The 244,494-nt window shown below is 38.6% G+C and overlaps 41 protein-coding genes, 1 long non-coding RNA gene and 2 pseudogenes across 67 annotated transcripts; 21 read left to right on the forward strand and 23 right to left on the reverse strand.

Moving 5' to 3' along the window:
- The first annotated feature begins 5,863 nt into the window (after positions 1-5,863).
- Positions 5,864-11,596, forward strand: LOC133838063 (myogenic-determination protein). The gene is made up of 5 exons (XM_062269016.1): positions 5,864-6,358; positions 7,814-7,936; positions 8,015-8,089; positions 11,211-11,289; positions 11,352-11,596. Exons 1-5 carry the CDS (start codon positions 5,879-5,881, stop codon positions 11,561-11,563), a joined length of 969 nt encoding a protein of 322 aa, XP_062125000.1. The 5' UTR covers positions 5,864-5,878; the 3' UTR covers positions 11,564-11,596.
- Positions 11,597-11,806: 210 nt separating this feature from the next.
- On the reverse strand, positions 11,807-12,904 carry LOC133838064 (alpha-tocopherol transfer protein-like). Its single transcript, XM_062269017.1, has 3 exons — positions 12,572-12,904; positions 12,140-12,512; positions 11,807-12,073 (listed from the first exon to the last, which is right to left on the reverse strand). The coding sequence occupies exons 1-3, from the start codon at positions 12,868-12,870 to the stop codon at positions 11,813-11,815; spliced, it is 933 nt and encodes a 310-aa protein (XP_062125001.1). The 5' UTR covers positions 12,871-12,904; the 3' UTR covers positions 11,807-11,812.
- Positions 12,905-13,562: 658 nt separating this feature from the next.
- Positions 13,563-14,927, reverse strand: LOC133838411 (alpha-tocopherol transfer protein-like). The gene is made up of 3 exons (XM_062269494.1): positions 14,606-14,927; positions 14,173-14,545; positions 13,563-14,117 (listed from the first exon to the last, which is right to left on the reverse strand). The coding sequence occupies exons 1-3, from the start codon at positions 14,896-14,898 to the stop codon at positions 13,863-13,865; spliced, it is 921 nt and encodes a 306-aa protein (XP_062125478.1). The 5' UTR covers positions 14,899-14,927; the 3' UTR covers positions 13,563-13,862.
- A 3,334-nt stretch (positions 14,928-18,261) lies between these two features.
- LOC133837360 (lysosomal acid glucosylceramidase) lies at positions 18,262-20,711 on the reverse strand. The gene is given in 10 exon segments (XM_062268094.1): positions 18,262-18,452; positions 18,582-19,102; positions 19,164-19,277; positions 19,343-19,472; positions 19,538-19,858; positions 19,917-20,064; positions 20,118-20,223; positions 20,225-20,278; positions 20,341-20,483; positions 20,555-20,711. Coding segments are annotated over 10 exon segments (1,695 nt in total). The 5' UTR covers positions 20,613-20,711; the 3' UTR covers positions 18,262-18,352.
- Positions 20,712-21,329: 618 nt separating this feature from the next.
- On the reverse strand, positions 21,330-23,498 carry LOC133837359 (lysosomal acid glucosylceramidase). Its single transcript, XM_062268093.1, has 4 exons — positions 23,392-23,498; positions 22,290-23,320; positions 21,891-22,233; positions 21,330-21,831 (listed from the first exon to the last, which is right to left on the reverse strand). The coding sequence occupies exons 1-4, from the start codon at positions 23,447-23,449 to the stop codon at positions 21,566-21,568; spliced, it is 1,698 nt and encodes a 565-aa protein (XP_062124077.1). The 5' UTR covers positions 23,450-23,498; the 3' UTR covers positions 21,330-21,565.
- A 1,206-nt stretch (positions 23,499-24,704) lies between these two features.
- LOC133836301 (synaptic vesicular amine transporter) lies at positions 24,705-27,012 on the forward strand. Its single transcript, XM_062266698.1, has 6 exons — positions 24,705-25,107; positions 25,163-25,717; positions 25,794-26,398; positions 26,450-26,666; positions 26,726-26,850; positions 26,909-27,012. Exons 1-6 carry the CDS (start codon positions 24,942-24,944, stop codon positions 26,999-27,001), a joined length of 1,761 nt encoding a protein of 586 aa, XP_062122682.1. The 5' UTR covers positions 24,705-24,941; the 3' UTR covers positions 27,002-27,012.
- A 136-nt stretch (positions 27,013-27,148) lies between these two features.
- On the forward strand, positions 27,149-28,218 carry LOC133836308 (ciliary microtubule associated protein 1B-like). Its single transcript, XM_062266704.1, has 4 exons — positions 27,149-27,307; positions 27,364-27,582; positions 27,634-27,820; positions 27,883-28,218. Exons 1-4 carry the CDS (start codon positions 27,289-27,291, stop codon positions 28,145-28,147), a joined length of 690 nt encoding a protein of 229 aa, XP_062122688.1. The 5' UTR covers positions 27,149-27,288; the 3' UTR covers positions 28,148-28,218.
- Positions 28,219-28,459: 241 nt separating this feature from the next.
- Positions 28,460-29,442, forward strand: LOC133836309 (ciliary microtubule associated protein 1B-like). Its single transcript, XM_062266705.1, has 3 exons — positions 28,460-28,617; positions 28,672-29,068; positions 29,132-29,442. The coding sequence occupies exons 1-3, from the start codon at positions 28,602-28,604 to the stop codon at positions 29,394-29,396; spliced, it is 678 nt and encodes a 225-aa protein (XP_062122689.1). The 5' UTR covers positions 28,460-28,601; the 3' UTR covers positions 29,397-29,442.
- Positions 29,443-29,669: 227 nt separating this feature from the next.
- On the forward strand, positions 29,670-35,974 carry LOC133836296 ((E3-independent) E2 ubiquitin-conjugating enzyme). Of its 3 annotated transcripts, none has more exons than XM_062266693.1 (10): positions 29,670-29,831; positions 30,794-31,243; positions 31,522-31,784; positions 31,859-32,063; positions 32,130-32,382; positions 32,444-33,215; positions 33,278-34,220; positions 34,279-35,212; positions 35,271-35,489; positions 35,553-35,974. In XM_062266693.1, exons 2-10 carry the CDS (start codon positions 30,809-30,811, stop codon positions 35,750-35,752), a joined length of 4,224 nt encoding a protein of 1,407 aa, XP_062122677.1. In that variant the 5' UTR covers positions 29,670-29,831; positions 30,794-30,808; the 3' UTR covers positions 35,753-35,974. The 3 variants fall into 3 exon arrangements, with proteins under 3 accessions (XP_062122677.1, XP_062122675.1, XP_062122676.1); XM_062266691.1 differs by lacking the exon at positions 29,670-29,831 and adding an exon at positions 30,435-30,677; XM_062266692.1 differs by lacking the exon at positions 29,670-29,831 and adding an exon at positions 30,436-30,617.
- Positions 35,975-36,410: 436 nt separating this feature from the next.
- On the reverse strand, positions 36,411-37,967 carry LOC133836304 (spaetzle-processing enzyme-like). The gene is made up of 3 exons (XM_062266701.1): positions 37,826-37,967; positions 37,254-37,667; positions 36,411-37,191 (listed from the first exon to the last, which is right to left on the reverse strand). Exons 1-3 carry the CDS (start codon positions 37,887-37,889, stop codon positions 36,458-36,460), a joined length of 1,212 nt encoding a protein of 403 aa, XP_062122685.1. The 5' UTR covers positions 37,890-37,967; the 3' UTR covers positions 36,411-36,457.
- Positions 37,968-38,151: 184 nt separating this feature from the next.
- Positions 38,152-40,523, reverse strand: LOC133836303 (eukaryotic translation initiation factor 3 subunit D-1). The gene is made up of 4 exons (XM_062266700.1): positions 40,170-40,523; positions 39,406-40,041; positions 38,982-39,274; positions 38,152-38,919 (listed from the first exon to the last, which is right to left on the reverse strand). The coding sequence occupies exons 1-4, from the start codon at positions 40,366-40,368 to the stop codon at positions 38,356-38,358; spliced, it is 1,692 nt and encodes a 563-aa protein (XP_062122684.1). The 5' UTR covers positions 40,369-40,523; the 3' UTR covers positions 38,152-38,355.
- Positions 40,524-40,829: 306 nt separating this feature from the next.
- On the forward strand, positions 40,830-42,010 carry LOC133836305 (probable histone-lysine N-methyltransferase set-23). Its single transcript, XM_062266702.1, has 3 exons — positions 40,830-41,607; positions 41,657-41,807; positions 41,872-42,010. Exons 1-2 carry the CDS (start codon positions 40,932-40,934, stop codon positions 41,803-41,805), a joined length of 825 nt encoding a protein of 274 aa, XP_062122686.1. The 5' UTR covers positions 40,830-40,931; the 3' UTR covers positions 41,806-41,807; positions 41,872-42,010.
- On the reverse strand, positions 41,803-42,538 carry LOC133836310 (lysophospholipase-like protein 1). Its single transcript, XM_062266706.1, has one exon. The coding sequence runs from the start codon at positions 42,536-42,538 to the stop codon at positions 41,864-41,866; it is 675 nt and encodes a 224-aa protein (XP_062122690.1). The 3' UTR covers positions 41,803-41,863.
- Positions 42,539-42,787: 249 nt separating this feature from the next.
- Positions 42,788-43,606, reverse strand: LOC133836306 (lysophospholipase-like protein 1). Its single transcript, XM_062266703.1, has one exon. The coding sequence runs from the start codon at positions 43,500-43,502 to the stop codon at positions 42,810-42,812; it is 693 nt and encodes a 230-aa protein (XP_062122687.1). The 5' UTR covers positions 43,503-43,606; the 3' UTR covers positions 42,788-42,809.
- Positions 43,607-43,837: 231 nt separating this feature from the next.
- LOC133836298 (kelch-like ECH-associated protein 1B) lies at positions 43,838-50,127 on the forward strand. 2 transcript variants are annotated; one of them, XM_062266695.1, is made up of 6 exons: positions 43,838-43,945; positions 47,407-47,723; positions 47,810-48,067; positions 48,134-48,816; positions 48,881-49,086; positions 49,151-50,127. In XM_062266695.1, exons 2-6 carry the CDS (start codon positions 47,415-47,417, stop codon positions 49,957-49,959), a joined length of 2,265 nt encoding a protein of 754 aa, XP_062122679.1. In that variant the 5' UTR covers positions 43,838-43,945; positions 47,407-47,414; the 3' UTR covers positions 49,960-50,127. The 2 variants fall into 2 exon arrangements, with proteins under 2 accessions (XP_062122679.1, XP_062122680.1); XM_062266696.1 differs by lacking the exon at positions 43,838-43,945 and having other exon boundaries at positions 47,586-47,723; positions 47,781-48,067.
- A 514-nt stretch (positions 50,128-50,641) lies between these two features.
- LOC133836312 (small ribosomal subunit protein uS11m) lies at positions 50,642-51,646 on the reverse strand. Its single transcript, XM_062266707.1, is given in 6 exon segments — positions 50,642-50,740; positions 50,742-50,816; positions 50,880-50,945; positions 51,012-51,112; positions 51,170-51,300; positions 51,361-51,646. Coding segments are annotated over 6 exon segments (612 nt in total). The 5' UTR covers positions 51,567-51,646; the 3' UTR covers positions 50,642-50,707.
- Positions 51,647-51,666: 20 nt separating this feature from the next.
- LOC133836302 (guanine nucleotide-binding protein-like 3 homolog) lies at positions 51,667-53,851 on the forward strand. Its single transcript, XM_062266699.1, has 5 exons — positions 51,667-51,808; positions 51,869-52,751; positions 52,814-53,076; positions 53,142-53,546; positions 53,607-53,851. The coding sequence occupies exons 1-5, from the start codon at positions 51,787-51,789 to the stop codon at positions 53,780-53,782; spliced, it is 1,749 nt and encodes a 582-aa protein (XP_062122683.1). The 5' UTR covers positions 51,667-51,786; the 3' UTR covers positions 53,783-53,851.
- Positions 53,292-71,157, reverse strand: LOC133836300 (mothers against decapentaplegic homolog 6). The gene is given in 9 exon segments (XM_062266697.1): positions 53,292-55,547; positions 55,629-55,782; positions 55,866-56,078; positions 60,917-61,111; positions 61,165-61,218; positions 65,377-65,506; positions 65,509-66,895; positions 69,433-69,585; positions 70,825-71,157. Coding segments are annotated over 7 exon segments (1,908 nt in total). The 5' UTR covers positions 66,502-66,895; positions 69,433-69,585; positions 70,825-71,157; the 3' UTR covers positions 53,292-55,378.
- A 4,304-nt stretch (positions 71,158-75,461) lies between these two features.
- LOC133836313 (uncharacterized) lies at positions 75,462-77,363 on the forward strand. Its single transcript, XR_009893703.1, has 2 exons — positions 75,462-75,589; positions 75,783-77,363. It is a non-coding gene; the product is annotated as an uncharacterized LOC133836313 (long non-coding RNA).
- On the reverse strand, positions 77,326-82,310 carry LOC133836297 (protein PAT1 homolog 1). Its single transcript, XM_062266694.1, has 5 exons — positions 82,156-82,310; positions 81,152-81,944; positions 79,038-80,611; positions 78,724-78,969; positions 77,326-78,655 (listed from the first exon to the last, which is right to left on the reverse strand). The coding sequence occupies exons 1-5, from the start codon at positions 82,198-82,200 to the stop codon at positions 78,377-78,379; spliced, it is 2,937 nt and encodes a 978-aa protein (XP_062122678.1). The 5' UTR covers positions 82,201-82,310; the 3' UTR covers positions 77,326-78,376.
- Positions 82,311-82,838: 528 nt separating this feature from the next.
- LOC133837463 (uncharacterized) lies at positions 82,839-84,125 on the reverse strand. The gene is made up of 2 exons (XM_062268239.1): positions 83,635-84,125; positions 82,839-83,577 (listed from the first exon to the last, which is right to left on the reverse strand). Exons 1-2 carry the CDS (start codon positions 84,025-84,027, stop codon positions 82,999-83,001), a joined length of 972 nt encoding a protein of 323 aa, XP_062124223.1. The 5' UTR covers positions 84,028-84,125; the 3' UTR covers positions 82,839-82,998.
- A 97-nt stretch (positions 84,126-84,222) lies between these two features.
- On the forward strand, positions 84,223-88,227 carry LOC133837462 (uncharacterized). The gene is made up of 12 exons (XM_062268237.1): positions 84,223-84,519; positions 84,577-84,826; positions 84,885-85,044; positions 85,104-85,142; positions 85,201-85,336; positions 85,390-85,734; positions 85,797-86,609; positions 86,671-86,860; positions 86,913-87,084; positions 87,384-87,509; positions 87,572-87,722; positions 87,783-88,227. Exons 1-12 carry the CDS (start codon positions 84,431-84,433, stop codon positions 88,003-88,005), a joined length of 2,694 nt encoding a protein of 897 aa, XP_062124221.1. The 5' UTR covers positions 84,223-84,430; the 3' UTR covers positions 88,006-88,227.
- A 468-nt stretch (positions 88,228-88,695) lies between these two features.
- Positions 88,696-91,194, forward strand: LOC133838369 (peroxidase). Its single transcript, XM_062269443.1, is given in 6 exon segments — positions 88,696-90,090; positions 90,149-90,488; positions 90,555-90,753; positions 90,814-90,919; positions 90,981-91,008; positions 91,010-91,194. Coding segments are annotated over 6 exon segments (2,076 nt in total). The 5' UTR covers positions 88,696-88,741; the 3' UTR covers positions 91,064-91,194.
- A 555-nt stretch (positions 91,195-91,749) lies between these two features.
- LOC133838469 (collagen alpha-4(IV) chain) lies at positions 91,750-93,244 on the forward strand. The gene is made up of 3 exons (XM_062269585.1): positions 91,750-91,886; positions 91,950-92,195; positions 92,258-93,244. Exons 1-3 carry the CDS (start codon positions 91,817-91,819, stop codon positions 93,220-93,222), a joined length of 1,281 nt encoding a protein of 426 aa, XP_062125569.1. The 5' UTR covers positions 91,750-91,816; the 3' UTR covers positions 93,223-93,244.
- Positions 93,245-93,936: 692 nt separating this feature from the next.
- Positions 93,937-105,902, reverse strand: LOC133837533 (peroxidase). Its single transcript, XM_062268329.1, is given in 10 exon segments — positions 93,937-94,201; positions 94,256-94,361; positions 94,425-94,794; positions 94,860-94,910; positions 94,912-95,017; positions 95,080-95,824; positions 95,893-96,104; positions 96,162-96,362; positions 96,431-96,615; positions 105,518-105,902. Coding segments are annotated over 9 exon segments (2,085 nt in total). The 5' UTR covers positions 105,518-105,902; the 3' UTR covers positions 93,937-94,092.
- A 2,032-nt stretch (positions 105,903-107,934) lies between these two features.
- LOC133836461 (epidermal growth factor receptor kinase substrate 8-like protein 2) lies at positions 107,935-112,211 on the reverse strand. 4 transcript variants are annotated; one of them, XM_062266966.1, is made up of 7 exons: positions 112,050-112,211; positions 110,208-110,586; positions 109,912-110,150; positions 109,171-109,858; positions 108,713-109,100; positions 108,304-108,644; positions 107,935-108,224 (listed from the first exon to the last, which is right to left on the reverse strand). In XM_062266966.1, exons 2-7 carry the CDS (start codon positions 110,583-110,585, stop codon positions 108,129-108,131), a joined length of 2,130 nt encoding a protein of 709 aa, XP_062122950.1. In that variant the 5' UTR covers position 110,586; positions 112,050-112,211; the 3' UTR covers positions 107,935-108,128. The 4 variants fall into 4 exon arrangements, with proteins under 4 accessions (XP_062122950.1, XP_062122947.1, XP_062122948.1 ...); XM_062266963.1 differs by lacking the exon at positions 112,050-112,211 and adding an exon at positions 111,252-111,357 and having other exon boundaries at positions 110,208-110,589; XM_062266964.1 differs by lacking the exon at positions 112,050-112,211 and adding an exon at positions 111,252-111,325.
- Positions 112,212-113,401: 1,190 nt separating this feature from the next.
- On the reverse strand, positions 113,402-117,265 carry LOC133836462 (peroxidasin homolog pxn-2). Its single transcript, XM_062266967.1, is given in 11 exon segments — positions 113,402-113,720; positions 114,001-114,163; positions 114,226-114,343; positions 114,407-114,574; positions 114,646-115,413; positions 115,468-115,646; positions 115,708-115,876; positions 115,950-116,084; positions 116,086-116,288; positions 116,363-116,470; positions 116,964-117,265. Coding segments are annotated over 11 exon segments (2,139 nt in total). The 5' UTR covers positions 117,058-117,265; the 3' UTR covers positions 113,402-113,686.
- A 1,313-nt stretch (positions 117,266-118,578) lies between these two features.
- Positions 118,579-121,509, forward strand: LOC133836181 (splicing factor 3A subunit 1). The gene is made up of 7 exons (XM_062266514.1): positions 118,579-118,737; positions 118,825-118,989; positions 119,059-119,230; positions 119,286-120,775; positions 120,836-121,014; positions 121,075-121,245; positions 121,306-121,509. Exons 1-7 carry the CDS (start codon positions 118,629-118,631, stop codon positions 121,405-121,407), a joined length of 2,388 nt encoding a protein of 795 aa, XP_062122498.1. The 5' UTR covers positions 118,579-118,628; the 3' UTR covers positions 121,408-121,509.
- Positions 121,425-125,047, reverse strand: LOC133836182 (xylulose kinase). Of its 2 annotated transcripts, none has more exons than XM_062266516.1 (6): positions 124,775-125,047; positions 123,391-123,512; positions 122,506-123,333; positions 122,228-122,449; positions 121,970-122,159; positions 121,425-121,911 (listed from the first exon to the last, which is right to left on the reverse strand). In XM_062266516.1, the coding sequence occupies exons 1-6, from the start codon at positions 124,835-124,837 to the stop codon at positions 121,687-121,689; spliced, it is 1,650 nt and encodes a 549-aa protein (XP_062122500.1). In that variant the 5' UTR covers positions 124,838-125,047; the 3' UTR covers positions 121,425-121,686. The 2 variants fall into 2 exon arrangements, with proteins under 2 accessions (XP_062122500.1, XP_062122499.1); XM_062266515.1 differs by lacking the exon at positions 124,775-125,047 and adding an exon at positions 123,581-123,748.
- A 505-nt stretch (positions 125,048-125,552) lies between these two features.
- Positions 125,553-127,883, forward strand: LOC133836593 (ER membrane protein complex subunit 2). Its single transcript, XM_062267174.1, has 4 exons — positions 125,553-125,714; positions 125,895-126,303; positions 126,369-126,525; positions 126,589-127,883. Exons 1-4 carry the CDS (start codon positions 125,681-125,683, stop codon positions 126,868-126,870), a joined length of 882 nt encoding a protein of 293 aa, XP_062123158.1. The 5' UTR covers positions 125,553-125,680; the 3' UTR covers positions 126,871-127,883.
- Positions 127,470-129,213, reverse strand: LOC133836592 (leucine-rich melanocyte differentiation-associated protein-like). Of its 2 annotated transcripts, none has more exons than XM_062267173.1 (3): positions 128,999-129,213; positions 128,483-128,948; positions 127,470-128,427 (listed from the first exon to the last, which is right to left on the reverse strand). In XM_062267173.1, the coding sequence occupies exons 2-3, from the start codon at positions 128,797-128,799 to the stop codon at positions 127,992-127,994; spliced, it is 753 nt and encodes a 250-aa protein (XP_062123157.1). In that variant the 5' UTR covers positions 128,800-128,948; positions 128,999-129,213; the 3' UTR covers positions 127,470-127,991. The 2 variants fall into 2 exon arrangements, with proteins under 2 accessions (XP_062123157.1, XP_062123156.1); XM_062267172.1 differs by having other exon boundaries at positions 128,483-128,932; positions 128,999-129,212.
- A 7,141-nt stretch (positions 129,214-136,354) lies between these two features.
- LOC133836754 (DNA polymerase zeta subunit 2-like) lies at positions 136,355-136,808 on the forward strand. Its single transcript, XM_062267342.1, has one exon. The coding sequence runs from the start codon at positions 136,355-136,357 to the stop codon at positions 136,802-136,804; it is 450 nt and encodes a 149-aa protein (XP_062123326.1). The 3' UTR covers positions 136,805-136,808.
- Positions 136,790-138,320, reverse strand: LOC133837772 (splicing factor 3A subunit 3-like; annotated as a pseudogene).
- A 14,820-nt stretch (positions 138,321-153,140) lies between these two features.
- On the forward strand, positions 153,141-153,749 carry LOC133836755 (DNA polymerase zeta subunit 2-like). Its single transcript, XM_062267343.1, has one exon. The coding sequence runs from the start codon at positions 153,141-153,143 to the stop codon at positions 153,747-153,749; it is 609 nt and encodes a 202-aa protein (XP_062123327.1).
- On the reverse strand, positions 153,735-155,262 carry LOC133836560 (splicing factor 3A subunit 3-like; annotated as a pseudogene).
- A 670-nt stretch (positions 155,263-155,932) lies between these two features.
- Positions 155,933-160,273, forward strand: LOC133836561 (uncharacterized). The gene is given in 4 exon segments (XM_062267131.1): positions 155,933-156,206; positions 159,350-159,388; positions 159,707-159,729; positions 159,731-160,273. Coding segments are annotated over 3 exon segments (285 nt in total). The 5' UTR covers positions 155,933-156,206; positions 159,350-159,375; the 3' UTR covers positions 159,980-160,273.
- Positions 160,274-161,286: 1,013 nt separating this feature from the next.
- Positions 161,287-163,770, reverse strand: LOC133837661 (uncharacterized). The gene is made up of 3 exons (XM_062268502.1): positions 163,187-163,770; positions 162,623-163,134; positions 161,287-162,566 (listed from the first exon to the last, which is right to left on the reverse strand). Exons 1-3 carry the CDS (start codon positions 163,328-163,330, stop codon positions 161,612-161,614), a joined length of 1,611 nt encoding a protein of 536 aa, XP_062124486.1. The 5' UTR covers positions 163,331-163,770; the 3' UTR covers positions 161,287-161,611.
- A 557-nt stretch (positions 163,771-164,327) lies between these two features.
- Positions 164,328-166,296, reverse strand: LOC133837663 (uncharacterized). The gene is made up of 3 exons (XM_062268503.1): positions 166,020-166,296; positions 165,456-165,967; positions 164,328-165,401 (listed from the first exon to the last, which is right to left on the reverse strand). The coding sequence occupies exons 1-3, from the start codon at positions 166,161-166,163 to the stop codon at positions 164,447-164,449; spliced, it is 1,611 nt and encodes a 536-aa protein (XP_062124487.1). The 5' UTR covers positions 166,164-166,296; the 3' UTR covers positions 164,328-164,446.
- Positions 166,297-166,561: 265 nt separating this feature from the next.
- On the reverse strand, positions 166,562-169,968 carry LOC133835996 (uncharacterized). Its single transcript, XM_062266209.1, has 2 exons — positions 168,077-169,968; positions 166,562-168,013 (listed from the first exon to the last, which is right to left on the reverse strand). The coding sequence occupies exons 1-2, from the start codon at positions 168,742-168,744 to the stop codon at positions 167,053-167,055; spliced, it is 1,629 nt and encodes a 542-aa protein (XP_062122193.1). The 5' UTR covers positions 168,745-169,968; the 3' UTR covers positions 166,562-167,052.
- Positions 169,969-173,437: 3,469 nt separating this feature from the next.
- LOC133835997 (glutamate-gated chloride channel) lies at positions 173,438-218,928 on the reverse strand. Of its 16 annotated transcripts, none has more exons than XM_062266220.1 (13): positions 218,278-218,928; positions 191,662-191,819; positions 190,459-190,571; positions 185,253-185,323; positions 182,045-182,114; positions 181,725-181,961; positions 181,510-181,644; positions 178,131-178,283; positions 177,726-177,890; positions 176,256-176,362; positions 175,067-175,191; positions 173,920-174,024; positions 173,438-173,707 (listed from the first exon to the last, which is right to left on the reverse strand). In XM_062266220.1, the coding sequence occupies exons 2-13, from the start codon at positions 191,721-191,723 to the stop codon at positions 173,698-173,700; spliced, it is 1,353 nt and encodes a 450-aa protein (XP_062122204.1). In that variant the 5' UTR covers positions 191,724-191,819; positions 218,278-218,928; the 3' UTR covers positions 173,438-173,697. The 16 variants fall into 16 exon arrangements, with proteins under 16 accessions (XP_062122204.1, XP_062122200.1, XP_062122199.1 ...); XM_062266216.1 differs by having other exon boundaries at positions 173,920-174,036; XM_062266215.1 differs by having other exon boundaries at positions 177,711-177,890.
- Positions 197,653-199,053, forward strand: LOC133839015 (uncharacterized). The gene is made up of 2 exons (XM_062270311.1): positions 197,653-197,873; positions 197,935-199,053. The coding sequence occupies exons 1-2, from the start codon at positions 197,662-197,664 to the stop codon at positions 198,893-198,895; spliced, it is 1,173 nt and encodes a 390-aa protein (XP_062126295.1). The 5' UTR covers positions 197,653-197,661; the 3' UTR covers positions 198,896-199,053.
- On the forward strand, positions 199,468-201,667 carry LOC133837719 (uncharacterized). 3 transcript variants are annotated; one of them, XM_062268579.1, is made up of 3 exons: positions 199,468-200,646; positions 200,703-201,280; positions 201,348-201,477. In XM_062268579.1, exons 1-3 carry the CDS (start codon positions 199,865-199,867, stop codon positions 201,356-201,358), a joined length of 1,371 nt encoding a protein of 456 aa, XP_062124563.1. In that variant the 5' UTR covers positions 199,468-199,864; the 3' UTR covers positions 201,359-201,477. The 3 variants fall into 3 exon arrangements, with proteins under 3 accessions (XP_062124563.1, XP_062124564.1, XP_062124562.1); XM_062268580.1 differs by having other exon boundaries at positions 199,473-200,646; positions 201,337-201,667; XM_062268578.1 differs by having other exon boundaries at positions 200,145-200,646; positions 200,703-201,667.
- On the forward strand, positions 201,881-203,096 carry LOC133837721 (long-chain fatty acid transport protein 2-like). Its single transcript, XM_062268581.1, has 2 exons — positions 201,881-202,916; positions 202,973-203,096. Exons 1-2 carry the CDS (start codon positions 202,228-202,230, stop codon positions 203,094-203,096), a joined length of 813 nt encoding a protein of 270 aa, XP_062124565.1. The 5' UTR covers positions 201,881-202,227.
- On the forward strand, positions 203,270-204,049 carry LOC133837722 (luciferin 4-monooxygenase-like). Its single transcript, XM_062268583.1, has one exon. It carries the CDS (start codon positions 203,270-203,272, stop codon positions 203,939-203,941), a length of 672 nt encoding a protein of 223 aa, XP_062124567.1. The 3' UTR covers positions 203,942-204,049.
- Positions 218,929-244,494: the final 25,566 nt, after the last annotated feature.

Consider the following 244,494-nt stretch of genomic DNA (forward strand, 5'->3'; position numbering starts at 1 on the left):
CCACGTGACTAAGCTAAAAATAAATGGCTAATAAATATTTTCAATTGCACTCTTCAAGTGGGCGAAGTGGGGGCTACCTGGTAAAAGTGATTAACAAATAGACGCGACAAGACGAGACGAAACTTAAACTTAAATATCAATTCAAATGTTTGCATCTGATTAGATTTTTATTATTATTTTTATTATTATTATGGTTATTATGGTTATATGACGCGACGTGGCATTGATAAGCATTTCTCTCCATGTTTCCGTGGGGTGCTTGCAAAACTTGCCCCAGACAGAAAGTGTGTTTTATTTATGAACTGAGCACTCGATAAGAGCTAAGCCAGTAGACTATAGTCTACTATACTATACTTCTATAGAAGGCAGTCGACAGCTGTGCTGAAAACAAAGTGTCTGATAAAGCGATCAAGTCTGTTTTGATTGCGCAAAATGTAAACAATAATTGACGAGCTTTGTTGTCTTCATATCGAAAGGTGTGTTGTCGTCGCCTCTCTAATTAACACAATTGGGTTAATTTCTGAGAGTGTTAACATTTTCATTGTTGCCTTTGTGATGGATGTGTTCGAAGATTTGCGTGCAGGTTTTGCAGATAGTTGCAGAAAGTTAAGATTGATTCCTTGAAAAGCAAATTAAATCTAACTTGTTTTTAATAAGTTTGCTTATTGAACTTTAATAGAAAAGAAAATTAACGGTATTTAATATACTTTATTCTTTCAGCAAACAAGTTAAATTTAATGTTTCTATAGGTTAAGAAATCTTATCTACGTCATTAACTGACCATTTATATAGTTTCGACTTTGATACTTTCAAATAATTGAGGACAGGTTTTTAAATTAGTCGCAAAAAGTTAAGATTGATTCCTTGAAAAGAAAATTAAATCTAAGACTTCTTAATATTTTTGATTTTTGCACTTTAATTGTATTTATTTAAAAAGAAATTTAACATTTATTAATATTTCGATTCAGGTTTCTAATGTAGTTGTTGTATTTTCTTCTGACGCTTTGGAATATTTAAAGTTTGTTCTTTCAGCAACAAGTTAAATTAAATGTTTTTTTCACTTTAAGATATCTTATCTACGTCATAAACTGACCATTTATCGACCATTTAGTTTCGACTTTGATAAGTTAAGATTGATTCTGTGAAGTGAAAATAAAAGCTAATAGAAAGAAATTCAAGTTTATGAAATAAAAATGCAGGCACGTGTTGATTTTGCATTTAAAGATTAATTCTTTTTATTTAAATTCAGAATCAGAGAACTCATATATTTAAGTATCGCGACCTAACTTGAATTGTATTTGACGCAAGTTTCAATACTCGTTTGATTTGCATGTTCTTTCTGATACTTTCGAATGCTTATGACATGCACGTTTTTTTATAAAAAATTATTTTAAGATTTTTTGTTTTAGAAACAAGTTAAATCAAATTTCATTCAGGTTCCAAATTTGGTTCTATATCCCAATTAATATATAGTTTCGATTGTGACGCTTTCGAATAATTGCAGGCAGGTTTTTAAGATATTTCAAACGATTTTTTTCAATACAAAATTATATTAGGTGCCGAAAACTAATCTATTTGAATGTCCCAACCTGTTCAATTATCTACATTTGCCTTGAAAGAGAAACGAATAGTTAATTAACACAGAAATTTTAAGACTCTCAGGTTTAACACATTTTAGGTGAACGTCATTGGGTGTTTATTGAAATATATAGTATTTAAAGTTTTAATTATGTATATGTACGAGTACACAATAAAATGCTCTCTATTGGGAGTCAATAAATTAGTAAGCTCAACAACCTGATAAAAAGACATTTCAGACTGACGGCTGACGGGTTACGCGTCTTTATTTCAGCAGCAATAATTTACGCGTTTTATTATAATACTCATCTCATTGTGATCGTGCCTTAAGCGATCACACCTTGGAATTCCTACGACATTTATGCACTATTATTGAGTTTTATTTATGTTAATGGGTTAAGTACGCAATAAACATCGACGAGAGTAACAAAGCTACTCAGTTTATATAAGCTAATGAATATCTATCTATAAAATCTATGCATGCGTTTGTGTTTGGCACGTGCCAATCAATTGCGACAGCAAATGAATTGCTGATAAGTGAAAGATTCACTTTAGCCAGTGCACACTGTACAGCAGCTTCCCACAACTAATGACCTTGAATGAACAACCTGTGTTTATTATCCATGTTTTGTGTTCCGTTATATATTTGGTATTTGTGCAGCTTTTGAAGTACACACACACACACTTGCATACACTGTGCACTAGCTATCATTAACCTTGCCCCTGTTACAGTATTCCCCCCTATATTGGATCGGAAATGCATTCACAAATCGCATGGTTTCGCCTCTGATCGCTTTACCCAGCAATTTTTCTACTTACAAATCTATATATACCATACAATAAAAATAAATAGTGCAGCAAAATAGAATTCATTTGTTTTGATGTACCAAAAACAACAACAGAAAGAGCAACGTTAAAGCTGAACAGCGTGAGCGAGAGAGAGATAGATAGTAAAGCGAAGAGAGCGATAAAGCGCGTGGCGAACGCGAATGGTTCGTTTACATCTGCTGTGAGTGAGAGTGAACCGATAACAGGTGCGAGTGCGACTGCGACTGCGAGAGTGAGAGAGCTGGGGACAAAACAGTACACACACACACACGCACGCATACGAACGCACTGATAAGAGAACTTGCGAATAATAACAAAAGTAATGAGCGCTGTAAGATGAAAATAAAGACAGACAGACAAACACAAATACATACACGCATTCTCGTGTATATCATGTATTGACACTGAAGCTTGTGTCGTTGTATGCGTTCATGGAGAGGAGACCTGTCAGTAGTGTGGCCTGTAAACTTTTGACATGCTGACACATATTTTTCAGTTGCATTGTTTTCAATAACAACAACACTGGATGCTGCGAGAATTTGTTTTTTACCTTTTACATAGGATGCAGCTTTCACAGTTAATATTGAACTTTTTCTTTGTTGTTTTTCACAGCGGCAATTAATTAATTTATTGGCTATCAACTTCCGTTCAACTGAAGCACTGCACTGTTGTATGTATGTGTGTGTAGCTTTGCCGCTTTTTTTATCAGCAAATTCTAGTATATTATTATTGTGCTCACTTTGTTTTTTGTTTACGAATCGCAATACAGTGAAGTAATGTGCGTGTTTGCTTGAGTGTTTGTTTATAAATGAAATGTATCACAATTGCAATCACTCTCGAGCTGCGCGCCCATCCGTCTGCTGCGACGACTTCAATGTAACTGCGGACTTTGCGCTGTCTTTCCGCGCTCAAATATTGCTTGCTTGCTTGCCACGCACTACTTCGCTCCGCTTCTCTCCGCTAGGCGTCGCTTCGCTTTCGTCCACCCCTTTACAACCAACATCTCTGTCAGCATTTTCGCTCGCTTCATCTCGCGTCGCTTATTATTTTAAATGTTGCTGCTGTGCTGCGTGTGCACATAAAAATGTTAAAAGTTTTCGTTCATTATGCTTTGTCTGTCTTCTTTTACACACACATACATACTTAGTACTTAATACAAGTACGATTGCAGTTGTACGCTGCTTTTTACCTGCCACGTTTTGTGGCACAGCTGTTGCAAGGTGGACCAAGGGATTGCCCAGGTTCTTTCACACACAGTGATAAGAACATCTGTATGTGCTTTGTGTGTGGAAATCTGCAGTTAATCAAGCAACTTTCCTCTCGTGCTGCCTCTTTCGCTCTCTCTTTATTTTACGCCACGCTCATGCGCATCTCTTTTGCTCTCCATTGCATACTCATCACCATCATCATCAACTTTAGCGTTTGGCTGACGTAACTTACACGCGTGCTTGCCGCATGTTGCACATTTTTATGAATGGAAAGCAGAAAGCACCGACCCTTAACATGGCAACAACGAGAAATGGCTAGACTTGGCTAAAACAAACATACGAACAAACAAACAATTGCCAACAATGCCTCACGTGGAACATATGTATGTACGAAATGACACTGAAGCGAGTGCGATGACACATTTTAGAATTTAGCCAATGACCTCGCTTGCTTTCGACTGGCATAGGTAACATATGATTCCATTGCATCAGATACTTCAAATAATTGAGATAAAATACAAGGTGTAGCTTCATAATAGATAACAATACTTTCAATGTTTTCATTTAATTGATTTTAGATATCAATCATTAAATGTTTGTTTTATGTTTTTATAATAATAATAATAGCAAAACTCTTTCTCCTTTAAATTATTAGATGACACAATATAAGCATTGCTTTATAAACAAATAATGATGACCCATTGCCCCGAATGCAGTTTAAAAAAGAACCTAAAAGTATGCTATGCTATATGCACCGTTGAGATGTCTCGAACTTAGCAAATATTCAAACCAGCAACTTTGCTAACGATAGATGGCGTAAATGACGAGGGAAATGGGCAGCACTGGCACAGCAGTTAAATGAGTATACAAGATGTTGCGAACATTTTAATAAGTATACGCACCATATTCTTATTTAACTTATACTATACTAGAAATACAAGGGCAATGTATTTTTTAAATTTTATTGTGTATTTTAAAATAAATAATTGAAATTCATATTTACGATTTCATTAAGGAATTAAGAGATCTGCCCCTTGGGATGAATTTTGTTAGAATAATAAAATAATTAGGGGCAAGAAAAATAAATGAGCAACCTAATTTACTATTTGGGATTATCGCGTACACAATATAAACAAATTTTGGAAAACGTCTACCTATGCTCAAAATAAAATCGGAACAAATCAAAACAAAACATTTATCAATGCGATTCACAAAACGAGAAAAAAGAAAGAAAACGGCGATGGCGGTGACAAAAAGAAAACAAACCAAAACAAAACACAATGGAAAAGTAGAAATAAAAAGGAATGCACAAAACCACGAGCCTAAGACAAAAGATTTACAATATCATTCGAGAAGATTTAGAGGTGATTTCCAAAGATATATATTTTGTTTGAGCAGCAATAAATAAACAAATTATACCCAGGGAGGGACGACTATTTTTATGTTTTTAATTTTTTTTGTTTCTTTCCGTTTATTTTTTTGCTCAATTTGATGCGAAGCACACAACAAAAAGCAAAAGAAACAACAATGAAAATTTAACATATCACATTAGGGGGGAGAGGCAAGGCATGAAACAAAAGGGGAGAGAGCGACAGAAGTGGGAGCTGCCTCCATTAAAAGTGTCACATTAACGAATTGTTTTCCGTCTCTAATTTATATGGGATACGTTAATAGTTGGACAGGTAGATTCGAATTTATTTGACTTCTAATCTGGGCGCTGACAATAAATAAACTGCGAGCAATGATTTGCTTTACTTATTAATAAGCCTTTTGCAAACACAACAACCGAAACAATATTCAAGTTTTCATTGAGCGAAAAAATGGAAAATGGAAAATGAAATATGAAAGAGCCTGAGCAGCATTTGTAGTGGTTGCTTGGGCAAAGTAAGGGGCGTGGTTTGCTCACAGCTCGTCCTTCTTCTGCTTAGAACGCCAATGTTGTAGACAGTGTCTAATGGCGTGCCGCGTTATAAATAGAAGCCACTCGAGAGCAGCCACTCAAAACGCAGCAAGATCAGAGCAGAGAGTCGCCGAGCAGAGCAGAGAACACATGTGAATCTGGCAAAGAATCTTTCTTCGATTTTTGTGCGACAAATGTGTCGCGTTTGTTGCGGGCGTCGGTTCGTCTCGTTCTCGTTCTCGTTCCCGTTTTTGTTTTCGTCTTCTTTTTTGATTGCATTCTCGAAACTTGCAACATATTTGGTGAAGTGTAGTGAAGTGATAAAGTTATTATACTAGTGAATAATACAAGTGAACAGCTAGCCATGACTAAATACAACAATACAAACGCCATGCTAACGAGTTCAGGCTCAGCCAGTGGCATTAAACAGGAATATAGCAGTTACCATCAGCAACAGGGACTTCCAACGGAATACGGATATAGTAGCAACAATTTGCAGCATGCAAATGCCACGCACAATCCTCATCAGACCCTGCATCATTTCTTCAATCGTTTCAATGCCGTCGGCGATGTCAACAACGCCGCCTGCACTTACAACGCTCGTCAGTCCACAGAGCAGAGCAAACAGCTCTCGATGACATCCTCGCCCATCTACACCACGGACTACGACGACGAGGACAGCAGTCTCAGCTCAGAGGAGCATGTGCTTGCGCCCCTTGTCTGCGCTTCGGCGCAATCCTCGCGTCCTTGCCTCACCTGGGCTTGCAAGGCGTGCAAAAAGAAGAGCGTCACCGTCGATCGACGGAAGGCGGCTACAATGCGCGAACGGCGGCGTCTCAGAAAGGTAGGAACTAAGATTTAGTAATAGGATTTTATGGTTTTATATTTGGCTACTGTAATAAAGTATTAAAATTATTCATTAATTTGAATATGTAGGAAAGTTATAAAAAAGATCCGACGAGATCAACGGAAGGGAATAAGTTATTTGAATTCAATCTCTGCTCTAATTAATTGGGTGTAACCTATAGTAGACTGTGTTCTGAATAATGATCGGTCTGGAGTGCTTACTCAATAGTCCCTATTACAAGTGGAAAGTGCTTCGACAATTGGTTTGAGCGCATGCAAAAGTGTATAAATCTTGCTGGAGAATACTTTGAAAACAATAAATCCAATTTTGATGATAAATATTCGCATTTTCATTATTAGGCTAGAAATATAAATAGGAATCTTCATACTATCTGTAAGCTTTGTTGATATAATAAACATAATAAGCCATCAGTTTAGAGCTGATATCTTACAAATTTGAATATCACATTGTACGTCCTATAAAACACGAAATTTTTTAAATAAATAACCAAATTGGTTATTTTTGGTTTCCTAAAATGTATCAATCAGATACTTTATAAACATTTTCTAGTTAGTATTCTTTCCCACAATAGTGACTACTGTGTTCTCCCAAGTTTAAAAATGAATTTCGTGTCTTAGGATTTTAATATATGTTATGTTATACTCAATACTCTCTTTACTTTGTTGAAGTTTATAATCAGTAAATGAGATTGAATTTAATATCCGTCTTCTGTAATAATAGCAACACAACTAACTTGATTTTATACTCTAGGAAATACTCGTAGCAGTTTCTGGAATCAGTATGAGAGAGAAGACGAGGCGTCGTCAATCTGTTAAGGCCCCAAACGAAATTGTGTGCAACTTAGTTGCGCCACAGAAATTAACACATCAGGAGCGTAAATGTCACTTGCAATCATTCGGCCCTAAATTTCAGATTTCAAAATATCAAGAAAGCAAACATTCAACATTGGCGTGGAGTGAAACCACCCAACAAGCGATAAAAATGCAGGATTTGCCAAACATTAAACAAGAACATTAACGAGCCCGAGAGTTCTGCGACAAATCGTAAAAGCTGTAGAACTGTAGAGAGGAAAAGTGACTTCTCCAAGAGATGGAAGATGGAAAGTAGTATTTATAGATTGACAGAAACCCCTGTGGCAGAGCCATTAACCATTTATATGAGTGCAAGAAAAGGGGGGAAAAAGAACACAGCGCAGACGACACTTTGGCCATCATTAACACCCGCGCCCGACGCTTTAATTGTTTAAATTTTATGCGCAATTTAATTTAAAATATGTTTTATTAAAGAGCCACTTAAAGTTATGAGCGTTCGTTCGCTCATTTGGTTTTGTATCCGTTTTTATGGCATCTCTAATGGATTTGTCTATGGTCCTCTTTTTTGATAACTCATCATGGGCATTAATTGATGATGGCTTCCCATTTGTTTTTCTAGGTTAACGAGGCCTTTGAGATCTTGAAGCGACGCACATCATCCAATCCCAACCAGCGTCTGCCCAAGGTCGAGATCTTGCGCAACGCCATCGAGTACATCGAAAGCCTCGAGGATCTGCTTCAGGTGAGAGACTCAAGTAAATTGCAGTTATTGTAGTGATGCTTATTAAGGATTTGTGGCTTGTTTTTGTTTGTTTTGCAGGAATCAACGCCCACGCGGGATGGCGACAATCTGGCGCCCAGTTTGAGCGGAAAGAGTTGCCAGTCCGATTATCTGGTAAGATACATTTTTTGCTTAACGCCAATTAATATTAAACGGCAAACGAAAAGCAAACCAAACCAAAAAAGAAAACGTTCCGCAATTATTTTCTCGTAAAAACCTCATGCATGAAAAACATTTTCGTACATTTTTCTTTTCGGCGACACGCACATTCATCAAAATCTCAGGGCCCAGAGCTGCTGTGTCGCGATGCGATGCGATGCTTTAAGATTTGCTCCACATTAAAATAGAATAGAGCATCGGCTCCTTGTCTTTGTTCCGTCTTTCCTCATTCCCATTCCCATTTTCATTCTCATTCTCAAACTCGTCGATTTCCTTCTCTATATACTGTTATGCTCATTTGTTGCTTAACAATTTATGCGCTCACTGACGTGCGACTTAATAAGCTTCTCCCTCCCGGTGTGATCAACCGTCACAATTATGAATTATGATTGCCCCAAAAGAGTTGGAAGCTGGAAGCTAAAGCTGCCTCGCCTCCCGATTGGGGAAATGCAATAAATAAATTTCCATTTTATGTGCTTTTTTTGGTCGCAGGCCACCCAACCCTTGGCGATAAACTATAAACTATAAACGAAACGATCGTGTTGTAAATTAATTATAACAAATTCGGGCGCAGCATCTGCACGTGAATGGGAACGATTTTCATGTTCCCCTTTCCAAAGGGAAAGAAGCTTCGTCTTTGAATTCTCCTGCTGATGCTGATCGAGTGAAATTTGGAAGGGGCAAGAGGAGGAGAAGGGGGCCAGGCTGAGAGAGACTATTTCACAATAAGCTCATGTTCGAGGGAAATGTGTCAGTTGACAAATTGCACAGGAAAAACATGACAAGATCGGAGCGCTGTTCCTCGAAAGGTGTTGCAAGACTACAGGCATGGGGTGTGGGGGCATGGGGCATGGGGCATGTTGCATGGCCTGTGACAGCACAACAAATTGTGAACAATTACGCGAACATTTTTGCGACTATCGCCTCGATCTTAACTCATGTCGCCAAAGCACTGAAGATTCAGCTGAATAATTTCCATGCAGTTTGTTTGAGTTTTTCACATTTTAATGTACAAATTTGTTAATTTACCATAAAACCTTGCATATTTGTCGTTTTCACTGGCGATGGCACTGCGCCCTCAATGGCAGATATTAATGTGCGTCCATAGTTTGATTAAAAACTGGCGAAATGCCAGAGTGCAGAGACATTAAAATGGATCTCAGCCTCCCTTCTGAGGCTGACAATCCATCCATCCATTCATCCATCTCTCCATTGCAACCCATAAAGAGGGGTGAATACTTTTAAGCACTGGAGTTGTTTGACTATTTTTACATCAAATGCGATAACAAATGTGTCATAAATAAAGCGGGCGAGTCCAACAAACGATGCCCCACTCCCACCCCCAGTTCCCCAGTTCACATTATCAAAATGCACTTCAAGCATAATAATAGCACACCTGGCAGAGTTTAACAATCGAATCGAAAATTAAACGATTCCCTCTTCTCAACAATCTTATCGCGATTAGACGATCCAAGTGCAATCACTTAAGTTTTGTATATGACACGGCCATCAATAAATTCGGCATATATTATCAGTATTTTAGGTGCAAAGTGATTCATGAATTCGCCAACAAACACGCACACATCGGAAGTGAACTTTTCATGTTACGTATTCGCTTATCTCTGAGGTCGTTTGTCTTTTGTTTTTATCTATATTATTTTTATTTGTCGATTACAACATTCCGATCAATATAAATACATAACATAATAGTGTGGAGAGCAGCAAGGCAGGAAAAGTGTTCATAACTTAGGCTTGCAACATGCAACATTGTACAGCCTAATGCCGCATATCCGTTACATTTCAAAGCGACGAAGAACGCGCCAAAAAGTGGCTTAAGAACTTAACGCAACTCATAAGCAGCTTTCGACTGGATGATAAGTGGCATTTCATTCAGATATAGCACACATGATGTGCGGTATATATATATATATTTGTACAAAATGCATATAGTATTTATATATTTCATACCCGGTGGTTGCAGGGGTATATTGATTAAGTGGCAAAGGAAAATAAATGTGATAGTTAGTTAATAAATATATCTTCTAGAATGCTTATGATAAGATATAGCAATGTCTGAATCTCTACTTTCAAATTCAGCGAAATTTCATTAAAATAAAATAATAAATTGAAATATTTAGTATATTTACATACGAAGTATCTTGTAGTCGATCTCTTTCGCCTCTTTGCTTGCTGGTTATGTGCGTTGCATCTTGAGAAATAAAACAAAATTTCATCTGTATAGTATTTAGCATTCGTATGTGTGTCGCACATATCGAGCGTGTGCTGTCACTAAACGCTTGGAAAATGATAAATCGCTTTATAAAAGTGCAGCGTGAGTTGTCTCGTTGTTGTATTTGTTGCGCAGTGTTTTGTTCGCTGCTTGTTTTGTTTTGTTGTTGGTGTCGTTTTCATGTCACTGTGCCTATAAATACACAGCACTCTGTCCCGTTTACTGCCGGGCAGTGCAACTGCTCCCCCCTTCCCTTCCCGATGATTCCCTCTGCCACTGCTTGCAACAGCCACATGTGCTGTGATCCTTGCAGACGCTGCGACGGCGATGGCATTAAATTCTTAGCGAAGTTTTATTCCACTGAAATGAGAAGCGAACCCACCCAGAAGAGGCAATTATAATTTGCCTAACTCAAAAGCGTTAAAGCAATATTTCTAATGAAATCTGTGCGCATCTCCGCTGCACTCTTTGCTGTCGTCTGCGTATGCGCACGATTGCAAGTAGTTTCTGCAAATTAATTTAATTGCTAATAAGTGGCCCGGCACAAAAGAGACAATGCTCCCAACTGCTGCTCCGTCTTCACTGGTTCAATGCATTTTAATTGGCCAACACGCTGGCGAGTTGAGGAGTTGAGTGCGGCATCTATTTGGCCACAATCGTGACGACATAAATTTTGGCCTAATCTCATCATTAGAGTGCATTTCGAATGGCATTTGGAGGCAGAGATGACAGCCAGACAAGCATTTTGACATTGTCATTTGGGGCGACACTGTCGCCTTATTTATTGCCTCGCTAATTTTGTATCTTAAAGTTGCATTCACCATTTCTTCTTTTGGCTATTTGCAGAGCTCATATGCGGGCGCATATCTGGAGGATAAACTTAATTTCTACAACAGACACATGGAGAAATATGGACAATTTACAGGTAATTCAACTGACATTAAGTTCACCTTCAATGCTTTGTTTAAACTTTCATTTTGTTGACAGACTTCGATAGCAGCAGCAATGCGAATGGTTCCAGCTTGGATTGCCTCAATCTGATTGTGCAGAGCATCAACAAGAGCAACACAACTTCAGCTCCCATGCAGAGCGTGTCCAGCAAACCCGCAACAACATCCGCATCCTCAGTTGCATCCACAAGTGAAGCGAAGTCAACAACTTCGTTGCATGCCAACTTCAAGAAGAAGTGCAGCACTTAGCATTGATTTCATAGTTGCGTAGTTAATTGTAAAGTTATTTTCTAAGTGACAGCACCAAAGGATACACGTTATACAGATAAAGTGAAAGGAACTTTAGTGAAAGCCCAGTGAACAAATCGAATTGAGCGAGTGTGTTAGTTATAAATTATTGTAGTACTATTCTTGTAGCATTAGCCAACTTACTTTACTTAATTAAAACAGATTAAAATATTTATAAATATAGTAAAAAATAACATAAACTTGTCTTTGTTAATCCACCTCCAGCTTGCGAAAAGAGCCGCTGGTGCCGCTCAGCTCCCCGCTGGCCCAGGCATTGGCCAGGCCAACGCGCAGCTTTTCATTTGTACCAAACTGAGCATCCTGCTCGAAGTAATCCTTGCGAGACAACAGCTTCTCACGCCAATAGTCCAATGCTTCGGCCTGATAGCCATTGTTGCCTCCATACTCGATGGTCATGGCTTCTGGTGGGAGATGTTTATACAGATCCTCCGATTTCTTGTGCACCACAAACTGTCACAATAAAAAGTGAATTCCTTTAGTAAATGCATTCAAAAGATTGGAGTACTCTTTGCTCACCTTCCAGGGCAGCTTGGCTGGCAGAAAAGAGGTGACAAAATTAAACACCGTCTGTCCTGAGGGTATCATATTGACCAGATGAATCTCCATGAAGCGCAGCGGCAAGCATTGATCCACAAACATGAAGGACTTCTTAAGCAGAAACGGATCGTATTGCAGCATTTGCTCCATGTTGACATCACGTGCATCAACCACCCAGAAAAGTCCTGCCACCGTGGCATTGTCACACTCCTGAGCCAATAGTTCCAGCATCATGAAGAGCAGCTTGAAGGCTTCGCGCGGACTCGACTGCTTGGGATCCACTTTGCAGAATTGCGAGATGATCACGCGTGCGCCTTGTGGACTCACGGGTTTCTTGGGTATTACGTGAATGCTGTGCGGGAGAGTTGATGAAGAGGTGCCTATTATTTTTCTAGTTTTACTGCTACTTACCCGCGATCAAACTGCTTCATGAGCGCATCGTTCACCTGCCTTGAGCCCAGCACCTCGGGAAATACATTGCGCAGCGAATAGTAGTTGTCGATGCGTCTTTTCGTCTCCTCCACGCTGAAGCGACAGCGACGCAGGAACGCCAGGATCCATTGCTCGTCGGTGCGAGCCCGCAGATAAGGCGACTTGGCCAGCCACGTACGCACAGTGGCTATCAACGCCTCACGCTCCGCCTGCTGCTCATTGCACTCGGCCAGAGCGAGGGCGGCTAGCAAGGGCTCCAGGGGTCTCAACTTGGACATCCTCACGCCGTGGCAGCTGCACTGCGAATGCCGCAATCGAGTGCAGGAAAGGAATTGTGGTTTAGCAATCTAATCAGCAGTGACTGGAACGTTTACTGCTAGATATGCAATAAAAGTTATACTACTGCTCTTCGTACACATGTATGTGTTGTACCCGTAATCACAACCCGTACTCACACCCACACTCATATTCATTCTCACATTCATACTTGCCCCCGTGTTATCGATAAGCGCATTAAGCGACATTTCGTTTATCTATAGTTTAATTGATCGACTACAGTAGAGCTTAGCATAAACACATAAAGTCAACGGGGGAAGCAAATTCATATAGAGAGTGATCGACTGGCGGATACCTGTAAAATGTTTAAAATTAAATTTAATAATGAAAGTACCATCATCGAACTGATCTTACGAAAAGATTTTAACTATTGTGTAAGTTATTAGGTAGAGCGACACTAGGGTATAGTAAACTAGAAATTTTAGCATAACTATTTCTTCCAATATAATAAATTAAAATAAATTAAAACAATATACGAAAAAATAGTTAGTTTTATAAACAAAATTTGATTTGCACCCATCATATACACAGAAAAGAAAGCATAATTAAAGGACAAGAAAAAGTAAGATTATTTATTGATTAATTTTCAAGTGTATGAAAAATATTCAGCAATCAATTAGCACATTGTTAATATAACATTAGTGTACATATAATAATTATATATGAAGAGAATAAGAATAAGAATTTAAAATAAAGAAGAATAAAAATGTTAACTAGAAAAATTTTAAAATTTAAAGACTGTAGTAGCTTTTATAGAATTTAAGATCTAGTTGCTAAATTGAACAGATATCATAGATACTACAGACAAATACTTAATTAATATTTGATGACTTCCACATATAGTTAGAGATACCCTTTCTATTATCATAGATGCCGGGTACATAGTGAGCACAATAAAAGTAAAATAAACATGACAATGACGTCGACCTTTTAACTAATCCCAGTTGAGCTTACGAAATGAACCATTGACGCCAAACTCCGCCTCATAGGTGGTTATCTCGCCAGCTCGCAGCTCCTCAATGGTGCCATACTGTTGATCCTGTTCGAAGTAGCTGCGATAGCTATTCAGCAGATCCTCCATATACGCAATAGACTCCGCCATATGGCCATTGGTGCCACCATACTCCTCTGGCAGATACTCCTTACCTATATGCTCGAATAGCTCGCCTGGCGTCTTCAGCACATGAATCTAGATAAGCAGGTGGTTAGACATGAAAATATTGGGCAAATGCTCTTCTACTTACCGGATAATTAACCTGTGCGCTAAGCAGATTGTACAGGAATAGAATGGTGCTCTGTATGTCCTTGGGCATGTTGATGACATACACCTCTCGCACCCTTAGAGGACTGCACTCGTGCAGAAAGTTCCACCATTTGCGAAAGAAAACCTTGTCGAAGCGACGCATTTTATCCGAGTTGGCGCCCTCCAGATCGATAATCTCACAGATGCCCGCCACCGAAGCGTAATCGTTCTCCAGCGCAATAATCTCCACGGCCATCGAGGTGAAGTGATAAATCTCCCGCAGACTATATTGATTCGGATCGAAGTGGCCAAAGCGAGCCACAAACAAAGCTGTTCGATTATTGCCCTTGGGCAAGTCAGGAAATAGGCACACACTAAATGGCAATCAAATCTGATTTACTTTGATTTTTATTAGCCTCTGTGTCATAACTCACCCCAATCGATTGATTTCCAGAAGTCGCTGTGTAATGCAGCGATTGCTCATCACCTCGGGAAATAAATTGTAGTGCGTGAAATAGCGATCGATGCGTCGCTTTGTCTCCTCCAAACTATAGCGACAACGACGCAGAAAGGCAATCAGGAAATCATCCTCGGTCCGAGCCCGTAGATGCGGCTGCTGTCGTATCCACACTCGCAGGATGATGATGTCCTGTTGTATGCGGTCGGGCGTCTCGTTCAGCTCCTCTTCGGCCAGTTTGGCCAATGTGGGCGAGAGCGGACGTCTCATCTTATCGCTGGATGTGGCGCTTATGACTCGACCAGCCCAGCACAGGGCTTGACATGACCCAGCCAGCCAGCCTATTGGCCTATATAATACGCACTCAATCGTTCCAGCTATTTGACTATCTTATCTCGTTGATATGCGTTTGTTGATGGGAAAATACGAGCCAATAATTGTACAAAACTGCATAGCCAATATAAAGCTGAATGTTCGATTGTCTATGTGGAAGTGTGTATGTACACTGAGAGAAATATGTTGTAATGTAAATTCGAACTGAAATAAGTAAGCAAAAAAAAGTTTGTACTACCGGGTTCGAACCGATTGTTAAGCGGTATCTTCTTGCTAATTTAAAACAAATTTTCAAAACCCGAAAAAGCAGTAACGCAACCAATAGAGCTAACGTTATAAAGGAAATTTTAAAATAATTACCTACATACATATCTGTAAAAATTTTCAGCAATCATAAATGCTATAGTTATTATTGGTTCTAGCTTTACAATTACGCTTGTTATTAGATTTTTGATTTGCGGGGGCGGAAGTGGGCGTGGCAAAATTTGAAACAAACTTGAAATTAATGAATTTTTGGAAATTTATATATGGACAGACGGACAGACGGACAGACGGACAGACACACAGACGGACAGACGGACATATACGCTGATCAAGAATACCAATACCTGTTACAAATTTACATTTCCCTTCTAATTTATTATAGATTGTTATTTATTAAAATCCTTATACATAAATAAACGGCAAATTTAAAAATTTATATAAAATCTTTAATAAATCTACAAAATAAGCTTTTTGGCGATTGTTAGTTTCACAAATCTGAATATCGTTAAAATTAAAGAGACTTTTACGAACTTTATAATGAGTGATAAAATGATATACTTAGATCTTTATTTTGTTATTGTTGCTTAGAAGTAGCTCAAATACCTCAGACTCTCTTTCGAAGGCAAGAGACCATTATATTAATTATAATTTTGTTTAAGTTACCTTTTGTATTTACCAGTTTTATTAAGAGTATTTGAATGCTAAGTAAGTTCTTAAGTTCTTATATTAGTATCAGCTTATATAAAACAGGTTTTATAAAGTGAGCGATCATTTAAAGAATACTGATTGAGTTTAGTATTGAATACAAGATTTTATATATTAAAATTCAAATTGAATAGTATTTTATAGTAGTAAGTATGAAAGATATTTAAATTTGCATTTAGGAACCTAAGTTATTTTTATGCTACTTATGCTAAACGAAGGGAAGCTCAGAGTTGGCAACACTGCATCCGGCGCCTTGCTCCCGAGGGCCACTCAAGTGCAACCCCCATTTGTTCATTTGTTAAGAGATAGTGAAGAAGGGAGAGAGAGGGAGAGTGGCAGCGGCAATTCTGAAATGTGATCGCCGTTTTATGCTTGAAATAAATCCGACACTAAATAGTATCCAGTCAGCGTCTGTTTTGAGCATTCAATTTGAGTGGCCGTCAGGGGAGATGTCATTTGTAGGAGACGCTGTAGTAGGAGGAGTGGAAGGAGGAGGACGGGTAGTTGGAGGCACCTTCTTTGAGGCAAGCAAATTGCTCTGACATGGCGCTGTCAGCTGTTGACAAGCACGCGACGCGTTGCTGCCAGGAAGCGGATCAACTAGCTGGATGTGGATATGTTGAATTCTTGTATGTTGGATATGTGGTTGGGGTTTCTGCCAGCCTCCAAATAACTCATAACACATTATGGGCATGTCTCTACACTGCTGCTGCTTTGATCTTCTGCTGACAGAATAGCTGTGTGTGTGTGTGTGTGTGAGAGGAGAATCCCTTACTGCCACTGACAGCAACATATCGCTGGCTATATTCATAATGAGCCTCATTAACTTTATGCACTACAAACATGCCCAACTACAACAACAAGCACTCAACACTTTCCCGCAGCATCCACACACAAAAAGAATGAAAAGGGCAGCACAGCAGGAGAAACAACTGGAGGAGGGGGCGTGGGTGCCGCAAGTAATTGACACGCTCAAGGCTGATAAGTGTATTTTGTTGTAAGCACTTGAGAACAGTTGCCACTTGCCACTGCAACATCTAAATGCATTCCCATAATGCATATGGATGTGAATATAAATGTGGAATATACTTGTGGCATGCCACACAGTCGCCTCTCCATCTTTATTTCCATCATATTTGAGAGACACTTTATTTGTTTAAAACTATTGCTAAACATCTAATATCCAAACAGCAGAAGAAACGTTCAAACGTTTCATGTTTTTTGAAATTTATAGTTGCACATAAAACGCGCCACAGCCTGTGGCAGTTGCAGTTGCATCAAATGCATTCACTGTGCGCTCAATTGACAATCATATTTATAGAGCAAAGCAGAGAAAAACTAAAACTTATGAAAAACTACGAAAACTATTTGAAATGCAAAGATCTTTTTTGGTTGCTCGTTGTCGCCGCTTCACTGCCAGTTGTCACTCAACTTGATCCACAAATTCCGGAACGCTACAAGAATTGAGATGCAAGCGGGGGGCGGATGCGGAGGTGGTGGTGGAGGCGTGGCAGACACTCCACGCCAAATGAAATTTCATTGTAAACAGACGTGTTACGGCAAATTGAGCAGCTTCAACAAATTTCCGTTGTCTTTGCTTAGTCGTTGCGCATGGACAAATCTCCAGAGTCCGTTGTATTCTATGAGTTATCCGCATCCTGTGCGGACTGCGGCGAGAGCGGAAACGCGCGGGGACATTAATTGCCTCTCGTTATGTTTTTGTCGCTAAAGAGATAAAATCTTGTTGTCTCTTGGCTTGTCTAAGTTATCCTTGGAGCAGCAGCTGGACTTTAGCAGAGATCCTATCAGAGAATATTGTATTTCCTTTTTATCTATTAGAATTACTTATAATCGATATCTTAAAAGTAAAATACTTTTCAAAACTCAAAAAATATATTCTTCTTATTGAAATGCTTTATTTATTGGAGTGCAATATTTATTGTAGTCTATAAAAATATACTTGCTTATTTGAAAAATTTTAATGTAGCAAAGAGATTTGATACAATATCATAATGGCAGAAATCTTAATATACAAATTTCATAAATTTACGCTTGTTTTTCGAAAGTAATAGATTGAATTTAAATATAATTCTTTAGTCTCTGAGTAGCAAAGCAGTCAAATGTTCAAACTTTGAATTTCAAAGTAAAACTTTAATTTGTATTATATTCGAGCAATCAACTTAGCAATAAATGTATTTCTTTAATTTTAATTTCATCTCTATTATAAGTGAAGAAATGAAACTTGCAACCTGAGTACTGTTGTCAGATACATTGTGAATAAATCTATTCCACTTCAAATATTTCGTATATGTACACATATCCCAATCTTTACACATCTTGAGTGTCGGCTTTCTATTAGAACTCTAAGTCTCCCGTTTATACTATTCATAAGTATGCTTAAAATAGCTATTCTCTACTTTCTTCATTTATAGATAACTGTGTGCCAGGATCGCGCTGGCAAACGCAATTTAAATTTGCCACGTTGGCTGTCATCCAGAGCCACATCCACGGGCAAGTTCTCCCTGTAATAGGAACAAGAAGGCATTAATACAACTTAAGAGGAGAGGCCACTTAGCGCGAATGTTGCACCTTCAGCTACAGCTGCAGGATGCACAGCCACTTGAGATGAGTGCAACACGCGTGCCACTTACCCGTTGTACAGGATCAAGGCGATGCTGTTATCCGGTCGCTGAAAGCCCACAACATTCAGCTGCGGAAACGCATCGGTCTCATTGGTCTGCGTCTCAATGCGCACCGATTGCGCTGGCACAAATTTGCTAAAGTGTCCGATGGCATAGTAAATGGGTTGCTTATAGAACTCCGCGCGATTCGTTGTATTCACAATCACCGGTGAGTCCACATAGTTGTGTATATAGTTGGGTCCGCCTTTTTCGTCGAGCACTAGATTCCAGTCCAGCCAGCCATTGATGTTGTGCTGAAGATCCTGCATATAGGCGCGCATATAGCTCTCGCCACGCCCCCAGCTGCCCAGCTCGGGGCCATGGGTCTGCCAAGGTTTGTCGCCGATGCAAGACTCTGTGTTCAGCATCAATTTATTTGGCATTTCCGCATGCGCCTCATCAATGAGCTGGGGACCAAAGATCTCATCCCAATACCAATGCACAGCGAGGCCATCTAGATAATCCAGAGCATTGCTACGTGAGGCGCGCATCTATAAAAGAGAGAAAAAGAGATCGAGAATGTTCTAAGGTAAGGGGAATCTCTTTGCTCACCTTACGGAACCAGGAGGGATAAGTGTAGCGCTGATCGTCGTTGCCAAAGATGAGCACATGTCGCTGCGAGGAGTTTCTAATAGTGGGTCCCAGATGATCGCTCAACCAAATGGCCTAGAAGATATTATAGTTGGTAACATATTAAGAGTGAGATGATGTAATGATCGAGTGGTGTTCACCTGCTGCCACGGCGTCCAGCCCATGCTCATGAAATGCACGAAAAAGAAACCAATGACGCCGTTTAACGGCTCATTGCCAGTGGATATGGCCCAGACGGGCATATTTTTAGACTGCATTAGCTCGAGGAATCTGCCAAAACGAAAGAGTGCTCATATTAATTCGCAGTACAACACACAAAAATAGCCATCACTTGCCTCAAGTGATATTGCGCCCAAGCTTGATAGTATTCTGGCTTCAGTTGGCCAAATCCCGTCCAGCGTTCGTTGCTCTTCATCCAAGTGGGCGCACTCCAAGCGGCTGCCATAATTTGTAGCTCCTTCAACTCAGCGACACTCTTCAGACGCTCCAGTTGCTCGATTTTCTGCAGATCCCTGGGGTCCAGTGTTGTAAAATTGCTCAAATCGGGATCATTGCGCGGCTGCTCGTTGTAGGCCCAAGGTTGAAGGTCAAAGTCAGAGCCACCAATTGACATGCGTATCGAATTGTAGGCAATGCCCTCCTCATGGAAATATGATCTGTCGGATATATTTAGTAATAATATTATAGTATACTAAAGTATGCTCTGTTTATTACCTGTAGACGTGATCTTGCAGCTCTGTTGGCAGCTGCTGCAGAATGTGGGAGACGCTGCCTGTGAAAGCGCCTCCAAAATTGGTGATCTTCTGATAACGCTGCTCACGTTTTACCGTTAGCTGCACAGTCTTAATACGTGCATTTAAAACTGTAAAAAGCAGTGTTATAAAATGGCGCAAAGTGATGAAAAGTTTAATTTACCGAACTGTTGCGGGATTTTCGAAAACTGCAACCAAGCGCGATTATCTTCGACGACAATCGCATCGGCCACAAAGTTCTCATCGATGAATTGACGATCCTGTACTTCTAATATGCTTCGCTGCAAAAAAACTGCCATCGGTACGCTTGTAACGCAGTCCATTCTGCAAAATAAATTGTTTTCATTCTATATTCGTATAACAGGGTATGATCTAGTGTAGCTCACCTTGCTGGAGCTGATCACCACCAATTGATTGCTGTCATTTAGTGCAGGTTGCTCGAGGTAATCACAGTGGCTGCTGTTACAGACACAAACGCTGCCATGTTTCGTTTCACGCAGCTCGCAATCCGTCGACAAGGCAGCAACAGCTGCAAAAGCAGGTAGATGAATAGATAAGACGCAACAAGCTAAACAAAACCGATAACCATAATCCACTTACCGTCATGCGATGCCCACAGTGCGTACACCAAGTACAGGCATAATGAAAACACTTTCATTTCACTCTCTCTCACTCTCACTCTCACTCTCTATTTAATAAAATCACAACTGCAATGCGAAACGCACGCTTCGAATGCGGATGAGCAACTGAGAGACGAGTCGCAAACGCCGCTCTAATGAACCTTAAACGAATTTCGCTCAAGTTTGTTTATTTGTTTTTTTGAGTATTTGTTTTGCCACTTGACCCGGGCCAGCTGTTGATTTGATAAAGCAACCGCAACTAAACGTTCGACGACGCCAACTGCGACGCCGCTGACGAATTTGGCAATCTTAAGTAAACATTATGCAAACGGCAGCGTCAGCAACTTTTATAAGAGTCGATCCTCATTTAACTCTTGAAACCATCTTCAATGCGTGAGAGTTGCTTGCATTAGCGTAAACACTCGCTCTCTCTCTCTTTGGCGAAAGTGCTCTCTTTAGGAAAACAACATTCATTATGTGCATAGGACAAGACTCTCTTCGAAAGTAAAGAGTAAGCTTAAAAGCTACTTTAGCGCTTTCTTTTCGAATCGTACAATGCAAGCATCAAAAGCTTTACGCGGTTTTTCTTCACAGTTGCAAAAATTGCTCATACGCATTGATAACTTGTATTGAATTCTTTCGTTCTTAAACAATCTTATTTTTATTATTATTTTTTTTTATTTTACTATATTTATTTTTAAGTGCAGAATTGACTAATATGTTCAACCCCATTTCTTCTGGAATTAATCAAAAGTAAACTAAACTCAATCGTCACTAAATAAGTAAAGCGTAGTTCAAGAACTCAAGTGACTTTATCTGTGAGTACACAATATTTCCATTCATTTTTGTTCAGTTGTGATTAAAATTATTTGTGTGTATTGAATAAAAGAAATTCTTTTCTATTATCTTTCCTTGAAAAATCGCTTTATACTTTAAATTATCTTGGTACAATATGTATAATAAAATAATACAAAAAAATGTGACTGCACTTTCAGTTGTAGAGTATTGTGTGTATGGACTTGGCTGGCACATTGAGCGTGACATTGCCACGAATTGTATCCACGACAACAATATCGAGAGCAGCCCGTCCACTATTAAAGAGCACGGCAGCAATTTTATTGTCGGGACGCAAGAAGGCAACTGTATCGAGGTTAACATTGCTGGCAATTGCCTCGATGCGCAAAGAGCCCTCGGGCACCAGCTTGGAGAAGTGGCCAATGATGTAGAACATGGGTTGCTTGTAAAACTCAGTGTAGGCTGCAGTAAAATAATAACATGTATTAAATCAATTAAAAATAAATAAAAGGATTGCATACTTGTTGTGTTGGCAACCACAGGAGCATCAACTGTGTTGTTCACATAGTTGGGACCACCCTCCTCATCCAAGATGATGTTCCAGTCGATCCAGGCATGGAAACCATCCTTCAGATGCGATAAGTAAGAGCGCGCATACTTCTCGGCACGCGCCCAGCTGCCAAGGAGGGGTCTCGCCTGCTGCCAGGGCTTATCGCCGATGCACGATTCCGAGATTATGTGTAGCTTATTGGGCAAATACTCATTGGTCTTATCGGCGAAAGTGCTGCCGAATATCTCATCCCAATACCAATGCAGCGATACGCCGTCCAGATAATCCAAACTATTTGGGCGTGTGCGATTCATCTGCAATTTAATTGAATTAGTGATGTCATGGCGCTAATCGATCAACACTCACTTACCCATTTAAACCAATATGGACTAGTGTAGCGCTGATCATCGTTGCTGAACAGCACAATATCCTTGTATTTGGAGTTACGCATTGTGGGTCCCAGATGATCGGCCAGCCAGATGGCCTGTGTGGGCGGTGTCCAGCCCAAACTCATGAACTTCACAAATGGCATAAAGAAGATACCGTTCAATGGCTCGTTGCCCGTGGAAATGGCCCAAATGGGCAGGCCATTTTCCTCCATCAAGTCCACCCACTTCAGATGAAAATCTGCCCAGGTCTGATAGTACTCACGCTTGAGGCGACCAAAGCCCGTCCACTTGTTGTTCGTCTTCATCCATGGTGGCGAACTCCAGGCGGCTCCTTTGATCTTCAGGTTCTCCACACCGGAAATGTCTCGCAGGCGTTTAATCTGCTCCACGCGAATCACATCGCGATCGTCTAGCTTAGTCATGTTGGTCAAGCTGGTATCGTTCTCGGGATACTCATTGTAAGACCAAGCCTCCAAATCAAAATCACAACCGCCCATGGCGACGCGCATCAAATTGAATCCCAGGCCATCAGCACCGTAATAGGACTTGTAAAGATGATCCTGTATGGCCTGCGCCTCATAGTTCTCCAGCAAATAGGACACAGCACCAGTGAAGCTGCCACCGAAACCCTCAATCCTCTGGAACGTCGTGGTGCGATTCAGGCGAAGAGTCACCGAGCGCGTTGTGCTCGGCGTGGCTCGCTCGGATTGTGGGCGTATGGCAGCCAAAGCTGCATCGTAAAGGCGGGAGAGAATGGTGGCATTGCTGGCTTCATTTGGCACTTCGACAACTGGCTCTTCATAGTCCTCGACTACATGCTTCTCGCTAGCACCAAAGTTGCCTTTGCTTAGCTCGAAACGCAATCCTTCCTGTGTGCTGGAGATCAAAGCGAATTCACTGTCCTCGCTCAGCGTGGGATTCTCCAGATAGTCGCAGTAATCCGCTGTGCAAACACACACCTTGCCATATTCGGCATCCTGCAAGTTACAGGGTATATTCTCAGCCTGGCCACCTGGTCAAATATATTATATTCTATCAATCAACAGGTGTGCTTTATGACAGCTACAATTGGCAACCACTTACCGATTGTGGCTATCAGCAGCGAGCTGAGGAGCAGCAAATAGCTGCGGCAACTGAACATGGCTTGACCGATCCCCTAGAGAGCAGTTGTTAAACTGACGAACGACACTTTGAAACCACCAGCCAAGTGTTTATTTCGCACGTAATCTGAACAGCGTGTTCTACGGAAGTTAATGAGGGGATAACCAGTCTGCAATTAAGTGGCTTAAAGATTACGAACTATTAATACACTATCCAGCTGGGAATTTATAATCCCATTGAAACTTGCCCCCAAAACAATACGAGTATGTGCTATCAATTTCGGAAAGTTCTTCAATATCATGCAAATCACGTTCGCACGTAAAATTCCCTTTGCCTTGATTATCGATTAAATTGATTAACCAAACCCGGCCCTTTGATGACGAAAATAACCAATTTGGCTAGATGGGCGCTGATTAAATATTTATTTCCCGCACATCGCCTATCTTATCAATAGTCATAGTACACTTAGTACAATCGAACATTATCTTAATAACCACGACTAATCCAAGCACGAATAAAAAAAAGTTCGCACTCCAACAGCTGGCTAGCCAAAGAGATTATCAAATGCAGCTTTTAATTATATACAAAAATTATTTAACAATTATGAAATTGAAATGCAAAGAAACAACAAAAAAAGTGGGTCATATTTTTGCTTCAAAATTTTACTCTACTTTCTGCAAATTGCGGCGCAACAATTGATGCAATCTATCATACAAAATTGATGTTGGGTGGCGGCTTTCTCGAGACTAAATTTAAACGGTTAAACGGTGCAAAGTGCAATGAAATGGAAAATGATTTGAGCGTCTGAAAAATCTATAGCATGCTTATCAGGGACCAGGCATGGACGCAGGCCTTCGACTCATATGAACTTTAAGCGCCCCAAGGGCTGAGGCAAGCAAAGAGAGGTTAAAGGAGTGCGGAGACAATGAAGAGGCGTAACAATAGTCTGGTAAGTAGCAACATGACATCGCAACAGCAACATCAGCAAACAGGGTATGCACGACTAGCAATTGTTTCTTAATAACTGTAATGTTAAGGCAGCTAATTAGGTAAGAGTTAAATTCTTAAGGACATCAATAATAGCTAACATTCAGCCTAATTCACTTTTATTGTTTAGCAAACTGTGTTATGAACTGCAAACTCTCAGCTTAACGGACACATGTTGAATCCAACTGTGGACTCGGACACTGACACGGACTTCGTCTCGTGTTCGTATTCGGGTTTTGTGCTCGGCTTCGGGCTCGTGCGTTTGCTTCACACGCTGTCAGTAAAAATGACTCGGCGGCTGGTGGCAGCCTTTCAATAGCCACCAACACGTTGACAGAGCACCACCTGTTGGTCGGCGGCGTAAAACTCCTCGTTCGATAGCTGCATTCGACTGAGCGTCTGTGTGTGCACTTGTCGATTTGTGTAGCATATTTTGCGGCGCGCTTTCTTTACGTCCATATGGCAGAGTAGAAATCAAGAGCCTCGGTGCGTTGCGTGTGCGTTGTTGTTCGACTTCGTCTTAATAAGCCTAGTTTGGTCCAAACATGTCGGACACGAAGGTAACAAGTGGTCAAGTGGCTGGTGCTCAACTAAATGCCGCCGGCAGACGTAGCTCATCGCCGCCATCGCAAGGCGTTGAGAATCGTTGCCTCATTGCGTTAATTGTCTACATCGCGCTGCTGCTCGACAATGTGCTGTTGACCGTGATAGGTAATTCTCGTTAATGTGACGTTGTTAGCAGTGTCCTAAGTATGTGTTGTTTTAGTCCCCATATTGCCCGATTATTTGGCCAGCTTGGATCGGCTTTCGGATGAGCCGTTTAGGCTCGAGGAAGGCACATTGCCGCCGTCCGCATCGCTGTCGCATCAGATGACTTATCGCAATGATGAGCCACAGCAGCAGCAGCAATTCTACATGACCAAGCATCCCATACCCGGCAAATCGATGGTGAATTTCACGCTCTTGCAGCTGCAGACGACGACCACAGCGATGCCCAGCAATCAACCGACTGGCACTAATGCGACAGCGACAGCGGCCGCAGCCACAAACACCAGCAACAGCAACAGCTTCGGTGTCAGCGACAGCGACAGCATAAAGGCAGTTAACCACAGCAGTGTCAACAGCAATTTCAGTGGCCACAACAGCAAAAACAACAGCAATATTGGCTTGGCCAGCGAGAATGGCTCGATTGGTCTGTTGTTGGCCATGAAAGCGTTGGTTCAATTGATTTTCAATCCCATTGTTGGCAATATGTCAAGCAAGTGTGGTTACCGCCTGCCCATCATGGTGGGCACCTGCTTCCTCTTGCTCTCCTCGCTGGGTAAATGTCGCAACTCTCAACTCAGTTAATTTTAGCACATCCCTTTTCTTTAATGATTGCTTCGCTTGCTCTGCAGTTTTTGCCGTCGCTGAGTCTTATTGGACCCTGTTGTTGGCCCGTGCCATCCAGGGTGTTGGCTCCGCCTGCATCGGTGTCTGTGGCATGAGTCTGGTGGCCCAGCACTATCCGGAGGAGGCACGTCGCTCCAAGGTCATGGGCATCATCCTGGGTAGCATTGCGCTGGGCGTTCTTCTTGGCTATCCCTTTGGTGGCATCCTCTATGACCTGGTGGGAAAATCGGCGCCCTTCATCATACTGTCGACCGTTATCTTTCTGAATCTCGGCCTGCAGCTGCTCACCATGGATCTTTCCGTGCAGTCGGAGGTCGTTGTTGTCAAGCAGGAGACCAAATGGCGACCGCTGCTCGAATGCAAAATGATCTTGGCCATTGTCATTGCCATCTGGATGTCCACATCTACAATGGCCATATTGGAGCCCTGCTTGCCCATCTGGCTGATACAGTATCTGCAGCCAAATAAGTGGCAACTAGGCACGGTCTTCATACCAGACTCTGTGGGCTATTTTGTGGGCACCAATTTCTTTGGCAGCATCGCATATCGCTATGGCCAAGTGAAGATCTCCTGCATCAGTCTGCTGCTAGTCGGCATTGCCTCTATTCTGGTAAGTACAAAATCTAGTCAGTCTGTGCTTAGGGTCATTCTTCGTGTGTAGATTCCCAGCGCCACAACAGTTGCCCAGCTGCTATTGCCACACTTTGCTTTGGGCCTGGGCATTGGTGTCATTGATGCTGCACTTGTTCCACTACTCGCAACCTTTGTGGATGCCACATTAGCGCAAGAGGAAGGCGGAGAGACAAACAATTCCATGTCCAGCTATGGCACAGTCTATGCTATCCAACAGACTTCAGTTAGCCTGGCTTACTGTCTGGGTAAGTTGTCCTACTCTGCTCTGTTCTCGACAACTGTGATTAATATATAACTCTCTTAGCTCCCTTAATTGGCGGCGAATTGGCGCAATCATTTGGCTTTGCCTGGCTCATGCGCATTGTGGGCATCCTAAACATTATCTATGGCCCAGTTTTGGTCTATTTATATCAAAAATACGATCCCAAAGTGAGCTAACCTCATCATAGTATTATCCTTCTATACTGACTCTTATTTGTCTGTACAGAGCTTAAGAGAGCATCAAAATGATCTGCTGATGCAGTCCAGTGGTCGTGGATCGCGTTATAAACAGCTCTACAACTCCATGGACTTGGAGTAATCACAGTACCATGGATAATTTTAAGCAATATTCTTCGCATAGTAACCTAATCATCTCCAAAGCAAGCACCATCTGCCACCTACACATCTCTTTTGCCTATTATATTATTATGTGTGTGATTTTCCACAATTTACTTGGCCTTGGCTTAAGTTTCACCCGAGCTCTACACATCTAAGGGGAACTGGGAAATAATAATGCCTCATTCATTTTAAACCATCCGGACCAAAACTCGAAAGAGTTTCTAAATTTCTATAGTTTTCTAATATTGCAATAGCCGAAAAATAAACATGGCGCGGATGCCTTTAGGTAAGTTATATATATATAATAATCTTCATGAATAATTGTCATTTTACTATTAATAGGTCCTGGTCCCGGCGCTTACGCGTTGCCGCCAACTGTCGGATATGAAAAACACGATAACCGTAAGCAGCGTTTGCCTCAATATTCCTTTGGGGCACGCACCGCATTGTTTGGTCCAGATCCCGGACCAGGACCAGGCGCCTATCAGGTTGACAAGCTCACCCGCCATGGAAAAGGAGGCGCCCCAATATACTCAATAGCTCCCATGACAAAAATAATTGGTAAGCTTGCCAGTTATAGCAAAGTGCTTTTCTAATCACTTTGATATGCAGACAAAAGAGTTGGTCCCGGACCTGGAGCGCATGATGTGCACATAAAGCCGTTCTTTAAGGGGGTTAGGGCACCCGAATACTCCATGGCACCGCGCAACGACTACAGCTTCAAGAAGTATGGACCCGGACCAAGTGCTTACAAATTTGAGATCAATCCAATAAGACCTGCAGCCCCAGCTTACAGCATGTGAGAGTCTTAAGATTGCAATAGAAGAAAAGTTGTCCTAATACAATTTCTTACTTTTACAGGGGAATTTCAGCTAAGATGCTAAAGAAGGCCGATTCACCTGGACCAGCGGCGTATGGCGCTGGCGACATTAATATCAAGCTAAACCGTGCGCCGCAATATTCGATGAGACCCCGCTGTGATATGCGAGGGGAGAACGTGGGTCCAGGTTCTAACTATTATGATTTGTCGTATTATCGCCCCGGAAGATCTGGCGGTGCTTATTCGTTTGGTGTCAGGCATTCACCCTATGCCCCTCCCATGATTGTTAGATGTGATAATATGTAGTTTTGCAATATTAGAAGATTATGTCAAGAGATGTTAGGTAGTAATAAAAATTTTATCTGGTGTTATAATAATTGGTACTCGTATTCGATTATTGCTGCTAGCTTGGCTCACGGATTCCTTTTACATTGTTTTTGCGGAACGCATTTTCGAATTTTCTTTGTTGGATTATGTGTTGAACATCCTCGTAACCGTGCTTAATTTACATATTAGTTGTGGCATTTTCGACAAGTTTATTATTTACTTATTAAGTTTAGCTTAGAATTAATTCTACAGTGCAATATCTAGCCCAGAGCTGTTTTAAAATTATAATGCCAAGATTTTTGTGTCATTAAATACCTTAAAATATGAGGAGCAATATGGGGTTTTTATTGTAGTTGAAAAAATCTTTCGGAAAACAACTCGCACGAGTTTCAAAATTTATATTTTCTAGTATTGCAAAATTTATATTGAAGCCATGGCGCATCCTGTAGGTAGGTTCTAGCTAATCCCTACGAACTGCCGCTGATAATCTGATTTTTGAGTAGGTCCTGGTCCTGGAGCTTACGCGTTGCCGACAACCGTCGGGTACGAGAAACACGACACCCGTAAACAGCGAATGCCGCAGTATTCGTTTGGGACTCGCACAAACGTTAGTGGTTCCGGTGCTGGACCAGGACCAGGCGCCTATCTGGTGGACAAACTAACCCGCTATGGAAAAGGAGGCGGCTTGCAGTACACAATTGCCCCCCTCACCAAAATGTTAGATAAAAGGGTTGGTCCTGGCCCTGGCGCACATGATGTGCACATCTTCACTGGAGTCACTGCGCCAGCATACTCAATGGCACCCCGGAATAAATATGCTTTCGAAAAATATGGTCCCGGTCCAAGTGCTTATAAGTATGAGGTGAAGTCCATAAAGACCGCCGCACCAGCATATAGCATGTGAGTACTATCAGAGTTATACGACCTAATTTAAGCTCTTAATTGCCACGAAATTATTTTAAGGGGTATTCAAACAAAAACGAGTAAGAAGGCCGATTCACCTGGTCCGGCGGCTTATGGAGCGGGCGATCTGAATATCAGATTGGTTCGAGCGCCTGAGTACTCCATGAGTCCATTGCATAATATCCGTAAAGATAGCGTAGGCCCCGGTCCCAATTATTACAATTTGATGTATCATCGTCCTGGTCGATCTGGAAATGCCTATTCTTTCGGAGTGCGTCACTCGCCGTATGCACCACCAATGGTTGTTAAATGTGACAATATGTAACCTATCATTTGCAATATTAGAAATATATTTTGTAATAAAAATCAGTGCTCAGCAATCTAGTACTTCTTACATAAACAAGATTGGGAAAGGGTTAGATAACTTTGCTACTTTTGAATCTTCTCTATATTTTGCATATACATATTACAAAAATCCGAATTTTTGGATTTCGTAGATGGCATATAAAAACTGCATTACTAGCTAACAAAAAAAAAGAAAGAATATCAAACATCGTATACGTTCTTATGATTCCTATATTAAAACAAAGCAAGCCCCCTATAAAAAATCATTTGCATTTAATATAATAATCATAATACTTTTATTTTACTTTACGTATACACTGTATGAAAAATTTTTGTGAACGCAAGCGAAATTTTTGAAAACATCTCATTTTAAATACTTATATTTGCACAAGTGCACGTGTTTAAAGCAAAAACAGTAAGTACAAAATCATTTATAAGTTATTTCAAAATTGTAGAGTTTACGGTTAACTTTTTCCGCCAATATGAACATATTTTGCAAAATTTCAACAGCACTCATATTGTTGCTGATGTGCATCAGCTTAGTGTTTCTTATTATCTTAATACTTGATAATTCATTTGGCCTCAGCGGAAAAAGAATAAAATAAAGTGGGTAAATAACCATTTTTATTATAAAAAAATTTTAAAAACTAGCATATTTTCTTCCAATTATGTGTTTTTTTCGACAATATGGATACAAATTAACAATTTTATACAATACAATTTCTTTAATAATTTCTAAATATAAAAGTTATATTGTTTGTAAAATAATTATTAAAGTATACTTTTAATAATGTAGAAGAGAAACCAAAAGTGCTTTTGAATTTTAAAAATAAAAATTACTTCGCACATAACATGCTGTTTAAAATTACGCGCCAATCATAAAGTGTTACCAAGTGCCAATAAGCGGGCTTTATGAATTTTGGTATTTTGTATCTTTGACATATTTTTTTTTTAATTGGTTCTTGTGGTCACACTACGACACAGGTGTTAGCTAAAACAGCTTTAAGAAAGCTTTATTTAAGAAAAAGTCTGAAATCAGCTCTGTTGTTTTTAGTTTTTAGAATAGGCTGGCAAAATTGTAATAAAGTTCAAGTAAAACAGTTTAGTTTGTTGAGAATAACGTCAATGTAGAATAACAAATAAGTGTGTAAAGTCCCTGAGAACAGCGCCGAATGTAAATAAATATTATTAATTCTTTGGAGTAAGTAAGAGCTATATAAATAAATAGGCAGAGCAATTTATTACCGACAAGCGGCACATGGTAAATAGAGAAAGGCAGCTTGTAAATCAAAAAGAATAGTGTCGAAATATAACACACTAAGTTGAAAAGCACACAAATAATTCGAATTCTGCAATTTTGTATTTGTCCACATGCAGTTCACAATTGGTAATATGCTGAGTCAAGTCGCGGGTGCTGCCAAGAACGGCGGCACCCCATCGGAGGCTGTGGCTTCTCCACCGCCACCTCCGCCCTCTTCTCCTCCGGCTCCACCGCCACCAACAGAGTTGGCAGAGGCCACTGCAGCAACGTCACCACAGCCTCCACCGCCATCAACCGCTGAAGTGCGGCAACACAGTAATCGCAAGACGACCAGTGGAACAACATCCGCGAAGAACTCGACGAATCGGGAGTTTCAATTCTTCTTCGAGGATGAAGTGTTTCATATCGATCGTAAAGGCCGGGTTTGTTTTGGTATTGTCACTGGAACTGCCGAATCCTATTCGTCCGATGATGAAGAAGAGGAGGTGAACGATGTGCTAGGCAAGGGTGAGGTTCGAGTTGCCTTTTATCCGGAGGGCAAGGAGACTGTGCGAACGGAAAAATCGGTGAGTGGGTTGAGGTTATGTAATGCTCTCACTGCTTAGCTTTACATGCATACTACATTCTTATACATTGACACATACTTATGTGCGTATGTGTGTGTGTAAATAACAGTAAGAAACTGTTATTTATGTTTTGACAACTGTTTTGCGTTTTCGGCAGTTTGCCTTGACACGTGTTATTTGCTTTCGTTGTCTTCTTAACTATGTGTGTATGTGTTTGTGCGTATGCGTGTTCTACTCGAACTTCAACTTCTAACAGCTCAACAACTAAATTTCCCCAGATTGGCCTCGCCGACCGCACCCTAATGCCTGGTGACGTCGTGCGACGCCGTTTGCCTGGCGAGAAACATTTGTCTGGCCAGGCGGGTTATGTGCGTGACGTGAACGTCCATGCAGATGTCAAGGTACTGGGCACCAAGTACATCATCCGCAACGTGCCCTCGGAGCGACTGCGTCCCATTTCTGAATGGTCGCGTGATGTGTCCGTTTGTCTGGGCAATTGGATTGGCTACACTGTCGGCGTGGATGAGTCTGTCGTACTGAGGTGAGTAAGCAACCGCAACGAACGATGACCCAACTCTTGTACTAATTTCCAATTCTCGTTAATATTCATCATAGGTCCAGTTATGGGGCACTGCTTGAAATCACTTCAACGGACTTCCACAAATTCAAGGATGCGTATGGAACTTGTGAGCGTGAAGTGTTCAGTCCCAGCGTGTATTATCCCAATAATGTGGTGATTGGACGACTGCCCCCTTTGGATCGTGTGACCAATTTAACGCCCGATTTGCCTTTGCCTACCAACTACAAGCGGCGCTCATTGGTTCGTAGATAGTTTCCAATTCGTTTTAGGATCTAGCCTTTAAATCATTCCATTTTTTTTTTGCAGTACACTGTGGAGTCTGTGAAGACGACGGGTATTAATGTAGCCTGGACTTTTAAGGCTACACCACACTGTGAGAACGGGCAAGATTTGGATCCCATGAAGCAGCCGAAAAGCTGCATTACTGGTGCTGACTTGGCCAAAGTGAAACGTCTTAACATCTATGAATCCTATCTCCTGCAAATTCACGATCGATTCTACCTCAAATATTCACAATGTGATAAGCTCGTTAAATGCACTCTTTGGGAGCAAGAGCAAGGTATGATTTACAAAACCTTACAATTGTAACATTTTTTTTAAATATGTGTTTGGTATCTTAGCTAAATTGTTCCAGTCCATCTATCAGCGTCAAAAGGCTGAGGAAAATAAACAATACGAGCAAAGTGACCAGCTAAAACGTGATTCTGCATCTGTTCCTGGTGTTAATCATGAGGTATTGCCTTCGCCCTCTGCTGCATCCAGCTCTCGCACTTCTCACATGAATAAAGCCCGGCGGCTGAGTGGTAAACCAAGTAACCAACGACTCAATCGATCACTGGGCGATAACGAAATTAGTAATACGCCGCCTAAGCTCAGTACAACAACTAACTCCGCTGGAAAGAAGACAAAAACGAATACGGATGAGATTTGGGAGACCGACGAGGAGCAACCGCAAGCAACAACAGATTCAACTGATGTCGCGGATGCCATTTCGGATTCCGAAGTCGCTCCTCTCCAAGCACGTATTGTGACACGAACTTTTAAGCGTCGACCTAGCAAAAAGAAATCGCGACCAAGTAAAAAAATTACCTTGCATAGAAAAGAAACGGATCCCAAGGATGGCGATGAGATCGTAGTGGAAACATTGGTTGTGTACAGCTCACTGACTGTTGTGTGGCAGGATGGATCGGTTGAGACGGGTATACCATCGACCGAGCTGTATCCCATACACCACTTGGACAATCATGAGTTCTTTCCTGGTGACTTTGTCAGCAAAGCGAATGACTACAGCCCCTCCCAGATTGATTATGGTGTTATACAGTCCGTGGATCATGATGAGCGTATTGCCAAAGTTAAATGGTTTAACATATATGGTAACCTGGATAACCCCGTGTAAGTTGCCCAAAGTTTCTAAATACTTCTGTGTGAAATTATCGAAAGTTCCACTTTTGTAGACCATCATGCAAGGAGGTGGAAGAGCTTAGCGTATATGATTTAAAAGATCATGCCGACTATCAGTATCGACCGGGCACCATGGTCATAAGAGTGTCAAATTTTACTGGCGAAGATCTTAATTCGACTGCTGGCCAAGTGATTGATAACTTTCCAGATGGTCGTGTACGTGTTTGGTGGGCCAAAGGTCATATAACCATGTGTTATCCGCAAGATCTTTTCGAGATTCACCAAAGCGATACGCAGGATGCATATGACTCAGATGACTCGGATAATTCCTGGGAAACACAGTCGGAAAATAGCCAGACAAACGACCCCAGTCACACGATTAAAGCGGAGGAATATATTGTAAAGGGAATGGATCGCGCAAAAGAGGCTATCGAGCGTCTGGAGAAGATATTTCAAGTGTTACCAGCTGCACGTAAGCCGGTTATACTCAATGATCTGTTGGCCGTGTATAAAAACTGTCGGCAGTTGGACCAGTACCTCAAATCGGATTTCTTTCACGAAGATTACTTTTGTGGAATTCTAGCGCATAAGCCAAAACGTGATTATGAATCTTCAACAGAGACTTCGCCCCAAACTGTTCCATCTGCTCTTCCGGAAATTGCTCAAACCAACGTGTGCGCGATGGACGTAAACACGACAGTGCAGATAGAGCCCCCACTGTCTGGGCAAGCAACGACAACATCGACGCCTAATAAACGAAAGTCTTCGACTCTAATCGATGAAGTTCAATGCAAGAAAAACAGCAGTAGCGAGAGGATCAATGTTGAGGATACGGCAGAGCAGGCGATGTTGCTCGCCAACGTTGATTTGACCGAAAGTGAGGCACAATTGACCTACTCCGAGGTGATTTCCAAGTACCGCGCCGAATACACTGAGATGATGGGCACTGCACGCACCAACATACGCAAAGCACTCAAAAAGTGCCTTTGCGTAACAGTAAGCATAATTTTGTATATTTTTACAAATATCTTATTAAGCTGACTCTTTTATTCAGGATGATTCGGGTGTTCATTCACGTGGCGAGAACAGCTCAAGTGATATAACTTCAGCTGATTGCAAGGATTGCACGGAAGATAATGGTAATAACCAAAATTTAACATCGTCTTCCGAAACCAGTATTGAGTTGATTGCCAATCGCGATGCCGACGTCTGTGAGGTATTTTGTTTCCTAATAAAAGAGCAAATGATCAAATGCCAAGATGCGATGGTCGAGAGATTCATGAAACGAGACTACAAACACCTTGAAGAACAGCAGATTACAGATGTAGATGATGCTGAGGAGTATTTGGAGCAGGATTCACAAGCAGATAACATCGATGATGATCAGGTTATGGAACAGTCATTGAATCTGAATGCACTCTCTGAATCGCTGCCACCGCTGGAATGCCCGTCGGCCTGCTCATCGCCTTCTCAAGTGCAGGCCATGCTTTCAACAAGCAATAACTGTTTCGAGGTGGTACCCAATGCACCGATAGCTCATCATTTCATTGGAAATTTGATAATGCCCAATAATAAGGCGCAGTATCAGCGCGCCGTTCAGCGGGAGTATGCTATGTTACACGCATCCCTACCTCCAGGTGTGGTTGTGCGTGCTTATGAGGATCGTATGGATCTCATATCCGTAATGATGGTTGGCCCCAAGCGCACTCCATATGAGAATGCTCTATTTTTCTTCGACTTTCAATTGGGAAGTGATTATCCGAAGAGTCCTCCCACCTGTCATTACATAAGCTATTGCACTGAACGTTTGAATCCGAATTTGTACGAGGAAGGCAAGGTTTGCGTCTCATTGCTAGGAACATGGTCAGGACGCGATACTGAGGTATGGACGCCACAAAGCACAATGCTCCAAGTGTTGGTCTCCATACAGGGACTCATACTGGTAGATGAGCCCTACTATAATGAAGCCGGCTACGAGAAGCAACGTGGTAAGTGCTGAAATAAAATGATTTCAAAAAACACAAAATTAAACGGTATTACATACAGGCACTCAATTGGGAAATGAGAACTCGCGTGTCTACAATGAAATGGCTATTATTAAAATTGTCCATTCAACGATCAAACAACTGCAGAATCCTCCATTCATATTTCGCAAGGAATTGATTGAGCACTACAAAAAGTTTGGCGCAGATTTGCATGGACGTATGCAATCTTGGTCCGAGTACTCGGCTGAAGCGCAGCGATTGAAGATAACATCCATAAAAAGTTAGTTGGACAAACTTGCATATTGTGCTGTACCTTTTAATTTAAATAATTATATTTTTGTAGATATGCCCGCGGATTATAAAACGCTATACGAATTGCCGGAATTTCCACTACTGCCATGCAGTCGCGGTTTCTGCATTGCAGTCAAAGGTGTTTTGGAGACACTGCAGAAAGAGTTGACTGCACTCCAAAGATCGAAGGATATTGAGCCAGCTGTTGCGGCGGTTGCCACAGCCCCACGTGCTGAGCTTGAGGATGTATGATTGATGCTGTGAATATTAGCAACGCTTTGTATCAGCTTTGCCTTTGTTGTGGTGCCTATGAAAAACACAAGACTATCGCCGCCTAACTCTCGAAACTGAGCCTTAAGCAGGGCCAACATACTTCATTTATAATATATTTAAGAAGTGCTCTCAGCTCGAATAGTATCATATAATTACGAAAATAGTCAGCTATATCAGCTACATATATCGAATCAAAAACGATCATTTGCTTAAATTATTCGATTGTTCTTTATAACCATATTTATTTATTATATTTATATATTAGTCAAGCTCGTGCGCATTACCTATCAAATGTTGAATGTCCGTAATTTAGAAATGACATATTTAACATTTCTTTGTGTAAATAATCACCTTTCCGCCAAAAATAGTGTATGTGAATTTTGTTTATATCTATTATATATATATATTGTTTATGTTGGCGAGAGATGTCAAAAAAATTTGCGCAATTTTCTGTTACTCATGTATACTAATTTTAATTTATTATTTATGTTGTAATTTATTCGCTAGTATAATTGCGAATGGCCTCATCGCGAGCCACTTTCCTTGCATTCCACTCTTTAAAAATAGTAAAGCAAAATCAGCCATCTGGCCACAGATCACTTTCCCTCTACGAAACTAGTTAATACCAATACCAATATATGAATAATAAATTCTCAAATTTTATTTATTAAATCGTTAATTGGATTATGCCTCCAAATTGTGTATTACCCAGTCAACATAATGTCCAACCCGCGTATAGACACCCGGCCAACCTGGTAGACCGCAGGGTATAGGTCCATATGAAGTGATGCCGGCCACAAAGAAAACTTCCTCTGCGGCCACATTGGTGAGAACCATGAGTGGGCCACCGGAATCACCGCGACAGGTGTCAACATTGTTCTTACCCCCAGCGCATAATTGCGAGCCATTTATATGCATTTGATATGTACGATATTTGTCCTGGCAAGGTTTAAGATTCCACACATCCACGGTAATTTTCAGCTTTATGTTGCTGGGCTTATCATCTTCAGTGGCACCCCAGCCAGCCACGTCCATTGCGTAGTCGACGAAATTGTTGTTACGAATATCATCTCCAACCGGTAGACAAATGGGCTTCACATAGTCCGTAAATCTTACCAGATCCTTCAGCCGCAACAGAGCAATGTCATGCATTTGATCGATGGCATCAGGAATGTACAAATCATGCAAGATCTTCTTCTCAATTAGGACGTCGATGTGCAAGGGTGCACAGGTTTTTTTCTTGTTCAGTTCGGTTTCACAGTCGGGAGCTGTGCTAGTGTCCCACTCACCCAAACGGACACTGTGTAACTCTAATCCATATTGATCCAATTTGTTGCTTGCCAAGCAGTGGCCAGCTGTTAAGACATAGCGCGAGTTGATCAATGCTCCACCGCAATTAAAAGTGTACTCATCTTTCTCTATGGTATTGAAATAGAGTTAGTTAGCTATAATATCACAGATAAATTTTGCAGAAGCTTACGTTTCGTTTTATACTTCAACAAAGCCATCCACGGAAATTCATAGAGCTTTGCCTTAGTGCCTCCAAGGATGCGATTGGCAAACAATATGCCGCATTTACCAATGCTGGGCAGAACATTGCCGGGTTCTGGCTCATCGCCAGATAGACTATCCCCAGAGGTACCACTGCCAGCACCTGCGCTCGCCGTGCCACGTTTACTGTCAGGACAACAGACTAGTATCCGCTGCACTAGACCGCTATGGCGTGTGTTGTCCAGGCCACATTGACTGTCGCCCAACAGCTGACGCTGGGCAGCCGTTGGCTTTGTTATATTGAGAATCTCATCGAGGAACGGACAGTCGCGTATGTGAATGCACAGACCTTTTTCCTTGGTGTCCTTTTCCTCGCAGTTTCCATAGCTGAATTGCGCAGCAGCTGATCAAGTGGCCAGATAAGAAAGATTCAGTAGTTCAATCAATGCGGATGAATACTTTACATAATTACTGCAACCGGTTAAACCGGTTAGAGGGCAAAGAATGCACATCGCAGCCCTTGTTAAATTGTAGCGGCAACTAATCGCAAACTAAGTTTACCCGCAATATTAATAGCTGCCAGCAATCCAATGGAGAGTAGCTGCAGCCTCGATGCCGCCAGCATAGCAATAAAGTTGATAATCGTCTGGAAAACTGCGTGAATTGATCGCCGTGAGGTTTGCGTAGAGACTAAACTCGCTCTCTCACTTTACTGCTAGTCGAAGCTGTATTAATCGCTTGCGCTGCCGGATGCTGATCTGAATGTTATCGCCGCAAATGAATCGGTCGTTGTTCGATGCCAAAGGTGATATTGATCAACTGCACATATTTCCTAGATTGTATGTACTCCCCAACGATTCCAAAAAGTTAATAAATATACAAATCTATTTCCATTCTGTGCTTTACTCGGAATAGGTTGCACTTGCAAAATAAGCCAACTTACAATCAACTGATTATAAAAAGCGTCACAATTAATAGTATAACTGTGTTTTGGCATTGCTTAACCGGTTTTACTTTTTTCTTTATGATTATACGAGTGTTTCGTGTATGTGTGTATAACGTTATAAAGTGCACAGATCTAAAAGTATATTCTAAATCTTGTTGCTGTTGTTCGCATAGTTGTAGACTTGCTGGAAACCTTCACCATCATCACCCTCGCCATCGTCTGAATCATCCGAATCGAACGTATTGTCGGGAATATCGTACAAGCGAATAATTGGCTTGTTGGGATCCTTCATGATCAAGTATTTGCCATCCTTCTGCTTCATTACCAGATCAATGATGCAGCGCAGAATGCCCCAGGCGTTGTCCATGCTCAAATTGATCTGTGTGGCAAACTCGTGCGGCTTGAACTGCTGCGTGCCCAAGATGACGTGACGTGAATGATCACGGGGATTAATACGCGATACATAGCCTAGTTTCAGCTGGTCGGATCCAGCCAGCACAGCTTGCACCGTCCACTTGGCCAGCTTGCATGCGTTGTTTCTCAATTCGTTGGCCAACACAGCACCGCGTTGAGTGTCCAGCTTTTGACGCCATTCAACACCATTCGCCAGCTTTGAATCCCATTCGTTCAATGCCTTTATGGACAGGAATTGAGGCTCACCACTGGGTGTCTGCAGAACACCATCGTGTTCACACCTCGCCACCAGAACCTAAAATGAATTCGATTGGGCCGGTTAATAAAAATGTAAAAGTATTATAATCCTATACTCACAATATCGCTTCCCAGCTCCCATTTCTTGTAACGATATCCAACGCTAGCCACTTGTATGTCTTCATCCTCGCTGATGAACGGGTTGGTTTCCTCAAACTTATACTTGGCCTCCTGCTCACCAGTCTTCAGCACTTGTTGACTGAAGTTGTGGTTGATAAAGGTGGCTTCAATAGCCAGATTACGGGGCGAATTGCACGAGCTGTCATCGTCAGTGGGTGGCTCAACGCTTGTTTCATTCACAGTCAACAAATCGAATTCAGTATGATCGCGCTTGTCCATGAAAATCTTATCGCCTGCAAATTAAATTAGTAATTAATACAAATTCATAGTCATTTTATAATTGAACTATTAGTAACTCTTTACAAATAAATAAGATTTTATTTGAAAAGTAATTTCCCAAGTTGTTTTGAATTGAATGCCTTACCAACTTTCTCGATAACAATGTCCCAGGAGTAGTTCGAACGTGTCGAGCACATAATCGTAGCCAAAATAGCGTCAGTGGCAAACACATTACCCACCGTCTTGGACAGACGACGAATGACGGGATCATCGGTGGTGGTTACGGTATGCACAATGCGGTCAATCTTCTGCAGCGGCTTCTCGTTCTTCACGTTAATGCGATCGTATGTCTTGTCATAGTACTCCAAGGTGCCGCAAGTGGTAATATCTTCGCCCTCCTTGATATTCGGCAGCGACAGCTTGATAAGACGGGGAAAGTCCATCTCCTCAATGGAAGCCCAGTCGGCACGTACTGCGACCGAGGACTCGCGCATCTTGGGCGGTGGTCCACGGTTGCCAAAACGCTTGCCAACACCACGACGTGGATCGCGTGCCTTTACATTCTTGCTGCTCAGCGTAGTCATGCCATGGCCATGGGTATTGAGGCCACCGCGGGCATTGCGACCACGTCCCGAACGCGAGTTGCGCATGTTGCGGAAGCGTCCGCGTTGATGAGGCGGCTTCTGGACGCGAGCCGTGTCCACAAGATGGAACGTAGTCTCGTCTTCTTCGTGGTAGTAGGCATATTGATTTCCAGTACCAAAGGTAGACGCATACTTGTCTGCAATACAAAATACACAATATTTAGTTTCCATTATGACTGCCACGAAACACACAAACAAATTGCACATATACAACATAACCTCACTTTGGGCATATGTGACAAATAAATTAGTGTGTATAACTTACTTTGATACTTCTTATCATTGTTGGAGGTGCTAGTCCAGTCACAGATCTTGCCCAGGCGATCGTTCTTGCTAAACGGCTGGTATGGCACATCCTTAAACGTGTCCGGCAACTCGCATGGTCCCCAGCCCTTTTCGTTGAACTGCACGGTCGGTTTCTCGAACGTCGGAAACTGCGCCGCGGTATTAATAGTTTCGCTCATCTCACACTTGTAAGTAGTTGTACTTGATTTAATTGATAATTGCAACAAGAAATGCCACTATTCAATGTATTTTTATTATGCCAGCTTTGAAAAAAAAAAAAATTGTGTGATGAACTTGCGAATACGTCGTGCAAAGGAGAGAGGTGGCGCGATAACTCTTAGAGATGTCCGATTTTGTGCAAGCATCACTGATAACTATTTTGAATAGTGTTGCCACCTTATGCTATATTTTGGCGCAATTTTAAATTTTAATGTAATGTAAATTAATTCCAGTTTATGTTTTATTAAGCCCATATAACAATTTTTGAGGAATGGTTTTTAGATTGCATTATTACAATTATATGTAATGGAAACAAATGCGACAACCGTATTTAAAGTATCGAAAATATAAACAAAGAATTACAAACGATATAAATATCGATGTGCAGAATCTTTTTATAGGAAACCAGGGCTTCTTTTCAATCAGCTGTTAGCGGTAAAAGCGAGAAGCATAATTGCAAATGTAAACAACAACAGAGCATTAAATTAATTTATCTACAGAGCTTGGTTTAAATTACTTGATAATGATAGAAATTTGTGATGACTATGACCACAAGGACTTGGTGGAATATATTTTAGAAAATGTCCTTATGCCTGACGACGGCAGCGAGGAGTTCAAGCGCTTGAAAGACGATTACAATTCTCAAATAACATCAACTTGCACTTGTGTCATTAAAAATTGCAATAACAACATTGATTGCTGCCATGGAGGATATTTTAAGTACCATCTAGTGAATAAGGAATTAGTTTTAGTCAACAACGAAGATACAAGTTTACATTCCGTAACAGAATGCAACGATTTTTGTAAATGTGATTTGCAACATTGCAATAATCGACTTGTGCAGTTTGGACCACGAAAGAAATTGGAAATATTTCTTTCACCTCAATATAAATCAATGGGAGTCCGCACCTTGATTGATATCCCATGCGGTGCTTTCATTTGCGAATATGCTGGTGAATTATTAACTCTAGCAGAAGCTAAACGCCGTCTTGATTTTGTTGATAACTGTGATAAGATGAATTTTATATTTTGTCTGCGTGAGTTCACAAAATCAAAAGATAACACAGATTATCAGGCATCTCAAGTGACTATCGTGGACCCCACTTTTCGGGGAAATATTGGTCGATATCTTAACCACAGCTGCCAGCCAAATTGTGAAATCTTCGCTGTACGAATAAATTGCCCAATACCTAAAATAGGTAAGTAGCTAATAGAAAACCAAGATTTTGAATAATTTTTCCCTTGCAGGCATATTTGCAAAAAGAAATATTTATGCGAACGAAGAGCTATGTTTCCACTATGGAGGAGAAAATCTTAGTCCTGATTTAACTAATGGGAAACCCTGTCTCTGCTCTGCACCGAATTGTGTCGGTGTTTTACCAAATACTAGAATTTAAATGTAAGTCTTTCATAGACAAAATGCAAAATATTACATAATTATTTTATTATCACGTTTTACAAAGGTGGCAATTTGGTTAATATCCATTTCTCGATGTCGAGAAGTGACTTTCTTCTAAGCACATGCAATGTATCCTCTAAGGGAGTAAAAGTGCCTGATACGCCCAATTTGGCTAAAGATTCTGATGTCTCTCTTCCCCATTCAGGCGGAACTAAAGTGTCATTCTGGCCATGAAACATTCGCAGCTCAGGCAGTGTTTCCTTAGTAAATTTACGATTTCTCAATGATTCAAAGACAACAGAATTGCGATACAGAAATGAGGAATGCGTAAAAACACCTGCGAGTCCATCAGTCAAGTGGTAACCGGTATGCAAGGCCAACGCTCCTCCCATTGAGAAACCACCAACAATTATACGATTCAAGGGTATGCCATAGGTCACTTCATCTTGGATAAGTTGCTGCGCAACCGCGTATCCCTTCGTCATGTTCTGTTTACCTATGGGATCCGCTATATCGACTGCATTGCGATCAAACCACACTTTCGATAGTTGCCCTTTCAATGGTGTATATTCTTGTAATGGAGCCGTTGGATAAACAACATTGATGTGCGCAAAATTAAAATCACGTCCAAGCAAATAACGCACTCTGTCTATTAAAATTTGACCTGTTTCTCCAGAACCATGGAAAAATATGAGAGAAGCACTGTGTTTACGTATTGCAGACGATGCCATTTTTTCAGCTTAAACAATTATGCAAGTAAACTTTCAGCAAAAACAAACAAAACACAGTGTTACCAGATGAACAAAGCCCTTATTTCATAAAAATATGGAAAAATACTACTTTATCATGCTGGAAGTTATGAGGAATCCCCTTTATCTAAATGGACTGCGAAGTGAAAGTAATTTGTCCTTCTAATATAAATAAAAGAAACTTGCAGAGCCAACTCCTAAATGAAGAAATAGAATAAAGATTTGCTAGAGTTTTGATTTTTGAAACACGAAATTAAAGTTTATTTTGCTGATCGTTTTGCGTTGGTGGGAGCTTTTTCAGAATCCATTCCTCCAAACTAAGAACTGATTTATTCTTCAATTCATGCAGCGTGTTCTTCAATGGAGTGAATGTACCAGAGACGCCCAATTTATTTAATGATTCCCACGTCTCCTGTCCCCAATCCAAGGGAACAAGAGTGTCACGCTCACCATGAAACATAAACAGATCCGGTAGCTTATCGTTTACTCGATTGGCCAGTGATTCATAGACCACCGATTGTCGATTGAGGAATGATGAATGGGCAAAGACGCCGGCTAAATCAGTATTCAAGTGGTAGCCAGTGTGAAGAGCTAAGGCTCCGCCCATTGAGAAGCCGCCAACAATTATCCGATTCAACGGAATGCCATTGTCCACTTCATTTTGGATTAGTTTCTGCACAATATTATAGCTCTCTGCCATACTCTTTCGGCTTTCTTGGGCAGCTATGTTCACAGATCGTCGATCAAACCAAACGGTTGATAACTGTCCATTTAGAGGAGTGTACTTTTGTAGCGGAGCTGTTGGGTAAATAATTTTTATGTGCGCAAAGTCCAAATCGCGACCTAGTAAAAAGCGAACCCACTCCTGCAGATTCGGGCCTGTATCGCCGGATCCATGAAAGAATATCACAGACGCACTATATTTTCTAATCGTTGACGTTGCCATTAGGAAGAATATTACAATTATATTTACAAGAAATGCAAGAAATGTTATGCAAATTGATGATGATAATCTCAACAATAGAGCATGCGGTATGTGTGACCAAACTTATTTCATTCAAAATGTATGCAAATTGCCCAACATTTCACATAAGTTTAAGCTGTAGTTATGATTTATTAAGTGTTTATAATGATATTATAAACCCAAAATGTCACTAATTTTATTCTAAAAACTTTCAGAAATAAAGATTTACAATTTTATTGTACAAAAACTAACTGTGTAGTTTATGCAGTTTTTTTTTTAAGTACTAGAATTCCAAAATACTGATGTTGGCCTTACCGAGTATGGCAACGCCGCAGAATGTTAGTTTAGTTAAGAGTTGTGCACGGTGGCTGTTGTGAGTGCTAAAAAGAATAACACGAAGATTGTAGTTTTTTAACTAGTGAATGGTAATTTTCTAATACAATAATACGAAAAAAGTGCTGTAATTAATCTAGAGTGTAGAAAATTGAAAGCGATTGCAAAACTTAATGAACCAGAAAAATATGTAAAACAAAAAGATCTTACAAAAAAAGGAAAACGACGCATTGCCCAATTTATCAGCTGTTTGATACACACACTGACACAGGCACACACATTGAGAATTTCACTTTTGTGTATACACGTGATAGTATTTTGGTCTACTTGATCCAAATATTTATTTACACATATCTGTAAGTGCATAAAGTACAAAAGTTCACAAAGACCAGTGTATTTGTATATGTTGAGTTATAATTAAAACTCGTCGCAACTCTCATCAATTAAACACTGCAAAATCAACAAGTTGTTGATAAAACACGTATACAATCGATTGTACGTGCAAACATATCTCTCGATTTGTGTCTATGTAGGTGTGTATGTATTCAAACATAGTTCGAGCTGTCACACATGTATCTTCGATTTAACAAAAACAAAACTACTCTCTCTCCCTCTTTATCTCTCTCAGTCGACCCGCGGATTACGTTTCGTGTCTTTCGCACTCGTATGAATGTTCATTGTATGTATGCATGCACATATGTATATGTGTACATATACATGCATATTGTGTGTATATATGGATGTGAGCATGTGTGCATTTATGCCCTCTCATCGTGATTTGACAGTATTTCTCACTTTGCTTTTGCATTTATCGCATAGTTGATAAAATATCTCGAAGGGAACTCCTTGCGCTCAAGATACTCTGTTAATGCTGTGTCATCATCCCAAAAGCACGTCACGCTACCCACGTACACACCGTGTATTGTACATACATGTGAATGTATGTATGTACGGAATGTATGTGTTGTACTATTAATATAATAAATATTAAACAAATGAAATACTGTTATCTCTGGGTCTAGGCAAAGACGAAGCACACATGGTGAGACCTAATTAAATTGATCGTAACGTAAAGAAATCTCGAGCATAATTAGTCTTGGCCATAACATTGTTATCATAATCGTCTTAATTAAATTTGACCAGCCTACTATCTTTATTTTCTATCTCGATAAGCTCAATCTTTCTTTTTATTGCTCTATCTCTAGTGTACTCGGAGCAAGATAATTTGAAAAACTTGAGATATCTCTTTGCCCACTAAACCAAATTAGATTACAACGGAAATATCAATGATGTGTTTCAATAAGTATTTAATCGCACGTACATACACACAAATCTATCTTAATATAAAGAATGCTCAAATCGTAAATACCCTGTAGTCTTTAGGAATGACAGGACATTTCTCTGGTGATAACTTTTTACAACTTTTTCCGGTCATAATTAGTTTCAACAGAAACATTGTATTATTATTTTCAAATCACAATGACAACGTAGGAATTCTCCAGGAGAGAATACATATTATATAATTTTGTAACTTTGACACCCAGCATGAGATGGCATATTTGTCAACTACGCATTCATCACATCACCGTGAGGTGGAAACCAACGTTCGTCTACCTGCTTTTTGTGGTGGGAATCGGCGAATCGCAGAAATTGGTTCAGTTCGATTCCGGCGTACGCACGATCGGTTGATGTCGGTGGTACGCGAGCTTTTAGTCCGCTGATCTTTTTATTTAATGTACGTTCGTATACATACATACATACATACCTACTTATGTATGATCTTATTCTTAGTCCATTGACTATATTGAGCTTATGTACAAAAGACTTAATCTAATGTATGATACAAAGAGCAATGTACATAAGTACATTGAGTAAACCTGTTATCTGCCATTGTTTTGTTGATAAAAACACACAAATAAAAAAAAAAACAACAAATTTCAAATTCAACATTTGAAAGTGAATAGAAATTCTCACAAAAACTCAAATTTTTTTTTTTGGGTGTTTGCTCTTCGTGTTTTGTGTTTGTAATGATTGGACTTTGAGCGAACATGGTAGTAGCTTCTAGCAGCTGCCTTATCGCACAAGTCCTACAACAAATTAGCCGATTTTATTGTGAATCAAATGTGGAAAAAAAAAAAATCACCAAGCGTCCGAGCGACCGTTCTAGCATTTGCTTTTGCTTTTTCTGTTGCTGTTTCTGCTGTTTCTGCTGCTGCTGCTGACTGTTGCTTTTGGGGAATATAGCCAATGAGCATGACTCTGCACATACTACACACATCCACATGTATCTCCCAACCGAGCATGTGTGAGCATTTGTGTGAGCATTTGTGTGTGCGAGTGTGTGGATGTAATAAATCGAGTTTGCTTATTAGAAAGAATCGCACGAGGGCTAAAACAAAAATATTGCAAATTCATTCATTTCATAATAAACTTTTGAAATTTGTCGACTCTTTGCTGTGCGGAGTGCTATTTGTGTGTGTGTGTGTGCAAATGTGTGCAAATAAATGCGATAAAGACATTGTTTAGCTTTTAAAAGCCATTTTAAATGAGTTGCGAATCAAACAAATGAGAATACGACAGTTCACTCAGAGACACCCGGTAATTAAAACTGAGAACTACAATATTTTTACCTCTTTGGCAAATTATCGTATCTTACAATAATACACTTTTATAAGATTACAATTGATTTTTGGTATATTACCATCAAGTTTCATGTGGTCAACAATATTCAACTAGTATTAACTAGTATAATATCTTTATAGATATATTATTTTATTAAGTGTTGAGTGAGTAACTCTAGAATAATCTTCAATTAAAAATTTAATTGGGTATCGATTTGTCCATTTGCGTATTTTGTACTTAACTGCGTCAATACTTAACTGCACATTAAAGATAACTGGCTAAACATGCTTTTCATGCAATGAAGTGCCACTTTCTTTGTAAAATATTTTTGGTCTCCAACTAAGTACGTACTCAAAATAAATTCCATTAATATCATCTCCTCATGATGATTACCAAAATTCAGAAAGTAAGAATGTTGCCAATGTTGATCACGCTTGTTAATTTACAAACTTCACAAATTTAAAACGATTAGTTAAAAATAGAGTTTTGGCTATTAGGATAGGTATGTCAAAGAATTGTCACATTCACCTGTAGTATTCAATCAACTAAACGCAGTGATTTTCCACCCTTTGCAATCCAAACTTAGACATCAAGGTGACAAATTTTAATGTTTTGAATTTGTAGTTCCAAGAAATAGGTTTAACAAATGACAGAGCCTTTTTATGTCTCGTCGATGCTAATCGAGTATAAATTTACATTCATTCATAAATAGATCGAAGATAGTGTAAATATATATGCTTTCAATTATCACTAAGCCATTATACCTTTATAAGCATCCGACCACCCGGTATAAAAAGTTCGCATAGAAACAGGTCGCTCTTTGGATATAATTGCTTTTGCTACAGCACTTAATTGTTTCTGCGTTTCAACTGAAATATACCCCCATTATATTTCTATTGTATAACAATTTAAATAATTGGTCTTCTTACAGACTTTGAGATGAATGAACACTGTGATAGGGGTTCCCTCTCATCTGGGTGCGGACGTTTCGACACGGCGCGATCCATAGATGAACATGATGCCACAGATGATGACATGACTTTCTGCATGTCAAACTATGCCAAGGAGGCACTCAAGATGATGTTCATGATGCGATCACATGGTATGCTCACAGACGTTGTGCTCGAGGTGAAGAAGGAGCTGTTCCACGCCCACAAGGTGATACTGTCAGCGGCATCGCCATATTTCAAGGCCATGTTCACGGGTGGCCTCAAGGAGTCGGAAATGTCACGCGTACAATTGCAGGGGGTAAGTGAAGACCCAGCGATGTCTGCTATCTTTCGTTGCGCTATAATAGATGAACAGTTTTGCATTATCCCACCCATTCTACATAGGTGTGTCCCACGGCAATGGCGCGAATCCTTTACTTCATGTATACTGGCCAAATCAGGGTGACCGAGGTGACAGTCTGCCAGCTGTTGCCTGCGGCGACCATGTTCCAAGTGCAGAATGTCATTGATGCCTGCTGTGCCTTCCTAGAGCGTCAATTGGATCCTACAAATGCCATCGGCATTGCCAATTTCGCCGAACAGCATGGCTGCATTGAGCTACAGAAGAAAGCGAATTTTTTTATTGAACGCCATTTTACACAAGTAAGTTGCAAGTTGCCCATTAATCAAATTAAATATATTATAATATTCTCATTATTATGCTTGCAGGTATGTCAAGAGGAGGAATTCCTGCAACTGTCCGCCTATCAACTGATTGCACTGATTAGACGCGACGAACTGAACGTGCAGGAGGAGCGTGAAGTGTACAATGCTGTTCTTAAATGGGTCAAATACGATGAGGATAATCGGCATAGCAAAATGGAGCATATTCTTGTCGCCGTTCGCTGCCAGTTTCTGACGCCCAATTTCCTCAAGGAACAGATGAAAAACTGCGATGTACTGCGCAAGGTGCCGGCATGTCGAGAATATCTGGCAAAGATCTTTAAGGATTTAACGCTGCACAAATGTCCAGGCGTCAAGGAGCGCACACCAAACACCACACGAATGATATTCGTTGCTGGCGGCTTCTTCCGACACTCACTGGACATACTGGAGGCCTACAATGTCGATGATAAAACGTGGACAACCTTGCCGAATCTGCGCATTCCACGTTCCGGTCTCGGAGCAGCGTTTCTGAAAGGGAAATTCTATGCGGTTGGTGGACGTAACAATAACATTGGATCATCTTACGATTCGGACTGGGTGGATCGTTACAGTGCCATAACAGAGACGTGGAGACCGTGCTCACCAATGTCAGTGCCCCGTCATCGTGTCGGTGTTGCCGTCATGGATGAGTTAATGTATGCTGTGGGTGGATCCGCAGGCATGGAATACCACAACACAGTAGAATAGTGAGTATTAACTTGCTTTAGTATTCAATGAATTGCTTTTATAAACAATTGTTCCCTTGTGTAGCTATGATCCAGATCAGGATCGTTGGACACTTGTGCAGTCCATGCATTCCAAACGTTTGGGCGTTGGCGTTGTTGTTGTCAATCGTCTGCTTTACGCCATCGGTGGATTCGATGGCAACGAACGATTGGCCAGCGTTGAATGCTATCATCCAGAGAACAATGAGTGGAGCTACTTGCCTCCCTTGAAGACGGGACGCAGTGGAGCAGGTAAGATTAACACCTGCTCTCTAAATTGTAGCTGTTGCTAAGCATCTACCACTTTCACTTGCAGGAGTGGCTGCCATTGATCAGTACATTTACGTTGTCGGTGGATTCGATGGCACGCGACAACTGGCCACAGTGGAGCGGTATAATACGGACAATGAAACTTGGGACATGGTTGCGCCAATTCAGATCGCCAGAAGTGCGCTATCATTGACGCCACTAGATGGCAAGCTATATGCCATCGGTGGCTTTGATGGCAACAATTTTCTGTCCATCGTTGAGGTCTACGATCCACGCACAAACACTTGGGAACAGGGAACACCTTTGAATTCTGGACGCTCTGGCCATGCGTCCGCTGTCATCTATCAGCCATCATGCGCGACCACATTTATGGATTATGAGGATTGTGAAATGAGCAGGAGCGATGGTAGCAATGGCGACATGCAAAGCGATTCATCACGCGATCCGTCCGGCAGCTTAAACAAGGGCTTTGGCGGTGGTTCACCTAATATGCAGTTTCATGCATCCTACGGCGCTGGTGGTTGCAACAACTGCGACTCGATGACTGTAGTTAAACAGGAGCCGACTACAGAACTGCGAGGCAAACAAGTTGTATGGGAACAAACAAGTCAGTCCGGACGATTTAGAAAAATACCAAGAGATGACTATGATGTCGGCGATCCGGATCCCAGCAGTAGCCAAACGATACTTCCTATGTACTCCCCCTCACATTTAGAGGACCCCCCGAACTCCGAATCCTTGCGCAGCAAACTGGCAATTGACACGCGACGTTGCATATTGTCGACGCCAGTCCGCGCGATGCAAAACATGTTTCACAGAGGCATAGAATGGCATAATAAAAAGGGCAACTCATGACAATCTTTATGTATGCCACCAGCAAGCGCCGTCTTGAAACCAAAAATATTATCCATCTTCTAAGTTCGTTATTTATAAAACAAAAACAAAACACAAGGAAACAAAACTACAAAATACACCTGAACTCACGCATACCTACAATTCCATATTATATAGACAACCATTCCAGCCAAAATCTATGTGCAATCTGCTGCATTTCATAATTATAGCCTGCGATTAGGAAACTTAACTTTACGCTTGGTATTTGCTTAGGTGATTAGGTACGTATATTATCATACGGATGTGTAATGTAATTTCTACGATTTTCATTAAGATTAACTTGCAAGATGTGGCACACTTTACAAGTGTGCCACTTTAATAAAAACTAACTATAAGATTATTGTGTAAGAATATATGGAAAGAATAGTATCATAAAGTTGGATATTGTACTTCAATTATTGTACATATTAGTTAAGATTATTTGTTAAATTAAGTAATTAATTTTAAAGACTTTGCTATTTAAAAATACATTTGATGCGAATTCTCGCTGCCGTCAAATATTAAATGAGTTAGAACGTTTATCTAAATGCTCTTATAAATACATTTGTACGTAGATTCTATGTCGGAATTGGTTCTCTCATATATCTATTCTTATAAGCGTAAGATTAACGGAAACAAATAAAGTGGATGTTCTCTCGAGGAATACGAGTTATAGAAATTTAAACAATTTTTTACATTTATTTCTACATTGCGAATATACAATATTGATTTACAGACTCCTCTGTTTTCTGGGTCGCGGGGGGATTCCATGAAACAGGCGTATTATCCGTAACCGAAACTATGTTCAGACCACCCATTTGCAGTCCTTTGATAGCCGACTGAAAGCAAAGTATGTAAAATGAGTTTTTCAGAATTACATGAATTAATATTTGAAATCTTACCATGCGTCCGGGTCCCAAGCCACGCACTTTCACTCGAATAGTTTTCCAACCAAGCTCAACGGCTTTCTGTAAATTATAAACATTATCTACTGCAACATATAAACTTAAATCATTGAAATCTGCCAATCTTACAGCGCTAATAGTCACAGCGGTTGCCTGGGCAGCAATATTGGTACCTTTCCTGGTATTCTTGAAGCCTTCAATACCGCATGAACGGATCAGTCTGGGTACACCTACAAATAGCAAACGATGGCAATAAAGATTAGGACGATAATTATTTATTATACTACCTTTATAGTCGGTCACTGAAATGATTGTGTTGTTAGGCGAGACACGAATGTTGACTATGGGCAGCTCATTGAAAGGAATGCCGTTGAACAGTTGGGTGGCTGTGCTGGCATCCGGGAAAAACTTTGCCTTTCTGTTAATGTAGTAAATTAAGGATATCATTTAACAACATATTAAAAGTATTACCACGAACCTGTCAATGAGAGTATCTATGTCGACTGATTTCTCGCCAAGAGTTCCCTCATCCTTCGCCGGCATAGAAGCCAGCATTTCTTTGCGGTCCTCAACTTTGCGCAAGCAAGCGCTTGTGTGCATCAACGAGTTCCTTGGAGTTGCAGCATTCAAAGCGCATTGTTTCAGGCAATTGATGCCTGCCAAAACTGTTAGTTTCATTGACATAATTGAGCTAGTAAATAATCAAAACAATCGTGTATTATTTCTTCTAAATTACATCACGCGAATTTCTACTGTCTGGCAACGCTGCTGAGTAGTGTTGTATAGTCTCATACGTTCAAACAGGTGACCACATTTCTGTAAAATGGTCACTTTGTGCATGTAGAAGAAGCACATTTATTTTCACGTGTTTTGTTGCTAGCGTATTTCGGTATTAAACTTTGAAATGGCTCTTAAACGTTTAAAAAGTTAGTAAACGCGCATTAAATACTATATAACAACAATTAAGTAATGTATTTTCTTTACAGCAAAAAAGTCAAAGCGTTTGACGGGCAAGTTGAAGCATAAAATCGATAAAAAGGTACGCGAACACAATCGCAAGGAGCGGCGTGAAGCCAAAAAGAATACCAAGAAAGGCAGCAAGAAACAGAAGCTTATACAGATTCCCAACATCTGTCCCTTCAAAGATGACATCCTGAAGGAGGTGGAGGAGGCCAAGGCGCGTCAGGAAATGGAGCGTCAAGCGCGTCGGGAACAATTCAAAGCTGAGCGCGAACAAAACAAATTCAAATCGCTGGAGGCGATGGTGGAAAGTGCCGACATGCGAGGCGCTGTGCATGGTATAATGCATGAGAACGATGATGTGGAGACGGGAAAGAAATACAAAGATGCCGCCACTAAGGAGCAATCGCTGAAGCAATACTTTAAAGAATTTCGTAAAGTTATTGAAAACGCTGACGTAGTGCTCGAAGTTGTCGATGCTCGTGACCCACTCGGCACACGTTGCAACGAAGTGGAGCGAGCGGTGCGCTCTGCTCCTGGTAATAAGCGGTTGGTGCTCATCTTGAATAAAGCCGATCTTGTGCCTCGAGAAAATCTCAATAACTGGATCAAATACTTCCGCAAGAATGGACCCGTGACAGCGTTTAAGGCATCCACACAGGATCAAGCCTCAAGGCTGGGACGTCGCAAGCTGCACGAAATGAAAACGGAAAAAGCTATGCAGGGATCGGTTTGCATTGGTGCTGAGTTGCTAATGTCCATGTTGGCTAATTACTGTCGCAACAAGGGCATCAAAACATCGATTCGCGTCGGTGTCGTTGGCATACCCAATGTGGGCAAGAGTTCGATCATCAACTCACTTACCCGTGGACGCACTTGCATGGTGGGCAGCACACCTGGAGTGACCAAGTAAGTGGCACTTGAATGATAGAAATATCAGCGGTTTTAAACTAATATTTTTGTCTTTACAGAGCTATGCAAGAGGTTGAGCTTGACTCGAAAATTAAGCTTATTGATTGTCCTGGCATTGTGTTTACCAGCGGCTCTGGTGCGGGCAACGAGAATGCACACGCTGTTCTAAAGAACGCTCAGCGTGTTGGAGATGTCAAGGATCCATTTAGCATAGCCGAAAGTGTGTTGAAGCGAGCCAGTAAAGAATACTTCTGCAAAATGTACGACATTACCAACTATGACACATTTGAGGAATTCTTTGCCAAGAAAGCAGCCCGCATGGGTAAGCTAAGCATTTTCCTATTGTATTACCACAAATGTTAATGCAAATTTCGACTCAATCTATAGGTAAATTCTTAAAGAAGGGAGTACCTGATGTTGTGGCCGCAGCGCGGAGCGTTCTTAACGATTGGAATACAGGCAAAATCAAATATTGCACGCAACCACCAGAAGTTGTGGAGGACAAACAAAGTGTACACATAAGCGCATCAATTGTGCATGCCGAGGCGCGTGAATTCGACGTGAATAACTTCGAGTCAATGGAAACAGATATATTGAATCAGTGCACTGAGAAAGCCGACGATGTTATGCAGATTACATCCACTGGTCCACTAGAAGTGCGTTTGCCCCGTGAAGAAGTGCAGGCATCTGCTGAAATCATAGCCGACCAGGAAGAGGTGCCAACAAAGGGTCGGAAGCGAAAATTAGATGAGGAGAAGAAGGAGAAAACCGATCCTGCCCTGCTTCTTGAAGGTAAGACGACACATGACCATCAACACTTCAGAAAGATTTATAATAATATTAATTTTTCAGAAAATCAATCGCTGAATAAGAACATTAAAGAGCTCCAGAAAAAGAAGAAAAAGCAGAATGTTCGGAATGAGAAAAAGATTTCGAAAATAACTGATGTTCTGGACAGTTTTAGCCTTGGTGCAGCATCGACGAAAGCTGATAAATATGATTTTGACCAAGACTATGTTATTGAATGAACTAATATTATAAAGGATTTTTATATAACTCAGTACAATAAATGAATATATATACATATGTATATAAAATGGAATTGCCAAGAAGCAAATTGTGTTCTTCGATGATTACAGTAAAAATCCAAGTGTTGTAAATATATTGAAATTTTATTACAAAATATTTCTTAAAACTTAACAGTAAAGCTACAACTATTAACGCTGATTAAATATTTTTGATCATTTTGAAGATATTGCAAGTAATGTACATCTTGTATAGTATTCGTATGCATGTACGTCTTCAATATATTCAAAATGATGCAAGTCCAAGCAATTTTTAAAATCAGCTTTTTTTGTTTATGTTTTAACTATGTACTCTCCGTATGTACTTATGCTTTCATAAAAGGGCGTATGGTTAATGTAATAATAAATTTTTGGAATTAAAATGTACATGTGTACATATGTATGTATGTCTGCATATACTTCTATGTATGTATGTACGTTTGTATGTATGTATGTATATAGAATTGGGCAGCAATACAGTGGGGTGGCTACATTATCTACAATGGGACGCACCTAACAAATTCTAGTGCAGTAAAATCTTATCCTTCACTAGCTCAAATTTACATTTCCATTTAAAAGAAATGTAACTGAGTTCTTGGGCTACAAAGTCGATGAAAACTAAAACGCGAATTACAAAATGCAAATAAATTCAACGAAAGTTCTTAAATCGATCAATCAGTAAAAATAAACAAAATACTTAGTAACCCGTTAGCATTTAATTGAAAGGTTTATGGCCCAATAATGCCAAAGCTTTTGTTAATCACTTCACATTATTAAAATAGGTAACGATTTGGTTTCTATAGAAGTCTCAAATGTTTCAGAATATTAATAAAACAATATAACATTAAAGGGAAAGCTTAAACGTTCCGACTTGTTTATATGCTGCTCTCTAATATTTATCCTTCCTATACATACAACTATTGTAAACAGTTCCTTGCGCCCATACATACTAGTTAGTCAGTATTTGTTGTTGTGTGTGTGGTGTTGTTAGTGTGCACATACATATGCATACATATGTACATATAGAGTGAATCACAGGATTTAAATTTTAGCTATGTTTAACAATCAATTACTATTTGAATTTAACACTCCCCAAAACTCTCCGTCTTCGTCTCTGTCTCCGTCTCCTTTGCCGCACATGCTTTATACATATATATATAAGTTAATTTCGATGTGGCATTTTAGCAATTAATTGAAACATGTTTCATAATTAAGTTAAACTTTTAAAAGTATTTCATTAGCAGTCCATTGTTGCCCCTATTTATTAGTTCTCCTCCCTCCTCCCTCCTCGGTCTCCGTCTCCTTCTCCTCTTGCTCACTTGCCCCACTTTGCTACTAGTCTGGTTGTTGTAATTTAAAGCTCCTCGTACCAATTGCTTGCAGTCTCAATGTGCACGCTTTACTGCTCATCCTCGCCAGCAGTCTCTGAATGATGCACAGCAGCTGGCCCGAACGTTGCAGCGCACTTGATTTTGGATTGCTGCAGTCAACGAGCGCGGCTCTCAATGCGGATGAAGAGCAATGTTTGCTATTGTTATTGCCCGCAGGCTGCTGGCACTGTCACCGCAGATGGGTGAAGTGCACTTCCAGCCAACAGGGGCAGCCCATCACGTCCTGCCGCTTGTATGTGTTGCCCCAGCCCTTGGCGAAGCTGATCTTCATGCTAAACCGGTCGATTGGTCCCAGCTGCTGGTTATGCTGCGACTGCTTGCAGGCCAGCCATTGAGCCCTGCAGTAAAGTAAAGAGAAGAGAGAGAGAGAGAGAGTTAATAATGTGCACTCGTTAATCAACATTTACGGTTGTGCCTACCTGTGTGTATCGAAGGCCTTCAGACAGTAGCCAGGCATCACCTTACAGACTCGATCCAAGCTCTCGGCCAACGTGGGCGAGTCCACGAATATCGGCACATTGCTGCGATTATAAATCCACACGTCGCCACCCGACTCCATGCTTAACGTTACACCTGTTTTAAGGGGGCAACATTGCAACATTGCATTTAAAACACTCAATTTAGCAGTCAATTTCAATTTCGGGTTAAACACTTACCTAGGCCGACCTTTAGTCGCGTGTTCTGCACCGCATCCGTTGGTGGTCGCTTGCCACCCAATTCACGCAAACACATGCTCTCCCCGCTGCCATCTGCTGGCCCTTCTGCATAGATGTTGACTGCCGGCTTCTTGGCCTGAAAGAGTTCGCCAACCCGTTGAGATAGCTCCCAATAGGCAATCTGACACCATACTTTAGAGCACGCGCTGCGATCTGGAAAGGATAAACAATATATTTTATATGAATATTGATTTCTTTTTTTCTTTCATTTTCAATTTGTAATATTTTATTTCATTTATTTTAAGCAATATTAAATGTTATTTTTCAACCGATTCTAATAATTATACAAAAGTTCTTTAAGTTTTTATTCTTCTTACAAAATTATATTTCAAAACATCGACCAAAACAATATGAGAAATATCAACTCTTCTGAAGACTTTTCAAAACTAATTTAAAGTTCGTACAGTTATATTATTCGGCTGATCAAAACGCGCGATGACTTTACAACTGCACACTCACTACACTGATAGTTGAAGCTATTAAACAACGTCGAAAAGTATTTTCCCAACTTTTTGCTTAACGAGCTTTATCTCGTGCCCACCTCCCACAGCTTTGTCTCATATCTCCTCATTTTTTGCTACTCGACAAATGGGGCAAAGTTAAAAATGAGGCTTTTGGCGAGATAAGAAAGCATGTAGGAAATATAGTAGGTAATATTTATTACTGTGCGGAACTGCAAGACTTCTAGATGGTAAAACAGAGAGAACAGGTCGCCTGATCTAATCAAGCAACGTATTCTCTCCACAGCTAACTCACACACTCTATAAACACATACAAATTCATCGGAATATATTCATATATATGTACATATATATAGACTGTACGTTAATGGTAATAATTTTGGCGCCAGAGCGTTACGTAAATGGGGCCGGCGCCTTTTGACTTATTTGCCTAGATTCCGGCTCGATTAATGCAAAACGAGCGAGGCACATTATTTATTTATTGCAAATATTATAATGTGCGAGATGTTCAAGGTAAATATGGGCAAAACGACCCCATAATGCCAAAATGCGACCCCATGTCGACTGTGGCACAGTGAGCGCAAAAAATGTATTTCCAGCTGGTAGCAAATAAAAATAAATAAATACACACAGGGGCAGGGCAGGGTATCTTTAGGTCGTGCATCTGCTTAGTGTTCAACACATGACTGAATGTAAATACAGACAATGTCTGTCTTTGCCGAGATTCGACCATAAATCTGTGCAACGCTTTTAGTTTTTTTTTTATTTTTGTTTTTGCATGCACTTGTTGATGAGGTGGTGAGTGGTGGGGGTGGGGGCAACAGCTGGCCATGGTCAGTGAAGGGGTGCCGTCCGGCAAAACCAAGGCAAATGGCGCCTAGCTGCTGTTTACCTAATTGGGTCGACGCCGGCAACGGCGCCGTCGTCGCCTTCATCGTAGTCGTCTTTGCGTCGCGTCGCGTCGCGTCGCTTTCCGTCGACGCGTCATGGCCACGAAAGTGTTTTCCCCACCAAAAGTTGAAATACACTTACTCACATAATTATATGCATACCTACAAATGTACATCAATTTACATACATATATACATTCCAATTACATACGCACACCAACTCGTAATTATAAACATAAGAAAATTGTTATTGCCCGTTTGCCAAAGTGTTTTATAATATCTTTTTTTTCAAATTTGTGAATTCAATTTCGTTTCATTATAACGTCATATCGAACCCTTCAATTATACTGACAATTGCCAAATGCATTTACCCTACAAATTTCATAAGCCATTTCAGTTTAATAACCGAATTGTCGGCTCAACGAATTTTGCCAATTTCTGGAATTCATTATTGACGATAAGCTATTATTGGGAAAGGCTTAGAATGTCTATATTTCCGTGTAATTCTTTATCCTCTAGCTTCCTCTTAAGATTGCTGATTCATTTTCGTAAAACCTTTCCAGATCCCGCTAAACTATCGCTTAAGTTACGCACACGATGTTTGGTCTGCTGGGATAACGAATAAGCACACAATCGCATTCACACACATTGTCTGCTCCTCTTTCATTGTCTTCGCCTTGCCATTCTCCCCTCATAACGGGAGAGTGCTTAAAAGAGAGAAAGAGAGAGCATGAGAGTGAAGGGGAAGCGGTTGGGGCACAACTGAGTTCTACCACACTTCTGTGTGGCGCCAATGCCGACGTCGTCGTCGTCGTCGCAGTCGCCGCCTGCTTTGGGGCTCTGCGTTGTCTCTGACTCTGGCACACGCCATCGACGATGAACGGCATTTGCTCGGCATCGACTCTTTGGGATTCTTAGCGCCGCCGCCGCCGCTCGCTTCGTTGTTTTGTTTTTCGGTCAATGTGCATACACACAGACACAGACACACACACATGCACATTCACACAAACAAACACACACACAGTCATACAAAAGTACATACAGAAGTGCGCATCCACGGGCTGCCACATCATCTTTAAATTTAGAATATTTTATATTCTACCTGTGCGTGTGTGTGTGTGTAAATGAGTGTGAGTGTGTGTTGCTGCTGCTCGCAGTGTAAGTTGCTTCTTTGGTGGCCACACATGTCGTTGCATACATACATTAAAAGCGTGCACGTATGTATGTATGTATATATTTACATTTGAAACTTCATCGAGTTACACGAGTCGGGCATGTTTATCTGACAAGGACAAAGGTGGCAACAATCACTGAGCTGCATAAAATTCATTCTCCCTTTAACTACGAGTAACATCTGAATAATAGTTTAATAAACGATCTATACTGTTTTATATCAACATTATTATCAGAGATTATAAATCAATTTTGCAAATGCTACAAAGAAGATCTAAGAAGATTAAGATTTAACCTGGAAAAGGATTATTTATTTTTCAATTCTCGTTTTTTAAGAAATTTTTAACTTTTTTTTTAAATGTTAGAAATTATTAAAATACTAACAATATATATTATAGCTCTATTTTGTACTTCAAAATTCAAAGCTACAAATATTTCGCAATTTTTAATTAAAAAAATTGAACTACCTACAAAAATGATTACAATCCCTTATTATAATTCTTTAAACTTCAATATTATAATATTCTCAGTGTAATATTTCAAAAAGAATTGCAATTGTTACACACGTACATATATTTTATCTACATAACATAGGCGCCAGGTTTTATTGCCTTGCAGTTTGCATTCTCAAACTATCATAGTAATATTCTTAAATAACACTTCTAGAACTGAACCCACGATGCAAAAAGCACTACGTCTCGCCACAATATAGTGTCGATACATTAAGAACGGATTTAATTAGCTGTTGACATGCAGAGAGAGAGAGAGAGAGAGACGGCGATTCGAAGCTTATACATAGATTAGATTGAACCGTTTCAATTTTGGAATTCTTTAAGTCGTGGGATGCAAGAAGCTAGTAGTCGTAGTAGATCTATTTTTAACGGTCCATTCAAATGCAAAAAAGCTTTTCCGTCATTTTGTCGCCTCGACGAATGCCATAAAAATAAAGAGAGAGAAACAGCAACAACAATAACAACAACAACGGCAACCACGGCAACCAAAAAGCACATTGTCCAGCGTTGGCGGCAGAGCCATGAATGATATCATAGTCATAACGCCACTACCGCCGACTGCCGACCGTTCCCCCCTCTCTACATCTGTCCAGCCCCACAGCTCCCCACAGTAGTGGTGGTGGTGGTGCCGATAACCAGCCACAGCCGCAGCAACAGCCACAGTCACAGCCACTCCCGCGTCCGACGCGACGGCCGCTCTACAAAAACTTTCGTAAGCAAGCGCAAATATTGTTGTGTTGTTGTTGTTGTTGCTTTTGCTTTAGCTGCCGCTGCCATCGTCGTCTCCGTCGCCGTCTTCGTCGTCACCTCTCTTATTCGCATTCGCCAGGCACTGTTTGTATTTGTTTTTCGCTCATTATTTATTTTCGTGTCGTTTTTGCTGTTTTCGCTTAAAAGTTAATATCAATATAGAAAGTGACGACCTGACGCGGCAAGCTGGCGCCACGAGCAACGAATAACTTGACTGCCTGCCTGCCTGCCTGACTTGGCCCGTGCCGGCGTGCTCAAACACACGCACGCGACCGTAGCCTCATAACTCTCACACACACTCAGACACGCTACGAAAAGCAAGAACCCTGCAGCGAAAAGTTCACTTCTACCTCTGGCATAAAAGCAACTAGTATTTATCTGCTTGCAAATAGGTTAGACTTGGGTGTGTTGAATAAATCCGAAATATAAAATACAAGCAACCATAGTTCCAAAGTATCTATGAGAACTGGTTGCAAATGGAGTAGTTCAGGATTAGTTGGGTAGAATATGTTTCTCTTAATATAATATAATATTTTTGAATCACTTCAAACTAGTAACTAAAGATATTTTTAATAATTTAAGTTATTTTGAGTTATTAATATAATATATTGATTCGACTTTATTTACGTAAAGTGAATACCCAACCTTTTTTTATATCTTATTTTGTATTTATAATATTTTCTTAAGTTTTTCAAATCTAAAAAGAATGTGTTTTTCAGAACTTTGAGCATTGACTTCCTTGAAAGGCAATAATTTAATTCGTGGGTTTATTTTTTTTAATTGTAAATATTAAGAGAAAAAAAACATATTTTTTTAATTCTAAAACAACTCCTTTTTCTTTTATAAAATCGAAACTTCATTGAAATATAAATTTGAAAAATTAAATTTCATATAATGCTTAAAATAAAAGCATATAGTACGGTGCAAAAAAAGAAAAGTTTAAGCAAAAACATCTACTTAAAAAATTGGTTGAAATGCAACCAGTTCATGGTGTATTTTCCGCAACCTGTCAAATTTCCTACAGGGAGTGCGAACATAAATATGTATGTGAATGCTTCAATGTGTGAGTTGCAGGCAGAAAGGTGCTTGCTGTATCGCTCAATGCTTAATAAAGCCACTCCGGAGATAAGCACACGCGAGAGCGAAAGAGAGTGAACGAGAGAGCGAACACGAGTAGGAGAGCAAGAATAGGGCCAGAAACTCACCTTTGCCATCAGTGGTGAAAGACTCGAGACTTGGCACATACAACTGTGACTCCGCTTGCTTGAAGATGCTCGAAATGCTTTGGCTGTGGTTGTTGCTGTTGCTGTGATTGTTGTGGTGACTGCTGCTGTTTCCTCCCGACGACCTTTCGATGTTTTGAGTGTTTCCCTCGGAATCTAGCGGATGATGATAGAATGCTGCGATCAGTTAAGTGCGCCTGGGTCTCTCTCAAGTTAAATACAATACATACCTGTATCTCTTAGTCTCAGCATTTTTGAGCGCTGATATGGCGGAGGCGCAGACTCTGCAAGTGCACAACAGAAAAACGAAAACACATTTTAATTCTCAATCAATGAAAATCCCCCCACAGCTTGTTAAATATGTAAGTGTTTTTGCGAAATCAACGTGAAATGCCAAAAATAAATAAAGAAAAAAAATCTATGACTGCCACTTTTTTCATGTTGTAGTAGACGCCAATCTTATCCATTTAATTGTATCAACATTATTATTGTTTTTAGACAAACATTGTTATGGAATATGTTTGTGTATGGTTGCCAAATAGAAACGCAGGTGTTTACCAGGAGAAATCAAAAAGCAGTAAACTCGTGAACAATTCAATTAACGCCACAATAGAATCATAGTGGAACTACACAAATACACAATGTGATTATTTAGAAAAGAAATAAATCCATACACATGTTTAAGCCGCAACTAGATTATCGCCGTCAATTCCCAAGAGTTTCTCGTTAACGAAATATAGATATCAATAATGCCCATATAATTTTTGATATTGAGGATTACGGTTGACTTATTAGAGACATTAATTTTATGGCAATCTATTTGCATTAATGTGATTTTCAATTCATTAATTAATCAATTAGAAAGGTGCGCCACAATAAAATATTTTTGATTGCATCAACGCAACAATTCAACCGAAAATGTCAACCGGAGGACAGGCAAAAGAGGCTGTTTTTTATATCGTAGACATGCAAACGGGTTTCCTCCACAAAAAGAAGAGTAATAATAATATCTACTAAATGGGTGCTATATAGTAACGATTTCAAATGTGAGGAAGACATCAAAATTTAATATGAAATTTGATAGTCTTAAATAGAACACATCATGAGATCAGTTAGCTAAAAAATTAACGATTAAATCAAGTTAAAATAAAGAGGAAAAAAACACGAAATGCTAACAGAATTTAGCACATCTTCAAAATACAAGTCATAAGTAGAGTAGCTCAGAGTCGGTGTTACCCAAGCATTCCCATTCATCTTTCAAATTAATTTCAATGTATTGAGAATCTTGTGTCCACATGTCCTGATTGGAACATTGATGCGCAGTAAATTGCGATTTGTTGAGTATTAATTGTAAGAAGCAGTTTTGGTAGAGTTAGCCAAGACTACGGATTACGGGCTACGGGTTACGGGTTGAAATGCGCGTGTTTAAGACGAGCTGTGCGATGAGATCATGTCTCACAAAAATAGTACAATATTAGTATTCGAAAAAATACATACATACAAAGCATACTACAGAAACCGAAGCAAAGCGAAACCGAAACAGAAACAGAAACAAAAACAGAAAAAAAGAAAAGAAGAAAAAAAAATAACAAAAACAAAAACAGACACAGACACAGCAATAGCAATAGCAACAAACTTAAGCGCAGGCAGGCAGGCCAAACATCAGCGCGGCGAAATAAAAATAAATAAATAAAATAAATAATGTTTGCATATCAGCCAGCAGCACTGGGGGACATTTTATTGGCGCACAAATCGTTTGATGTGCTGCGCTTGCCGCTGCTCCGAGAGCTGGGAGCGGAGGAAGCTGGCGCTGCAGACGTCAGCATTGTTGGTAGCGTCAACGACGGCGTCGGCGACGACGACGACGACGACGGATGGCGCTGTCGGCTCTCGCTGTGGCCCCGGTACCAGTTAAACCTGATTACGATTGGCCCCTCTTCTGCCTTGCCTTCGTGACTGCCTGCATGAATCTAACAATTCTTGAAGACCTAATGAAAAAAACACAGAGCCAAGCCAAGCCAAAAAAAAAAAAACAACATATAACAAAAAAAAAGAAAAAAACGAAGGGAGTAGCGAAATTCCAACATTGCCTTAATCACCACAACGACGCGGCATGAAGTGGCGTCCAACCAACCAAGCAACTGACTGTCCGACTCTCGAGACTCCACCGCAAAATTTAACTGATTTTCGCTCACTTCGCTGTATTCGACATTTTGTATGATTGATGGGATCGTATCCAACCACAACAACAAACATCACCGAATAAGGAAGGGCATAAGGGATGAGTCGACCTGTAGCCATGACCAAAAAGTTCTTTAATAAAATAATAATACTGCGCAGAAGTATTAAATTACTAGATCGTCAACAAAATTGTCTATACATAATTTGAATGTAGAGAATCTCTGATTACTGGAAAGCAAATAACACTATCCAAAACAACTTTATAAAATATTACATTTTTTTTAATATAGTAAGAAAACAAATATCCTCAGTTTCATATTTAATGAAGAATTTCTTTTAAACAAAATATAAAAATATATTCTCATTTTAATGATTGATTTAAATTTTTGTATGTACTTCCCTAAAAAAATTTCAATTATTTTAAAAGTTGACGTTATTTATTTCCATTAAGCTCTCCCATAAATAGCTACAGGGTATTTTTGAATTAAGCTCTCGCCGTCAGAAGTTTTTTAAGAAAGTTGGCTGGACATTCACAACGTTGGAGCTGGAGCTTGCCGGCATAATTTTACTTTTTATGAGAATTCTCGATCGAATGGACAAAGTATCTATGTGTGTGTCTGAGTGAGTGTGTGTGTGTGTGTATGCTGTGTGTGTAGAAACATCGCTGATACATCCCAACCGACCGACTGGCATCGTCTTCGCTACAATTCCAGGAATTGTGTTCCCTTGGCCAATGTGGATGGAATAACATTATCGACTTGTTTAATGTGCTCGGCGCCATCATTAAAAACCCGTCCCGGTCCCAGTCCCAGTCGGTATCGGGAAGTCAATTCGCTGTTCGCCAGCAGACAACAACCAACCGACAGTCAGACAGACGCTGCGCTGCGCTGACTCTCGACTCTTGATGCTGTGGCTCTTCTGGCTGCGTCTGTCGCCAGGTTGAACAGGTAAACGCGGCACGAACCACGTTTCCATACCTCTAAGACCATGTTTACAGTACCTTTGCAAGCCAGCAAGCAAGCAACGAACCAAGCATCGTGTATCTGGGAGGTACACGCTTTTTTTTAACATGCACATTAAGTGCAACTGGTAGTAAGAGGACAACGGTTGTTGTTGTTGTTGTTGTTAGCAGAAACAAGCAGTATTTATGTACACATTGGTATGCTCAGTAATTGGGCAATACACTCGCACAACTCATGCATACTATATAGAGTGCACAGATACACATGCATATCGGAATTAAAACATCATCAGATAAAATTCAATCTGCGTATGAAAGTCGAGAAGTTGCAATACAAACAAAAGAATTGCCTACAGAGTATTGAGTGGTCGACTGTCGACAACACATGATGCGCTTGCTGAATTTTCTGCTCGCAAGTTGGCAACACTGTCTTCAACCTCAACGCATTCATCTCAAACGCACCGGCAAAGTAAGAACAACAACAACAACGCTGACGACTACGACGACAAGAAGAGGTGAAGAAGAAGCAGAACGACGGCCGCAATCGCAACGCGAGCGCCATTTGCGTTGGCGACGACGCCTGATTATTTCCTGGCGCCAGGTTCTAAATTTACGCAAATTATTTTAAAAAGAATTTAGTCGCCGTCATGTCGGTCGAAGCTTTTACAGTTCACACGCACATTCGCACAGACTTGCCATGCTTCTATGAGTGCGTGTGTGTGTGTGTGTGCGGAGTGTGTTTATGCACACTATAAGTACAACGAAATGAAATGAATTGAGTAGGGCGTTCGTAAGTACATTTGATTGTCATAGAAGTACGTAAATATATAATATAAATGTACATACATACATACACTGTATACTGCATATACATACATACAAATGTATGTACATACATTCCTATACACATGCCATTAATATGTTTACACTTGCCATTTAGCTTGTAATAAAACTTAATGATGCACAACTGCGGCAGCTTAGGCGCCAAGCGTAATGGCTTCCAAAAGTTGCATACAAGTGTACATATTCATATACGCACAAACAGACATGCATGCAAACAAATATTTTACACGCCATTTTCGATTGCTACGAAAAGTTTGCTTTTTGTATCGATAACTAATTTAGAATTGTATCGACTAAAAATGACCATTTGACGATAGCTTGCAATGCATGACATTCGATATTTCAAGTAAAATTAATCGACTTCAAAGGACAACTTGTGCTGCTCGTCATAACAGTTTCTGCATTTTATTTACCACTAGTTTTTTTTATCGTTTGTTTATGCATGTCATTTATCTACCTGTATCGATGGGGTGTATTATGCGATACCAGTGCAGCGGATTGCAGCAGGTGTACACGTAATCCCTGGCACTTGGACAAATGGGCAGGCGCCTCAGTTCGCTGGCATCCCTGAGGTCGGACCAAAAAAAAACAGCTGGCATGTGGTAACGTGTTGCTCCTCGTCCAACGGCGAGGTGCACTTGATCAGTATGCACTGCAGATAACTCGGTGAACTGTTGATTACACTGTTGTTGTTGTTGTTGTTGGCAGCCAGCGTGTTGCACTTGGGTGGCGGATCCACGCGACTCTTCACAGCTTGCAGCAGCTCGGCAATCTGCTTGTTCTTGAACGGTTTCAGCAGCGCATTGAGGTGTTGGTTGAGTGTGCGTTGGCGCATCATCGGTGTGGCAGGCACTGCTGTTGCTGTTGCTGCTGCTATTGCTCCTCCCGCTGATGCACGGGACGCATGTATGGGGCAGGTGGGTGGTGTGGAGTGTTGTGTGCGCTGACGATTCAGCTGGTGTCGTCTGGTTACGGGCGGGCTGGGTCGGGTTCTCGTTATGGATCCGTTGCTGCTGCTGGAGGAGTCGCCGCCACCGCAACAATTCCGAAACATGTTCGCCGCCGTCGCCGCAAATGTCGATGGCAGCAGCATTCGTGTCGGCTGTTCCGTATGTGGATGCGGATGCGGATGAGGCGGATGTTGTGTTGGATGATACGCGGGCAATGGACATGGTCCGTTTTCGTCGCTCTGCAAGTCGGCGGCAGAGCTTCCGTAACTGCAGTCGCTTTTCATATAGGAATCCGAGTTCTCCGTCGCCGATGTTGCCGAAGCGGACATTTCCGCATCCACTGCATCGTCCGCGACATCTACAGCTGTTATCAGCTGCTGCTGATCCTGCCGCTGTTGAAGACGCTGAAAGGAGGAATAGTCGACGGAGCAGGCTATTAAGCAGTATGGCGGCGGTGGCGTCATCGGCGGACAGCAGCAGGCGGAGGTGTGAGGGAGGCGTGGATGTGGAAGGAGCTGCGGCTGTGGTTGCTGCATGGGCATTCGCATGCCGCCAACCGCATCGCACGTAGCCGGATTGTTTCTGGACGCATAACGCAATAGTTCTTTTTTCTTTTCGCTTGGGAATATCATGGAGGGACATCAATTCTGTTGGTAACATCGATCTTATCGTATGCGCATTATTTGATTTGATCAACTTTATGCAGACGCACACTCAAAATGCCCCGCAAGTCGCAATTTGAATTGGATTTAGTTTCTGCTCTTTTCTTGTTTCTTGATGTAGTTGTGTGATATGTGCGGTGGGTTTCGGGATTTATTTTGGGAGTGTTGTCTGTGACTTGATTTTTTATTTAATTTAATGCTAACATAAACTATATGGTATCTATTAGACTTTGACCAGAACGTTTCGTGTGTCGGCGATTTTTCTCAATTGTCAATATCCTTTCAATCGCTTTGTTTTTTTGTTTTTAGGGCTTCCTTTTCAGCCTTGATATGTTTTTGGTGGTATTTGAATTTGATATGAATTCTGCAATGATAATAAATGAAATATATTGATTAGTTTAAGATAATTACCAATTAAAACTAACAAATACATTATTTAATATCTCTAAAGAAAATACTTATTGAAATGTTATTACATTTTGAATATTATTTTAAGCATTTTTAATTCAAAATTTGAAAAACAAAAAAGTAGTAATAAAGTAAAGCTCTCTTTTTATTAATTTTGATTTTTGGTTAATTATCATTAGTTCATTCTTTTATAAGAAATTCTTATATTGTCTGTAGTTCCTTTGATATGTAGTATTTAATAATAGTAGTCACATTAAAATTAAAATGTTGTATAGCTATTTATAAATCAAGTCCCATTGTCTCATTAAACCATCAGTTATATAATGGAGTACGCGCAAATCGAAACAACAAATTGATTTCAAGAATATCAGCCGCAATATAAACAATTCTGCAATGTTCCTACACATGTTTTGAGAGATCCTATAACTTTCAAGCTTTTATTATCGTCAGCACAAATTGATTTGATGTAGAGCTGATCGTTGATTGCGCTCTGATGTTTTGTATACAGCAATCGACTGTTTGCTCATAATTCACAAATCAATTCGGAATAAATTCCCTTTGCTTGGAAGTGTGTTTATTCTTGGATTAATAAATATCAATGAATGTGCTATTGGTTTATTTAATGTCCAAAGAAAATAGAATGCTTAAAGAAAAATGGCGGAAATGATATTGCATGAGAAATACGAATTTGCAGTTCCAATTTGCAAGTTACCAACGACGTATTGGATAATATTGCTTTTTGCCCTGTCGCCGCACATACACACACTCACTCACTCACACACAAACACAGTCAAGAGTTCTTATCGGAGCTTTGGAAAGCTCAAAAACGCCGCATAAGTTGAGGAACGGAGCGCATGAGTAATGTGTGCTTGCCTGGCGATCGGAAAACTGGAGTCCGACTGCCGAATGCCGACTGCGCAGCATCAGCAACTGGCGCTGACAGCACCAAGAAAGCAAGAAAGAAAGAGAGAGATAGCGAAAGGGAGGGAGAGCGGCTACAAGTTAACAACCCAAATACAAAACTGTGGGGTCTCTTCTTCTACTCACACTACGACCATTTTGTTGCTTGGCTGACTGGCTCGCTGGCATTTCTTGCGCTCCTTATCGCCGACGACAACAGTGGCGCCGCCGACATGACGGCACAACTACACGCTCAGTTTTACTTCACACACACGCTCGTTGAGCAGAAATACACATACACACCACGTACATACATATGCATACATATCTTTGCATGTACATTCATACATACATTCACACAGACACAAAAACATACACTCAACATTCTGAATTTACTTGCTCGCTCGCTTGCTTGCTTGCGTGCCAGCCAGAGGCAAAAGCAGAAGGCAGGGCAGCAAAGCAAAGCGACGAGGCGAGACGAGACGAGAGAAGCGACGGAGAATGAGAGAGAGAGAGAGACGCAAGACGAGACGAGACGCGGCACAGGCGCCACAGTGGGCGCCACTGACGTAAACGTAATAAAAGAAATAATAGTAACGATGTCGGCGGCGGCGGCAGCGTCGCCGTCGTCGTCGCAATGGCGCCACCAATATAAACTTATATCAGACAGACACGAACAACGACAGCGCCAGCAATAGCAATACAACAAAAACAATAACAACAGCAACAACACGATACGATAGACCGACGCGTCGGTCGGTGGGTCGTTCGTTCGTTCAGTCGTTTTGTCAGCCGGTTTGACAAGTTGAAGAATCAACAATTTGAGGTGAATTAATAAAAGAGAGAGCACGAGCGCAAGAGTGGGAGCGTGAGAGAGCGCCGGAGCAAGTGCACAAGAGAGAGCAAAGTTGCTATGTTAATGTATTTGTGTTCGTATCTGTGTGTGTGTGCTGACTGATGTCTGAAAGCAACACATTTCCGAATTCTTCTGAAAATTCAACAAGTATAAGAATGCAAGACCTGTGCTTGCGGTGGCATGCAGCACTATGTATGCATGTATGCGGCACAAAGGAACAACGAGGATCAAGCGAAACTAATAAAAATGAAAAGAAACAACAGAAAGAAAAAACATCGCAACTAATCCAAGTACAAAACAAATGTACACACAAAGTTAAAATTGCACATGTTTATTTTTACTTGCACGCGTACACAAAGCGTGTGCGTGTGCATGTGTTTGTGTATGCGGATGTGCATGTGTATATGTGTTCTTTTGTAGGCGCCACTCACACCCACAGCTTAACGGTGTAATGGCGCCGGCATAAACTTGCGCACACATACACATGCAACGGCGCACACGAAGCATATGTATGTATGTATATAATTCGTATGACGTATAAACATTCTATGCAATGGAAGGTGTTACATATCAAATATGTATTCATTCCAAATTCAATAATTATTGAATGAATGCCTAAACATAATGGAATTACTATTAATTAGGTTAATATAAGGTTAGATCGACTGTTGTACGGCAACTTATTCTCTTCACTTTTATCTATCATAAACTAGAAAATGATTGGTACAAATACTTACTGTTTTAGGGGGATTTATCCATAGTATCCTTATTATCCGTTTTGTATATAAAAATACTTAAGAATCTTGGGTTGATTATGTTATTGTATTGCAATTTTGTTGATATGTATATGTTGCTTTTAAGTTCACAATTTTGTTTTGAAATTCACATTGCTATGGATAGAATAGATTTTGGCGATTAAAAATAAAATATTTTTGTTTTTTATTTAGTGCACAGAAACTTTTCACTTCGATTCGAATTATATTGCACGCGTCGTCGAGATTGATTTATTATTTTAGTGGGCGCTGACAGATCGTCAATTTTGTATTAATTAATTCACTAGTCAGCACTATTTTCTGGTCAACTAAGTACTTGACTTATGAACACATACATACATATACAGTACATGCATACGCTTATAAATAAATGTGTGTGTGTGTGCGTGAACGAAAAAAATAAAATTGTGTGGGTAACTGTAGAATTATAATCCGCATTTGGCAAATTGCGACCGAGTTAGTTGTCGCTGCTAAACAGAAAAACAAAAAAAAAATAATAAGAATTTTAATGCTAAAGAAGAAGTTCAGCCACATGACTGTGTGAGTGCGAGCGCGTGTGTGCGCGCATCGGTGTGAGTGGGACTGCGACTGTGTGAGTGAGTGAGTGTGTGTGGGGGCATCGTTGTCAGGTGTCGGGCATTCGTGTGGTGTGGTTCGATAAATGGACATAATAGAATTTATCGACCATTTGTTTATCTTAACGATATCTCACGATATTTAAAGATTGCACGCATTTCATATTGTTTTTATGCTAATTTCCGTTGTAGTCATTTTTTTTTCTGTTTTTAATATGTTCATTTACTATCTAGTCGCGTTGTGGTTTTCGAAAATTAATTCTGAATACGGATTTTCTGATGGGATACGATTAGATAGATGGATTTGGAATATATTACGATAATGACTGCTTTAAAAAGCTACAACATAATTATTATTTAGCTATAACAGACTAAAGGAATTGCAATAGATACAACAGCAAAAGTTGCGCGATTCCTCTTGGCGAATATTGAATGAAACTGATGAATAAATGTTTGATGTTGCCTGCTATTGTATTCTATGCATATGTATGAGCGTTCAGCATGTATGTTTGTATGTGTATATATCATTGATCAATCGAACTATGTTTGTATGTTAGTTGACGTCGCGAGGGAGTCGTTTGCTTGGTCGCGCTTTATCGAAAATGTAAGAGAACACACACGCTTATTTATACATCTCAGTATATACATATGTACTATATATATAAATGCCTGTATATGTGTGTTCATTTTAAGTTGCGTACACTTCGCTTTTTGTTTATTGGAACCATTGATTGTGCTGTCGGTTATTATACTTCAATTTATAATTCACAATTGGGCTTACATCAATAATTTGATCGTTGACGGCAGCGACGGGGGCCGAAGAAATTGGTCATTTGCTCGTCATTTAACGCTCACTTCACCTTTTTTCACTTGCACAACACTCGATGAAAGCAACAAACAAACTAAGAAGAATTATTTTGTCGGGAAAACAAAATGTTAAAAATCAGTATAGAAACGCGGACGTTGTACATGGCTCGCCGTCTCCGTTTGTCGTTGTTGCATTCATTTATTTTGTTGGTTACGCCCGCGTTTGCAACAAAAAATTGTTCGTGTATTATATATGGGCAACCGAAAAATCCACGTCCGTTCACCACGACAGTTTCGTACGTTTTGTGAGAGCTACAATATGTGTGTTTTTGTATCTGTCGGATGTGACGTGTGGTGAATTTTTGCTGGCGCCCTCTCTTTATCGCTCTCTCTCTGGCGCACGTACACATCGAAACGCGCCGAACGCATACAAAGGCAAGCGTACTGTAAGACAATGTGCGCAGTGAGAGGCAAAAGACCTGTGGCTCTCTCTCATGCACTGAGACGACCCGCAGCGCAATTTTTAACTCGCGTTAAGTTGGCTGCGCGCAATTCTTGAACTCACGTGAAGTTTGCTGCGAGCTCACTTAGGTAACCGATAATTCAGTTTTAACTACAATTTAAATGCTGACTAGTACACCTTGGAAAATATTCTTAAAAAATCAATTTAATAGACTCAAACCTATGAACATAATGAAATTGTAGTACACATAAGTATGACTAGGAAAATATAGAAAAGCAGAAAATTTGTACGTAAAGCAAACCCATTTGAAACGTTCAACATTGGCACATGATAAATAGCTGCGATCAAGGGCATATCAGTTGCAGTTTCTTTACTCAGGCCTCAAGAACCAGTGGCGCCCCTTACACACACACTTTCGCATTCACACACATAAAGACACACATACATGCTTGGCGGACAAGAGAGATCAAAGACGCATCGGGCAGTCTGGTGTCCAGCTCCAGCAGAGATAATTGTCTCTGGTTTGGACGACTTGAAAACATAAAAGCAAATAGGCTGCTGTCATTACGATAATAACAGGTCGGGACCGCAGGCCGTTGCGATGATGACGTCGAGTCGCCTCGACTGTGGGCTGCCTGCTGACTGGGGACCGAACACCGGAGACTGCAGACTGAATGAAGTCTGAATACGAAAGACGAAAAAAACTAAAGACTAAGGACTGACTCACCTCACGACAGGAAATTGCCGCTGAAGTTTGCATAAATTATGAAAGTTTTTTTCAGAATGTTATACTATAAATGCATTTGTAACTTTGTGTAATATACAATGATTTTGATCTTACAATGTTTCAATGTAAATCAAGATGACACAATAAACTATAAAGTTTCTTCTTTGGGAATGTAAATGGTCATGTAACTTTGTGTAATTAACTATGATGTTGATCTTATGATGTCTAAATGTAAGAAAAAATTATACAATAATTATTGTTGCCAGGCGAATGCATGGGAATCTAGACCTTATGTTTGACAGATGACCCAAGAATATACAAACACACAGCAAGGAGATTTAGTTAGTATTCTTGTAGGCAGGTAGCATCCCCACAAACGAGCATCTTCATCCCGCCGTCTCTTGGAAGCAAGACAGAGTATACAAATGCCAGCGTATCAGGTTACCTCATATTTTTTTTTTTTTTTGGCTGGACCAGTTAATTTACCGGCACACACAGTCGAATTCCTCTCAGATTATGGGTCTTGGGGCTTGTTATTTGTTTTTCGATAAGTTCTCAGAAATGAAGACGGTGATCCTTTTATTGCGAGACACGTGGAGCTAAAGCAAAGCATTCGCAACGGATGTTAATAGACTGGACGCTGGCTTTGTCCCTAGAGCATGTCGAGTGATGGCTGCTTCTGTTTGACATGGACAACCCCAGATGCGAAGTGAATGCAACGAGTGAATTATATCTTGGGTGGTCGGTGACGAATGCATGATGCACAATTCACCGCTTCTCTCTCACTGTCGCGGAAGAAGGAGACGTTGCGATGAGCGCAATTAGGAGACTAAAAACTAATAAGATATCATCGCAGCATTTTCAGCTAAAGCCAACTTGTTAAAAATCCATTAAAGTGCCAGGGCAGAGCTACAAAGTGGCGCAGTCAGAAACCAGAAACCAGTTATATTCCTCCGTCGCACGAACTTCATCATCATCATCATCATTATCCTCGTTTTTCGAGCATTTGCGGTTGCATGCGAGACCCGCATGTCGGCGGATGATAATGCTCATGTTCTTTTCGGCAGTAGTCAGTGACTTTACTGCTGACTGTAACTCAATATATGGCTAATTACCCAAGTACAATGAAAACAAAACGTTTGGGCAATTGGTAACATTCATCAGACAAGATCATATTCATATGTGACATGCAAAATTCTATTGTCTAAAAGAAAATTTACTGTCTTGAAAATGTTAAAATGATGAGCTTAACGCGAATTTATTGAGCATTGAGAATTTATTTATTGGATTCTGATGATTATTTATAGAGGATGAAATTATATGGCGGTGAAATTTACTTAGATATTATCAGCTCTGTTTATTTGTTTGTAATCCTTCTGCAGAATTTATACAAAATAGGTAGGTAGGATAATTGTAGGATTACAATTGACGCCATAACTCATTAGAAATGAGTTTAAATAAATCAAAACGATTCCGATCATTCAATTTGAATTGAATTAACATTAAAATTCGTTAGCGATATTATGACTTTTAGATTTCAGCAACTATATAAACATATTAGATTAAAGAATTGTGGGTGGCAATCCAAAGGTATAGAAGAAAATTTTCAAATGTTATCAGTCAAATGATTGAATGGTATTTAGAAAATATTTTGATCCTCGTTTTAACTTTCTACACTTACCGAGTTAATCGAATTCCAAACACTTTCTATTTTGTCGTTGAATATCACTGTTGTGAAACAATTTCGACACTAATCTGAATCTTTGTTCATTTGTTTTTGTACCACCAGTTTAAATAAAATAATGTTCAAGTTTTCGCGCTTTCTTTGAGTCTCAACTTTGACGTGAATTTCAAATTCGATTTCGTTGCTATCCGTTATCTGTTTGTACGAAGGACTGCTGTGTCCTGCGGCATGATTTCATATCAACTAAAGGCCAGCCAAGTACGCGACTATCCTTTTATATGGCTTTGTCGCCCAGCCAGGCAATAAGCATGAGCGCGCATTGCGCACCACTGTCCACTGCGCAAAGCATTCTAAAGCAGCAGCAGACGGCGGCATCACAGCGTCGCCGCCGCCGCCGTCGCCAAATGTCCTGATTTCTGACTCATTGTCACTTGTCATCACAACATACTATACTACAAGACAACATGCGAGTAACAAAACAATAAGCTCAGTGTCTGTATATCTGTGAGTAGCACGTGCTTGCATTGCATGAAAGGATTACTAAATAGAGCAGTTAATTTGTGCATCAACCCAATGTTCGAGCACACTATAAAGTATACTATAATATATGTATGTAGTTGGACATGTTAATGTATTTTGAAATTCACCCAATTAACAGCCATAAAAAGTAAAGTAGTCAGGGCGGCGACAGTGGCGAGAATTCGAATTGGAATTGGAAGACAAAACACTACGAGAATACTATAAAAATGAACGAACGTAAAAAACTGAACCGAACTGAAAGTAATACATAGTAAATAAATTTGTAGTTGGCGACACTTGGCTTCTCTAGCTACGCTACTTCTCTAGTCAGTCCCCCATGGGTGTTTGAATCTTAAAACCAATTCGTCGCACATATCTCTCTATTTGCGCGCAGTTCTCGTTTCGTTTGTCGAATTTGTTGGCTGCCGGTCTGCCGGGCAACAGAGCTCCAGCCGGCGGCAGCGGCTCCAGCAACACTGGCGGCAACCGCGATGGCGACGGTAACGCAGACGGCGACGGCGACAGCGACGCCAACGGCGACTGGCGGCCGAAGTCAACTAAACAACCAACAGCAGCCATAACAACAACAAAAGCAATAACACCAGCAGCAACAGCAACAATAACAGTCATAACGACACAGCCCCCACCGGCGAAATAACCGCGTCCATCCTTGGCGACGACGCACTGCCAAAGGAGCCCTTCGAGCAGCCTTCTCTAGTCCCAATACAGTGAGACAAATGCAATATAAAATGCACAAGGAATATTAAGGAATTTGGAAATAACAAAATACCTATTAACATATCAATTATTTCTTGTTCAGTAATTACATCTATGTACATATATATACATATATTAGATACAAACTCAAGTTTATCTATTAAACATATAAGATGGAAGCCACTGTACGTAGTACATGAAAGATGCATTACCCCAAAGACAAAAGATTGTTTAGATTAATAAAGTGGACATTGCGGTATATGCCAAGCAGGTGTCAAATTATTTTCTTACAATCAAGTATCAAGTAAAAAATAATTTTTTAAGAAATACATACCATATCAATGCGATTCATGTCACTGTGCCGCCGTCGGAGCATTTTGGCGAGACACCACAAAGAAAAATGTCGCCGCGTCAAAGACTTAATCATGGTATGAATAGACGCCTTCGTTTTTTTATTTCATTTTTTTGCTGGCCAATTTGAAAACAATAACCGATCACATAAACAGGCCAGGCAGACAGGCGTGAATTAAAAACGTATTATTAATTGAATATTAAATTTTTATGCAGCACAACTCGAACGAAAAATTGGCGGTTGATCTTAGACAGTGTGTACTCACGTAATTTGGAAGGTGGGTGGATCAGTGTATACATACATATGTACATGCAAATAGCAATGACTCCTGGCATTAACCAACACTAGTATGTAACGACCATTTCACACAATATAAACCTGAAAAAAAAAATAGACGGACATACATACATGTATGTAAAAATTGTAACATTCGTCAATTGTTCGCTAATCAACATAACGCTTACACGCAGATAGAAGAAGGCGCCAAAATGCGTAACAAGTGGCGGCAGCATCGGAAGTTGTTTCGGTTTATTCAGTATCAACGACGGCGACGACGGCGGCGACCACGACGAAAACACAACAGACAGAGGACGCCAAGCATCGTCGGCGACGACCAGCACGACGACAACTTGTCGGCATCATTTTACTTCTCAATGAAGTGAACGTCCCCCCGAAACTCACACAATACACGCAAATATTGAAGCGACGACACCCAGTATGCAGCAGCCACAGCTGGATGAGGCGGCTAGCAATTGTGGCGACGAATCCCCCCGTCGCATTGTCCTCACGTCGCGACAGAAAGTGTGAAAATGGCACGACCTACAGCCAGCCAGTAAACACACGCACACTCTCACACACACAACATAATCTAACTTGTAAGCATGCAGGACAAAACGGATGCGGACACTCGTTTAAAACGTTGAATACGACGCAGAACTTTGATTTGCAAACTGAGAAACACAGAGACAGTCGGGCAACGTGCTCTCGCGAATTGGGCGCCATTATTGCTGCCATTGTCGCGACCAAATGCCGCTGTTCTCCCAATTAGAAGCTGAAATGGTCGTCGCGTCGATGATGGTGACGAGTTATGTTTAAACTTCCGCTGGCATTTTGATGATGATACAGACGGCAAGTGCCAACATTTTTATGCGGGTCTGTCCTTTTAATATTAGTTGAAATCTATGCTAATTAGAAGCAGTCAAAGCATACAATGATGTGCTAAAGGATCTAAAGCATTCATGGTAGTATAAACTTGTCAATGGGTTTATAAACAGGGATTATAAACTATTTAAAATTATCGCACATAGCGTAGATTGAGCGAAATTAAAAAAAAAAAAACCCAAAGTAAAGACCCCCTATTTAAAGTTTAATAAAACATAAAAGTTCTATTAAAAAAAAAAAAAGAGTTAACAGATAATTCTATTGAATTTCAATATCTTATTTCATCTCTGAACAAAAATCAAAATAAAAAAGAAAAGTCATTTAGGTTTGATAGAAATAAGATTTTATTATGTGTCGCCTGTGAAATGGTTGCTTTTTATTATTATTATTATTATGCTGCCAAGTTTTGCTTGGTTTGTTTTTTGCTTCTATAAACACTAAACAAAAATTTTGCATTATAGAAAAAATTGAAGTGCTATAAATATAAGTACATATACACAACATATACCATAATTGTTTAGTTGTAGTATATGCAATCTCTTCGCTTAAAAGACTATCCCTATTTTAACTATTATTTGATTGTGTATAAAACTTGACTTTTCATGTTTTTTTGTTTTGTTTTTTCATTTTTTTGTTTGCAAAATATATGTTATCTATGTTGGTTGTGAGGTTGCGAATATAGCATAAAATAAATGTGAAGCTTAAAACGATTAAAAAAAACAACAGACAAATTAAGAATATTCACGATTAAATAGATACAAAACAGATATCGATTCTTAAAAAAAATTCCCAATTTCAAAGACCACGGATATTGAAAACAAATATTTATCCGTTGCTTTTAGTTTTTTTGTATGTTTTTAATCTATTTAAAACCGAAATGAGTTTATAGGTCTTATTTTTTCTTTACTTATTCTTTTTTTGTTGCCATTTCATGTGCACTTTTTTTTTTGTTACTATTCGGTTTTTGTTTAAAATACACAAAATGTATCACAATTTTGAATATTTTCTTTGTATTATAGACGTCAATGCAGATGTTCATATTTATCAAATGTCTTGCTTACGGGTTTTTGCTTACATGTTAACATTATTCATTGTTTGTATCGGCTTTTACATAAATTTTTATAAAACAATAATCCCACATAGCCCTAGCAATTACATAGGCCAGATCTATTTACAAACTATCGAAATTATATTATAGGTAAGTTCCTATATTATTGACGCAAAATATATAATAGAGATTTGCGATCAATTCTAATTAATTGTTTATTGACTGACAAGCATACTTAATAACGCCCGGTTTAAAAGGCTGATGAAGCAATGGAACATATTAAAATCAAGTGAAAACAGCACAATTGTAAAACTTGAGTAGAAGTTAGTTGTTTTGTTGTTTGACAATATATATAAATATATAGACTGCCTTATCAAATACATTATGGCATATATACAATGAGCAAATATTCCAATGCCATAACAAATTGGTATAATTAAAAAAAAGGAGTTTACATTTTTCGCAAGTGCACATTACTATGGTTAAAATGAAAGGTTTCCTGCATCTGTTTATGTTTTAATCTGCTTATGAGTACTTTATATATTTGTTTCGCGTAAGTTTATATATATTGTATATGTATGTATGTATGTGTGTGTGTGTTGCCTGTATGCATGGATATCTTTTACAAATTGTGCGCGTGTTAAATATGTAATATGTAAATATATGTTTAAACACAACTACAACACAGATGTACGTAAATATACAGAACATACATAATATTTACTGCGCTGATGGAGCCCCAACATGACAATGACAATCGTCAGCAAATCAAATACACAATGGGCTATGTGGCGTTCCAATTACAAAACATAATTGAACTGAAGAATAATAGTGACGCCTCCGTTTAGTTTAGTTTTAATTGATTTGATGTTTGGCCTGTGTGATCAAAGCCAAAAGTGCATCCAGTTTGAGGTCTTTGAAACGGGCAAAATGATTCATCATCGGCTGTATAGCATCTGACTCAATTGCCGCCGAGATGGTTTGATTCTGTATGGTGCGATTAAGGCAGGAGGCGACCTGTGCTAAAAACTCACGCCATTTCTCGCGGTTATCCTCGCTTAGCGTCGCATCATTGTTCGACATGTAAATTGCTTCTGAACGCAATATCAAACCGACAAGCGATAGAATACCAAACTGCAAGAGTCCAAAATAAAATGAGTCTCCAAGTGTATCAAAGCACAATTCTATTGCGTTTTACTTACACGACTGCAGAAGATGCCCGTCATCTTTTTGTCCGTCAGCGAGAATGCCGCTGAAATGTTAATAATTGTCTCAAAGTTTGCTTCGTGAATGTGCTTCTTGAACTCTGGATAAAGAGCGTATAGCACGCCCTCCACATCGTCACGATCCTTTTTAACGACAGTCTGCAGGGAACTAAAGACGCCACTCCAAACGATCCAGCGCACGTTCTGATCCGCAATGAAGGGCATAATCCGGCGTAAGAGTATCTAAAGTGAAAAGGTACCAACACATATGAGATTAGCGATAAATTAAGGAAATAATTTCAAGTTTTTACCTTGCCCTTGCGCACACTCATCATGGAGACGACCTTGTTGAATGTGAGTCCCGACTTCAGCTTGGCCACCAATGCTGGACGCGACTCAATCTCATAGTTGAATTTGTTCTTGAGCGCTGGATTCATAGTTTGCGGATTATTTGCCTCAGCTGCGCGTTCTTCGGGCGTTTTGTTGGCCATTTCCAACTGCTCGACGGCGGCAATGCGTTCGCTCTCCTTTTTCTTCTTCAAGAGGATGGTTGACATCACCTCTGGACTCTCCAGATCCTCCAGTTTGAGCAGATAACGATATAGCGTCTCGATATGCAGCAGAATGTGACGTGACTTACGCATATTGCTCGGTGCAAGCACCACCACTTCATTTGCTCCCTCATTGCTCTTATCAGCTGCTTGTGCTCCGCTCGCCGAGGTCGATGTGACATTATCAGCTGGACTCGCATCGCTGCCCATGATATCGGCATCGATAATTTTGCGCGGCGCAGTTACGCTGCCATACTGCAGTTTGCCCAGCGAGTTCTCAAATTTCAACGGCGAGAAAATGTATCCGGGCAATTGGTTGGTGTTGTTGCCACTATTTGTGGAACCGCTGCCAGTATTGTTGCTGTTGTTCGTGTTCTCCGAATTGCGACGCTCGCGATGCTGCTGTCCCCCGTTGCGTGTGCCATTCTTGTTGCCCAACTGCACCAGAATGAGCTGAGCATGGCCACGCGGCTGCGTCAAGGGATGATTCAACTGGTTGTCCTTGTGCGCCTGACTGTGACGCACCTGACCATTTTTACGCTCCTTGTGCACCGTATAGTAGTAGTCATCGATGTACGGCGTATCCGTGTTCAGCTGCGACAGCTGGATGCCAATCAGCCAGTGCTTGTCACGTGTGCTCATCAGATTCGCATACTCGTCGAACTCTTCGTGCGGCAGATTGCCGCCGTGACGATTAAGCTGCTGTTGTTGTTGTTGTGACAGCTGCTGTTGTTGTTGCTGCTGTTGCTTCTGGCGATCGCCAGCTATGCGACCTTGTTGCTGCTGCTGTTGTTGTTGACGCACCACAGCTGCATTCTGAAGCAGCGGATGATTCTGTTGTATTTCCTGCACCAGACGCATATTGAACATGTTGTACATGGAATTGGGTTGCGGATTGAGCAGGTTGTGTGGCGGCAGGCGAGGCGGCGGCACTGGTTGCATAAACGCCGCCGGATGCATGCCAACGCGCATCGCATTAAAGCTCGGATGCATGGCAAAGTTGTTCAGCGCCGTGGGCAAATGTGGATTTGGCAGTGGTCGAGGAAAATTTGGCAGCAAGCCGCCGTGCTGCTGCATCAAAGGATGTTGCGGCGGCAAATTGGGTGCCATGCCGGTTGGATATATGAAACCAGGCGGCACACGATTCCCACTCAATCCGTTTAATTGCTGTTGATGTTGTTGTTGTGATTGCTGCTGCTGGGGTGGCTGTGGCTGCGGTGTTGGCATTAATCCTGGTAAAGGTCCGCCCGCTCCGGCCATCGGATGTGGCCCATGAAATGGTAGATTAGGCCTGGGTGGCGGTGTTTGCGGTGTACCCATAAATCCAGGCGGAGCTGCAATTGTAACTTGATTTAAAATTGTTGTCTACAAATATAATCGAATACTATATAAAAGCTAAACTAAAAAACCTACAATCTAACCGGTAAGACCTAGGGCACTGCACCCTATCAAAGTTTTATAGTAAATTAGAAGGCATTTCCTAAAATTCCAAACCAGTTTAAAATTATAAAATAAAATCAGTCCGTTAACAAAGCATTCAGTGTATTAAATTCTCATTAAATTAAGTTAAGATGCAACCAGTGCTTAGCGAAGATACGAATCACAATTTCAAAATTGAACGCGAGTATAGCTGCGAGTCAAGCTGGCTTGTTATTAATAAAAACAAACAATTTCTAATAAAAAAAAGCTTGCAATTGTTTGCTTATTGTTGCCACTCAAGTATCTTCTAGGCATAATTCCAGCTAATTGTCAGCTGATTCCTAGTTCATTTATCGATCGATTGGAATGCAAGCATTAAATTATAGTGTCCGTAAATGGACTTTGCTCTCCTGCTATGATTAACTAACTTAGGCATCAGATAACCCCAACCTTACCTTTATGCTGTTGCGGTTGCTGCTTTTGCAGCAGCTGCTGCTGGTGTTGTTGTTGGGGTATTGGTGTTGTTACAGAGTGCTGCCGATTAGCCAAATTAAAATCCTGTTGATGCAGAGATTGTCCCTGCTGTAGTTGTTGTTGCTGCTGTTTGGGTATTGCCTGCTGAATTATTAAATTGCGTTCAATGTCCTCGAGCGTCGAGATCTTGGCCGACGCTGCCGGTGGCATTGGCGGCAAACCAAAATTGGCATTCGACTCCTGTAATGGTCTTAGGGGTGGACCAACGATGGCGGTACCACTTGGTGGCTGCGGTTTGAATGCGCTGCGAAAGTTATCTCGAAAAAGCTGCTGATTATTTAGCATTGGCATCGATGGAGGCGGCGGCTGTGAAGCCCAAACAGCTGAATCCAAATTGATGCGATTGCTGGCATCGCTGCTGGCATCGCCAAACGAACTCAAGTCCACATCGTCCAATTTCATCGACGACAGATTCAACTCCAAGTCCGAATCATCGATGCCACGTTGATGCAACGACTGAAGGTGTTGATGGTGATGATGATGTTGTTGCTGCTGTTGTTGTTGCTGGTGGTGTTGCTGGTGATGGTCGTGAAAGAATCCGCCATTGTCGGTATAATCGCCAGCTTTGCGTAGTACTTTTTCACCATTGCCGCCGAGACGCACCAGCGTTTCGTGGGCTTCCTCCCAGTCGCCGTTTATCGCTGAGCCGAATGTTTCATCGTTCAGGGCGTCATACTCTTCTTCCGGCGGCTCTGCGATTTGCCCATCGTCATCCTAAAAAATGTCACACAGTTTGGAATTAGTGAAATCAATCGCAGCAACAACACAACAACATTCAATTTTTGGTGCGGTGCAAAAAGCATGGTGGCAAAAACTTTTAGGTAAAATGCTTTCTTTTTTTCCATTGTTGCGAGTACGCATTTGTTTTTCTTGCTGTCGTTTGTTTATTCAGTTTGGGTCACGGATAATGGGTTTAATTGCTTACCGGTATGCCTGTTGTTGTATCGAATCCGAAAAATGAATCGTCCATTGCGAAAAACTATTTGTTTTATAAAAAATTATCATGACTTGTCAGTCACCATGAATGGTTGAGAAGAAGTCAATTGGCCTCCACATCATCCACAGTAGAGCTGGAACCGATTCGATTTCAAATCGATATTAATCGATTGTTTGCTTGACTTACGACAAATTTGATTATTTTGATCTATAACGATCCTTTTCATTTTAAAAGTTATTGTGAAACCAAAAAAAAGTAATCCTCGACGTTGCCAATAAAAAACGGGAAGTTTTAAACAATAAAACTAAAAGCGAAATTTCTTATTGGACGATAAAATTCCAAAATATACTGTTTGATTTTGAGAAAAAATACTACATCCACCAAACTGCTCATTTCAATGCACTTTGCTAGTGATCTGCACAACAACGTGATAATTTCATTTTTAATATATTCAAAAAAGGATATCACAAAAAAATAATATTTACAACAATAGTCTCTTATTTATTTATTTGGGTAAAAAACAAGCTATCACTCTTATCGATACAACTGTTAAAATTCTACTACAATAACACAAACGAAGGAACAGCTGATTTATACAGTGGAGCCATCTACATGTAGTTTTTATTATTACAATCTGAAGTAAATATGTATTAAGAATTCAGAAGCCTTCATTTGATTTAACTTTTAACTTTACTAAATTGACTTATTTCTGAGACATAACATATTAAATAATCAGCTAGACACGAAAAGGCGCCATAATACAAATAGCTTAGTTTTTGCTAATTACATGCTAACAAAATAAGGTTAAATAAAGAAAATTGCTATATCTCGTCATTTCATCAAAAGTTTTCTTTGTTCAATTTCTAATAGTTTCTTCTTCAACTCAATCTTCTCGGCCATCAACTGTTCCACGGCCAAATGGTGCCTTCGATCCTCACTCAATTTCTGTTTATAAAGCGCACAGAATTCTTTAAGCGCCAATTGCGTGCTACTTGTTGTATCGTTGACCGAACTGATTGTTTTACTTATCGTTTCGAATTCCTTTTCAATGCCTCTCTCTTTGCCTGTAGATGATCTTTTGCCACTTTGCAGAAACAATGGATCAATGTCAAGATCTTCTTTACAATCGTCCGCTTCATACGCAAATCCTGAAGCATCTTGTAGGGCACTGTGATCCTCTTCCTCGGGCACAACATCTTCCACATCGTCCATATCAAAAGTCGCATTTGATGTGTCTTGTAGGTCATCGTCCGATTGGTTTATTATGATTTGATTAACATCATCATCGTTTAAACGGCATAAGCTGGCAATCGTTTCCTCAGCCGAACTTAATCCCGTTGCCAAGGGAATATTGTGCATTTCATTTTTCTCCACTTTCTTAATTATGAATCGTTTCCAGTCTTTCAAAGCCTGAAAGCACATTGTATATTAATGCTGTATAATATCACTAAACAATAAATGACTTACCTTCTTCCACGTCGCTACATCTTTTTGTGGCGGTCCATTTTCGTTTAATTCGGACACAAGTTGATCCCAAAGTGCCTCAAATGCATTGCGATTCTCCCACGATGGATTTTTCAGTAATCCTGGGTGCTTCTTGATAAAGTTTAGCAGTAAAATTTCTTGTGCTGGATTCCGTGGTTTACCTCGATGGCGATCAACTTGATGCTCAATTTTGTATTTGGCAGTTTGTGGCGACGCCACTGAGACATTTGCATTGGGATGCATTCGGTTCATATGTTTACTTAGATTTGTTGTTGTCGTTTTGTACGACAGTTTCGCTTTGCAGATATTGCATAGCGCAAATGTGTCGTCGACGGCTCGAAAGAAATACCAGATTTCACTTGTTTTTCTCTTCATTTTGTTTGTTGTTTAATTATTGATGGAATTCAACACCGTGCAGAATATGTGTTTTCCTTTTTCTATGTTAATAATATCTGCAGTGTTGGTAAATTCGCAATATTGTGTGGCCAGAGCTTTAATGGAAACTTGACCGGTACGCGTTCAATTTATTGTAGACAGTTTACATACAACCATATTATAATTTTCAATGAACATAGTTTGAATTAATTATTTAGAGCTTTAAGAAATTATTTTACGTATGGCAGACATTCTCAATATGTAATCGAAAGCCGTTAGTTTCATGCATTCACGTAACATGGTAATATTTGCAATGCGCCTTTCGGTCACACTGTTAAATCAATCTGTCCCGCTAAATTCTTGAATTTGTAACACGTTAAAAGCGCGTTTTACATACACGACAATGAATGGAATACATTTAAGCTTCTTGCCGGAGCAGCTCGACGACGACTTTGCAGCCATATGTGCTGCACTGACTCCACGGAATGTAATGTATGTATTAAGTAATGATATAAATATATATATTAAGAATGAAACTTTCTCCTACAGTGAAACAGAATTATTGCTGCACTTTCTGAAGACAAGTGCAAATGAGTTTTTCAATTACATCGTTGAGTATTCCGAAAACGTATTAAATGACGCAAACCGACTCATAAGGAAACGGGATAAAAATAAGTCATTAAAACATGAAATATCTTTTTTAAACCAAATCATATACCGGACGCCAACAAACAGTGTCGTATTTAAGGAGGCACTTTTCTTTCGCATTGCTTACTTTTTTCGTAATGAAAAATTTGCCGTTAGTATTTTGAAGTTAATTTCGTTGTGCAACATTAAATACTTTGTATTGGTTTCAGATGGCAAAAAGAGATATTTTATACCTAAAGAGTTTTGAATCTAATCATATGACGGCCCAGCAATTAGTAGATGTGGAAACTTTTATGTATATGAGTAATTACTTCATGGGAGAAATGCGAGAGGCTCGCATTTATTTAGATCAAGCGGAAGAACTTTTAGGTTTATTTAATATCTTTGTCTGTCTATATTTTATAAATAACTATAAATTTGTTTTACAGATCAATTCTTGGCAAAGGAACTGTTGCCTGAAAGCAGTAGTAAGGCATATACATACAATGATCTTCAATAATATAAATAATATTGATTCCCTTTTAGGAGTGCAAAGCATATTGGGAGATTTGAGTAAATTTAAAGCGGAAATCAGAGAATTTACAACCAATACTCGCATACAGTTTCAAATCAAAAAGAAACCGGCAAAAGAATCTTATATCAATAGTGCTTGCGAATTTAGGTAAGCTAATTTTATTTTGCTGTAATTACTAATCTACCTAATCTATTTATTAGATCGGCACAACTAAATAATGCTGGAGCGTTGGCATGCAATGATATAGCCAAGGGTCAAGTTGTTATTGTGGAGCAGCCGCATTACTTTCAATTTCTTGCATCGTTTACGAATTGCGAATTTTGCGGGGTTTATCAAGAACATCTTTATACTTGCCGTGATTGTCGCTATAGAAGCTACTGTTCAATGACGTGCATGAAATCGGATTGGAGGGCCCATATATATGAATGCTATGGTTATAAAATTGGTCTAATACCAATGTTGGAGACGACAATTCTATTTCGATGCTTTGTGCAAGCTGCTCAATTTTTATCGTCAGCATTCAACAAATTTCAGCGTAAAAATGGGTGCGTTTTTCAAGAGCTTTAAAATAATTTTTAAAAATAATTGATATGTTTACTATTCGCAGACCAATACGTGATGCAACAGCTGCTTGGCACTTTATAGTAAAGCACTGTTCACTGTCTGACAGACATCAAAAAACGATTGTAGTTGAATTCTTGTCTAGACAGCCGAACTGTAAGTTGTTGTCGATCGACAAGTGGCGACAGTTGATAACCAACTCTTTTCGTCTGGCCGTTTTTGTGCACAACGACACCATAGTTCAAGCCATATTTTTTGGTCAACTTGAATTGTGCAAAGACGAGAGCATTAAACTGATTGGAGCCATATTAATGCGTTTAAGCGTGCACATTATGCTGAATTCACAACGAGATGAGCTCCAATTTATATCACGTAAATTCAACAGCTCTGCTTATCCAGCATATAAACCGGAAAATTTGTCACACATGGATGCGAATGTCTTTGAATACTATGACATCAATGCGCATTCAGACTTTGTCGATTGCTTTCAGAACCTTCAAAAGTTGACCCAGAACTCAATTAAGCAGCTCACTAAAGATCCAATATCGAACACTCCACACTATAACCCTATGTCGAAGTTTATATGTAAACTCTTTGGTTCACTTATCAACAATGTAGAGATAAACAAACTTGAGGATCTGATGCATGTTAAACCCACCACATCTGAGCTTATTGAGGAACACTTAATGCCATTGAGTTCCTCAAAACGTTGTCGTCTATTGTCAGACATATTCAATAACTACCACAAGTTTATCTTTGATTACTTTTCTTTGTGTGGAGATACACGTCAAGAAAAATGGTCGCTTTGTCCAAAACTAAGACATTTGAAACATTCTTGTGTTCCAAATGTCGAACTTAGGTATTATCCAGTTCTTCTATACTTTTTACACAACTTTTAAAATTTATTGACGTGTTTCTAGATCTCTAAGTGACGGTAAATATTTGGCCAAAGCAGCCATGGATTTGAAATCTGGCACAGAGCTGACTATTTGCTTTAATTCTGTTGAGATATTGAAGCAAAATCGCAAGGAACGTCACGATATTCTTCAGGAGAGTGGAATCATTTGCAGCTGTGACCTTTGCTCTCTGCCAGCGTACATCGAACCAGTCGTAATATATTCCATTATAAACATTAGTTGCTATTAATTTAATTTATTTCTAGAATATGCGTAGTGGCATTTTGTGTACGTTCTGTGATCAGGACAATATAATCACGCAATTGCCAGGCAAATGTATTCAGTGTCATACCGATTATAATGAACAATTGCAACAGATGAAAATATTTATATCACAGGTTCTAAGGCAGATGGAAGTTAAGGAATTAGATCCAAACAGTATGTATTTATTTTGTAAATTAAAAAACCTGAATTCGAATGACTATACTAAAAAGAATAACAATTTAAATAATAATACTTCAAAAATCCAACAGCTTTAATAACCCAGAATTAATTATTAAAGCAACAAATATGGAGTGTTGTTTTATTATAAACTGGCTAAGAAATTGTGAAATGTTTTTGACCTTAATTGCACCAGCGTTTATGTTTGAGTTGGGAGCAAATTAGCCACAAATTTAATAACATGCCTGCATTTTGGATTTTATTATTTATTTGATATTTCGTTGTCTGTCTTATAGCTACTCAACGGGATCTGGCTATCTTATATGGAACATACAACAGCTATATTACAATGCACTTTTCAGAGTATCATGAGTTGCGTTTAATTGGCATACTCAGTTTTGTTGAATTTCTAACAAAGAATGGTTAGTCATTTATTAATTGCTTGGTATTTTAGTTATAACTTTATTAATTTTAAAATTTTTAGGGTTTTTAAAACAAGCTACTGATGTTATTATCGCATTGCATTGCTCTTACTACTCGTATTACGGCGATAATACAGATTGCTTCAAAAAGGGCTTCGCTGCATTAATATTTAAAATGGTGAAAAATATTCTTAAAAGCTATTTTGCGAATCTGTAAGTTGAAATTCAAAATAATAAACTATTCGGAATTCATTTTAAATTTGTTATCTGCAGATCTCCTTCCTCAGTTATTAATAAAGAGCCGCTTAACCAATTATTGGTCATCATTTTGCATACACTGAAGAATCAGGAGAAGCATTTGGATCCATCCATTGATGATGCAGAGACATATAACATGATTTTAGATAACTATGCACTCTATTACAATTGGAAGAGGATTGTTAGTTATCTTACTCTTATGCCTAAGGCTTTGAAAGATTATTTGAATCTATCCTAATGAATTTTCCACTGAATATTGAATGCTTAGAAATATCAATGAAATGAATTTATGAAATGTGTTAATTGAATCACCAGAGAAAGGTTATTTAGTTTTGTTTTTGTTTATTATTACTTTCCTTAATTAAAATTAACTTTATTATCATTTATGTTAAAAGCGAACTAAATTTAAACAGCAACTGAATGCTTATGTATACAATAATGAAATTATTCTTATGTATTTTAAGTTACAAATCGAAAACTATTCAAATTTCTTGTTGAAAATATCAACGAATTATAGACGTATAAATTACTTGACAAATTCTATAAAGTCCTTAATATAGTGCTGAGCTCAGAAATGGTAACGATAAATAAAATAGCTGACGAAGCTTAGTAAACGTGTGTGAATAACCATAAACAAAAGATAGTTTATTTCTAGATGATGTGCTATGCAAGCACGTGAATGCGGTTGCAAGTTTCAATGCCAACGACACGAAGTGAAAGTGCTTATGATAGTTTAATTCACGCGTTTGTGTTTCATTTTGATAATACATTCTTAATCTTTGCAATCTTACTAAGAATTGAGCAATACAAATGCGTGACCCACAATACGGAAGGTCTCATTGACTGAAGGCACGAATGATAGCGCCCGCAGTTCGTGCAAAAACTCCAAAACATACCCCAACAAATGGTATTTATGCACAGCGTGCAACCAGAGTGAGCATCATTATCGTATCTCAGTCTCAGTGTGTGGAACTATGAGAGCATTTACTACTGTATTTCTTGGATTTTTTCTGCTGGCGAACAGTGCAACGTCTGCGGATAAGCATCCCTCGTTATCCCTGCCATCCGGTTGCCCCTATGGCCACTCCAGTCTCGAATTGGACAATGCTCATGCGCACTTGGAATCGAATGTTAGACAGAAGAGACATAGCCATCCCTATGATGTTCGACCTGGCGTCGGCGCGTCCGTTGTAAGTGATCAGAATCTGGATGCTCTCATCAAGAACTTTTTGCCTAAGTACTCGGGCAACAATCCGGAAGGCATTAGTAGCAGCAGCGGCTGGTTGGGCGAAGAGAAACGCGATACGGAGCCAGTCAAGTGCGGTATTCCACCAGCGAACTGTTTGAATAACACGCAGAACTTGCACTATCGCACCATAGATGGTGCCTGCAATAATCTACTGTATCCGGACTTTGGCATTGCTGTCTCCAAATACCGACGTCTCTTGCGTCCCACCTTTAACGAGTACGGTAAAATAGTGCCCAACGCCCGTCTGCTCTCGTTGTCCCTGTATGGCGAAAAGACTCGTATGGACAAATTCCGCACAGTTGCTGCCATGCAATGGGGTCAATTTGTTGCTCACGACATCAGTCAGATGACAACGAAGGGTGCACCCAAGGACTGCTGCACTGAGCCAGAAAATCCTCAGTGCATGCCCATCAAACTGGCTCCAGGCGGACCAATCGCTCACAATACCGGCAAATCCTGCCTGAGCTTTGCACGCAGTGTTTCCGAGGCACAAGCCATTTGCCCCAAGAGCGGTCCATATCCGGAGAAATTGAGTGTGGTCACGTCGTATTTGGATCTGTCATCGCTGTACGGCAATTCCATTGAGCAGAACCGAAAGGTGCGTCTCTTCAAGGGTGGCCTGCTGCGCACCAGCACTGCCCACGGTCAGCATTGGTTGCCAGTGAGCCAGAATGAGGAGGGCGAGTGCGGCAATCACCAAGAGTGTTATGTGGTGCCCGATCAGCGTAATAGCTTCCAGCCCACCATCATTGTGATGCAGACTGTATTGTTGCGTGAACACAATCGCCTGGCCGAGCAGTTGGCGCTGCTCAATCCTCACTACAACGACGAGCGTTTGTATCAGGAGGCTCGCAAGATCAACATTGCACAGTACCAGAAGATCTCGTACTACGAGTGGCTGGTGACTGCTTTGGGCAGTTCTTACACCCATCATAATGGTCTCACTTTTCCGTATACGGATTATGGCAATGATTATGTGAATGATTACGATGAGAGCGTGAACCCAGGACCATATGCTGAGTTCTCACAAGCTGCTTTCCGTTACTCACACACACAGATTCCCGGCTGGTTCTCGTAAGTAAACATCTTATAAATCTACAGTTAAGAGTGCTTGACATATTATTTCTTACAGCTTGGTGGCTCCCAATCGTTACTCCAATCAAACGTTGAGGCTTAGCAATTTCTTTGATCGTCCGGAAAATATGCGTCTGCTTTCCTCAAATGACAATCTGGCCGATCTTGTGCGCGGCATGATTACCCAGTTGCAGAAACAATCGGATGCCAATATTGATCCAGAGATTAAGCATTTCTTTGATCGCAAGGAGTTTGAGGATTTCGGTTCAGATCTTAAGGCTTTAGATATTCAGCGTGGTCGTGACTTTGGTCTACCCTCATACAATGATGTTCGCGAACTTTGTGGATTGCGTCGCGCCAACTATTGGGATGAGTTGTCCACCGAAATTCCCAACGATGTATGACAATCTTTATGTTTGACCCGCGAGAGAGTTCTAAGTTAATATTTGGCTTGTCTTATATAGAAAATTGCCTTGTTGCGCAAGCTCTACGCCTCACCTGATGATGTGGAGCTGAATGTGGGTGGTACTGTGGAATTCCATCTGCCCGAGTCGATTTTTGGACCCACCATGCAATGCATCATTGCCAAGCAGTTCCTCAACACACGACGTGGCGATCGCTTCTTCTTTGAGCACGAGAATCATCTCAGTGGTTTCTCACGCTGTATGTATAAATAATAATTATTTCATCTCTTTATTTTAAACCTTTGTATCTTCTCTTTAGCCCAATTGGCTGAGATTCGAAAGGTGAGCGCCGCTTCTCTCTTCTGCTTGAATGTGCAGGGTTTGTACGAAGTTCAGCCGAATGTTTTCGTCTTCCCAAATTCTCGGTAAGAAATTACACACTACTCTTTTCTTTTACAATTTACTAATTATTTTCAATTTAAATAGCAACGTTCTGCTGAACTGTAACGATATTCCCCCAAGTCGATATCAGCAAGTGGCAGGATCTAACTCCCCAGCTGGTGAATTGATTTGCCACCACAGCAGCTGCCAAAATGTTACATTTTATTTCGTTAAACGTCTAAGCTACAATTTAAATGGTTTAACAAAGAAACTATAGTTTTAAGTCATCCAAAAGTTTTCAAATATGTATAAATATATATAAATATAAATAAATAATAATTTTTGTAACACAAAAACACATTAAACCATTTAACTCTTACTCGTGGGGAAGTTCAAATGAAAAAAGTGTGTACATATCCTATTCGTACAGTCGGTGTTGCCACATCGAAATACTACAAAATGCATATGTAAATATTATTCTGGAATCTACTTAGAATTAAATTATCTTATGACGCAACACGCGATTGACGGCTAACGAAAACAATTAACCTTTACACTTTCGCTCTGACCTTGTATTCTTAAAACCTCTTTCGGACTTTTGGGCTAATGAAATTCTGACGCGCGACAATCTGATTGTTTAAGCAGTTTTACTACCAACAGAGATGTAAGAGAACGTGACGAAAGAGCGAAATCGAATGCGACGTATATTGTCACTACTTTTATTATGCAAAACCAATGAGAATTTTATGCAAACGTTCAATAATTTCAATAAAATATATAAACATATAAAGACAGAAGATAAAAGATGGATTGATCATATGAATCAATGTGCTTCATAACGGTTCTGTAGAATCTAGATTAATGAAAGTAAATATTTTGAATACATTAAGTGAGCGAAAAATTTGGTTTTCATATGTAAAAATGCATTTGCTATAAAAGCGATGGATTCATTGGCGAAAGATGCCATATGCTCTTTCACCATGAAACCGATCATAGCGATCATTTGCTTTGGTAAGTAATACTATCATCCCATGTTAACATAGATTAGTTGCTTTAATTTGCTTTTTTCTTTAGGTTTAACCATTGTTAACCATGTGGACTGCGGGAGCGCAAAGAAGGGCGAAGAAACTGGAAGATTTGTGGCAACTATACAATCGCCAATTCCAGCACCAGCTCCAGCTCCACCAAGTGTAGTTTACAAATTGCCATCGCCATATCCATATCCTCATCACCCGCCGCCTCCACCGCCACCCCAACAATGCTTTTGCCCGCCGGCTCCGCCAGGTCCACCAGGACCCCCAGGTCCGCCAGGTCCAGCTGGTGAGTTCTCTTTCTAAAGTGATGTTTGACAGCCTTTAATGATTACAACAAATATTTTTCAGGACCCTCGGGCAAACCGGGACATCCCGGGCACAAAGGTGATAAGGGCGACAAGGGAGATAGAGGCCACTTTGGACCACCAGGATTGCCTGGTCATGTAGGTCCAGTAGGGCCGCCTGGACCTCCTGGTCACAAAGGACCTTGGCCTATGCCTCCACCACCTATTTATCCACAGCCCCCGCCAATAATAATACCAGTTCCTGTGCCATCAACAAAGAAGGGACATCATCATAAGGGTCATAAGGGAGGTTCTGGAAGTCCTGGATATCCAGGATACCCAGGACAACCTGGTTATCCGGGCTATCCAGGATATCCTGGCTACCCAGGAAATAACAATCCAGGTTATCCTCCGCAACCAGGTCCCCCACATCATCCCCATTATCCACATCATCCTCACTATCCACATCATCCAGACCATCATCACCATCCAGGACATCACCATCCCGGCCACCACCATCCAGGACATCATCACCCACCAGGATATCATCACCCACCAGGACATCATAACCCTCCAGGAAACAATAACTCTCCAGGACAACACGATGTTCCATATAGAGCTGACCATTATAGTGAATATTATGCTCAGCAAGACCATAAACGGGATGAGATGGGACATTCTGATGAGCTTGACAATAATGCTTATAGTGAACAAAATATGCTCGACCATAACGAAGTAACTGGTCCTATGATGTCTTATATAACCGAAACTGTATTTGACGAGAATGAGTTGGGAGACAATTTGTCCGAAAATGAGAACTCAAGTAACGAAGATAACTCAGAGACAAGCAATGCAGTTGACAGCGATAACAGTGTTGAGGATCAAACATCCATGTCGGAAACAAATGAAGACAACATGTATGAAGATAATATTGTTGAGGGACGTAGCAGCAAAAAGCCTATTATTTTGGCAATAAGCACTCAACATCATCCATTTCATATATATTCCTTAAAGAAGAACCAAAAATAAAAGAACTGATGTGATTAAAAAAGAAAAAAAAAAAAACAAATTTACAAATGTGTTTATAAAAATTATGTTAATTTTCGGAAATTTTGTATATTGTCCGACCAGTTTAAATAGATCTGACGCATTGATAGGTTGTCTAGACACAGACTTTGAGATATCCAACAAAATGAAGATTAATACTTGTTTCACTATTAATGTTTATTTTTTGTTGAGACTGCTAGCAAGAAAATATCAAAGATGCCTCCTACTGTTTGTGTCATGAATATGCAAACAAATATAATACTCTCACTTTATCAAACGTTTGATTAGGTGTAAAGGTGTTAAAAATGACAAGATTTACAAAGAATTGGACATGAATGGACGAATATTTGATGTTAAGCTGCGTCTTAATTCTGTCATATTGTATTTTCTCATTTCAGTTTTTAAACAATTTAATATAAAAAGCAAATCAATTCATCTATTCATTCTATGCATATGCAAATGGGCACATTTCAATAGTTTTATTCTGTTTGTTTTTTCAGTGTTCACTCTCTTTTATTGGCGGCTTTCATTTATGTTTGTAAACATAAAAGTTTATCATACAAAGAGACAAGCTGAAAGCTGAAAGGAAAATATACAATAATCGACCGAATTAAAAACTGAAAAGAACTATTAGAAATCATCGAAGACCGTGCCACACGACTCGCCAATAAAATCCCAAATAATACACATTGTCGCTTTCTTATAAACTGATTGTGATTTTATGTACATCAAAATGGGCAGTATAATACATGGAATTCTATTTGACATTTGTTAAGCTGATTAAACTAAATGTTATTATATTTTGAACTAGTTAATGACAAATCCGCATGTGTACACTTATGTTAAAATTGATCATTTCTTGCCAAAAAGAATAGAGTGATCAGCAGGAGCTTGATGAACTTGATCAATCCACTTGGTGAGGTCAACTTGCGGAATGTGGGAGCATGGCACAACAGGATTCCTAAGAATTACACATTATTAAATTGTAAAATGTATGACATCTAAAGGAACTTACGATCCCGAGACCACTCTGAAAGCAGCAGGTTGCATGGAAGCAATATTGTTGCCATTATCGCAAAGAAGACGAGCCATGCTTGCTTTACGCAGCTCCGACAATTGATCTGATTTGAATTAAAAGAATTATTACTATCAATATGAATACTTTGCAAGATCAGGTGAGTTACCTGGTGTAAAGCCAGTAAGTTTGTCGCCATTCTCAAAGAAGAAACGATCACCGACACGAGTTCTATAAAACTGTTCCGTAAGAATGCACAGGAATGTGGGACCAGCCAAGGCGCCAGCAACATGATCCTCCAATGAAGCACCCACAGTTAGATCCACATCCTCGTGGCTATCGTAAAGTGACTTGAGCTTGGCAAGAGTTTGTGGACTAATTAAATCGCCATAGCCTTCCCACGAATGAGCGCGACTCAGACCGCAGAATTCTCGCATGTCATTATAGGTAGCAAGACCATGATCACGATTACGCTGAATATCCAATGAGCGCAGATCCGAACCGAATGGCATATTACGTCTAAACAGGAAATGTTTGATCTGCAGAATATCAAATGCAAATTAATGCAAAACTGCTTGCTGTAATTGTCCAATCTTGTGCGAACCTGCTTGTCAAAGTTAATGTCCGTCAACTCTTCCGGTTGAGTGGCATGACCCCCTGGTGAGCGAATCAAAGTTATCGCCGACCTCAATAATGCCAGGACGATTGAACCAGTCGCTAAGGGTCAGAGACCCAAGCACAGCGCGTAGTTCGGACAGCAAACTAAAAAAAGGCAAAGTATAATTTAGAAATAAATCACATATATTATAGACTGCAAAACTTACTCTAGTCTACCCTCGATTTGGGAATGGAAATATCTGAATGCAGCAGTTGCGTGTTCGTTCAGTACACTTGGATCGATTTTAGGATCATAATCATTCACATAGCTATCTCCATGAGTCTTGTAGATCAAACGATTCTTCAACATATTCTCCCCACCCAAGAAAATTGGCAACCACTCGTAGTAGCTGATGTGCTGATACTGTGCAATGTTAATCTTGCGCGCCTCCTGGAAGAGCGTGCGATCATCAAAGTGAGGATTGAGTGCGGAAAGAGCATCGGCAATGCGATTGTGTTCGCGCAGCAATATCGTCTGCAAGATGGCCAATCCAGGGTTCTGATTAACACGCACATCGCCGGCTCTGTAGCAGACCTCGTTGGGATCGACAGCATCACAATCGCCGGTCACGTTACGTGACAATGGCAACCACTTGGCACCGTTGCGCTCCTCAACAATCATGCGTCCTCCTTGGAATTCACGGATTTCGCTATTCTGTTGCATTGAGTTGCCGTAAACTAGAGAAAGATCCAAGTAAGAGGTGACTACAGTCAGCTGTTCTGCTGGTCCACCCGTATACTGGCAATTGGAGTCGCGATCCGTCAGCGTGCGCACGAAGTTAAGGCACTCGGTACCGACTTGAGAGTAAGCTGGATCATGGGGAGGCACAATGATGGCGAAACAGGTTCGATGGGCGGTATCTAAACCAATTAAACGTCCGTCGTCGGTGCAACAACGTGTTGGATGTTTCTCTAAACGAGGATTGGAAAGTGATTAGTCAACAGTTAGGTAACAAGATTGTTAGGTAAGTAATTCGTACTCGATTGAGTGCCTCCCGCCTGCATGCTCATATCGTGCGTCATTATCTGTCCCCACTGCATGTTGTGCAGCGTATACTCTGGATCAGGCACATCCTGTTCACCGAATACCACCAGGGATACCAGACGAGCGCTGGGCAGCTCATCCCCAGTCACAGAGCGAGTAGGAGCCGAGATGCCATCAGCATACTTGGGCGATAAAAGACGTCCATATCTAAGAAGAAGTTGTTGTGAATATTGAACTGAAAACAAGTGCCCAGAAATTTATTACTTGGTATTGGGCACTCCTAGTCCAGGTTGCTCAAGATGATTACAGGAACCATCCATGCTGCGATAGGCTGTCTTTTCGCAAATAGCTGGAGGACTTGCACAGGGAACTCGTCCCGGCATCGGAGCGCGTGGACTCGATACAGACGACAGGAAGGGATTTTGTGGCGCTGGCGATGTATCTACCGTCAAAGGCAAAGCGTTTCTAAAGTGAACATAAAGTAAACAGTGCATAAGTGGCAAGGCAATCGCAGCTATCTAATGTTGACTTACCCGACTAAATATGGAGCTGCTGCGCCTTGCAGATACCTGAAGCCATGATAGCTTGATCCCAGTTGAGCGTGGGATTGCGGCTGCTCATTATGCACAATGTGGTAGCCAGTCGATACTTTCAGCCCTAAGGCACACGAAACAAGACCCAGCATGCTGAGGAGCAGCATGTTTCGCCGATTTGACATCTGAAATGCAATTTGGAATAATTTTAATAGACATAGAGTGGGACGTTATAAAGGAAACTGAAGCCACAATAATTGACTAGAGATTTTATTATGACATGCTGATATTTTAACTGCTAATATTATAAATTATCTGGACAAAAATCCAATTTGCAATTTTATGGTTTTCTCAGTTGGTTTTGCAACACATTTATATAGCTTAATCAAACTTTTTTAGACTTTTGTATAATGACTTAAAAAATGATAAATATAAAACCTACAAATAAAAACTTAATACGACCGTACTATATAAATAAATAAATATAAACAGCGCAATATGAATTGCCTTAGATGAATATCTCTGTGGAAATATCACATTTTTATAAAGCCGTAATATCTTTACAGCGTTATTTCAATGACATCCTCTACAGACCTACAAAATCCGAAATTGATGGCAATATTAAGAGCGCTTAAGATTTGAGCTACAGTACAAAAATGTTGCCGGCTGGCAGTTAACGTGAAATTTGTGGACACGTTTCATGTTAACTGACAGCGAACACGAAAGCTGCAAGTGGGCCATTTTTGCATGAATCGCGCATTGGACCAGTTAGGGAACAGTTAGTTGCAACAATCAACAATCGATCTGAGTCAGAGTCAGAGTCTAAGCCGGAGTTGTAGACAGCCAGCGAGACACAGGCTCCTCTGAAGTTATGGACACAACTGGTTTCATCACCTCTGTTTTTGTATTTGGAATGTATTCATTATTATTCATTTGCATTGCGACATTGCGACGAGAAACATGTTCATGTGCGCAGGCAAACAATTTGCTGCCGGTGTTTTAAAGCCCAAAAAGTGAGCCATATCCGTGAAATGGATTTTTATTTATGTACTCTCTGGCCATGCCAATGGGAACTGGGCAAGCGTGAAAAGTCTCATAATTGTTAATAACACTGAGTATTCGCATTCAATTTGATCAATTTGCAGACTACTTATGTAAACAGACTGAATCGACAACAGTCAAAGGAAAAAAAAACAAAAAAACGTTACTATAAAGTGTCTGTCTGAGGCTTTACATAATGAATTTGTCTCGCGAGCATTGGCCTCGGGCTTAGACCTAGACCAGATTCAACATCGCAGCCACCACGACTCCCAAATGAAGTCAGACCTTTGTGCAAAATGCCAGCTGCATGCAAAAAAACGCAAAATAGAAAAATAAAAATTTGCAAAATGCAAATTTCAAATGCTCATTGGCCATTGGCGGCCAATCCGATGCAGCAACAGCAACAACAACAGCACCAACAGCAGCAGCTGCCGTGACAGAAACGAACACAAATTGTGTCTGTTTTAATTGCATGAGAGACCAAAGAACAATGGCCCCCACAGTTGGCCCCAAGAGACAATGCTGTCGGATCAGTTCGATCTATTCGTTTTGGGCTTCCTAGTTTGCTAAACTCCCTTTCCACAAGTTAGCTTAATGTCGACCATTGTAGTTTTATAGGGTACAATTAGAATGGATAACATGTCAATACAAGTTTAGTATTAAATTTTACTTTCAATTTTAATTTATGATCTATTGATCTTGCCGGACTTTTGTATTCATCTTGACCATAGATCAAGACATATTTGTTTATTTTGATGTAGTTGCGACTGCGGGATTATTGTCTCGAAAGAATAAACAAAACTGACTTTGAACAAGGCCAACTGCCAACGTTCAGGGTCGACATCTGCATTGTACTTTTTCAATAATTAAGAACGTTTAACGTGCCGATTAAACAGTATCTACAATGAAATCTAGTTTTGTTCTAGTTCGTGACCACAACAATGCAACAGTGACAAGATTCCGGAGTTATCCTCGCCTGGGAACCAAGTAAAGACAAAGCTGTTGACAGTCAAGGAATTACATATGATTAATGTCAGTTAAAGATATTATAATACAAGATTTACATAATTCAAGTATTACTATGATACAATTGAGTTCTTGGTAAGTATTATATATAGGTTCAGTTATAATGCTGTCAACAAAAGCACAAATCTGATATAGTTGAAGCAGATCAAGCTGAAAAGCCACTCCACCAAAGTGGTGCAATATTTTTGGGGCACAGCAATCTGCAGCCAATCATGGCCAAATTGAGAAAAAGCGAGCAAATTTTTTACGACTTTAACGGCTTCTAATTAAAATCGAATTCATATCGCCAAAGACATTTGCTGATCATTAAAGTGTAAAATAGCTACGTGCACCAAAGAAATTGAGCACACAGAAAATGATTGATTTATTGATGGATTGCCAGCCTACCTTATATGGAGCAGAGCAGCAGCGTATATAAAGTAGATACAGATGTACATATCTGTCTAGATCTTTGTTGCAATCCGGGACTTGTGACAGGAATATGGAGCTGTAGAAGGCATGTTAAAATTGTGACGATGTCGACGTGGTGTGCACACAAATCAAAAGACATTTCAGATTGGGGAACACGCACTAATTGAAATTGCCATTTAAAATGAAAGTGTCCCAAGTCGCGACTACCGAATATAGAGAGGTGCTGAGCACCTTAAAGTGCAAATTGGGATGCAGCTGGACTAGCTTTAGTTTTTTTTTTATTGCTCTGGTATTTGAACGTGGTCTTAATCGAGTTGTGCAAGATCGTGCTGAGATTAGTGCGATAATTATACAAAATATGTAACATGTAAGCAACTCTTGACAAACATCACCGCATGAGCAATAGCAATAAAATCAAAAAGTTGACAGCTTTGTACACTATGGAGCATAATTGATGCCAATAAGTAGACTGTCTTGTCCCCCTCCCACACACTCACACACATGAGAGGCTACAACACTCGTGCCCAAAAAGTCAGGTGATCAAATGTAGCACAGCTTAAGCTCCAGCATCAACTGCACCTACTAGTCAAAGTCACATGACCGAACAGCACTCGAAAAATACTCATTCACGCAGTTGAATGATCAAATGTGATTTTGCTTGCTTTATGAACTTGTTGGGCAGGACTGGTCGGCAATTGGGTGAAGCGAATTTATTGCAAACAAAAAACAGAGTTGAGAGAGAGAGAGACAGAGACTTGTGACTGGTATTTTCTAATTGCGAATGCAATTTGCAGTCGCCTTTTTACGGTCGTAAATTTAGATGATCCATACTAATTGATTCTTAACTGTTTCGAGCCGAATTTAAAGTTGAACCAAAATAAACGCAATGGAACTGGTTTCAGGGGAAGTGCAAAATACGCTTTAGCACTTTGTAGACAAATTAACCTAGTCATGGATTAATGAATGAAATACTAAAATTATCCACAACTTAACAAGTTGTCAAGCCAATGAGTTTGTTTTGATTATTTTTCGTGTTGTTGTTTAATGCGTGCGATTGCGCAAGCGCAGCATTTGACAATTTCGTCATACTTAATTCGCTTTAAACTATTATTTCCCTTTACTTTTTGTCTGTAACTGAAATTGGTGACAATTCAAGTCAATAATAAATGTTATTGTGTTGGAAGTCAAGAAAAGACAAAGGTCAGTTTGTTGCCAATTTGTGCAGAAGAGAATGTTACACCCAGTTTGTTTATTGTCTTTATTTTGTCTTATCCAACACCTTTTTGGGGGGACCTAAAAGCCAACGGCAACAACTGACACAGGAGTTTTGTAGTTTTGGAATTGACGACGTCGTTCTTAGTCCGAGTCCAAGGTAATTGCAACTAACTGCCTTTCGCCATTTTCCGACACAAATCTGACATATCACGACTCCAAAATGCAACTAACTCCATGGAGTTTTTGTTTGTTGTCGTTGCATTACTTTTAATTACACAACACTACGTCATAGCAAGCTCGGTGCTTAACAACAACAACCACAACAACAAATTGCAGGCTGCCATCGGACGACCTGCAGCTATAAAACTCCAGGGTGCTTACGAGCACAATACGAGTGTGCACTATTCACTATTTATTTGCTTTGATTTTGTGCGTACCTGTTTTTATAGACATTTGTATAAGCCAACATAAATCTTTTATGATGCAGGCAACGTATGACTTGTTAGAGATCGAATTACTTTTGCATTCACAGGTGTATGAGAATAATTATTTATGCACTATATTATAATTGCGTATATTATTTTGTGCTTTATATACATATTTGAAACACTTGGCCATAATTAATTTTAATTCGAATTATGCAGTAAGAAAATAAATATCCTGACCGACACCAGGGCTGTCAAACAACTGTTGCTTTTAGTGAACTTCAAAAATAAAGTGTGTACACACCAGCAGCATAATTGCACTAAAATCTACTTTATCTAGTGTTGCCGGATCGACACATAAACAGTCAGTCATTGATTGGATTGCTTTCCGTTGCAATTGGAAATTACGTGTGATAATCTTTTTTGTGTGTTTTTTCTTGCGCAATTGTGATTTGGAAATTATTTACAACCTTCAACAGTTGAAAGCATATTGAATGTGTTGAGTGTCTGCATAAAAAAGTGTTTTATTTTCCTGTTGATCGTGAGATTCGTGCAACATGTTTAAAATGGCGTCGCATTTTTTTTTGCGAGTAATCCCAGTGCGAATTACAATTACACATGTGCGTGTGGTTGTGTTTGTCTCTATGCGAAATTAGTGAAAATATAAATAATGAAGGCGATGCAAAGATATGTCATTGCTTAAAAGAGATATGATAAAGTGATGAAGCTTGTGTGTGTGTCTGGGTCGTTAAAAATAATGCACCTATTCAATGTCTGATTTTCTCAAAGGGTCGTTTTTTTGTGGAGTGTGAACGTCATATGTTCACATGTTTCATCGCGCAATTAAAATTAAAGTAATTACGATGCTCTTAGCGCAATTGCCGCGTCCGGCCCGTTTCATTTCGGTTTCGTTTGCGGTTTTCTGTTTCGGTTCCGGCCCCACAACTACATCGTCATCGGCACTGACAATGCCAACCAGAGCAGATCCAAAATGGCATTGTCTTTTACGACGCGAATAACGGAAGCGTCCGAAGACAAAAAAAAAAAAACATTGTCTGACAATGCAGACAATACGACGACAGAGAAACACGCGAGAAAAACAATTAGGCTTACGATGCGATGATTACAAATCCATGGATAAGTGCGTATCGCAGTTATTTCGGAAGTTACTACATAATATGGCACTCTATATAAAGTTGACTAATTAATGGTAAGTGTAATTTTTTTAATTTACGAAAACTCTTTTTATCTATGACAGATGTTATTTTTTTTTTATTAGCTGTTGTGACCAATTTTATTTCTATTGCTTTTTTTATGTATTGCAAAGTCAGTTGGCTTTTTTTTTGCAACGGCGAGATCATAAACAGTTATTGCACTCTTGTGCGACAATTGTATTCACCATTCATTCAACTTCATGCGAATTTCTTCAGAGCTCCATTCAAATGTGCGATTCGTGTGCTTGCTGCTTGTTACAAAGTCGCCCCATTCATCTACCGTTAACAAGCCGAGCTGCGACTTCGTCTCCTCCGCCGCCATCTCTTTGGCCAGATGAAGTTGTAATCGACTCAAATTATGGCCAGATGCTGCTGCTTGGGGCTAGCCCCGTTGCGTTGCCGTCTGCCACAGACAACAAACTCTTGTCTGTCTGTCTGCTGCTGCTGCTGCAATTGTGGCGGGAGACCTTGACTTTGAATTCGTGTACCAGTTGTTGGCGCAGCAGTTGCATCAATGGAAACTGAAACTGAAACTGAAAGCGTACCCAGACCCCAAAAAATGAAACCAGTTGATCTCTAGACAAGTCGGCTGCTTTCTTTGGTTGCCACTTCGACTTGTTTTTGTTTATGTTATTGTTTTTAAGGGGTCACTCACTGCAATTGAGATTGAACGTGAAATTCAATTATCGCTTTGGATGTCTACTATTTTATGCAAAATGCTTGAATCTTTACGATCAGTGTTTACTAATTAATTTTTTATTGGAAGCACCTTTGTTTGCTTTAATTTGCTCAGCTGGGAAGACAAAAGAAAGTCAAATTAAAATTTTTATATCTATTTAAGTTGTCAATGTAAATGGCAATTTGATAAAATTGCTATCATTAAATAGATAAGATTTATTTCGGAAATTTCAGAAGGTGGCACGAAATAGATTATAAATGAAATAAATTCCTTTTTATAGATATTTCTTTATTGATAATAAATTCTTATTGCATTTATTGGTTGATAATTGAGGTTGGTAATTATGGTTTGGAAAAGGCGTTATAAAGACTTTGCGATTGAGTTTCACAATCGAATTAATTTTCAATGTATTGGCAACTATGTATTAGGTCCCGCCCTATATATAGCCAGTATTTAATTGATTTGCGTTAATTCTTGGCTATTTCAAGTATTCCCCTACCGATTTAAATTCTTGTTACATTGGTTGGAATTTTTGGAGCGGTGGTTGCAGCCGTCAAGACCGCATTCCACGTAACGCTTAGCTAATTAATGGCGTAATTAGTTGTATTTGTTTAAGCTTTTACATTAATTAGCTACCTCTGCGTTCGGTGCATCGCGTTGGGTTCTCGAACTCCCAAAGCTCCCCAGAGCATACGATTGCAATTTGTCGAAACGCCTTTTGGTTTAGCTGTTTTTTTTCGGTTCGTATTTGGATTTGGCCGACACGAGAGCCATGTACGATAACCACAAGTTTTCCCAATTCGGCCACTGTGTGTATAAAAATGAGATATGTTAACAACGTTATTATTACTACCATGCTACATGGCGTACTTCGGCACTTGCCGTTGATCGTGGTTCGTATATAGAGCATTTAAAGTTATAATTGGCCTGGAGCAAGCAAGACAGAAACACAAGAAGTGAGCCAAATCGGTTTAACAATATGGTATTAGTTGGAAGCTAAGTAGCGGGTGCCAAACAGAATATTGTTAGTTATTAACTTTAGCGCTCAATTTGGCTGTCAAATATGCCATTATATAACAGTTCCCATAATTACATACTACACTTATTACTGAGCATAATGAGATTTCGAAATGATTGAAAACCAGAAATACAATATACCAAGTACAATGTATAAATATTCAAATCTCGCTGCTCTAAGAAAAAAAAATTGGTTATTTGAGATCATTGTGATCTTTGGGATGGAATTGTAAAACAAAAGGTATGCCATTGTCTTAAGCTGACGTTGACGTGACTTGAAAATTAAGACATAATTGTATTAATATTACATATTTTGCAGAGACAACTTGCATTGAACGAGTTCCACATAGATTTGTACATAATGCTGTAGCTCAATAATGAATTCCTAGTTCCTGGTGTTGTACCTGTTAATAATCTATGTAGTTCGAGTATAACAGCTATTTGCATATTTGACTTCTGGGTTTGGGTTTTGAAAACGGCCATAACTGAAATGAATGTAATCACTGACTGACTGGATGGATGGAGTGAATGGCGAACAAGTCGTCAAATTGTGGTTGCTTATAGTCTCACTCTCACTCACACTCTAACTCTCACTCTCTTGTACTCTGGGGCATAATCCAGTTGGTACATAAATACCTCATGATTAAGTAAATTGCGTAATAGTCTTAAGATGCCAGTTCAGTGAGACAGAGACGGGCAAACCTAAAGAGCGAGAGAGAAAAAGAAAGTAGGCATGGGCATAAAAACCCAAAAAGTCTTGACTTTTCAACTGCAATACATGTATTATAGTATACATAATCCCATTAAAACATGCAACACACTCTGCATGTCATTATAAAAAGTGTGCATAAGCTTGAACTTTCAAAGTCCGGTTTTAAATCGTTGTGTTCTATTGAATGCCATGCAAATGGACCAACTCGAAAAAAACATTACCAACAAAATCGCCTACTATGAAACACAATCGACAAGCTCACACAATGCATATATGGATATGGATGGTTGTATAGACAGATCGGAGTACAAACATCTATAAATTATGTTTGCATTTTCGAGAGCTTTATTGACTGGCGGCGGCTCGCTGATTAATATCAGCCAACAATGTTTGCTTAGAGGCTGGACTGAAGTGAACTGTACTGAACTGAACTGAACTGATTTTGGACGTGGGGGGCGTGTCAAATTAGTTTGTCTTAAACTGTTGATCATGCGCTGAGGGTAATGCGAAGGGTTTTACAGTTTTTTGGTCGAAGTCGTGATAGAGACTAAAAACAAAACAGAAACAGAAACCGAAATAAATAATAAAAACGAATTCAACTTTGAAGGTCATTCGCTTGGTATCTTAAAATAATTACCTTACTTTTAATGAAAACAAAAACACAAATGTAATTTTCAACACAATTATTGTGCCACACACACACACACACTTTCGCACACACACTTGTCTGTGTTTTGTGTGGCTTTACAGTTAGTTTAGAGTAGGTCTCAAGTATTACAATGGGTCTGTAATTTGTTGTTAAATATGTAATTAACAGTAGTCAACAGAAACTGGTTTAAATAGGTAAATTAGTTAGATTACTGGGGCTGAGGACACAAATTAACAATAAACGTTTAATTATGTAAATGCTAAACCAAATTAAAAGCACTTTCAAGAGTTTTGAATTACAATTTTTTATGGTCTTCAGAAATGTGCACACTATGAAAGTTAAATGCATTATCCTGTTTGCTAATCACTTTAATTTTGCTTAGATCAAATTAAAGACACATTTAAGTTCTTTCACGTCTGATTAGCTAAATTCGTTAGCTTTTTAATGAGCATGGAAACAAATCAACTTTAATTGCGAGCTTAAGCGAGCATTTCAAATATCTTGCTTAATTGGCTTGCAAATATTTATCAAGTAATTTAATGATATTTCGCATAAATTCTTGATATCCAGAAACGATTCGAATTCCTTTCACTTTTTAACAGAAACTAATAACATGTCAGATCGTATTTAAAATTCTCACATTACCATATGACATTAAAATATCAGCTTGTCAAATATGTTTGCAAATGTTCGCTTACCGTTTTGTTAAATTGTCCTTTCGCTGGGTGAAACTGGCACTTTCGAATACTTTTTTTTTATTATTATTATAGTTTGGTATTTGTAAATCTTTCACTTATTTATTTGCAATTGGCAATTGGCACACTGCCCATCCGAACAACAATGCGAGAATTAGCCAATCGCGAAATCGCGAATTCCATGCAAAGTTGAGCAAATTATATTAATAAATTGTAGGCTTATTAATTTGCTGCTGCGCTTTATGAGCTACACTCATTCACAACTCGACACCTGCGAATGTTGATGGTTCGCTGATCACCGATCGTATCTGATCGGATTGGATCGGATCGAAGCGTAGCGGATTTGTTTGGTAAACCTCTTTGAGCTAAGGCCCCCCAAGGTACTGACGGCGGCAAACTAACTTGCCTGCCGCTGAATTTGGTGCTTTTATAACGAATCGACAACAGCAAACGGCAACGGCAGCGATTCGGCTTTGCGCTTGCGTCTGTCCAAAAGCCAGTTCAGTGCGAGTTCCAACGCGAGTGCAGGCAAAGACGAGGATGCGAACGTAGACGAAGACGGGACGGAGATGGAGACGAAGTACAGGCGCTAGCTAGCGCCGACTGCAAGCGTGTAAATCAAAGAAGTTTGCTTATTTTTTTACGCTCTGCTCTAATTTATGTAGTGGCGATGCAACATCTGAGCGGGGGGATACACATAAGTAGTTAACTGGAGCTATTGAATACGCTTAGTCGCTGCTTTTTATGCTCACACACAGTGCTGCAGTTGCTCGATATGTTGGTCGATTGTCATTTTTGGCTAGGACCCGTAAAAAAAGTAAAACTATGCCAAATGGCTTTGCTATCTGCTTAACATTAAAGTAAGCTTATAGACGACACATGCGGCGACCTCAGATGACCTATTGTTGAGTGCAGCTTTTGTAATGCGACATCTGTGACCTAGAAAGCTTTTCTTTCGAAAATCTTACAACATATCTATCTATGTATGTATATGTCTGTCTGTAGCTGCCCCTGCGTGACGTTGTTGTGTCTATATGTTGTACTGAGTAATTGTTGTTTTCGTTTTCATTAATTAAAGAGTTGGACATACAAAGTAAATCTGTATACATACATATGTATGAGCATACATAATATACGAGTTATGCGTGTGCTTGTTTGGATCACTATTAATCAGATTGTGTGTGTGTGTAACACATAAAAATATCAAATAATGACCACTAACTATCCACTCTGAAGAATTCTATGCACGTTCGTACAGAAAGGCAGACTCGACTTGAAACTGTCTTGTCACATGCTTTTTGAAAAGTTTTGTGATCTAGCCTTGAATGTCCGCGAAATGTTTTCAAGTTTCGACCATTTGCATCATTAGAATTCATTTGGAACCACAGTGTTGTGTGCACTTAATTGCAATTTCAATTAACTTTGATCATTTCTAAAAACAACAAGCTACTCTACATATGTACTTATGTATGTATCAAAGCTTCCTCAAAGAAAGACATTAGCTTATCCTCATCAACCAAAAAAAAAAACTATTCGTTCCGCTCGGTTGTGCTTAATACTCATTTTTCCTTTACCCCCAATTATATGTTTACTTTTATTATTACTTAAAAACTGTAGTTGTTCTTAGACATGAAATTAATGTTGTCTGCGAAATTTGCTTACTATAATTAGCTCAAGCTACATATATTTACTTAATGATATGACTACACCTCGTTGCCAGTTGAAGTCTTCATTAAAACATGACTTTGGGGTGTTAATATTACGCCCATTTCGCATTCGTAATAAAATTTTAACACATTATTACTAAATGGCAAGCTTAATGGCAGCTAAATGCATTGTAATAAACCCTGTTTCAATTGACTGCATACTTAATTTATTTAAACTCAGTATTTAGCTAACTATTTAACTCATCTTTTGCCAAACATAGAATACACATTTCGCCAACAGCATGTTTAGAGAATTTAGCAATTTTTTGTTTAACGCAATTGACGTTAATCGAAAATCTCTCTTAACTGGTCCGCTGTAAATTACCAAAAGAAAATAGTTCATAGCATTTTAATCGACACGTAACAAGTTTTTCACATGACAAGTATTTTTTTTTTGTGCGTTAACTTAATAAATTATTTGATTTTCTCAGTTGCCTTAACAGCAGCAACTTGTGCACATAAGATAAAGCAAAACGAAAAAAAAAACAAGTAATTCGAAAACAGATTACATTGTACCAAAACAATGCCATCGTATTTGGAATTCTAATGTTTTTTGTCATGGAACACATTAGGTCGTAACTGTAGCATAGTTAAAGCCTGTATTATGGAACTCTTGAAGAATGCACGACTAGCGAATACCTCATTTTGAAAGCAGCATTAAAAGTATGGTCTAGTCTTTAGATTAGAAGTAGCAAATAAATTCACAGTTTGTTTTTGTCTTTTTTTTTTTTAAATGTTTATTTACACATATACAAATATGTTTAAGAGTTAAATGAAGGAAGCAATATAAATAGGTAAATGCCAAAAACTTAAAAAATTGTGTTGCTTTACATGATTTACATGTGCTGTTAATATTCAAAGCAATGCTTAAACCAAAACGAATACAGGGAGCATTGAAATAGTATCTCTTAGAAGACCTCGTTGGGATCGCCATTTGATTGATCGGCCTTTTGCCTGGCACGAGCCAACTTCGCCGACAGCTCCGACGAACGAATGGTTTTGTACTGCAAAAGATTTAAGATAACACATACGTACATACATATAATATTCGTTATCACAACTGTGTGTAATACAATATAATACCTCACAGAAGTTCTTCTGCAGCACAATCTGTGAAATGAGCCGACGACTCTCGCGCTGGCCAAAATAGCTCTCGATGGTGTGTGGCGACAAAGCAAACATCTCCTCTCCGCTGAGCGTGTGCAGACGCTTGATAATGGTATCGGAGAAGCCCTTGCCACGCAGCCATTCCTCCACCTCTTTGGGCTTCGAGTTTTGATTAATGTATATCTCAGGCGTCTTGAGGATCTCCAGATCCTTGCGATGCTGCCTCTGCTGCAGCATGACGCGCAGCTCATCGTTGACACCATCCTGCATCAAATATGTCACATCATCGGCATCGCAATCGTTGCGGGCACGCATAGCTAATGAATAAAAGTGTTGTTATAGATTTAATATCATCTTTTAGAATTTGTAGTTAACCGTAACTCACCTGCCATGGCACCAACATTGGCCATGTTGCGTTTGAGTGTGCCACTGGGCGTTTCAGTTGGGGTTCCGCTCTCGCTTGGCGGCATTGGCGGTGGCACCGGCACGGAGGCAGGCATGGAGTAGGATCGTGGCATCATCTTGTTCGCACCCACCGGCTGTTGGGACTCTCGTTCTGCTGGCGGCACATACATGGCCATTGTGTTGCGATAGAGTGGATTGTTGGCTTCACCATTAGCATCGCCATTCTCCGAAGCCAATGAGTCCGTGTCGCGTGCCTTGCGATTGCTGGCGGGATCAAAGTTGTAGGGTATGAGCACAGTGTGTGGCACATAGCCAACGTTGCCAACGGAATTGCGAGCCTTCCACCAGTTGCGGGAGTCATCAATTATCTGTGCTCAAGTCAAATTGTCGATATGCTAAGGCCATAAATCAGACACTCGATCGATGATGTCAGCTTACCTCTAAGTATTCGCCCTTTGTCACATTCAGTTCCTTATCATTTGTCGCCTGCTTGTTGTAGGCCACCTCGGCAATATCCACATTGCGGGTCTGCAAGCGACCCAGCCAAGTGCGATTAGTGCCCGGACTCAGGGGTACTGGGCTGGCCAACGGAGTTTGTGGCTTCTTGATGGCGGGAGCTAAATAAGGCACCGGCTCATCGACACACCAATCGGGCGACCATTCGTCGTAGAATATGGGATGGTAGGATTCCTTTTGATCTTGAAACTGATCCTTGGGCACAGTCCAATTCGGACCCAAGCTCAACCAGAGGTCCTTCTCATTGGAGTCGAGTGTGCCATTCAGAAATGTAACTGTTTCTCTGCGCAGCAACGGATGCACAATGCTCTCGGGCAAATGGGCGCCATCGTAGATATCATTGCAGACATTGACAATCGACTGCAGCGAGACGAACACATTGTGCACGGGATTAATGCCCTTGCTGAAGTGATTCTGCAGTTTCACCGAAAAGTTGAGTGCCAACTTGATTTTGGACAGAATGTCAGCGAATTCGCTCTCAATGGGCGGACGTGAGCGCAGCACCAGCAAACCCTCGCCATGGGGATTGTGTTCATTCTTGCGGGACTGCAGCTCCAGCAAAGCCTCGGAAGCATAGTGCAGACGAGCAATAAAGCGTTCAATATCCTCGCTAAAATGTAGACATTAGTGAGTTGTCAAACTATTTACGGGATGCATACTTACAAGCAGTGATTTATCACCTGCACATCTTTATCGGTTTGCTCACGATCCTGAGCATTCTTCTCGGCAGCGATCCCGGCCACAGCTGCCGCAATGCCAAATTGATCCTTGGCCTGTTGATTGCCAGGACGCTCGGGCTTTGGCAGCTTAATGGGCGTCTTATTGCGATCCACAGTCACTGGAGTGCCACTGGCCAGTTGTCGCAAATCTTCAACCAAATGCACTGCATTCACATCCGTAACCTAAGGAAGTATGCAAATTATCTATCTATTTGAATTTAGTATACAAGATTGACTAACTTGAAAGATGTGCATTTCTGTGTTGCCTAGAGAGATGCCCGGCACCGTGAATATCAAGATATTGTTGTAGGTCTCCAGTGGATCATCGCTGATAAAAGCCGTTGGCTCTGTTATCAAGCTGCCCGGAAAGTTTTCAATTTCCTTCATATCCTTATCAAGCATGACAAGCCATTGGCCATTGAAGCACATATACATCTTATGTGGCCAAATGCCCCTCGTCTTATCAAGCTCGATGAGCAATTTCATTTTTTCCTTTGGCTGTTTCGATTCGACCTCATTTTTCAATTTGAACGTGGCCAGGTGATCCAACGCATATGTTGGCTTATTATCATCATTATCACTGGAGTGAGCTCCATTCTCATACCCGTTTCGTAGCATACTACTGTAAGAATTGAACAAAGTTTATAGATAAAGTATTCGAGTATCTCTGTTTTGTATGTGAGTGTGTATGCAAACAATTGGAAATTAAGTATGACATTCAAATAATCTGATATTTGGCTGAAAAACGATATTCACACAAAACCGAATTGAAGAATTTTCAAAGTTCATTAAACACTGTTACACTTTGAAAATTCTAGTAAATTATTCTTTTCTGTTTTATGATAATTGTCATGGATTATTTTTGTTAAATTATATAGTATATTCATAGAATTCCAAGTGTCGTTTTCTCATCTAGTTCTCACTGAAGTTATATTATAATTAAAATCAAATATTGTACATATTCCGAATATTTAAAATAGTTCGTTAAATCATCTTTACAATTATCAATTTTTAAACTGAAATTAAAGCGATTGGAAATCACTTAGTGCACTAAAAACTTTGTTGATCATTACACGTGTATATTTTTAATCGGAAATCAAACTATTGTTAATCACTTAGATAGTACTCCAAGAATTCTATGTATTTCTTGCTACTTCCAAAAAAATGAAAAACTCTCAATATCCAATAGAGTATTCGACATAATTGTTAATTAATTATAGCTCCATTTGCGATCACGATCCTAGATATCCATAGAAGTCAAATGGCATTTTGAAAAATATTCACCTACGCGTAACCAAAACGGGTCGAAAGTATTTGATAGTCCTGTTGCCTGGCTTGACCATGTTAACGCGTTTATAATTGCAGTGCAACTAACGACTATATTTAGAGTGTGTTTGGACTGAGTGTTTGCGCGAATATGTATTGTCAGCTTAGAAATGTGAATGAAGATGGTGATGTATTACTAAGTAAATACTATATAGTATATCGATAAATATATATTCTCTTCATTATGTACACAACGGAAGCGTAAAGTTTACTCAATACACCTGTGCAATTAGAATTGTGTGTGCGTGTGTGTCTGTGTGTGTGTGTGCGAGTGTAAGAGTGGCGCTGATTAGATAAAGCCCAAATATAGCGCCTGCCTTTGGTTTTGCACCTTACACTACACTGTCAATGCCACACACAGCAGTTGTTGGTAGGAAATTCTTTGCAAATGAAGCAATCACTTTTAAAGCGCTGTTACATAAACTCCAATTAAAGGTCAATCAGCATATTTTTAGTCCGTGATTGCGGACGAGTTGAGTTGGTGTTTTTTTTATTTTTTTGGCTTTTGCTTGCGTTTTCTTGTTCATAGATTCTTATTGATAGCATGACATCATAATCAGTTATCATAGCCATTATCACTAGAATACATATGCGAGCGATAATATTATAGTATGTGATATATACTCCTTATATAGTCGCGGTGCTATCTTTTCACTGATCTTGATTTATTTCTTATATCAAACGAAAGGCTTATGGTGGCTAATTCTAAAATACACAAACACACGAAAATGATGAGCAATCTGCTGCTGTTGTTACCTTAGACGAGATATTCACCCACTGCTCTAGGCTGCTTGCTCTAGCGAAAACTTCCACTCTCGACCCGCCGCGAATCAGATTTGAACTAACTGCCAATGGCAATGGGCTTCAGCGGAGCGGTATCAGATATCAGCTATCAGCTATCAGCTTGGTTCTCCAACAACAACCGACTATTAATTGATTGCTCGAAATTGTTTCGCTTTGAATCTTATCGGCGGGAGCTTCGTACGCAAAAGGTTTCGTTTTTTTGTTGTTTTATCTACGTTTTGCGTTTGTTTTCATTTCGAGTATTATTTCTGTTTCTGTTTGAACTGCTTCCTTTTTTTCGTATACTGTTATCAAAAGTACACAAACATCTGTGTAATAAGTATTAAAGAATGAACTTGTGCCACATTTTATTACCACATTCTTAAAACGCACTCGTAAAGCATTCCAACCGCTGAAAGCGACGCATCCGGAGCTCAATTTGGATATTAAATTAATAAAAGTAAATAAAAATATGTCACTTTAAAAAAAAAAACATATCTACTTAAAACTGAACATAAACAATTTTCTTTTAATTCATCAAAAACGGCGTATAAATAAGTATGTCAAATTATCTGTCGGAAATTGGTCTGCAAAACCAGCCTCAGTAATGTTATAGCTATTATTATAAATTAACTATCATTCACATCTAATTTTTAAACGGGTTGTCATACACACATATAATTTGTGGCTATCATGCACATATAATTTATAAACAATCTTAATTTAGACAAAGAAATCAATCTTAATTTGCAATCCGTCAATCAACTATTACGCTTTGTTATTCTTTGCAAAACGAGTAGATAATTATCCAATTTTCTTTAGTTTAGTTTATTTTTAATGAATAGAAAAAAAGATTTACAAACATAAAAGGGATTACAAATGTTTTAGACTTGTATGGATTTGTTGTAAAAACTGTTGCAAGTGAAACTTGTTTCTGTTTATGATTATGAGTATTAAAGTGACACTGCACCTGGAAAGAAAATAATTGATTCGCAGCACGTCTGTGAAAACATGACAACTTCCTGATCAACATGACAGCTGAAAAGAATATGTTAGATGAAGCAAATGAATACACTTCATGTTTCATGTTCATGTAGTTCTTTATTAGGTAAAGCTGTAAACTTTACTTCGTCATCCGCTTTATGTTGGATTACATTTTTCTAAAGATTCGATGCTAAATAATTTATATTGCATTTGTTGCTCTGCTTCTCACAAAGTGGGTCATCAGCGTGCTAAGTTCGATGGCCTTAAACGCCTACACTTAAATACGCAGCATTTAAACGGGGTCATTAAAAAAGACGCCCAAACCAAATAAACAAACTGACAAGCAAGTTGTACTTAATGGATTTATATACACTTTATATATATTTGCAACTCTGTATTTGGATTCGCAAGTATAGATACAAATATTTGCTTATATAGTATAGTAAATGTTACTTAAGGTTGAAGTTTGTTCACTTTTTCTTTCATTGGATGTGCAACCTGCATTCCACAGGTGGCTGAGTAAATGGAGATTAGGAACATCGTCTACTATAAATTCGTCTTGCCATTAATTGGGGGTTTTTTCGTTACGCTCCAAGTTGCACTGTCCACAATCTTCCATTGCCGAATTATGCCACATTGTTACAATCTACCAGTCGATTGCTGCAAATGAAAATGGCAAATCAATCATTGTTGTATAAGTTCAATGTATAATTAGTTTTTTTGTTGTTATTACTGAACTTGCTTATCACATGGAACCATAAGTTTATATCAAAATTAAATCAAACTTTCATACTGCATTGTGACTCAGTGCGCCGACATTTCTTTTGAGATATCAACCAACCAAACGGCGTTGGACATGTGAGCACAGGAGTTTCCAATCAAATTCATAATAATTGTGCAGCAGGCACGTTCCAAACACCTCAACCACCTTGCCACTCACCTGTTCGACTGCAATCTGAATATATTCTCGGGCACAGCGCGCACATTCGAGTTCAGACATAAAAGCTTGCTTCCGTTCATGCTTCTATAGGCGTCCAATAAAGTGCTGTGGGTTGACGTCTCTCGCTGCTGATGACGCTGATGGATTTTGGAGAATTGCTCGGCTAAACAACATTTTATAGTATTTAATTAGCGATAAGATTTTATAAATTGCACCCAATCTTACATAAAATGCAGCTAAAGGTGGGTCCCACAGTGCCATTGATGATGCGTTCGGAAATGCCTCCAATTATAAGATCCACATCCTTGCATTCTCTGTAGAGGTTCTTCAGCTTATCCAAGATCTGTAATGCAGAGATATATAAGTTCAATCTGTAGTGAAATTTATGATTATTCCCTTTACTTACCTCCCTGGGGATATAGGGCTCAAAGTCGGCCCAACCAGTAACCTTCTTCGTATTGCTGCAAGCCTCCAAGTATTTGTAGTATGGCTGAAGTCCATGGTCGCGTCCTCTTTGTATGTCAAATGCCAAGACATCGGCATGAGTTGGCTTCGTGCGTTCATGCCACACAATCTGTCACGAATCAATAAAAGCGAAAGAGTTGACATTTAAATGGCTAAGGTGAAGGCCTTTCTGCTACTTACGGCACCAACATAGGAAGCATCCATCTTCATGGCACGCTCATGGAGTAAACTCTGTAGGATCTCGTTCAGCTTCTGAGGTGTGTACTGAATTTGCGGTGTGTAAATTTCATTCTTCAGCTCAAACAGATTGGTCAGTGGCAGGACATTACTTTAGAAAACAAGTGATTAGTTTTGATTTTAACAATGTATTGACTTTACTCACTTATTTGAGGCAACATCATTAGTATTGGCCAAATTGTGCAGAACATTGGGCAGCATTGAGAAGTAGAAACGAATGGCGGCAACTCCAAATTCATTCGAGACCTCAGGCAAAGGTTGCCCCGCTGTTGCTGCTGGAGTGTTTAGCACCTGAGTTGCAGTGTTGGCACCCAGCACCTCGGGCAGCCATTCATTCATGATCACACGACGATAGATATCCACATTGATGGTCTTCGCAGCCTGGAACAATTGTTCATCGTTCCAATTCTTGTGGCGCGACAAAAGCTCAGCGGCAATGCGATTGTGATTGCGCAAAAAGATGGTGTAGACAAGAATGGAGAGAGGATTGCTATTGACTCGAGAGTCGCCGGCAACAAAACAATTGGTGGCATTTGCATTGTCGCCCCAAGCACAGAAGGTGTGCTCATCGTTGTCCGAGGTGCGAGGCAGCAGATTGCCATTGGAACTGGACTTTAAAGTGCCCTTTGACAGCGTACGCATTTTGCTTTGAGCAGCATCGGTGAAGCCATAGAGTTGAGAGAGATCTAGGACCCCAGTGGCTTGATTGAGCTGAAGAGAAAGTTTTAAGATTATAATTCTGATCTCTTTTTTGAACTAATTTACCTGCTCAGCACCGCCAAAGTTGCAGCTTTCGCCCACAGCAAGTGCGCTGCGCACATAGTTCAAGCAGTTATGGAAACCGTATTTATCCTGTGAAGTGATTGGAGCACAGAATGGATGATGGAAGCGTGGCTGCAAATTGTGCTGATCGCGATTGCAGCACTCAATAGGCGAGCCACTGCCTGTTAATTGATAAGAATCTATTAGTTATGGAATTTTAAATCTTTTATAAACTTCACTTACTCATCGACTGCGAAACTGTTTTGCTGAGATCGTGCTCAACGAACTGCGCAAACTGCACCAACACCAAGTTCAAGTTGCGACTGTCATCGCTGCGGCTTCTTGAGCGCGTCTTCTCGGCGGCCTCATTTTCACGATCGTAGAGCGCCATGCTAATGTCCCAAGCGTTGGGCTGATCACGCTCATTGTACAGCTTTAAAATGGTTTCATTTATTAATTGTTTACAATATAAAACGATCTTAAACACTTGCCTGATGGAAACCATCCTTATAGTCCTGCGGCAACAGGCGCCTGAAAGCGTGATGTCCATCACGTTGGGTGTTCAACAACCTCTCGCACTCCGACCTTAGACTGCTGCCCTCTGGCAGCGACTTCGACTCCCAAATAGGTGCGACATTGATCGCCACTGATAGCCTCGGGATCACACTTGCTGTTGTAGATGTAGAGACTTGCCTTGAGCATTTTCAGCGCAATATCACTGTCCAGCTTGGACTTTTCATTGGGCAGCGTGTCGAGTAATTGAGCATGTGACAAGCTGCCATTCTGCACCGTAATGGCAGAGCTTAAAAGATTATCTTCCAGCCTAAAGCGCACCACAGATGATTAGTAAACAATCATAATAAATAAACATTTAGATTGCAATGTTTTAGAATTACCTTTTTTTGTCTATTAATTGAATCGACTCCAGATGTCACAAAGCCCTTCCATTGAGCAGGTGTAATGTCATCCAGGCTTGATTTGACATCATTGGTAACTGTTATATGTGCTATAATAGGAAGAGGAATCTTTAGATTGCAAACTTAGGTATTTTATTTGAGATCGTCTAGAAAATTGTTAGTATTTTCTAAGAAAGAAGAGAGGTGAGTGCAGGGTCAGATCATTAATCAATCTTAAAGAATTTTGTCGTTTACACATCACAAGTGATTCTTCTTCTATTTACTCATATGCAACTGCATAGTTTGGGAATATTCCGCTAATGAATAGCTGTCAACACTTGAATTAACCTAATAAAATTTGCTCACCCGTAGTTTGAGGAAGATTATTCTTAATTCTCTGATGAGCACGAATAGTTAATATGTACATTCGCTTATATTTTGCAGTGGAAAACTTTATTAAGCAAATTAACCAAATTTAAACTGCACGTTTAATCAATAAGTGCATAGAGTTCACAATTTGCATAGTTACCCAATAATAACAAGCTTACATTATCTAATTGCATCACAACAAATCATTTAACAAACAAAAATAATACTACTTACATTGCGAAATGTCGAACTTTAGCGAATTATTGCGATCGGGTGCTGACGACACTATTACGATAGCGGTCAGCAAAAGGTAAACACTTTGCCACATTATGAGTGTTTGATGTGATTCACAAAGAATATTCTAAATCAATAGTCAATCTATTAGCACAAACATAAATGTTGTATAGGCACTCGGTGTCAATTCTATGACCGTTCACAATTGATAAGAGATTGACTGGTACTTTGTTGTTGTTGTTAAATCTTGTTATCGTAAGCCAAAGCCGCTCGATGCCTCCGATCGGGCGGTTCAAATTCAACTGAATTCTATGTAAATCTCATCAAAATGCACGGCTGAGCTTCGGCTCTGCTATTATCAGAGGCATGAGCGCTCTTAAAGCCAGACAGAGGCGCTTGTTCTCCAAAGAGCGCTGGAGAGCGATTGTTCGAATTGTGAGACTTTAAAATACTCTTACAATATGCCTACATACATATATTATTATTTTAATATTTGCATGATAGTGATAGTGTTCTATGGAAAACAGAATCATCTTTTGAACTTGCGCTTTAGTCTTGAAAAAATCCCAAAAGTTGGGAAAAAATTATAATCAGCTTAAATTCTGAAAAATAAATCTTCATATGATAATTACAATTAATATTACTTATTTTGTCACACTATTATTAATTTGTATTGTAATACAACATATATTTCTTGTGTAATACAACATATATTTTAAAGAGTATTCAAATGTCAAAGCGGAAAAAGGGAATCTGGGCTTAATACGCACATGATGTTTTTCTTTGTTGTGGGAGTATAAAAGTATTTATGTCCATAAGCGTTTGTATATAAACAGTTCGTCATCTACATTCATATGTACATACATACGTGTGTGTATTATGTGCTTGGACAAAGGCAAACGTACATACATATATACATATTTGAGCCAAATTAGCATCACAAGCTGTTCTTTGTAAGCAGAACAGGGATACTCCATAGGTGGGATTCAAAATATATTCTGTTCGAAAGTTAGGCTGACATCACTGATTCCAAAAATACAAATTTTTACAAACAAGTACGACTCTTTTGAAACATTTCATATAAAAGGCAATATTGACGCATACCTGTAAATTAAATCAAGCTAAAAAGGCTTTATTCTGGACTATAAAATTGGGTTTATATGTTAAATAAAAATTTATATTTTAATTGAAAAAGGTACTGGTTTTTGTATTTTGGACTTATGACATTTATTTCATGAAACTTTATATAATTTTAAGAGCAAGATGAGCTTTCTTGGAAATTATTTTAATTATTTAATTTTATTGAAAACTTGGAATATTTTTGTACAACAATAAACACAGGTAGCTTAAGACCTTAAGGTCGTTGTTATTTATAATATTAATTCATAAGTTTATTCTAATGGGAAACTCAACATTTACAGATCCTTTAACACTATTTTCAAATTTTCTGTTATTGACTAATGTTAATGGTAATGCTAATGTTAAGAGACTGTGCAGAAAAGTACTAAAACGGGGTGTTTTGCAAATGTAGCAGAGCGGTCACACTGTGTCTGCGTTTTGCCCAATTATCGTGTTTTTGGTGTGTACAGCAACTTTTAATATTAATAAAATACAATTAATACGTGTTAAAAGTTGAATATAATCGTAAAGAAATTCCCAATAGCAATGCCCTCACTAGATGCAGATGTCTCCAACGAGCAATTCAACAATGAGCAGTCCAAACCAATGTCTGGTCCAATCGTGGGCATTATTTACCCGCCCCCGGAAGTTAGAAGTATCCTTTTTTAAAAGAAAAAAATCATTATATATATTTCCACATAGTGTAAGGTTTGCCATATTACTCAAATTTATAACTAACTAGATATTGTCGACAAAACCGCTAGTTTTGTGGCCCGTAATGGACCCGAGTTTGAAGCTCGCATCCGGCAAAACGAATTAGGAAACCCAAAGTTTAACTTTTTAAATGGAGGTGATCCCTATCACGCATACTATAGACATAAGGTCAATGAGTTTCGGGAAGGCAATGGCAAGTATTTAATCCTTGTGAAGCATTAACAAATTCAACTACAGTTGATTAACTTTGTATTCCACATAGATGCTGGCTTAACGGCAGTCGCGGGTCTTAAGCAACTGGCTGTGAGCAGTGCAGCCCAGCAGCGGCAGCAGGAGATATTAAAGCAGGTGGTCGAGCAGCAGTTTGTGCCCAAAGAACCTCCAGCGGAGTTTGAATTCATTGCCGATCCGCCCTCAATTGCAGCTATGGATTTGTAAGTGAAAATCTTAGCTGTATTATAATAGTTATTTCGATTTTGGTTTTTGCAGGGATATTGTAAAGTTAACCGCTCAATTTGTGGCCCGAAATGGCCGACAGTTTCTTACCAATTTGATGAGTCGCGAACAAAGGAATTTCCAATTTGATTTTTTGCGGCCGCAGCATTCGCTGTTTCAATACTTTACTAAGCTGCTGGAACAGTACACCAAAGTGCTGATACCGCCAAAGGATTTGCTAACCAAGCTACGTTTCGAAAGCTCTCCGGGCCGTGCCAGCCAGGTTAAAGTGCTTGAGCAGGTCAAATACCGCGCCAATTGGCAACGGCATCAGGAGGCCCAACGCCGCCGGGAAGAGGAGAAAATTGAACGTGAACGTGTTGCCTATGCACAGATTGATTGGCATGACTTTGTCGTTGTGGAAACGGTGGATTATCAACCATTTGAGAGCGGGAACTTTCCGCCACCAACCAATCCTGATGAAGTTGGCGCTCGTGTGCTCATGGAGGAGCGTCTATTGGAGGAGGAAGGTGACATTGAAATGCAAATTGAATCCGACGATGAAGATGACTCGCCATTGGCCAGCCACTTGGACGGTGGCGTCAAGTTGTCACAAATGGAGAATCGTGTGGGCATCCAGATGAAGAATGCCACCGCTTATGGACAACCGGCAAATGCCAAGCGTGACAACACACAGGTACAAGATATGGACGAAGCATCCAGTGATGAGGATACACCAACCACAAAGATGCAGCCATCTGTGGCGCCCATGTTGCCGCCAACGCATGACAAAGTCGTGGTCAAGAAATACGATCCCAAGGCAACACAGCCCAAGCCAGCGCCCGTGGCTACCGACGAATATCTTATATCGCCCATTACAGGCGAGAAGATTCCAGCTTCCAAGGTATCAGAGCATATGCGCATTGGTTTGCTCGATCCACGCTGGGTGGAGCAGCGGGACAAGCACACGGTTGAAAAAATCAATCAAGACAATGTATTTGCTGCTGGCACTGCTATCGAGGCAAGTTTGAAGCAGTTGGCCGAGCGACGTACGGATATCTTTGGTGTGGGCGATGAGGAAACTGTTATTGGCAAGAAACTGGGTGAGGAGGAGACCAAAAAGGATGATCGTGTCACCTGGGATGGTCATACGTCCAGTGTGGAGGCAGCAACGCGTGCGGCTCGTGCCAATATTACGCTCGAAGATCAAATCCATCAAATACACAAGGTCAAGGGTCTGCTTCACGACGAGGAGAAAGAGAAAATTGGACCCAAGCCAGTGGGTAGCAAGGCAACGCTATCGGCACCACCGCAGCCATCCTCTTCGAAGAATCAGCATAGCAATCATCCGCACAGCCAGCCACAGCATCACCAAGGTGGTGGAGGTGGCGGTCACCATCATCCGCCACCCCATCATCATCATCAGTCGCATCCACCGCCATCATCGATGCATCAACATCAACAGCATCAGCAGCAGCCGCCGCCACACAACATGCCACCTGCTGGCAATCCGGTGATGATGATGCAGCGACCTCCCATGATGCGTAAGTAGAGCATTCTTTAATTATTTCATTGCAATAATATTGATTTTGTTATTCATTTAGCTACTCCATATGGTGGAGGTCCTGGTGGCTACATGAATATGCCATCTGGTGGTGGTCCACCACAGATTTCACCGGCGCCGCCAGTTGAGATTATGCCCATGGAGGATGAGCCGCCCACTAAGAAGATACGTTCCGAAGATAATCTCATACCTGAGGCAGAATTCATTTCCTTGCACAAGGTCAGCTATATTAATAGAATAATAGAAAGTGCTCTAAATAACGCTTTCAACTATTTACAGAGTCCTGTAACTATTCAAGTGCAAGTGCCGAACACGGACAAATCGGAATGGAAGCTGAATGGTCAAATGATTGCCGTCACGTTGGCGCTAACTGATCCCATTGCCAACCTCAAGGCAAAGCTACAGGACGAAACGGGCATGCCACCCGCCAAGCAAAAGATATTCTACGAGGTAAATCATTTCGTTAATGCCTTAAACGCTTTAATGCAAATCCTTAATTTCTGTTTTCAGGGCATGTTCTTCAAAGACAACAATACCATGGCATTCTATAATCTGCTCAGCGGCACAACCGTGCATCTCCAAGTCAAGGAGCGTGGTGGTCGCAAGAAGTAAAAGTAGTATCAGTAACATAACGTTAGCATTTCATTTGTAAATGTTTATTTTTTTGTGAATGCTTTTGCAATCGTAATAAAAAAATTGTCAATCACAGCATAATTTTTTTGTTTGTTAATTGCACTTTCAGAGTTATACATTAATAATCAGTGTATAAAAATATATGAGTGTGGAATGTATGTGTTTGTGGTGTCTGGAATCGCATGATAGTCGATACTAGTTAGTAGTAGTGTGGAATGCGAAATTTTCGTTTAAATATTACGGAGGGTTGTTACGATATTATTGGCTCTCTAAGATTGAAGCCATGTCCCGATATCGCTGCAGCATAGGCACATATATGGACTCACTGTCCTTGTTTGGTTCGCAGACAAGTTTTAGGAGGTTTGGCGTAAGACTTAGAATATAGTCGCGATAGCTTTTAATATCTTTCGTGTCATTAGCATTAATATAGCAGGCATACGCAGCGCGATAAGCAGCTCCCACGAGTGCAGCCTCACTCTCAGTCTATAAGAAATACACATTTAGTAATTATAGCGAGACACAGAAAAACTAAACAATTTACCTGTTGATAAACGGGTGCATTGAACACGTCAGCAATGACTTGCAGAATAGATTTGTTGACCGACGCACCGCCTGTGGCAAGAATTTTGGATTCGCTGCCAAAAAGAAAGCCCATATCCTCGGCAATGGCGCGATGATGCAGCATCTGTCCCTCAATTAGCGCACGTATTTCGATTTGAGGCGAGCTGAATCTATAAAATTTAAATATGCACAAAACTAGTAAACATTAAATTTTGATTATTTACATATATGCACTTACTTGAGTACACCCTTTTTGGCATCTGCAGAATTGATGTCAATGTCTTTGTTCCAGCGCAGCGTTCCTTTTGCCTTCGGTATAATTTCCATTTCATCAAAGTGAATAGCCATGTTGCCAAAATTGCCACGAGGTGTCGACTCCAGCAACTCATTAAACTTTTCCCAATTGCCGTTAGTCTCCGATTTGTTCATCGCTTCGCGCACCAAAGAACCATTTCTAAAACTAAATGCCAAATTTATCAGTTATTGCCATAATTAATAGGATTATTTAACACCTACCATAACAGACCCATGTATTGCTGTATTTCGGTTGGATGACACAGCACATGGCCCTGCTCCAAATTTGGTGGCTCTAGTAGACTCATCATTAGAGTGTCGCTGGTGCCGAGGGAGACACTGAGCCAATTCTGATCGACAATCATGCCGGCCAGCGCCGATGGATTATCTCCAGTGCAGGCGACAACTTGACAGTTTTCAGAGAAGCAAAAACGTTGCACAAAATAGTCGGACACCTTGCCAAGAATTGTGAAGCCACTGACTGGTTCGCACAGGCGGTCCTCTAGGTCAGGAGCACAGGCATTGAGGCAAGCCTTGGACCAGGTCTTTTTGCGTATATCCAGCAGATTCATGCCCGATCCATCGGCATAATCGATGGGCGCCACTTTGCCCAGAAAAAGCGAAGCTAAGAAACTGCTAACCAAAGAGATTCGTTTGGCATCCTCATAAGCATGCGTGCGTTGTTGATAGATCTTTCGTATTTGTGGTCCCGTGAAGCGTTCATAGCATTTCGAGCCTGTCAGCTCAACCATTTTTGACATGCCACCAATGGCCGTTTCCATTTCCAAACACTGCTTCGATGTGGATGCATCCATCCAGATGGGAGTGCGATTCACCACAAAAGCCGAATCATCAACTTGTGCATGCAGAAACTTATTGGAATCGAGATTTTGTAGAGCCGCAATGCCGTGTTTTGACCAGTAAACAGAACCGTGTTGTTGTGCAGAGCCAGATATGGCAACCACTGTGCCCAAATCAACTTCCTGCATTACCAAACGATCCAAGACGATGTCCATTGCCTTGACCCACATGACGGGCTGCACAAAGAACCTGAAGAGCATTCAGAAATTAGGATACAATGAGTGTACAATTATGTGGAAAACTTACTCAAATTTATTGGGACCTGCATTGGCGCCTCCTGTGGTACGAAACTCGGGCAAATCACTGTCGAACTTTACTTCTGCAGAGGCAACCACACTTAGATCCGAGCCCAACAGAATAGCTTTAAGCTGAAACGATTGTCGATTATATGGGGAATAGAATATTTCATTCTTTGAGATAACCTCGCTGGCCTTACCTTTTGAGTGCTCAAGTCAAAGCCTAAATAGTTCTGTTCTACGTTAGTTTCTGGCACAAACTTACTATTGCACATACAATATTGCCGTTCTGTAGTTAAGTTGGCTTTGAAAAGCACTTTATTAAGTAGTTGTCGACTAAAAGGTATCATTATGAATTTAAATCGAAATTTTGAAAACAAACACTAATTTCGACAAATTTATAAATTTAAAAAAATTAAGCCATGTCAAACATACTTTAGTGTCAATCAACTTAATGATAATTGCTTGTTTAAAATTTATATTATATAAAATTTATATTTCCCAACGAAATTGAGGAAACTAAGAGCTGAAGTTTTCCCAGACTTAAAAGGTAAAGTCAAAGGCAAAGCTAGCTTCAAGCTTTTGTTATGAGAACATTTTGAATCTTAGGACAACTGAAGCAATGAAAATCATAAAAGTTAATTGACTGACTCTTTTAATGCTCACGAAATTGGAGAAATAAAGGGGAGAAGTATTCAGAAGTCAAAAGGTGAGTTAATTTAATTGCCAGGAGAATTTGCAGAAAATGTCATTTTAATTTGACTAACGGGCAAAAATGTCCTTGGGCGTGTCATGGGACGTTGTCAGTGCGACAGTCCTTTAAGAGACAGACACACCTTAAAAGTAACGATCAAACATCAGCAACCACAGTGAAACGGACAACCGCCTAAAGGGCGATTGAGAGTCAATGTTTACGTCATGGCTTACTCTATACACACACAAATACGGATACACATACATACACGAAGATTTGCAGATGTGTGTACTTCATTATTGACATGTGTTTATGATTCTTGAGTTTGCTACAGCTACAAGTGGGTGTCGAATAAAACCGATCAAACAAACTGGCTATAAAGTAATGGCACGACTTGGCTAAAATTTAATTGTAGTGCGATGAGTAAACACATACATATAAATGAACAAATACATGAAAATAATTAGGTTCGAGGCTATGGCCCGAAATTGATAAGCAAAGTGTTGCCTTTGAGATTAGAATTTCGCATTTAACCTTTTCCAATAACATTGCGAACTTTTCAATGAGAACGGCTCATCTGCATAGATATGTGCCGCGTAAGCAACTAAAGCGGAACTGGAGGCGCTCATGGCAAATCACTATAACTACTTCTAGTTTAATTAATAATTATATGCATATTTACTCGCAGTAGTTTCGTTACCTTTTGCGTGCTCAAGTCAAAGCCGAGGAATGTTTGTTGTGAGCCCTGCTCCTGTTGAGGCATGTTTGTTTACGTTGTGCTCTTCGTTGTGTTTCTGCTCCGTGTTGGAAAGTCTTAACCAATTGGCGTCTTCTATACAAGAAATAGCTTCTTTCTAATAATCCCAAGCGTAGCATCCACTTTCGAGCCCGTTGGTTTTGATAATAAACTACCAACGATGCTTTCAGAGCGACAACCGCCCCAGTCAGCGTAATCTCTGTTGGCGTCGAAAGCGTAGGCATTCATTCATCAAGTATGCGATATTCATAAATATCGATAACGTTATCGATTTATTTATAGCACCGATTTTTTATGGTAAATTATTTTTTTTGTAGGCACATAAACATTTATTTTTGAAGAAATTATCCATTGCACATGAATTCAGTCTTCCTTAAACTGTTTTTTTTTTATTTATAAAACACGTTTATTTAACTGCATTTGAATAAACATACCAAAATAAAGAAACCCCTAGCAACCACAGCTGGTTTCACTTGTTTAGAGATAACATACAAACAACAGAAGTTTTTTAAAATGGCGCGTAATTTTAAAAAGTCTGTTAATATAGTCTTTTTTTTTAATTATTAAAATTGCATAATGAGGGAAAAATTTATTTATTTTTTTATTGGTTTTCTTAAAAAAATTTAATTTACTGCAGCATTTTGCTTAACAGATATTTTTCAACTTTATGCTAAAAATGATTAAAAGCACGCACAGAACCAGGGTTGTACTGCACAACAGCTGTTTCCCAGGGCAGCTAAACAGCTATTGCTCTCTGACAGTTCATTCAGTTTACTAGTGTGTGTGTGAAGGAAAATAAGACTTCAAATTGCAAATTCATATTTTTTTTTTTAAATACTTTAAATAAGAATGTCGTTAAACTACGAAGAAATGAGTTGGTCAGGTAAATATCAATATTGAGCATTGACACTTCCATTGAACAGTTGTTTTAATTGAAAAATAATAAATGCCCCACTTAGTTGCGGCAAACTGATGTGTACTTACACAGACACACATGCACACATATGCAGCTAGTTAACCAATAGAGTTTAATGATGAGATTTACATTTAATTTGTTTTCCAGATGTGCGGGATCAGTTCAGGAAATGGCGCGAGGAGTCTGGGCGACATAGCGATGAGGTGGTTCAGTTGTGGGTGGCAGTACTGGAGGACAAAGTCCAAAAGACCGGCAATGAACGGCATTTGATACTAGAGCAAGTCATTGTGGCTGCTTTGGACACTGCACGCTTCGACATTGCCACAAAGTGCACAAAGCAACTGAACGAAGAGTTTCCCGGAAGCCTGCGTGTGATGAAGTTCAAGGCAATGCGATTGGAGGCACTCGAACAGTACGATTCAGCCATCGAAGTGCTGGATGCCATCATTGAGAAGGATGAGACAAATGCAGCGCCGCGCAAACGAAAGATTGCTATAATGAAGGCGCGAGGATTGCGCTTGGATGCCATCAAAGAACTAAATGCCTATTTGAAAAAGTAATGCCATCGCACCTTCATTATGCTGGTTGAAATTTGTACTAATTTTAAAAAATCCTATCCAGATTCATGTCAGACCAGGAGGCGTGGCAGGAACTGTGCAACTTGTACATGGGCGAGGGTGAATATGGCAAGGCAGCGTTCTGCATGGAGGAAGTACTGCTACACAATCCCCACAGCCATCTGATACATCAACGTCTGGCCGAGATCCGTTACACTATGGTAAACTGGCATTTACATTCAGTCAATTACAAGTAATTTAAATCATTTCCGTTGCTTTTGCAGGGTGGCTTGGAAAACATTGAAATCGCTCGCACTTATTACTCGCAGGCCATCAAACTCAATCCACACAATTTACGTGCACTCTATGGTCTCTTTTTGTGCTGCAGTTATTTGGCCAACTCCAAGGCAGTGAGTTCGAAGCGCAAGGAGTCTCAGAAGCTCGCTCAATGGGCCTTGGAGCAGGCTTCGATTCATACTGCCAACCACACAACGATCAAGAACAATGAGAAATTGATAGCATCGCTGGATTCTGCTTTCGGTGGTTTGGAGATCAAGTCGAATTGACCCATAACTAACGATGATGTTGTTAGCATAGGTGCAATACCCGACAAAACGTAAACAATTCCAAATATGCTTAAAATACCATCTACAAATAGTCTTACTATATGTTTCAAGAACACGAATGCAAAGTGAGCTGATCAGCCAAATTCGTGTATATTATATTCATCTTATAGTTTTGTTATGGTGTTTGTCCCCAGCCTCGATCAATCTTACAAAGCAAGAGTGCATTAATAAGTCTAGCTAAAATCGTAAATACAATGTATACCACTCATTTAATGCACTTTGCACCCGATCTTATAAATGATGTATCAAACAATTGGCCAATTTTGTGTATTAGCATTAATAAAGAGCTGAATTCAATATACCGATTATTAATTACTTTTTGTGGATTTTTGCTTAATTGAAATTTATTTCATATTGTGTTTAATCTTTAATCTTTGGCATTTGACGTAGCATTTCGCATATTTCTGGTCAAATATAAGCTGTTTAAAAATGGCAAAATTAATTATAGATCTGGCACATGTGTTGATTATATCAACCAGAATTGAACAAACAAACTTTGTGCGAGATTTATAGCTAATATTTGAAATAAAACAAACAAGTTCGATTTTTGGATTTAAAACACAATTGATTGGGTATTTTGAATAGTTAGCGTATAAGAACTTAAATCAATTTTACTTATAGGCAAATTTAAGGAGTATAATATAGATAGTCAAGAAAACTCCAGGTGTTTGCTTACTGTCATATGTTACTTATGTTTTAAGCTTTAATAGATACCGTACTGTTTACTATTGTGTATTATTGTTGTAAATGGGGTTAGTGGAATCTTCTCGCAGTCCACATTGAATTGAATTTGTAATCATCATTGTTTTGTTCGCATACACACACAGGCACACATACAGATTGTACATATTTACAATGAACATATAAGAGTCTCTCTGTAGGTGTATTCGAGTGCAATGGACTGGACAACAGCTAGGGCATCGCAAAGGCCTGAAGTGATAAGGCCTCATCGTTGCTTGGACTAAAAATAAAACATCAGCAGCCCAATGCAACAATCTTTGTGTTATGTGGTGTGTTTCAACTCAATGGAAAGTTCTTGAGTTTGTGATACGCTCGAATCTTTAGTTGGTGGACGAACCATTGCCATTGCGAGTGTGTAACTTCTTTGCCGGCTTCACTCGAAAGAATTCCTTAAAGCTGAGCGTGGGCGATGCACCTTTGCTGCCTCTGTGTGGCTTCTCCGAGGTGCTCGTGGACTCTTGTCCGTGTCCAGCCATGGATGCACATGAGGATGAGGCGGCAGTTCGACGTCCATTTTCCATCGTGTGATCTTGCTCGCCGTAACCATAACGCGGTACACCGTTCAGATACTTGAGATTGGGCAGCACTTGGAGTATGTAGTCGCGGGCATAGGTTTCAGCTGAGGCGGGTCCGTGATTTTTGAATACGGTTTGAATACCCGGATTGCCCATGCAGGAAAGCTGATCCAGTGCCGGACAGCGTCGCTCTATGCGATGTATCCAATCGGTGATGTTGCAAATATCACAATTGTTTATCCTACAGTTGAAGTTTATTGAAAACCAATTCAGACACCACTTCGATGATAACTTACCACAATATTTTGAGGTTGGGCAGGTAGGGAAGTGTGTTCACATCTAAACTACCATTGCGATCCAGGATGAGCGTATGCAGATCCTCAAAGAAAGAAAGAAACTTGAGGTTCTGAAAATTGTTGTGGCTCAAGTCAAGGAACTTGGTCTGTGCTGCAAACTTGTCCGCCAATCGTCTTGGGATTGTGCAGAGATTTTCATAGGCCAACGAGATTCGATTGTCATCCTCCAGCACAATATCGGTGAAGGCATCTTCGCTGGTCGCACAGCTGCTGTTGGATATGAATCCACTCAGTGAATATGGATTGGGTGAGATCATCTTATCCTCCACAGTCGGCGTAGTGAAGTACACGTCGTTAAAGTCGTTATCGGGTTGCGGACACGGATAAAGCGATTCCAGTGACTGAATGTTGGCACACGTTTTCAGCACCTCTTGCAGACGACAGTTGTTGCTGTGAATACAACGATCTTTTAATGAAGGTTCAGCGTTAACGCGCCAAATATGTGAGATTAGATACCTAGAAAGGTCTTCCGAGTGTGATCGTCCAGATGTTGATGCTTCAGACATAACGGCTGCAAGTCATTACTCCAAAGAATGAATTGCTTATTGCGATGATGACTGTGGTGTGCTCCCAAATTCACTGCAAGCGGCCTGAGTTTAGGTCCACACGGAGAACACAATCCGAAGTCACTCCTCACCCAACGAGAAGAACAGAGCAAGTGACAACAGTCAAGATTTTGAGTCTTTAACACTCGGACAAATGTATTTGTACTATGTACTTATCTGTGTATGGGTATGTGTGTGTGTGTGTGCAATCGCAGTAGTCGTCGCAAGGCGTGCACACAAATACATATCTATATTACATACTGAATACAAACAAAAAAACAAGAACAACAATAGGAAGACCGTACCGCCTGGATGCCAGTGTTTTGTCTTTGTTTGTACTCTACTTATACTACTATCTGTCACAGAGCTATAATACTATTTGACTATGTTAAACTGGATGCCCAGAGTCTCGCTTAATTTCAAACGAAAAGGGCAACCAAGCTTGTCTATTTTTAGATGTCGTGGAAACGTCGTTATAAAGGGAAGTATATCAACATAGCATCACGCGTACCCTGTACTCACAGAATATAATTTCCTCCCTAGTGAAATGCTAAACAAAGAACAGAATATGTATTCTGAAGATGATTTAAAATTCAAATCTTTAGTTTTATTCGATTTAAGATTAAATTTAGTAAAATTTTATATTTAATAGTAAAATAATTGTAAACTCGAAAGAACTTCAAATGCATAAGGTCGAATAATTCCGTAACTAAAAGTTACTCATGGCTTTTTCAATTTATTCTTGATTTGAAGTTAGTAATAAAAAACATTAATTTTGCAACTATGTACAGATGTTATTAGCATAATCGTTTAATTTTTTATTTCAAACAAAGAGAAGACTCGCTAATAATTACAAATGTATGTACATATGTACACATTTCGGAGTAGCGAAAATATTATAGAGAGAACGTACAATTTTGAGTATTACGTATAATCTACGCAAAGTGAAGAATTATTTATTAAATGCACATAAATAGACATATTTTATCACAAAAATTGTCCGCTAATCGGCTATACATATGTGATTAGGAATTTGAATTTAAATTATTTTTCGAATTAATTAGAGTATTAAATAATTACTGAAGAAATCTAGAACTGCAAAAGTTATTGAGAATAGTTATTTATTTACTGGGTAATAATAAAATATAATTAGGAAGTGTGCATACTCATTTTGTATATTATTTATTTATATACATATAATAAATATATATTTTTCCATTTATTAAATGATTCATTTCTGTTAAAATATTGAGAAATAAATTTATTATCAGCGCAATATGTTTTACTCTCTTATGATCGTATTAAAAGCAGCGCATATTGGGAAATAATTAATAAACAACAAAATCTACACTTTTCCAAATTTGTGTTGACATTGACGACGCTACCAAAGCGACCACTGTTCTAAGGCTGATGTCAGAGTGCGCGCGAGAAGCGAAGCGAAGCGATGCGAGAAGCGATGAGCAAAGCGAGAAGATGTCAGAGTGAGAGCTTTGCGAGAAGCGAGTTACATTGTTATTTTGTAAGGTTTGAAAATAAACGGTAATTAAATCAAAGAATGCAAGAAAACAATCGTACGCTCTGAGAGAGTTGAAGCGATAAAGCAGGTTGCAAACTGCTCTCTCGCTTTGCTCTCGCTTTCTCGCTTGAACTCGCAACTCGCTTCGCTCTCACTCTGACATCTTTCGAGCGATTGCATATGAAAAGGGTTGCAGTGGTTTATCGCTCGTTCTCGCCCAATATTATCGCATCGCTTCTCGCTCGCACTCTGACATCAGCCTTAGTCACACTAATCACGAGGTAAAAATCACATGATCGATTTGTGGTAGTGAAAATTTTAGACGACGGGCAGAAGGCACTCACACTGCAAGTATATTTTCGGTTCCGTTTCTCTCTCGTGTTAAATTTTACATTTTTTAAGTTTTGCATTCACGTTGTATAATAAAGAAATTAAATATAAAGTTCAAACTATTTCAGGCAACAGCCAACAGTTCAATTTAGCTTTTCGTAAAGCGTTTACTTGACATCGAGAAATCGGCCTAAGACAGACTAATTTAATAAATTATGGAGCTCATTGGACCTATAACGTATATTTTCAATAATGAATATATATATAGGGACGCTTTGGTAAAAGTTAATGAAGAGAAAAAAATCAAATTACTTAAGTGCTATATACAAATTTGCAGATTGATTCTGGTTCCTTTGGTGATGTCTACAAAGGGCGATGGCACTCTAAAATTCATGGTAATATAAGAGTTGCGCTGAAAATAATTCGAAGCCCTAAAGCAAATGAAAAAGAAATTATGAACGAGATTTCATATTTAAAACATATTGATCATCCGAATATTATGAAATTATACTATTATTTCAAAACACCTAAGAATCAATTTTGCATGTGTTTGGAGTATGCAGACTGTGGATCACTTTACGATTTCTTGCATAAGTCGAATTGCCGCTATACGGACAGCTGGAAACTTGAAAAGATGTGGCAACTATCCGCTGTACGTTCTATACTTTATATAAATGTTTTATAATTTTTTAATTTTTCTTTGTTAATCTACGAATCCTTACTAAAGGGTATAAGGCATTTACATAGCAAAAAAATAATCCATCGTGATCTCAAACCAAACAACCTGTTGCTTTTCGATAACTTTAAAATATTGAAAATAGCTGATTTTGGTAAAGTGAAACAACTGTCCACTGTTAATACGAAAATGACTGGTACAATTACTTATATGGCTCCAGAAGTCTGTGTAAGTATTTTTAGTCTTACTTGCAAGAAAGTTCTATAAATTGCTGGTCTTTTTTTTATCAAAAAAGGATCCTAAAGAAAGGGGAAACTACACTGAAAAATGTGATATTTTTAGCTTTGGGATTATTTTCTGGGAAGTATTGTCTAGGAAGAAGCCCTTTTATGAGTTTAAAGATATGCATCCATTTGCTATTCAACATAAAATTTTGCGAGGTGATTATAATTAATATATAAACTACTCAACAATTCATTATAATTCTTTTTTTTGTCGTTTTAGGTTATCGTCCTAATGTAAATGATTTTAAAATTGGGACTTATCTTAAGATGGATATCAAGGAATTAATAAAAATGTGCTGGCATAATGATCCAAAAAAACGGCCAAATATAGTTTTCATAGATAATACTCTACATAACAGACCCATCTAGTGCCATAGCATATATGATTATTTCACATATTCATATACATATGTAAAGAAACGAGAAATTTTAATAAAATCATTATTTATTCATGTTTTGCAGATACTTGTCACCAAATAATTTAAATAACTTAAGAAGAGAACACATGACGACAATAAATTTTTTATTACTTTCTTATTGGTATCTTGCCAAATTCATTGTTTGTGACGTTGCCAGTCTCACGTTGGGCTAGCCAACCATTTATGATGGCGTTGCCAGACCCACGATTGGGCGCCAAAAATTCCTAAGAATAGTCAGCCCCGGATGTGAGAAGACGGTTGCAAATATCATTCACGACCATCTCTCGTGCAAGCATATAGCGGAGCGAGACCCTTTGAACCCTTAGCTCTTTCGGGATTGTGGGGTGGGTTTTTGCTATGCTTTACACGAAGCCACGAAAACTTTATTATTATAGAGTCCCTCCTGATTCTAAAAAAACAAACACATGAGTCGATCCTCTTGTCAATAAGCTATTCCGACTCGAATCTACAATACAACTCGATCGGAGTACTACCAATATCTAATAAACAAAACAAATGCAGGCACACTGTTGAAATTCGGACAAAATTGAAGAAAAGCAGGGGTGGTCTTATAAGATGTTAACTGCCACACCCTGGTCTATACCCACCCAACCATGGTCATAAGATGAAACGTTTTTATGACCCCAAAACTATTACAACTCCCCTTTTAATTTATGCTCCCATGTCTCCGGAAATCAGAACACAATCTAGAATTCCATTATTAAAGTCCAATGACTCAAAGTTAACATCAGTATTTTATTTATAACAAAAAACAAAACCATTGGTTCAAATGAATTATAATTATGACGGTATAATTATTTCCATAATTTTTTTTTTTTATAGGGCAGTTATTTCAATCAATACAATATTCTTTTATTAGCAACGGCTACTACCCATTTACAATAATAACTAAGAAAGAAGAAGATGTAAAACTAATAATATTTAATAAACAATCAATAATTCATAAGCAAACAAATTTTGGCAACTATTTTTGGATGCGCGCTTTAGCAAACAGATTCATGAGATTTTTCTATTAAATTTACTATTTTTACTTTAAAATCTTTATTTTCTTCTCAAATCGTTATTTTGTATTTTTAATATTTATTTTATTTTTATGGTATTGTGAAACATTTTTTTTTTTTTAATTATTTTTAGATATTTATTTTTTTGTTTATTGATTTTTATTTCAACCACTTTTTATTTATGCTGTATTTATTATGAAATCATTTTTGAATTTTTATCTATATATTTTTTAAATATTTATTTATCTTTAATTTTTATTTATTTTTTAAATCCTATTTATTATTTAATTTTTATTTATTTTATTTATTATTTTTATTATTTTATATATAATTTTTATTATTTTATTTTTAATTTTTATTATTTTATTTTTAATTTTTATTATTTCATTTTATTTTTATTATTTCATTTTATTTTTACTTTATATATTTTATTTATCCAAATTTAATATTGACTTTTTATTTATTTAATTTTAAATCATTTTGTTTTTGTTTTGTTTATTTAATTTTTATATATTTAAATTTTTATCAAATTTAATATTGACTTTTTATTTATTTGTTTTATTTTGTTTATTTAATTTTTATATATTTAAACTTTTATCAAATTTAATATTGACTTTTTATTTATTTGTTTTTTTAATTCATATTTAATATTTATTTTTTATTTATTTATTTTTCTCTATTTTATTTATCATATTTAATTTGGATGTTCATTTATTTACTTGTAAATCATGTTTAAACCACTGTGCTGTACCAACAAACAATAATAATAGTAACAATATCGGCGGAAGCAAATCAGTACTAAAAAAGGTATAGGCCTGACCCAAAAGTTAGGGTATCAGCCGACAGCTCATATGCTGTTTGGGAGCTTTCGCAACTGCGAAGAAGTATGAAAAATTACAATGCAAGCAAAACTGTGGGCAGCTGCTGCGTGGCCGAACAGGCACCAACATATGTATGTATGTATGTATGTAATTACATATGTACGAATATTTATGTTATAAAACTTCTTTTATGTATTTTTATTTCGGACACTCGGACTTAAAACTTACCCGACAGAACTCCACGACGAAGGCCTTCATGATGTTGTTGCTGTTGGTGATGATGATGTTGATGATGATGATGAGTTTAATGATGATGATAAAAATGATTGTTTATATACCTTATAGGGTATATTCTTTTGTTTGGTTGTTCACATACACACACATTGTCATAATTATTATTGTTTTGCACAGGGTTTTATGGTGGCTTGTTATTATGTATGAGATTATATTTGCATTATTTATTTATTTATATATTTTTTTAATTATTGTGTTTCACGTTGGATATACCCTTTAAGGCCTAGGGCAATAATGGCCAACAAAGCAAAGCAAACCAAAAAAAATAGCGCAAAAAAAAATAAGTGCCAAATTACAATTGATATTTCTCTTTACTTTTCGTTATCTTTTTCGTTACTTATTATTTTATATGTATGGCAACTAAATTGTTTTAATATATTGACGGCAAATGCAAATCTTTTTTTTTGCTTTTTATTTGGGCTTTTACCCTTTTACTATTGCCTCTGTGTACAACTATTGTATGACCTTTTAATTTTAACAAACTTATTTTTGTCATACTATTATTCACAAACTTGCACTACACATCTTCACTAGCACTGGCACTGGCACTGCACTGCTGCTGATGCTGCTGCTGCTGAGTGGAGACGGCGAACGATAGAAGCGGCAAACGAGAGAAGTGACGATTCTGGTACAAGAGCCTTGCGCGGCTCGGCACAGTGGTGCAAGAGTGATCTGCCCAGAGATGCACTGCACTTCACTGTTGTTGTTTTTGTTTTTGGTTCTGCAGGCGGCAGACCAGAAATATAAAAGTCTTCCGGCACGAAATAGTCGGCCTCCGCTGACTAACATGCGCCGGAATTGTGGAATTCAAATCCACTATAGGTGTAGAATTTTGTCTATCCGTATTATTTAATTAGAAAATAATGACGGCTTAGACGAATTTTCACAATCTACATATGAGAAAAATACGAAGTTAGGACCAATGTAAAATTTCATTATTTCATAGAAATAATTACCTTTACGTAGCAAGCGTAACGAGCTGGTGTATTTATTTTGCTCAAGGCAAAAAAACATCGATGGATGCTGATGATAATGACAGATTATGTTGTCTTTTATATTCTGGTGATGCATGTGTTTTATATTTGTTTTATTAAAAACACCATCAACCAAGAATGCATCCGTCTCTGATCGTAGTCCAATAAGAAAAGAATGAGAGCTGTCGTTGCCAAAGTGACAAAGCTCGTCTCCTTCTCCTACGATCTTTCGCTAGACAATTCACCACGGAGGGAAATTTAATTTGCAGAGGTGTATTGTCCCTTTATCGTGCCATGGTTTGTGTCTTCGCTAACTTTGCGCGGCAAATTTAAAATCTCAAGAAGAAAGAGATTTTACGCCCAATTTTTTTTATTTGCGACCATTACATGTTTCGACGGAAATCTTAGGAAAAATTAGAGGCTACTCCTCTAGAAGGGATACTAGCACGAAAACTGTTTAAGTTGATGAGCACTTTTTAAATATATCAACACATTAAATGAGGTGTAACAATGTAAAAAAAACTCGAGGTTTACGTGAACTAAAGACGAAGAATATGATGCTCCTCGATAAGTATTTTATATCCCAACAATCGAAAGGAAATAAATACATAGTTAAACTGAAAATGGGGCACCGATTTTTCGTTTTCTATGAAAAATGAATTTGTTCTTTTAAATACATATGTACATGTTTTACAACATACCAAAATGTCTTTAATTTACCGCTTAAGCGTTAAAATGGAGTTATTAAATTTAATGTATAAGTAAAATCGTTAAATGCAAATTACTTGAAGAGTAAAACAAATCTAAAATATAATTTCTAATAACGAACACGAATTAACAGTTTTATTTTTTTCATACAGTTTGAAGCAGACTACACAGGGCTGCGTGTTTTCAATACTAGGGCTTCATTTTATACGAGATTGCAGTGTGAATGTCAAAAGTCAGCGAACACATTTCAGCGCGTAATGAAATTTGTGCAAATCACGAAGCATTTAAATTAGAACTTATTGTCTATGAACACGAAAGCAAACACTTGGAGAGCTATGTGATCGAAATGCTGCCAATATCACTAGACTTGATTCAGACATCAGATCAATATTTATTGGAATACGAGCAGCAGCTTCGATCGGCTCTGTACAAATTGGCAGAACGCTGTAAAAAGTTGCCCAAACTGCCACACGATTCCAAGTTTAAACTGCAAATTCACACCACACAGATCGCCTTTCAACGTCTGAGTCATGATGTGCATTATCAGGAGTTTCCCTGGTTGCAGACGGAAGTAGAGCACAAAGAAGATGCTTCCCAGAAATTTAGCATTTTGCCGCTGGCAAGAATCAACATGGTGGGACTAAAAATGCAGGCGCAATTCTATAAATTTTAGGCATATTGTATTTAAACATTAAAAAATGGGTGATATATAAAATGACTTCTTTAGAGCAGTCCTTGTCGCTTCAAATCCTCAAATGTTTTGCGATTCACAACGTTGCCCAAAGAGTCCTCGAACTCTTCTTCCTGGTCGGCAATCCAGCGTTCGCTTTGCTTCTGTGACTTCAACTTTTCCCACAATGTGATAGCATCCTCAATTTGCGTGACATTGGCAAAATGCGCAGTATTTGGGATACCCAAACAACGCATACCATGGGCGTGTCGCCATTCTGCAAAGTGTCGCTGAAATGCCTTGGGTCCTTTGTACGTGAAATTGCCACAAATCTCGCAGTTGTAACTAATGTTCAGGCCATGCAACTTGTACAGCCAATACGGTATTGGTTTGCCATCCCAGCCCAGTGGAAGATTCTTGGGATTAAAGGGTACATCATCGGCGTCAGGATCATCATCGTTATCCGATTCGCTGGCCTCCACATCGCTGTCATCTCGCTCGCCGCCCGTACGCGCCTGTTTGCGCTGCACATTCTCCTTGGTAGCCGCTCGTTGTTCGGATAACAGTTCGGCGTATTTGTATAATAAAGCCTCCAATTGGGCAATATCCTTATTTCGTTCATTCTCACGAGTTTGTGCATTGGCATTTTTGGCAGTTGGCTTTTTTGGCCATCAACGCCGGATCCAGGGTGGTTTTGCCCTTGGTGGTAAACAGGCGTTGTGCTCTCTCCTCTAAGGTACCGCCACATTTGAGACCGAGTGCCACCAGACCTGATTTGAGCCGATCCAGGCCCAGAGATGCCAACTCCTCCCAGCTGGAGAAGGCAGATAAGTCCAGATGGGCGCCGGTATTGGCGAGCGCCGATTCCGTTTCCTTTAGCGCCCAGCCAGGGGAATGTGCCTTGCAGCCACTGGCGTTGAAAGTCCAGCTCGACTTTAACCATTTCGCTCTCCAGATCGAGCAGCGGTTGAATGCGCTGCAGGAAGCTGTGTAGATATTGGTTGAGTGTCTCTACATATTTGCGATACTCACGATTCTTGCGCTCACGTGGTATATCGAAGACATGATCAAAAGACATGAGATACGTGATATAGTCCAACTTTTCGACGCCACGCAAATTCAGATATAGTTCGTAACATTCGTTTAAATCCAAATATCGTCCGCCACCCTCCTCGTCAGTAAACTCGACCAAGGCGCTCATATCATCGGGATTGCTATAGACTTTGATCATCTCCTCGAACTCCACCGAAAGGGGAACACTGATTTCAGCCGGGTGCGTTTTGTAGAATGCTTTGATCTGTTTTAAGCGTGCATAGAATTCGTTAAATTCATTTGGTCCCGAGAGTGCAGCAATCTCGGCTTTTCGCTCATTGTCTTTATCTTCATAGAGATCACGCAATTGAGCGGTGGCATTATGATGCAGTTCCATCAGATACTTTAACCGATGCTCACTGTGTATACGCTCCTTTTCGCCGGCCTTTTTTGTGGCGTGTTCGTCGACCATCAGCTTAAGGCTGATGTCAGAGTGCGCGCGAGAAGCGAAGCGAAGCGATGCGAGAAACGATGAGCAAAGCGAGAAGATGTCAGAGTGAGAGCTTTGCGAGAAGCGAGTTACATTGTTATTTTGTAAGGTTTGAAAATAAACGGTAATTAAATCAAAGAATGCAAGAAAACAATCGTACGCTCTGAGAGAGTTGAAGCGATAAAGCAGGTTGCAAACTGCTCTCTCGCTTTGCTCTCGCTTTCTCGCTTGAACTCGCAACTCGCTTCGCTCTCACTCTGACATCTTTCGAGCGATTGCATATGAAAAGGGTTGCAGTGGTTTATCGCTCGTTCTCGCCCAATATTATCGCATCGCTTCTCGCTCGCACTCTGACATCAGCCTTAGTCACACTAATCACGAGGTAAAAATCACATGATCGATTTGTGGTAGTGAAAATTTTAGACGACGGGCAGAAGGCACTCACACTGCAAGTATATTTTCGGTTCCGTTTCTCTCTCGTGTTAAATTTTACATTTTTTAAGTTTTGCATTCACGTTGTATAATAAAGAAATTAAATATAAAGTTCAAACTATTTCAGGCAACAGCCAACAGTTCAATTTAGCTTTTCGTAAAGCGTTTACTTGACATCGAGAAATCGGCCTAAGACAGACTAATTTAATAAATTATGGAGCTCATTGGACCTATAACGTATATTTTCAATAATGAATATATATATAGGGACGCTTTGGTAAAAGTTAATGAAGAGAAAAAAATCAAATTACTTAAGTGCTATATACAAATTTGCAGATTGATTCTGGTTCCTTTGGTGATGTCTACAAAGGGCGATGGCACTCTAAAATTCATGGTAATATAAGAGTTGCGCTGAAAATAATTCGAAGCCCTAAAGCAAATGAAAAAGAAATTATGAACGAGATTTCATATTTAAAACATATTGATCATCCGAATATTATGAAATTATACTATTATTTCAAAACACCTAAGAATCAATTTTGCATGTGTTTGGAGTATGCAGACTGTGGATCACTTTACGATTTCTTGCATAAGTCGAATTGCCGCTATACGGACAGCTGGAAACTTGAAAAGATGTGGCAACTATCCGCTGTACGTTCTATACTTTATATAAATGTTTTATAATTTTTAATTTTTCTTTGTTAATCTACGAATCCTTACTAAAGGGTATAAGGCATTTACATAGCAAAAAAATAATCCATCGTGATCTCAAACCAAACAACCTGTTGCTTTTCGATAACTTTAAAATATTGAAAATAGCTGATTTTGGTAAAGTGAAACAACTGTCCACTGTTAATACGAAAATGACTGGTACAATTACTTATATGGCTCCAGAAGTCTGTGTAAGTATTTTTAGTCTTACTTGCAAGAAAGTTCTATAAATTGCTGGTCTTTTTTTTATCAAAAAAGGATCCTAAAGAAAGGGGAAACTACACTGAAAAATGTGATATTTTTAGCTTTGGGATTATTTTCTGGGAAGTATTGTCTAGGAAGAAGCCCTTTTATGAGTTTAAAGATATGCATCCATTTGCTATTCAACATAAAATTTTGCGAGGTGATTATAATTAATATATAAACTACTCAACAATTCATTATAATTTTTTTTGTCGTTTTAGGTTATCGTCCTAATGTAAATGATTTTAAAATTGGGACTTATCTTAAGATGGATATCAAGGAATTAATAAAATGTGCTGGCATAATGATCCAAAAAAACGGCCAAATATAGTTTTCATAGATAATACTCTACATAACAGACCCATCTAGTGCCATAGCATATATGATTATTTCACATATTCATATACATATGTAAAGAAACGAGAAATTTTAATAAAATCATTATTTATTCATGTTTTGCAGATACTTGTCACCAAATAATTTAAATAACTTAAGAAGAGAACACATGACGACAATAAATTTTTATTACTTTCTTATTGGTATCTTGCCAAATTCATTGTTTGTGACGTTGCCAGTCTCACGTTGGGCTAGCCAACCATTTATGATGGCGTTGCCAGACCCACGATTGGGCGCCAAAAATTCCTAAGAATAGTCAGCCCCGGATGTGAGAAGACGGTTGCAAATATCATTCACGACCATCTCTCGTGCAAGCATATAGCGGAGCGAGACCCTTTGAACCCTTAGCTCTTTCGGGATTGTGGGGTGGGTTTTTGCTATGCTTTACACGAAGCCACGAAAACTTTATTATTATAGAGTCCCTCCTGATTCTAAAAAAAAAAACAAACACATGAGTCGATCCTCTTGTCAATAAGCTATTCCGACTCGAATCTACAATACAACTCGATCGGAGTACTACCAATATCTAATAAACAAAACAAATGCAGGCACACTGTTGAAATTCGGACAAAATTGAAGAAAAGCAGGGGTGGTCTTATAAGATGTTAACTGCCACACCCTGGTCTATACCCACCCAACCATGGTCATAAGATGAAACGTTTTTATGACCCCAAAACTATTACAACTCCCCTTTTAATTTATGCTCCCATGTCTCCGGAAATCAGAACACAATCTAGAATTCCATTATTAAAGTCCAATGACTCAAAGTTGACATCAGTATTTTATTTATAACAAAAAACAAAACCATTGGTTCAAATGAATTATAATTATGACGGTATAATTATTTCCATAATTTTTTTATAGGGCAGTTATTTCAATCCAATACAATATTCTTTTTATTAGCAACGGCTACTACCCATTTACAATAATAACTAAGAAAGAAGAAGATGTAAAAACTAATAATATTTAATAAACAATCAATAATTCATAAGCAAACAAATTTTGGCAACTATTTTTGGATGCGCGCTTTAGCAAACAGATTCATGAGGTTTTTCTATTAAATTTACTATTTTTACTTTAAAATCTTTATTTTCTTCTCAAATCGTTATTTTGTATTTTTAATATTTATTTTATTTTTATGGTATTGTGAAACATTTTTTTTTTAATTATTTTTAGATATTTATTTTTTTGTTTATTGATTTTTATTTCAACCACTTTTTATTTATGCTGTATTTATTATGAAATCATTTTTGAATTTTTATCTATATATTTTTTAAATATTTATTTATCTTTAATTTTTATTTATTTTTTAAATCCTATTTATTATTTAATTTTTATTTATTTTATTTATTATTTTTATTATTTTATTTATAATTTTTATTATTTTATTTTTAATTTTTATTATTTTATTTTTAATTTTATTATTTCATTTTATTTTTATTATTTCATTTTATTTTTACTTTATATATTTTATTTATCCAAATTTAATATTGACTTTTTATTTATTTAATTTTAAATCATTTTGTTTTTGTTTTGTTTATTTAATTTTTATATATTTAAATTTTTATCAAATTTAATATTGACTTTTTATTTATTTGTTTTTTATTTTGTTTATTTAATTTTTATATATTTAAACTTTTATCAAATTTAATATTGACTTTTTATTTATTTGTTTTTTTAATTCATATTTAATATTTATTTTTTATTTATTTATTTTTCTCTATTTTATTTATCATATTTAATTTGGATGTTCATTTATTTACTTGTAAATCATGTTTAAACCACTGTGCTGTACCAACAAACAATAATAATAGTAACAATATCGGCGGAAGCAAATCAGTACTAAAAAAGGTATAGGCCTGACCCAAAAGTTAGGGTATCAGCCGACAGCTCATATGCTGTTTGGGAGCTTTCGCAACTGCGAAGAAGTATGAAAAATTACAATGCAAGCAAAACTGTGGGCAGCTGCTGCGTGGCCGAACAGGCACCAACATATGTATGTATGTATGTATGTAATTACATATGTACGAATATTTATGTTATAAAACTTCTTTTATGTATTTTTATTTCGGACACTCGGACTTAAAACTTACCCGACAGAACTCCACGACGAAGGCCTTCATGATGTTGTTGCTGTTGGTGATGATGATGTTGATGATGATGATGAGTTTAATGATGATGATAAAAAATGATTGTTTATATATCTTATAGGGTATATTCTTTTGTTTGGTTGTTCACATACACACACATTGTCATAATTATTATTGTTTTGCACAGGGTTTTATGGTGGCTTGTTATTATGTATGAGATTATATTTGCATTATTTATTTATTTATATATTTTTTTTTAATTATTGTGTTTCACGTTGGATATACCCTTTAAGGCCTAGGGCAATAATGGCCAACAAAGCAAAGCAAACCAAAAAATAGCGCAAAAAAAAATAAGTGCCAAATTACAATTGATATTTCTCTTTACTTTTCGTTATCTTTTTCGTTACTTATTATTTTATATGTATGGCAACTAAATTGTTTTAATATATTGACGGCAAATGCAAATCTTTTTGCTTTTTATTTGGGCTTTTACCCCTTTTACTATTGCCTCTGTGTACAACTATTGTATGACCTTTTAATTTTAACAAACTTATTTTTGTCATACTATTATTCACAAACTTGCACTACACATCTTCACTAGCACTGGCACTGGCACTGCACTGCTGCTGATGCTGCTGCTGCTGAGTGGAGACGGCGAACGATAGAAGCGGCAAACGAGAGAAGTGACGATTCTGGTACAAGAGCCTTGCGCGGCTCGGCACAGTGGTGCAAGAGTGATCTGCCCAGAGATGCACTGCACTTCACTGTTGTTGTTTTTTGTTTTTTTTGGTTCTGCAGGCGGCAGACCAGAAATATAAAAAGTCTTCCGGCACGAAATAGTCGGCCTCCGCTGACTAACATGCGCCGGAATTGTGGAATTCAAATCCACTATAGGTGTAGAATTTTGTCTATCCGTATTATTTAATTAGAAAATAATGACGGCTTAGACGAATTTTCACAATCTACATATGAGAAAAAATACGAAGTTAGGACCAATGTAAAATTTCATTATTTCATAGAAATAATTACCTTTACGTAGCAAGCGTAACGAGCTGGTGTATTTATTTTGCTCAAGGCTAAAAAACATCGATGGATGCTGATGATAATGACAGATTATGTTGTCTTTTATATTCTGGTGATGCATGTGTTTTATATTTGTTTTATTAAAAACACCATCAACCAAGAATGCATCCGTCTCTGATCGTAGTCCAATAAGAAAAGAATGAGAGCTGTCGTTGCCAAAGTGACAAAGCTCGTCTCCTTCTCCTACGATCTTTCGCTAGACAATTCACCACGGAGGGAAATTTAATTTGCAGAGGTGTATTGTCCCTTTATCGTGCCATGGTTTGTGTCTTCGCTAACTTTGCGCGGCAAATTTAAAATCTCAAGAAGAAAGAGATTTTACGCCCAATTTTTTTATTTGCGACCATTACACCCACCAGATAATCTCACGAGTCATACAAAGGCAGATTAGATGGGAATTAGACTCGAATATCTTTCGCATGATACACTCCTAATTCTTTACCTTGTAGATTTTCTAGTAGATAAAAAGAATTACCAATTTTCTTCTTTATCCGATATTTTGAGAACTGATGTCCTAGCTTTTTATTATAATTCTGACTGAAATCACTAAGATGGAAATTCCGTTTAAATACTTCTTGGCCTTCTTTATAAATGACAGGATTGGATCGAAGATTGTATTGTCTGGCGTTACGCTCGTAGGCTTCTCTACTACATTTCTTAATGTCTTCTCGCAACAAAGCTAATTGATCACCTCTTTCTAAATATGGAGACTCCTCCAGCAAAGACAATTTTTTTAAGAGCTTGTAATCATCTCCGTGATTAATCATATTTACTCCAAATAATGCTTTGTAAGGGGAACAACCTATGGATTGATGAAGCGACGAACGTAAGGCAGATGAAATACTTGGCAAATACATATCCCATTCAGTTTGATCCGACTTAAGATAAGCACGAATAGCGGCTAATAAGGAACGATTCACTCGCTCCGCTGCATTGCTCTGAGGCGAATATAATGCAGTAAAAACATGACGAATACCGAATTTTGTCATAAACGCTTCAAATTCGTTTGATTTAAATTGTGAACCATTATCTGATACTATAATTTCAGGAACTCCAAATTCGGCAAAGATCCTTTGTGACAAAAACTCAGTTATTAACGACGTAGTGAACTTTTTCAATGGACATAGCCAATGGTAGCGACTAAAATGGTCAAGAACTATTAGTAAACCAATGTTTCCTTTGCGACTTCGTGGATAAGGACCCAAGATATCTATATAAAGCTTTTGAAATGGTCGACTAGAGACGCTTTGCTCTCCCATAGGCGGACGTAGTGTCATATTTGGAGCTTTAGTTTGCTTACACATATCACACTGCCTAATATAGTCTCTAATGTCTTTTGATAAACCTGGCCAAAATAAATTACGACGCACTCTTTCGATCGTCTTTTGCATTCCACCATGTGCAGAGCTTAGACTATCATGTGCTTGACAAATCACAGCTTCTCGCAGTCTCTCCGGTACCCAAAGCTTCCAACAATGAGAATCTTGAAGATTATCTCCTGTTGATGGCTCCGTTCGTATGTATACGAATTTGTCTACAACTTTAAGATCTGGAAATTTTTCACCATGAGATTCAACTTTCAATTTTAGATCTAGATAATCAGGTTCGAGAAACGCTGACGATTCTAAATCAATTTCCGGTCCCACAAGTTCTAAACTATCTATATCACCTTCACCTATCCGTGACAACGCGTCAGGAATAATATGATCTTTTCCTTTCCGATGAGAAATTGTGAATTTAAAAGCCTGTAATCGAAAAATCCAACGAGCTAATCGACCAGATACATTTTGCTGTCTCATAAGCCAGACGAGGCTAGAATGATCAGTGATTATCTCAAAGGGCTGTAATTCAAGGTAACATCTGAATTTCTCTACTGCTAAAATGACGGCTAAACATTCTCGTTCCGTGACACTGTAGTTACGCTGAGATTTAGATAATTTCTTTGACATGTATGCTATAGGCTTTTCTTCTCCAGAAGTTGACAGTTGAATGAGCACCGCTCCAATTCCATAGTCACTAGCATCGCAATGCACATAAAATTTCCGACTAAAATCGGCATTTTGTAAAACCGGGGCTGATGTTAAAAGATTTTTTAACGTATCCATTGCAGACTGAGCTGCCGGGGTCCAATTAAAAGTTTTCTTAGTGGACAACACTTCAGTGATGGGAAAGGTAATTTCCGCAAAATTTTGTATGAAGCGCCGGTACCATCCGCAAACTCCAAGGAAACCTCGTACTTGTTTTAAGTTTTTGGGTGTGGGCCAATTTTGGACACAGGATATTTTCTCTGGATCTGGAGAAATTCCATCGCTTCCAATAACGTATCCTAAATAGTTTACTGTTGTAACACAAAATTTGCTTTTTGAAATATTTAATGTGAGATTAGACTTTTTAAATTGATCAGCTATACGCACTAATACTGCCAAATGTGACTCAAAATCTCCTGAGACAATACATAAGTCATCAAGATAACCAAAAACACAATAACGTAAGTCTGGTGGAATTAAGTCATCCATCAATCGACACATTGTGGATGGAGCATTACATAACCCAAAAGGCATGACGGTAAACTGAAACAGCGAACGACCGGGAACAGTAAAGCTGTTAACGGTTTGGCTTCATCAGACAACTCAATTTGCCAATAAGCGTCTTTAAGATCCAACTTCGTAATTAAGTTAGCCTTTGGTAAACGAGAAAATATTCCTTCAATGCTCTGTAGGGGATAAGCATCCTTTTTCGTTACTTCGTTAAGTTTTCGCGCATCAAGACATAATCGGACCTTATTTGGTTTCACCACAAGACGAATAGGTGAGCTCCATGCTGACTGTGACGGTTCAATGACTCCTAGCTCTAACATACGATCAATCTCTTTGTACATCAACTTCTCTACAGCTGGACTAATTGGATAGTTTCGTTGCTTCACCGCTTTAGCATCAGAAATATCTATATGATGTTTAATTAACGCAGTTCGTCCGAGTCCTTGCTTTTCGAAATTCGGAAATAATGCTTTGACCGCTTCCACTGACGAGATTGTAATTCGGACAATGGATAGTGATCTTCAAATTCGATATTTTCAGTTTCTTCTTCAGAAATAGAGCTAATAATTCCAGGTGCTAATGCAAAAATACGCCAAAAATCTATTAATCGCTGAGCTATAGAAGGTATGACATACAAGTCAATATCTTCTTGCTGCTTCTTATATTGCATGCTCACTCTCAGAATTCCGAGTACCTGATGTGGTTTGGCATCTGCGGTACGCACTTGCGATTTAATGGGTTTAAAATTTGGTAAATCAGAAAAATTTTCTAATGCTAGCGACGATCCAATGCAACTAATGTTGGCTCCGGTGTCGAGCAAACCAAATTCGCTAAAAGTTAGGAACGCGACTTTCGCGTAACTACGTCGATCCGACTCATTTTGAAAAACTGTTGAGATAACCAGTTTCTTTTGTTTCTTTATTTTTCTATAATATTTTCGCATACGTAAGGTATTACGACGGCTCTTAACTAAATGTGTTCTAAAAATTCTATCTCTTACTAAATTATAATTCCTTAATCTTTCATGGTAAGGTAAAAATCTTAACATCGTGCGTTCATCACCGATGTATCCTTCATTTTCTCTAATCTTAGGTTCAATTTTATTATCTATCTCTACTGTCGGGACATCCTTCCTGCATTGAATGCCCCGGATTGACGGTTTTCCGACCTCTGTTTACAGGTTTGACAATTCGGCTTGTATACCTGAGGAGTACCGCATCCGTAACAAAAAACTCTACGCTCATTTAAGCAATTCTCCCAGATGTGTCCGGGGATTTCACAGTTCCAACAAACTAATTTAGAAGCAGTTCCTCGCTTGACTTCAGCTATCTCTGCTTCGACCTCAGAACTAGATTCTTCTTCGGGAGCAGTTTCTTCAACAGCATAAACTCGAGAAGTTTCTTTGGCCTTAAAAGATACTGACCGATTTTTTCCAACTTCCTGTAGAAAATTTTCGCGTTTTTGTACCAGACGACGTAAAGCGGATATAGAAGAGACTTTCTCAAACAATAACCTGTCTTTCATATCTGTTAGCAGATTACCTTGAATCATTTCCACGAATTCGTCTTCTGGAAAACTGACCGACAACTTATCCATAAGCTTACATATATTTTCATAAAACGAATCAAAAGATTCGCCAACTTTTTGTTTACGAGCTCTTATCTGTTCTCGAAGTTCAGTGACAGAACGGCTCTCGCGATATTGCTCTCTTAACTCTTCACAAAACTCTTCCCAAGTGAAGGTTTGAACTCTTCGATGGAAACGCCAAAACCAACTACTGGCTTTTCCATTCAGTAATAAGTGAATATGTTTGTTCAATAATTGAAAATCATTGTTTAAGTTTTCTCGAGTGAGAATGTTCACTCTATACAAAAATCCTTCAACCGATAAACCTTCCGACGAACCATCAAAACGAACACCCCACTTTTGTAACATATCAGCAATTTTATGTGTAGTCAATAGTGGACCCAAATTGGTGTTACGTGAGCTTCTCTGGCTGGACGATAACCCTTCCACGGTTTGATCTGCTGCTGCTGCAGTTGCTACTGTCAAACCTGAACTATTCATAGAAGCGATTACTCGACTCACCGTTTCTCTTACGATTGATTCTATATTTGGTTCTGGAGTTTGTATATTACGACGACCATTATTTGGCCTCGAAGGCTGTACTGGTCTAAATGGTCTTCCTCTTCTTCGAGGTGCATTTCCCCCTTTCATAAGCAGGCACTTTTGGTCTGGCCCCCCTGATTGTTGGGCGTACTACGAAGTGGAGGATTTCTCTCAGTACTTGTACTGTGTGATTGATCGATATTACTTCTCGCTTCTTCATCGGCAGCTGACAACGCTTGCGCGGCGTCAAATTGACGTTGCAATGAACGAGTAACGATTTGCGAGACTACGGGTGGATTTGGTTGCGTAGACAATTGCGATTGCTGTTTGGCATTAGGCGAATGATTTCCTACAACCACTTTCCATTCGTTATGACTAACCTTTTTCAAACAACTTGGACACTCTTTAATACTTTTGATTCGATTTTCTAGACAATTTTTGTGAAACACATGACCACAATTAGTTATCGCACAAGGTTGCGTATCCGACATGTGTTCACTGCAAATTAGACAAATATTTTCAGCCGCTTCTGCTGGTGGCAGTGGCTGAGGTTCTTCAAAACTACGTGTAACGGGCATATTTCAAATTTAGATTTCCATCGACATTTTTGGGAGACATAAATAAAAAGGAATTTAAACTTTGTTCCGACTCAACAGTGGAGGATTATTAATATGGGCTATTGAAACTAAACTTTGTCATTTTTGATACCTGATTACATCGAAGGCTTCTTCGTATTCTTCGGACAACGATACGCCTATGCATATACTATTGTATTCCAGAAGAAAGCGGAGTTACAATCGATCTTCATCAATGCGATACCAAAAAAGAGCAAAAGTTACTAGAAACTAATAAATTATTTGAACTATTAAGCAATCTCAATACCGATAATTTTGGTCGATAATATTCAAAGATTCAAATATTCTAATTCCGAAAATGTATAAAGAGGTATTACTTAAATTGCTCCAACAATTTATAAGACCTAGCGAAAACAAACGAGCTTGGTATTGAAGGATGTAAGGCTCTCGATAATCGATAACAGAATTACACAAGATAATCCTTAAAAGATGCAAAGTGCGATTCGGTCGAGTAATTTCACATACGTAAGATTAGTCAAAGTCCAGAATCGAAGACACTTTACTTCTGCCCTACTTCCATCAAAGTAGGCCAACAACAACCTGTATCGGATCTTCCGATGCTGTTATAAGTTTCACGATGCTAAAGTTGTTGCTGCCCCACGTTGGGCGCCAAAATTTATGTGACGTTGCCAGTCTCACGTTGGGCTAGCCAACCATTTATGATGGCGTTGCCAGACCCACGATTGGGCGCCAAAAATTCCTAAGAATAGTCAGCCCCGGATGTGAGAAGACGGTTGCAAATATCATTCACGACCATCTCTCGTGCAAGCATATAGCGGAGCGGGACCCTTTGAACCCTTAGCTCTTTCGGGATTGTGGGGTGGGTTTTTGCTATGCTTTACACGAAGCCACGAAAACTTTATTATTATAGAGTCCCTCCTGATTCTAAAAAAACAAACACATGAGTCGATCCTCTTGTCAATAAGCTATTCCGACTCGAATCTACAATACAACTCGATCGGAGTACTACCAATATCTAATAAACAAAACAAATGCAGGCACACTGTTGAAATTCGGACAAAATTGAAGAAAAGCAGGGGTGGTCTTATAAGATGTTAACTGCCACACCCTGGTCTATACCCACCCAACCATGGTCATAAGATGAAACGTTTTTATGACCCCAAAACTATTACAACTCCCCTTTTAATTTATGCTCCCATGTCTCCGGAAATCAGAACACAATCTAGAATTCCATTATTAAAGTCCAATGACTCAAAGTTAACATCAGTATTTTATTTATAACAAAAAACAAAACCATTGGTTCAAATGAATTATAATTATGACGGTATAATTATTTCCATAATTTTTTTTTTATAGGGCAGTTATTTCAATCCAATACAATATTCTTTTTATTAGCAACGGCTACTACCCATTTACAATAATAACTAAGAAAGAAGAAGATGTAAAAACTAATAATATTTAATAAACAATCAATAATTCATAAGCAAACAAATTTTGGCAACTATTTTTGGATGCGCGCTTTAGCAAACAGATTCATGAGGTTTTTCTATTAAATTTACTATTTTTACTTTAAAATCTTTATTTTCTTCTCAAATCGTTATTTTGTATTTTTAATATTTATTTTATTTTTATGGTATTGTGAAACATTTTTTTTTTTTAATTATTTTTAGATATTTATTTTTTTGTTTATTGATTTTTATTTCAACCACTTTTTATTTATGCTGTATTTATTATGAAATCATTTTTGAATTTTTATCTATATATTTTTAAATATTTATTTATCTTTAATTTTTATTTATTTTTTAAATCCTATTTATTATTTAATTTTTATTTATTTTATTTATTATTTTTATTATTTTATTTATAATTTTTATTATTTTATTTTTAATTTTTATTATTTTATTTTTAATTTTTATTATTTCATTTTATTTTTATTATTTCATTTTATTTTTACTTTATATATTTTATTTATCCAAATTTAATATTGACTTTTTATTTATTTAATTTTAAATCATTTTGTTTTTGTTTTGTTTATTTAATTTTTATATATTTAAATTTTTATCAAATTTAATATTGACTTTTTATTTATTTGTTTTTATTTTGTTTATTTAATTTTTATATATTTAAACTTTTATCAAATTTAATATTGACTTTTTATTTATTTGTTTTTTTAATTCATATTTAATATTTATTTATTTATTTTTCTCTATTTTATTTATCATATTTAATTTGGATGTTCATTTATTTACTTGTAAATCATGTTTAAACCACTGTGCTGTACCAACAAACAATAATAATAGTAACAATATCGGCGGAAGCAAATCAGTACTAAAAAAGGTATAGGCCTGACCCAAAAGTTAGGGTATCAGCCGACAGCTCATATGCTGTTTGGGAGCTTTCGCAACTGCGAAGAAGTATGAAAAATTACAATGCAAGCAAAACTGTGGGCAGCTGCTGCGTGGCCGAACAGGCACCAACATATGTATGTATGTATGTATGTAATTACATATGTACGAATATTTATGTTATAAAACTTCTTTTATGTATTTTTATTTCGGACACTCGGACTTAAAACTTACCCGACAGAACTCCACGACGAAGGCCTTCATGATGTTGTTGCTGTTGGTGATGATGATGTTGATGATGATGATGAGTTTAATGATGATGATAAAAATGATTGTTTATATACCTTATAGGGTATATTCTTTTGTTTGGTTGTTCACATACACACACATTGTCATAATTATTATTGTTTTGCACAGGGTTTTATGGTGGCTTGTTATTATGTATGAGATTATATTTGCATTATTTATTTATATATATATTTTTTTTAATTATTGTGTTTCACGTTGGATATACCCTTTAAGGCCTAGGGCAATAATGGCCAACAAAGCAAAGCAAACCAAAAAAAATAGCGCAAAAAAAAATAAGTGCCAAATTACAATTGATATTTCTCTTTACTTTTCGTTATCTTTTTCGTTACTTATTATTTTATATGTATGGCAACTAAATTGTTTTAATATATTGACGGCAAATGCAAATCTTTTTTTTTGCTTTTTATTTGGGCTTTTACCCCTTTTACTATTGCCTCTGTGTACAACTATTGTATGACCTTTTAATTTTAACAAACTTATTTTTGTCATACTATTATTCACAAACTTGCACTACACATCTTCACTAGCACTGGCACTGGCACTGCACTGCTGCTGATGCTGCTGCTGCTGAGTGGAGACGGCGAACGATAGAAGCGGCAAACGAGAGAAGTGACGATTCTGGTACAAGAGCCTTGCGCGGCTCGGCACAGTGGTGCAAGAGTGATCTGCCCAGAGATGCACTGCACTTCACTGTTGTTGTTTTTGGTTTTTTTTGGTTCTGCAGGCGGCAGACCAGAAATATAAAAAGTCTTCCGGCACGAAATAGTCGGCCTCCGCTGACTAACATGCGCCGGAATTGTGGAATTCAAATCCACTATAGGTGTAGAATTTTGTCTATCCGTATTATTTAATTAGAAAATAATGACGGCTTAGACGAATTTTCACAATCTACATATGAGAAAAATACGAAGTTAGGACCAATGTAAAATTTCATTATTTCATAGAAATAATTACCTTTACGTAGCAAGCGTAACGAGCTGGTGTATTTATTTTGCTCAAGGCAAAAAAACATCGATGGATGCTGATGATAATGACAGATTATGTTGTCTTTTATATTCTGGTGATGCATGTGTTTTATATTTGTTTTATTAAAAACACCATCAACCAAGAATGCATCCGTCTCTGATCGTAGTCCAATAAGAAAAGAATGAGAGCTGTCGTTGCCAAAGTGACAAAGCTCGTCTCCTTCTCCTACGATCTTTCGCTAGACAATTCACCACGGAGGGAAATTTAATTTGCAGAGGTGTATTGTCCCTTTATCGTGCCATGGTTTGTGTCTTCGCTAACTTTGCGCGGCAAATTTAAAATCTCAAGAAGAAAGAGATTTTACGCCCAATTTTTTTTATTTGCGACCATTACATGTTTCGACGGAAATCTTAGGAAAAATTAGGAGGCTACTCCTCTAGAAGGGATACTAGCACGAAAACTGTTTAAGTTGATGAGCACTTTTTAAATATATCAACACATTAAATGAGGTGTAACAATGTAAAAAAAACTCGAGGTTTACGTGAACTAAAGACGAAGAATATGATGCTCCTCGATAAGTATTTTATATCCCAACAATCGAAAGGAAATAAATACATAGTTAAACTGAAAATGGGGCACCGATTTTTCGTTTTCTATGAAAAATGAATTTGTTCTTTTAAATACATATGTACATGTTTTACAACATACCAAAATGTCTTTAATTTACCGCTTAAGCGTTAAAATGGAGTTATTAAATTTAATGTATAAGTAAAATCGTTAAATGCAAATTACTTGAAGAGTAAAACAAATCTAAAATATAATTTCTAATAACGAACACGAATTAACAGTTTTATTTTTTTCATACAGTTTGAAGCAGACTACACAGGGCTGCGTGTTTTCAATACTAGGGCTTCATTTTATACGAGATTGCAGTGTGAATGTCAAAAGTCAGCGAACACATTTCAGCGCGTAATGAAATTTGTGCGGTGCTTCAATTAAAATGAATTCCGAAGATATTGCTGCCATATATTTGGAGGCTGTAGAAATATTTGTAAATCACATTCTCTACGTCCGCGAACTATATCCGTTGCAAATCTTCAAAAAACATCTGGTTTACAACACACCGGTCTTTATATTGTCATTTCCGACGTTGAAATGTTATATTGCAAATGTTTTAAAGACTGTGGAGAAAATGCTGGAGAACCCAAATCACGAAGCATTTAAATTAGAACTTATTGTCTATGAACACGAAAGCAAACACTTGGAGAGCTATGTGATCGAAATGCTGCCAATATCACTAGACTTGATTCAGACATCAGATCAATATTTATTGGAATACGAGCAGCAGCTTCGATCGGCTCTGTACAAATTGGCAGAACGCTGTAAAAAGTTGCCCAAACTGCCACACGATTCCAAGTTTAAACTGCAAATTCACACCACACAGATCGCCTTTCAACGTCTGAGTCATGATGTGCATTATCAGGAGTTTCCCTGGTTGCAGACGGAAGTAGAGCACAAAGAAGATGCTTCCCAGAAATTTAGCATTTTGCCGCTGGCAAGAATCAACAAGGTGGGACTAAAAATGCAGGCGCAATTCTATAAATTTTAGGCATATTGTATTTAAACATTAAAAAATGGGTGATATATAAAATGACTTCTTTAGAGCAGTCCTTGTCGCTTCAAATCCTCAAATGTTTTGCGATTCACAACGTTGCCCAAAGAGTCCTCGAACTCTTCTTCCTGGTCGGCAATCCAGCGTTCGCTTTGCTTCTGTGACTTCAACTTTTCCCACAATGTGATAGCATCCTCAATTTGCGTGACATTGGCAAAATGCGCAGTATTTGGGATACCCAAACAACGCATACCATGGGCGTGTCGCCATTCTGCAAAGTGTCGCTGAAATGCCTTGGGTCCTTTGTACGTGAAATTGCCACAAATCTCGCAGTTGTAACTAATGTTCAGGCCATGCAACTTGTACAGCCAATACGGTATTGGTTTGCCATCCCAGCCCAGTGGAAGATTCTTGGGATTAAAGGGTACATCATCGGCGTCAGGATCATCATCGTTATCCGATTCGCTGGCCTCCACATCGCTGTCATCTCGCTCGCCGCCCGTACGCGCCTGTTTGCGCTGCACATTCTCCTTGGTAGCCGCTCGTTGTTCGGATAACAGTTCGGCGTATTTGTATAATAAAGCCTCAATTGGGCAATATCCTTATTTCGTTCATTCTCACGAGTTTGTGCATTGGCATTTTTGGCAGTTGGCTTTTTGGCCATCAACGCCGGATCCAGGGTGGTTTTGCCCTTGGTGGTAAACAGGCGTTGTGCTCTCTCCTCTAAGGTACCGCCACATTTGAGACCGAGTGCCACCAGACCTGATTTGAGCCGATCCAAGCCCAGAGATGCCAACTCCTCCCAGCTGGAGAAGGCAGATAAGTCCAGATGGGCGCCGGTATTGGCGAGCGCCGATTCCGTTTCCTTTAGCGCCCAGCCAGGGAATGTGCCTTGCAGCCACTGGCGTTGAAAGTCCAGCTCGACTTTAACCATTTCGCTCTCCAGATCGAGCAGCGGTTGAATGCGCTGCAGGAAGCTGTGTAGATATTGGTTGAGTGTCTCTACATATTTGCGATACTCACGATTCTTGCGCTCACGTGGTATATCGAAGACATGATCAAAAGACATGAGATACGTGATATAGTCCAACTTTTCGACGCCACGCAAATTCAGATATAGTTCGTAACATTCGTTTAAATCCAAATATCGTCCGCCACCCTCCTCGTCAGTAAACTCGACCAAGGCGCTCATATCATCGGGATTGCTATAGACTTTGATCATCTCCTCGAACTCCACCGAAAGGGGAACACTGATTTCAGCCGGGTGCGTTTTGTAGAATGCTTTGATCTGTTTTAAGCGTGCATAGAATTCGTTAAATTCATTTGGTCCCGAGAGTGCAGCAATCTCGGCTTTTCGCTCATTGTCTTTATCTTCATAGAGATCACGCAATTGAGCGGTGGCATTATGATGCAGTTCCATCAGATACTTTAACCGATGCTCACTGTGTATACGCTCCTTTTCGCCGGCCTTTTTTGTGGCGTGTTCGTCGACCATCAGCTTAAGGCTGATGTCAGAGTGCGCGCGAGAAGCGAAGCGAAGCGATGCGAGAAACGATGAGCAAAGCGAGAAGATGTCAGAGTGAGAGCTTTGCGAGAAGCGAGTTACATTGTTATTTTGTAAGGTTTGAAAATAAACGGTAATTAAATCAAAGAATGCAAGAAAACAATCGTACGCTCTGAGAGAGTTGAAGCGATAAAGCAGGTTGCAAACTGCTCTCTCGCTTTCTCGCTTGAACTCGCAACTCGCTTCGCTCTCACTCTGACATCTTTCGAGCGATTGCATATGAAAAGGGTTGCAGTGGTTTATCGCTCGTTCTCGCCCAATATTATCGCATCGCTTCTCGCTCGCACTCTGACATCAGCCTAAGACATGCCAGCACATATGTATGTACCTTAATATTAAGTGGATGTATGTATGTATGTGTGTGTTTTACTAGATATCGAAAAAGTACCACAGTTCTGCCTCTTCTACTACGACTACTACTGCATACTATACCATGGAGCCGAGCCTCCAAGCACACAGCCAGTTTTTTGGGTCTCTCGCTCTTTTTGCACGCTCGCACGCTCGCAAACTCAAAACAACGCAACGCAAACGGTTAGCGCTGGGGCAGCAGCAGAGGCTACAGCAGCGGTGCGGCTGCTCTAGCCTATGGGGGTTCCTATAGATACTATCGAGCGAGCCAGCGCCAGTCTGTGTCTATGCTTAGACCTCGATAGTTGGGCGCGTCGTCGTGTAGTTCGAGCTAACATCAACGCTCGCTCAATCTCTCTCACTCATTCACACTGAGACACACACACACATATTTACGAAACCCAAGATCGACTTAAGCAGTTCAGTTGCATTTCTGGTGTGCGCGACTGTGTGCGTGTGTGTGTGCATCAGCTGTTGACAAATTAATGAGCGCAGCTTTGGCCTCCGTCGCCGTCGCTGTCGTCGTCTTGCAATTCTAAACGGTAAAACACGTCAAATCACACGTACTTTACATTCATTGTGCATGTTACATGTGTGTGTAGTTGTATGTATAAATAATCAGAAATATGCATTTTGTAACAAAAACGAAAACAGAAAAACAATAACAAATAATATTGTGAGTGACAGTGATTAACATAATTTGATGGTCGCGCCACTTTTCTACGCACATATGTTTGTATGTACATTTATATGTGCCACGTATGTACTGATGTATGTTATATGTATGTACATCAATTAGCTTAAAGAGTGATTTACACGCTTATCATTATTTGCTGGGTATGGCGCGTGTTTAGTTCCAGTGAGTTTTTACTGTTGATTTGTCAGCTTTTATTTTTTGCGCTTTTTTGAACTATTCCACCTTGGCATTTTGTCTACAGTGAAGCAAGCGTACAACGAATATGCGCCCACGTACGTGCAATATGCAAAGATATTCGCGTGTCTGTGTGCTTAAGAGTTAAAGCTTGGAATGTTCCACTTAATTGATACAGTGCGCGCTCGCTACTTAAAAATATTTAAATTGAATATTTGCAAAAATGTATGTTATATTCTCAAGTTAGTGAATATCTTATGAAAAATGTATATAAAACTCTTTAATGTTTTTGAGAGAGTTTAACTGCCTTTGCGTGTCTTCACTGTAGTGGTACGTTGTGTTGTGGGAACTTGGCGAATGACGCGAAATCAACTGATAAAAAAACGAAGAGGGTGGACTGAGCGAGTTCATTGATTAAAATAAAAGTCCAGCTGACGTTGCCGTTTTCTTTCTTTGTGAATCTTATCACACACAAACGGCAGCGACAGTGGCAAGCAGGCAACAACAATAGGAAAGAGCCAATTTAAAATAAGATTACATACGCACACACACACATGTGTGTGAAATGTTATAGTATATTTTAAATGGAATGAGCAAAAACAATGGCGATAGCTTGGCTTCAATATGATATGATTGATTTACTCGCATATATTTGTTATATGAACAAAATTTACACACATAGTACATATGTATGTATGTATGTATTTATGATCATATGTTTGTATTCTCATATGTACATTTTAAATGCAATTGTTTAAGAGCTGTGGACGACAGTTGGCTCAAAGTCCGAAGACATTTCGCTGGGCTCGTGGACAAAATTCGTTAGCTGAGTGAGACACTCACTCATATGATACGAGTGTGATTCGTTAGCTACTCATCGGCCAAAGTTTCTCGTGCCGAGTTGTGCTCCAAACAGCAACAACAATAACACATGCAAAAACCGGCATTGCGCAGTGCTAAAAAACAACACAATAACACAACAAAAAAGCCAAAAACTCGCAACAAAAATTTAGAGCTGAAGGCCTGTTAATTGCTTAAGTATTTGAAAACAGGTAAAAAATGCAATCTTCAGTTTTAATAAAAAATACTTTATATGCAAAGCATTAAATCTATTTTAGACCTACGCACGTCTTTAATAAACAATTGCTTGTCTTAGTCATGGGTTATCTCCATTTCACAATTAGGGAAAATGTGGTCATTTTTATTGACTTAGATACGAGTGCTTTTATTTTCAGGCTACTTGATGAGCCGCAGGTATACATTTCGACTTTATATGTACATATATACATATGCTGACATCAACTAAACAAACCAAAATAAACAAATATACTCGTACTTTCGACTAAAGATTAACGCCACGTTTAGTTTATTTAACATTCCTCGAACTGAGTGTGTTCGCTAAACATATCGTACTATAATTAAGTATACCCTTTGTAAATATATTCTGTGACACTGTGACCCATCCATTTGATAGTGTGTGTGTGCACACACATTACAGTGAAATATGCAAAGAGGTTTCGCTTCCACAATTGTGTGCTCGTTTTACGTCATTCACATTCATTGAGTCTTTTTTGGCTAATGCAGCATCCGCATCTGTTTCAATGAGTTGTTCTCTAACTTTTTATGCACACAAATATCCATATGTGTATACTATAATATTACCATTAACCATTTTTATGGACTAAAAATCAATTCAAGAACATCTGTGAGTAAAGCGATTTGCCGAATACGCGTGCTTTTAGATACCTTTAATAAAATCAAAAGCAAATTACTTTCATTATTTATGGCCTTTTACAATTCTGCTTATCTTGAAATGGAAAATACATTAGTTTAAATTTAAATGAATATTTATGGTACTCAAGGAACAATGAATAATGTAATATATTTGTGTATACAATGTCACAAGTCAGTGTGAATTATAATTTACTATATAGAGTTGCTAAGTGTTTCTTTTACGGCATTATGGTATTCTATAATTAGACTCCATTTTACGATATAGTATACGAAAATTGTTGTTCGTTAACCACTCAAAGTGTAGATTAATCTGATTGATGACTGCGTATGAGTTATATAAAATTACTCATACGTCAAATTGTGCATTGAATATTAGAATATAATATTGCTGAATAGTTCAAAGCGAGGTTTTATAGTATGTCGCAAAGAAATTTGCTACACACCTGTCGATATTCCACGGTTGCTTAGACCTTGACTGAAACATCCACCATTCCTAATGTTCGACCAAAAATCAATGCTGAAATATAGAAATAGGAAAATGTAGGAAATAGGAGAAAAGGTTGTCTGGTCACGTGAAATGAAATTCATTGTGGTTGCAGTGGAAAGCAGACACGACGATTGATAGGTTAAACAAAGAGTCAGGTGGTGTTGTCAATGCCGACAATTGATTGAATACTCGGTCTGTTCTGGCCTCTTTACATACAATATGAATATGTACAGACTTTCTTTGTAGTATATCAGCAATTAAATAAAAATAGGTATTACGCGACACCAACTGGAATATTGCAAAATGGGGCAAGTTATCGCCTTCGATTGGAGATTCGATTTCGTATATACATTGATCATTAACACGTTTGTCATGTATTGATTTTTGTGTCTAATTAACTACTGGTCGAGAATGTTAATTAGATAGTCGAAGCTCGAGTAGAGCGTGTGAGAAGTTGAGGCGTCAGCTTTAATTTCCATGGGCACAAATGCAATGAAGGTCAACGCACCGAACACTTGTTGAATTACAATTACAAGTTGTTTGTTTACATGCCTACTGATTATATTAATCGCTTGCATTTATTTTCGTTTCAGATTGTTGTCAATTCAATAGTAGCGAAATGACTGGATCAGGTAAATATACAGTATATAATATAATAATGTGTTCTACTTTATTTATTTGATTTGAATTGGTTGGAAAGTGTTCGCTTATATTTTAATGTACATACATATGTATTTAGTTTTATTGAAGAAGGATATACTTCTCCACCTTCTCTTTTTATAAGAACTTTATTTGCTTGGATGAAACATTTTAGAATTTTAAGCTCCAGCCAAAAAGTATGCAACACAATTTTGCCTATAATTTTCTTGCTTGATTCTATGTAGTAAATGTATTTTGAAATTTTGTAATAAATATGATTTTTAATATGTGTGTTTTTTGTTTGTTTGCAGTTCACGATCCGAAATGGAGCTTGGGAGAGGCGAGAATCTTCTGGACATTTGGTCTGGCGCAAGGAGTCGCCATCGTCAAAGGTTCGTTTTCGATTTGACGTTGAGGTGCTGGAATTCGAAAAGCATCCCAACGAAGAGCTTGACCACACAGACGATCACTTCTCGATCACAAATCTATCAACCACAGTTGCTCTCTGTGCCACATGCGTAGCCGTTGTGGCAGCATCCGTATTCCTGCCCTGGTACCTAATGGAAAAGGTCGGTTCGCTGTGAAAGTAATATCATGCAGATTGTGCATAGTACATAGTAGTAGAACTTACGTCAATTGAAGGTATTAAGTAGGCTTATGTATATAGAGACAAGCATTCGATAGTTATATGTAAGTACTAAATACGATGTGTAAATTTTAATGTAAATACGAGTAGTGCATATTATATACCATATTTTGTGATAGACCTATGTAAGTCTAAGGCTTTTTAATGCAGATGCATACTGACTGTTTGTAAGCAAATGATTTAATCGATGATCACAAAGATATTTAAGTGAATAAACAGACAACTTGCCTAATTTGATTTAGATTTATTCTTCTTGACCTTGCAGCATTTATTTAGCAAGTAATTAAACCCTTCACAAGAGGAATATAAGACTAAGCTGACTTGCATTAGTCTATCTTATACGACGTATAAGATTCAAATGATTAAAGAGTGCTTACAGGACACAAAACGGTCTGTTTGTTTCCGTCGATGGAGCAGTTCAAAAGTCGTGCGTTAAATCTGCACATTAAAAAAACATGTTAATTGTAGTGCGAATTACAATTAATGAGCTAAATATTAATTCTTTCGATCGCTCGTTCGATAAATAATATATTCTTTCTTTTCTTTTTTGTGTTGTGTGCATTGTGTGACACATAACCTCAAGCATGTGAGTGCTTTTCCAAGCACAGCTCGCATGCGCATGTATTTGCCTTTTGATCGTTCGAGTTAAATGGACAGTTCTATTGAAAAGTGTGATTTATTTTTGATATTGCTAATTTACGATTAAATAATTGTCTTATTTATGAAAAAATGTAAAAAACCCGCGTGTCGCGCTATTTTTTTGCAAGTGCCGTTATTTTTAATGCTTCTGAAATCTCTCTTCATTTCGCTAGCGCAGATTCAACGGTGCGAGGGAAAGTTACAAAGATAATCGACGAGTAATAGAGCTGTAAGTGACAAACACCAATTATTATTATGTTGCCAGTGTTGCTTAATCCTGAATGAGTTAGGAAGTGCTGGATTAAATTAAACATCAATATGAAATGACAATAATATATTAACGGACAGGTATTGCAGGTGGAATTATCAGCTTATCTTGATTTATTGATGATATCATCATATTTGTTGTTGATATAGTAATCTGTATTTTGATTTTGACGTGTATTTATTTCAACTTACCGTTTTTTTTTATCCATATAATAAGTCAATAGCATTTTGAACACAACAGAAAGCTAATTGTTTGGTGCCAGCGACCATTTGCTGGATGATATAGTAAAATCAAGCAGTTCAGTAGGTGCAAGCAGTTTTAAATAGGAATTAAGATAATCAATATTTAGCTTTATTTATTATTTTATATTCTTACAGTAATTAATTAAATAACAATTTTAATTCGAACACGGCTTCTTGTTAAATAAGAAATCAAAAAATATCCATATGTGAGGAGAATGAATATTGAAGAATTTTGCAAGTAGTACAATCAAGCAGTGTGGCAAGAAGTTATTTGACGCGTTAGTTCTACTAATGGCCGCTGCAAATAAGCGGCGTAGTTTAGCATGTACACTATTAAGGTGAGTTTATATTGTAAACAATGCCCCTCATTTGGTTTACTATTAGTTTCTGTGCCAATTTGTTATATGTGTTACTTAACATCTTAGTTTCTATCCTTAATATCAAGGAAATAGGCCTTTGTGCCTAGTCGATTTGTTTTTCCATTGGCACTGCGCACCAACTCATCCACAATGACAGCACCACCATTCAATTGCTTGTACTTGGCATCTGTGTGGCGTTGTACAAAATCCACCACATCCTGAGCGTGTATTTGGGAGCCAGGCTTCTTCACCACAGCAGCTGCCGCCTCGTCTCCGTTGAATTGATTCCAGACGCCAAACACACAAACATCGGCTACGTCGGGCATTTGGGAAATAATTTGTTCGATCTCGTTGGGGTAATACATGATGTTTTGGTACTTGAGCATATCCTTCTTGCGTTCAATAACATAGAGGTAACCATCGTCGTCCATATATCCCAAGTCGCCACTGTGAAACCATCCCTCAGAATCTTTAATTTTCATTGACTCCTCTGGATTGCCATAATATCCTGACCAATGTTGACCATTGTTTACACAAATCTCTCCCACCTCATTCGGACCGAGTGTCTCGTTCTGTTCGTTGAGAATCTTTAGCTTAAAGCCTTCCACTACGTGACCTGCTGAGTTAGGCTTCTGATCGAAATTGTCATTCAAGCAAACCATAGTTCCTAATTCCGTAAAACCATATGCCATGATCATGCAGTCAGTTTGTAGGTGACTTCTAATAGAATTTTGTGATTCAATGGAAGTCCGACCACCTCCGTACATATAGCATCGAATACTCTGCAAATTGGCTTCATCAAATTCCTTACAATTGGCTATCATTGCAATCTGAGAGGGCGGCTGAAGTAACCAGGTGATCTGATATTTTTCAATGGCCCGCAACAGACGTGCAGGATCAAAGGGATTGTCAGCAATAACTCTCGTTGTGCTGTATATTCCTGAAGTGACTGTTGTCAAGAGTCCAGTGACCCAGTCCAAGGTACTGTGAGTGTACTGAACATCATCAGTGGTCAAACTGTAGAGCATAAAGTTAGGACCACATTGGAAAATTACAAGATTGATTCGACTTACGGGTTGTAGTTAAAAATCTTGTGACTGTTGTTAATTGTCACTGCTTTTGGTGTTCCCGTTGTACCCGAAGAACAAAGTATGGCTAGGGTCTGATTAATGCCTTGTTCCAAGCGAGCTGGCTTGAAGTCATCTTCAACAGTTGTGGCCAACACTTCGTCGATGCTTATAGAGTCCTTGTGATGATTTCTCATTGTTACAATCATCGCATTCTGATGTGCCGAAGCTGCTTTGACTTTTTGGTAATCATCACCATCACAGAATATCAAACGTGGTTTTGTAATGTCAAAAAGTTTCCCAATTGTTGACTCCTCGTAACTTATGTTAAGCGAATGGAAGGCAATACCATTGAAAAAGCAACCATAAGCTACGGCAAACATATGCGTTGTATTTCTCGCTATTATTCCCACAATATCCGTCTGAACCATGCCCATTTTCCTCATAAAACTTGCCACTCGCATTGAGTTCAACAAAAGTTCCTCACGCGTTAAAATTGTATTTTCGGTATCTGAAATCTGTTGGGGAATTAATTGATAAATTCAATGTTTATACATGTCAAGGACTTACTTGAGCTATGAGTTTGGGATGACGTTTCATCTCGCCAAAAATAATTTCGCCGATAGATTGGTCCTTTGAGAAATATGTACGTTCAGGCTTGCCATACCAAATCCTTTCCTCTGAGTTGTAATAATTTTCTTGTTTGAAACCCATTTTGAATGCGACAAGTTACGAGGTTTTTCACCAAATGATTACACGCAATCGATTCAAGGGGTCTTTTATACCCGCAGCGTAACAAAGTTAAACATCTGAGATAACGAAAAACTCTCCGTCTTGACTTGCAAAAAAAACTTGTTTATACTCGCATATGTAATATATACATTCAACTAATTGAGAGCAGAGAGCGCTATCTACTAGCTTCCAATTCTAGCTGAGTACATTGTGAGTCGCCATTATTTGAACGTGTTTGGAGGGGTCAATAGAGACACACGTGAATGCCAATTTAGTTGATTGCACAATATGCTTATATATCATTATAAATGCATATTGAATGGATGGCAAGCTATAATATAATTGACTTTATTAACTGGTCATTCGGTACTGCTGGTTAGTTTAGTTGTACCCACCAGACCTGCATCAACAATTCTGTGTGTTTGAAACTAAACTATACAGTAATTGTTATCAGCAACCACCCAAGTTCCTCTCTCTTTTCAGCATGATAATGAAGTATGACATTCTGCGCTAACAACAGCTTTTATCAATTATTAATTTGTTTATATAATGAAAATAATTGTCATGATTAGATTTGTATTATTAAAAGCAAAACAAAAAATCTAATAATAAAAAAAGTAGGCATGTAAAGCCAAAACTGACCAAAACAATAATTTAAATATATTTTTAATTTTATTTAAATATAATTTCATATTAATGTATACCAGTAAAATGTACCCAAAAGATAAAACAGTTAATCAAAATATACCTTATGTGATCGGGAATACCCTTTTCTGGCGTTTACATATATTTTTACGGCAGGCACATTCTACCCCCTTATTAGATTTAAATAATAAAAACCGTAAGTAATTCAATTTGTAAAATTTATATTTTATTAAAGTTTGTTTTAAAAATAGAAAAAATCATTTTTAAAATTTTATTAAATCAAGAAGCTAAGATCAGTATGTGATCTTGACGGATGATATTTTTCTATTTATTTAAATATTGTACTTTATTTCAATACATATAAGAAAAAGCCACAACGAAAAAAGAAAGAAATGAACTAAATAATCTGTGTCAACTGTCATCAAAATCGGCTTTGATTAGCTTATTATCTTCTTAGTTTCTATCTTTAATATCGAGAAAATAGGCCTTTGTGCCTACACGATTTGTTTTGCCATTGGCACTGTGCACCAACTCATCCACAATGACAGCGCCGCCATTTAACTGTTTGTACTTGGCATCGGTATGGCGTTCCACAAAGTCCACCACATCCTGAGCCTGTATTTGTGAGCCAGGTTTCTTTACCACAGCAGCTGCTGCCTCATCCCCGTTAAATTGATTCCAGATACCAAAGACACAAACTTCAGCCACATCGGGCATTTGGGAAATAATTTGTTCGATCTCGGTGGGGTAATACATGATGTTCTGGTACTTGAGCATATCCTTCTTGCGTTCAATAACATATAGGTATCCATCGTCGTCCACATAGCCCAAGTCGCCACTGTGAAACCATCCCTCTGAATCTTTAATTTTCATTGACTCCTCTGGATTGCCATAATATCCTGGCCAATGTTGACCATTGTTTACACAAATCTCTCCCACCTCATTCGGACCGAGTGTCTCGTTCTGTTCGTTGAGAATCTTTATCTTCATGCCATCTACTACGGGACCTGCCGAGTTGGGTTTCTGATCGAAATTCTGATTTATGGCAGCCATGGTTCCCACTTCCGTCATACCATATACCATGGTCATGCAGTCGGTTTGTAGACGACTTCTAATAGAATTTTGTGCTTCAATGGAAGTCCGACCACCTCCGTACATATAGCATCGAATACTCTTCAAATTGGCTTCATCGATTTCCTTACAATTGGCTATCATTGCCAGATGAGAGGGCGGTTGAAGTAACCAAGTGATCTTATATTTTTCAATCATACGCAACATACGTACAGGATCAAACAGATTATCGTTAATAACTCTTAATGTGCTGTAAACTCCGGAATTAACAGTTGTCAAGAGTCCAGTGACCCAGTCCAGGGTACTGGGGGTATACTGAACATCATTAATGGTCAAACTGTGGATCAAAAAATTATATTTTTTGTTTTGAGATTTATGACACTTAACTTACGGGCGGTAGTTGAAAATCTTATGACTGTTTGTAATAGTCACTGCCTTTGGTATTCCCGTCGTACCCGAAGAACAAAGGATGGCTAGGGTCTGATTAATGCCTTGTTCCAAGCGAGATGGCTTGAAGTCATCTTCGACTGTTGTGGCCAGCACTTCGTCGATGTTTATAGAGCCCTTGTGATGATTTCGCATTGTTACAATTATCACATTCTGATGTGCCGTAGCTGCTTTGACTTTTTGGTAATCATCGCCATCACAGAATATCACACGTGGTTTCGTAATATCGAAAAGTTTCCGAATCGTCGACTCATCGTAGTTAATATTGAGCGAATGGAAGGCAATTCCATTGAAGAAACATCCATAAGCTACGGCAAATATATGCGTTGTATTTCTCGCTATAATTCCCACAATATCCGTCTGAACCATGTCCATTTTCCTCATAAAACTGGCCACTCGCATTGAGTTTAATAAAAGTTCCTCACGCATTAAAGTTGTATTTTCGGTATCTGAAATCTGTTGAGGAATTAATTGTTAAATTCAATGCCAATACTTGTCAAGGACTTACTTGAGCTATGAGTTTGGGATGACGTTTCATCTCGCGGAATATAATTTCGCCTATAGATTGGTCCTTTGAAAAGTATTCATGTTCCGACTTGCCATACCAAATCTTATTCTCCGCGTCGTAGTAATTTTCTAGCTTGAAACTCATTCTGAATGCGAAAAGTTGCGAGTTATTTCATCAAATGCTAGTACGCCATCGATTCAACAGGTCTTTTATACCCCCACCTTATGTAGTTAAGCATCTTAGATAACGATAAACGACTTGACTTCCAAAAATTTTGTTGAGGTACATATGATACAGTTGCGAAATTTTATTATTATATTATATTTAATATATATATATATATATATATATTTAATTGTATACATAATTATAATTTATAATAATTATAATAATCTATTAATGACAATATTATTACATGCATTTGCAATTTGGTTGAGCGATTAATAGGGATTTGTATAATTTGAATTCAATTGGATAAATAAATATTTTTGCAAAGAAACACAATTCTGATATCATAATTTATTAAAAAAAAAAACCGCATGACCATTATATTCTGTAATATGTAGGTGGCATAATGAAATTTCCCGTAGGCTTTGAAGATCACATGATTTCATATATCTCGTCTCATGATGCAGCAGATGGTTAAATGCCTAAGTCATTTTTATTATATCTTGCCTTGACTTATAATCGTTACAAACTGTGCAAAGGTTCCATGCTTATCATGTAGAGTAATTTGCCTTGTTTTATGATCATTACAAACTGTGCAAAATTTCCATCTTATCTTGCAGAATAATTGCTGAGTTGAAATTCTGGTCATTAAAAGTTGTAATGCTATTATCATATCTAGCTTTAGAGATAGAGATAGTTCAACGGACTTTAAGTTGCAATAAAGTAAGAGCTTAAGTGATATGAAGTAATATATTCGAATAGATTACTAAACACTAGCTAAACACATTAACAACAGGTTATCTATCTACTACTAATAAACAGTTAAATATTTTAATCAATCAAAATTCTAGGGAAGCCCTCTGAATCAGTTGTGTTCAACTGACTTTAGATAGGCAGCCTTTACGGCATGTCGATTAACTTTGCCGTTGGCACTTTTGGCCAAAACAGGCACGATCTGGACGCCGCCATGCAGGTGCTTATAGTTGACACTGATCTTTTGGGCCACAAAGTCCTGCACGTTGCGCGCATTCACTTGACATCCTGCTTTAGCTACCACTGAAGCAGCAGCAGCATCGCCTTCAATCTCATTCCAAATGCCAAAAACACAAACTTCCGCCACTTGTGGCATCTGGGCAATCACTTCCTCGATCTCATGTGGATAATACATCATGCCCACAAACTTGAGCATATCCTTTTTGCGCTCTACAATATGCAGATAGTTATCCTCATCGAAGTAGCCCAAATCACCAGTGTGGAACCAACCCTCAGCGTCCCTCATCTCGCTAGTTGCCACTGCATTCCCAAAGTAACCACTCCAGTGTTGTCCATGCTCGCAGTAGATTTCGCCCACCGCATTGGGACCCAAGGATTCTCCCGTCTCGTTCACAACGCGCATGCGAACGTTTGGCATAAGGCGACCCACAGACGATGGCTTTGTGTGGGTGCTGTAATTGCAGGACACACAGGTGCCCAGCTCCGTCATGCCATAGGCATTGCGGAGAATACCATCGCCTCGCAGATACGAGCGCATCTTCTCGAGAGTCGCCACTAGCGTGTGACCGCCAGCGAAGAGTAGATGTCGTAGACTGCGCAATTGCTTGGCATTCACATCGGGATTATTTGCCAGCATGGCGATATGTGAGGCAGCCACTATAGCCCAGCTAATGCTATGCTGTTCACACATAGTCAGGAAATGCGCCGGATTGAATGGCTCCTTTGAAATCAGTCGCAAAGTGCCGTAGATACCCGCCGTGATGAGACTGATGAGACCTGTCAACCAATCCAACGTACTTGGTGCATACTGCACGTCATTCAAGCTGAGATAGCTGACGAAAGACAAAGAGATTTAGTTTGTTAATCTTTCGGAATTTAGTGCAATGTTGTGGTACCTGTGAGCTTCAAATATCTTGCGACTATTTGAAAGAGTAACAGCTTTTGGCGTTCCCGTTGTGCCCGACGAGCAGAGTATGGCCAAAGTGCGATCTATGCCTCGCTCGAAGCTCTCCGGTTTGTAGTCCTCTGGCAATGTTGTTTTGAACACCTCCAAGATGCTTTTTACCCCTGCAATACTGCCATCAATTGTCAACAGCTTTGCGCCCAGTGCCTTGGCCACATTTCTCATCTTATCATAGTCCTGGGCATCGCAGCAAAGGAGCAGCGGCTTAGTTATATCAAAAAGCATGCAGATGGTCCGCTCGTCCAAATTGGGATTGACGGCATGGAAAGTGGTGCCGTTGAACATGCAACCGTATCCTAGAGCAGCCAGATGGGTTGTATTCCTTGCCAGGATACCCACAATATGTGTCTCCTTGCTGAATCCTTGTTGTCGCAGATACACGCTTACCTTGGCCGCATTCACGAGCATCTGGGAGCGGGTCAAACGCGTATTTTCACTGTGAGAAATCTGAAAGATACGCTGAGGTTCACGTTGCAGCTGCCTGAATATAATCTGACCAATAGTCAGATCATCGTTGTAATAGCTTTGCTCCTTGGCACCGGACCAGATCTTAAGCCTGGCATCGTAACTTGTGGTGGGATTTCCATTTAGATCTAGCATTGTGCTGCAACTGTTGCATCTCGTTGACGGTCGAGCTCTATTTAAGGGTCAGCGAAATGACTTCCCGTTGTTCTTGACGTAACTGCAACTCATAAATGACAATGGAAGCGAAATAGGTATAAAAGCGCTGCATGAGACACGCGATCGAGCCCCCGATTATCGGAACGATCAAGCGGCACACCAAAAATTAGCCGGCAATTTGTTAGGTTAAAGTGTTTGCGGTATAGCAAATCTCCCTTCCCCCATTTATAGTTGTTATCATGCATGACACAGCAGTTTAAGCTGTTTACTGTAGTATGAAGAGAATCTTGGTAAACAAGTTTATCAAATTGATATGAACACTCATATACTACTGCTCACACTACTGTTGACTAACTATAAATGGATTTCTAGAGCAGAGAGAAAGAGAGAGATAGATAGATCCCCTGCCGAGTTTAAGGTTGAAAAAAAAACTCATTTGATTACAAATTACATTTTAAATTTTTGGGTTTTTATTTAAACATGCCATGTTGTGTATTTTCTCATTTTTCTTTTCTTTATGTTTTTTTTTTTATTATTTTCATTTATAAACATTTCACAAACATTTTTATTCTGGGGTTTTACACATTTGATTTTTGTTTCGTTTTATTTTAGTTTTTATTTTCATTATATTTCGGGTGATGGCAATACAACAATTATCTCAACTATTTTGTATATTTATTTTACTAAATTTTCACTTATGCATTAAAATGTTTTTGTTGTTGTTTTATTTTTATTTTTGTGTTTTTGAGTTGTTCTTAGTTGGCGTTCTCTTTTGGGTTGCTCTACAGCAAATTGTTCATTTTGTATACTATATGTTTGTTTTGGTGTGGTTACTCTTGTTTATTATTATTGTTACCTTTTTGTTTTGTTTAAACGCATGATCTTATTATTGTATTTTGTGTGATGATTCAATTTATTCTCTTCTAAATTTGTATTTATTTTGTTTGTTTTCGGATGTGATTGTGTATGTCGGTGTGTCCACTTAGCTCTATAAAGTAAGGGGATTCACGGTGTTTGTTTTGCTGATCTTTATTTACATTTCAATATGTGTGTTCTCTACTAGAAATGATAATTGGAGTTTTGATTGTTAGAAATGGGCCGAGTCAACGTCCCGACTTTTTTTTTTTTTGCTTGAAGATATGTGTTATGATTTATAAATTTCATTTCCCATTTGAATTTATTTACTCTCATATACGTTCTTTCATTCATTTTGTTCTTCTCAAATTTGTGCAAGTTAATTTTTCTCTTTAGAATAAGTTTATTGTGACTGAAACACTAAATGGTGACTTAGATTGTGATTGTGTAAAGTGAGTAGCGGATTGTGAGTGTGTGAATGTAAAATGTGGATTGTGACTTTGGTTTTTTTTTTTTGTTTTTCTTTTGAGGCGTTTAGTAAATAGTATTTAATATTAGTAATGTTCTTGACTATTCTATCTGAATGCAATGTGATGTAACACCCTTTTGTTCATGTTGTTATTGTTGTTAGTTGTTGTTGATTTTGTTGTTGTTTTTGTTGTGGCTTAACTTAACTACACATAATGTTAACTTATGTGCTACATTTTCACGTTTAAATGTTAAAGTTTAAATATTAAATTTCTGTTAGTTCGTTTACTCAAAACTTGTAAGTCTTTTTGGAACGCATCTAGAAGTTGTGCACTTTTTTATACCTAATTACCGTATGAGATACGTATGACATTTACATATAGTACTCGTATTTCATATCCATATATATATATATAAACTATTTACATTGAAAACGTTCGTTTGTTTGTTTTTTGTTTGTTTTTGGACTGACGCTGCTAAACAACTTTCTGCCTAAATGATAATTGACCAAATTGATGAACGGCAAACTGAAGGCAGCACACAACCTATGCCAAGTATTGATCTAGTTCTAAGATATTTCGCAACGAACTGAACAATGATGGGGGTCAACTTATAGAGACTCAGATCGCACATCGTTGCAACTCGTGTTATTCTTCTACTTTCTCATTTTCGTTTTCATTATCGTTATCGTTTTCCATTCATTTTGTTTTCATCCTCATTTGCTAGTTGATGATGTCCTATACTATGTGTGTTTGTTTTTGTTTGGTATTCTTTTGGTTTATCCATTTTGTGGTTTGGTAGATACGTAGATACGTTTACAATCAACATTAATTAACACATATCAAACAACATACCCAACATTTTGGTTGCTACGAGGCCTTCATTGATCGCCCAGACATCTGCTACTTATTTGCTCACATTTAAAACCCTGTATGTTCAATAGCTATAGCTTCATATACAATACAACTAGTTTTGCGCCCAATTTTGTATTTTGTTTTTCTTTTTCTTTTCTTTTTTTATATTCTCGTACTTATACACTCGTATTTATTATTAGCTATTTAGTTTTCTCATCTCATTTTTTGTTTATTTAGAAATTTATTTTCTTGCTTGGCACGAATTTTACAACATTTATTTCATTTCCTCTTGAGGTTTGCTTACTGACAATAATTATGTGGGTGCGTGTTTTCATTGATTTTGATTTGTTTTGTTTTGTTTGTTTCATTACTTTTATATTCATTTTGTTAGCTTACCTTTATTATATTTTAGAAATAAAAGCGAAAATATGATTTAAAGCATATCATTGAAAAATATTTAATAAATTGGATCAAATAAAAGAGGCAGAAACAAGCTGAAGATAACAAAATTAAGTATTATAGTAGAACTACAAAATATTATCTGTATTTTTTTTTTGTTTTGTTTTTGTTTCTTTTTTTTTTGTAAATTATGAGTTATATATTATTATAAATTTTGTCTTTGTCGTTTGTTAGTTGTATATACTGTGGTTTTTTGCTATGTAGAATTCAGTATTTCATTGTTGATCTAGACCGGAAACCGGGTACGATTTGTGCTTAGATATGGAGTTGGCATATTCTATAGTATAACGATTAGGATGTCGAAAATTTGTTTGCTGAAATTGGGAATTACGAGCTGTAGTCACGAGGGGGGGTGGTGGGGGATGGAAGGGCAGACAAACAACTCTTGTTAACTGCAGGACTCACTCCTCATACAAAAAGGCACTTAATAACAAAAGCATATAAGGATTTGACTAATTGTGATGGCTGTGCTTCACTGCTTTTTATTATTATTAACTTGTGGACTATTTGATGATATTGATATTCTATTTGTATTGTCTGTTAATTGGTTTTAGGTTTTTCGTTTTTGGTTTTTTTTGTTTTGTTCATTAATAATAAAACTACAAGTTCTTAAACAAAATATCTAACTAGGTAATTGGGAAATGAGAGCATAGGATTGCACAAGCTTTTGTGAATTTATAAAAAAATGTATCTTTGGTTTCGACTTGTGTGTGTCTCCTATGCTGCATTTCCGCAAATAATTGAATAAAATTTAATACTATATAAATGTATTCATATAATACTAAGTATGTATATATAATAAAATTAAAGCAAAATAGTAAAATGAATAGTCGCATCGGTTTTATCAACCGTACAATATTCATTAAAATGTATCTAGTAACTACATGAATTAAATTTGCCACTAATTGAATATACTAAAATTGAAAACAAGCATAAAGTATTAGACTAAGCATGTCAATAGGAAAAAACTTGCAGTACCCACCAGTTCCAGTTAAATAAATCTCATTTATAGTGTGCATATCTTTTTGCTTATGCCGATAACGGATTTAAAAATAGTATCTTAAATCAACAACACAACAAAAAAAAAAATGAAGCTGGAAGAGCTATCTTCAGCGAACCGAAGCCTGAATACCCATGAAGATGTTCACACATTATTTGTTTCTTAACATCACTTTTTTGAGGGAAATGTGGCAATGCAGTTAATAAATGAATTTAATTCAGAATAGTTTCTGATAAGTTTTGCAATTGGTCATCGGACTCAAACGAATCAGACGTGTGAATAGTATTTAGTGTAGTATCACTGCAGGGGTATCAAAAGTAGAAAACTCACTTTGTCGTGTGCTATGTGTGTGTGTGTGTCCGTATGTGTGTGCTTGAAATGTGAATTCAATTAACAAAACATCAAAACATGTTCTGCATTTAGTTTTATTTTTTAATTCGATTGTGAACATAATTGAATTTGCCTAGGATTTGTTAGTTTGTAGTTGTTGTTGTTGTTGTTGTTTTTGCTGTTGTTTGTTGCTTAATTAGTATGACTAAACTTAAATTTATCTACACCCTTTCCTTTGTCATTTTAGAATTTCAATTGTATATAAACTAGTTTGGCTTAAAACTTATTGTATGACATATTTACAAACGTCGTGTGGTATCTGCGACTTTTTTTTACAGCTAACTTATCGAATTTTTAAGTACAAATTAATATTAATTTGTTTTTTGAAAACTAAACTAATATGAACAAAACGTGTCTTGATTAAATTCTAAAATAATTCATTTAATTTTATTATTAATATTATAACAAGTATTGGGAATTAAAAAACAAATCGAACAAATTGAACGAGCAAGCGTTTTTAAATCGTTATCAAATCGCCTTAATAATTTCATTTTAAAATACAGCATTTTTTTGCTTTTGTTTTTGTTTTGTTTTTTTTTTAGTTTTGGGTTTTTCGAATTTAACTTTTTGGTTTTTGAAATTGTTGTTATCTACTATGCAGTCATACTCGATCAATTTAACTTACAGTTAGTTAATATCTTTTCAATTTGTCTTGTTTTTGTTTTTTTTTTTATGTTTTTTTTTGTCTTCTTTTTAAACCGAATTTCGTATAGTGGAAATGCCTTGACGCCTTGAATCTGTATTCCCATTTGATCAAGCAAAGCGTATACTGCACCGATATACATAAATACATACTCGATTGTATGCATGTGTATGTATATGCGTGTGTGTCTGTGTGTGTGCGCTAATGCATATTGTTATTTTCATGTTGGATTCTACATAGCCTTTGGTTATCAGAGACGCGCTTTAGAAGGTCCTTTTTTTTGGTAGGTAGTCAAACGAATCGAATCAAAAATCATACGCAAAAATCAAGCCAACCAAATCGATATGCAAACACAATTTCGAAAGTAAGAACGAAGTTTGTAAATGAAAGTAGAAATGAAAGAGAATAGGTTAGTACATTCTTTGGTATCGTAGTGCAAACGATTTTCTATATAAAGTAATTTGTAAATAGGTAACGGCATTTACTCATCATCCTCCTCCCTGAAGAGATATGTGCTCCAGTAGACCAGATTGAAGAGCGCAAAGACCAGCGGGAATGTGATGCGTGATATAACATCGATTCTCTTCGATCTAGAACATTGTCTTGGATAAATATTCAACAAGTACGAAACACATTAATTGATCATCTAGAGATTGGCTTTTTGATTTGTGATTTGTTTTGTTTGTTTTCATTGTTTTTTTTTTTTATTCGTGTGTGGCCTTTTAATATTTTGTTTACTTTGGTTTTCATTTCTTTTTGTTTGTTTTAAATTAAACTGATTTTAGCTACGTGCGAGAAACTCAAAAAACGTGAAATTTAGGGATTCAAAAATTGTACTAAGAACAAAGATAAATTGGTAATCTATAGGGAATTATGGACAGGGGTTGCGGTGGGAACTATAAGGATCATTGTCATTGTTCAAAGTCTACAACGCAAAAGTTCTTTAAAACAAACAAATCAACAGAAAGCAAAGCACTTAAAAGAACCTTTCACTTTAAGCTGTAGCAACACAGTTCTACAAAATCTCAAATATGCTTTTTTATTTAAAGTTTACATTTGATAATCTTATCAATTTGGTACAAGGTGAATATAGCGACCATCCAGAACTGAGGAGAATTAAATTTTAAAATGTCGCCCAAAAGTATGCTTTACTTTTTAAGCGTTCTTAATAAATAATTTTGCAATTCAGTAATTAAACTTTTTACATTTCAATTTAAAGCATATTTGAGTTTTGATTTCGTATTTGCACAGTGTAATTAGCAAAAAGCATTAATCAAATGAAATTTTCACGTTTACTTGACTGGACTCTCGGGCCAGATGCAAATCATTTGGCAAGCATTTGAAACAAAAGACAGCGAGCAAAAACGATGGCAAGCAGCAAAGCAGAGGCAACTGAATCGGGTTGTCTTTAATAACAAGTACGAGAGATTCAATTAGAGGATTTTCATTTACTGTTAGTTAGTTAGTTAGTGGCAAAAAATTCAACAAGAGTTTAGATATGTAGAGAGAGAGAGAGAGACAGTAATAGAGAGAGAGATATACATATTCACAACATCAAAAAGGAAATCCATCAACTACTACGATAAACAACTAGATTGGATAGAGTAAAGCCAAATGGTGTGGCACAGTTACCTGGTGGGGAACTTGGAGAGCCAAGTCTTACAGCAGCTTGGACGTTTCGGTGGCTGCATATGCACCTCACATTGGCGCAGCTTCTCCAGCGCCAACGGATCACCGGGATGGCGCACCAGCGGTTTCTGTAGACCGCCACCGCGCGAATATTGCGATGCCGTTTGACATGGAATTTTGATTGTAGTTGATGCAATGAACGGAGTGGGGGGTGGAGTGGGGTGGCGTAGGCAACAATAGCGCCATGGCACGATTACAGAATGGTGAAAGGGGCAAAATGGTGATAGCGTTGGCAATGGCGATGGCGATGGTGATGTCGATGTCGATGGCATGTGCGTAATTTCATTTAATTTCGTTGCAATTTTTCATTTAATTCCGGTTGGTTGAATCGATTGGGTAGGTTGAGTGCCAGCAGCAAATGTTTCGTTGATGGTTTTCGAGAGTTGCGAGTTGGAGTTCGAGTTGAATGTTGGATGTGTATCAGGTTGAGATTGAGTTGGTTTATATGTGGTTTGATTTTGGTTAGTTTTTTTGTGGTTTTACACGTTTGAAAAAAAGTTGCACGATTTTTGTTCAACGTGATGTGTGTTTGTGTGTGTGGTTGTGCGTTAGTGTGATTTTTGTTGTTGTTAATAAAAAGAGGCAAATATAAAGGAAATAGTTGTTTTAATAGTTTTATCATAAACATTTTGCAGTAGCCAATTTGATTCGATATTAAAACGAAAATAGATAAAGTTGGATTTGTTTCTTTTATGACTTTAATTTAAACGACGGCAGACTAAAGACGGATGTTAAAATTCTGCAAACTTCTCTATTTAACTATAAAACATTAAACTTCCTCATTCTCCGATTAATCTCTAATTTTTTTTCTTAGTAATTGTTGTTACTGATATAGACGAATGATTGAAAAAGATTCAAAATATCTTATATTTAACTGCCTTTAACATTACTCTCTAACTTCTCACACATCTTAATCATGTAAAAAATAATGTGAAAATAATACAACTTTTATTAAAATTATTAGGGCAATTAAGGAGCATATTCTGCTAATTTCGATTTATTTTTACAGACTTAAAACTGAAAATCCCTTCCCATTTTGTATTCTTGTTCTAAGCTCTAAACTCCCCCGCAATTATAATTGGCTCTGTTTAAGGTTATAGTTAAAGAATTTAGATAATTGAAAGGTAAGTACCATTGCGAATGTTGCATTGCTATCTGTATCGAGCAAATCTGAAGCGGCATCTAAACTGGCCTGCTCCAAATCGCGACGTTTCTTTTTCATATTCTCCTTATGCATGTCTGCGGCCCGATCCGTATATGTTGCATGTGGTAGAAGATTTTTGACAAGAATTTATTTGTTCCACAAAAATTTTGATAATTTCGATAGACATTGCATATTTTTGTTTGGTTTGGATTTGGTTTTTACAGTTGAATTTTAATTAAATTTGTATTTGTATTGTTTTTTTTTGTTCAGATTTGTTTAGTTAAGATGCATAGCACATATTTATACAGTTATACAGTTAGATAGCGACAGAGACAGCGAGTGAGAGAAAGAAAGAGAGACAGAGATAGATAGTCACACATACAGAAACATTAAATTGTTTAAAGTGTTTTCGAAATCAAAAATATTTAATAGGTTGCAATAGTTTTTTTTTTTTGGTTTGAGTATAAGTTCGGTTTGCGTTGAGTATTGTTTTGGGAAAAATTATAATAAAATTTAAAGTTTATGTGTGTTTTCAAAATAGAATTATAACCAAAATACAAGAAAAAAATGTTCAGATTAGATACAAGCAGAGACAACAGCAAAGAAAAAAGGAAATGGTAAATAAATTCCAACATAAAATGGGAAATTTGTCGAAAAATTTGTTGAAACATTTGTCCAATTTGTTTTAGTTTTAGTTGGGTGTTTTTTTTTCAAACGCGTTGTTTAGTTGTTTTGTGGTTGGTTTGGTTGAGTATGCGTTTGTGTGGTTGTGAGTGTGTGTGTGTGTGTGTGACGTCGATGAGTGTGAGGGCACAATGAAATAAGAGAGTAAAACGAAACAGAAAACATGGATTAGTAGAAATATATACGTAGAAATCATTTCGGTAGATACAATATTTATGTGAATGAAAACACAAAATACGAGAAATGATAGGTAAATAAATGCTACTGGCTAAAGCTAAAATCGTTGGGTTTTATCGTAATCGTATTACTAAAAAAATTGGTTAGTATTTATAGACCAAAAATCAGCTTGTATATTGCCCAAAAATTGTGTGCCACGCCGAAGGTGTAGAGTAGTAGTTGTAGTAGTAGTAGTAGTAGTTGAGCTCGCCTAGCTATGTGAGTGTGTATCTGTATCTGTAATTGTAGCTGTATCTTTTCGCCATTGTCGGTGGGCGTAGCAATCTGTACTTGTGTATCTGAGTGTATGTGTGTTGTGTGTGTGCGTGTAACAGTCCTGTTTCTTAGTACATTCAGTTGGTAGTCGTTGTATAGAAATATATACAGGTACACAATATACGTTACAAAGATGTTGTACGTATGTATCGTTGTTATCGATACAAAAATAAGTATTACAAAAAAGGAACAGTAGTAAAAATAGATAAACACCATCGATTAATAACATTTATAAGTTTGTTAAGAAGCATATCAAATCTCAATTACTAGCTTTATTCAAACCTGAGCGGGAGGCATAGTTCACCAGGGCAAATTCGAGCAGTGCCCCAAAGACAAACGTCAAACAGACGCCGGTCCATACATCAATTGCCTTTGTATAGGAAACTGGAGGCAGTGAGGCATTGATGCCCGATGTTTGTGTGGCCATTGTTAGCAATGTGGTAACACCTGAAATGGTTCGATTTCATAATATTATCATCAACATATTAATTATGTGAACAATACAATTTCATTTGACAAACAAAACGTTATGAGAATGACATTTGAGTATTATACGGTTATACAAAATATGTGAAATATTAGAATATAGTACGAAAGTTACCAGACATACGACATCAAAGTTCATACAGTATTCGTATTTTTTTTCGTTAGCTGCAAGTTGGAGCCATATTTAGTTGTAGCACTTACCTAACGATACTCGAGCTGGCACTGCGCCTTGATCCAACCAGAATGATACCCATGAGACAATGACCAACATACAGCATGGTATATAAATTTGTATTAAGTAATATGAGAATTCTCGCTTGAATAGTAGATCGACTTTGAGGCAACTGTATTCACCTATGAGTATACAAGGTATATAAATTGTGTCAAACTCAAAATGTACGGGAGGATATGTACTCGAAAGAGGCGTTTTTTTGTTTTTGTTTTCATTTTTCATTTTTCAATTTCTCCATTCACACAGATACACGCAGAGTAGTAGCTCACATACGCACACACTCAGATATATATATGTACATTGAGCTTGTTGTAAAAATAAAATGAGTTAGACACTGAAGAACATACACACATTTCCAATATTTATAATAAGTACATAAAAAAATTGTCATCCAATAAACGCACAAAAATAAAAATAAAAGTAAACGATACAAATAAATTCACTTGCTTTTCGAAATTTTGGCAGAATAAAAGAATGATAGAAAATTATACATTTTTTTACATTTTCATTTTCTTTTTTTGCGTTTTGCATTTTTATGTACAGGAAATAGGTTTGGCTTCAAATAATATTATGCACAGACCGAGGGGAACGGGGGGCATTTTGGGTTAGGTGTATACGTAATGTATTTACACAAAAAACGAAAAAACGAAAAGAAAAATATAAGTCAAATAAAATGTAAACCAGGAGATACAGTTAAAGAGACTGACAGACAGAGAGTGAGAGAGAGAGAGAGTTATAGACAGAGACAGAGAGACACTTAGAATGAGAGTTGAAAATTATAAAATGGCATCATAGGCAAAATGTATCAACATCAATTCAATTTTCTGACTTTTGCAACAAAACTCTTAACGGAAATGAAGTTCGTAGGCTTTGTGTGCTATTGTTTTTGTTCTTGTTGTTGTTGTCGCTCCTGTTGCTGCTGCTGTTGCTGCTGCTGATGCTGTATCAGCTTCCGCTGTAAACGCCCCCACATGATTGCCCACGCCCCCCCTGCTTGTGCTTCATTTCCGTTAATTTGTTGGCAGTGCGTTCCATACTCTTCAAGACAAAGTTGTTTATTATTTTACATTCTCATATTTTCATTTTCATATCGTTTTCTTTTTCGTTTTCGTATTCATTTTCATTTGATATTTTTTTTTCATCCAGTTTGCTCATTAAATTTTCTTGCTTCTCATGTTTGCATTTAGCTGCTGCGTGTGGTTTATTTGCCTGGCTCTTTGGGGCCGTCTGCTACTGGGTGCTGGATATTGGATACTTCAGCGTATTCATCCTATTTCGTATTCACATCTGGCGCAAATGCTTTGCTTTTGGATTGGCTTAGACGTTATTTGCTCGGTGCCATCAATCAAAACGCGTGCACTCTGTTTGCAAATGTATTTCGCATTTTCGCACTGCATTCGCATTTGCAATGACTTTAGTAATGTTTTATTTTGTTTAGTTTTTTTTTTTATCGTATTTACTTTAAAGTATCGCCCAGTTTAATCCATTAAACGCTCATAGAAGATATAAAATTAATAAACTTTATGTGAGCAACTAAGTTCAAGGCGAGCTAAATGCAACAACTACGCAACGACTAAAAGGGTCAAAATTATGTGTATAAAAATACTTAGATATTCTCGATATAGTATGACTTGAATTTTCCGATTTGAATATTTGTTTTTTGAAGGGAATGACATCAGGCTCATGCAACGTTTTTAATGTCAGGATGAGCTAAGCAAATGGGTGGAAATGAATGATATTGACAAATTTGATTGACTGAATGCGTTATGAATCTTATTAGGTTTGTCTAGTATAATTTCAAGGTAACTATATGTAACGGCTACAAAGTTAAAGTAGGAAATTAATGGATATTATATTCATATTCATTGAGACGACAGAGAACTTTATTATTGTCCTCTCCACCTGAGCACTTTTTGTGCTCTTCTTTGTGCACAGAATAGATACTCTTGTGTCTCTAACTTAAACTGGTTTTAGTATGAAAAGTTAATTGGGTTAATCGCTAAACTGCAGCATAAGTAATTTCTAAGTGATGTTTGCAACATCTAAAGCCAACACACAAATCTGTAGCATCTCCTGGCTATACTCGTAAATTATCCACCTAAGATGCTGACACACAATTTGCCCAAGTTTTGTGAAAAACTTTTGCGTATTTGTTTGCTCCTCATCTTGGCGCCTTCAGCTACAAGTATACACACACAGACATACATATGTATATTCTTATTGACATACACATGCATATATACGAGTATATCGTCATCGTCTTTATCATTATCATCACCGTCGTCATCATCATGAACATTGGCGATGTCCTTTGTGCAAGTTTAAGCAACTACGTCGCAAACAATTTCCTCGATTAATTTACTTTCCGTGCGCCTTTGCCATTTTCTTAGCATTTTCCGTTTCGCATTTGCCTGTCGCAGTCGCTTTCGCAGTCGCTTTCGCAGTCGCAGTCGCAGTCGCAGTCGTCGTCAGCTCTCAGATAAGTAGTTCTTGGTAGCCAAGGTAAACATTTACTTAAAGCGCGAACTGATTTCAAAGTGCTCATAAAAACTCAGAGCGGCAAAGGCAAGCGACACGGTATGTCAAACTGCACTAAAATGCTTCTGCTGGTGAGCTGGATGTGGATGTTGGTGGTGTGTGCATTCGTCTGTGTATGAGTGAGTGTGTGCGTGTGTGTGTGTGTGTATGTGTGGTGAAGTGTACGGTGAGTGTGTGTGAATTACATCGTAAAAAGTTGGTTTTTATGCGATTCGGGTATTGATAACGGCCCAACGCGATGTTCATGTGTAAACGGCATCATTACACGTGTGTGTGCGTGTGTGTGCGAGTGTACATGATGATATTGTGTACCTGTGTTTGGGTTTTGGCTATGAAGTGCTTATGATGCCGTTTATATTATATTCGAGCCACAAGAACTATATTGAAAAAATAAACTATGTATGTTATATATAAAGTATAGTATGTAGGTGTTTAAACTTTTTTTGTGGTTGTTGTTGTTGTTGTGGGATCTGCCTGAATGCCGCATGCAGCGCCTATCGAATTGTCCAGAGGGAAATTTAATAAAGTCACAAAACTTTAAGCCAAAAACTAAGTTGGTCTAAATGAAAAACAAGCAGCACAAAACGATAAATATATGAACAACTAAAGTCTGCTACGCTTATATATAATATATTATGTTATGTATAGCAAGTTGTTGAACATTTCAAAAGTTTAAGTTAAAAATATAGATATATTAATAAAGTATATATAATATATAGAGATAGATAATAGAGAATAGATAGATAGAGAGAGAGAGAGAGAGAGCTCAACACAATCAACACAACTTGTGAACACACACACAAAACGTACCCGTGTTGGTTTTACTGTTACAGTAATCAGTCAAAAACTTCTCCAATGTGAAGCGAGGTAGGTGTAAGTTCTTAACCACTTGCACAGGATCACCCTCCTTCCAAAGGAACACTAAATCATTGGTCGTCCAGCCATCTATCATGCCATGAAAAGAATGAAAATTATGTGTTATGTTGAAAAAAAAACAATTCACAATTGCCTCATATCCCACTTACAGCTTGCCATGCGAAGCGAGCAGATTTGTCTATCCAATGGATACAGTTTGAGATTCATTGGACATGCCAATGTTAATGAGATTCGTATACTGTAGAGCACGGAGCCATTGGGAAAGATGCGTATATACACGTTCGGCATAATGATGTTGTGAAAATGTCCCTCCTTCTCATTCGAGAAGAACAAATCCGGCATCCAGACGCGATTAGCCTCCGTCAATGTGAGATATTTCAAGCGTCCTATAAGCATACACAGATTTGAGCCAATTAAGTGAAATATACCATACAATATACATAGTAGTTATTGAGGGTCTTTCACTCACCCTGTATGTCATCGAACTTGAGGCGCTCATCCGTCCACTGTTCTCTGAATGTCAGCTGGACGCTGTACTCCTGTGATTTGTCATCATCATTGTTGGTGGTAGAATAGCGAACGCGAAAAAAACGGAAAACTTTGTTAGTGTGGGAAGTCAAGCGTTCTTTCATTGTTCAATTTTCAATTTCATCTTCAATGCAATTCAATATGAACTACAATGCAAATTTCGCTTTGTCGAATTATAAGGGAATTTCACGAGCATTTTTTTTTTCGTTGGTGACTGTGTTTTCACATATATAATTTATATTTCTTTTTTCGTGGTGGGGCTTATCAATTGGGTGGCTTGCAAATTGCTTTTGCAACGGGTGTGAAGGGTAGGAGAGCTTTAGCTTTACATATATAGTAGACAATTTGTTTGTGGTATGGAGAATATTTTGTAGTAGGTAAATTGTAGTAAGTAATATGAGAGAGAGAGAACGAGCAAGGCGTGGCGAGGCGTGTCGAACTTTTTTCGAGTAAGTTTAAGTTAGTTGATAGTTTGGTTAGGAAGTTAGTATATAGTGGCTATATGTATTGCTTGGTTTGTTTAGTATTTTGTCGTAAAGCTTAAAGCATTTTCCTTGAGGCGAATATATGTTTCTGCTAGTTGCCAATTCTCGGCATGGTTTTTAATTTTTTGGTATTTTGTTTAGTTTAGTTGTCTTGGGTGTTAGGTATTCATGTCATGGCATGCATATAACATAAGTATATTATATTCGAATTCGAATTTGAAATGCAAAATGCAATTTGCTCTCTCTAGCTGTTGAGCATCACATGCAACACAGCAGAATTCAGCATTCAACATTCAGCATTCAGCATCGGGCATTATTATCGAATGCATTGTCGAATGCAATATTGCAACGTGTTGCATACAAAATACAAAATCAGGCAGAAAGCAAAAAAAATGCGCGCAACGTGCCAAAAATGCAAAAAAAGGAAATTGACAGAGCAACAGCTATTGAACAGAGTGTCAAGCAAAGCAAGCACAGAACACAAAGCAAAATAAAATGAGCATGGGCCATCTTACTTTGTAACTATGATATATTTATAGCACACTCTTAGACATTCGATTCTAAAGAAAAGTTCGATATTATATAACTACATGTATGAGCTTAAAATACCTTAACATACAACTCATGCAGAATGTTGGAAAACCTAGAATATTATTATTAAAAGTACATTATTTCATTTGAATAAAACTCTAGCAATAACAAGAATTCATTTTGAAATAATAATAAAAAAAGTTATGCATATGTTATGTAAAGCTGAAAGAGTTGAAGTTATATATAAAGACATATATTATAAAATGAATCCACAAATGAAAGTTCGGAATGACAATGTGTAACATCCATATCATCTTTGTAATCATGCATTGAAGAAGAGTTCAAATGAAAGCTGGGATCTGTGTTGAATCATTAAACGGAAAGAAATAATTAGATTTGAAAGAAAATTTATAATCGAGTAATAATCCTATTAACCTGGCAAGCTTTTCGTAATGAAGTCGGAAACTATCTGAGTAGAATTTATGACAGCAATTTTCTTTCTTCAAAAGAGAAATGACAAACGGCATTGTTTCTTTTATCGTTTTTAAGCAATGCGAAATGAAATAAATTTGAAAAATTATAACAAATAATTGGTTGTTATTTATGGCTTGTTTAAATGTATATAAATTGATGCCAGTTTTTTGTATGTGGACAAAGCTGTCAGAGAGCTGGGTTTTTATTTAGTATTTCTTTTTTTATGTAGTTGTCATGTGTCCAGTGGCATTTTTGTAATATGTTTTATTTTTTTTTGGTTTTATGATGTTATCCCAACGGAAATGTGGGCTGACAAATGGGTGACCCGTGAACACAAGCATTCACACATTTTCTGAATGAAATTGTTGTTAACTATTTGTACGTACTTACAGTTAGACTTGACATTTGTTTTAATAAATATTTAATATACATTTGCTTTGACACTCGTTGATATTTTGTTGTTGTATGTAGGTGCCGCTGGTGCTGTTGGTGTTGTACTTTTTCAATTATTAGTTTAAATATCCCTCTCACGTTTGTGAATGATAAATCAAAAGGATAAACACAGCTTAAGAGCTTGAATATGCAATTGAAAGCATATAAAATTAATATTCATTAGAATCGATGTAATTTGACAATGAGGACAGATGAGGTAAATGAAACTGATCAATGAATTTGTGGCTGGTTGTGATTTTGAATAATAGTCTTGTTCTTATTGACTTTTCCACTGATTCGACTTAAATTAACATAGGTCTAGCTAGTTACATGGTTGTATAAACTATGAGAACTTACACCCGATATAATCAGTTAGTTTTTTTTAAAAGTATCTTAAATTCTAAACAAAATTTAGTTTTGGTAAGGATTGTGGGTAAAAAATGTTGCTCGTAAAGAGTCTGTGTTAAAGTTGAAATAAAGAGAAATGCAACGGAAAGATTATTTTACACAGAAGAATAGAGGTCATGTGAAAGAATAATAATTGAATTCATATATCACATACACTGTTGAATTTACACAGAGTTGCAAAAGAAAAAAAATGAGTGTATAAATTGTATATTATTGCACAAAATTCTTACAGGTTTTTGTGTTGTTGCATTTCTTGAAGTTTAATTTTGTACATTCAGTAAGAAATTTGTGAATTTCAATTAATTTTGAGCATTTTGCAAGACAGATTGAGAAATTGCAGATTGTTTAAAATGAACTAAAATGTTTTGTTGTTTTTATACAGCCAATTGAGTTTAATATTTTAGGTATTGTACTTTTCAATTTTATTTATAACATTTGTTTATACATAGATTATTTTTCTAAATATACATATTTCATTTACAATATACATACGAGTACATCTTATTTAGTACGGAAAAAAGCGAAGCTTTAGTGTTTCTTTTCATTGATATTTTACACTCACAATCACACACACACACACGCACACACGTACGTAAAATCACAGACACACGGATATACACACACATTCCATATACAAAGTTAAATTAGACATACGAGTGTGTGTTGAAATATTTAGAGCAAATATTTTAAAGCGCTTGGGATTGTACTTGTTCGTATTCAAATTCATATATTCATGTTCATATTCATATTCATATTCATATTCATATTCATACTATATTCGTGTTGGGTGCTCTTTGCCAAACTGGAGCAGAAACTCACCATTTTGTAATCATCGATTTTCGAAATGGAGCGTAGAAACATGTTGACCTTGACTCTTGTTGCTAAATTCGCTAAAAAATGTTCATATCAGAATCGAGGAGCATTTTATTTTAGACTGTTTTTTTTCTTCTTTATATCAGAATTTATATGTAGATTTCGACCATTGATATCATCCTTATAAGATAAACACTTATTTTAAACTTAAGACTAACTTAGAGCATTAACTTAGTTTTTGAATTTGATGAATTTTATGTGTGATTCAAATGTATGTCAGTTTCGAAATCAAAAAGAAATTAATTAAGAACAAAAGCATTAAATTTATAATAGATTTAATTTTGTTATTCCAAATTCATACAGAGAAATGTCTGCATGGATCTCATTGAAGAATACAATTTAAGTTAAACAATAAAAACACAATTAACTATCACAATCATCTAATCAATCGATTTTGAACATGTTTATTGCAGCTTTTGCAGTTTCTTTTAGAAGAACACATGCCACACATTTTCATTTAGTTAGCAGCTCGAAAGCTTCTCGTTTAATATTTTGCTGTTGCTGTTTGCACTTTATGTAAATATAATTTCTCTTGCTTTGAGGTGTAAAACGAAAACAAACAAAACAAAACTTAGTTTAGCGAATTCAATGATTTCTGTTTTTGGAAGTGAGGGGCAAATTAAATGGGGCGAGCTGTGATTTGGGGTGGATACAAGAGGATAGACAACCAATCAACACACGTACAAAGCACACGAAAATTAAATAACACATTTTGGTCACATTTTCAATTATTATAGGAAATAATTATTATTGTAGTTGTTGTTAATAAGTATATAGATTAGTATTGATCAAAAGGAAATTGTTGAACAAATTGTTAATGAATATGAAAATATATGTAAAACAATACAATAATTATACCACATAATATAAAGTATGTAATAATTTCAGGTTTGGAATATTAATTTCTGGCATACTGAAATATGTTTGTCGACTGTTGCAGTCATCATCACAATTAGTATTAATTTGATATGAGATAATAAGTTAATTATTGTATGTAGGCATAATTAACATTGAGAGACAGAGAGAGATAGAGATTTGTAATTGATTAGAGAAAGAGAGAGAGCGTTATAGGTAGAGTATAATAGATCGATAGAGGTAAGAGAAAGAGAGATATAGTTACAGAGAGATGATAATGAAACTATATATCATTGGTCGAAATTAAGAGTTAAGAGATCTAGTAGAGTAAGAGAGATAGAGTTGTAGAGGGTTAGTGAATGAGAGATTGAAAGAGTGTTGCATAGGAAAGAGATCCAAAAAGACATTTTCCTTATGTTTTGTTTATTTTTACTACAAAACAGAGTTGTTATTTTACATTTTTGTTTGACAGACAATAATAAAAAATAAAAACCAGTTATCGAATGCAGATGTGTAATATAACTTAAATAACATATCAGAAAGTCTAATAATATAATGCATCATAAATCTTAGCCAATTACTTCCTTATGTGTAATAAAAAGACAGACATTTTCATTAGATAATTTCGAAAACTATATAAATATTTAATTTGAAATTAATAGTTTGAAAAATAAAATAGAAAACACATCGATAGTTAAACAATTAAACGCATGTAGTTAATACCAATGTCCGATATAGTATATATATTTTGAATGTATACATAGCATAGTTAGTTATCATTATTATTCATATGGTTTTTGTATAGGCAAAAGTAGTGTGGTATTTTTTTTTTATATATATTTTTGATGGTCAACGCCTGGGTATAGATTAGACATAAAACTAACAGCAGATACATAACGTTATATGGAAACACCCTGACATAAAACATTGACTGCGAGATGAGTGGCGAGTCAGACAGAGAGAAAGAGACGGAGGGGCAAGAGGCGAGTGAATATTTTGAAGTTCATTGGCACGCATATGGTTTGAATTGCACACACACACACACATACAAGCAAATATCCTTACACGCATGGTCTAAGTTGAGGCTGAGAGTGTTGTTCTTATCTATATAGTTTTTTCTATTTTTTTTTTTTTGATAGAGGTTGTGGGGTGGTTGAGGAGAAGGTTTTTATTTTGAAGTTTTTGTTGCGCGCACTTACCATGGTTACATCATCGATTTTCGATATACTTCTAACGAATATGTTGACGCGCACAACGGCGGGACCATCTGGAGGATAATACATATAGATAGACCGTTTTGTACAATGTGCATAGTAATAAACAAATTTAACAACTGGCCAAACAAATGGACTGGCTACGGCGTCAGCATCTTCATCTTCATCTCAATTCACACTAAAACTTAGCATATAAAATACTTAAAATGACCAAATGCTACCCAGAAGATAGTCGTATCCGGCTACTTATGGACACAACACACAACACACTGCAAAACGTGGCCTCCCATTTCGCCTTATGTTTTATGTTTTTTTTTTTTGGCTGTAATAAAGTTTTATTTTATTTCTATGGCCTGCTTACTCTTATGTTAGAATAAGTGCGCATCCATTTCGAAGAACTTACAGAGCTAAGCTAAGATTTCTCGTCGACAGTTTGTTTACAAGCATAAACTATATAAATATGTACACACGTATACGTAATCTAAGGTTAAAATTTTGATAGTATTTACTAGTAGTAAGTAGTAGTTAGTAGTTGTATATTATATGAGTTAATAATGTGTTTAATATATTAATGTAAATTATAGGGCATAATATAAAAACGTTGTGTGAAAATAATACAAGTATGCTGTTTATTTGCGATAATTGATGGACATTTTATTGTTTTTTTGCATTATTGTTATTTTATTTTTGTCTTTTTTTTTTCTTTTCTTTCATAATTATTGATGTTTGCAGTTGACTATACTTTGTGGCCAGTTGCACATGGCCCAGGTGTGGGTCGATTTACATACATATATTGATGATACTTCTGAATTTTTAATGTTGTTCAGTGCTGTGGGTAAAGTCAACATGGCAGAAATAACGTATACCAACCATAGCCAACCACACACACACGCACACAGACACACAGACAGAGACAGAGAGAAATACAGGAAAAAAGTTAATTGTAAATGAAATCAATGCTTGATTGTAATCAAAGTGAAAATTATATTATGACTAAGAGGTGGCAGACAGGGGCACTAATAGCGACTGACACATACACAGTTGTACTTGGGTGTTGAGATACACAGAGAATTGAAAATAGTAAAACATACTGAAAATAACATTTAAATGGTTATTGAGAAACACAAAGTGTTTTAGCCAAATGGTGGTATAAATCACATTAAATGCCATATTATTGTTCAATACATGTACGATTTCCGTTGTTAAATGGAAAATCCATGTTGTAAATTAATGTAATACGGAAGACTCAATTGTAGAACATTTTTTTTTTGCAGTTTGCTCATGTTAATGTGTTCTTTAAATAAAGCAAATGATTTATTGGCTGCTGCTGCTCGAGTATCCATCCATATTCAATCATTTTTGTTACGATATACTAATACTCAAATACATATGTCTTTGTCTCTCTCTATGTGTGTGTGTGTGTGTGTCTGTGTGTGTATTGTAAGTGACAGGCTCTGTTTGCCAGCAAATCAGAAATGATTTGTGAGTTGCGCCTGAAACTAGGCAACAGTTTTACTTCAACTGCAGACGAAGGTTTTATGCGTGAAATTTGGTTGAAATTGATGTTTTATCGATTTGCTAGCACATCTGTTTAATCCTCTAAGGGTTTTCTGCACTTACTGCTGCACAAGTGTCTGTAAATGGTGTGTGAGAGATAATCTATTACAAATCCAAAACGAAATAAAATGTATGAAACTCAAAACACGAACACCGCTAAAGTTGATATATATGAGAATATATGTGAGTATAAGCATATATAGTATGACTGCTTTGTCTATAGAGAAAGTTGAAACATTTTTTCTCTCAGTAACTGATAACTGAAGACGCAAAAAACGAAAATAAAAAAACTGTGGCAAATGCAATGAACAATGTCTCTAAAATTTGCGTAAAACCAAACTGAAAGATAATACACGAGAGTATACAAATACATGTGCCACAATTGTGGCTTTGCTTTGCAAAAAGGAAACACGAAACAAACGCAAGGAACGCAACAGCAACAAAGTTAGATATGTGGGGAATATAGTTATAGATTCAAAGAGAGAATGTAAGGAAAGACAGAACTAGAGAGAGTGAGAGGTGTAGAGGAGTGGAGTACTAAAAGGAAAAAATAGAATAGATTGAAACTCAACTTCAACACATAAAACAAACAAACAAACAGTTTAAAATTCTTAGTTTCTTTTTTTTCGAGTTACTGTTTAGTTTATGCAGCAGTGCATATTCGTACTGCTCTTATGTAGTATAGTATGTATGAGTATAGTAAGTAGCATTGAGTAGATAGTTAAGTTAAGTTGCATGTAAGTAACTGAGCACTACCAAGAACATGTTGAGGAAAACCGGGGTATAAAGTTAATATCGTGTATATCTTATGCAAGTCTTATATATGGGGTGCTTTTCAGATGATGAGAGCGAGCGAGTGGCAGGCTTTGGGGGGTCTTTGGGTCTATTGAATTTGGAGTATATTTTGAGGCCAAGGCAATTGAAAATTTCATTTGAATTAGAACAGGTTTTTGAGTGTATAGTTTTTTTTTTTGGTTTTTTTTTGTTTTGAGGGAGGCTCACTCTGTTGTGGGGGACTTACCATTTTAATATCACTAATCGTCATAATACTGCGTACGAATAGATTGATTCTGACTATGGCGGGACCATCTGGCATAGAGTTTGGGTTTAAATTGTGAGTTAACATAGTTTTGCAAGTATGTAACTTATTTGCTGATCTAACTAACTAGCTAAGCAACGCAATCAATTTAGACGCTTCTTTGCCTAAACTAATTAAACGGGCTTGTTTGTTAAATTAATTTTATATTATACTTAGATGAAGACATAGAAAGATAGATAAGTATTAAGTATTCGAGTGTATCACCAATTGTTGTTATAGCATATTTATTTCGTTTTTGGTTTTTGATAATTTTGTCCAGTGAAATCAATAATCAAACAAACAGCAAACAAAAATAGAAACATAAATCATAAATGTTCAAAGTTAACAAGTTTAAGTTGGATATTAGTAGTTAAATAGATAGATATATATTTGTAATTAACTATAATATAGTATTTTAATAAAATGTACAACAAAAAGACATGCTCACCTGTGCCATTTATTCCCGATGGTCGAATTCTGGCATCGTATTTGCCTGCACCTAAAATTTGATCTAAGACTTTTTTCTCCTTTTCTCGGAAATTTATTTTGGCATTATTTGCTCTGAAATCAGGATATGGATAGGTACGCACGTATAATTTTAATTTTGGAGTTTCATTTTATTTTATTTGTTTTGTATTTTTGTTTTTGTGTACGAGATAATATTGGAAGTAGTTTGGAAAAAATGCTTTTTGCTGATTGAAATTTAATATAATTTTTATTTTTTTTATTGTGTTGTTTCTTTTTTTTTTTTTTGGTTTTTTAGCGAGAATTGCAATAAGAAAAGAAAAGTTTTTGCATACATTTACAGCAAGAGATTTAGATGTGTGAATTTCAAAAAAGTTTAAAAAATTTTGAATTTTTTTACGGATTTGTGTTGTCTTTTTATTTTCGTAAAATTATGCTTTATATACAAATTGGGTGGAAGTGTAATTGGGTGTGTGGACTCTGAAGAGATCTTCATTATACACTGTCGCACATATCAGAAGCCCAGGCAAAGCCACAATTGCTGTTGGCTCTGTCCTCGGCTTGAGCGTAAATAATTCCAAAATTTATGCTCCGACAAAAATTACATGAAAATTAATTACATTTTAATGATGTTGTGAAGTGAAACTGTTAAAATGCATAAAAACATGTTATGGAAATGATTACGAGTATGTTCAACTGAGGCGCTCTTGGAACGGGGAAAAGCAAAAACGAAAAGAGACACAGTGAGATAGAGAGAGAGGGGCGACGAAGGCGTGGCTGGAAAAACAACAAACGCAAAAGCAAAACTACAGCTGACTACAGCACTACTTGAAATATTATGTATACGACAGACACTCAATATACGAGAGTACGTAATTCGTATGTGCCTGTTTTTTTTTCTTTTTTTTTTTGTTGAGGGGATGTTCATGTGGTGGGCGTGGCACACCATTCAACGCCCCAGCAAAAATGAACGGCAATTGTATGCAAATCGCCTTTTTGAAGCGGCATTCAACCGAGTGCGCCAAGTGAAGTAAATTAAAGTATGTTGACAAAATAATACAAAAACTGGCAATACGAGTAGTACTTTATTGCAACTATTGTTGTAAGTAGTAGTAGTATTATTAGTAGTAGGATGTTAGAGAGGTGGATGGAAGATATCGAATCGAATCGAACTATGGCTACTTACAGTGAGGCGCTACACAGGCTGGTAAAATAGAAGATCGCCCAGAAGTAGTGTCCGGTGCCCATGGCGAGGCGCAAACTGTTCCAATTATTCAATTAGTTGATGGAACTACAGTTCCAACACTCCGACTCCCAGTGTCTCTCCAGGTGTGAGTTAAGTATCTGCAATGAAACGATATATTACGATTTAGCACATAATTATTAGCATGTTTTAATTGCACCAATCGACACACAAATCTAGTGCGAGAATCTGTTGTGCAAAGTTCGTAATTATTAAATTAGAGCAATTAACATGTCACTGGCAAAGATGCCACAGCACAGCAATGCAATGCAATGCAATGTAGATGTTTGTCTCAATTTCGTGTCATAAATTAAACTAAACTCCGATACTCAATACTCAAGCCATTTAAAGTGCTCGTTTGTGGTGTGAAATTATCAATACGAATTGATAGGTGTGATTTCAAATAAATTCCAGCAAATTTCTGGGTTAGATTTCTGTTAAATGAGAGATAAATATTTCAGTGATAATTGAAGAAGTCAAGAACTTATTGGTAAATGTAAAGCTACTATATAGCAAGGTGGATTAAAATACTGTATTGGTCGTAAAAGCCATAAAATATCATTACGGTTGGGACAATTAAAACAATGCTGATGACTGGCAATGGGAAGCGACATATCGGCAAATGACACTGGCCAGATGCAGAGGCCGACAACGAGGGCCATGCGAATGTGAATATTGCAATCGAATTAATCCTTTATAAGCATTTTTGTGCACTTCAGTGGGCGACGTCGACGCTGCTGTTAACGCTAACGCTGACGTTGCTGCTGCTGCCGTCGTTGTTGCTGCTGCCGTTGTTGCTGTTGCTTGGTGTTGTGTTGCTTGGTGTTGTTGCTATTGGTGTTGCTGTTGCTGTTGACGTCGATGTCGTTGACGGCAACGTGCTGTGAATGCTGATAAGTGCGTGCGGTTGCCACGCCCAGCATTGAATGCGGCTTTTATGCATATCAGTTGCAACGGCCAGCTGGAAGGACAACAGGACATTGGACACTGTGGCCCAAGCACACACAACAATTGTGTCCTGTGTCCGTGAGTGTTCTGGGTGTTGCTAATGGCCATGACCGAGTCGTGTGGAACCGTGTATATGGGTCTCTCTCTCATTCTCTGTGAGTGTGTGAGTGTGTGTAACCAAATAATCAATTTAACGATATGGGAATGGGAATGAGAATGGCAACAGGCTGGCCAGGATTCGTGCTGTGTTAATTTGCTGCTGTGCCCGCAATTTCGTGCCATAAATAAACAAAGTTGCTGTTGCTCTCGTTGCTATTGCTGCTTTTGGTATTGTTGTTGTTGTGGCCGCTGTTGGTGTTGGGCATTGTCTACTTGGTAGTTGCTATCCTCTCCGCCCAACGGCCTGTTCAGGCCACGTCAGCATTGTTGACTGTTTTGCAGCTGATACTGAAACAGCCGCAGCTACAATGACAACTCACATTCGCACACACACACACACAGAAAGCAAGAGAGAGCGAGAGAGATTGAGAGCGATGCCGAGAGCAACCACGGGCGGTCTCCATTTTTGGCCCGCTGTCAAAGAAAGTTAACAATGCGACTGCAATTGCAACAGCAACAGCAACTGCAACTGCGTCTGCGACTGCCAAATGCCCCACATTTGCAGCTTGCCAAGCAGTCGTTGAGCATTGCGCATCGAGCGCCGCCCAGCGCCACCCACAAGTTTGTTGGCGCATCTTTCTTCTGGCTGTGTGGTGTAAATGGGTTTACTTTTATTTCATTTGTTTGCTGTTGCTGTTGCTGCTGTTGCTGCTACTGCTGCCAAGTCGACACACTTTTGAGCTGTGCACAATTTTTACTACACTTTTGTCTACCTCTCGGCCTTTTGGCCAGAGCTCCAAGTCTCAGTTTCAGTTTCAGGCCATTTGTTTGTTTGTGTATGTGCGTTTGTGTATTTTATTTATTTTGCATGTCGCTTGTCACACTGCTTGTTGTTGTTGTTGCACTTTCTGGCTATAAGTTGAATGAACGCCCGTACAAAAGACTCTTGTGGACAATATTAATGGGAAGCCGGGAGAAAATATACGCAGAGTTGAGTTTCGCAGAGGATTTTTTTTGTTGGGGGGCTTGAGGCACGCAGCTGGTTTGCCATTTTGCACATTATTTATAAATTAAATTGTTTTATTTTTTATTTTATTTTAATTGAGTGATTTATTTGCCTGCGGTTGGCTTAGCAGTGTGCAATTACGTAACATTAAATATAATTAAATTTGTTGCGTTTGCAATTGAAACATTCCTAAAAGTATGCTTCACTTTTTTTAGGATTATAATTGATTTGCATGTGAAATTTGATCAACTGCATTTCTAATTTGTTTCCCCACATTTAGAATAATTTTAATTGTATAGTCATCAAGCACTGAAATTTTAGTGCATTATTTTATGCAAGTGTAAGGTATGGTTTATTCTTATTTCACAACTCATTCGAATGCAAAAATATGCTAAAAACTAGTTAAATCAGCTGGATTTTTGTTATGTTTGAAAATTAGTTTTCATCTACGAAATTCAGAACATACTTTTGTTGGTTTCTTAGTAAATACTTCAAGTGTGGGATCTGTTTAAAATAATAATTATTTGAACCATCCGGACTTGATTTAAATAAAGCATTTCCACTTGTTATGCGGGAGATGACAACGATTCCAAGAGCAATGGACTTTATGCGAGTAGGCGATGGCTTAGGGCTTTCAGACAGACGACGAGCAATGATTTCTGAAATACGGAATTCCATTCCATTCTGCTTGGTCTAACCCTTTTCCGGTTCGGTGTCTTGGGCTTATGGCGCTCTACTTGGCTTAAGGCGTCAGTCACCCCGGCAACTTGATTTCGCGCAGTGTTCTCTGCCAAATAGCGTGTTGAGCGTGCTGAGCATGCTGTGTGTGCAATCTCGACACAAACCCACACCAACACACACACACACACACACTCACACACAGAGACAGACACCCACAACATATATCTGTACATATATATAATTTTTTTTTTGCATTTTATGCCGCTCAGCGGCGCTTGTAGCTCGTTATGTTGATTGGATTTTGTGCCGCCCGCTTGTATAACGGCGAGAAAGTAGTCCACACACATACAGTTACACACACACACACACAGTCACACACAGGCGCTCGCTTACGCACACTATTAAGGCACTTGCGCTGCAAGCAATGGAATAAAGTCAAGTATTCCGTGTATGTGTGTCTGTGCCTGTGTGTGCGTATGCAACTGTACTTGTATGCGTGCCATAAAGCTGGATTCATTTTTTTTTTTGCTTCGCACGCTTCTCTTCTCGTTTTATGTATGCAAAATTTTTTTACACTCTCGTTTTCGCAGTTTGTTGTTGTTGTTTTTTTATTATTATTCTCTCGGTTTCGTTATATTTTTTTTTTGTTTTTCGCTAAATTGTAAGTAAGTGGGCTTAGTAGCATTTCGCCGTTTAGACGTTCTTGCGAGAGTTTCGTGCAAGTACTCGTGTGTGTGTGTGAGTGTGTGTTGGTATCTATATGCGTATGTGAGTGTGTGTGTGTGACATTTTGTGGCGTAAGGATTTGCATAAAGCCCACCTCAGCCAGAGACTTAACTTTAACATTTATTTTTTGCAGCCATTTGATAAAATTTTCAAATTTGCCTCCACAATGAAAACATTGCCTCATTTTCCGGGATGTTCCGTGAACTTGCAGGGATGTTGGGGGCAGGGGGGCAGTAGAGATTTTGTTTGAAGGCAAAGGTTAAAGTGCAGCTCCCAAAAGCGAGGTGTGTTCGAGAAGTCATCGAAAGCAATCGAATAAAAATATATTAATATCTGTTTGTTTAACTTTCAGCGATATCAATATCAATTTGAAGTAAAATCGCTTCATTAAAGGCTAATAAATATATTTTACTTCAAGAAATATATTCAGAAATATTTCAGCCCCCTCTCGTAAATTGTCAGGCATCGTTGAAACATCATTCAGCCAAAGGTCAAAGCTTGTATCGACCAACGCTTTCAGGCTGTTAATTAATTGAAATGTCAATACATTGTTCGCGCCCAGACGCAACTTTTAATGAAAGTGATGCTACAAAGGGGCAAAAGGAGCAGAGATGCTTCGGGCCCCAGTCGTGGGGAGAGCAGGAGCAGGAGCAGGAGAGATGGAGCATGTCTATAGGCTCTCCCAGAGCTATTATTAGCCCCAAAGAGCAAAATCATCTATCATGGCGCATGTCATAGGCGGTGGGCGTGTGCTTTTTATTTTTAGAGGCTGCCAAGCGAACCCAAGCGAGTCTCAAACGCAACCTTAACTCAAAATTAGCTCGCATGAAAATGTTGTCCCTTCCTTTCGATTTGCCCCCAGCCAAAAAAGAAGCCGAAAAAAATATACCGGGTAGATTGGCGAAAATTTATGGCTGTTACACCGGATGAACCCATCGAAGCCGCTAACAAATTGCCAGCCTGTTACTTTACCTAGTTGTGGGTCAATAAACTAAACCAAGCAATGCCAGTTAGCTAGCTAGCTAGTATCATGCGATAAAAATTATACACATTCTATACAACATGACACCAGCAAAGCGAAAGCGTCGCGTGATAAGCGCGATAAGCAGTCAGTCGCTTATGTGTACATACATACGTCCCACCGACCTGGTCACGCTTCTCACAGTGCGTGCTAAAAATGCACACGCACCTACAAACATACACGTATACAAGTACTATATACTTCCACATACCACATTCACATGCTGTGTGTAAGTGTGTGTGTTTATATGCGGACTGTCCGTAGATAAATCACACATTCTAACGCTTGGCGGCCATTTAATGGCTGTCAAGATAAGCTTCGTCCTGGTCGCCTGCCCGCCTGCCTCACATCGCCTCCTCCTCGCACTGCCTGCAAAATAAATAATTGACTAAAATTGTGTGGCCATGGTTTACATAGAGGTGGCTAATGCCATTACTTTGCTGGGCGTTCTGTTAACGGAGCTGGAAAAGTGCATTCTGTTGTACACAATATAATCGAGATAGTTGTAATAGCTGAAAATTGTGCTGCTCGTCGATAAACTCGCAGCATGACATGTACAAATTTAAAGGGTTGTATTCAATTCAACATTACTTCTATGCAAAGCAACTAATTGCTTTGCAATAAAATTCTAAGAACTTATAGTTTAAATTGTAATAAATTGTTAATCTTATCATATAATGCAATGAGATAGCGTAGAAATTTTTTTTAAGATTATTTTGTCTCAAACATATCTCGCATTCATGGTAAGTCGTCATTACTTATCAGAAAGACCTAGTTTCAGACTCACACATCGAGAAACCGGACCTCCTGTTAAACTCATGATAAGCAGGAGTTGAATAAATTTTAAAATCTTAAGGTGGTTTTGCCTGAAGATTAAATCGATAGTTTATAATTTATGAAGGCGCTAAAGCTCTTAAAGATACAGGTATCTTAAGTGAATGTTCTTTATTCTCGTATATAAATGGCACCACAAGAAACACGACAGTTGCAAGAAAATGTTGGACTTAAGTACACGCCAGACGTCCAGCTACAACCCAGAGCTGAAAATCTGGTCAGGAGCCAGTGAACCAAGTTCCTACAGCAATGATCTAACAATTGGTGAGATTATATTTGAACAGTTGCAAAAGGAACCCGAGAGAATCTGTCAAATTTCTCATAGCGAGAAAACGAGTCTAACTCGCTCCCAATTATTAGAAAATGCGTCTAAAGTTGGTGCATTTTTGCGTCAAGAAGGATTCATTGAAGAAAGCGATATTGTAGCCATATTTGGGAGGGATACAACGCATGAAGCTTCGTTGGCCTTTGGCTGCATGTTCAATGGGACGCCATTCCATGCACTTTATCCTGACATGAGTGATTCTATAATTTACCATTCTCTTATTGCAACCAAGCCCCTAATCATTTTCTGTTGTGAACAAGACTACGCTAAATTAAAAATTTTGCTGATACGATAAATAATCAAATGGTAACCAAGTTCATAATCTTCGATGGATATGTAGAAGGTATTACAAATATCCTTGATATATTTGAAACACAATTACAACCTGATTATCAGCCCGAAAGCTTTAACAATGGCATAGATCGAATGTTGGCCATATTGAATACCTCCGGCACAACTGGCAAACCAAAGGCAGTTACCATTTCGAGCAGTCGAAAGATATTTGATCCATACAGGTAAGAACAATTTATTTAATGACAGCCAGATCTATCATTTAAATTTGTATTTATATTGTAGATATCTCTGTCAAAATGATGTACAATATGCGGCAACTCCCCTAAACTGGGTGTCTGGCTTGGTAGCTTTGATAACGTCTGGAGTGTACGGAACGTTACGAATTATTTCCAAAGAAGCTTTTAGTGCCACTTCATTTTTGACCTTGTGTGGAGAATATAAAATCACTTGGACTGTGGTGGCTACCCCTTACATTGCTATGATAGCGAATAGTAAGGAGGTGAATGCCAAGCAACTAAGTAGTCTAAAGTATATACTGTACGCAGGAGATCGATCTCTAACTGGGACATTGCAAAAAATGCAATCGTATTTGCAATGTGAAGGAATTCTTCATCAAGTTTATGGAATGACAGAGTTAGGTTGCGGGGCCACCTATAACTTTGGTTCTCAATCAAAACTGTCATCGGTGGGTCTAATCCAACGTAATATTCGCATGCGTATTGTAAGCGAAAGTGGTCAAGCTTTAGGACCGAACGAACGGGGAGAAATCCACTGTCATCTTGGACAACATTGGGGAGGATACTTCGGAAATGCACTAGCCAGGTCGGAGGTACAGGACTCGGATGGATGGATTCATACGGGAGATTTGGGTTACTTTGATGATGATAACTACCTTTATATTGTGGGTCGAAAAAGCGAGTTCCTTAGATTTGCGATGGAAATGTATTATCCACGTGAGATCGAGGAAGTCATAGCTCAAATGCCGGAAATCTCTGAAGTTTGTGTCTTTGGCATTTGGAATGAGATCGACGGCGATGCAGCAGCTGCTTCGGTAGTAGCTAAAGCAGGTTGTCAATTAACAGCCAATCAAGTGTTGGAGTTTGTTGCGGAAAACATCAGCGAGAACTATAAACAGCTGCATGCAGGAGTTCAGATCGTCTCAAATTTGGCTAAAAATCTTAACGGAAAAGTAAATCGGCAGGCCGTAAAAGAGGAATTTCTCAAGGCAACAGGACAAATTTGAATTATATAATTCTCGCGTAATTTTGATGCTCAGTTGATGATGAAGCTTACTTGGAATACCAACGGTTTCAATATTTTCCTTTGTTGTGTTTTTTAACTATATGTAATTCTTACAAACTGACGATTTGATAAATCTTCAACACAAATTTTCAGGAATCATAAAAATGTTGTTCAAAATTTCTCTTGGTATTCGATTTTGTTTGATTAATGAGGCGAAAGCGGGTTTGACAAAAATTTTAAACGTGGGAAAATAACAAGTGTTGCCGAAGCCCTATCTCTTATATACCTCCAGTATGCACAAATTTATAGTACATTTTTGCACTATGAGCAGCGCGTATAAAAATCTTTATACTCACAGTTGTGCTGCCAGCTGATAAACCTTGCTTCTATGCTATCAACTCGAGCAAGAAAAATTTCTTTTTCAGACACTTATCGGTCAAAGCTATTATAACATTGTTGCAAATTTGTTGTTTGTTTGGTGCAAATTATTATTTGATAAGAGTCTGAAGAAAGCTCAAAAAACTTTCATGCAAGCCAGACACTAAAAGAGAGATCAGTAACAAAATAATGTTGGACCTAAGTAAACGCCTGACAACATCCTACAATGCGGAGCTCAAAATCTGGTCAGGAGCCAGTGAACCAAGTTCCTAGAGCAATGATCTAACAATTGTTGAGATAATACTTGAACAATTGCAAAAGGATCCCGACAGAATCTGTCAAATATCTCATAGCGAGAAAACGACTCTGACTCGCTCCCAATTATTGCAAAATGCGTCAAAAGTAGGTGCAAGCTATCAGTAATACCAGCGCAGTCCTTGTCTATTGGCCATTTAACTGCAGATAGTAGCGGTTATTTCTCAGTAGAGCACAATCGAAAGTAGATTTCTCAATTTCTTTTCTATGATATGATATCAACTCGAGCAATAAAATCTGTATTTAAGAACTAATCTAAGTTGTTATATAACTTTAAATGATACCATATCAGATTGATAAGAAAGAGTACATAGATACCACAAAAAATAATTCGGTGCTACTAATCAAAAGAGATTTCAGTTACGAAATAATGTTAGACCTAACTAGACGGCTGACAACCAGCTACAATTCAGAGCTAAAAATCTGGTCAGGAGCCAGTGAACCAAGTTCCTACAGCAATGATCTAACAATTGGTGAGATTATATTTGAACAATTGCAAAAGGATCCCGAAAGAGTCTGTCAAATTTCTCATAGCGAGAAAACTTCTCTTACTCGCTCTCAATTATTAGAAAATGCGTCTAAAATAGGTGCATATTTGCGTCAAGAAGGATTCATCAAAGAAACCGATATTGTGACCATACTCGCGAGGAATACAACTCATGTTGCTTCGTTGGCTTATGGCTGTATGTTCAATGGAACTCCATTTCATACAATTCATCCTGACACGATTGACAACACAATTTACCATTTGCTAAATATAACAAAGCCCCGAATCATTTTTTGTGGTGCCGAAAGCTACAATAAATTGAAATATGTGGCTGATAAGATGAATATTGAAAATAAGCAATTGGCAATGAAGATTGTAATCATCGACGGAATTATGGAAGGTGTTACAAACATCCTTGATATATTTCAAATACAATTGCAATCGAATTACAAACCCGAAAGCTTTAAAAATGGCATAGATCGAACATTGGCTATACTCTGTTCCTCTGGTACAACTGGCACCCCAAAGGCAGTTACCATTTCAAATAGCCGAAAGATATTTGAATTTTACAGGTAAAAGCTTAATTTATGACAGCAAATTGAATCATTAGCATTATTTTATTTTGCAGATATCTCGGTGAAAGTGATATTCAATATTCGCCAAGTTCACTAGACTGGGTAACTGGTTTATTGGTGTTGATTACGACAGGAGTGTATAGAACATTACGAATTATTTCCAAAGAAGCTTTTAGTGTCACTTCTTTTTTGGCATTATGTGAGGAATATAAAATCACTTGGACTTTGGTGTCTACCCCTTATATTTCAAAGCTAATAAGTGGCCCTGAGATTAATGCCAAGCAATTACGTACTATACGGTATATCTTGTTCGGGGGAGATCGATCATTATCTGAGACATTGGAAAAGATGCAATCATATCTGCAATTTGAGGGAATTCTTCATCAAGTCTATGGGCTGACAGAGATGGGTTGCGGAGCCACCTGTAATTTAGGACCTAAATCAAAATTGACATCGGCGGGTCTAATCCAACCTAATATTCGTATGCGTATTGTAAGCGAAAGTGGTGAAGTTTTGGGACCCAACGAACAAGGAGAGCTCCACTGTCATCTTGGACAACATTGGGGAGGATACTATGACAATATTCCAGAAACGAGAGAGATTCAGGACTCCGAAGGATGGATTCACACGGGTGATTTGGGCTACTTTGATAATGATAACTATCTCTATATTGCTGGTCGTAAAAAGGATTTTCTTAGGTTTTCAATGAAAATGTATTATCCACTTGAGATCGAGGAAGTCATAGCTCGAATGCCGGAAGTGGCTGAAGTTTGTGTCTTTGGCATTTGGAATGAGATCGACGGCGATGCAGCAGCTGCTTCGGTGGTAGCTAAAGCAGGTTGTCAATTAACAGCCAACCAAGTTTTGGAGTTTGTTGCGGAAAACATCAGCGAGAACTATAAGCAGCTGCATGCAGGAGTTCAGATTGTCCCAAATTTGGCTAAGAATCCTAACGGAAAGGTAAAACGGCAGGCCGTAAAAGAGGAATTTCTCAAAGCAACAGGACAAATCTGAGTGATATAATGAGTGAATAATGATGGAATACCCGCGGTTTCAATATTTTCCTTTGTTGTGTTTTGTTCACTGTATGTAATTATTACGGATTGACGATTTCATTAAGCTTCAACGCAAATTTTTGGGAATCATACAAAATTTTGTTTTGTGTTATAAATATATGAATGTACTAGCACCATGTTCAAAATTTCTCTTGGTATTCGATTTTGTTTGATTAATGAGGCGAAAGCGGGTTTGCAAAAATTTGAATCGAGGAAAAATAACAAGTGTTGTCGAAACCCTATCTCTTATACATCTCCAGTATGCATAAATTTATAGTATACTTTTAGACTATGACCAGCACGTATAAAAATCTTTGTACTCACATCTGAGCTGCCAGCTGATAAACTTTAATTCTATACTATCAGCTCAAGAAATAATTTCTTTTTGAAAGACTTTTCGGTCAAAGCTATTATGAAATTGTAGCAAATTTTTGTTGTTGTTTGTGGCAATTTTTTTTGATAAGAGTATGAAGAAAGCTCAAAAAACTTTCCGAACACCAAAAGAGATATCAGTAACAAAAAAATGTTAGACCTAACTAGACGTCTGACAACCAGCTACAATCCGGAGCTACAAATCTGGTCAGGAGCCAGTGAACCAAGTTCCTACAGCAATGATCTAACAATTGGTGAGATTATATTTGAACAATTGCAAAAGGATCCCGAAAGAATCTGTCAAATATCTCATAGCGAGAAAACGACTCTGACTCGCTCCCAATTATTGCAAAATGCGTCTAAAGTAGGTGCATATTTGCGTCAAGAAGGATTAATCAAAGAAACCGATATTGTGGCCATACTCGCGAGGAATACAACTCATGTTGCGTCGTTGGCTTATGGTTGCATGTTCAATGGAACTCCATTTCATACAGTGCATCCTGACACTATTGAGACCACAATTTGCCATTTGCTAAATATAACAAAGCCGCGAATCATTTTTTGTGGTGCCGAAAGCTACAATAAATTGAAATATGTGGCTGATAAGATGAATAGTGAAAATAAGCAATTCGAAACGAAGATTGTAATCATCGACGGAATTGTTGAAGGTGTTACAAACATCCTTGATATATTTCAAATACAATTGCAATCGGATTACAAACCCGAAAGCTTTAAAAATGGCATAGATCGAACATTGGCTATACTCTGTTCCTCTGGCACAACTGGCATCCCAAAGGCAGTTACCTTTTCGAACAGTCGAAAGATATTTGAATTTTACAGGTAAAACCTTCATTAGTGAGACCGAAATGAATCATTAAAGTTATTTAATTTTGCAGCTATCTAAGTGAAGGTGACATTCAATATTCGCCAAGTTCACTAGACTGGGTGTCTGGTTTGTTGGTTTTGACTTCAGCGGGAGTGTATGGAACTCTACTAGTTATTTCCAAAGAAGTTTTTTAGTGTTGCTTCTTTCTTGACAATATGTGAGGAATATAAAATCACTTGGACTTTGTTGCCTACTTCTTTCATTTCTACGCTAGCACATAGTCCGGAGGTCAATGCAAAGCAGTTACGCAGTCTACGGTGTATCTTGTTCGGGGGAGATCGATCTCTAACTAAGACATTGGGAAAAGATGCAATTATATTTGCAATTTGAGGGAATTCTTCATCAAGGCTATGGCGTGACAGAGATGGGCAGCGTGGTTACCTGGAATTTTGGACCTCAATCAAAACTTGCATCGGTGGGAACACTTCAATCTAATGTTCATATGCGGGTTGTTAGCGATAGTGGTGAAGCTTTAGGACCCAACGAACAAGGAGAGATCCATTGTCATCTTGGACAACATTGGGGAGGATACTATGACAATATTCCAGCAACGAGAGAGATTCAGGACTCCGAAGGATGGATTCACACTGGTGATTTGGGTTACTTTGATGATGATAACTACCTTTATATTGTGGGTCGCAAAAAGGATTTCCTTAGGTTTAGAACGAAAATGTATTATCCACGTGAGATCGAGGAAGTTATAGCTCGTATGCCGGAAGTGGCTGAAGTTTGTGTCTTTGGCATTTGGAATGAGATCGACGGCGATGCAGCAGCTGCTTCAGTGGTAGCTAAAGCAGGATGTCAATTAACAGCCAACCAAGTGTTGGACTTTGTTGCGGAAAACATCAGCGAGAACTATAAGCAGCTGCATGCAGGAGTTCAGATTGTCCCAAACCTGGCTAAGAATTCTAATGGGAAGGTAAAACGGCAGGCCGTAAAAGAGGAGTTTCTCAAGGCAGCGCAGGATAAATCGGAATGATATAAATTTTCTTTGATGCGGTTGCATAGTTAATGGTTTATTTCGAATAGTCAAAAATTCGATATTTTCTTTTTACTTAAGTTTGCAAAATTAGAAAAAAATTTTAAAATTAATATGACCAGTTGACTTTAAAACAGAATGCAGATCTGTTTTCACATTCACTATGACACAAGTTTATCTTGAAATTCATGTAATCCGAATTAATATATAGTCAAATGAAAATCTTTCACAAGAAAATAAAATGATTTTAAAATGAAAAGCATGACGTGTAAAAATCAATTAAATAGCTGTTTGTTCACATTGCAATTTGGACGAGTTGAATTGTATTCTTTTATATTCCATGGAGTTATTAATGCAATATCCATTTTTTTTTTTACGATTATTTGTATTTATTTTTGCTTGGATATTGACTTGCATATTTACCCAGCTTGTTGGAGTTTCATTCCATTTGTGTAATTAATAACAGCCTGCCCACGGATGTTTGGTGCCGCCTGCCACTTCTTGGCCTTTCGCACCACCGTCCGCTGCCTGCCGCCCCCTCCCCGCCTTTGTGCCTTTATCCTCTGGTCCATGCGGTGTTTTTGTCGTGTCAACCTGTGCGACCCGCTTAAATGATTAATGAAGCTAAAAATGTCAACTTTTTTGCCCATTTGCCGAGGTGAGCTGAAGTTTGCTTATGAGCCACCGCAGCTGCCACTCCTTGTTTTGCTGCCACCTTGCCACAAACTGGCTGGGAGGCTGCCTGTCTTTCGGTCTTTCGGTGTGTCAGTCAGTCAACTGCCCGTCCGTCAGGTCGTCATTCAGTGCAGCTGTCCATCAATTATTCATTAATCAAGGCTAAATACATTTAAGTTGATATTAATTTCCTATGCCAATTAATTAGCGGAAGTGCACGTAGCAGCGCTCCCAACCGCCTTTAGCTCTTTCACTGTGAAGGTAGAGAGTTGTTGCTATGTGCTGCTCTGATGGGAGTGGCAACAACATAAATCCAGCAAAGTTGCAACAATTTCAATTTGCAGTGCCTGCAACAAGCGAGAAACGCTCAAAGTTGGTGTTGCAAACAAAGTGGTAACCGTGCACGTTGCCACATTGAAGCAAAACGAAAGCAATAAGCAGCTGCCACTGGGCCATAAAACAAACGTGGCACGGTCTCGACTCGAGTCGTTCACAAAGGGGCGCCCCTTACTACTGTGGGACAGCAGTCGCCCGTTTTGACCGTTGTGTGAGTGCAGCTGGAAAAGTGTCAATTGACAATGAAACCGAAATGCGAAATGCCATACGATGCGATCACCCTGACGGCTGTCGACTGTTGACTAGACCCGACCCGGAACAGTCAAGTCTTCAGTCAGTCAACCATTTCAGTCAGCTTTGGTTTGGCAAGAGGAAGAGCAAGACATAGTCGCACTCGTAAAATCCGTACAGTGAGTGGAAGTTGGCTCAACGTTAACGATTTGCCCATTTTACTTGAGCACTTTCATGCGCCACCTTTTGGCCTCGCCACGGGCCCTGGGCACTGTGTACTTTGCTCGCCCTCGGCACGGGGGGCGTATGAGCAATGCCAGGCCATTTGGTTAGCTGTCGCTGCTGAGCTGCCGCCGCTGCTTTTACTCAACTTTGTTGGAGCAACTTGGGGCCATAGAACGAATGTTGATGGCGATGTCGATCTCGGTACTCCGCACACTCATCCATTTGAAGCATTTTTCTGAAGCGAAACTTTCCCTGCCGCATCCCGATGGAGCGTTCAATCTTCCGAGTTGCCTGCCAAGTTACTTAATTGAAATGCTGCATTTGTTTTCGACAACTTTTGTAGAGCTACTACTATGGCTACTGCCAAAACGGCACGAGTGTTGGTCCCAATTCAAGTGCCGAAGTTTTGGCTTTAGTTGTACTTCAAGTTGTTCCACATAATTCTCACTGGCCATCGTCATAATTGATTCACAAAACGTGTGCACGATTAATAAAAGAGAGAATATAAATTGAAATAATAATAAATAAATAAATTTGCACTACAAAGCACATTTGAGAGTTGAGTGCTTTGCTGTAATTAATCAAAATATATGCAAACATAACTCTAATCGTATAAGTTTCTAAATAATTAAAGGCTCTTGATTATTTTGTAATTGCAAACAATTGAAACACTTTTGCTTAAATGGGATTTTGTGTCATTTTATGTGGAATAAATACGAATTATAATTGATCGAAAAATGTTTGTGCGGCTTTTGGTATATTCGTTTAAAAGTACAATTTCAATTATACAGCAAAAGTGGAAATATTTGATCTGATTTTCTACCATTTCTCACCCTCTCTCTCTTTCAATCTTTCTATCTTTCTCTCCCGTCTCTATGTTTCTATTTATCACTATCTTTGCTTTAAATTTGATACACCATAAACAACACGGCGCCAACAGTAGTCAAAGTTTGCTCACGTCCCATGTTCACATGTAGCTGTCTCTTGCTCTCTATCTCTCTCTCTCTCTCTGTCTGTGTCGCCCTTCCACCCTTGGGCGAATGCTTCCTTTCGAGTTTTGGCTTTGTTCGCTTGCCCGTAACCAGAAAATGACAAAAGCCATGTCAACAGCATCTGTAAGGGTTGGGCGGAGGTACATTTGGCACATTCAACTAGCGTTGTGGATGCTGAGTTGCGAGGGGGTGTTAAGACAATGCCCTATTCCTGGTTCCACTTCCACTTCCACTTCCCCAGTTCCACTACTTCGACGACTGGTGCATATATGTATACATACATCCGTGTTGCTTATGGCCGGAGTCTTGGCACAAACTTCTCTCTACTAGCTGGGCACTGGCAATTTGGTTACGTTTCAAGCAGCAAACAATGGCTCGATAATTTATTCATATTTGGCTACAAAAGTGCCACACAATGCACACACACACACACGCTTGCCCAGTCACTTGCATGTGTGTGCGTATGCGTCCGTCTGTCTTTGAATTTTTAAATAACTATAAATTTCTAAATTTACACAAGAGACTTTACACAGAAAACTGAAGACACATTGCACTTGCGATAAGCCACAAAAATCTGTTGGCAAACAATGGAAAATTTTAATGAATATTTTGGGTCGAGTGTGTGCCCTGAGAGTGTTGTTAATTGCCACATAAATTTGCCGGACACATAAACAAAAATTTAACTACAAAAAATGAGAAGAATTCCCTCACTACATACATACATACATATGTATGATTACTTATATAAAGTGACATCCACACAATTTGCTTAAAATTTGCGCATTTGCATAATGAATGCAATCAAATTTAGCCACACACAATAATGTGGGCACTTCTAAAGGTCGTCTCTAATGACTATAAATATTTGACGACGAGAGCAGACAGAGATTTGTATCATATTTTATTTGAAATGGTTGGGATATAATAAAATATATAATCGAGGTATAAAAGATTATTAGTATGCCCAGAATTTGGTTTCAGAATTTGGTTTCATTTAAAATACTTTATTCATTGCAAGCTAAGAAAATATTCAATAAATTTGCTGTTCATGGATGTAGCTGCAATTATATTAAATATGCGAAGCATTCAATTCAGCAACATTCCCCAAATTAGCTGAAAGCAGGTGGCCTATTGCCACTCAACATCTACATATCTATAGGTATTCAATTCGCATGTGTTTGTCTGTGGCCTCCATGAAATTGCATAACGCATACGCCGTGTATGCCGCAGCGCACACACAAATCTGCCGACAGCGTAGCATTGCTACGACGTTCCTTCTGTTGTTGTTCTTGTCATTGTTGTAGTTGTTGTTGTCGTCGCGTGTGTGGCTTGGTTTTGGCATTAGTGCCAAGAAATTTTGCGGAGGGACGAGCCAACTAATTGCGGCTGCATAACTTGTTGCGCCTCAGCAGCAGCCGCACTTCGACCGCCCGCTAAACTCAGCTATGCCATGCCATGCACGTGTGTGTGTTGCTCTCTCTGTATGAGTGTGTGTGTGTGTGTGTTCGCCGCAGACAGACATCGGGACAGAGAGACGATATAGACAGTGGCTGTCGTCTGTCTAAGAACTACAGCCAACAACGTCGAGCAACGACAACAACAGCGCTGCAAACACAAGGCCAGCAGCGAATTGCATTAGCAATATGTGTACGTACATGTGTATGTCTGTGTGTGTATGCATGCCACGCCCACGCCAATACATAGCAGACCCCGAGGCCACATCGCTTGTCTGTTTACCATAAACAAAGTCAAAGTGTCTTTGGCAAGCAGCTTGACAGGCATTTTTGTTTGATTTGCCAGCAAATACACAAGCAACAACAACGTTGGCTAATGAAATAAATATCAGAGATGGAACCTCCTCTGTTCCTCTTCTCTTCTTCTCTTCTTCTCCTTTTCCCTTCATCCCTCACCAAATTTACTGCTATGTTGTTTAACACCCCCAGGGCAATAAGATGATCTGGTGACTGCTTTAAATGCAATTTAGCTGACCGGTAGTAAGCTTGAAAGTCAACTGCCATTCGCCCAAGTGCATAATTAAACCAAGAAAATCAGACGTAGCAAATACTCTTCCAACAATGATATATGATATTTCGAAAATAAAATACAATAAATATGTAAAATAATTGAATACGCACAACATCTTATGGACATTCAGAATTAATAGAGATAACAACTAGAAATTTGTAATTGAAATGAATATTCATGATTTAATTTGGTAAACAAATGTGAAATTGAAAGTAAAATAATATGTATCTTAATAAATCGTAGTACATACTGAACGTATTTGGTCATTGGGGTTCTAATAAAAACTAGAAATTGAAATTGTAATATGCTTGATTTAATTTGGCAACAAATACAAATATTAAATTGAAAGTAAAATAATTTAAGTAAAAATACGAAAAGTATTGAAGCAGGTGCTGCAGAAATTGAAATCAGCATAACAACTAGAAATTGTAATTGACATGAAGATTCTTGATTTAATTTGACAATGTTACATTGAAGGTAAAATAATATGAAGTCAGCATATGCTTTGATCATTAAGGCTACGTGTATGCAGAATATCTATAAAATATTTTGTAACGTTACAAGCATTGCGCCTAAGTGGTTCGGACCACTTCAATGTTATTAAACAACATGTTGCAACAGGCAACGAACCGCAAACAGACAGACGCTGGCAACAAACTGAGGACCTGTTCGGTTTATGGACGCTGTCTGGCTAAGAGCTTAATAAAATTATGTGACGATGATTGCCGTTGGAGTGCGCTAAGAGAAACTGAAGAGAGATGCAGAGAGTGAGCGACAGAGGGAGATGGAGACAGCGAGGTAGCTGAAGCCATTGGCTTGTCCGGTTGCGGATGTGGATCGTTGCCTGACTGCAAAATGGCCGCCTTGCCAGCTGCTTCCGTTGCTGTTGCTCGTGTTTGTAGCTGCTCCTGATGCTTGGCTGCCACTTGAAAAACGCATTAAGGCTGCAGTTTTGTGTGCCATTTGTATGTATATATATATAGTTGTAGTCATACTACTCTATATGTACACATACATAAACTTATAGCAGTCACTATATATACATATATATATATATGCTATGTGTATATGCACTTGTATAACTGCCCTATATGCATGCCAGAGTGGTTTGTTGATTGCATGTTAAAAGGCTGCTTCTGCCTCGGCTGCATCGTCTGCCATGAAATTTAATTAAAAACTTGTGTGCCATGAAATTACATTTCGACGTGCGTACAACTCGCTCTCTCTTTTCCACTTTGTGTATGTGTAGGTGTACTTGAGGGCGCTAGCGGCACGTGCAACGCCCAAAGGTAGGCAACGCACAAAGGCAAACGTTGCTTGATTTTTTATGTTCACTAAAAATGAACGAAAAAAAAAAAACGACGAAAAAAAGAAGAAGGCACCCATCCAAGTGCTGCCACAAACTGGCAGGAAATGGAAATGGCCATCTTCCTGTGAACATCATTGCAATTGGCATTGCTCACACTGCAATTATCAGGATCTGCTTGATGCGATGCGATGCGACAGTAAAGTGCACAGGAAATGGTCACTCCATTGAGAAGCTTCACATACAAATAAAGTGCAAAATATTTCAAACAGAGAATCTCAAATGTGTGGAATTCATTAAAAACTTTCTCAGCATTTTTCCCCTCAACAATTTAATATAACATAAAGTATTTACTCGATGAATATGCTTAAAATGTAAGAAAAAGTTTTCTCTCTCTCTCTCTCTCTTTCTCCAACTTCATCTGCATATGTCGCATACTATGCTATAACCATAGGCATTTGCATACCAAATTTCAATTGCCATGTGTGTGAGTGTATTTATAGAGTAGATTAAACAGAAAAGAGAATGTTAAAACGATATCAAATAATATGCGCTTTTCGCACTATGACGCTGGGTGACACTTTATGTAAATAGTAGAGATAACACAATGCCACCTAATTTAAGGCAAAGTTAAATATTTATTTAGTGTATACCGTAATCCGATTGCTGCTGCTTAAATTATGCTAAGCTCCCCGCTTCTCAGTCTCATAACCCTTTTATGAGATTCGCATTATGAATGCAAATCTCGCTTACAGATGCAATCAAATTGCAACACCTCTGTGTGTGTTTGCCCCGCAAAATGCTGCCGCATTTGTTATTCAAAAATCGTTGGACATAGCCGCCGTTTGCATATTTCAATTAAACATCACACATACGCCATGTGATACAGCGGCAGGAGTAGCAGGAGCAACAGCTGCTAGATGCCAACTTCAGCTGCCAGCAGCCTGATGCTGGCTGCCTGCACGGCTTGCAGTAAAATCCGCTTAAAACTTATTCAATTAAACTTCAGGCAGGCAAACAGCAACAAATAGACGACAAATTTGAGTCGTAAAAATGCAAAGCAAATGGCGAGCAGCAAATGCTATAAACTACGAGATATTTTTTACTATCTTCCAAGTGCCGTTTACCAAATACCCTAAAAACTTTCGAGAAAAATAACAACAACAAAAAAAATGCTTCGCATAGATAAACTCTATTTTCTGACTGACCGACTTTGAACCGTAGAAAATATTCCAATAGCCGGAAGGCAACTGTACCGAAAGTTTTATGAAGACATCTTAAAATCTGAGGAGCTGAGAAAATTGGTTGGCTACAGCGATGAATTGTTGGACATGGCTATATAACAACTCAGCATGTCTCTGGCTTCCTGTTCTCTCTTGCCCTGTCGGTTAGGGTATAAAAATATGCACATAAAGTGTGTATAATAAATCCCCACGGTGGGATGGGAAATAGTGTTGGAGCTGGAGCTCGAGCAGCAGTATATGCAGCATAATAAAGTCTGTGAAATGGGAGAGTAAAAATGCGGTGAATAAAAATAAGCTGTCAGTTGTCTGCTATCGTTGTTGCTAGTGGGTGAATGGCCAGGTGCACAGACGTACATATGTATAAATAAGTTAATTGCTAGGGTATGTGGGGTAAGCCCGACTATTCTTTAATAACATTAGTGAAGAAAATAAAATTCCAAAATGCATTGTTGTAGATTTTCTTTGTAGCATTTTTGTTTTATCTTAAAGTCACACACACACACACAATGAATGGCATCTCTTTAACAAGTTCTCGTTTCTTTGTGCGGCAGGAGTAGACCATATTTTTGAGTAGTATATTATTGTTGGACTAGACTTGAACTCCTGTTGTCTCGCGCTTGGTTTGCGGGGGGCGTAGGGAAGGCAAAGCATTGTTGTTGCTGCCGCTGCTGCTGCTTGTTGATAATAATCTGCAAATCAGCTTAAAAGGTACGGTGAAAATATCAAAGTTCTACCGTACAACTTGAACCGTACAACTTTACAAATCAAAAACTTTCTGAATACCCCGCAGCATCCCCGCTGTTCTTCGGCTTGCACCCCTCCATCCCTCCATCCCTCTGGCCCTAACCCCAACTCTCATCTAACTGTCGGCCGTCGCGTAACTTTCACATCAAGCATTCTGTTTTGCTCGCATTTATTTAACATTCATTTTGGCATTTTGTTTTCTATAGTCCGTGGCTTCGTTGACTATTTTTGTGTTTTTTCGCTGCCCGCAGACGCCACAACAAAGCACATTTTTAGGCAATATATTCGAGTGTGTGTGTGCGACTTTGGCAAAGGGAGGAGACAATGCCGGAAACGTGACTTATTTGAAATTTATGTACTTTTTAGCCAACGACAACGGCCACAGCAACAGAATCAGCTAAAGCAAAAGCAAAAGCAAAACTAAAACCCGAGCATTTTGTTTATACAATAAAAAGCAAAGCGTCGTCTACAGAGCACAAAATTTATAGAATAGGATAGTCCCTAGCAAAGCCCGAATCCCATACATTTACATATGTACACACTCATACATACATATGCGATTCCATGTAGTCTGGCATTTTATGTTTTTTAATTTCTGCTGGCGCTTAATTAGAAAACATTTTTTTTTGTTTTTCGTGTCGTTTCTATTTCGCTCTTGTTGTAAGTACGTGCCGGGGCCAGGGTTTGGCTGGCCCACATGGCGTATGTGCAATATGCAAATGCGACTGCATTTCACATTCACAAATTGAAATCAACGAGCTTACAACTTGATAGGTTTTTGTGTCCCGCTTTAGTTTCCTTTACACTCGTCCTCCTCCCTTCGCTTCCCTCACTTTTCGGTTCGTTTCATTTCTGTGTGCTTTTCGTTTCGTGTTTTTTTTTTTTTTTGTGCAGCACATGTCACACACACGCCATTCAGTTGTTGTTGTTTGCTGTTTGACATGCATCGATTACATAAATGGGAAAACCAGCGGGGGGTGCCGGGGGCCAAGAGCGAGTGACAGCTGTGGAACGACATAAGTCTCGAAGCTTTTGCTAATGATGAGGACCATCGTGATTTTTCAATTAACCAAATGTGTAGAAAGATTTTCTCTGTATGCTGTACTTCAAAGCTCTTCTTATCGGTGACGAGAGACAAAGCGAGATGACAAAACATGTGACAATTCTTGCAATGGTGGAAAAAAGAAAAAGCATATAATACGCTACAATTGTGAATTACTTAAGCTACTCCAAATGAGCATTGGAATGTTAACAACTCTATTCTCAACATTTTGCATTGGTAGTATTAAATAGGTTAATAGCAGAACAACTCTATAAATTATGTCTTCAATTTCAATTCATTCGATGAAATTACATTTTTAAATTATCCGTTTTTCGTATTTCCTATTTAATTCTTCCGTTAATATTTCAACAAAGTAATACAAATGTGTTTTCTCGCAGTTGTCGGGGAGTTCTCTTGATTAACGACTGTTTAATAAAAATGCGCCATAAAAATTGGTTGTCGCAACCATATTTTTTACAACGCAAATGTTTTTTAAGCCTTTCCATTTTTTTGCGACACTTTTCAACACTATAAATTCGGGTAATTGCCAATAAAGGCGGCAATCGACAAGTGTCAAATGCTCGGCAATGATAATTAATCGACAACAGATGCTTACATCTTTATGTTTCTGACTTTTTCTTTTGAGACTACAAAAATCGGTGTGTCAAATTGTTAAATTATTGAAATATTCGAATTCATTTTTAGGAAATAAAGATTACAGCTAAAAATGTCTGATGAGCCGGAATTAATCAAGATTTTTCCAGAGACGGATCTAACAGACATTAATCGCATTGAGGGCAATGCTCTGCAGGAATTCATATTGCACAGCAATTGGAGAATGGAAAGTGAAAAGCGAAAAATTTATATGAAGAGTCCACAGCGCGAGATACACGTTAAAGCTGAACTGGATCGGAAAAAAACAAGCAATCCTGTTGAGAATATAATAATGCTGTAATGCCAGTGCCCAAGTAACAACAATCTGATGCATGTAATCAAGAGTATAAGGGCAGCGTGGAGCTCGTGGAATGCTCAACTAACCGACTAATGCAAACTAAGTGCCAACATTTGACTCTTGATGAATGTGCAGCCAATAAATCCATTTATGTTAAGCACTTGCTTATTATTATAATCCGCTATGGTGCGCACACTAATACATAGCCATACACTCCCACACACACACGCACACACGGACACACACTCGCACAGTCAACATCAACATTTAACCCTAATTTGCATTTATGTGCACATGGAAGCTGTTTGGTTTATGGGGGGCCATGCTGCTGCGATTACCTGGTGAGCTCGCTCTTTGTGTCTTTGCCTCTGCTCTGCCTCGCATCATACTTCTATTACACTACTATGGCAAGCAATAAAAGCAATTCACAAAAAAATTGTAGCTACATCGAAACATACACAGTGCACAGAGCACTAATACACAGACGGCTACTTATAAACTCACCTTAATTAAACGTGATTAAGTAGATTTCCTCGTTTTTCTGCTCAACGAACTGTTTAGTTGTCGATGTGTTTGTGTGTTTTTCTTTTTTTGTGTGCTTGCCCTGTGCTTATTAGTCTACATTTATTATCCTCTCACCTGGCGGGGCCTAGCAACATTCTTCAACAAGTTTGTAACACAAAAATGTCATGGTCAATAAATTGAATTTGAGTAAATATAAATTCTTTGCAATACACAACTCATAATCAAAATTTTTTCAATTTGGTAATAGACAAATATAAATAAATAATATATAATTCGTTATTCGTTAAATTCCTAAGTCAAATATAACATATTTTTGTTTAAGGTCTACTAAAATATTTTTTTAAATTAATCACAAACGCATATCTATTAAATACTTTTAAACACAATCTTTATATTTCTTTGAAATTCTTTTCAATCCAAAAAATTCCTAGGCACAAATAAAATATTTTTGATTTGATATAAAATATTTTTTTTTGTTTTGTACTATAATGTAAGTCCTATAATAATCACAAATAACATATTCTTATTTTTTTTCGATTGCATAAATTCAATAGTAAATGTATGCAATCGTTAAGTACATTATGTGTATAAATAAATATTATATATTTTCTAATGCTAAATATAAATTCTGTTTTTGCTTGTGATATACTATAATATTTTTCTGAAATAATAGCATTCAAATTTTATTTAATTCTTGAAATTCCTAATATGCATAGCTAAATATAATTTCAAATGTTAAATTCAATTTCTCAACTACAATAATCTAAGCACCATAAAATTCTCGCTATTGTATATTCTCTTGTAAATTGTTTTTAGCATCGTTTTGCATTAGCCACAAACTGAATATTCACATAATATAAATCCCTCTGTAATCTGTAAGACTATTTAAGATTCGGTTGGTTTACTCTTTGTCTCTGGCACATTGTTGTTGTTGTTGTGGTTGTTGTTAGCTCACGTTGTTGTAATTTAGTTTCATTTGTGCATGAAAATGAATTTGTATTATTGTTTGCATTAATTTGCCTTATTAATTACATTTATGCCATTGCCTCTCCGACTATTCAGATTCTGTTTTTTTGTGCTATGTTGTGTTCTATCCCCTAAACTCAACTCAACTACAACTACGACTGCGAGATGGAGACGGAGACGGAGACTGGGTGTAGCTATTCAGTCGTTATTTCGCCCGCTCTCCCTGGGGGTAATTTGAGCATTGGCTGTGCGGGCAATCAAATAAATAATGAGGCTGCCGCGAAGCTGCTGCCTCGCAGCCTCAGCCTCAGCCTCAGTTCAGTCTCTGTTTCAGTCTCAGTCTCGGTTGACGTCGGCAACTTCAACTTTGTTTAATATGCGAAAAACGTTGCAGAACTTTTGCAGCTACTTGTCGTCGTCGTAGCCTTTATTGTTGTTGTGATTGTCCATGGCAACTTGCTTTTATTATTTGTTGCTGCTCGTCTGTATTTCTATAATTGCCTTTCGCCTTTGTCTGGTCCAACGCTAAGTATCTCGTTTCTATCTACGTATGTTTGTATGTATCTCTGCGCTGAGTATCTGTAGCTGATGCTGACACTCCTGAAGTATCTCAACATTTTCAGCAGTATCATTGCTGTTCCCATTGGCCTCACTTGTTGTGTTGCCAGTCTTTTTCCCCCCTCCGCATTCACACCCAGCACAAGAGCGAACAAAACTAGATTCTTCTGCTGCTTTTTTTAATTCACTTTGGCCAGCAATGCAATTTATGCCACTTGTCGATTTCATGTGCATTTCAATTTTCAAGTGAATTCCTTAAATCATTTTGACAGCACTTGATTTTCTCGCAGACATTGTTCAAAGCAATGGAATTATTTAATTATTTAACAATAAATCATTACGAGACTAATATGAGTTGGCATGAATAGCAAAACAATTAGGGAAACCTCAGCTAAATTAATCATGTAATCATCAAATGATTGTAATATGCATTAAGGAAGTGAAAATAAAAAAGTAAAATTCAGCATTGAATTGTTTTAGTTATTACATCAAAATAATTTCAATGCAGATTGCGCAAATATTTTACAAAGGTATTTTCTGTGAAAGGATAATTTGTACAAAGGATTAAATTTTACGCAGCGAAACTCTTTTAAAGGAATTCGCTTGGTGGGCGGTCTAAAAAGGCTTTAAAATAAATGGTACATAAATGAATTCTATATTGTTCATTAATAATGAATTGAAATTTTTGTATCCTGCAGCTGTTTTTATAAATTCATAGAGTCAATTTATTTAAAAATGCTTTTTTACTGGAAAATCTTGGCTGGATCGCCAACTATAAAACTTTGCCACATAGTTTGCTGGCTTGCCGTGATGTCAGTTGCTTGCCTGTTTGCTTGCTGACTCCTTGCGAAAACTCTGGTAGCAAGCAAAAAAAAAAAAAGAAACTTAAATGTCAACTCGCTAAAGCTAAAACACTTCACAATCAACTTGTGCATAAAACTCGCAACTGTGGAAACACAAAAGCCCGCGCACGTCAACCTCAAGCAGCGCACTAGGCCACGTTGATTTACACACACACACACAAACACAGAGAAACTTATAGATGTAGTGAGTCACACATACAGAGAAAAACAGAAGCACACACGCTGAGAACAACAATAAAGAAGGAAAAAAAATAACAACAAGCAAACAACGAAAAAAGACTTCCGTGTTGATTGTTTTGTTTTGCTTGTGCGAGACGTCAACGTCAACGACAACGGCAACGACAACGAGAAACGCCATAAAAAGCGACTACGTCTGCGAAAATCACTTTAAAAACAAGTGAAAGGAGACCCAGGACCAACAAGGAGCGGCGACTGAGACTGCGACTGAGACTGAGTCGTAGACTGAAAGGCAAACCTGTCCATCAACAAAACTATTGCAACAATAAACAAGAACAATTTGACAATTGAAGTGCTTCCCAGTAAGGCAAAAAAAAGAAGAAATATATAAAGAAGAACCACAGAGAAGCGAGGAGGACTTCTCTATGGCAAGTAGCCTCATCTCGCATTTGGCTATGGGTCTATGAGGCAGTTGTTGTTTAGCTCATTGTTGCTGTTATTGTTGTTGTTGTTGTTCGGGGAATGTGGAGCACTTGAGCACAGTTTCCGGTCATTTACACGTACACAAGCCGCACATGGCATGCCAATGCCTAAGTATTGTGAGTGTGTGTGATTGCGTGTTCGTTGTATATGTGTGTGTGTGTGTGAGAGACTGACACAGTATCCTACATTTTTATTGGCTTTGCTATTGCGAGATGCGAAGAAGCATTCAAGACGCCCATTGCTTGCATTTGCTCTAATTGTGCTTGGATTCAGCTGTTATCGTTATCTCGGGCTCTGCACAAGGTCAGCAAAAACCGAGCCAGCAAGCGAGAAGCAGCTTGATCCCAAATTCAATTTCATTTCACGTAATTGTTTAGTTTTGTTTACACATTGTATCAATTTTCGTGCACGCTTTCGCCCAGCGGCAAACGTTCAAAAATTGGCCAACACAATTAGCACACACACACACACACACACACATACGCATGTTGGGACAATAGTCGCAATAACAACAACTAGAAGAGCAGCAGCATTAACAGCAGCAGTGGAATCAAGAAATTGCTGAGGCTATAAAAACGTGGAAAAAATGAAGAAGAAAAAACGCTGTGCTGGCAGCATAAAAGTATGCTACGAAAAATTACAAAAGACAACTGGACCAAAACTTTTATAACTTTGATGCGAGATGGATGCCAATTGCTTTGCACAGACTCCACGTGAAGCAGCTGAGAGAGAGACAAAAAGAGAGAGGGAGAGCACAATCATGCAAGAGAGTGAGAGCAGAGTGAAAGCATAGATGCGAGAGAGCAGAGTGTTGCTCTTTGCGCAGCTGCTGCCTGTTGTTGTTGCTGCTGCTGTTGCTGTTGCTGCTGCTGCTGCTTTCAGTGCTGCTGTCGCTGCTGCTGCTGCTACGTCTCCTGCAGGATCAGGGTGTGGTGAGTATGCTGCTGGCGTTGCTCTATGCTCTTACTGTAAATAAAATGCTTTTGCCCTACCTTCAGTTGGCGTCGCTGTTGCTGCTATCGCTGCCTCTGCCGCTGTCGCTGTCGCTGTTGGTTTTGCCTTCTGCTGTTGAACAAAAATTTCTCCGTTGCTGCCTGCTGCTGCTGCTGCGCTGCGCTGTTTTTTCAACTGAACCTTCTTCTTTTTCTTTTTTTTTTTTTCTTCTGCTGATATGTGACACGCAGCACTCACACACACGCACACACACACTCTCACACTGTCACACACACTCTCGCACACACGCACACTCGCACACTACTCTCGGGCACACACTCACACTGAGCCACGCGCGCGAGACTTTTGACGTGTTGTTATTGCAATTATTGTTTGCTGTTGCTGCTGCTTTCCTTTTTCCTCTATTAGATGTGTGTAGTTTTGTGTGTGTTTATATTTTACTGCTGTTTTGTTTGCATTTCACATTTTAATAATAATACGCGGCGTACATGCTTTTCTCTTCTTTTTGCTTTCTATGTATTTGTTTGCATTGATGTGTGTGTTGTCGTTGTCGTTGTCGTCGACGTTGTTGTTGTGGTTCTTTCTGTTTTGCAGGCAACTCAATTTCTCTATTGGGTTATTCGAAACGTTTAGCGCATTTCCGCTTCACAAACCGTACACGTCAACTGTCTGCACCTGACTGACTGAGGCAGTGGCGCTCTAGAGTCCAGAGTCCAAAACGCGAGGCGAGCGACGCGCTGTCGCTGCCACAGAGAGCGAAAATCGATGCCAGCGCCGACGCTGTCGTTATGTGGATGCTGTAAAGCGCGAGCAACAACAACAGCAGCAACAACGTTGGCAAAGAGTAAAGCTTAGCAGCAGCAACAGCAGCAGCAACAGCAGCAGCAGCATAAGCAGAGACAACATCTTCGGTTTGCTCTTCGTTTTGGCCTGGTATAACGCCTCAGTCGCTGTCGGCTTTGTCGTCGTCGTCGTCGTCGTTGTCCTCATCATCGTCGTTGTCGCTGTCGCTGCTTTGTTTTGATTTATTTTTGTGGTAGGTTCTGCTGAGATTGCTAAAGAGCAAAAGCTAAGAGCAACCATAGCAACCATCGACAGCAGCAGTGACAGTGGCAATGGCTGGCAACAGCAACAACAACAACATCAGCAGCAGCAGCACCAGCAGCCGAGGCAGCCGAGCCACAGCCTCAAAATTCGCATAACTACGGCTATTTTGAGAATTGCCTTTCATTTGCAATTCATAGCCATCGGCGCTGACCCAGAAACTCCCCCAAGGAACTTGGCTGGTAACTCATGTTGACAACTATAAATAAAACAAGCGCCACGATTTTCTTACGTTGACGTTACGTTCATACTTACTTGTAGCTTCACTCGCCAATCTAAATCTCAATCAATATCAAAGAAATATGAAAACAGACATAAACAATTTGTACACAACACAGTTTTTTTGAAGTCAGATGGCGTTAACAAAAGACAAGCCTAAAATAAATATCATAAAAATATGAAAATAAATAAATGAGCTTGGCCCATATATAAATATTTGGTCAGCTACTGTTACCCTCAACCTCGTTCTTAGGTCTTAACAAAAGGGCTGCCTCTCATGGATAGATAGAAATTTGGTGTTGGGTTTAAGGAAATTTGGGGTTTGGGGGCATTGTGATTGTGATTGGGTTTGGGGTTGTGCCCAGGTTAGCGATTGTGCTCTAAAGGGAGTTCGTTCTCTCTGCTTGTGTGTGTTTGTTTTTTTCTCCGCTCTTGTTGTTGTACTTTTTTAAGCGGAGGCTGCTCTTTATGCAAACTGCCGCCTCCGTTTGCTAGTTGTTGTCGTTGTTTTGGTTTTGGCTGCTGCCTGTTTTTCAGCGTGTTTGTGTGCGTAAGCGTCTCATGAATATGTAAATTGTTATTATTGCATATTGTTCAGTGCCAGCAGCAGCAGCAGAAGCAGAAGCAGCAGCGGCGACGGCAACGATAGCGACAGCGACAGCAACAGCCGCAACCTTAGTCAAAGCCAGAACGTTGTCAGCTTTCTCTCTCTGTGCTTTGGGCTGCGGCTAAACAAAGGCGGCAAACATCCAAACAGAAGCGAAAAATAACTGGTAAAAAAATAAAAACGCTAGAAGAAGCCATCACTAAAATATAACTAAATAAGTGGAGGTCGTTAAAATGCACTCCAACCTGTCGTATACTTAACAAAAGCACAGGTCAGACTCGAGAGTACGATTTTGCGTTGCCATTAAAACGAATGTTTATTAAATGGTTTTTGTTTTTGTGGCATCTTTTCTTATTAGTTATATTATGGACATTTATGTAAAGATTCCTTTGATTTTTATATATATTAATGGCAAATGATGCAGAGTGCGTTGTGCACAGACGTTGTTGAGATTGAAGAGCTGAAATAGACAGCGTCAAGTTAAGTTACCTAGAATTATTGTCAATAGCAATGCCTAGGCAACAAAGTAATGACCGGCACACAAAGAGACAAGCTCACACATACACTCATACACACACATATACAATATACTCGTGCTTGTACTTGAGGCAGCCTTGACAACCTGAAACATACCAAAGAACAAGACATTTGCCGCTGTCGTCTCTGATTGGCAGTCCTCAGCATCAGCAACAGCAACAGCGACAGCAACGACAGCGAGAAGGCAAAAAATCATCATTGACTACACTCGTATTCTGTGTAGATGCCACACGCTGTCGTCATCGCCATCATCGTCATCTATAATAACATCAAACAGCGCTGTCCAGACCAGCCCATAGCAAACAGTGCCCACGTTCTATCGAGTCTCAGTTCTAGTCTCAGCAGCTCCCGTTCTCTCCTCCTTTCTCCCATTTCCATTCCCACTTTCCACTTCCCATTCCCATTCCCATTCCACAACTCCCCGCTTGTTATCACGCGCAATAAAAACCAAGTTGGAATTTTTCTTCGTTTTTTTTTTTTTTGTCTATACTCTCCTAAAGGATACTGTGAATTTTACTTGAAGCTGGTAATATGTCAACGTAAGTGACACTGAAGCAGCTGTACAACTCTTGACTTTTTTCAGGAGTGTCAACTAGTTTTTTTTACAAGCGATTTTTGGGGTAGAAGTTTTACGCTTCAAATATTAGAAAACATGAAAGGTGATAGATAGTTTATACCGAGTTATTAATTCAAAACATAAAAAGAATACAAATATTTTCATTTTCGAATTGTAACAAGCTTGAAGAAATATTGAAATTATAATTCTAATTAAAATAATATTATTCATTTACTTAAAGCTTAGAGCACACAAATGACTCTTCGGTCACAGCAAAGTCAAATTTAAATAAAATTAATGCGAAAGTGGAAATCAGCGCCCAGATCACAGATAAATTTATACAAATGATGTTTGCGCCGTGTTATTTATGTAATGAATTATGGGGAAATATTTTAAAATCATAAACAGAAATAAAATATATATTTTTATTATGCATAATCTTATCTTTGCTTAATGTGAAGTCATTAATATCCATCGTGGCATTCGGCAAATGCTCAATCATTTTAATAGACTTCCCTTCTTCGAGGGCATATAATCTTCGTCAAAGATAAATATCCTTTTTTTTTGCTTTGCTTTGCTGCTCGTGCTTTTTTTTTTCTTTTTGATGCTTACTTGATTTTTCCTTCCTTACGATTTTCAAACATTTACTTTCGCTTTTCGCAAACGAAAACATAGGCAAACACACATACACATACACACGCACATATAGGCGCACAAAGCACACGTATTCAAATTGCTAAGGTTTGGGTTTTGTGTGTGTGGATAAGGAGAAAGGGCAAAGGCAGCGGCAGCAGTTGTAGGTAGAACCCAGGGGCTGCCAGTTGGCGCATAAAAAACGCCGTGTACGCAGGCGAAAATTGTTGTTGTCGGTTGTGGGGTGTGGCACGCCCAGCAACGGCAACGGCAATGGCAACGCAACGACAACAGCGATGCCGACAGCGACGTCGTCGCCTGAATGCGCGTTTAGTTTCAAGTGTTATTTTTGTGCTAGAAGCAGCCACCAACGAGGACATCTCTTGGCGTCTCGTCCTTACGGGCCGTTGATGCCGCTGCTTCTGCTTCGGCTTTCAACATCTTCGTCGTCGTCATCGTCATCGTTACCAGCGTCGTCGTCGTCGTCGTCGTCGTCGTCGTCTATTTTGGCTGAAGTGCGTAATTGATGTGAAAAGTGGCAACAAACTGTTTTTTATTTGCGCTTGCTTTCAATTTGTTTAAATTGCTGGGCGCTGTCGTTGCTGGGTGTGCCAATGTGTACACACGTATACCCACCCACACACACGCATATACACATACACACACATTTAAGAACGCTGATTGAAGTTTTATTGAATTTTAAATTGTACACTGTCCCCTGCCTGATTCCGTTTTTGTGTGTTTCTGGTTCATGGCTCCGGTTCCGTTTCAGTTTCAGTTTCCATTTCAGTTGCTGTTTCTATTGCTAAACTTTTCTCTGCTGCCAAGCACACTATCTCGCTCTCAGCTTCTCTGCTAGACTAGTTCTCCAGCAGTTCTCTTATTCTCTTCCTCGCTCTCTCTCTCTCTCTCTGTCTCTCTGGGTGACATGTATTTTGAGTGTTTTATTGTTGACACAAATAATGTCACTCAAATGTCAAAAAGAGGCCGCTGTTTATTGTTGTTCTTGTTCGTGTTGCCGTTGTTTTTGTTTCCAAAGTGCTGAGGTTTGACATACATTAAAGCGAGTTTGTCAGGTGCGTTAAGAAGAATGTCTAAAAAGTTCAGCAGCCACCGCAAATAGGCCAAGCTGTCATTGGAATGCTAAAAAGCTAAAATATTCTTACATTGCCTTCGCCTCCTGCTCCTCTTTGTCCTGTCTGACTTCAAGTGAAACAAATTGAGTTACTTTGCCAAGTACTTCTGACATTTACAACTGTAACTAACCGATAACATTGATAGACTTAAAATTACAATTTCATTTTCATGCAATTCATGAAGCGTTCACAAGAGGAAGCTGATAAATTCAGCAACTTCTCGGCTTTGCCCCTTTAACTTTTGTTTGTGCAACTTTTGCTTTGCAAGCAAGTTTTAGTATTTACTAAACTATTCATAGAAATTAGCCAGTAAAATAAGATACAAGTGCCATAAAAAGCAATCATTATAATAAAGAAAAGAGTAACGATAACCTAAAATCCATCTTCATTTCCTTTTGCATCATAATCAGATTAATGTTGCTACCCAACAAAAACAAAAAAAAAAAGAATGGAGAGAAAAGCAGATACTGTTGACCTTTGTAAGCAGTTGGCTATTAACACTTTAGCTGCGGCAGTCAACCGAATTGAGCCTGCGTAACTGGAACTGACCCAGAGAGACAATAAAGTTCAATATTAATGCACCCTTTGACACAGCAGCAACAGCAACAGCCAGACCCCAAATCAGGCGCCATAAATATAAGACAAACAGGCTACTTAAACTTAAACCCCTAAAAAAACAAAAACAACAAGCGAGGAGCCGACAAAAAAAACCCGAAGAAATTTTAATGATCTGTCATAAAAGTGGCCGGGAGAGTGAAAGAGAGACAACCCCAAGGCAGCAACTGAAAATTGAGCGCTACTTGGGGCCCCCGCACACATAAAACTGAATTTATTAGCATTGCATACTTTTGAGGGCAATCAAGTAACCGAAGAAGCAGCCGCTGCCGCCTACGCTTCTCATTCCCATACTCCCCTCCTTCACCACTTTATGCTACACATGCGACCCCTCTGTCCACGCTTCTATGTTACATTCCACGTTGGCACATCGTACACTCAACCCCGAGCGGTCAAAACTGTTGCGGGGCCAAATATGTACAAATCCTTTTAAGCACTGTGGCGCCACCTAGCGGGCGCGTCCCCGATTGTGTGTCACAGCGGCAGCAATTAATTCCGAAATCACAATAGCCATAAAGATGATGATGCGACTACAATTTGAATGCCCTCTGCCCTCAATATGTATACACCCCTCGCCCGCCCCTCTCTGTTCTGCTCTGGGTCTCTGGCATGCCAACACAGTGAGAGAGTCCGCTGTCAAAGACACGACCAAATTGACAACAATGGCGACAAGCAGCGGCCGTAATAAGTAGTGGTAGTGTTGCTGTCGCTGTTTCCCTTCCCTTCCCCTCGTTTCCCTTGCCTTACACAACATAGCCTTAGGGGTGGTGACCATTAAATCAACGCAGGACATGGCAGGACAGGACAGAGTCAGGGACAGGGAGAGGGACAGGGACAGGGCGATGCCAATGCGGCACAATATATCAAACTTTATGTTGATTTGAGTGGCGCGCCGAAAAGTTTGCCTCGATCCGCAGAACTGAAACTGAAACGGGCCACTCTCAAACTGAACTGAACTGAAACTGGAACTGGGATTCAGGAGATTTCGTATTGGTATTAGGATTGGTAGCTCAGCGCATCGTATTTTGTCTCATTGTCTCTTTTTTTATTGATTTATTTTGCCTTATTTTTCTGCTGCTGCTGCTCTTATTGTTGTCGTTTTTTTTTTATCATTCGAGGATTTTATTTGTGTGCTTATTTTTGATTAGATTTATTTATTTTTATTTGTGCTGAGCCGTCGCGTCGTTTCGTTTCCGTTTGCGGCCATCGCCACAGTCGCTACCGATGAAATTTAATAATTCCACTTAATGCAATAATAATTTCGTCGCCTTTTGTTGGCAGAGGACAAGCTGTTGAAGAGCGAAACGTGGTGCGGGGGAGCGGGGGAGTGCGGATAGAAGGTATCGCCATCGTCCTAGTTGTCGTCATCGTCATCATTTGTGGTCGCCGCATAATTTGTGCGAAATTTGTCAGATTGCTGGCACATCTCGAGGCGCTTAAGTCTGAATAATAGCGCCAGACGAAGATGCCGTAAGGAAGCCCTAGATAGAGAGAGACAGACAGAGATAGAGAGAGAACGAGACCGAGACCGAGACTGAGACTGAGACTGAGAGTGGTTGAGGCATTTGTAATATGTTTTATTTGACTTGTAGCAGCTGCAGGCATCTATCCATGGGTAATAAACACAAAAACTTCAAGTAATTGACGCTCTTTACTCTGGGGAGCCACCGACGCCGAAGTCGATGCCGCCGCCGCGCGTCAAGAGACGACTGATTACAATTGGATGCGTTCGTAATTGTGGCTAAATAACTTCCAGTTAGGTAAATAAATATATATATATAAATATAGTATAAATACGGCAGTGGAGAGTGGCGTGAGGAGAGTGTGGGTAATGGACCCAAGATAAACCAACAATGGCTAAAAAAATTGCGGTGCTCCCCAATGGTTATGGCCATCGATAAATGCACAATAATGAGTTGGAAAATAGAGCGATTGAATTTAATGGAGTGAAGAAAGACGCAAGTAAAACCAGAACAGAACACCGAGTACCATTTAAGCAAAATGATAGATACCAATACAATTTGTGAGCACTGACCTAATGTTAATGCTTGAGTTCAACAGATTCTAGCTAACATAATAATTTATTTAGATTTCGCGCAGTTCAAGAGGATGCATAGTAAATTGTATTCTGAAAAGATGAGGGAAAGAACAGTTTCTACAATCGAGAACATTTATCTTGAAATGAGTTCAGTTTAGGACAAATTACTAGATGCAAGAATATTAATCAGAAAAATGCCAAGTTCTTACAATGAGAATTAAAATTGTTGAAACTATCAATTCTTGCTTGACAATTTTAATCTGGTTATTAGAGTTGTTTGTCCTAACTCACTTAGTTGAGCTGTTTATACCCGCTACCCATAGGGTAGAAGGGTATTATAACTTCGTGCCGGCAGGAAATGTATGTAACAGGTAGAAGGAGGCATCTCCGACCCTATAAAGTATATATATTCTTGATCAGCGTCAACAGCCGAGACGATCTGGCCATGTCCGTCTGTCCGTCTGTGTGTCTGTGTGTCTGTCCGTCCGTCCGTATGAACACCTAGATCTCAGAGACTATAAGAGATAGAGCTATAATTTTTTTTCGACAGCATTTGTTATGTTTGCACGCAGATCAAGTTTGTTTCAAATTTTTGCCACGCCCACTTCCGCCCCGTAAATCAAAAATCGAATAACAAGCGTAATTATAAAACCAGAATTGCGAATTTTGGTATATACAATAATAAGTATAGTATTTATGATACTTTTGTATGGGCAAACACGCCTACTTACTAGGGGTCTAATATACCATTTGGTATTTTTAGTGTTTTAGTATATTTGGTAAATTTTAATAATAATACCCCAAAATATATTTTTAGTATTTTTGTAGTATAATTGGTATGTTTTGAGAATAATACCGCAAAATATATTGCTTTTATTCAAAATGGGTAGCGGGTATCTCACAGTCGAGCATACTCGACTGTAGCTTTCTACTTGTTTGTAATAAATCTTGTGGTTTGAGAAAGGGAAGATTGTTTGCTCTTATTTATAAGAACTTTGTCTCTTATGAAATGCTCTAAAAATGAAGAAGTGTTTTCCTATTTTAAGATTTTTGTCTTCTTAACACACTTTTTTGATTCAAATTCTTAATACTAAGACAATGATCTTAATTTTAGAACTTGTTATTTATAAGTTAAATTTAGATAAATAATGATGTGGAATAATAAAATTTAATTAAATCATAAAATTAATACAATATAGATTATATAAATTGATCAAAATCCTTAGCCTCTGAATATTTAATCCTCTCAATTCATGGTTGGTCAGCACAAAGTGATTTCTTCGACAGATTTCTAAAAGCATATTTTATTGACTAGATTCATTTCACTTGAACAGTTGCGTGACATTTTGTCAAGCATATCCGCATAGTTTGAGCGACAATTTTCAAACCAATTTCATTACTCACAACTTACAATTTCATATGGCCAGCAGCTCGTGCTTCCAACAGCTGTTCACCCACACATACATATATTCGTGATGCACATACGCTTTGCTCGCAGTTTTATTTTTTTTATATTTTGCGGATTGGCGTTCATTGCGTATACGTAATACGCAAAATGTGAGTGCTTTTAATAAATGCCGTGGCATGCGTGCGACGTTATCGTTGCTGCTGTTGCTGCTGCTGTTGTTGTTGTTGTTGTTGGTGGCACTTTATTATTGAATATGTCGCCGTGCCCATTTGCATAATTGATCGGCAACGATGCGCGAATCGCAAACGAGAATTGTAATCGGCTGCGAGGCATTCGATTTCAGCATTTGCTAAACAATAAAACTTCAGTGCGTGACACGGCCCCTAACTGACAAGTCTCTCTCGTCACTCTCGTCTCTCATGTGTCCCTCATTTTTCGGAGGGGGGTTTCTATTATTTCTTCTCTTATTTTTTGTATTGTTTTTTTTTTGTTTTTGTTCTCCTTTTTGGTGGATGCACAGCATTGCTGACAGGATTCAATAATTGATGCACATGTGTTGGATGTGTGTGATTTATGCGCGTCCTCGCCTGCCATTCAATTGTGCAAATCAATTACAATAATCGACGCACGCAACTTGAAGAGGGCGTCGAACCGAATAGATCAAATATGTGTGCGTGTGTTCAGCCTATCTGTATCTGTGTCTGTCTGTGTGTCGTTGTCGTTGTTGTCGTTGTTGTCTGTATCTCAGCCTGGAGCTGAGCAAGTGTGAAAAGTGGAGGGCTGCGCCTCTGCCATTGGCCTTAATAGCATGTGGCAGGTAGTGTCGTCCCGCCACACTTGCGGCACTTATACATATAGATGAGTATGCAATCGATTTGTTATATTTTCGGACAGCTGTTGCTATTATTATTTTAATATTTGATTATCATTGAATGCATACATTTATTTACTCAGTCATACTGAAATTAATGATATATTTTGAATATAAACATTTTGTTTTATCTTGAAGACAGGCTTTAAAATACATTATGTTTAATTTATCCCATTTGTCTATTAAGACGATTTGTTATATTATTGGACAACTGTTACTATTAATATATCTTATTTTTTATTGTATCTATTTTTATCATTTAATGCATGCATTCATTTTCAAAGCATTCAAATTCATATTAATGATATACATATTTTGAATAAATGAATTCAGTTATATATAAAATAAATGAAATAAGTTATATCTTGAAGTCTGCTTTAAGGCAAATTTTACATTTCTATAATTTATGTGCTATGTCTCGCATTTTTCTGTTCAGTCATTATCTACTCATCTGTATTGATTGCATTTCTCACTTCAACCACAAATCATCACAACGCATTTGTCTCTAATGATTGTGCAAATAATTCATGGCAGACACTGATATATTATCCTAATTATAGAAGATTTCAAGTATAAGTAAATATTTATGTTGACTGCTTAGAGTCGGAGGGGGTGGATTTTAAAGTTTATCAACGAGCATAAAATGTTTCGCCTAATGACTGAAAATCAGCAGCGCGTAGCGTTCATTCGAACCCCGACATATGACTCTATGCTTTGGCAGAATTCTATCCAACACACACACACGCACAGTCGAACATAGTCACAGACATATGAACATGCATACCACCGGCAATCAGTCAGCCTCAAATTGTTTCTAATTAAGACTGTGGGTCTGACTGTTTTGGGTGGCGGCCTCTTCAAAATAGCCTCTTGCCTCCTGTGCGCAGTGAAGTGTTGTCTATGGCGACGACGTCATCGACGCTGCTGTCCGGACGCAGTTACATGCACAGTTTGTTGCACACACACACACATTCACACACACTTTAACACCCACTCACACATACACAGACATAGACAGAGGCATACTTTGGTACATGTAGCTACTGTGTCCTGTCCGTTACTCGAAGGAATTTAATTATAACTTCTGTAACTAATTTCCGTTTTTGGCAATTTGGCAAACGGATGTGTGCGCATATGTATGCAAAGAGCAAATTATGGGAAAGAGAAGGGAAACGTCGGGTGGGGAGGGGAGACTGTGTTGGACAGCCTGACTCTGGCTGGCTGACTGGGTTCTGACGAGGGGTGCCACATGGGATTGGTGTTGGCACAAACGTTGCACAAATTAATATTTAATGCAACCAGACACAGAGTTTCAACTGCTGTTGCCAACTACTCATTGAATATTACGCATACGCAGCACTGGCCAGTCTGCAGGAGACAACAGCATAACAGCAAAAAAAAGCAGGCAGCAAGTGAAAAGCGAAAGGAAAAAGTTTGAGCCCGCTGTGACAGCAATGAACACGTAGCTGACATAAACATCATCATCAGCGGCATCAACATTATCATCAGCGTCATTTACGTGACTTGCCATGTCCATTAGGCCGCAGCAACAGGAACAGGAGGAGCGGCAACAGCGACGGCGGTAAAACAGGATGGCAACGTGGCCCAAAGGATTACAGCATCCCAGGGAGTTATTAGACCTATCAACGTTGGACAACGGCAACAAAATACACCTTCTCTAGATATATAGAATATATATATTCAACATATACATATCTCTACTTATATATATATATATATATAAATGTCAAAAGCAACGAGGAAAAAAAGTTTTTGCTGTCAGAACTTTGGCATTGGCTTAACCCTTTGCGCAGCTTAACCTCACTTAGCTGCAGATGACCGAATAAGAGGGGTCGGCGGGCTAATTTAAAGTTTGTTTTATTTAAAATAAAATATTTAAAAAAAAAAGTGTGTATATATATATTCGCCAAGGGACGCGATACGATATCGAGGACCCTTCACAAAGCACAATTTTTATTTGCACTTTTGATAAATTAATTAAAAGCGAAAAAGGGTGAAAATCTTTAAAATAATTAATTAAATAAACGGGGCGACATGCCAAACAAATAGCGAAGAATGAGCCGAGTCAACCAACAAAAGCAAAAAACAGATGAACGCAAAAAAAACACAACACTGAATGCCAAATGATGAATGCGCATCAAAGCGGCGGCGGGCTGTGTGTGAAACGGACTGAAGGACTGAAGGATTCGCGGAAGGACGAAAGCAACGAACGAGTGCAAAGTGAGTCGAGTCGAGTTGAGTTGAGTTGCGTTGCGTTGAAGCCAAAGCCAGAAACGAGCTGAAATTATGGAAACCAACTGACACAGAAATCCATTTTTCATTTTCAGCCAAAAGCAAAGATGGCCAGCCTCTGGGCGTGGCACTGTGCTGTGCTGACTGAGACACTGAAGCGAACCCGGGGACGAGCTGTGGGGACCAGGCCTTTGCCTACTTATTTATGAGCTTGTATGTTGTAGTTGGTCAAACAAAAAACGCCACAGCAGCAGCGGCAAAAGCAGAGGCCGCAACAACAACAACAAGGACAGCAATAAGAACAACAACAACAACAACATCAACATCAACACCAGCAGCAGCAAAAGGAAAAGGGGTAGAGATTACAAACGAAAAATAAATAAAAAGCAACAGCAGCAAACATGCTACTGATTTTCGTTGTTGCTTTCGTTATTGTTGTATTTAGTGCTATTGTTACTATTGTTGTTGTTGTCGTTTTTCTGCTGCTGCTTCTGGTGTGGCCAAAAAAAAAAAAAGAAAAGAGTAAAGAAACATCAACCAAACAGGTTATAGGCTATTCGAAGATTTAATACTCTCCACTGAAAGTGGTGAAAATCAATTTTCGGAGACTGACTGACAGCTTTTAATTTACAATTCAATTAATTTTCGAAAAAAGTTGCATCATTATGAATAAATCTAATTAAATATTAAAAATGAAAAAGCAAAAGAATAATTAAGTATACGTATTGAAAGATTCAATGTCAAACAATAACAATTCAAAGTATATTAAATAAAATTAAATATTAAATATGAATGAGCATAAAATGAAAAAAATATAAATATGCAAAATATAATTATACTTTAAAAATAATGTATATGAAATTATTAAATATGAAATTATAGATTATAATTAAGTATACGTTTATTGAAAGACATAAACATATTCCAAATATAATTATATTTTGAAATCAATGTTTATCACATAAAAAAAATATGAATTTTAAACATAGAAATTCAAAATATAATTATACTTTAAAATTAATATATTATTCTACATATCTGAAGCATGGCTTAAATAAACATGTTGAATGAAAATATTTAAATTTGGCTAAACAAAGACATCTCTCAGCTGTAAAGAAAAGTCGAAAAAAACAACAATTTATTTAATTATAAAAACAAATGGTATTTCCGGAATATCGCATTTCATATGCTGCCGCTGCTGCTGTTGCTGCTGCTGGTTATAATTACCCTTATAAGCGGCATCGCTCGGCAGATTGCCTAAAATAGCATGCTCCACGGTTCGGCTAGGGCATCAAAAATGCTCAGTCAAAGACCTTTTCTTATACATATATATATTCTTTTCTCCTTTTCTTCGTTTAGGTTTTTTTCCCTTTTTTTTTTATTTTAGCCAGCCATTGTCTGCGAAATTACGTATACGCCTGGCAGCGCACAGCATCGTGCCTGTTTGTTGATCTGTGTGTATTACTCTGGATGTGCGTGTGCGAATGTGTGTGTGTGTGTGTGAGTGTGGCATGCAAACAAAAGACGCTTGTCTGTCAGTTCGAACTTGAAAACTTTGGCGTAGAGATTTCACAGAAATGAGTTGTAAATGTCGAAAGTGCTTGATATGCCGTAGACAATTTTCAAATGGCGGCAATCTGCAAAGCAATTTGAAAAAAGAAATGGAAATATGCGCAATAATTTACACTCCAGGGCAATTTTTACTTTGGATCCCATTGCCGCTACACTTTGGTTGTTGTTGTCTTCGTCTTCTGCAACTGCTTTTTTCGGTTTTATTTCTGTATTTTGTTTTGTGTGCGTTGTTGCTGTTGTTGTTGTTGTTTTTTTGTAATTTTTTCTTTTGGGTATGCCATGACAACTCTTCAGAGGCTGCTGCGGGTCTGAGAGCCGAGAGCTGAGGGCTCTGGCTTGGCATGGCCTGGCCATGTTTGTGTGTTTTGTCTGTAAGCAGCTGTCAGTGATTTCTGACAAATTGATTTGACAGTCGACAGGCGACCAACACGACGGGTGGCAACTGACAACGAGACGAGGAGACGAGAGGAGGCCAACAGCAGTAGCAGCAAAAGCAGCAGCAGCAGCAGCAAGTCAGGCGCGTGTGCTAAAAAAAAAAGAAGGAAAGATGAAAGCTGCTGTTGCTGTGGCTGTTGCCATGTCTATTGCGATGCGTGAGAGTCTCTGCTCTGCTCTCTAGCCCAAAAAACTGAGAGAGGAAGAGACAGCGAAAGAGCGAGAGTGAGTGAGAGACAGTGGCAGTGGCAGTGGCAATGGCAGCAAGCAATACAACACAGCACAGCACAGCACAACACAACAGAACTGAACAGGACTGAATACAACATAAACAGCATCAACAGACAGCTGTAGCAAAAAAAGAGTTGAGCAAAGCGTGGTGAATATTTTTAGTTGTAGAGATACGAGCGAATGTACGAGTATTGCATTGTTATTGTTTTGTTGTGCGACATGCCACAGACTACAGTTAGTTACCTGCTGATTGACAGGCACAACTGATTGACTGACTGACTGGCTGACTGGCTGAGTGACTGAACTGAACTGAACTCAACTGACTAAACAAATGCACAAACGCTTGATAGGTTTAAAGAGTGTGAGAGAACTGGGAACTGAGATCCTGAGAATCCAACAATCGAATGGCAGCTGCCAGCAGCAATCACATCGCATGTCAGTTTTATTTATAAACTGTGCAAATAAAACTGTAAATCACCAAAGCGAATCGCAAAGCCCACGCAGTTGACCTACATAACACAACACAACACAACCAGCCAGAGCCCAACTCAGAACTCAGAACTCAGCTGAGAGCTGAAATGGCCGCCACAAATCAAACAATTAATTTTGCTGTCTGAAATTCCAGCACTAAATCAACAGTCAAACAATTGAACCATTTAACTATGTAAATAAAATTAATACGACGACCAGAGGCGTGGCACACACACACACACACAACTAGAGAAAGTACAAAAAGAGAGAGAAAGAGCGTGTGTACGAGTGAGAGAGAGAGGGAATGCCACCTTATGGCCAGAGTCGACGAAAAATCCATTAAAAAGCAATCAATATATGGAAAACAAATGCCAGTCACTTGTGTCCCAGTCCCAATCTAGTTAAGAGCTACGCTTACTCTCTCACCCTCTTCAAGAAAAATATGCCTCTTTCTCTTCTCTTCTTGCACCGACAGCCTTCTAATGCGAATTTACAAGTAATTTACCCAACGCAGCAAAAATTGAAAATGTCAAAAACGCAAGCAAAACAAAAATGAACCTTGCCGACCAGCGGGTGGCCTTAGACCTAAACGAAGCACAAAAAATAAATAAATAAACAAAAAAAAATAGAGCTCCAAAAAAATGCCAAGACTCAGCTATTAATGACCAAGACCCTAGTCGAGGTGAGACAGCCTACCAGCTAGAAAAGAGGCTGCGCCTTCATCAAAAAAAATAGCACAGAAAAAAAATAGCAGCTAAATAAGAGAGAGAGCAAAAAATTTATATACTTTTACGTATGTATGTGAAAGCATTAGCCGGTGAGTTGCTGTTTTTACTGCGCCCAAAACTCATGAACTTTGCGCTCAGCTTCTGCCTGGTGTTGACCTGATTTCAGTGACGTCATTTGCCCCAAAAACCTCTTCCCTTTTGCGTACACACACATACACAGCTTTGTGTGTGTACAGAAAAGTGCAATGCGGCAAATGGGGTCGATGCTAAGTACTCAGAAGGACTCATACTGTTGCTTAACTGTTGCCAAGAGTGCTCAAGTATTTTAATTTTCATCAAATTTCTATTGAAAATCTAGTTTTCAGAATTTTTTCCATAATATGTGAATGCAAATATAAATAATTCAATTAGTTAACTTTTTCATTTTTATTCTAAAGTTTTTATTTACATGTAAAATAATACAAATTATAAAGAAGTATGAAAACTACAGTCGAGTGTGCTCGACTTATTGTGTATACAAATCAGACAGTCAGGTATTAATTTTAAAATATACCACAAAAATAATAAAAATTGGCTATATTTGTTATATTGCTATATAGTACTACATTGAAAATATACCATATAATTCAAAAAATAACAGATAATCAGTCAAAGTACTTAGTTAATTAGGAGTTTCTACTATATAAACGTATTTCTTAAATACATTTTAAAAGTTGTATCTAATCGCAACCAAATTTTCAGGAATCGTTAATATTATTAATTATTTAATTAATTACTATTATTTGCCCATTTATTTCTAAATACCTCTGAATATTTATAAAATTTATAGTAAAAATGTAGCATCATAAAAATTCCATAGCATTAGGTAATTAACTAAATAATTAGAGTGCATAGCTTCAATATTTTTATAACCGCTACCCATAGTTTATATTGAAAACGTAGTTGAGAAAAAACAATAAAATGTGGATTGCATTTATATATTGAATAATCATATATCTACTTCAATTTACTGCATTTTTATTAAGTATTTAATCAATCATACCGGAAGTTCTGAATGGCAAATGGTAACTGAAAGTAAGTGGAGTTTATAAAAAGAACTGAGTCAAGTTAATTAGGTAAGTAAATTATTATAATAATATCATCGTAGAGTGCAGTCTCAGGGCGTATTAAATTGAAACTTCTTAATTAAAAAGTTGCAGCATAAAAAGTAAAAAAGGGCGAGAAGGAGAGAGAGAGAGAGAGACATTAGGACTGGCAGTGGACACCTTGCAAGCTGCAAATCAGTGTGAAGCAAAATAAACCGCTTAAGGACTTGCGACTTGGCGCTTTCAAAATAACAAGAAAACTGCCTCCAGTTAGTGTAGCACTCGGACACAAGTCGCAAGTCTAGGCTGCCACCCAATGTTTGTTCTTGTTGTTGTCATCGTTGCTGATGTTGGTGTTGTTTGTGTCTGCTCCTCTGAATGAGACGCGGCGGAAGCGCTAGACGGATGCGGATGTGCTGGCCGAGCATTGGTTCACCGCAGCGACCAGTTAGCAGCAACAGCCACAGCAGCAGCAACTGGAAAAAAAAAAATTCAATTAAAAGCAACAGCACGTAACTGAAACTTTTCTTTCTCTCTTTTTTTTTATTATTATTTTTTGCTGCTGTTGCTGCTGCTAGCTTTGCAAGTTTTGTATCTTTTGGGTTGTGCCGCTGCTCTGTGTATGTGTTTGTATGTGTGTGTGTGTGTTTTCTTGGTAAAGCAGTTGCCCTTAGGGCACAGACACAGCGCACCATGGTCCCAGTCCGAGTCATATGCACAGTCTCAGTCCCTTCTCTTCCGTCTCTTCGTCCCTCTGCGTTATAAGTTGGTGCCAGCTGTCAGATGCTCTGTTGCTTGAAAGTTGCAGCGGTTTCATCTACTTCTCTTTTATATATCGTTGGTTTTCCCTCTGCTTTTTTTTTGGGGCGAAAATTGTTTGGCTGCAGCTGCAAATGGAAGCGAAGCTATCAGTTATTGGTCGTACATGTGCAATAAAAGCCAAAACTTCATTTCAAGCGTTGGCGTTGTCTTTGGCTGCCAAGTTTGTGCTTCGTTTTAAGTAACATTTCATTGCAAATTTGACGGACAGCCTGAGCAATTGAGATCGATCACTGTAAATTAATTTAGTTTCTTAGTAAACTAAATACATAATTTAGAGAGCAGAGTAACTGCCACAGAAGTTAGAAATAAATTGAAGAAATTACAAAACAATTGGTGAGTAAATTTAGAGTTGCAGTTTAAAGTTTTTAAGAATATTTAAGAAATTTATTAAGAACATTCTATTAAGTTTGTGGCTTCTACCAAATAGAAATAAGAACGAATAAAAATAAATCTAGAGTTGCTGTTTGAAAATTTGTAAGAAATAGAAATAAATTTAAAGTTGAAGCTGAATGCTATAAAAAATTTAAAGAAAATCTAAATAAAATAGAAAATAAAATAAATAAATAAATTTGAATAAAAGTTTAAGTTTTTCTTCAATTTTTGGAAATTTTTTTGAAGCAAATTCAGTTTTGTTTGTCATTTTATACGAAAAAGAATTTAAAACTAAATAGAAAGGAATTTAAAGTTACAGTTTGAAGCTCTTAAGAATATTAAAGAAATTTTGTAAGCAAATTCTTGTAAGTTTCTTGCATATAAGATAGAGAGTTAATGTCTTGTCATTTTTCAAGTCGGCAGCATTGTTTCACATACCTTATTTGTTTGTCCTTTCATTTGCATTTAAGATTAGCTTTAATGGGCATCCTCTTTAAGCATGCTAAAGGCTTATTGCCTGGTTTATTTATCTCTTTCAACAATATCTAATTAACCGGCTCTCCAACTACATTTTTTTCGCCTATTTGTTGCTCTTTCTGGGGAAATAAATGTAATATACATATATATGTATGTTATAGATGTGGTATGCTTTTGCTTCTGGTTATCATCATCTGGGCATGGGGCAGCTCATCCCTTTACAACACCTCGACTTGGGTAATTTACTGGGCTCGCCTGCCATTTCCCACCATAACACTCAACTCATTTATCTGGGACGTTGCTGCTTTATCAATGTGTGAGTGTGAGTGTGTGTGTATGAGAGTGTGAAGAAGTGTGTCTATGTATGCGTGTGTATGTGTCCCACAGGCGACCACTCGAGTGGCCTCTCAACATTGGAGCAACACTTGGAGCATTGTTTGTGGGCAACACAAGCTTGGGCCCTTACCTCTAATGAAGCGCAAATGTTGATGTAAAAAATTTAATTTAGTTCCTAATCCGAGGCACACACGCATGACCATAGACCATCATCAGTGGGTGGCCACGCCCACTGTATCCGGTTGAATGTCCAAATGTTTATGCAACGTGTGGCAGACGCGTGCTTACCTTCTAATGTGTGCGTGACATGGTCCCACTTGGGCCAATGCTCATCCCAATGCCATAATATGCGTCACATTGCGTATACGCAACGTAGTAAATGCTTTGGCTTCAGCTGCTGCTGCTGCTGATGCTGCTGCTACTGCTGATGCTGCTGGAATGTGGCAAAAATAATAAATGATGCGCCACGTACATGTATTAAAAACAAAGCGCAGAAAAACGCTGACAGCAAAGGCTGGCTGCGACTCCCCATAAAAGCCAGCACACAAAGCAAAGCTAACAAACTGAACTGAACTGAACTGAACGCCGGCGACCGGAATGAAGCCTCACCCGGCCATTGAATGGCGAAATGCTGTTGCTGTTGCTGTTGCTCGCTGTTCACTGTTCGTTGCTAGTTGCTCGTTGCTAGCGCTTTATGTTTGTTGCCACAATGCAGCAGGCAAAACTAACAACGGCAACGACAACGACAACGCCAGCAACAACGACTACGACAACGCCAACGACAGCGACAGCGGGGTGACATCAGCGTGTCCTGCAACCAGGTTGCCAGCCAAACCAAACAAACTGACAAAGAATGAGAGAAGAGAAAGAGAGAGGGGGGCGAGACCAGATGGTTCTCGGTTCTTTCAGCTTGTTTATGGCTTTGTTTGCACTTTTGTTTATGGGTGTACATTTTAAACGCTATATGTGTGTGCCAGCGTGTGTGTTTGTGTGCCAGCATGTGTGTGTGTGTATTTGAGTTTGACCGTTCCGTGACTACTAACAACAGCAGCTACCTGGTTCTGTACTTTGCCGCTTGGCCAACAACACGGAGGTAACATCAGCTGACAGTTGCAGTGATTTTAAGCGTCCATCAAAAGCGCCTGTTTGACATTTAATTGCTGCACATTGTTGCCCTCGTCGCAGCACGCTGCTTACTTGCTTGTCATCATCATCATCATCATCATCATCGTCATCATCGTGATTGTAGAGTCAGTGTTTTGTTTGGCTCTGCGGATGGTCACGGCCATTGTTGGTTTAAGGTGCGAGTGTGTGTGTGTGCGGCCAACTCTTAACACGAAACGTAAAAGCCCAAAGCCAAAGTCATGAGGCTTTATTGCACATTTCACGGCAATGCGACAAAGATTACACAAATACCTCACACACACACATTTACTCGTTTTGGTACTCTCTGCGTGTGTGTTTATGGCTTTGTCTCTGGGCAGTGATGCGTGACTTGCGCCGCCATGGACGATCGTAATCACAGACTTAAACTCAATTTAAATACATGCATAGCAAGCACCTTTTCACAGCTCATTTTATAATTAAACATGCATTTTATGAAATCACTATATCCAGCTCTATTTATTAATATACGCACAAGTAGTTAACTTATTCAAATGAAAGTATTACAACTTTTTTATGGAATTTTTTTCTTGCATTTTCCTTTGACCATTTTCTTTAGTAATGCCGGCTTAATTAAGTTTGCACATTAGTATAACATGGCAAGATGTAAAGGGATATCAAATCATTACAATTATATATTAATATTTATAAGCTCTTTTAGTATTTAAACAGCTTAACAGCTTAATTAAAATTTAATATTTATATTATACCTTATTATTTGATATAATTTGTATGCGATTTTTATACCCGCTACTCATAATGTAAAAGTGTATTATTACTTTGTGTTTGTAGGGAATGAATGTAATAGGTAGAAGAAGGCATTTCCTAACCTATAATATAATATTCTTGACCAGCATCAACAGCCGAGGAAAATATAGCCATATCCGTATGTCCGTCTGTTCGTTTTACTAACGGTCTGAATTGTTTTGCCTGACAATCTGGTATATGGTGTGGTACATTTTGATTGTAGTCCAATATAAATATACCGAATATAGTCTTCAGTATATTTCAGTATTTTTGCGATATATTAAATGGATATATATGAATAATACTGCACTGTTTTACTTTAATTCAAACTGGATAACAGGTATCACCCAGTCGATTACACTCGACAACAGCTTTCGGTTTTCACTGCAATCGCAGTTTTGACTGCGAAGTAATTACTGCCGCTGTAGCTGATCGACTTTGTGTTGTACATACACACACATTTGCACATACTCACGGTTACACACACTTGCACACTCACAATGTCACTCACACAAGCAAAAATTCAAAAAGTTTACACGTGTCGGCAAACGTTTTGTGGTCACATTTTGTCAAGGATGTCGCAAGAATGATTTTTTTTTTCTGTGTAAGTTAGTGTGTGTGTGGATGTTTTGCTTAATTTCAACTATGGACATCAGCCTTTGTAACTTAACGTAGAAGCCAACAAACACACACTTGCACACACACACACACACACACACACAGAATACACTTTCATACATTGGCCATTTTCTAATGGCCTTTTCGTGGTCAAGCATTTAAGCTTCAACTCTGGCCGTAACCTCAACCTCAACCTCGACCCTCTCGCTTGGTCTACTTTGTGTAACCGCAAAAGTCGTCGTCTGTACAGCCAACACTCACACTCGCACTCACACTCACACACACTCACTCTGTTTGTACACCTTTTTCGACCATTTTGCACACGATGTTTTGTGGTCGTGTTGACATTTTAAATGCCTTTTCATTTGTCTCCCGAAACGAGGCACAGCAGATGCTGCCGCAGCATCGTCGCTAATTTCATTTCATTTACGCTTAAATGCCACAAAATTTTGCTACACATTAAATTGAATAGTGTGCGGTGGGTTGACCCTTGAACCCCATTTGCCATCCACCCATTTGTTGGCATCTAACATCTAACATTTAGCGTTTAACATTTTAACATTTAACATTTAGCATTTGCATATTTGCTTTTGATTAGCGGCAAAACCAAAAAGTTTCCCCTCAAAAAGTCTTTTGGTAACATCTTTTGCCGCTTTGGCTAATGATTCCACTGCGACACTTAAGCGGCATGTTCAACTCCTCGACTCGACTCAACTCGACTTAAACATACATATATATACTTGTTCGACTATGCAGTCAACAACCCCAACGACATCCTGCTCCTTAGTGGGAAAACTTTTGCTGCAACTACAAAATATTTGCCAAAATTCGTTTGGAATTTTCTCTCATATTTTACTTTTTCGACTCGTTCACTAAGCGATTCACTTCGAATGCTTTGGCTTTGGTTTTGCTTATACGATTTTCTTTCTCCTTTGCTGTGAGAGCTTTAATTAAATTCTCATTTTCGGTTTCAATCTCATATTTCGCTCATATTTTCTTGTGTTAGTTTCAACGTTTGAAATGCGGTTATGGAGGCGCCAATTAAAATACAATTTTTTAAACACACACACACACATACACAGTGTTTTTTGTTGCTCTTGTTCGCTGTGTAATGTAATTAAAAAATATCACGTATACGACGCATGTGGCCCCGGGGTGCGATTTGTTGCCTATTTATGGGCGCCATCGAGGGCAATTTTTGAGTGCGGGCCAAACTTATTTAGACGATTGAAACACAAGCACGCACACTTTACGCTATTTATGCTCCATTTTATGGCTTATGATGGCAGCATGGATAACGCCTAAGATGCGAAATCTAAGGTGCGGGGTAGGTGGAGCTTGGTGGAGCTTGGCGGGTCGTGGCGCCTGCTGCTGTTGCTGCTTCAGCAGAAAACTGGAAAAGAAACTCCACATTGAATAATGATGTCCTACGGGTGCGCAGCTGAGGCTTGAGCTTATTTGTTGCTGCTGCTGTTGCTTCATTAAGCCAACAATGGTCGAGTTTTGAATTAAAGTACCACGCACATTATTGCCTGAGATTGTTATAAACTTGGCGCTTGAAATCAGTGCACTTACATAATTAATTTTATTAAGCGAACATTGCGACACAATTGTTAGAGCAGTAATCTTTAGAATGTTGTGTTGTAAATGTATTTTTGGTAATAAATTGTTTAGATAGCTTAAGTAGCTTCAAGTTTAATTTTAAATGCATTATCGGTTTCTGTTATTGGTCGACAAATTTGACGCATCCATTTCCAAACTAACAACAACAGCAGCAGCAAATTAAACCTTTTGGCAAATATTTACGAAATTCTAAACTATAATCTAAGTAAATCGGGGACAGACGGACAGAACGGACAGCCAGACAGACAGACAGGATGCTGGGTCGGTTTTTGGGGATGGCACGTCACAACGCTTGGATAAGCAGCAAGTGTGCTTAATGACAAAACTTTGCAAATCAGTAAAGCATTTTATTGCCACACACATACACACGCAAGCACTCATATCAAAGAGCAGCTAGATGACACACATATGAAAACCTCATAATCACTTGCTGCACAAATGCTCATATCTAAAGGCAAAGTGGAGACGAAAGAAGGTTACGGGATGTAGGCTGTGTGTTGTTAAGCCCAAAAACTTCATATCTTGCGTGCTGCCAGGACAAACTCATTTGACTGCATTAAAATTAACAGGCAGAACAAGACAAAATGAGATACAGATAGAGATAGAAATATATGTACATAGCGGGAGCAACAGCAAAGCATTGTCTGTGTGGCAGGGGCATGACAACTTCCTGCTGCATTTCCGCAGCAGCCGCATAACAAGCCCCAATACATACAAAACACAGACTACAGCAACTACAAAAGCATAAAACAGAAATAGAAACAGAAAAAAAAACACATACCGAGTACGTATTCGTCGCGTGGAACGTTCTAGGAAAAGTTTTCGACCACAAACGCTGCATATTTGTTGCCAAATTGGTTATGACAAACATCAACATCAACATCAACAGCAGCAGCAACGGCAACAAAAACAACATCAACAACAACAGCGACTGCAATCAACGTCAGCTTGTTTAAAAGATTCGCCTGCTGTTTTTGCTACCTGCCAAGCGAACGAAATTTAATTATAATTCGTTTTTCGCAATTCATAATTTAAAACTTTTCGCCATGACGGCGATCTAATCAGCTGCGAAATTAACCATGACATTTTGGATAAGCTGCTGCCACCTGAAAGTTCAGTTCAGTTCAGTTGAGCTCAGTATCTGCTGCGACTAATATAGAAATTAAAATTTCAACATGCTTCATTTCCCCGTTTCCCCCATTTTCGAGGCATGCAAAGTCTGTTTATTTATTTTTGTTGTTGTTACTGCTGCTGTCGCACAGCAGCTGCAATTACAGCGTTTCAAAGTTGCATTATGCTGTTGACTTGCTACAAAATAAACAACAAATTTTCTTTGGCAAATAAACTGTGAAATTAGCTGGGAAAATTAATTAAAACTATGCACAAATTTGAATAACAGTCGCTTAATCGATCAGCATAGACAACTCATTAAGTTTTGTATCAAGTGACTCATCAAAAGTTTAATACATTTAATTTTTCACTTAAATACAAGTTCAAAGATATGAATAAAGCAAATGAAATGCTTAAAATACTATTTGCTTTCGCTCAATGCAAAAAAGGTTTTAATTAAATTCTTTATTTAAAATCCATCGTTCAAAAGTGTTGAACAAAATATTTCATTTAAATTAAAATACTGTTTGCTGTTTTCTCAAACGGCTATAAAAAATCAATATATATATTTTAAAATGCTCTGTCACGAGTAGCAAGTGAGATTTGGAGTTTAGGCACAACACTTAAATTGAACATGCATTGGCTTTTAGTTAAAAACGAAGCAGAGCAACTAAATGGGACTCCAGAATCTTTCAATACTTTTGGGGGACTTTTGTTTTTTCTCTAAATCTTTTTGAAAACTGATTTAAGGCCGAATTTTCTGCAAGTTGACAATCCTTAACTCCATTAGACTTTGTCAATCTTTCGAGTTTGTCCAGAGGCAAATGTTGCTTATCTGCAGCTCAAAAAGATTTAAATAGGTCAGCCTTACTGCAAATGGAAGAGAGAAAGATAAAGAGAGAGAGAGAGAGAGGTCAGTGTAACTGTATTAACACCTAATTACTTTGCAGATGCTTTCCGTGGTATTTACAGTGCAAATTCCGTCACGGGGTTATCAGTTGTAATACCTGCCGTAGGCACTTGGCCATAATTTGCAGTCCAGTACGCCTCTCTCCTATTCCACCTTCTCCTCCTCCTTCTCCTCGTCTTCCTCCTCGGCGTCGCTGTTCACACTGTTTGCCTGTCTTTGCCGCCTTTCGGTGTGGTGCAAACCGCAAACAATGAGCTTAGTGCCCAGTTACAAGCTGGAAGTCAAGCAGCCGCCGGCAAAGCAGCATCAGCATCAGCAGCAGCAGCAACAGCAGCAGCTGTTCTAACGACCTCCACACTCGCAATTTGTGTAGCTGTCAGTGTATGGGTGTGAATGTGTGTTTCACACATACACACAACTCCCAAACTGCAGTCGACGAATTCAGTTTCAGGCCATGGACAACGTGGCGACGCCTACGCAGCAGTAGAGAGAGAAAGTCCGAAATTGTGGCGCAGCCGGAGGTGTGGAGAAAGTCGAGAAAAATATGCGAAAATTTGCTGTTAAGAGCAGGCAGCTAACGCGCCTTCCATGTCCATGTCCGGGGCAAAACTTTTCGCATGCTGCTGCTTCTGCCGTTTGGCACATAGCCAGACCATGTGCGTTTGTGTGTGATGTGGTGTGTGTGTGTGTGTATATGGCTGACAATAATCCAAAAGTTTTACAAGCAAAACGAGCGACCATTACATGGCAGGCGGGCAGAAACAGAAACCACTTGCAAGCAATTTTCATCAGCGATTTTTCGGGTTTTCCCAGCTGCCGCTGACAGACAACGACGCGAACGTTTTGCTTAGTGCCTGACCGCAAAAGTCTTCTCCAGCTCACACACATACACACACACCCACACAGAGACCGAGAGAGACAGACTGATGCACTCCACACACACACACTCTCACGATAACGTCGTCAGCATGACAACAAAGCCTGCACAAATCTCTGGGCAAACGCATTTAGCATTTGCAGTCCGAGAACGAGAACGTGAACGTGAACGAGACCGAGTCCGAGATCGAGTCGGACTCGCAAGGTAAACGCTTTTCAAATTCGGTCTGGCAAATACCCAATGCCAGAGGCAGTAACGACAGCCAAGAGCCGAGAGCTGTGAGCTGAGAGCTGAAAGCTTAGCTGGAGCATAACAACCACAGGGGCAGCCATAGTTATGCCCTGCAGTCTATTTCCAGCACATGTTAGGAGTACTTACCATAAACCTCACAAGCTCTGCCGCCGCCCCACACGGCAAGGGAGTTCCTCCCTTTTTACATTTGCTAAATGGAAAATGGAGAGAAAAAATAACAAAAAAGAGAAGGGAAAAAAGACAAAGAAAATATGCTGAAATGTGAAAAATAGCAGTTTACAGTTTACACTTGCCACAATGCAGATTCAATGCCACACCTCTTGCCTCCTGCCACATGCCACATGCCACTTGCCACACATATCCGCCTATTGGTCAGTTGCTTTGGATACTTTCTCCAGTTTTGTTAATAAATTTAAAGTTTGTTTTAGTCACTTGCCAAAGGAAAAGC

The sequence above is a fragment of the Drosophila sulfurigaster genome, chromosome 2R, assembly GCF_023558435.1.
Source record: "Drosophila sulfurigaster albostrigata strain 15112-1811.04 chromosome 2R, ASM2355843v2, whole genome shotgun sequence".
NCBI lineage: Eukaryota > Metazoa > Arthropoda > Insecta > Diptera > Drosophilidae > Drosophila > Drosophila sulfurigaster.

Excerpts from the sequence above, each read along its gene's own strand:
- LOC133836303 (XM_062266700.1), bottom strand. The coding sequence starts at position 40,368 with ATGAGCGAAACTATTAATACCGCGGCGCAGTTTCCGACGTTCGAGAAA. Across the intron at positions 39,275-39,405 it reads CATTGTTATCGAGAAAGTTG|GCGATAAGATTTTCATGGAC; the intron begins GTAAGGCATTCA and ends TTTAATTTGCAG. Across the intron at positions 38,920-38,981 it reads GGGAGCTGGGAAGCGATATT|GTTCTGGTGGCGAGGTGTGA; the intron begins GTGAGTATAGGA and ends AATTCATTTTAG.
- LOC133836296 (XM_062266691.1), top strand. Across the intron at positions 33,216-33,277 it reads GGTAACCTGGATAACCCCGT|ACCATCATGCAAGGAGGTGG; the intron begins GTAAGTTGCCCA and ends CCACTTTTGTAG. Across the intron at positions 34,221-34,278 it reads AAAAGTGCCTTTGCGTAACA|GATGATTCGGGTGTTCATTC; the intron begins GTAAGCATAATT and ends TCTTTTATTCAG.
- LOC133837359 (XM_062268093.1), bottom strand. The coding sequence starts at position 23,449 with ATGTTCAGTTGCCGCAGCTATTTGCTGCTCCTCAGCTCGCTGCTGATA. Across the intron at positions 22,234-22,289 it reads GTCCATATTGGTTTAAATGG|ATGAATCGCACACGCCCAAA; the intron begins GTAAGTGAGTGT and ends ATTAAATTGCAG. Across the intron at positions 21,832-21,890 it reads TGTGGTTGCCAACACAACAA|CCTACACTGAGTTTTACAAG; the intron begins GTATGCAATCCT and ends ATTTTACTGCAG.
- LOC133837721 (XM_062268581.1), top strand. The coding sequence starts at position 202,228 with ATGTTAGACCTAACTAGACGTCTGACAACCAGCTACAATCCGGAGCTA. Across the intron at positions 202,917-202,972 it reads AAGATATTTGAATTTTACAG|CTATCTAAGTGAAGGTGACA; the intron begins GTAAAACCTTCA and ends TTAATTTTGCAG.
- LOC133835996 (XM_062266209.1), bottom strand. The coding sequence starts at position 168,744 with ATGCTAGATCTAAATGGAAATCCCACCACAAGTTACGATGCCAGGCTT. Across the intron at positions 168,014-168,076 it reads AAGATATTTGAAGCTCACAG|CTATCTCAGCTTGAATGACG; the intron begins GTACCACAACAT and ends GTCTTTCGTCAG.
- LOC133836308 (XM_062266704.1), top strand. Across the intron at positions 27,583-27,633 it reads TCCCATGACAAAAATAATTG|ACAAAAGAGTTGGTCCCGGA; the intron begins GTAAGCTTGCCA and ends TTTGATATGCAG. Across the intron at positions 27,821-27,882 it reads GCAGCCCCAGCTTACAGCAT|GGGAATTTCAGCTAAGATGC; the intron begins GTGAGAGTCTTA and ends TTACTTTTACAG.
- LOC133836310 (XM_062266706.1), bottom strand. The coding sequence starts at position 42,538 with ATGGCATCGTCTGCAATACGTAAACACAGTGCTTCTCTCATATTTTTC.
- LOC133836297 (XM_062266694.1), bottom strand. The coding sequence starts at position 82,200 with ATGGACGATTCATTTTTCGGATTCGATACAACAACAGGCATACCG. Across the intron at positions 81,945-82,155 it reads ATACAACAACAGGCATACCG|GATGACGATGGGCAAATCGC; the intron begins GTAAGCAATTAA and ends GACATTTTTTAG. Across the intron at positions 78,656-78,723 it reads CGGGCATCTTCTGCAGTCGT|TTTGGTATTCTATCGCTTGT; the intron begins GTAAGTAAAACG and ends GGACTCTTGCAG.
- LOC133837722 (XM_062268583.1), top strand. The coding sequence starts at position 203,270 with ATGCAATTATATTTGCAATTTGAGGGAATTCTTCATCAAGGCTATGGC.
- LOC133838064 (XM_062269017.1), bottom strand. The coding sequence starts at position 12,870 with ATGTCCAAGTTGAGACCCCTGGAGCCCTTGCTAGCCGCCCTCGCTCTG. Across the intron at positions 12,513-12,571 it reads ATGAAGCAGTTTGATCGCGG|CATTCACGTAATACCCAAGA; the intron begins GTAAGTAGCAGT and ends TCTCCCGCACAG. Across the intron at positions 12,074-12,139 it reads CAGCCAAGCTGCCCTGGAAG|TTTGTGGTGCACAAGAAATC; the intron begins GTGAGCAAAGAG and ends TTATTGTGACAG.
- LOC133836754 (XM_062267342.1), top strand. The coding sequence starts at position 136,355 with ATGTCAAAAGTCAGCGAACACATTTCAGCGCGTAATGAAATTTGTGCA.
- LOC133837463 (XM_062268239.1), bottom strand. The coding sequence starts at position 84,027 with ATGAAGAGAAAAACAAGTGAAATCTGGTATTTCTTTCGAGCCGTCGAC. Across the intron at positions 83,578-83,634 it reads ATGTAGCGACGTGGAAGAAG|GCTTTGAAAGACTGGAAACG; the intron begins GTAAGTCATTTA and ends ATGTGCTTTCAG.
- LOC133837661 (XM_062268502.1), bottom strand. The coding sequence starts at position 163,330 with ATGGGTTTCAAACAAGAAAATTATTACAACTCAGAGGAAAGGATTTGG. Across the intron at positions 163,135-163,186 it reads ATCCCAAACTCATAGCTCAA|ATTTCAGATACCGAAAATAC; the intron begins GTAAGTCCTTGA and ends ATTCCCCAACAG. Across the intron at positions 162,567-162,622 it reads AAGATTTTTAACTACAACCC|TTTGACCACTGATGATGTTC; the intron begins GTAAGTCGAATC and ends TATGCTCTACAG.
- LOC133839015 (XM_062270311.1), top strand. The coding sequence starts at position 197,662 with ATGGTAACCAAGTTCATAATCTTCGATGGATATGTAGAAGGTATTACA. Across the intron at positions 197,874-197,934 it reads AAGATATTTGATCCATACAG|ATATCTCTGTCAAAATGATG; the intron begins GTAAGAACAATT and ends TTTATATTGTAG.
- LOC133835997 (XM_062266210.1), bottom strand. The coding sequence starts at position 191,723 with ATGGGCACCGGACACTACTTCTGGGCGATCTTCTATTTTACCAGCCTG. Across the intron at positions 178,284-181,509 it reads TAACAGTAAAACCAACACGG|GTGAATACAGTTGCCTCAAA; the intron begins GTACGTTTTGTG and ends GTATACTCATAG. Across the intron at positions 174,037-175,066 it reads CTCTCCAAGTTCCCCACCAG|ACAATGTTCTAGATCGAAGA; the intron begins GTAACTGTGCCA and ends TATTTATCCAAG.
- LOC133836592 (XM_062267172.1), bottom strand. The coding sequence starts at position 129,048 with ATGTCTGAAGCATCAACATCTGGACGATCACACTCGGAAGACCTTTCT. Across the intron at positions 128,933-128,998 it reads CACTCGGAAGACCTTTCTAG|CAACAACTGTCGTCTGCAAG; the intron begins GTATCTAATCTC and ends TTGTATTCACAG. Across the intron at positions 128,428-128,482 it reads CCCAACCTCAAAATATTGTG|GATAAACAATTGTGATATTT; the intron begins GTAAGTTATCAT and ends CTTCAACTGTAG.
- LOC133836755 (XM_062267343.1), top strand. The coding sequence starts at position 153,141 with ATGAATTCCGAAGATATTGCTGCCATATATTTGGAGGCTGTAGAAATA.
- LOC133838469 (XM_062269585.1), top strand. The coding sequence starts at position 91,817 with ATGGATTCATTGGCGAAAGATGCCATATGCTCTTTCACCATGAAACCG. Across the intron at positions 91,887-91,949 it reads CATAGCGATCATTTGCTTTG|GTTTAACCATTGTTAACCAT; the intron begins GTAAGTAATACT and ends TTTTTTCTTTAG. Across the intron at positions 92,196-92,257 it reads AGGTCCGCCAGGTCCAGCTG|GACCCTCGGGCAAACCGGGA; the intron begins GTGAGTTCTCTT and ends AATATTTTTCAG.
- LOC133836182 (XM_062266515.1), bottom strand. The coding sequence starts at position 123,730 with ATGATACCTTTTAGTCGACAACTACTTAATAAAGTGCTTTTCAAAGCC. Across the intron at positions 123,513-123,580 it reads TTGACTTGAGCACTCAAAAG|CTTAAAGCTATTCTGTTGGG; the intron begins GTAAGGCCAGCG and ends CAATCGTTTCAG. Across the intron at positions 122,450-122,505 it reads CAATACATGGGTCTGTTATG|TTTTAGAAATGGTTCTTTGG; the intron begins GTAGGTGTTAAA and ends TTTGGCATTTAG.
- LOC133836304 (XM_062266701.1), bottom strand. The coding sequence starts at position 37,889 with ATGCTGGCGGCATCGAGGCTGCAGCTACTCTCCATTGGATTGCTGGCA. Across the intron at positions 37,668-37,825 it reads GGCAGCTATTAATATTGCGG|CTGCTGCGCAATTCAGCTAT; the intron begins GTAAACTTAGTT and ends CCACTTGATCAG. Across the intron at positions 37,192-37,253 it reads GTTGAAGTATAAAACGAAAC|AGAAAGATGAGTACACTTTT; the intron begins GTAAGCTTCTGC and ends TCAATACCATAG.
- LOC133836302 (XM_062266699.1), top strand. The coding sequence starts at position 51,787 with ATGGCTCTTAAACGTTTAAAAA. Across the intron at positions 52,752-52,813 it reads AGCACACCTGGAGTGACCAA|AGCTATGCAAGAGGTTGAGC; the intron begins GTAAGTGGCACT and ends TTGTCTTTACAG. Across the intron at positions 53,077-53,141 it reads CAAGAAAGCAGCCCGCATGG|GTAAATTCTTAAAGAAGGGA; the intron begins GTAAGCTAAGCA and ends CTCAATCTATAG.
- LOC133836461 (XM_062266963.1), bottom strand. The coding sequence starts at position 111,310 with ATGGTCAAGCCAGGCAACAGGACTATCAAATACTTTCGACCCGTTTTG. Across the intron at positions 110,590-111,251 it reads CCCGTTTTGGTTACGCGTAG|TAGTATGCTACGAAACGGGT; the intron begins GTGAATATTTTT and ends CAATTCTTACAG. Across the intron at positions 110,151-110,207 it reads CAGAAATGCACATCTTTCAA|GTTACGGATGTGAATGCAGT; the intron begins GTTAGTCAATCT and ends ATACTTCCTTAG.
- LOC133836301 (XM_062266698.1), top strand. The coding sequence starts at position 24,942 with ATGTCGGACACGAAGGTAACAAGTGGTCAAGTGGCTGGTGCTCAACTA. Across the intron at positions 25,108-25,162 it reads TGTGCTGTTGACCGTGATAG|TCCCCATATTGCCCGATTAT; the intron begins GTAATTCTCGTT and ends GTGTTGTTTTAG. Across the intron at positions 26,667-26,725 it reads TAGCCTGGCTTACTGTCTGG|CTCCCTTAATTGGCGGCGAA; the intron begins GTAAGTTGTCCT and ends TAACTCTCTTAG.
- LOC133837663 (XM_062268503.1), bottom strand. The coding sequence starts at position 166,163 with ATGAGTTTCAAGCTAGAAAATTACTACGACGCGGAGAATAAGATTTGG. Across the intron at positions 165,968-166,019 it reads ATCCCAAACTCATAGCTCAA|ATTTCAGATACCGAAAATAC; the intron begins GTAAGTCCTTGA and ends ATTCCTCAACAG. Across the intron at positions 165,402-165,455 it reads AAGATTTTCAACTACCGCCC|TTTGACCATTAATGATGTTC; the intron begins GTAAGTTAAGTG and ends TTTGATCCACAG.
- LOC133837719 (XM_062268579.1), top strand. The coding sequence starts at position 199,865 with ATGATACCATATCAGATTGATAAGAAAGAGTACATAGATACCACAAAA. Across the intron at positions 200,647-200,702 it reads AAGATATTTGAATTTTACAG|ATATCTCGGTGAAAGTGATA; the intron begins GTAAAAGCTTAA and ends TTTATTTTGCAG.
- LOC133836593 (XM_062267174.1), top strand. The coding sequence starts at position 125,681 with ATGTCGTTAAACTACGAAGAAATGAGTTGGTCAG. Across the intron at positions 125,715-125,894 it reads CGAAGAAATGAGTTGGTCAG|ATGTGCGGGATCAGTTCAGG; the intron begins GTAAATATCAAT and ends TTTGTTTTCCAG. Across the intron at positions 126,526-126,588 it reads CCGAGATCCGTTACACTATG|GGTGGCTTGGAAAACATTGA; the intron begins GTAAACTGGCAT and ends TTGCTTTTGCAG.
- LOC133836298 (XM_062266695.1), top strand. The coding sequence starts at position 47,415 with ATGAATGAACACTGTGATAGGGGTTCCCTCTCATCTGGGTGCGGACGT. Across the intron at positions 48,068-48,133 it reads TTGAACGCCATTTTACACAA|GTATGTCAAGAGGAGGAATT; the intron begins GTAAGTTGCAAG and ends TTATGCTTGCAG. Across the intron at positions 49,087-49,150 it reads GACGGGACGCAGTGGAGCAG|GAGTGGCTGCCATTGATCAG; the intron begins GTAAGATTAACA and ends TTTCACTTGCAG.
- LOC133837462 (XM_062268237.1), top strand. The coding sequence starts at position 84,431 with ATGAATGGAATACATTTAAGCTTCTTGCCGGAGCAGCTCGACGACGAC. Across the intron at positions 85,337-85,389 it reads AATAGTGCTTGCGAATTTAG|ATCGGCACAACTAAATAATG; the intron begins GTAAGCTAATTT and ends TCTATTTATTAG. Across the intron at positions 87,085-87,383 it reads TAAGGAATTAGATCCAAACA|CTACTCAACGGGATCTGGCT; the intron begins GTATGTATTTAT and ends TCTGTCTTATAG.
- LOC133838411 (XM_062269494.1), bottom strand. The coding sequence starts at position 14,898 with ATGAGACGTCCGCTCTCGCCCACATTGGCCAAACTGGCCGAAGAGGAG. Across the intron at positions 14,546-14,605 it reads CTGGAAATCAATCGATTGGG|TGTGTGCCTATTTCCTGACT; the intron begins GTGAGTTATGAC and ends ATTGCCATTTAG. Across the intron at positions 14,118-14,172 it reads GCGCACAGGTTAATTATCCG|ATTCATGTGCTGAAGACGCC; the intron begins GTAAGTAGAAGA and ends CTGCTTATCTAG.
- LOC133836309 (XM_062266705.1), top strand. Across the intron at positions 29,069-29,131 it reads GCCGCACCAGCATATAGCAT|GGGTATTCAAACAAAAACGA; the intron begins GTGAGTACTATC and ends AATTATTTTAAG.
- LOC133836181 (XM_062266514.1), top strand. The coding sequence starts at position 118,629 with ATGCCCTCACTAGATGCAGATGTCTCCAACGAGCAATTCAACAATGAG. Across the intron at positions 118,738-118,824 it reads CCCGCCCCCGGAAGTTAGAA|ATATTGTCGACAAAACCGCT; the intron begins GTATCCTTTTTT and ends ATAACTAACTAG. Across the intron at positions 120,776-120,835 it reads GCAGCGACCTCCCATGATGC|CTACTCCATATGGTGGAGGT; the intron begins GTAAGTAGAGCA and ends TTATTCATTTAG.
- LOC133838063 (XM_062269016.1), top strand. The coding sequence starts at position 5,879 with ATGACTAAATACAACAATACAAACGCCATGCTAACGAGTTCAGGCTCA. Across the intron at positions 7,937-8,014 it reads GCCTCGAGGATCTGCTTCAG|GAATCAACGCCCACGCGGGA; the intron begins GTGAGAGACTCA and ends TTTGTTTTGCAG. Across the intron at positions 8,090-11,210 it reads GTTGCCAGTCCGATTATCTG|AGCTCATATGCGGGCGCATA; the intron begins GTAAGATACATT and ends GGCTATTTGCAG.
- LOC133836306 (XM_062266703.1), bottom strand. The coding sequence starts at position 43,502 with ATGGCAACGTCAACGATTAGAAAATATAGTGCGTCTGTGATATTCTTT.
- LOC133836305 (XM_062266702.1), top strand. The coding sequence starts at position 40,932 with ATGATAGAAATTTGTGATGACTATGACCACAAGGACTTGGTGGAATAT. Across the intron at positions 41,608-41,656 it reads TTGCCCAATACCTAAAATAG|GCATATTTGCAAAAAGAAAT; the intron begins GTAAGTAGCTAA and ends TTTCCCTTGCAG.